The sequence below is a fragment of the Entelurus aequoreus genome, linkage group LG20 (assembly GCF_033978785.1).
Source record: "Entelurus aequoreus isolate RoL-2023_Sb linkage group LG20, RoL_Eaeq_v1.1, whole genome shotgun sequence".
Lineage (NCBI taxonomy): Eukaryota > Metazoa > Chordata > Actinopteri > Syngnathiformes > Syngnathidae > Entelurus > Entelurus aequoreus.
In genome coordinates, this window is record NC_084750.1 from 1,769,721 (window position 1) to 2,058,078 (window position 288,358).

General features: G+C 39.7%; 7 protein-coding genes and 1 long non-coding RNA gene across 16 annotated transcripts in view; 4 read left to right on the plus strand and 4 right to left on the minus strand.

The window, feature by feature from the left end:
* Positions 1-14,623: 14,623 nt before the first annotated feature.
* LOC133635826 (G-protein coupled receptor family C group 6 member A-like) lies at positions 14,624-44,240 on the plus strand. Of its 2 annotated transcripts, XM_062029158.1 has the most exons (7): positions 14,624-14,755; positions 17,142-17,285; positions 29,459-29,738; positions 30,965-31,759; positions 37,425-37,640; positions 41,824-41,947; positions 43,093-44,240. In XM_062029158.1, exons 2-7 carry the CDS (start codon positions 17,191-17,193, stop codon positions 44,211-44,213), a joined length of 2,631 nt encoding a protein of 876 aa, XP_061885142.1. In that variant the 5' UTR covers positions 14,624-14,755; positions 17,142-17,190; the 3' UTR covers positions 44,214-44,240. The 2 variants fall into 2 exon arrangements, with proteins under 2 accessions (XP_061885142.1, XP_061885141.1); XM_062029157.1 differs by lacking the exon at positions 14,624-14,755 and having other exon boundaries at positions 17,047-17,285.
* LOC133635830 (uncharacterized) lies at positions 17,065-176,092 on the minus strand. Its single transcript, XR_009822126.1, has 3 exons — positions 176,057-176,092; positions 41,803-41,857; positions 17,065-17,303 (listed from the first exon to the last, which is right to left on the minus strand). It is a non-coding gene; the product is annotated as an uncharacterized LOC133635830 (long non-coding RNA).
* On the plus strand, positions 106,845-138,370 carry gprc6a (G protein-coupled receptor, class C, group 6, member A). Its single transcript, XM_062029156.1, has 6 exons — positions 106,845-107,079; positions 120,605-120,884; positions 122,098-122,892; positions 128,849-129,064; positions 134,326-134,449; positions 136,718-138,370. Exons 1-6 carry the CDS (start codon positions 106,892-106,894, stop codon positions 137,836-137,838), a joined length of 2,724 nt encoding a protein of 907 aa, XP_061885140.1. The 5' UTR covers positions 106,845-106,891; the 3' UTR covers positions 137,839-138,370.
* Positions 176,093-176,511: 419 nt separating the features above from the next.
* On the minus strand, positions 176,512-210,260 carry kpna5 (karyopherin alpha 5 (importin alpha 6)). 2 transcript variants are annotated; one of them, XM_062029165.1, is made up of 14 exons: positions 210,117-210,260; positions 203,509-203,642; positions 203,334-203,435; positions 203,156-203,255; positions 198,626-198,720; positions 198,218-198,349; positions 193,990-194,078; positions 193,811-193,910; positions 193,541-193,704; positions 190,589-190,667; positions 190,376-190,501; positions 190,162-190,289; positions 182,058-182,236; positions 176,512-177,250 (listed from the first exon to the last, which is right to left on the minus strand). In XM_062029165.1, the coding sequence occupies exons 2-14, from the start codon at positions 203,635-203,637 to the stop codon at positions 177,063-177,065; spliced, it is 1,611 nt and encodes a 536-aa protein (XP_061885149.1). In that variant the 5' UTR covers positions 203,638-203,642; positions 210,117-210,260; the 3' UTR covers positions 176,512-177,062. The 2 variants fall into 2 exon arrangements, with proteins under 2 accessions (XP_061885149.1, XP_061885148.1); XM_062029164.1 differs by having other exon boundaries at positions 203,325-203,435.
* Positions 202,440-240,202, plus strand: zufsp (zinc finger containing ubiquitin peptidase 1). 5 transcript variants are annotated; one of them, XM_062029162.1, is made up of 12 exons: positions 210,257-210,274; positions 210,437-210,504; positions 213,248-213,746; positions 213,821-213,922; positions 220,030-220,125; positions 220,201-220,310; positions 221,511-221,679; positions 223,147-223,335; positions 224,889-225,054; positions 226,432-226,592; positions 234,627-234,847; positions 240,069-240,202. In XM_062029162.1, the coding sequence occupies exons 3-12, from the start codon at positions 213,257-213,259 to the stop codon at positions 240,114-240,116; spliced, it is 1,752 nt and encodes a 583-aa protein (XP_061885146.1). In that variant the 5' UTR covers positions 210,257-210,274; positions 210,437-210,504; positions 213,248-213,256; the 3' UTR covers positions 240,117-240,202. The 5 variants fall into 5 exon arrangements, with proteins under 5 accessions (XP_061885145.1, XP_061885146.1, XP_061885147.1 ...); XM_062029161.1 differs by lacking the exons at positions 210,257-210,274; positions 210,437-210,504 and adding an exon at positions 202,440-202,565; XM_062029163.1 differs by lacking the exon at positions 210,257-210,274 and having other exon boundaries at positions 210,418-210,504.
* Positions 240,203-247,597: 7,395 nt separating this feature from the next.
* Positions 247,598-267,118, plus strand: LOC133635519 (amine sulfotransferase-like). 3 transcript variants are annotated; one of them, XM_062028703.1, is made up of 8 exons: positions 247,628-247,660; positions 250,554-250,643; positions 253,984-254,127; positions 254,300-254,517; positions 260,305-260,431; positions 260,499-260,593; positions 263,665-263,845; positions 266,883-267,118. In XM_062028703.1, exons 2-8 carry the CDS (start codon positions 250,637-250,639, stop codon positions 266,996-266,998), a joined length of 888 nt encoding a protein of 295 aa, XP_061884687.1. In that variant the 5' UTR covers positions 247,628-247,660; positions 250,554-250,636; the 3' UTR covers positions 266,999-267,118. The 3 variants fall into 3 exon arrangements, with proteins under 3 accessions (XP_061884688.1, XP_061884687.1, XP_061884689.1); XM_062028705.1 differs by lacking the exon at positions 250,554-250,643 and adding an exon at positions 251,329-251,549 and having other exon boundaries at positions 247,645-247,660; XM_062028704.1 differs by lacking the exon at positions 250,554-250,643 and having other exon boundaries at positions 247,598-247,660; positions 266,883-267,117.
* A 4,139-nt stretch (positions 267,119-271,257) lies between these two features.
* rwdd1 (RWD domain containing 1) lies at positions 271,258-281,094 on the minus strand. Its single transcript, XM_062029172.1, has 7 exons — positions 280,908-281,094; positions 278,696-278,761; positions 277,705-277,835; positions 275,057-275,200; positions 274,868-275,000; positions 273,608-273,670; positions 271,258-271,537 (listed from the first exon to the last, which is right to left on the minus strand). Exons 1-7 carry the CDS (start codon positions 280,978-280,980, stop codon positions 271,425-271,427), a joined length of 723 nt encoding a protein of 240 aa, XP_061885156.1. The 5' UTR covers positions 280,981-281,094; the 3' UTR covers positions 271,258-271,424.
* A 5,438-nt stretch (positions 281,095-286,532) lies between these two features.
* Positions 286,533-288,358, minus strand: part of LOC133635520 (calcium homeostasis modulator protein 5-like) — a 7,613-nt gene continuing 5,787 nt past the window's right edge. Inside the window, exon 2 of the mRNA XM_062028706.1 lies at positions 286,533-288,358. This exon is cut by the window's right edge and continues 1,768 nt beyond it. The gene's annotated coding sequence lies outside the window, so the exon portion shown is untranslated.

Below are 288,358 nucleotides of genomic sequence, written 5' to 3' on the forward strand. Positions count from 1 at the left end.
CTCTTCCTTTGCAATCTGCTAGTAAAAGTTTAAATCGATCAATCAAACAACCTGCAAATCAGATGGAAAATTAGAGGGAACATTGTTTGGGGGTATCCATAATATGCCGATAGGGAGAAGTTTTTATTTACACGATAAGTCGGATGTGTCTTTATCTCCGTGGCGGAGGTTCCGCCGAACCCCTGAGGCCGACTCACCGAATCCCTAGGGTTCGATCGAACCCAGGTTAAGAACCACTGATCTATCTGTTGTGTCCTGGGCATGACGTTAAAGTGCATCCGGCAGTGGAGGCTTCTCTATGGGGTCTTGGGGCACTAGGAGGTTAACCCCTTTACTACTGTTACCCCAGGTGGCCCTTGGCAAAGGCCTAGTACCTGCCTGCCCCCTAGCCAGGGATACGGGGAAGACCTCAACAGCGGAGCAGGCGGAAGACGGTAGATTTAAGAACTACCACAAGGGCTGCAATGGCGGAAGAAGGCTGCAGCAGAAAAGGGTCCCCAGTCGTCTTGGACTCCATGCCACTGGACCTTGACCCGATTCTGTCAAGGATCGTGTGGTGACTGTCTGTGCACCAGTTTCCCCATGTAAAACAAAGTCACGCACAGGCATCCTCCATAAAGGGATACACCCCTACCAGGAGGATCGTCATACTCGTTCGAGTGACCGCCGATGATGATGATCTATCTGTATCTATCTAACTGTGCGTTTCCCACCTAGGCCTTCAGTGATCTCCGACCTAAATGATTACCTCTCAAAATACCATAATTGATGTCACCACATGATAATTGCTGGAGAAATACTATACAGGAACACATTTATACCCTACTGGGCATTGAACAACAGTATACAAAACGGGTTATTTTCTGGCGCATTAAAAATCAATTAAAACGCATCAGCAATTAAAACATATACCCTAAATTTCTCTGCTTGGTTTATGCAACTTCCGGTCAATCAAAGTGCACACTTCTCAAAGATATATCAATTAGTTTGATCTTTATTACCTCCTGTGTAATTTATTTTTATCCCATATTTGTTCCCACTACCGCACCTTAAATTGGAGTCCTTAATCTCGTTATATGCAAATATAATGACAATAAAGTCAAAAAATAAATAAATAAATAAATATATTAACTGCCCTGACCACATGATGGCGACAAACACACATGTAACAATGTTAATTAAATGACAAGCAAGACACACTTTAACAACAAAAGTTTACAACTTCCGGTTGTAACAGAACAGCTACTGTCAACAACTTGTGATCTGATTGGCTATCGCAACTGTCTCTCAACTCTGTGTGTTCTCAAATTAGAATAGAATAGAATAGAATAGAGTTTTATTGTCATTATTACAGTGAACAGGTTCAAAGAACAACGAAATTGGAGCAGATACCCTAAAGTGCATACACAATAATTTGGTAATATAAAGAGTAAAAAAGGATAAAAAAGATTTTAAAAAAGAAGATATGTATCTATATATATGTATATATCCACACCATTGGCGTTGTTAGGCCTATTGTAGGGGGTCTCAAGTCCCCCTAAAATGTTCTTAAGCCCCCCCTAAATAATTTGGTGTTAAAAAATATATATATATATATATTTATTTATTTTTTTACAAATACATGCCGACATATTCATTATAAAGTGGCCCGAATATGAGTTTAAATAAATAATCATATAACCTGTCATTATTCACTCAGATTCCCCTCACTTCATAGCGTAAGGTAGAGAGCCCCTTTAGTGCGTCGGTATCCAATCCATTCCACTTGTTCATATAGAAAATGCCCACATCACTCAAAATCCAGTCCGTATTTTCTCTGCGACCTTGCTTGCGGTCCTGCAGGTGTACGAAGCACATTAGCACACAGCACTGCAGAACAAGAACCTTGTGTTTGCATTTGTAAATAATTTAGTTTTTAAGTTTTGTGTTTCTTGTAGAATCTATATAAAGTAATATACATTAGCCCAGGGGTCACCAACGCGGTGCCCACGGGCACCAGGTAGCCCGTAAGGACCAGATGAGTAGCCCGCTGGCTTGTTCTAAAAATAGCTCAAATAGCAGCACTTACCAGTGAGCTGCCTCTATTTTTTAAATTGTATTTATTTACTAGCAAGCTTGTCTCGCTTTGCTTGACATTTTTAATTCTAAGAGAGACAAAACTCAAATAGAATTTGAAAATCCAAGAAAATATTTTAGAGACTTGGTCTTCACTAACTGACAAAGAAACAGATAACAGATTTGGTGTCCAGTTCAAAGTGTGACATGATTTATTTAAAAATTTGAGAGTTGACTTTTGTATTTTACATGAGTTATTATTTGTACAAACATGGTGCAAAGTAATTCATGATTTGTTAAAAAATGTTAGTGGCTAGCTAGTGTAGTGGATTGTCCGAAGCTTAAGCAGGCAACAAAAGTAGTTTAGTACAACAAATTTATTTACCCATTATCAGAAGTGCAGGTTGAATTAAGTTGGCCGTGCAGACAGACCACATGTTACTCCGGAGTAAACAAGACACACACAAGCCAAAATACTGTCGAGTTCCGGTCTTCTGCCATTTTTTATATGTCTCTTGTGCGTCATTGTTTGTTATCTAGTGTGTCAATGTCTTTTTGTTTTCCCTATCTGTTCCATAACAACTCGAATCCTTTAGACAGTCAACACATTCTGTAGACAGGTTGGCACGACTTAATATTCACTTTTGTCCCACTGGCACAGAAGAGAAGAGAAATTAAATGAGCGTACATTCTTGACAGACATGCAATATAGGTCAAAGGTCAGAAATTCTACTACACTAGTTAAAATGGGATATTGTGATGTCACAAGACTGTCTTAGAAGTGATCATTTGAAAATGTTCAATTTAAAAAACGTGCATAAAGTGTTGCATATTGATATTTATCTGTTTCTATATATATTTATTGTGAGAAATCATTAAGATCAGTGGTCCCCAACCACCGGGCCACGGCCCGGTACCGGTCCGCGGACCGTTTGGTACCGGGCCGCGCAAGAAATTTAAAAAAAAAAAAATAATTAAAAAAAAAAATAATAATTTTTTTTTTAATTAAATCAACATGAAAAACACAATATATACATTATATATCAATATAGATCAATACAGTCTGCAGGGATACAGTCCGTAAGCACACATGATTGTATTTCTTTATGAAAACAAATTTTAAAAAATAAAATACAAAATATTCCCCCCCCCCTCCCGGTCCGTGGGACAAATTTCCAAGCGTTGACCGGTCCCCGGCTTCAAAAAGGTTGGGGACCACTGATTAAGATGATCAGTGTTTCCACAAAGATAAATATCATTAATTACTAATAATAACATAGAGTTAAAGGTAAATTGAGCAAATTGGCTATTTCTGGCAATTTATTTAAGTGTGTATCAAACTGGTAGCCCTTCGCATTAATCAGTACCCAAGAAGTAGCTCTTGGTTTCAAAAAGGTTGGTGACCCATGCATTAGCCTATTGTTAAAATAATGAAAAAAACATCAGTAAATATATTTGTTTTATTGTATTGTTACATTAATAGCTGTTGTATTATTATAGGATGGCTTGTTAAACATTTCATAGGATTTTCAGAGGGTGGAAAAACCAAGACATTTAATATAAAATGTAAAATGAATAAATACATAAAAAGAAAAAGAAAAAAATGGTTAAAAGCCATCGTCCGGGGGAGCATTTAATTTTGTCCCGTGCATTTTTTTTACCGTCCCCGGGACGACGGGACTACGTTATTCTCAAACCCTGGAAGTTACATTTTATTGTTTGCATTATTTGTTTCAGCATTGCACTTTGAAGATGGTCCCTCAGCTCTTTGACAGCTTTGGCTCTTTTTCAGATCAGCAGACGGACTCTAAGTCTTTCTTATTTACAGTATATATAAAAGTTTCTCATTTCTATTCAGACTTCCATATATATTTAATTTCCTTAACGGCTTGCCATAATATATATATATATATATATATATATATAAATATGTTATATACAAGCCAAATTATCCCAATCCAGATATTACTTTAATTCAAGTAATTAATTTATATTTTCAGGGCTTGAATTTACAACCGTTTTAGTCACATATGTGCCCAAAATGTAATATGTGCAACTTCAAAATATTTGGTGACAAACAATTATTGTATTGTGAGCTAAAGTGGTGGCATTAGCCTCTACGTTGTGAATTAATAACTTAGAGGCTAATGCCATGACTTTTATTGTGTTTCAGTGTATCTTGAAGGATCATGCAAGTAATTGTTTCTTGTTGATGCTGTAAACAAAATGTCACTGTGCAAACCCATGTTTGTTGTTGTACTGAACACACATTGAAAATAAACCCACTGAAATAATAATAATAACAATGAATCATTTCTAAGTCTTTGTTAGCCGTTTGTAAAGTTTTGTGCTCGTGCGCTACGTTCGCTCGCATCCTGTGCATCTCTTGGGGGCTAAGCCCCCCCTGTCCTTAAAAGCTAGTGATGCCCCTGATCCACACGCATGCATATATCCATACATATGCATATATATATACATATACACATATAACATTATTGCACATTATAGTCCGAAAAAATAAAAATACATGACACATGAGGACATGACTGACACATTGCGCTCACTCAGTGCCTTCATCCGCTAACGGTCCCGATGAGTATCCAATCACAAGACGCGTAGATATCACGTTCAACGTGAGGCCAGCTAGAAGGCCTTACTGACAACAACTCGTGATCTGATTGGCTATCGCAACTGTCTATCAACTGTATGTCCTCGTTCACTTGCAGTGCACGGACGCCCGCATTGTTGATTCCGAAGGCCTCCGGCAGATTTCGTACAGCATGGCAACATAAGCTAGCTGAATTCTGATTGGATACAAACTAAAACTAAAAACAACAGCACTGGAACGGGCATAAAAAAAAGTAAATAAAAATATAATTTTATCTTTAATTATTAGGCAGAGAAGGCCTTGCTGGCCCTGACGGCCCACCACTGGTATCTATATATATATATATAAATGCAGGCACGTGCACACATAGGGCCCTATGGGTGCTTGAGCCCCTGCCCTTTTTTGCCTCGTCTTAAAAAGTGCCCTCTGCCTGTGTGTGTGTGTGGTTTTTATTCTTTAAACAACATTAATAAATTCCTGTCAGGGATGTAAAAAAAAATAAAAAATTCCACGTTTTCTTGTAATACGGGGTTGTTTGAGCCTGCCGCTTCGGCCAGAGAGAGAGAGAGAGAGGGCGAGTGAGTGAGTAAGTGAGAGGAGAGAGAGAGCCAAGTTACTGCGCCCCTGAGACGTGACAGTGGAGCAACATGAACCTGTGAGTTATGTTATGGTCTAGTCGCCGTCCACGTATTCAGCATCTAATATGGGTAATATTTCAGAAAAACGCTGTATTATTATATTATTCAATGTGTCAGCTTCTGTTTTTGCCGGACGTCGGAGCACGGTGCATCAATTGAGCACGGCAAATCAATTCCGCACAGAGCAGAGCGGATCGTGCGGGACAGGAAGTAGTGTACAAAATAAAACACCGGGTTAATTTTCAAAATAAAATGCACTGTGTTTACGGCGGATCACATTCCTCTCACAGTAGAGGTTTAGATATAACGTTTATTGTGACTTTGCTATTACTGTGTGGGTTAACAAAATAATAATAATAATAATGATAATAACAACAATAATAATAATGATAATAATAATAATTATTATTATTATTATTAATAATAATAATAATAATTTCAGAATTCTGGGGATATAAGATTTAGGTTATCTGTTAGGAATATTACCATCTGTATTCAAACTTGATTCATGTTGATTATGCCTGCAGCACAATGCCAAAAAAAGAAATGATACAGAAAAGGAAGGAGAAGGAGCGCCAGGAAGCAGCTAAGGGTAGCAGACCTCTTAATGCATGGCTAAAATTGATGATTTCACAGCATTTCATGGAAGCCCTGAATTTACATTGAGGAGCATATTTGGGTATGGGTGGCCTCTATCCTACAGCCCTCTACTGGCCCATGGTCCATATTTTTGGCCCTGTATTGCGTTTCAGTTGTTTAGTCTGAGCATTAAGTGGGAAAGACCATAAGTTACAACTTGATGGTGTTTTCATCAAGTTAAGGGAAGAAGGACATATTTCACATTGAAGTTTTTTCCATTTGGGTATTTATTTTTGTATTTTTTTTCAAAGTTCATGTTGCACTGTTCAATGTTCAATATTAAAGTGCTTATCTTTAACAATACATAGCCTAATAAAAAACCACTGTTTTGTTGCTTTTCATGTCTTCCAAGCCTATGATAATGTGAATTAACTCATTATGACAATAATTTGTTGACACAAAAGAAATGGCAATCACTTTTACCTACAAAGGACACACAGCTAAGTAGTTAGCTTCCTATTAGCAAATTTAATTTTACATTAATTTCCATATTGTGTAAAGGACCAAAAAAAAAATGTCTGCCCTTTTCTGACTTTGAGCCCCTGCCCCTCTATAATCATGTGCACGTCCCTGTATAAATACATACTATGGAGGTTAATTTGTGTCTTTATTACGAAAGCTAATTTTGACACTGAACTAATGTAACTGAATGTTTTGCGTACAAATTTGTGAACTGCTGACAATTTCATTGAAACAAAATCTCAGCAAAATGTGTGTGTTTAAAGTTTCAGTGTATAGAAATTCAGTGTTTTAAAATTCAGTGTATAAAAATTCAGCGCTGACAAATTCCGCATAGAAAAATTGTATGACTGTCCCAGAATCAGCCAATGAGATGCCATGTGTGAAGTCACATGACACGGGTCTTGTTGTTGTTGTTTGTTTATTTTTATGTACATGTTTGACTGTCTTCATGGGGTGTGGGTGTTATTTCTCATTTTGTTTTTAACTATGTAAAGCACTTTGAGCTGCATTTTAAATGTATGAAAAGTGCTTTATAAATAAAAATGTATTATTAGTAGTAGTAGTAATAGTACCCTTACAATCACTCCAAACCAGTTCAATAATGTAAATAACTGTGTCCCTCAACTTACCTCTTTTTCAGCCAACATTTTTTTATCCACTTCTTCCTCCGTAAATCTTGATACATATTGACGATGACCCGCCCTGCTATACTTCTGATTGGCTCAAATGAAAAATGCTCAAAGCCAATCAGAAAGAAGGGGCGGTCTAAGCATGCCCGCCCCCAAAGTGCCAAAACGAAACATGACAGCGCACAGACAGAGACGGCGCATGCGCAGAAAGGCACTGCGCGCGCGCAAAAGGGTGTCGCGCGCACGAAGTGGAGAATCAGCGCGCGATAACAGTTTTTATGCGCTTGGATTTTTGGCACTAATGTGACGCCATAGTCTGTCTTGTGTTTTGAAGCAGCACATTTTTCTGCAGTAAATTTTTCAGCACTTCATTTTTTTACACTGAATTTTTAAACACTAAATGTTTATACACTGGATTTTAAAACACGGAATTGTTAGACACACGCATTTTAAATAAATAAATGATAAATGGGTTATACTTGTATAGCGCTTTTCTACCTTCAAGGTACTCAAAGCGCTTTGACAGTACTTCCACATTCACCCATTCACACACTGATGGCAGGAGCTGCCATGCAAGGCGCTAACCAGCAGCCATCAGGAGCAAGGGTGAAGTGTCTTGCCCAAGGACACAACGGACGTGACTAGGATGGTAGAAGGTGGGGATTGAACCCCAGTAACCAGCAACCCTCCGATTGCTGACACGGCCACTCTACCAACTTTGCCACGCCGTGCCCTAACAATTTCTTTTTTCAATTACATTGTCATCAACATTTAATGCAAATTTCAGTGGGGAAAAAACTTTGATAATAAAGACAAATTAACCTCCACACATACACACATAAGATCAAAACATATCCATATATACCTATATGTTTAAATCACACACAAAAACCTATACAAATATTTCTAAGACCACTGGCCATAATCTTTACATTCTGTCAAATAGTCCTGTATCTTTGAGGTATTTAATATTATATATTTACTGTAACCCATTTTGCCATAGTTCCTAATATAACTATTTTCCAATTATTTCCTCCCTTACTGATCTTTTCCTTTGACTTCCGTCTCTCTCCCGTATACTTCTTAAAAAATGTCAAACCTGTTCGCGGCCATCTGTCTATGGAGTTCACCTGCCGATAGCGGCCACAAAAATCTCCCCCGCAGGAAAAAGTAGTGTTATATACCTTGTCTGTAGCGGCCATTTGTTTAACGCGGCTATAGCGGCCACCAATATCAAAATTTGCCGTACCAACGTCCGTGAAATTTCATTCCTTAAGCGGGATTTGCGGGCAGCCAGACCAGTGAAGCTCCCAATAAACTTTGCACAGCTAACTAATCCCCAAAAGTCCGGCAAGAATGGCTTCTTATTCACGTGAGCAACAACGAGCAGTCTCAAATTCAGTCGCACCGGTCAAGCTTAGAAAGCAAGCAAAATTGTATTTTGGAAATGCTTTACTACAATTCCGGATACATGCACACATACATAAGTACTTGTTTAAAGGTCAACATGTACGGAAATTGAAAATGGCAGCCAACCTGCGTATAGTGAATGTGAATTATATTTATATAGCACTTTACATAGTGAAACCCAATACAAAAGTTACATTTAAGCCAATGTGGGTGGCACTGGGAGCAGGTGGGTAAAGTGTCTTGCCCAAGGACACAATGGCAGGGACTAGAATGGCAGAAGCTGGGATCGAACCTTGAACCCTCAAGTTGCTGGCACAGCCACTCTACCAACCGAGCCATACCGCCCCAGTGGACAGCTGTCTTTAGCGGTCACTTTCTTTGTTTCCTTTGAGTGGTCACTATAGACAGGTTTGACTGGACTATGTTCTACTTCTTCAACAGTTTTACATGTCGCACACTTTTCTGTTTGACATTTTCTTATTTTTTTTATTTAGCAGTGAATGATTAAATGGTAATCTTCTCAAAGGCAACTTCTTCTCCTCCTCCACCTTCTGGTTCTTCTCCTTCTCTTCCTTCTTATTGTTCTCCTCCTCCTCTTTGTTCTTCTTCTCCTACTCCTTCTTATTCTCCTACTCTTCCTCCTCCTTCTTCTCCTCCGTCGTCTTTTTTTTCTCCTCCTCCTTCTCCTCCTCCCTTCTCTTCTTTTCCCCTCCTTCATCTTCTCCTCCTCCTTCTTTTCCTCCTTCTTCTTATTCTCCTACTCCTCCTTCTTTTTGTCCTCCTTCTCCTCCGCCGTCTTCTTTTTCTCCTCCTTCCCCTCCTCCTTCCCCTTCTTCTCCTCCTCCTCCTTTTTCTTCTCCTCCTCCTCTTTCTCCCCCTCCTTATCCTCCTCTTTCTCCCCCTCCTGATCCTCCTCTTCCTTCTTCTTGTTCTCCTTCTCCTCCTCCTCATCCTCCCCTCCTTCTTCTCCTCCTCCATCCTCTTCTCCTCTTCCTTCTTCTTGTCCTTCTCCTCCTCCTCCTCTATTTCCATCTCCTCCTCCTTCCTCTCTTCTTCCTTCTTCTTGTTCTACTCCTTCTTGTCTTCCTTCTCCTCCTCCTCCGTCCTCTTCTCCTCATTTTTCTTCTTCTCCTCTTCCTCCTCCTTATTCTCTCTTCTCTCCTCATCCTTCTTCTTTTCCTCCTCCTACTCCTTGTTCTTCGTCTTCTTCTTCTGCTCCTCACCCTCCTCCTCCTTCTTCTCCTCCTCCTTCTTCTTCTCTTCGTCATCCTCCTCCTCCTCTTCCTTCTTCTCCTCCTCCTTCCTCTTCCCTTCAACTTCCTCTTCCTTCGTCTTCTTCTTTGTTGTTTTAGGGTGGATGCAAGCTGAACGAGTGAACCCCCCTGGATGCGAATGACCTTAACTACTGACTTACAGCAGTGATGTCATACAGGTTCAACACGGCCCGTGAGATGAGTTTGCAAAAAAACATATATAAAATAAATAATGCACCACTTCTACTGTATGTACCTCATGGCCTACAACTAGGGATAGGAATCAAAAAACAGTTCTTGTTCAGAACCGGTTCCCAGTGTATCCATTCCTAGGCATTGCTTGCCATTTTGTCAAACGGTTCTCTTATGGATTATTGCAGGTGGGGATGACATCATTACGCAATGTGCGTAGTGACGTCTGGTTGCAAAATGGCGGCTCCTGTTTGAAACAAGCACTAACATTTTACAAGAAAAGATGGTAACAAAGCTACTTGTAATACTTATAAGGCTGCTAGTTCATCAAGAACTAGAGATGCTGAAAGATATCAAGACGCAGCATGCAATAATTGTAAATGAAAGTCTTTTTAACCGTTCCTATTTCACCCCAGCAGAGGTAACGCGAGTACGTCCTCTGAATACAACAGGTACTAACTAACACCGCCTATCAAGTTAGCGCTATATTTGTTAAGTTGAAATGAATGGCTTCTCATTTAGATGAGCAAGACGAGAAACAGATTCTGACTGGCAGCGAGGCGGGCAGCACTCACTCCAGTTCACGTCTGCCGCTAGACGAATGTCACCGAGCAGCGACTAAGTTTGTGGTCAAAAGCTTGCATCTATTTGCTGCAGTAGAAACTCTTAATTTTCGGTAAGTGAATGTTCAATCGTAGTCAGAGAAAAGTTGAATGTTTTCCTCCGACAACATTTTCACTCAGTCATTATAACACATACAATTAGAATATGGTGTAAAAGTCCATTCATGTCAGCAATTGATTTCAAATGTCAAACTAGTACGTGATATAAAGTACATGCAAAGTGACATATGGCAAGCCTTTATGTGTTATTATTTTCATCATCATAGCTTACAGTTTTTGAAACCTTACATTTTCTGAGATTTTCAATTCAAGGTTTTCATAAACTGTAAGCCATATTCATCTAAATTCCAACCAAAGAAGCAGGGCCGCAGTTTCAGGAGCCCAAGTTCTCAGGGGCCGTACATCAAAATGTGGATGTTTCTTTAGAAAGTGCCTCTGTAGATTATATTCCTTTGAGACTGTTTACATATTTACAAAGTAAACACATCGGCTTTCACACTGCACTGTAAATAAATTCATTATTCTGCCCTCGCTACTGGTTTTCAGCGTGTGCAGGTAGACAGTTAACAGCAGGAAGAAACAATAGCTAAGTTTTGTTGATGATTGATGTTCCTTCTTTGAATTATTTTTCTTCCTCCGTTTTATTTCTTTATACGTCTTCCTTTATTTATAAACATTACAAAAGTATAATTGTGTATGTTTTATAAATAAAATAGGTTTAGTGTTAATACACACAGCAAACATTGCACACATACTTTAACACAATTAGACCTAAGGTGTAGCTTTATCGCCTTCTGATGGCCAAATTGAGTGCCACATGTATTTAAGCAGTTTTGAATGCTTGAGTTAAAAACACGACCACGAATACAAAACACATCACAAAGTCATCAATTTCAATACATTCATACTTTGTTGTCCAGTCGCTGTCAAAAGTCAGATTTTTGCAACTTCTTTAGATTTTTTTCAGAGTCGATAGTGCCATCTTCTTCTACTCACCCACTGCTGCTTCATTCTGACACTTATGCCTAGCTGTTGCCCCCTGCAGAATGGTGGGAGTACTGGATGCATGAGCAACCCTATTTGGGTGATGTTCGGCGGGCCAAATTAAAAGCTTTGGCGGGCCGGATGTGGCCCGTGGGCCGCCGGTTGAATAGGTATTCACCACTCCTACTGTATTTACCTCAAGGGCGGCACCACTAGACACACCAAAAGAATTGGAATCGAACATATTTTCAACATTAACACACACACATTCACTATTCATTATTTGTAAACATTGTTAATTATTCTTTGTAATTAAGATTATTTGTGCCAATTTGACAAATTCAAGACCTGTACTGAGTGAGTCCTTTCAGTCCAATCGTTGCTTCCAGCTGTGCCTCAGTGGTAATACACAAAAAGGAACTTAATAATCGGCCTCCCTCTTTCAACTAGCAGGCCTGAAGAATGCTTAGTAAATATTTGAATCTGTTATCATCACTTCCTACAGTCGAGCAAAACAATGACAGGTGAAGGTCAAACTGCCACAACAACACAAGGTGGCAGGAAATATTTTAATAATGACTAAAACAAAATATGTTGTGGACCAAAAATCAGTTCATATTGTCTACTGCTCGCAAGTGTTACCATATCTGAGTTATTGTTCAGAAATATGGTAAATAACTACAAAAGTACTTTTAATCACTATAACCAAGAACGTACAACATGTCTTCTGCGAGAAATAAAACATTAAGGAAAATGTAAACTTTGAACTTAAAGAGTTAATATTATAGATATTGTTCTACATTAAAAAAACTTCCTTGTGGTCTACATAACATGTAATGGTGGTACATAGGTCAAAATGTTGCATATATGATGTTTTACAGACCATCGTTGGCACACATTTATCATTCAAAGCGCATGTTAAAAAAAAATCACATATCGTTAAATACAATCTGTCAAATTTCAATCATATAGGACCATTCCTCAATTCCAAGATGGCTAAAGTCTATATGCACGCCATGATATTTTCCACATATAAATTATTGTTTCACAATTTGGACACACACAACAGAAACTGCACTAAAACCCATTGTGACGGACTCAAGCCGCCTCGTGGGCTCCATGGACCATCAAATAGCGACATCTCTGAGCAGTTTGACGTTTGTTTCATTTTTTCAAACAAAACCTCAGTCCCGGTCGCTTTTCAGCTCCTCTCCTCCGCTCGCTCGCTTGTCGTCTCGGGCTCTCCTCCTCTCTCGCTCGCTCCGCGTCAGCTTTTCGTTGGCTCCTTCCAGCCTTCTTCTCATCTCCCTCTGCTGCTCCCCTTTTCTTCAGCGAGAGGAGATTGGATGATCGTGCCCAGGTGCGCGGATCGCACACCTGGGCACGATTGCGGCGTCGCTCCCGGCGCGCCCCGCCTCGCCACTCGCTCGCCGTCCACGCCTCCTTGCCGCCATCTTGGGCCGGGCCCCGGCGTTCCCTGCCTTGCTGCTCGCTCGCCGGCCCCGCCTCTCCACAGTCCTCCATCGCCAAACGCAAGCCGGGATTCCGACCGGCTGCGCGTACTCCCCCCCCCCCCCCCCCTTTTTTTTCCGAGGGAGCGGGAAGTGAGGACGGCCAGGTCCCCCTGTGGCCCCGATCTTCTCCTTTTCTGTGTCTTCTTCCTTTTCCGCCTGTTCTTTTTTCCCCTCTTCATCTTCATCGTCTTTTCCTTGGTGTTTTTCTTTGTCTTCTTGGTCTTTTTCTTTGTCTTTTTGGTCTTTTTCTTTGTTTTTTTGGTATTTTTCTTTGTTTTCTTGGTCTTTTTCTTTGTCTTCTTGGTCTTTTTCTTTGTCTTCTGGGTCTTTTTCTTTGTCTTTTTGGTCTTTTTCTTTGTCTTCTTGGTCTTTTTCTTACATTAATTACTGATATTAGAATTGTATATATGTATATAGTCACTGTTGTTTTCCAGATTACTTTCCTGTTGAATGGCCATTCAACTTATTGTGTGTATATATCTGCTGTCCCTCACAAATTGTTTAATAAACGGTCTCAACCAAGCTGCAATTTGAGCTTTGCCTTCTCTCTCCAAGTCGAAACCCTAGTCTTTTGGTTCTTAGCCCATAAAACCCCATATTTATTGCATTGATTTGTTGCACGTATAGGTTACATGTGTGTGTCAATTAAAACCACGCCCACCAACTGGCGTGCAGTGCACAACGTGCTCAACACGTCAGACTGTTGTTACTCATCAGGCAATGGACCATGATGGCAGCGGCAGTTTCAACACAGGGGCTCGGTGGTCGCAAACGTAGAGACGACATATGGGTGTATTTTAAATATAACCCAGCAGATAATAAAACTGAGTGTATTGTGAAGGAAGACGGTGACAAATGTGGCCACAAAATATGCGGAAAAAATACGACCAACCTTAAGCGGCACCTTAAGGCTCGCCACAAGGATATTTTTTCGAAGGTAAGTTACAAATGCTGTTAACATAATCGATAAATGTCATAGTAAGCTAATACATTAGCACGTTTTCCACATACTCCTGGCGCAAATGGGCTGCTAACTTCAGGCTAAAGTTAGCTTTTGTTACGCTAACGTCAATTCATTATGTGTGTGTTACTTTAGCAGCATGTTTAGCCATGTTTACCTTCAGTGACGGTGTGGTTATCTCTTTGTGAGTACGCTCTGTCAGCACGTAACTTGATATCTTAAACAGGTCAAGTTACTGTTATACGTAGAGTCTGCTAGCTTTAGCCTAAAAGCCACAAGTGACGTTGTGCAGCCCCATTAAGGAATCAGGAATTAATTGATTATTTTATTACATGGTTTGCAAAAAATAAAGAGAGTGGGTTTGTATGATATCTGTTGTAATTGCACTGGCAGACATGGCCAAGTTGAGCATATGTGTTCCTCATCCATCTGTCAGGGTTGTCCCTGACAGTTTGATCAAGTTTTAGTTTTCCTCTGCGTTTGTCTTAGTTTCATGTCTTTATTTCCTGTCAGCACTCTTATTTTGATTCAGTTTCCTGTTTGTTCCCTGAGTGCTTTGTCCCCTCAGCTGTGGTTGATTGGCACCTGGCCACACCTGGTGTCAGTCAGCCAGCTGCCTATTTATACCTCTCCTGCCCTCCAGTCACTGCTGGATCATTGTCATTATAGTGTCTACCTGAATGTCATTAGAATAATTGTCACTTGTCACTTACCGGCTACCAATTTGTCGTTGTAGCTCCGTCTACTTTTGTCCACTCCGCTTTAGTCACAGTTCCTTCGTGTCACAGTAAGTGTTTTTTGTTTCTTGTCCATAGTGTAGCCTTTGTGCTATTTTAGTTTATAGCCTAGTTTGTTCTCCGCCTTGTGCGCGTGTAGCGATGTAGTACTCCTTTGCGTTGTGTTTTTTCTGGCTCAAACAGGGTTTATTCTGGTAAAAACAGTCATAAAGAGTCTTCAATCAGCCTTCTCTATACATTCTAAACTGTCACATGGAAGATAGCAGACTGACTAGCATGTTAATCACACGATAAAAAAACACACAATGCCTGGTAAAAACAGTCATAAAGAGTCTTCAATCAGCCTTCTCTATACATTCTAAACCTGCACAGAAATAAAACAAAACTTAACATAAATGTGTCTCCTTTAAGCCTTCAGCAACACAGCTAGCCTGCTAATAAGTTTGCTGAAAGCTAATTGACGGGGCGCCAGAGAGCACAACTTACCGTCACATGGAAGATAGCAGACTGACTACACATACGGGCCTCAGCCTGGAAGTCTGCTGGGACATGTGACGTTCAGTGACCATAAAAAAATAGGAAATTACAGTACTAAACTTAGAATAATAACATTTGCAAAATAAAGAGTCACATTACATAATGTGTAAATATAATAAATTAGATAAGATGACATTAAAATAAAATGACATTAAAATAAGAAGAGTAGTAAGACAGTAAGCAATTGAGATCATAAATTACCTCTGTTACACGCGCCTTTTGTTTGTGTTTTGCCATAGTATTTGAATTAAATCATGTTTTCTCACACAACGCCTGCCATCATCTCTGCACCTTGGGGTTCGTATCCAGCAAACTCTGACACCATCACTCATATTTTGGGCATGTTTATGTTCATTGTACTTTAACAAATTCTGAGAAATAAAGCCACAATTGCTGAAGTAGAATGTTTTTGTTTTTTGGCTTTTTTGGAGTAATGAACTTTGATTCCACTGTTACCACTTTATCTGTGTGTAATACACAATCCTTGGATCATACATTTGCTGCTGGGTGGAAACCTTATATGTCTAAAACCATTCCTTTATTATTTGTGAAAATAGCAGATCTGCAAGCTTACAATGGGTTGAACTTATAAATCTGCTGCTATTTTCACAACTTATGTGACACTGCCCAACAGCAATCTCCAATACTTATTGACCTAAATTAATTTGTTAAAAGACTATACTTATATTATACTTTGTATTCTTTTTTTTTTGGACTAAAACCTTTTTGACTTTTCATCGACTAAAACTAGACTAAAACCCTTTTGAGTTTTCGTCGACTAAAACTATCACATATAAAAGTGACTAAAATGTGACTAAAACTAATAAGCATTTTAGTCCAAAAGACTAAGACTAAGACTAAATGTAAGATGGTTGTCAAAAACAACACTGCATAACAGGACCCTCTAAACATTTGTACCCACGTACATCACTTAAAACTTTTAGCATATCAGAATGTGGAATGGATTAATGAACTAAGTAGTAAAATGATCCACTTTAAAAACGTGCTCAACCTCAGTGTTCAAGTACAATAAAAATCCTGATAAGCATCTTGAACTTGATCAAAAGTCTGATAATTGTATTAATCTCTTAATGTGAATAAAAATCTATCCACATGAACCTTATTGATTATTTAATTGGAATTATTGAGCAGAGGAAGTGAACAAACAAATGTGTTAGAAATGGAATAAGCTCTGCTTCTCCCTGCTCCTTTTCAGACATGTCGTAAAAAGAAACTGGTGTACCTTATTGTAACTGTAACCGTATGTTCCAAACTTATTAAAACCATAACCACCTTCTGGGTGGAAGTGCTGGCATTCGCAACCTTCTTTGACCCCAGGTGCTGGGTAAAACCAATGTCGGGAGACTGAGTCAGCATGGCGTTGGACTCTTTGTTCATGCACTTCTTACGTGGACTGAGACACAGAAAAAATAACCACACAAAGTTGACAAACAAGATGGCGAACGTTTGGAAAGTTTGTGTTGACAAAGTGAGGAACAAAACAATGAAGCACTGCGGTTTTTGTTTGGACTCCTTGGCAGAGGTTTTGTCTGAAGTGAGCTGATGAGCATCGAACTGGAGTTTGTTGTGTTTTTGATGAGCAACGAGCGTGACAAATGTGACTTTGGAGGAGGTACCGCCTCTGTAGTGACTCGCCGCACCTGAAGAAAGCATGTTTATGCTCAACAAGAAATATGTTGATAAAACATGAGTCACGCTGCCAGGGGGCGGGGCCTGCTCGCAAAAGGAGACCGGAGGACGCCTTCTTCTCCTGGCTTCAGCAAAGATGCTCAGACAGTCTGCCTGAAGTAAAGAAGCACAGACTCACAGAAAGTTTCTTCAACCAGAAGACACCATGACCTCGAATTTATTCATCATCTTAGTCTCTATTCTTCTAAGCAAAGGGAACGCCTGGCAAAACGACATCAAAGCACCGGGAGCCACTGCCATGGGAGATGTAGTCATCGGAGGAATATTCCCCATCCATCGCAAAGTGAATAGAAGTGAAGATTCCTTTGCTCCTCAGGAATATTCATGTCGCAAGTAAGATTCATACTCTTCCTGTTTTGTAGACAGAACAATTTTTTTTAACGTTTGTTTATCTCTTTTTTTTTTCATTTTATTTCTATTGACATCCAGCATCAGACATTCCTATCCATTACATCATATTCACATACATCTTATATCTGTTGTCTGCCCTAAATGTCCAAATGTTTTTTGTTTATATCCCAACCATACCACCCACCCCCCACCCCAAAAAGAAAGTAACAGCAAAAAAAACAACAAAGTAATATCTACACATACAACAATTGAATAAACAAAAAATAAATGATAATACATTAATAATAATCAGAAATAAAATAATTAAAAAATATATAAACAGATACATATATGTATATATACACACACACATACACATGTACATACATACATACCTGTACACATATAGAGAGTAATCCTTTTTTTTTTTGAGTAGTACAATCACTAATTCGTAAAATTAAAGTCAGGTTTATGGGGCGTGACATAATTGACCCAGTTTTCCCAGTATGAAGTAAATTTTTCCAATTTATAATTAATAAAGGCAGTTATCTTCTCCATTTTATATATGTCCATTGTGATTTCCATCCATTGCTTCAAAGTTGGGCTATCCTGGGATTTCCATTTCCTAGTATTGGTCTTTTTACAGGCCACCAGTAGGATATTCATTAAGTGTTTATCTTTCTTCAGCCAGTCCTGAGGTACATGTCCAAAAAACAAAGTTTTACTTTTAAGGGGTATTTCACGTTTGAAAATATCCTGTAGAGCTTGGTGTATCTCTTTCCAATAGTCCTTTATGATGGAGCAGTCCCAGAAAACATGGTGGTGGTTTGCATTTGAATTCCCACAATTTCTCCAGCAGACAGGGGAGTTGTTATCATAGTGAGACTTCTGAGAAGGTGTAATAAAAAATCTTATCAAGCTTTTCCAGCCAAACTCCCTCCACTTGGGTGAGCTGGTACAAGTCCATTGATATTTCCATATTATTGTCCATTCTTCCTCAGATATAGTTATCCCTCCTTCCTTCTCCCATTTTATTTTAATATATGAAGTTGAATATGATTTCATATTCAACAGACCCTTACACAAGCATGAAATACTTCTATCAATAGTTTCTGAATTGTAGGCTTTTGTAAACAATTCAATCAAACATATACTCGTCTTTGTGACACTTTTCACCTTCATATTAACATGTCGCAACTGCAAATATCGATAGAAGTCTTGGTTTTCTAATATAAATGTCCTTTTAATAGTTTCAAAACTATACATTTTTTCATCTTTCATTACACTACATAAAGCTGTTATACCCTTAGATATCCAGTCCTTAAATCTTGAGTCTAATTTATTAGGTGTAAACTCTGTATCATAGGCACACCATTTAAGAACTGCAATATCACTCTCGAGTTTGTATTCCTTTATAATCATTTTCCACACTTTAAGGGTCTATTTCACCCATGGGTTATCAGTGTTATTTATGTGGGTCTGTAAATTGCTATCCGCCAGGATTGCTTGTATGGGGATGGAGGGCATTTCTTCTTCAATAATTTTCCATTGAGCAATGTATGAAGGGTTGCACCAGCATATCACTGCTCTCATCTGGGCTGCAAAATAATAATCTCGGAAGCAAGGTAAACCCCATCCTCCCTTTTGTTTGACCAATTGTAAAGTTTTGAGACGAACTCTTGGCCTTTTACTTTGCCATATATACCTTGATAGCATTTTGTCCCATTCATTGAATTGGTTTTGGTTAATCTCTATTGGCAGGGTTTGAAATAGGTACAGCAATCTTGGCAGTACATTCATTTTGATGGAATCAATTCTAGAGCTAAGGCTAAAAAAAGGAATTAAGTTCCATCTTGCTATGTCATCTTTTATTTTTTTATGTATGGGTAGATAATTGTATTCTGATAATTTTGTTAGATCTTTTGGCAAATTAATGCCCAGGTATTTAAAAGACTCTGTTTGCCATATCAAAGGGTAACTACTTCTGATTTCCCCTGGTGGGTTATAATTATATGAGAGTAAATGGGTTTTACCTATATTGATTTTATATCCTGATAGTTGACCATACAGTTCAAATGATTGCATTAATTTAGGGAGCGAGTATGTTAGGTGTCCGATGTAGACCAAAATGTCATCTGCATAGTGGGGAGTAAAACAGGTATTAATTCTTTTTTAAATTCCTTATACCACTCTGCCGTGTAACCGTCTGATCCTGGCAATTTACTTAGTTTAAGCCTATTAATTGCAACTTTTAATTCATTTTCAGTTATTTCTGCAGATATTGTTTGGTTTTGTTTGTCATCTAAAATAGGTAAATCCAGGGAGTTCAGGAAGCTGTCAATTTGGGTTATGCTCCTACTACAGACCTCAGAGTATAAAGTTTTATAAAAATGTTCGAAGGCTTCCTGAATTTCGTTTGGTTTAGTTTTTATCTCTTTTGTTCTTGGATCCCTGATTTTATGAATTGTGTTTTCCGCTATCTTTTTTTTTAGTTTCCAGGCCAATATTTTCATAGACTTAGAGCCACTTTCATAGTGTCTCTGTTTCAAGAACATTAGATTTTTTTTTTATTTCTTTGTGGCCAAACTGTTAATTTCATTCCTAGTATTTCTTATTTCCCTAAATGTATCCTGTGCCAAATCTAGTTTGTGTTTTCTTTCTAATTATTTTAGTTTTTTTATTAAGTCATTTGATTTTGTATTCTCATTTTTTTTCTTAAAGGAAGATATTGCTATAATTTTCCCTCTTAAAACAGCCTTCAGGGTATCCCATAACATGGGAGGCGAAACCTCTCCTGTGTCATTGAACTCCAAGAAGAGATTAATTTCAGATTTAATTTGTGTTTTAAATGATAGGTCATTCAGCAGACTTGAGTTTAGTTGCCATGTATTCTTTTTTTGCCCTCAGATTAAAGTCAATAGATAGGTATATAGGTGCATGGTCACTTAAATCTATCAATTTTATCTTTATCCTTAACGAATGTTAGAAAATAATCTATTCTTGTATAAAGACAGTGTGGCGCAGAGAAATAAGTATAATCCCTTCTGTCTGGAAAAAAGTCTCGCCATATGTCAATTAAGCCTACTTCCTCAAAAAGTGTGTTTACTTTCTTATAAAGGGGTTTAACGTTATGTATTTTTGTACTAGATGAGTCCAATTTTGGCTGTAGATATATATTTAAATCCCCACCACAAATCAAAAAACCTTCGGTTTCCGTTACCATAATATTGGTGATTTTTTGGAAGAAATTAATATCACTCCCAGGGGGTGCATAGACATTCAGTAAGGTGATTGGGTTCCCATCTATCTTTCCCTTTACTAAAATAAATCTACCCTCTTTATCACCAATTTCCAGTACTTTTTCAAAATTTAGCTTTTTTGAGATGAGAATTGCAACTCCTCTCCTATGTCCTAATTTATATGACGAAAAAAACAAATGAGTGAAGCCCATTCTCTTTAGTTTTACATGCTCCTTGTCAGTTAAATGGGTCTCCTGTAAATATACTATGTGGGCTTGTTCTGTCCTCACCTTTGATAATATTTTATTGCGTTTAATTGGGTTCAGTAGCCCATTAACATTAAACGATACACATTTTACTTTGTCACTAACCATATGTATTTACTTGTAAGTATACCAATAAAATATTCAAAATAAAACCTAGCAAGTCTACTCCCATAACGAAAAAATTGAAATAGCAAATAAAACAAAGCAAAATAACTAAAATTTTTTTTAAAAGAACAGAAGAAAAAAGAAAAGTGTAGTTCCAAGGCAGGGGTCTCTAATAGATGACCCTGAGTTAAGCTAGATAAAACGTCTAGCTGTGGGGGAAATCCTCTCTCAACTATGGGCTGAGGGCCCCCATTATGGCACTTGGTAGAAAGAGAAAAAAAATCTCTGTTCATTACATAGATACATCCCTCATTTGTATTTTTTCTCATCTCGCTGGGGTTATTATATAAACGCAAATGTCATAGAAGGAATTTAAAGTCACCTGTTTTGGTTCTGTTCATCTTACCAACACTTTAAGAAGTCAGTCAAAATTAACAGGTCCTCCGGAGAAGGCGATGATTATCTTCTGAAGGCTTGCAGTCTCTGCTTGATGCTTTTCTCTGGCTCCTCACCTGTCCCCTCCCGGCTCCTTCCTCCCATGATCTCCCAGGCGGAGCGGGACAGCTGATCCAGCAGGCTCTCCCTCGGCGTAATCACGCTGACTGGCAGTCCTCTGTCCTTCATGTCTTTTGTCGCCTCCTTTGCTGTCCGGTACAGCTGCGTGCCGTCCTCATAAAACACTCGTAATTTGGCCGGGAACGGAGTCTGGAAGCGGATATTTTTTTGCTTTAACACTCGCTTGGCTTCAGCATATTCTTTCCTCTTTTGCAGGACTGCTGGGGGGTAATCCTGGTCAAAGTATATTTGTCTCCCGTTCAGAAAAATCTTCTTCTTTCCCCAGGCTTTACGCATGACATCTTCTTTCATCCTGTAGCGGAGGAATTTGACTATTATTGCTTGTCTTCTCTGTCTCCGGCGGGTCTTGGCGCGAACGCGCGGTGCGCCCCTTCGATGTCGAGTTGCGTAGTTACGGGGATCTCCAACATGTCCCGCAGCAGTTTTTCCACAAACTCTGGAATGGACGGTTCCTCGGCTCCTTCGGGAACATTGTATATCCTCAAGTTCGGGATCTCCCTTCATAGTCGATTAGTTTGTTTTCTTGCTGATTAATGACTTTTATCATGTTGTCCAACACATACTCCACGTTTTGAATCCGGTCCTCCACCTTCTCAATTCGCTCCTCTGTGTCTGTTATGTGTTGTTTAATGTTGGTGAGCTCGGATTTAATATCGCTCAGCTGTTCTTTTATGTCCTTTCGGAAGTCCCGAATCTCCTCCAGAACTTGGACTAACCCTTCGGCGTCCGCCTCCTTTGAGCGAGGGTTAGCATTAGCACCGCCATCTTGTAGCTTTACAGGTGAGCTGTTCGCGGACACAGAGCTTTCCTCATTTACAGGTTCTGCACCGATATTTGCTCGATTTCCTCTAGTTTTCCCCATTCTTGCCCCTTTTGTTTATTCAGAGATTATCTGAAACTTTGGCACTTTACGGTCTAACGGGGCGAAATAACTTTTCTCACGAGGGAGCTGTTACTCTAAGCTGCCATTCAGCTTGGTGACGTCACCGGAACTCTCACATCACGTTTGTTTATCTCAGTCGTGGTACATACAGCTGTTGGTAGAGGTTCCCAGCAGGCATAAAACACTGAAACAACGTTTAGAACTTGTTGAATTTGCAACTCAAACCTAACGTTGAAACATGCTTTGTAAGGACGTTTATTCAAAGTTGAGTTCTGACATTGATTTGATTATTGATTTGTGGTCATCTCCCAACTAATATTGTACAACTCAAACTTAACTTTGTAGCAACATGCTTTTTGACAATGTTTATTCAATGTTGGGTTCTGACATTGATTTGACCATTGAAATTTGGTCATTTCCAAACTAATAGTCTACAACTCAAACCTAATGTTGAAACAACATGCTTTTTGACAACGTTTATTCAATGTTGGGACAAGCGGTAGAAAATGGATGGATGGATGGGTTCTGACATTGATTTGATCATTGAATTTTGGCCATTTCCCAACTAATATTCTACAACACAAATACAAAGTTGAAACAACATGCTTTTTGACAATGTTTATTCAATGTCGGGTTCTGACAATGATTTGACCATTGAATTTTGGTCATTTCCCAACTAATATTCTACAACTCAAACTTAACGTTGAAACAACATGCTTTTTGACAATGTTTATTCAATGTTGGGTTCTGATGTTGATTTGATCATTGAAATTTGGTCATTTCCCAACTAATATTCTACACCTCAAACTTAACGTTGAAACAACATGCTTATTGACAACGTTTATTCAAAGTTGGGTTCTGACATAGAATTTTCGTCATTTCCCAACCAACAACATGGATCCAACGTTGGACATCAACATTGTATCAATTTACAAATACAACTATTTTGCAACGCTGTGTCTAAGTCACTTTTAAAGGGCATGTACGTATAATCAACGTTGTGTCAATGTCTTGTGCCTGCTGGCTTATCAATACTATGTTCATGTTGCGTGGAAAAGACAGAATTACACAGAGTTCATTCAGTATGTTTGAAAAGTAATAACAAACTCCGGCCGTCAAAAATATGACAGCTAGTAATTACAGAAATGATAGGCGTTGTAGACGTTGTGCACATATTGTTCTGGGGAAAGTTTGATGCACGTTATAATTATATAATGCAAAAGTGAAAATTAAAACAGAAGCATGGGAATTTGGCATCAAACAAATGTTTCCATTGCCAAACCTTAAAGTTACAGTCCTCCTGTACTTTATATAATTATTATGGCTGGCATATTCATTTGATGTTTTTACAGCTTCTGTGATTTTTATTATTAAGAGTTTGGATGAATCCTGGACAAAATTGTAAACATATACAGGACATACATCTTGTAATAACAATAATAATAATAATAATAATAATAATAGGTGCAGCTGAAGTTTCTAGAACAAGCTTTACATCAAAAGACACATCCACTAAAGAAAGAAATAATAATCATAAAATAAAATAAAAAAGTTTAGTTTTTTTACACAATGTGTAAACACATAAAATAAACTTTTTTCAAAAGAAAATCTTTCAATGAGTCTTTAATTATTCAAATGTATTTATGGTGATGTCGTCACAATATCACCACAACATTTAAATAAGTTCCTTATTCTCTTTTATTACGACACAAAGTCAATTATACACAATTACTAAACAAAATCAAAAACTTCCATCGATTACTCATTTAAATCCTTCTTTCTTTTTGTCCCCAAAGTCCTCCTGTGTCCAAGGAATTATTTCCTGAATTTGTAAAACAAAAACCACACCAGTATCCTCTCACTGGACTCCTACAGTACATGCAGAAGGTATTTTCCACATTGTTATATTACAGCCTTTTTCCAAAATGGAATCAATTCATTTTTGTACTCAACATTGTACACACAATACCCCATAATGACAACGTGAAAAAGTTTTTGCAAATGTATTAAAAATCACAAGTATGTGAGTATTCACAGCCTTTGCTCAATACTTAGTTGATGCACTTTTGGCAGCAATTCCAGTCTCAAGTCTTTTTGAACATGATGCCACAAGCTTGGCACACCTATCTTTAGGTGCTTTCAACCATTCCGCTTTGCAGCACATCTTAAGCTCCATCAGGTTGGATGGGAAGTCTTGGTTTTCCTCCAGGATGTCTCTGTACATTGCTGCATTCATCTTTTCCTCTATTCTGACCAGTCTGCCAGTTCCTGCCACTAAAAAGCGTCCCCACAGCATGATGCTGCCACCACCATGCTTCACTGGGATGGTATTGGCCTGGTGATGAGCGATGCCTTGTTTTCTCCAAACATGATGCCCGGTCTTCAATCTTTGTCTCATCAGACCAGAGAACTCAGTTTCTCATGGTCTGAGAGTCTTTCAGGGGCATTTGGGCAAACGTTTCACTAAGAAATGGCTTCTGTCTGGCCACTCTACTATACGAGCCTGATTGGTGGAAGGTTCTCCTCTCTCCACAGAGGAATGCTGTAGCTCTGACAGAGGGACCATCGAGAGTCCTGGTGGTTCCAAACTTCTTCCATTATGGATGATGGAGGCCACTGTGCTCATTGGGGCCTTCAATGCAGCAGATATTTTTCTGTACCGTTCCCCAGATTTCTACCTGGAGACAATCCTGTCCTAGATTCCTACATACGATTCTTTGGACTTCATGCTTGGTTTGTGCTCTGCCGTGCACTGTCAAGCGTGGGACCTTATATATAGACTGGTGTGTGCCTTTCCAACCAACTGAATTTACCCCAGGTGGACTCAAGGAGGATCATTTGAAACAGGAAGCACCTGATCTCACTTTTGAGCTTCATGGTAACAATAATAGTAATGTCAATACTTATGTACATGTGTTTTCTTTGTTTTTAATTTTCAATGCATTTGCAAAAAAATTATAAAATAACTTTTTCACATTTTTGTTATGTGTGTAGAAAATTGAGGACAAAAATGAATGATTCCATTTTGGAATAAGGCTGTAACATAACACAATGTGGAAAAAGTAAAGCGCTGTGAGTACTTTTCATATGCCATCCATCCATCCATCCATCCATCTTTTTCCGCTTATCCGAGGTCGGGTCGCGGGGGCAGCAGCCTAAGCAGGGAGGCCCAGACTTCCCTCTCCCCAGCCACTTTGTCCAGCTCTCCCCCCCCCCCCCCCCCCCCCCCAATTTGGTCAGCACAAGATCTTCCATTTCTGAAACCAGCCTGGTTTTCCCTCAGTTGTGCATCGACCAATTTCCGCATCCTTTCTAGTAGTATGTGGTTAAGCACCTTCTCTGGCGTTGAGAGGAGCATAATTCCCCTGTAGTTTGTACACTCCCTGAGGTCTCCTTTCTTGGGAATCTTTATGATGTTGCCATCTCTCCAGTCTGATGGGACTTTTTCTTCCTCCCAGATAGCTTGCATAAAATGGAAAAGCATGCTGGAGGATGTTTCGATATCTGCTTTGAGAGCTTCTGCTGGTAGCTCATCTGGCCCTTCTGCCTTTCCTGCTCTCAATGCTTTGATGGCCTTCCTGATTTCCAGTTTGGTGGGGGGGGGAGGGGTTGCAGTTTATTTCAAGCATGATTGGAGCTGGTGGAATATCTGCAGTCAGTTGAGGGGGCTCTCTGTTGAGTAGGTCTTGAAAGTGATCAGTCCATCTCTGGAGTTGATCTTCCTTGGTTGTAAGGAGTGTACCATTTGTGTCTTTAATATACATTTGGGCTTGTTTAAATTTGCCGGTGAGTTTTTTTGTGGTTAGATAGAGTTCTTTCAGATTGTTCTTCCCTGCTGCTTCCTCTGCCTGCGGTGCTAGATCCTCGATGTACTTCTTCTTGTCCCTTCTGACACTCTTCTTCACATCCTTGTTTACTACTTCATATTCTCTTTGTGCTGCTGCCTTTCCTGCTCTAGTTCTGCATCTGTTAACTACCTCCTTTTTCTCCCTTCTCTCACTCACTTTCTTGTGGGTTTCTGTGGATAGCCAAGGTTTGTTTGTGGACTTTTTTCTCCCTACCACTTCTGCACAGGTCTCCCTCCATGTGGACTTCAAACCTTCCCAAATCCCTTCTACAGTTCCTGGTGCTTGTGTTGTCTGGTCCTGTAGTGCTTGAAACCGGTTGTGTAATGTGACTTGGTATAGTTCCAAAGTGCCTGTATCTTGGAATTGTTGTATGTTGAATTTGATCCTCCTTCCTCTTGGTTTCATGCATTTCAATTTCAACTGGAATCTTGCTGTGACTAGGTGGTGGTCAGATGCAGCGTCAGCTCCTCTTTTCGCTCTGACATCAAGCAGTGAGCGCCTGAATTTCCGGCTAATGCAGTTGTGATCAATCTGGTTTTCAGCTGTATTATATAAATATATATATTATATATATAATGTATTATATATGAAAATCACCTCGTCAGGGGATTTTATATATATATTTTATATTTGATATATAAAATCCCCTGACAAGCATGGAAACCTGCGAAACAGGCTTGTAGGGACGATATAGCCTCTTGTGTATTCCCTTCGGGGTCGCGGGGGGCGCTGGAGCCTATCTCAGCTACAATCGGGCGGAAGGCGGGGTACACCCTGGACAAGTAGCCACCTCATCGCAGTATATATATACATATATATATATATATGTATATATATACATATATATATATATATATATATGTCTTTATTGTTATAGTTGTTTTACTGTAAAATATGTCTTTATTGTTATAGTTGTTTTACTGTAAAGTCAACAGGAATAGACAATATGCAGCAACATACTGTATATAAAGCTTACAAATACATTTCATTCACTGATGAAGGAAGGGAATGAAACAAAACAATAATCAATGGATACCCTCGGCACAGAGCCCACACAAGGGACGTCGATGTGAATGACTATGAGAAACCTTGGAGGGGACCGCATATGTGGGTAACCCCCCCTCTAAGTACAGTCCCTAGTGGATCCACATAACAGTGAGAGTCCAGTCCATAGTGGGGCCAGTAGGAGACCATCCCGAGCGGAGACAGGTCAGTAGCGCAGAGACGTCCCCAACCGATGCACAGGCGAGCGGTCCACCCCGGGTCCCAACTCTGGACAGTCAGCCTCTCATCCATGGTCACCGGAACCGGAATAACCCGGCGAGGGGGCAAAGGAGAAAAGAAAACGGCAGATCAACTGGTCTAAAAAAGGGGGGTCTATTTAAAGGCTAGAGTATACAAATGAGTTTTAAGATGGGACTTAAATGCTTCTACTGAGGTAGCATCTCTAACTTTTACCGGGAGGGCATTCCATAGTACTGGAGCCCGAACAGAAAACGCTCTATAGCCCGCAGACTTTTTTTGGGCTCTGGGAATCACTAATAAGCCAGAGTTCTTTGAACGCAGATTTCTTGCCGGGACATATGGTACAATACAGTCAGCAAGATAGGATGGAGCTAGACCGTGTAGTATTTTATACGTAAGTAGTAAAACCTTAAAGTCACATCTTAAGTGCACAGGAAGCCAATGCAGGTGAGCCAGTATAGGCGTAATATGATCAAACTTTCTTGTTCTTGTCAAGAGGCTAGCAGCTGCATTTTGTACCAACTGTAATCTTTTAATGGTAGACATAGGGAGACCCGAAAATAATACGTTACAGTAATCGAGACGAGACGTAACGAACGCATGAATAATGATCTCAGCGTCGCTAGTGGACAAAATGGAACAAATTTTAGCGATATTACGGAGATGAAAGAAAGCCGTTTTAGTAACACTCTTAATGTGTGACTCAAACGAGAGAGTTGGGTCGAAAATAATACCCAGATTCTTTACCGAGTCGGCTTGTGTAATTGTTTGGTTGTCAAATGTTAAAGTGGTATTATTAAATAGATGTCGGTGTTGAGCAGGACCGATAATCAGCATTTCCGTTTTCTTAGCGTTGAGTTGCAAAAAGTTAGCGGACATCCATTGTTTAATTTCATTAAGACACGCCTCCAGCTGACTACAATCCGGCGTGTTGGTCAGCTTTAGGGGCATGTAGAGTTGGGTGTCATCAGCATAACAGTGAAAGCTAACACCGTATTTGCGTATGATGTCACCTAGCGGCAGCATGTAAATACTAAAGAGTGCAGGGCCAAGAACCGAACTCTGGGGGACTCCGCACGTTATCTTAACATAGTCCGAGGTCACATTGTTATGGGAGATGCACTGCATTCTGTCAGTAAGATAAGAGTTAAACCATGACAAGGCTAAGTCTGACATACCAATACGTGTTTTGATACGCTCTAATAAAATATTATGATCGACGGTATCGAAAGCGGCGCTAAGATCAAGAAGCAGCAACATAGATGACGCATCAGAATCCATCGTTAGCAATAGATCATTAGTCATTTTTGCGAGGGCTGTCTCCGTAGAGTGATTTGCCCTGAAACCGGATTGAAAAGGTTCACAGAGATTGTTAGACGCTAAGTGTTCATTTAGCTGCTGTGCAACAATTTTTTCGAGGATTTTCGAGATAAACGGAAGGTGGGACACCGGCCGGTAGTTTACCATGAGGTCAGGATCGAGGTTAGGTCTTTTGAGTAGAGGATGAATAACCGCTTTTTTGAATTAATACTTTTTTGAAGTAATACATTAAAATAAATATGTGATTACATAATACATGAGTAGAATATATTGTACGCGTTTGTTGTCATTTCTCTCATATTTTCCCTTGAAATGAATGAAATTGCAACAACTGACACATTTAGTTGGTGATAATGACCATTAGCGACAATTTGCGTAAAACTCATGTTCATCATTTGCGCGAAATGGTGCATTCCCAATTGGTATCTTTTTTGTCCAAAACCATTAAATAAAAGTATCTTTCATACATTTAATATATACAATCTTACTCAAAATGATTCAGCCTGTACTGTCATATATGTGTGTACATTTTGAAGATCATGTTTGCGGTGTACCCCAGGGATCAATACAGGGACCAAAGCGGTTTCTTTTACTAGTTTAATCATATATATTTCTGTCGAGTTAGCAAAGACTTCAAGTGATTACTATTTGACACACCTGCCTGTAAATAATCATTCCTATTTTGTTCACACAGATTGAAAGACGGCAGCGTAGGACTGGTTCTGTCTATGATCAACGCCATCGAGGTGGTGAATAAATCCCCTTTACTGAGGGATGTTAACGTCACACTGGGCTATCGGATCCATGACTCCTGCAGAGACGTCAGCACAGGTCTCAAGGCCACGGCTGACTTGGTCCAGCAGGCCGAGTGCGCCCCCCCATGCCAGCAACCGGTCGTTGCCGTCATCGGCGCTTCTTTTTCCGAAATGTCCATCGCCGTTGCCAGGCTACTGAGCCTTGACATGATTCCTCAAGTAAGTTCTGACTTTGGACTCAGTATGACTTTGTTCAAATATTGCCCCTGTATTGTGTTTGCCATTCACTTATTCATTCCACAAATAGAACAAGTGTTTATTTTTCCCTCAATCACCGACACAGGACAATAATGACGGCCTTTTTGTTCATACATCTAAACATACATCTAATCATAGGTCTAATCATACATCTAAACATACATCTAATAATATATATCTAATCATACATCAATTCACAGGTCTAATCATATATGTAATCATACATCTCAACATACATCTAATCATATATGTAAACATACATCTAATCATATATGTAAACATACATGTAATCATAGGTCTACTCATAAGTACATCTAAGACAGAGCAGCCTTTTTGACATGTGACAAATTAGTTTGTTCCTGCGATGAGGTGGCGACTTGTCCAGGGTGTACCTCGCCTTCTGCCTGATTGTAGCTGAGATAGGCTCCAGCGCCCCCCACGACCCCGAAGGGAATAAGCGGTAGAAAATGGATGGATGGATGGATAGAATGAAAAAATATATATATAGTTGAGTTTTGATTGACATTGTTAGAGTGCATTGATTGAACAATAGAGGACTTGATTATAATTACCAGTATTATTGTATACGAGGTAAGCGGAACGTTAGCTTTATAATTAAATACGTACTTAATGGGTCTAGATGGAAATTCAAACATTGGGTGGGAGACATGTAGTCTTTAAATGTAGAAAATATCATAAAATGACCCTTTAAATTACTGTAACAACAACAATAAACATATTTCAATTGATAATTTTATGACAGTGTCAAACAAAACTCAACAATAATATAATCATAAAAACATTGTATTTAAAAATATGTAGTTTAAGGCATTTTCCAAAAACTTTAATATTTATTATCGATATGATTTTCTACACACCCATATAGTTATAGTATAAATCGTACTTTGCAGCCCTTCTAACCCTTCCAGTAATAGTCAGCTGTGTGTTGTCGGCCATGTTGAATCAGCATGTGACCTACTTTATTATGTCTCTGCTGCCTGCTTGATCAGACCATGAACTCATAAAAGTTGTCTGGCACAGTTCGCAATATTGTTGTTGTCATTGCGCGCCTTGTCCATATTGTCACACTATCTGTTACAGTGATGGGATGTGGGTGATAAGGTTAAGGGTTTTGCTAATTTTCATGGCATGCCTAATCAACAAGGTATGTATTTTCTTTTCTGTAGATAAGCTATTCATCATCAGCGACGTCGTTGGGTAACAAGCACAGATTCCCAAGCTTCATGAGGACGATTCCTGGCGACGAGCACCAGATAGCTGCCATGGTCAGGCTTATCAGCGACAACGGTTGGAGCTGGGTGGGAATTATCATTGCGGATGGCGCTTACGGCCGCTCAGCGCTCGAGTCCTTTGCATCCAAAGCGTCGGACATTGGGATCTGTTTAGCATTCAAAGCCATCCTTCCCCATTCTGGTAAAGGTGGGGCTGAAGACTCTGCTATCGAACAAGTTGCCAGAACCATCTCCCAAAATCAAAAGGCAAAGGTGATTGTGTCCTTTGCAAAATCAAAACAAATGGAAAAGCTCTTCAAGGAGCTGAGGAAGCAGATGGAGAAGAGCGGTCCAGGCGTCAAGGATATGAGAAGAGTGTGGATTGCCAGCGATAGTTGGTCCTCCTTGCGGGATATTTCAGACCTTGAAGACATCGGAGACGTTGTGGGCTTCAACTTCAAAACTGGAGATACCTCATCTTTCGACGAGTACCTAAGCCTGCTGGAGACGAGCGGTTACAACAGCACACAGAATAACACCTACTTGGAAAAACTCTTCAAGGAGACAAATAAAGGAGGAGTCTCTGGAAACACAGACCAGGCGTCTGAAGTTGTGAAGAACATCAAAGAAAAAACTAACACGGGCTTAATCTTGAGTGTGGAGATGGCTGTGAGTGCCATTGCTAAAGCTGTGGCCTCCGTCTGCAGCAGCAAACACTGCAAGACTCCTGGAACCTTGCAACCCTGGGAGGTAATCCATATTTGTCTATACGTCTGGCTTTGCCATTACCTTATTCATTAATAGGGTTGTTAACGAAAAACCGATGCGAACCGATATACGGTTCGAGAGGTGGCCGTTTTGGTTATGTCGGTTACAGCCCCTCCAGTTGATAAGATTTAGCTGTGAATCTTTAGGTCAATTGAGTGTAGACACTAGAGATGCGCGGATAGGCAATTATTTCATCCGCAACCGCATCACAAAAGTCGTCATCCACCCGCCATCCACCCGAACTAACATTTTATCAAAACCACAACCGCCCGCCACCCGCCCGTTGTTATATATCTAATATAGACGATGCAAGGCATTAGTGAGATTAGAAAGGAGACTGATCCAATGCAGCAGAGACATTCAATGCGTGCCAAAAAATACATAGTTAAATGTTGTTACCCACATACGAAAAACGAGCAGCACTCTTTGAAAAAGTCGTCATCCACCCGCCATCCACCCGAACTAACATTTTATCAAAACCACAACCGCCCGCCACCCGCCCGTTGTTATATATCTAATATAGACGATGCAAGGCATTAGTGAGGTTAGAAAGGAGACTGATTCAATGCAGCAGAGACATTCAATGCGTGCCAAAAAATACATAGTTAAATGTTGTTACCCACATACGAAAAACGAGCAGCACTCTTTGAAACAGGCAATTATTCATCAGGCACTGCTGCAGCTGTCACGCCAAATTTCTTCCCCCTACAAACCCCCCCCCCCCCCCCAGCGGGGGGGGGGAGGGGGGGGGTGCTATCGATCGCTGGTCATTGACAGCGATCGATAGCACTTTGGCTTTGACTGCCCGTCGCTGGAAGGATACTTTGTCTTTGACAGCTGCTGAAATCTGAAGAAATCTATTATTGTTTTTTTTTGTACAGGCGCGAAACAGGACAGTCGCGTGCGGGTTAAGAACCCCCGGCAACTTTGTGACTTTATTGGACACAGCCCCGGAAGTAAATGGGGGGGAAAGTGTCACGCCAAATTTCTTCCCCCTATAAACCCCCCCATTTACTTCCGTGGTCATGTTTCCTCTTACGTCATTGACAGCGATCGATAGCACTTCGGCTTTGACTGCCCGTCGCTGGAAGGATACTTCGTCTTTGACAGCTGCTGGAATCTGAAGAAATCGATTATTGTTGTTTTTTTTGTACAGGCGCGAAATAGATAGATAGATAGATAGATAGATAGATAGTACTTTATTGATTCCTTCAGGAGAGTTCCCTCAGGAAAATTCCTTCAGGAGAGTTCCCTCAGGAAAATTAAAATAGGACAGTCGCGTGCCGGTTAAGGACCCCCGGCAACTTTGTGATTTTAATGGACGCAGCCACGGAAGTAAATGGGGGTGGGGGGGAGGTTTTTGTAAGTGGGAAGAAATTTGGCGTGACAGCTGCAGCAGTGCCTGATGAATAATTGCCTGTTTCAAAGAGTGCTGCTCGTTTTTCGTATGTGGGTAACAACATTTAACTATGTATTTTTTTTCTTCTGAATTGGTTCAACCGCCACCCGCCCGAATCTATTTAAAATCAATTTTTTTCGTCATGCATCCGCCCGACCCGTGGATTATCCGGGGAGTCCGCGGTTGTGTCCGCAAACCGCGCATCTCTAGTAGACACATAATACGGTTATCGCGCCGAACTAGAAGTCAGTTGAGGATTTTTGTCATTAAAACGACATGAGAGCCAGGGTTGTCCGTGAAAAGAGTCCTGCACTTGTTACGTTACTTACGTAACTGGGGACGAGAATAGACATACATGGTCCGGGTGTCGTGCCCAACTAGCAATCAGTAGAAAGTTTATCTTTAAAACAACCAGAGAGTCACGGCTGCACGCCAAATAATTACTTACAAAATACGTAACGTCAACACTGCGGACCGTTCCCATGCTTTGCGGTCCGTCAATATTGTAACGTCCCAAGTAATGGCAGCTCAGACAGATTCCTAGTTTGTCTTTCTTTATTTCACAACACGCAACGTCCTCATACAACGGGCTCAATCTCCGTGTCTCGCTCTTTTTTCCGGCAACATTCCATTCAGCTTTCAACTCCACAACACACGTCTCTTCCCATTCTCGTCCATCACAAAGAGATCTACGTTCCTATTCGTTACATTGCTAAAAGTGTTGTACATAGACGCAAAGACACACACACACACACACAAACAATCTTTTAAACAAAATGAAAACAGGAGGCAAAAATGTTGGAAGACAACATATTGTCAGGAAGCACTATTGTTAATGAGGAAACATTTGTTTCTTGGTATGGTAACTTAAAATAAGTATGAGAGAAATCACAACTAAAATATAAAGTATGAATATTGATTTGAAGGACGAGGTTTGTGTGCATGAAGGGGTGCCCTGTGAACATCACCTCTCTTTGGACTCCGGCAGTCCTGGGCTCGTACCCGAATTTCTACTGAATGCGGCACGGTTGCGGACCGGCACACGCGAACGGACTCTTTATGTGTTTATTCAAATCATTGTGTCGATTTGCCGCCCATTCCAGCGCTAAATACATGCAGTTTCTGTTTTTGCCGGACAGCGCAACAAATCCGTTCGAATTATCTAAAATTTGCTAAAGTTGGACAGGAAGTCATGCACAAAAACAAAATAAAGTATTTGGTTTACTCCGTCTTCAAGGCGAACTGTATTTTACACTTTGAAATGTCCAAATGGGCGGCGACGGACATGAAGTCAACTTGTCAAAGGTTTTAAGACTTAATTTCATTTTGTTAAAACACATGGATGAGGAAATGCTGATTCTGGAGGTCCAAAATGAAAGAATCATGTACAGGCATATGCCGGGCAGCTAAATGGGGATTATGGGGGCCTGTGTCAAATATCAGCTGATAGAGAGACCGGGGAAGCAGAGGACTGGTTGTGTGATACGCTCGCCAGGGATGATGTTACTGTCGGGTTGTTGCTTGCTGCAAAAAATAAAGTGGTTTATGGAGACAGGACCGAGTTTATTTGCTTCTGCTCCTCTGGTAGGACAGAATAAACGTTTTGTGGTTCGCTTTATTATTACTTCCCTTATCACGTGATAATGCGCGGATTCACGAGATCTCGTAAAAGTCTGCGCTAATCCACTGCACGACAACAGAACGATTGCCTGGCGGCAGATGGCGGCGCCCTCCTACTGCCGTTTGGTATTCAGTGGAAATTTGGGGGTTTGAGGTGTCATCATCTGACAGCACCTGTGTGTGCGTGATAATTGGAAACATAATTACATAACACCTTAGTATCACTACCAAAATAAACATAATCCTCCCCACAGGGAAACTGCAAAGGCATTTATTTGTTTTTGTTGGCTGATATTTCCTGGTTACAGAAATAAAAACATTTCCGTCAGCCTGCCAAGCCTATTTATGTACAAAATGCTTAATAATAATAATAATAATAATAATAATAATAATAATAGATGTTTGGACAGATGTGTAGATTGCTCTGGAAGAGTGTGGTCAAGGGAGGTAAGTGAGGCAGAGATAGTCATGATGAAAAACGAATAGTAACATAAAAACAAAATTTATATTTGGCCATTCAACTGGGTTATAAATGTATTTTCTGTATGACCACCGGATAGTTTAACATTTTCTTCAGTAAAAACTACCAAATTTGCACAGATGCCGATCATACATAGAGCAGACACATGATACGAGCCTGTCGCTAGGCTTTTTGGTCTGCTGAGTGCGCAACCAAATTGACCACTGGGCAAATACACGGTAGAGACCAGGGGCCTTATGTATTGAGCTCACGGACACACACAAAAACCTGGCATACGCCCTTTTTCACGGGAGAGTTGAGATGTATCAAGACTGACATTAATGTGCACTGTAAAAAATGACCGTAAAAACTACGGCAAGCAATAGTTAAATAGCAACAGTTAAATAGCAACAGTAAAACAGCGTAAAATCAAAAGCAGTTTGTAAATGCAGTGGATTCCTGCAAAGCAAGAAACAGTATATGACCTAAATGACTACGGCTATAATACGTAGAAACTTTACTGTGAACATAACAAAAAAATGTACAATGCATTTGCAAGTACTGTAATGTCATAAGTATACAAATACTTTCAAATGTACGGTATTATTCTGTCCAAATACAAGATTTTGCAGATTGTACATTTAAATTTACAGCATATTTTAATTGTTTTAGGGGTTTCTGTTAAAGCATTAGCCTAGTTAACTATTGGCTAAAAACATGTCTTGTATTTTTGTGGCAAGTGGTTTCAGACATTGAGGGGTTAAGTCTATGTGCTTCATTGCAAACTGCATGGAAATGAACCAAGTGTGTTGGGACTGGTTTATTTACCTGATAGGGAGCATTTAAGGCTCATTTGAAGGAATATGTTGCGGAAACCCATGTTGTAAATTGTCCAGTGAAAGGTTGTACAAATACGTCCAAGTTAAAATCCTTATGTACCGCTCACATGTCTCGGAAACACAGGCATTTTGCAGATACTAATATTGGTGTAAGTGCAGCACTAAAACGCCATAGTTCCTCACAGTGAGAATGTTCTGGGTTCGATTCCCGGGCTTGGTGTCATTCTGTGTGAAGTTTGCATGTTCTCCCTGTGACTGCATGGGTTCTCTCTGAGTACTCTGGCTTCCTGCCACCTCTAAAGACATGCACTTGGGGATAGGCTGATTGGCAACACTAAAATTGGCCCCAATATGTTTTAGAGTGAATTCCTGTCAACCACAGCTGTTGGTGTTTTACCGTAAATTATATATATTTTTTGTAAACAGGTTAACAATATATCAGTTTTTTCATAGTAATTTAACGTAAGCAAAAACAGTTATGAACAGTAAAATTAACAGATACCGATAGATATTTTGATGAACGCAACAGAGGACCCTCCATCTGTTGACTCAATTGTTAGCTATTTACTTACGACTTAGAATGCATAAAAAAGTCAAGCATATGTGTTCATGTCTTACATAAGGATTGTGAATGATAAACAGCACATCTCTTTCACATTTTTGAGTATTTCCAGTAAGACTGATCTAATAATATGGTCAGAGTGCAGAAATGTTACTACAGTGATGTAGAATCTACAAAAAATTGCCGAAGATATTCGGAGCGGAATATTAAAAATGGCCGACTGAATTTGTGGCATGTTGTGATGTTTAGACGGTAATTTAACATACTTTGTAGACTGTAAATACAATTGTATATGGTTTAATGGATACAATGAAACACAAAAAAGTATATAAAGTCAACTTGTTTTTCCACTGCTACTTTAAGTCAAGCAGCAATTATGAAATGATATTGCTGAAAAGACAATATGTCTAATCTCGGACAAACACGTACAAAATATTCTCTGCCGATCGTCTATCACTGCAAACAGTTCAACAGCTAAATGATTACATGTTTATCTCCTCCTCACATTATTCTCTGCATTGTGACTGATTATCACATTCATGACAACAAAAGCGCTAAATGAAATGCGCTGCTAATTTCTCTTATTTAAGACATGCAGTCCTCAGCATACGAGCTTAGTAGACCATCATTGTGTGCGCTATCAAGTTTGCTCAAGGTTTTAGTAGACGCAAACCTTTAGTAGATGAGGCCCGTAGACATTTATGTTCATGATAAATGGTATATTTGAGCTTTATTCCTGTATGATTGCTATTTGTTTGTCTCTGCAGGTACTGGAAGCTCTTCGGGGACAGCCATTTGAACATCAGGGGAAGATGTATGCGTTTGACGAACGGGGGGACATCAGAGAGGGTTACGATATCTCCATGTCGCGCTCTCTCGGGGGCAAAGAGCACGCAAATGAAATTGTGGCTACATACATCCCACACGACAACAACTTCTTCCTAACCGACAGCAACAACACCAAACGTTTTGAGGATTTGAAGGTGGGCCAACATCTTGCTTTGATTCAGCACAGATTTGTGCCCACAAATCATTGATTATTATTATTATTATTATTATATGAAAGTTCCCCGAAAGGGACACGCAATAGAAAATGGATGGATGGATCAACAAAAAGCAATTGCAGAATAGAATGCAAAAAGTCACCGCTTGCTTTGTTGTTCTAATTACCTATTTCACAACAGCCATTTGACAGTAAGACATTAAATGGTATGACAAATGCAGTTAGCAAGGTTACGCAACAGAGAACATTTATTTCTACATTTAACGGGCGTGGTGCATAGTACAAACAACTCCACGTCTGCTCATTCTCCTCAATGAACCAGGAAGTAGCTTGGCAACTGACAAAAGGATGAATATGTCACTTTTGGGTTTTTTCATAAATAGTATGGTCCTCTACTACTTCCTACCACTTCTCCTATTACTTCACTTGTTCAGCATTACTACATGCTTTAAAGGCCTACTGAAACCCACTACTACCGACCACGCAGTCTGATAGTTTATATATCAATGATGAAATCTTAACATTGCAACACATGCCAATAGTGCAATTTTAAATTTTCCGGGAAATATCCGGCTGAAACGTCTCGGTATGATGACGTATGCGCGTGACGTAGTCAGTTAAACGGAAGTATTGGTACCCCGTAAAATCCTATACAAAAAGCTCTGTTTTCATTTCATAATGCCACAGTATTCTGGACATCTGTGTTGGTGAATCTTTTGCAATTTGTTTAATGAACAATGAAGGCTGCAAAGAAGAAAGTTGTAGGTGGGATCGGTGTATTAGCAGCGGACTACAGCAACACAACCGGAGGACTTTCTTGGAGAGCAGACGCGCTAGCCGGTGACCTCACCTTGACTTCCTACGTCTCCGGGCCGCCAACCGCATCTGTGATCGGGTGAAGTCCTTCGTCGCACCGTCGATCGCTGGAACACAGGTGAGCACGGGTGTTGAGCAGATGAAGGCTGGCTGGCGTAGGTGGAGAGCTAATGTTTTTAGCATAGCTCTGTGAGGTCCGGTTGCTAAGTTAGCTTCTTGGCGTCGTTAGCACAGCATTGTTAACCTTCGCCAGCCTGGAAAGCATTAACCGTGTATTTACATGTCCACGGTTTAATAGTATTGTTGATTTTCTATCTATCCTTCCAGTCAGGGGTTTATTTCTTTTGTTTCTATATGCAGTTAAAGCACGATGCTATCACGTTAGCTCGTAGCTAAAGTGTTTCACCGATGTATTGTCGTGGAGATAAAAGTCACTGTGAATGTCCATATCGCGTTCTCGACTCTCATTTTCAAGAGGATATAGTATCCGAGGTGGTTTGAAATACAAATCCGTGATCCACATTAGAAAAAGGAGAGAGTGTGGAATCCAATGAGCCAGCTTGTACCTAAGTTACGGTCAGAGCGAAAAAAGATATGTCTTGAACTGCACTCTTAACGTTTCTCATTCACGAATCTTTCATCCTCGCTCAAATTAATGGGGAAATTGTCGCTTTCTCGGTCCGAATCGCTCTCACTTCTGGCCGCCATCACTGTAAACAATAGGGAACTTTGCGGAAATGTTCAGCTGACTACGTCACGCTCCTTCCGGTAGGGGCAAGGCTTTTTTTTGTCAGATACCAAAAGTTGCGATCTTTATCGTCGTTGTTTTATACTAAATCCTTTCAGCAAAAATATGGCAATATCGCGAAATTATCAGGTATGACACATAGAATAGATCTGCTATCCCTGTTTAAATAAAAACAATTCATTTCAGTAGGCCTTTAAGTCAAGGGTCCACAAACTTTTTGACACAGGGGCCACATTGGGTTGTCCGGATACCAATATTTTGGTACAGGTACCAACATGTATTTCGATACAAAATAAAGGGGACCACAAAGAAATGTCATTATTAGCTTCATTTTAACAGATAATCTTACAGTACATTAAACATATGTTTCTTATTGCACTCTAACAACAATTTTAGAAGATTAAAATAAAGAGTAAAAGTAATCAAACATAGGGGGATTTTCTTTTTGCTATATATACATATATATATATATATATATATATATATATATATATATATATATATATATATATATATATATATATATTTAGGATAATATATATGAGTATGTATGCGTATGTGAATACATATACAAATCTGTATCATATGTAAATCTGTATATATGTGTATACATATATGTAAATCTGTATGTATATATATATATATATATATATATATATATATATATATATATATATATATATATATATATATATATATATATATATATATATATATATATATATATATATATATATATATATATATATATATATATATATATATATTTGACATCAAAAGATGAATATGGGACAAGAGATCAACATTTCAGCTTTCATTTCCAGGTATTTACATCTGGATCTGATACACAACTTAGAAGATAGCACCTTTTGTTCGAACCTACCCATTTTTCAGGAGAGCAAAAGTATTGGAACATGTGACTGACAGGTGTGTTTAGTTGCCCAGGTGTCTCCAAATTACATTGATTATTCAAACAATAAATAGCACTGAAGGTCTGAGCTCAGTTTCAGATTGGGTAGGATAGGTTTTGCCTGTGCAGACTGCATTTAGAGGTGGAACCAACATGAAAACCAGAGAGCTGTCTATGGGTAAAAAAGAAGCAATTGTGAATCTGAGAGAAGATGGACAATCAATCAGAGCCATTGCACAAACATTGGCCATAGCCAGTACAACCATTTGGAATGTCCTGAAGAAGAAAGAAGCCACTGGTGTACTAAGCAACAGACGTGGCACAGGTAGACCAAGGAAACATCAGGAGTTGATGTCAGAAACATTGTGAGAGCTATAAAGAACAACTGTTAGTGACATCAGCAACGACCTCCAGAGGGCAGGAGTGAAGGTATCACAATCTAATGTTGGCAGAATACTTCATGAACAGAAGTACAGAGGCTACACCAGAAGATGCAAACCACTCATTAGCAAGAAGAACAGGAAGGCCAGGGTGGAATTTGCCAAAAGGTACAAAGTACAGCCTAAAAAATTCTGGAAAAAGTTTTATGGGACTGATGAGACAATATTTAACTTATTTCAAAGTGATGGAAAGGCGAACGTTTGGAGAAAGAAAGGATCTGCTCATGATCCCAAACATACAAGCTCATCTGTGAAACATAATGTCATGGTTTGGGATTGCATGGCTTCTTCTGGGACGTCATCTTCATTGATGATGTAACACATGATGGCAGCAGCTAAATGAACTCAGCAGTCTACAGAAACATTTTGTCTGCTAATTTAAAGAAAGATGCAACCAAACTTATTGGGAGATCCTTCATCATGCAGCAAGATAACGACCAAAACAACAAAGGAGTTCATCGGGACAAGAAGTGGAAGGTTTTAGACTGGCCAAGTCAGTCTCCAGACTTAAACCCAAAAGAGCGTGCATTTTACCTGCTGAAGAGGAGACGGAAGGGAGTAACCCCCCAAAACAAACAACAACTGAAAGAGGCTGCGGTGAAAGCCTGGAAAAGCATCACAAAAGAAGAATGCAAAAGTTTGATGATGTCAACGGCTCACAGGCTTAATGCAGTTATTGAAAGCAAAGGATTTGCAACGAAATATTAAGTCTTATTCACTTTAATCTATTTTAAGTTTATATGTTCCAATACTTTTGCTCACCTGAAAACGTTGTGTTCCATTACAAATAATGCTATCTTTTAAGTTGTGTATCAGATCCAGATGTAAATACCTGGAAATAAAAGCTGAAATGTTGATCTATTGTCTCATATTCATCTTTAGTTTAGATGAATGTCTAGTTTGGACAGATATCCATTTTATTTTTGTCATTTGGGTATCTTATTGTGAAAGAATCATTGCGCGTGGTTAGCGAAATTAGTTGCAAGGAACTAAGTGCAGACCTCCCGCCAATTTTGCATTAAGGTGAATTTATTTTGGTGTGATAATACTGTAGTAATTGGAGCAATACATATAAACTGTTTTTAACCCTTTATTCATTTTACATTATTACATCAGGGATCAAAAACAATGGGGGCCATTGCTGTATATGGTCATGATAGCTTTGCTAGAACAACAAATACAATGGTGGTCGAATAATTTTTGCATCGCATCTGAAATAAATACTCACTAACGTTTCTCCTTTCCACAGCTAATCGTCTCCAAATGTAGCAACAGCTGCGTCCCTGGGGAGTTCAAAAAAACAGCCGAAGGTCAACACACGTGTTGTTATGAATGCGTGAACTGTACTGAGTTTTACTACTCCAACGACACAGGCAAGCAACTGACCTTGACACAACACAATCACACATGCACATGCGCACAAACGCTGCATACATTACTGAGCAACTAACACGTTCTTCTGGCAACTCATGTCATCACACCTACACTGATGAAGGGATGACAAACAAACATTCTTTGGATGATTGTTTTCTACATTTGGTGCAGTGCCAAGTCAAGGTGCGGATTAAGAAATTATGTTTTCATAATTTGTGGTTTGAGTTATTAGGACGTGAATAGGACAGTTCATTCTGGTACGGCGATAGCAGCAACCATCTACCAGGAACAAGGAACATCCTCCATCAACCATTAAGTAGCCTGTTCAACAAATGGATATCTTTAGCTGCTTATTTTAGCTGGTGACTTTTTGAGATTCTGTTTGTTTTTGTGTAGTGTTTAAAATGGGAGGTCAAAAAAAGGGAAGCGTTACTACTTTAAAAAAAAAAAAGGATTACAGGAATTACAGGGGCAGCACGGTGGAACAGAGGTTAGTGCGTGTGCCTCATAATAAGAAGGTCCTGGGTTCAATCCCTGGGGTTGGGGTCTTTCTGTAAGGAGTTTGCATGTTCTCCCCGTGACTACGTGGGTTCCCTCCGGGCCCTCCGGCTTCCTCCCATCTCCAAAGACATGCACCTGGGCATAGGTTGATTGGCAACACTAAATTGTCCCTGGTGTGTGAATGTGAGTGTGAATGTTGTCTGTCTATCTGTGTTGGCCCTGCGATGAGGTGGCGACTTGTCCAGGGTGTACCCCGCCTTCCGCCGGAGTGCAGCTGTGATAGGCTCCAGCAACCCCCGCGACCCTGGAAGGGTCAAGCAGTAGAAAATGGATGGATGGGAATTACAGGATGCTAACACTTAATTTTCTAGGTAATATATGTGTAGGGCCCATGCCTGAACAGTAAATTCAGCAGTACACAGTCCCGACTGTAGATGTTTTGGCTCCCGAAGTTGTGCCTGCCTGCGTTTAGTACCATTCAGTATTGTCGGAGAAAAATAAGAACTTTTGGAGAGGCAGCCAATAGCATGGTTTGGGGTAGAGTGAGAGCTTATACAAATACAATGTACAATATATCAATACATCTTAAATCAATTACACAAAGTTATTCTGTACTGATGATTTTCCCTTTTCCTTCTCCCAGATATGGACCAGTGTCTGAGCTGTGATAAAAAATTTGAGTGGTCTCCAAGGGGCAGTGACCGCTGCTTGCCCAAAAAGAAGGTCTACTTTTCGTGGCACGACCGCTTTGCCGTGGTTCTCCTGGCCTTCTGCGCCCTAGGCATCCTGCTGGTTCTGATGGTGTCAGTTCTATTTCTACATCAGCGAGACACACCCGTGGTGAAGGCCGCCGGAGGACTGCTGAGCATAGTCATTCTCTTGTCTCTGAGTGTCAGTTTCATCAGTGCTGTGCTGTTTGTGGGCAAACCCAGCCACCTCCAGTGTAAAGTGCGACAAGTGCTCTTCGGCATCAGCTTTACGTTGTGCGTGTCTTGCATCCTGGTCAAATCCCTGAAGATTCTTCTGGCATTTCAGTTGAATACAAAAATTCAGGGCGCTCTGCAGAAGGTCTACCAGTCCTTCTTAATTATCGTCGGGTGCGTAGCTTTACAGGCAGTTATTTGCACCTGCTGGCTGGTCCTCAAAAGCCCTGTCAGTCATGTGACCTTGCAACCCAAAACAATGTTGGAAGACTGTTATGAAGGGTCATATTTGGCTTTTGGGGTGATGCTGGGGTATATCGCTCTTTTGGCGTTTGTTTGCTTCATTTGCGCATTCATCGGCCGTAAATTACCACAGGGCTACAACGAGGCCAAATTCATCACCTTCAGTATGCTGCTGTACCTCATTTCATGGCTGCTCTTTGTTCCCATTTATGTCACAACATCTGGAATGTATCTTCCAGCTGTGGAAATGGTGGTTATCCTCATGTCCAACTATGGCATCTTAGGCTGTCATTTCCTCCCTAAGTGTTACATAATGCTCTTCAGGAAAGATCAAAATACCAGTAGCGCTTTCAGGGAAAAGCTGTACCAGTATAACATCAAAAGTACAGGTTCCATTTCTGTGTCTGGAAGTCCAGTGTCAAAGAAAACATCCAGCAGTCAGGAGAGTGTCAGTCCTTCCTCGTCCTTCTCATTGCCCAAGGAGGCTGACATTAAAACTGCTTTGGAGAGAAGTCATAGCAAGATGGACTTTAACCAAGTGTCCTACAGAGGTCCAATCAAAAGATTTGGTTCCAACAGAAGAAGCTTCAGCATGTAGACTGCCATTAACTAAAAACGATCTATCTTGGCTGTTTTATTGGCACCTTTGCGGTCTCACAGTAGATCCTGTCCTCCATAGTGCCTCATGGACAGGTGCGCGAGACGGGTTTGACACGCTTTCGACAAACTGTATAGACGCAGGTCCACGCTTGGGTGAAGTTCCCGTCTATCTATCAAGACATTACAACACAAACATGATATATTGTGTGCATGTGACGCTGCTGGAAAACAACCCAATGTCAGAGACGTGCGCCTAGCAAAGGAGTGAGCGAGCGGTAAAAACCGACGCTACCTGATTTCCTAAGAAGAAAGGCTTTTCTGTCCCTCATGGCGTCCTGATGTGAGACATGACAAACATATGCAGCTCCTCTATTGGAACATTGTTGTCCAAACACTGAAAACTCTTTTAAAAGGAATTGTGGGTGTGGGTACACTGTACATTCGGTCACATTACTTGTACTTACACAAATGCATAATAAACTATTTTCAAGTGTTTTTGGAAAGGTTCAAACTCAATGAAATAAAAACAAGCAAACAGTTCCTGTTTTTCTTTGTCATCCAAACATACCGTTCCAGTCGCCTGTATACTTGGCCTACATGTTTTTCCACTGTGGGAGGAAGAATTTACACGAGAAATGGAGAATATGTAAACACCCGGATGAGACAGTCAGAAATTACAAAGAGGGACACAGCCAGGACTTGTAATCTCACTAGAAAGATGTCTCGACATCGAGTACTTGTCTCGGGCCCCCTGCCTGCGAGATGCAATGATGAGAGGTATGGCAGATTAGTCTCGCTTAACAAGTGGCTGTCTAGTTTTTGCAGAGAACAGGGTTTAATGTTTATTGATAATTGGCCCTCTTTCTGGGGCAAACTGGGCTTGCTGAGAAGGGACGGCCTTCACCCTAACCGGGAAGACGCCATCACTCTTTCCAGAAATATAGACTTCAATTTGACTCACAGTTGACTGACTACACTACACAGGCAATTACAGTGCCCGTCAGCCCGGGTGAGGAGTCAATTAAGCTCAAACTAACCAGCGCCAGGCTGGAAAATTCCTGCACACATAGCATTTCTCATAGAATAATACAAACCCCTTTTCCATATGAGTTGGGAAATTGTGTTAGATGTAAATATAAACGGAATACAATGACTTGCAAATCATTGTCAACCCATATTCAGTTGAATATGATACAAAGACAACATATTTGATGTTCAAACTGATAAACATTTTTGCAAATAATCATTAACTTTAGAATTTGATGCCAGCAACACGTGACTAAGAAGTTGGGAAAGGTGGCAATAAATACTGATAAAGTTGAGGAATGCTCATCAAACACTTATTTGGAACATCCCACAGGTGTGCAGGCTAATTGGGTATAAAAACAGCTTCCCAAAAAATGCTCAGTCTTTCACAAGAAAGGATGGGGCGAGGTACACCCCTTTGTCCACAACTGCGTGAGCAAATAGTCAAACAGTTTAAGAACAACATTTCTCAAAGTGCAATTGCAAGAAATTTAGGGATTTCAACATCTACGGTCCATAATATCATCAAAAGGTTCAGAGAATCTGGAGAAATCACTCCACGTAAGCGGCATGGCCGGAAACCAACATTGAATGACCGTGACCTTCGATCACTCAGACGGCACTGTATCAAAAACCGACATCAATCTCTAAAGGATATCACCACATGGGCTCAGGAACACTTCAGAGAACCACTGTCACTAAATACAGTTCATCGCTACATCTGTAAGTGTAAGTTAAAGCTCTACTATGCAAAACGAAAGCCATTTATCAACAACATCCAGAAACGCCGCTGGCTTCTCTGGGCCCGAGATCATCTAAGATGGACTCATGCAAAGTGGAAAAGTGTTCTGTGGTCTGACGAGTCCACATTTGAAATTGTTTTTGGAAATATTCGACATCGTGTCATCCGGACCAAAGGGGAAGCGAACCATCCAGACTGTTATCGACGCAATGTTCAAAAGCCAGCCTCTGTGATGGTATGGGGGTGCATTAGTGCCCAAAGCATGGGTAACATACACAACTGTGAAGGTACCATTAATGCTGAAAGGTACATACAGGTTTTGGAACAACATATGCTGCCATCTAAGCTCCGTCTTTAGCAGGACAATGCCAAGCCACATTCAGCACGTGTTACAACAGCGTGGTTTCGTAAAAAAAGAGTGCGGGTACTTTCCTGGCCCGCCAGCAGTCCAGACCTGTCTCCCATCGAAAATGTGTGGCGCATTATGAAGCGTAAAATACGACAGCGGACTGTTGAACGACTGAAGCTCTACATAAAACAAGAATGGGAAAGAATTCCACTTTCAAAGCTTCAACAATTAGTTTCCTCAGTTCCCAATCGTTTATTGAGTGTCGTTAAAAGAAAAGGTGATGTAACACAGTGGTGAACATGCCCTTTCCCAACTACTTTGGCACGTGTTGCAGCCATGAAATTCTAAGTTAATTATTATTTGCAAAAAAAAAAAAATAAAGTTTATGAGTTTGAACATCAAATATCTTGTCTTTGTAGTGCATTCAATTGAATATGGGTTGAAAAGGATTTGCAAATCATTGTATTCAGTTTATATTTACATCTAACACAATTTCCCAACTCATATGGAAACAGGGTTTGTACATGACTCACATAATGTTTTTTCTTTAGTGACTGTGCCAGAGGTGGACATGCATTCTACTGAGGTGGCAAATCATGAAGCGTTAATCTATCGCAGCACCAAGCAAATAATCCCAAGATTCCCACCATATCAATTCCTAGATGTGATCGAAATTATTTAAGACGTACTACACAAAATAAAAACGTAACGTTATTAATATCAGTACTACGGATACCATAAACAAAAACGCCTCAAAACAGTAATATGGGCTTTTTAAACATCAGATCATTGTCTCCCAAAACATTATAAATTAATGGGGTCATTACAGACAGCAATCTTAACATCATTGGTCTCAGTGAAACTTGGCTAAAACCACATTAATTTTTCCTGCTTAAAGAGGCATCTCCTCCTAACTATACGAGTGCACATATTGTCCATCCCCTTAAAAGGGGTGGAGGGGTTGCACTAATATCTCATGAAAACTTTAACCTTAGCTCTAACCTAAGTAATAAATATAAATCATATGAGGTCTGTCACACCGCTACCTCTCCATCTGGCTATCTATCGCCCCTCTGGGCCCTATTCGTTTTTTGTCAGCAAATTTTCAGAGTGTGTTGCTGATCTAGTGATGCACGCAGATAATATAATTACAATGGACGATTTTAATATCCATATGAATACCCCCACCTCTGTGCGTGGCGCTCCAGACTATAATTGATAGCTGTGGTCTTACACACACAAAAAATGAACCTACACATTGCAACGGTGATACGATAGATCTACCTCCAAAGTTATGGTACTGTCCAGCCACTCAGGCAAATCATATTGTTGATGTAGATGCCCAAATTTGCTATACAGATTTACTTTACAAAAGAGAAGTGTGGGATATTTCTCTTGTTGATTTATTTGTATTTGACTTTATTAAAGGGATTTATATTAATGTTTGGCGCAGCCGGAGCAGGAGGGGATAGAAAGAAGAAAAAGAGGACAGTGGGGGAAATTGTGGGGACAATAGGAGGATAAGACAAAGAGACGACAACAACAACAGAACAACATCAGCAAAAACGATATGTACAAATATGATACAAAAAGTGACAGCAGAGAAGCAGTTAGTGTAGTAAATATTAATAACACAGAAATGACAATGAACATTATTGCACTACAATTGGAGCAATACAAATACCAATAGAAATCGCACCATTGATAAGGAATAATAATGATAATAACTACCTCCAATATCAACAATAAAATTGTTTCAAATGCAATAATACATAGATGTAAGGATAACTTTAAATACAAAATAAATCAGATAGATGGAGGGGAAGAACGAGAAGTGAACACTAATAACCGTGTAGATTGTTATAGTAACAATAGCTTAAGCTTTGTCAGTGTGCCGTGTTTTACCCAGTTTCCCCTAGGTTAACAGCGTTAATATATGTTTGATGAAACGTGATTATATGCACGACTGTATGTATGCATATGTGCTTGTATATGTACAGTATGTGTATATGTATGTTTGTAAAGTGAATGTGCGTGTGGATGTATGTACTGTATTTGTTTTGTTTGTGGGAGCGTAGGAACCTGTGTATGTGGGTAAGTACATACTGTATGTGTGCGCGTATGAAACTATCAATGAATGTACTTATGTATGTATATACAGTATGTATGAATAACTGTGTGTATGTGAGTAAATATGTGTATTTGTATGTACAATACATTTGCCACCCAGAGAGCCCAAGCCAAAACAGCAGGTGAACAAGGGACCACCTGCCCCACGCAGTCAGGCCAGCCAGAGACAGGACCCCCCAGAGCCCACCATGACGCCCCGCAGGCCAGCAGCAGGCCGTAGACAGACGCGCCCAGCAGAGGACAAGGCATGGGAGAAATAGGGGACAGCCATCCCTCAAGCTAGCGAGAGACCACACCCCATGCGGGCAGAAAGACTGGGCAGTGCGCCCAGAGACTACCCACAGGAAGACCGCCCCACCCACCTCACCAGCAACCGGGCCCGCACGAGCCCAACATCTCCCCAGGAGAGCACGGCGGGGCCCGCCCCACCCAAGTCGGCCGCCGCAGGACCGCCCAGCACAACTGCTTGATAATTCTGATGAATACAAAATGTTAAGGAGGTCGTCACAGAAGTGAACAAAATGTATCGAACTTTCACATACTCTTAATATCCAATTATATTTATTATATATCCATTACATTAATATGTACTTGCTTACTTGCTTATGGTAGTCCATCAAATCTGATGATGACTTCTACTTCTTCTATTGGTGAGTTTTGAAGTGACTGAAAAGTCCAATACGAGAGCCACATGGTCTATTGCAATGGGGGCATGTGAAGTTAGTGTTCATCGTGGTCTTGGCTGCAGGGCCCATCTTCCTCCTCTGGCGTTTCCCTTCCCTCGCTGCGCTTCTCTCCTCTTCAAAACGGTGAAGGCCTGCATGGCAGAGTTTCCTCCAGAAAGAGTGTTCTGAGGCAGAGCTTTCCAGCTGTGTGTGCTGTATTCTACACTTCTTAAGTGTTATCTTCAGTTGGTCCTTGTATCTCCGCTTTTGGCCTCTGCACAGCTCTGGCCATGATGTAGTTGACCATACAGCAGTTGTCGCGGAAGTCTATCATCTGGCATTTTGATGGTGTTGCCGGCCCATCGCAGTTGGTACTGGAGAAAGGTGGCCTCCATGCTCTTGGTACCAGTTCTAATCAAGAATTCCATGTGTGGCACACGATCACGCCATGTTAGCCCAAAGATCCGCTGGAGACACTTGATGTGAAAGTTCTCCAGCTGTTGGATGTGGCGGTGATACAGGGTCCAAGCTTCACAGCCGTATAGTAGTGTGGAGACACAGATGGCTAGGTAGACTGCCGCAGTGGTATGTATGCTGAGGGCTTTGTTCACATACACCCTCTTGCGCAGTCTACCAAAGGAGGCTGAGTCAGACCTTATTCGGTTTTGAACATCATTGTCCATGCTGCAGTTTTTGGAGAGGATGCTCCCAAGATATTTGAAGTCTGGGACTACTGCTAGGGGCTTGTCATCGACGTTAAAGACAGGTGATGGTGGTCGAGTTGGCGGAGGGGAATTCCACTGGCAGAGTACTTCTGTCTTTACAGTGTTCACACTGAGACCCAGTCTATTACAGGCCTTCACAGCAGCTGTTAGCGTCGCCTGCAGAGCCTCTGATGTATGTGCCACGAAGGCACAATCATCAGCATGCTGTAATTCCACAATGTTCACAGTTTTGACCTTGGTAGCCACCTGCAACCTTCTGATGTTAAATAAGCTTCCATCCAACCTGTAATCCACAAGCACACCACTGCTTCCCTCAACTTGTTTGTGCAGTAGCCAAGTGACACTCATGAGGAAGATGTTGAATAGCACAGCTGCAAGTACACAGCCTTACCTGTGCATACCTTGAAATGCCTAGACTCCTGTCCTCCTCTTGTTACCTGAGCCATCATCTCCTTGTGGAAACTTTGCAGGATGTTTAAAAACTTCTGCGGGCAATCAACCCTGAGAAGGACCGCCCAGAGCAAGTCTCTGTGGACCATATCAAAGGCTTTTGATAGGTCCACAAACGCCATGTATAGATCTTGATGTTGCTCCCTACACTTCTCTTGTAGCTGGCGTGTTGTGAAAATCATGTCCACAGTGCTGCGGTTCTTCCTGAAGCTACATTGAGACTCAGGCAATAGGTGTTCTGTTATGCTCTGTATGAATCTTGACAGCATCACTTTGGCAAGAACCTTGCCGGCAGCAGACAGGAGGGATATTCCTCTACTATTGCCACAGACAGACTTCTCACCCTTCCCTTTATATATGGTTACAACATTGTTGGGGGACTGCTCCGCGCTTACATATATCAGCAATGTAGTGGAAAATTGCTCTGATACAGAGATAGCCTCCCTTTTTAAGGATATCTGCAGGGATGCCATCCGGGCCAAGGGTCTTGTTGTTCTTCAGTGACCTAACTGCAGCCCAGACATTAGAGAAGGTTGGCGGAAGATCCAGTTCTACAATAGTTGGATAGCTGGGCAGGTCGTCCAGCACTGCCAGATCAGCGGTGGCAGGTTGTTTTAAAAGTGTTTGGAAGTGTTCCGCCCATCTGTCCACAACTTGTTGCTGGTCCTTTATGAGGGTTGAGCCAACAGCTGACTTCACAGGTGAGAGAGAGGAGTTCCTGGGGCCATGGATAGTTTTCACAGCATTGTAGAAGTTGTGCATGTCATTCTTCACTGCAAAATGTTTGATTTCTTGAACCTTGTCAGTCCACCAGTCATTTTTCAGTTTTCGTAGGACAGACTGTACCTCCTTCCTTGATGTTCTCCAGTGCTGCTTCAGCCTGACAGATGTAGGGTTGTTCAGGGCTGCGTTATGAGCCTTGTGCATGGTGTCCAGTATGGTTGTAATGGATTCTGAATTTTCGTCGAACCAGTCCTGATGCCTCTTACGGCGGTAGCCAATAGACTCGGCTGTGGCCTCATAGAGCTTTGAGCTAAGGCAGGTCTAGTTGTCATCAATGCTGCCTTCGGGGCTCAGGAAGGGGTCGATTTCCTGCAGCTTCTCTGCAATGAAGGATCGAAGGCTGTTCCAGGCACAGTCCAACCGCTTTTTGCCAGTTTTTCGGAGACGAACAGGGGGGCGTACTTTCACTCGCAACTTGGAGATAATCATGGGGTGGTCAGTCCAGCAGTCAGCACCTCGCATTGCACGGGTGATGTGCATGTCCTTGGTGTCCTTGTGTCTCACGATAACCTAATCCAGCAGATGCCATTGCTTGGATCGTGGATGCATCCAGGAAGCCTTGTGTTTATTTTTCTGTTGGAAGATTGTGTTGGTGATTGTCAGGTCATGTTCAGCACAGAGACTGAGTAGCCTCATGCCATTGCTGTTAACCTTCTCGATACCATGATTCCCAATCACTCCGTTCCTTATGAGGTGGTTTTTCCCCACCATGGCATTAAAATCACCAAGCAGGAGGATTTTGTCACTGCTAAGGATGCGCTGTAGGGCCCCATATAGTTCCTGGTAGAAGCGGTCCTTTGCCTCATTCTGGGATGGTAGAGTTGGCGCATATGCACTGAGAAGAGTTGCAAAGCTGTGTTTTGCCAGGGGGATACGGACAGACATGAGTCTTTCACTTATGCCGGTAGGTGTTTCAGTAAAACTGGGTAGCAGGCTGTTTTTTATTGCCAAACCAACACTATGGTGATGCGGACCTTCTGTAGGGTAACCCTTCCAGAAAAAGGTATAACCCTGGCCTTCTTTCATTAGGGATCCCTCATCCAGAAGTCTGGTCTCAATCAAAGCGGCGATGTCAATTCCATAACGTCTGAGCTCAGCTGCAACAAGCGCAGTTCTTCTTTGCAGCCTGTCAGGGTTGATGTCCAGAAGGGTTCTGATGTTCCATGTAGCCAATTTCAGGGGAACTTGTTAATTTTTTGTTTTTCGACCACAGTAGTTGTATGTCCCGGTAGGTGCGGTATCCTAACCAGAGTGTGAAGAGTGGGCAATGTTTAGGCCACCTTTTCGAGGCCTTCCCCAACTTTGGGGTGAGCAGTGTGGCTCCTAAATAAGGCTGCTCAGTCATACAGGGGTCTGCCGAAATCAGCTGCCACTTAAATCCCAGCTGATAGTGACCATTATAGCCCTGTATCGCTCACGTGCAGGGATCTAACTATAGGCTCCGAGTTCATTCTAACCTGCCCCTGTTATCAGACATCCTGACGCCGCCAGACTTTGTACTTTAGAATCCATTGCTGTTCTGGATCCACCAAGGTCAGAAGCAGTGTGTTGATACATTTTAAGTGCCTCTGGGGGTGCACAGTTCCCAGCCGCACTCTTTGCCACAAAGAGATGGAGCCTAGTGGCAAGGGGGAAACCCAGGACAACCAGCACCTCTTCATAGCTGCAGGAGGCCGCCGGAACACTCAGTCTGTCGTGGCCCGTCACGGTGCTTTTCTCTCAGGGTGTGCTCCCCTAGCCCTTGTCTTCCTGGACTTACCCGTAAGGCAGCGGGTCGATCCCCTACCTTTTAGTCTGAAATCGCGAGATTCCAGTTACCATGTGCTGCCACGAGGAGGCAAGGTGAAGGGTCTTGGTGAAGGAGAGGCTATGTACTGACCTCAGAAGGCTTTCGCACTTGGCTTCCTTTACCCAGGCTAATAGAGTGTCATTTGTACTCTTACTGTTGCGAAAAAAAACAGAGGTACATACGAAACCATGAATATGCTGAAATGTTACTAGGATTGTCCCAATCAGCATTTTGGCCTCCAATCCAATCCAATTATTTTGCCCAGTTTCGAGTCCTGATTCGATACTTTTACAATCTTATTATATTAAACATTCAACATTTAGATAAAACAATCTTGTCTACTTTCATTCTCCTACTAACAAGCAGTTTGAAATTTGTCCAATTTGTGACTTTTTTCCAATTGGCGACGTCAACGGATTATCCATATATGGTAGAAATTTACCCCAAGTGCTTTGCACGAGTCTCCAATTGTAGTCCGACGCTCAATAAGTTCCTTCTTTTTCTCTATGCTCTTGTTGTGGGGCAGACTGGCTCATACATGCACATGCATCCTACACTGTTGCCATTTGTAATACAAAGTAGCATACAGTTCTAAATTTTATCTGTCAGTAGACTCGCTATGGAAGCACTAAAAACTACAACATGGCTAACGGGGAGAAGACACAGTCGAAGGGGAGGCATGTAAATAAGACCGCCTGGTGAGAAAGCGACTTGAAGAGGGTGGGATCTGAGCCGAGGATGTCGTTGTGGCTCGTGCAGCCCTTTGAGACATTTGTGATTAATGGCTATATAAGTCAACTTTGATTGATGGTCTGTAAATCATAATCTATGCAACATTTTTACTTTAGAACCACCCTTACATGTTACGTAAACCACAATGAAGTCTTTAAAAAGTAGAAAATAATCATATGACTTCTTCAAAACGTAGTTTGAGGGATCAACCCAGTGTGCAGTGAGGCGCAGTAGCCACATGATATAAAATATCCAAATATCGCTTGTAAAACTTCTCGCCATCATGTTTTCTTTAAGACCACGTTGTATATTTTCTTGTACAACTGCAGTAAGGCGGAGTCAGCAAAATAGTGTCGTGATGACAAACATAGCGTGGAGCCATACATCGTAAAAGTCTGCAAAACCCCACATTCTCTGCAACAGAGATGGTCTGCTTGTTTGAAGCATGGATCTATACTATGCACCTACCCTATGGATCAATCCTAGAATTTATCCTATGGATCTACCCTAAGGATATATCTTATGAATCTATTCTAAGCATCTACCCTATGGATCTATCCTAGGATTTATCCAATGGATCTACCCCATGGATCTATTTGAGAACATATCCTATGGATCTACCCTATGGATCTATCCGAGGATCTATTCTATGGATCTACCCTATCCACATTCTCGTCAACAGAGATGGTCTGCTTTTTCGAAGCAATAAACTCGACTACCTTTTGTTTTGCTTTGCCTTTTCCCTCTTAGGGATATTTTCTTTCCTCCATAGTCCAGGGTTTTGTTGCTTTGAGATCAGCGCAGCCTTGTTGAGCGCTTTGCACCCGTCTTTTTGATTGGAACTCAGATAAAATATTACATTTGTGGTGTTAAACTACCTTGTCCTTTTGCAGACATTGCGAGTGGTTGTAGGACTATTTTCATTTAAAAGGCTGAAGTACTTCCATATGGACAACATGGCTGTGCTTACTTTCCGGTATGCTTCAAAAGCAAAGCACTTTACGCCAGCTGGCGTAAAATCCGGTTGCTAAGCCTTGGATCACCGATCAATTAAAACAGCTAAAATCAGCGATCGTGTTTAGTTGCAACCCTAAACGTGCACCAGTGTAAAAATATCTCAATAATGGTTTGATTTGATAAAGTAAGATAATGAAATAAGATTTTCGAAGGATTAAGAATCAAATGCCTCCAGCAAGGGTGTTGACATTAAAAAGCATTTCATTAGCAAACCAAGTTGCCCTTCATCGAGACACATAATTACCAGCTGAATCATTTTACCAGCAAATAGACAAACTGAAAGGAGAAGAAGTGTTTCTGGCAAACGTCACAAGTGAAAGCCAAATTTTCCGCATTGTATCAGGTTAGGCCTGTTTACTCCCTCCAGTTCTTAAGAAAGAATTAATGAAAAGTGTCACTAATCAGCACAACATGACATCTACAGGTCACGCCCTTTGCATGCCAGTCAAAGAGGGTGAGGTAGCAGTACAGCGACACTTTGCCAATCGGCCCAAAACATGACTTTATTATATATGTCCACATTTCAAAATCCCAATACTTCCAGTATTCTACAATTCTACATTTTCTGTAAAGCATTTGTCTTTAGCATTAACTAGCACACTGAACAGACAATTTTAACTTCCATATCTCTTACATTTCTCAACCAATTCAAATTGACATGAAAACATTCAGCTTTCCAAAACACTCAGGTTACTTATTTTTTCAGAGTCCCGGTTTGCCAGAGTTCCTCATTTTCGGACAAATAAATTCCCATTGAAAAGAATGGAATTCGTCCACACTTCTCAACGGATTAAAATAATTCCAGTATCAAAGCATCCTGGCTGAGAAATTTTCACCTTCCATAAATTCCCAATTTTCCCATAATATTCAGTTTTCTGTGAAGCATGTAAGTCCAGTTTAATCTTTCAGTTTCACGCACAATTTCTACACAACTTGGCTCATAGCACATTTGTTCTACTCCGTCCTGCTTTTTGACGCTCGACTTCGTCTTTATTTCCTAACTGTTTTGAACATCAACATGTCCAGCTCACTCGTGCGAGTGATCTATCCACACATTCCAACATTCTCCATAATTCCACATTTTCCCAAGCAAAATTCCCATTGAAAATGGGAACAATTAGAAAACTTGGAACAACAAAAACTTGGAAAAATGTCCCTTGTGGATCAATAAAGTTAGTCTAATTCTAAGTCTAAGTCTAAAACATTTAAATGCAGATTCAAAGCATCGACATGAAAGCTTTCTACTTTTTCAGGACATTTGGATCAACAATTTTCCATACGCCCAAAATCACACCTTTCCACAAAAGGCCACATATTTCACAACACAAATTCCTTTTGATCTTAAGAATTCCTTTTTTCCAAACAATTCCCTCACAAAAGCATTTAGCTCACTCAAAACAATATTTTTTAAAGATTACACAAATTCTCATTGAGCGCCACATTTCTTAAACTATACAAACCACTCTGTCATAAAAAAATGTATGACAGAGGAATATTTCCTTGGCAGAAGAAACATTAAATACTGTTCCTACTTCTCAAAAAACATACTATTGTTATTGAGTGTGTTTCCCTTCCCTCGCTGCGCTTGTCTCCTCTTCAAAACGGTGAAGGCCTGCATGGCAGAGTTTCCTCCAGAGAGGGCGTTCTAAAGCAGAGCTTTCCAGCTGTGTGTGCTGTATTCCACGCTTCTTAAGTGTTATCTTCAGTTGGTCCTTGTATCTCCGCTTTTGGCCTCCTGCACAGCTCTGGCCATGATGTAGTTGACCATACAGCAGTTGTCGCGGAAGTTTATCATCTGGCATTGAATCAATCAATCAATGTTTATTCATATAGCCCTAAATCACAAGTGTCTCAAAGGGCTGCACAAGCCACAACGACATCCTCGGTACAGAGCCCACATACGGGCAAGGAAAAATTCACCCCAGTGGGACGTCGGTGAATGACTATGAGAAACCTTGGAGAGGACCGCATATGTGGGTAACCCCCCCCCCCTCTAGGGGAGACCGAAAGCAATGGATGTCGAGTGGGTCTGACATAACATTGTGAAAGTCCAGTCCACAGTGGATCCAACACATCAGCGGGAGTCCAGTCCACAGCGGGGCCAACAGGAAACCATCCCGAGCGGAGACGGGTCAGCAGCGCAGAGATGTCCCCAACCGATGCACAGGCTAGTGGTCCACCCGGGGTCCCGACTCTGGACAGCCAGCACTTCATCCATGGCCACCGGACCTATGCAACTCCCCCTCGCAAGGGACAGGGGAGAAGAGGAGAGAGGAAAAGAAACGGCAGATCAACTGGTCTAAAAAAGGGGGGTCTATTTAAAGGCTAGATTATACAAATGAGTTTTAAGATGGGACTTAAATGCTTCTACTGAGGTAGCATCTCTAACTGTTACCGGGAGGGCATCCCAGAGTACTGGAGCCCGAATAGAAAACGCTCTATAGCCCGCAGACTTTTTTTTGGCTCTGGGAATCACTAATAAGCCGGAGTTCTTTGAACGCAGATTTCTTGTCGGGACATATGGTACAATACAATCGGTGAGATAGGCTGGAGCTAAACCGTGTAGTATTTTATACGTAAGTAGTAAAACCTTAAAGTCGCATCTTAAGTGCACAGGAAGCCAGTGCAGGTGAGCCAGTATAGGCGTAATATGATCAAACTTTCTTGTTTTTGTCAAAAGTCTTGCAGCCGCATTTTGTACCAACTGTAATCTTTTAATGCTAGACATAGGGACACCCGAAAATAATACGTTACAGTAATCGAGACGAGACGTAACGAACGCATGAATAATGATCTCAGCGTCGCTAGTGGACAAGATGGAACGAATTTTAGCGATATTACGGAGATGAAAGAAGGCCGTTTTAGTAACACTCTTAATGTGTGACTCAAACGAGAGAGTTGGGTCGAAGATAATACCCAGATTCTTTACCGAGTCGCCTTGTGTAATTGTTTGGTTGTCAAATGTGAAGGTGGTATTATTAAATAGATGTCGGTGTCTAACAGGACCGATAATCAGCATTTCCGTTTTCTTAGCGTTGAGTTGCAAAAAGTTAGCAGACATCCATTGTTTAATTTCATTAAGACACGCCTCCAGCTGACTACAATCCGGCGTGTTGGTCAGCTTTAGGGGCATGTAGAGTTGAGTGTCATCAGCATAACAGTGAAAGCTAACACCGTACTTGCGTATGATGTCACCCAGCGGCCGCATGTAAATACTAAAGAGTGCAGGGCCAAGAACCGAACCCTGGGGAACTCCGCACGTTACCTTGACATAGTCCGAGGAACACATTGTTATGGGAGACGCACTGCATCCTGTCAGTAAGATAAGAGTTAAACCAAGACAAGGCTAAGTCTGACATACCAATACGTGTTTTGATACGCTCTAATAAAATATTATGATCGACGGTATCGAAAGCGGCGCTAAGATCAAGAAGCAGCAACATAGATGAAGCATCAGAATCCATCGTTAGCAATAGATCATTAGTCATTTTTGCGAGGGCTGTCTCCGTAGAGTGATTTGCCCTGAAACCGGATTGAAAAGGTTCACAGAGATTGTTAGTCACTAAGTGTTCATTTAGCTGTTGTGCAACAATTTTTTCGAGAATTTTGGAAATAAACGGAAGGTGGGAGTTTACCATGAGGTCAGGATCGAGGTTAGGTCTTTTGAGCAGAGGATGAATAACCGCTTTTTTGAATTCTAGGGGAACAGTGCCGGAGGAAAGTGATAAGTTTATAATATTTAACACTGATGGACCTAATAATAAAAACAGTTCCTTGATAAGTTTCCCAGGAAGTGGGTCAAGTAAACATGTTGTTTGTTTTATCCCACTTACACGCTGTAATAATTCCCTTATGTTATTTCATCAAAAATAGAGAGACTATTTTGGAGGGCAGTGTCCGTCGTATATACAGTCGTATTTGTGTTAATAGAACCCAGTTGTAGCTGGGATGCGTTGTCTTTAATCTCCTTTCTAATGAGTTCAATTTTCTTATTAAAGAAATTCATAAAATCATCTGCCGAGTGGGTGGAGCTACTGGGAGGAGTCCCTTGTTGGGTTAGCGATGCTACTGTACTAAACAGAAATTTAGGATCGTTTTTGTTGAGGCGGATGAGATTTGAGTAGTATTTAGCTTTAGCTAAGGTAAGCATGCGTTTATAAGTTATTAAACTATCACTCCATGCTTGATGGAAAACCTCAAGTTTAGTCGCGCGCCATTTGCGTTCCAGTTTTCTACATGATAATTTATGAGCTCTAATTTCTTCTGTAAACCATGGGGTGCGCCGTTTAGGGGCCGTTTTTTGCTTTAGCGGTGCTATACTATCAATAATTCCGCGCAAGGCATCGTCAAAGTTGTTAGTGAGGTTATCAATAGAGCCGACATAATTTGGGAATGGTGCCATTACCGAAGGCAGTAGGTCAGCAAGAGTCATCGTTGTGGCAGCATTAATGTTGCGGCCGCTATAGCAGTTATTATTATTATTAGCTTGTTGACAATGAGTCAAAACTTCAAATTTTATAAGGTAATGATCGGACATTACTTTAGTATATGGAAGTATCATAACTTTGGAGGTGGTGACACCCCTGACAAGCACTAGATCTATTGTATTACCGTTGCGATGCGTGGGTTCATGTATTATTTGTGTAAGACCACAGCTATCAATTATGGTTTGGAGCGCCACGCACTGAGGGTCCGATGGGGTATTCATATGGATATTAAAGTCCCCCATTATGATTATATTGTCGGCGTGCGTCACTAGATCAGCAACGAACTCTGAGAATTCACTGATAAAGTCCGAATAGGGCCCAGGGAGGCGGTAGATAACAGCCAGGTCGAGAGGTAGCGGTGTGACAGACCTCATAGTAAGCACCTCAAACGATTTATATTTATTATTTAGGTTAGGGGTAAGGTTGAAATTTTCATTGTATATTAGTGCGACACCCCCTCCCCTTTTAAGAGGACGGGCAACATGCGCATTTGTATAGTTAGGAGGAGATGCCTCATTGAGCGCAAAAAATTTGTCTGGTTTGAGCCAGGTTTCGCTAAGACCAATGACGTTAAGATTGTTGTCTCTAATGACCTCATTAACTAATAACGCCTTGGGAGACAATGATCTTATGTTTAAAAAGCCCATATTATAGGTATTGGGCTGTTTTGACAAGTTTTTGTTAAGATTATCCGTAGTAGCAATATTAACAATGTTGCGTTTATTATGCGTAGTGCACTTTAAATAGTTTCGACCATATCTACGAATTGATATGACGGGAATTTTCCGATTGTTTGCTTGGTGCTGCAATAGACTGGACATATCATAATTTGCTACCTCAGTAGAATGCATGTCCACCTCTGACACAGACACAACTGAAAAAACATTATGTGAATTGTGTATTATTCTAAGAGAATTGCTATGCGTACATGGATTATCCAGCCTGGCGCTGGCTAGTTCTAGCTTAACTGACTCCTCACCCGGACTAACAGACATTGTAATTGCCTGTGACCGGGCTTGCTCAAGTGTAGTCAGTCAAGTGAGACTTAAATAGTAGTCTATGTTTCTAGACAGGACGATGGCGCCTTCCTGGTTAGGGTGAAGGCCGTCTCTCATCAGCAAGCCTGGTTTGCCCCAGAAAGAGGGCCAGTTATCAATAAACGTTAGTCCCTGTTGCCTACAGAAGCTAGCCAGCCACTTGTTAAGCGAGACTAATCTGCTATATCTCTCATCATTGCCTCTCGCAGGCAGGGGGCCAGAGACAATTACTCGATGCCTGGACATCTTTCTGGTGAGATCACAAGTCCTGGCTATGTTTCTCTTTGTAATCTCTGACTGTCTCATTCTAGTGTCATTGGAGCCAACGTGTACAACTATATTCGCATAATTAGTGGTGCGATTAGCCTGTCGTACGTGTTTACTAGGCCTGTTGCGAGTTAGCTCCCTAAGATTAGCTTCAATGTCAGGTGCTCTGGCCCCGGGGATACACTTTATTGTGGCTGGTTTGCTAAGCTTTATGTTTCGGGTGATGGAGTCCCTTATGACTAAGGTGTGGTGCCCGGTAGACTGGGGTGTAGGACTAGCTAAAGAGCTAAATCTATTATGCGTCTCAACCGGTACACCGTAGCTTGTAGGCCGCTTAGGACTGCTACAAGCTGGGCTAGTTAGCTCGCTACAGCTAACGCTAGCAGATGTGTCCGCAACATCTAAAGTTACGACATTACTCTGCTCTAACTGGCGGACACGGCCCTCTAGCAGAGCCAACCTCTCCGTGAGTATGGTGCAAGGCGCGCAGGAAGCCATTACTCACAGTGTTTTCTGTCACTGAGTGAAGTTCCTGCTGTCCTCAGGGAAGTGGTCGCGGTCTGCGGGAGTAGCTTCCTACTTACCTTCTGACCGGCGCTGCCTTTCTCCGCGCTAGCTTAGCAGCTAGCTAGCTGAGGAAAGGGTGGTGGGACAGAGATCGGGTGATTCGCAAGTTAAATAGTACCACTAAATATGTTTGAGAAGAGATAAAGAAAGCTGTAGAACAATTAAAAGCACACAGATAGAGAGATACTTAGCCTTTTTCGCAACAGCGAACAGACGGCGAGCAGTCACGCACGGTGAACCGGCATTCTGATGGTGTGGCCGGCCCATCGCAGTTGGTACTGGAGAAAGGTGGCCTCCATGCTCTTGGTACCAGTTCTAATCAAGAATTCCATGTGTGGCACACGATCACGCCATGTTAGCCCAAGGATCCGCTGAAGACACTTGATGTGAAAGTTTTCCAGCTGTTGGATGTGGCGGCGATACAGGGTCCAAGCTTCACAGCCGTTTAGTAGTGTGGAGACACAGATGGCTTGGTAGACTGCCGCAGTGGTATGTAAGCTGAGGGCTTTGTTCACATACACCCTTTTGCGCAGACTACCAAAGGAGGCTGAGGCAGACCTTATTCGGTTTTGAACATAATTGTCCATGCTGCAGTTTTTGGAGAGGATGCTCCCAAGATATTTGAAGTCTGGGACTACTGCTAGGGGCTTGTCATCTACGTTAAAGACGGGTGATGGTGGTCGAGTTGGCGGAGGGGAATTCCACTGGCAGAGTACTTCTGTCTTCACAGTGTTCACACTGAGACCCAGTCTATTGCAGGCCTTCACAGCAGCTGTTAGCATCGCCTGCAGAGCCTCTGATGTATGTGCCACGAAGGCACAATCATCAGCATGCTGTAATTCCACAATGTTCACAGTTTTGACCTTGGTAGCCACCTGCAACCTTCTGATGTTAAATAAGCTTCCATCCAACCTGTAATCCACAAGCACACCACTGCTTCCCTCAACTTGTTTGTGCAGTAGCCAAGTGACACTCATGAGGAAGATGTTGAATAGCACAGCTGCAAGTACACAGCCTTACCTGTGCATACCTTGAAAGGCCTAGACTCATGTCCTCCTGTTGTTACCTGAGCCATCATCTCCTCGTGGAAACTTTGCAGGATGTTTACAAACTTCTGCGGGCAATCAACCCTGAGAAGGACCGCCCAGAGCAAGTCTCTGTGGACCATATCAAAGGCTTTTGATAGGTCCACAAACGCCATGTATAGATCTTGATGTTGCTCCCTACACTTCTCTTGTAGCTGGCGTGTTGTGAAAATCATGTCCACAGTGCTGCGGTTCTTCCTGAAGCTACATTGAGACTCAGGCAATAGGTGTTCTGTTATGCTCTGTATGAATCTTGACAGCATCACTTTGGCAAGAACCTTGCCGGCAGCAGACAGGAGGGTATATTCCTCTACTATTGCCACAGAGAGACTTCTCACCCTTCCCTTTATATATGGTTACAACATTTGCATCCCGCCATTGTTGGGGGACTGCTCCGCGCTTCCATATATCAGCAATGTAGTGGAAAATTGCTCTGATACAGAGATAGCCTCCCTGTTTAAGGATCTCTGCAGGGATGCAATCCGGGCCGAGGGTCTTGTTGTTCTTTAGTGACCTAACTGCAGCCCAGACTTCAGAGAAGGTTGGCGGAAGATCCAGTTCTACAATAGTTGGATAGCTGGGCAGGTCGTCCAGCACTGCCAGATCAGCGGTGGCAGGTTGGTTTAAAAGTGTTTGGAAGTGTTCCGCCCATCTGTCCACAACTTGTTGCTGGTCCTTTATGAGGGTTGAGCCAACAGCTGACTTCACAGGTGAGAGAGAGGAGTTCCTGGGGCCATGGATGGTTTTCACAGCATTATAGAAGTTGTGCATATCGTTCTTCACTGCAAAATGTTCGATTTCTTGAACCTTGTCAGTCCACCAGTCATTTTTCAGTTTTCGTAGGACAGACTGTACCTCCTTCCTTGATGTTCTCCAGTGCTGCTTCAGCCTGACAGATGTAGGGTTGTTCAGGGCTGCGTTATGAGTCTTGTGCATGGTGTCCAGTATGGTTGTAATGGATTCTGAATTTTCGTCGAACCAGTCCTGATGCTTCCTACGGCGGTAGCCAATAGACTCGGCTGTGGCCTCATAGAGCTTTGAGCTAAGGCAGGTCTAGTTGTCATCAATGCTGCCTTCAGGGCTCAGGAAGGGGTCGATTTCCTGCAGCTTCTCTGCAATGAAGGATCGAAGGCTGTTCCAGGCCTCGTCTGCTTCCAGCCGGGCACAGTCCAACCGCTTTTTGCCAGTTTTTCGGAGACGAACAGGGGGGCGTACTGTCACTCGCAACTTAGAGATAATCATGGGGTGGTCAGTCCAGCAGTCAGCACCTCGCATTGCACGGGTGATGTGCATGTCCTTGGTGTCCTTGTGTCTCACCATAACCTAATCCAGCAGATGCCATTGCTTGGATCATGGATGCATCCAGGAAGCCTTGTGTTTATTTTTCTGTTGGAAGATTGTGTTGGTGATTGTCAAGTCATGCTCAGCACAGAGATTGAGTAGCCTCATGCCATTGCTGTTAACCTTCTCTATACCATGATTCCCAATCACTCCTTTCCTTATGAGGTGGTTTTTCCCCGCCCTGGCATTAAAATCACCAAGCAGGAGGATTTTGTCACTGCTAAGGATGCGCTGTAGGGGCCTCATATAGTTCCTGGTAGAAGCGGTCAATTGCCTCATTCTGGGATGGTAGAGTTGGCGCATATGCACTGAGAAGAGTTGCAAAGCTGTGTTTTGCCAGGGGGATACGGACAGACATGAGTCTTTCACTTATGCCGGTAGGTGTTTTAGTAAAACTGGGTAGGAGGCTGTTTTTTATTGCCAAACCAACACTATGGTGATGCGGACCTTCTGTCGGGTAACCCTTCCAGAAAAAGGTATACCGTATTTCCTTGAATTGCCGCCGGGGCGGTAATTAATTTAAAACCTCTTCTCACTCCGGCGCTTACCAAAGGCATGCGGTAAATGCAAGCATGCGCTAATTATTTTCAACCCCCCCCCCCCCCCCTCTTCTCACTCCGGCGCTTACCAAAGGCATGCGGTAAATTTAGGCCTGCGCTTTGAGTGTGATGTAAGGATACCATCATGAAAAGCACATTTAATTAAAAAAAACGTTATTATGGTCTTACCTTTACTTATAAATGAAGTCCATGCGCAGCTCCTTCTGACCAAAAGCATCGATAACTTGTTTATAGAAGTCTTCCTTATCTTTCTTCAGTTTTAAAAGTCTCTCCGTCTCGATGGAGATATTCCTTTAATTATTACCTCCTGCTTCGATTGAGAGTCCAGTTTAGAAAACTGTTTTATTTTAGATATGTAATCCTCCATGTTAAAAGTGCAAGCGAGAGGAAAAAATAAACGATCGCTGCTCACTGTTGCTGCTTGTTGTCACTTCTCCTGCAGCCGAGTAGTCGCAAGAAGGATCACTAGCGCCCTCTACCCCCAGGAGGCGGGAGTCATTTAATGACTCATATTTGACACACGCAGGTACGGTATATTAATAAAACGTAGCTGCTTACTGTTCTTTTTAGCATATTCAATAGCTTGGACCTTAAATCCTACTGAATAGCTCTTTATCTTCTTCCCTTTATGCGATTTTAAATTATTGAAATCAGCCTCCTTCATTTTGAAAATTATGACAGGTGAAGTGTCACTCGTGACGTGACGAGTTTGACCCGGCGGAAATTCTAGGCATATGATAATTATTTTGCGAAACGAGTTTGACCCGGCGGAAATTCTAGACATGCGCTAATAAAAATAATATTTTGCGAAACGAATTTGACCCGGCGTTAATCCTGAGCCGGCAGTAATGCTAAGCATGCGCTAATTATTTTGCGAAACGAGTTTGACCCGGCTGTAATTCTAGGCATGCGCATACTATATACCCGGCGGCAATTCAAGGAAATACGGTAACTCTGGCATTCTTTCATTAGGGATCCCTCATCCAGAAGTCTGGTCTCAATCAAGGCGGCGATGTCAATTCCATAACGTCTGAGCTCAGCTGCAACAAGCGCAGTTCTTCTTTGCGGCCTGTCAGGGTTGATGTCCAGAAGGGTTCTGATGTTCCATGTAGCCAATTTCAGGGGAACCTGTTAATTTTTTGTTTTTCGACCGCAGTAGTGGTATGTCCCGGTAGGTGCAGTATCCTAACCAGGGTGTGAAGAGTGGGCAATGTTTAGGCCACCATTACAAACCCTGTAAATCCTAGGCTCTAACAGGTAAATAGGCCAAATAATTAGAGGGACGTCGGAGTCCAATGTCCGTGAGTATTAAAATTTAAAATAAAAACTGAATTAAGATAAAAACTGAAGAGGCCAAAATACTGAAGGGTGTCGGAGTCCCACAATATCCGTGATCCATAAACAAACATACTGGAGGGTGTCGGAGTCCCAAAATAAATATTGAAATATCCGTGAACCAATATCCTGAGGACGACGGCGTCCAACGCAGACCTAAAATGGTCTATTCAGAAAAAAAAACTGAATTTTTGTCCGTAAAAAACAATAACCTGGAGGGTGTCGGAGCGCTACATGAATGAAACATGAAATTTCCGAATATCATAACACTAAAAGGTTTGAACGTGAGAGTGTGTGGGAGTAATCGCCATTCGGCTATCACTCCATATTAAAGTTGTGAGAAGTAAATAGTGGGTTATTGTGGAAGCATGTAGGCAAGACACCTCCACTGGGGAACTATCTCCAGTAGAAGCGACGTGTACCACAATAATAAATTAAACCACTATCTTACAACAAAGAAAAAAGTAATCCTTATAAGTTCGGCTCTGTAGGGGACGACGGATTACTCCAAATTTATAAAATGGGAAAAGGGACAAGTAAACCAAAGGTTAGTCTAAAAGACGAGTTAAAATGTAAAGACTGGAAAGCAGTAGAACCATACAATGAAAGTGTATTGGAGCAACCAACAGTAAGGTCAAAAAGAGACCCAAAAAACGCAGACCTGATATGGTCTATTAGAATCTATTGTAACCAAAATAGGAGACATCTAAATCTCCAAAGACCACACGAAAAGACAAAGAAATTGATCAGAGGGATAATAAGGACATACTAAATTATGAGGACTTAAGTAAACAAACAGCGAGTAAATCAGAGATAATAATATAAATAAAGGGTAAAGAAATCAAATTTTTGTGTGACACTGTAGCATGTAAAGTTAAAGAAGTTAAAGTGCCAATGATTGTCACACACACACTAAGTGTGGCGAAATTATTCTCTGCATTTGACCCATCACCCATGATCACACCCTGGAAGGTGAGGGGAGCATGTAGAGTATAAAATGACTGTGCTAGGTTTAGTGATAGTATCAGATTATGAAGGAGGAATGAAAAGTAGAAAAATAGATGGTAAAATTGAGATTGAGTGTGGAGAGAAACAGAGAGAGAGAGAAAAATAAAATAGGAAAAAAATCTCAAAGTGCTAAAGTGAGAGAAAAGTAAAAATAAATGAAGAAATGGGAAAAAAAAAGTCAACAATAAGAAATAATGCTAAATGGAATAAACTAATGCTTACGACAGAGATAATGGGGGGTATTGAAATAAGAGATGAAGAAAATGTAGATTGAAGATATGCATGTATGTTTGGATGTATAAAGAGCGCTTTTATATATACAAATATATATGTGTACAATTAAATAATGGAACAAATAAAAACCTAGATTAATAACTATAATAATAGTTGAGATATATAGTATGATAAAATGATAAAGTGGTTTACATGTTTATTAGCTGAGGAAAGAAGAGAGAAAAAAGAAGAGAAATCTCTTCAAGTGTTGCTGACCTTTGCCCTTAGGAGTGAACTCACGCACCCACACACCACCTTGTGTGTGTGTGTGTGTGTGTGTGTGTGTGTGTGTGTGTGTGTGTGTGTGTGTGTGTGTGTGTGTGTGTGTGTGTGTGTGTGTGTGTGTGTGTGTGTGTGTGTGTGTGTGTGTGTGTGTGTGTGTGTGTGTGTGTGTGTGTGGCGCATAGGGGGAGGTGTGAAAATGAATTTATTACATGTAAGGTTAAAGTAGGTTTAACTTTGAAGTGTAGTATAACATTCTTCGGTTGGATTATGTTTCAGACATTTGTAGTACACCATACATCTGAGTGTTGAGCTAAGCTAAGATAAAGACATAACATAGAATAAATAAGGAGGTATGCAATCAGGAAAACTATCAGCTAGCGATAGACAACTGTTTGCTTTGAGTATTGGTGAATAATAATTGCAAATAAAAAATGTAAACAATGGGAAAAATGTAAATTCAGAGTGTAAAAGTATAGATTAAGTGGCGTATAGACAGTTAAGTGAGTTTAAAACGTTACTTAAAAAATACATAAAGTAATACGTATAAAAGTTGAATTAGAAAAAGAGAAGTAAAGGATCTAGGACGTTCTCTAAACAGAGATGGACGCACTATTGTGGAAAATAGAAAAACAAAGTACGACAAGTACAAAAACCACAAACAAAGAAGCAATTTAGGTAATTTTTAGGATTAACGAATTATTGTAGAAGTTGAATACCAAATTATGATGAAATAGTAGCTCCTTTAAGTAAATTAATGAACAAATGTAATCATCTGTAGAGTGGAATTCAGAAGCTAAAGCAGCATTCTGTGAAAAAAAAATAGAACAGAATGTGCGATTGTAACAGTAACGAAAGTTTTGAAAGCTATCAAATGACCATCAAATTGCTGAATGCAAGCGGCAGAACTAGAAGCATTAATAGAAGCATGTAAAGTAATGAAAGATCAAAAGGTCACAATATATATAAATATAGCCAAAATATAGGAATTATAAAGTTGAATTTGTATAAAAAAGAGAGAGAAAAAGAAAGATTAGAAGCAGTACATCTACCAGCTAAAATAGCAGTATAATGCATCTTGGATGATAAACAGTTTGAAAAATGCATGTAAAAAGAAAAATAGACTTTATAAGGAGTTTATCAAATCAAAAACAGAGAATCCTGAAAACGTTATAAGAACTACAAAAATAATTTGACCAATATATTTAGACAAGCAAAAAGGGAATATTACAAACGAATGTTGCATAAAAATAAAAATAACATAAAGGCTACATGGAATATTTTGAATAAAGCAATAGGGAATAGGACAAGGCGAACAGAATTACCAAGATATTTAAAGATAATATGTTAATTGAAAACAAAGATGAAATTGTCAATGAATTAAATCAATTATTTGTAAATGTAGGACCTAACTTAGCAAACAAAATACCAAGAGCTAATGATCAATCAGGGGATGTCTGGAAAAGGGAAAATAGGGTTATGCAGTCAATGTTTCTTAGTGAGATGACTTGAAAATCTTAGCTGATAATATTGAAGAGGAAATGGTTAAACTAAAATTGTGGTTTGATGTAAATAAATTATCTTTAAACTTGGAAAAGACTAAATTTATAGTATTCAGTAATAAAAGAAAGATAGAAGTTAGTTTATCCATAAACAATGTGAAAGTATGGAATTCTCTAAAGAAAGACTTAAAAAGCTGCAAGAATATTTTTGAATTTAGGGAGAGTTGCACAGAGAGACAACTGTAATTATATCAAACTGATTTTTGATTTTGATTGGACGTGTCATTTTGAAAATGCTTAAACAAAAATTATAAGTATTTTGGAGTTAGGGTGTTGGTGGAGGTAACAGTGATAAAGTCAGCTAAAATAATTTGTGTTAAAAAAGGGTCAGATAAATATAAGAATAGTATTCTTCCATCTATTCCTTTCTGAACATGGAAATGTATAAAAAAAAAAAAAACAATGAAAGTGTTAATTGTACATGGCTTGTTTATATGCATTTTCATGAAAGGAATAAAAATAAATGATGAGGATGATGATTGTTGCGTTTGACCAGATGTTCCTCCAAGTGGGATGTAAAACGCTGGTCAGTCCCAAGTTCCTTAATGACATATCAACTGAACTCAAAAGGTACCACCAAGCACAGAATAGGTATTTTGTAATTTTATTGTCAAATATTTGAGAATAGAGACCAGCCTCGAACAACACATACAAATGCGCAGCCCATGTTGATCTGGCCTTCCACAGGCAAAAAGCAACTCTTTTCACACAAAGAAAGCCCCCATTTCCCCCCCCCCCCCCCCCCCCTCAACACTGATAAGAAGAGAGACTTGGGGGTTGTGTTCACATTCCTGATGGTTTACGACCCTGTCTAACCAGGCAATCTGAAGACAAAGAGAAACTGGTATACAGAGTAAAATTAAGGAAAAAAATATGAGCTGATTCAAACATGATTATGAATAAAGAAATAGCTCTTAAACATATGCATTATCCACAATCCCCCTTCAGATCTTATCCAAAAGATCTTTCCTACGAGAGCAACACCTCTAAAGCACGCCCTACATTAAAGTAGGTGCTGTCTTGGTTTTCGAGCAAGCTATCGATAAACAATCAAACCATAGTTACATGGGAGAGAGAAGGAGGGAGTCAACGTCAATGTCGTCATTGTCAGGGAAGGAAACTAACGGTCCCTGAAAGTCACCACTATGCTTGACCCCCTTCAGTGACATAGCAAGCCCAGAACCAGGGTGGGGTTGACCTTTGACAGCTCTAACAATGATGCGGGTGCATAGAGACCTAGCACAAGGGGCAATAAAGCATCCGCATGAGGTTATGACGGCCAAGAAAACTCCAATGGAGACCAGGGCCGACTTAATTAGGTCAGACCACCTGCCAAAGGTGTTATGAAGCCAATCTTTAAAGGGGTCAGAGACACCGGAAACTTCAGTAAGTTCTTAGGCTCTGAGGCCTTCTAAGGCGCTCTGGACCGAGCCAACGGGGGCAGCATTGTTAGGAATGAAGGTACAGCATTGGTCACCAAACATTGCACACACACCTTCTTCCTTGGCTAGGATGCGGTCAAGGGCTATGCGGTTCTGGATGGCCATGAGGGAGGTCGGGGCAAGTTGTTCAGCAAGTCCCTCAACGGCGTCACGAGTCAGGTTGGTCAGTCTCAACAGATTATAAAAAACATAGTTAATGCGTTCTACATTTTTAGTAGCAGTCACAGGGAAAATAGCACCAATGATAGGAAGGTTCTCGAAACCTGCACAGGATTCACACCACAATTTGTGCTGTGAGGGGATCCCTCTTGGTTGTCCAATTGCATCAAAGTAAACACCATCAGGGTTTCTCATCAGATCAAAGGAGCCCTTTACACTCCTTCGAGATAAAACATGGCGGCGTCGGCGAGAAGTTAGAGAGGCCGCTGAGACAGGAGTTACAAGGGGAGTTAATTTGGTACCCACTAGGGTGAGTGGGGTCACCAGTCTAACCATAGCACAAAGCCCTACGGATAACGTTGGGATTCTAATGTACAATCTGTGCTCCCCACAATACCAGAATAAGTCAGCTCGTGCCCAAGGGCCTATCCTAGAGCCATCTATCAGTGTGGTGCATCAGGAAGGGTTAATGTCACCCAATTTGTTGGGGGACGAAGAGGGTCCTTTGAATTGAAAACACGTGTAATTCAGCTTTTGGGCCACAAATGGAAGAAGTCGGGTGGAATTGTCAACAGGAGGGTACACACTAGCCAACAAATCGCACCCCGGTGGCGTGGGTTCAGAGAACAAGGAAATAAGACAGTTTGAGCCATTTATGTCAGTCAACTTAAAAGGGCGGGGTAAGTGTGGGGAAAAGGACGTCCAGCGGAACAAGCAACACAGTCACCCAGGTTTTGGCATCCACCTGAGCCACAGGTTTACCTGTACCCGCTCCTAAGGTCAAAGTTACCAGGCCTTCAGTGGTGATGTCATTAGCACGCACAGATGTGAGAGCCTTTGAAACACCACCAAGGTGGGGTGGTACTTTAGGTGCTACAGAGGGTGTAGAGGTAGTTAACGCCCTCTCAAGGACATTAATTTTAATAATTCCTTTAGAGTCTGTATCAGTCAGGTCAACCCCCAAAACAACATAAAAGGGACGATGGGCACCACTTACCATAGTATGTTGTCTGCATCCGACACCGATGGTTCAGGGTTGAGTCGTCACAAATATAGAGGTTATTACCACGGTAATAACTATTGTGTCCCCCGTAATTAATCACACTGCATAGGTCAAAAAATAAGTCTTGCTATCCTCTTTGACCCAGTCTATTTAAAGTCCGCTGTTTGTTCTTAGACACTTGTCAGTCACTGTCGTCAGGAAGGAAGAACTGAGACACAAAGACAGTAGAACACGCCCAAGCACCAGTCCGTCAGGGAACACTACCGGGTGTGACATCCTGCTTTTCGTCTATCAAAATCAGAGTAATTCAGGTAACGAAACGGGGATAAACATCAAACTTTTCACTTAATATAACGACACAGATAGTTATGCTGAAAACAAGCAAGAGAAATTGGATAACTTCGAGTATAAAGGCTGGTCTCAAATAAGGATATACAATATAGAAGTTAAAAAGAGTAATATAGGTAGAAAATCTCTCTCTCAGCGTCGTCTTCTGGGCTGTAGGATTATGTGTGTGTAATTAAAGCCTCGCTCTTCTATGACACTAAAAATGAGTCGTTTTCTGCTCCCGTTCTTCTTCAGCTGCCTCAGGCTCAAAAGGCGCTGCTGGGGGTCGAGTGGGGCAGATGTAGTGGCGATGTCAGCAATGACATCCGCTGGTAATCTGTCAGGTTCTTCAGCACGAGTGTAGAGGGAGAGGTGGTACCAGGTGTCCCCTTTTCCAGCTAGTCGAAGGGCGTGAGACGTCCGTTCCACGACCGTGAAGGGACCAGTCCACCTGGGCTCCGTCCACTTGCGTTTGATGACCTAGATCTTGACCCTCCTAGCGGCCGGAAGGGAATCTGGAGTGGCGGGCTGTCATCCTCGTATCTGTACAGAAGAACTGGCACACAAATTCTGCATTTTTTGTGTAAAATACCATTTTGGTTTTACGCTGAGTCCTCCTTCCATGGCGGCTGCTGGTCCTGTGAATGGCTGACCTGTATGCAGCTCATAGGATGAAAAACTCAAAGGGCGGTAAAACAGTTTTATTCACGGACCTTCGAATGATCATTAACGCTAATTGCAACATGTCAATCCAATTAAATTTGGTCTGTGCACAGATTTTAGCCAATTAGTTTTTAATATTCTGGTCCATCCTTTCAACCTTGCCTTGGGACTCAGGATGGTACCCCAAACCTGTGTTCTAGTCCGAAAGCCTTTTCGACCAAGGCTAAGTGAGGTTTTTTTTTATTTTTTTTTTATGGTTGCCGTTGTCTGACCTAATCTTTTTGGGGAAACCATGTCGGGGTACTAGGTCATTCACAAGTCATTTAATTACTGATGTTGCATCCTCTTTTGAGGCTGTTGTTGCTTCCGGCCAACCACTGTGATTGTCAACACAAGTCAGTACGTACCTTTTCCCTTGTACCGTATTGATCATATCAGTGAAATCAAAGACTATACATGATTCACCCTGACCTCCTCCATATTCTAAATTTGATTTACTAAAGTACTATCGATGTGTAAAATCGTTATTTTCAAATTAAAATTAGTTATAACTTCTTACCCACGGGAAAAACGTTAAAACTATGGAATGTGTCAGAGTCGGATTATTGTCGATTTTGTTCCAAGGAGTCTGTATCCACCCTCACTCACCCCCTTCTGTTTCTGAAAAAGGACTGTGTTAGTCATACTATCACTTTCAGAAACATCTAAGAAAAAGGTCAGCTAATAGTCAAGTAGCGGAGGACAAGTCATGTTTGAGGTCAATGATAGTCTCTTTAGCCTCTGTGGTCCACTGGGGGGTGGTGTTAGGGTAGGGGACCCCTTAGCAATATCACAAATAACTCAAACTCCACTAAATATGCTTATATTTTATATTGTCACAAATACTAGAAAAATACTACCCGTATGGCGGATGCTTTATCAATAGTATTTTGAAATTTTACCACACCTGGTGGCCCCAATAATTGATTAAGTCAAGCTCATGTTGTAGAAAGTCGAATGATGCGGACACGTTTGTTACTGAATACTTTCTATCAGACTTCTGCCATGGCAACTTTGTGTATGTAATGAGCAACTATAATTATTTGATATGCTTAAATGTGTAATGTGTCGTTTTAGCTCAGCTGTTGTGTAGCTGCTAGCTCCTCGTAGCCTACAGGTGTCTAAAGTGCAGCCCATAGTTATGTGTTTAACACAACTATGTGCTAAACCTAAACAATTGAAAATGTGGTATTTGGGTGTCGGTGTAATGTTTGGCAGCTACGCCGTGTCTTATCATTGCACCTAAGTTCTTTGGTTTTGTAGGCGAGACAGAGAGCAAGTGAACAATGTGGGACACAATTGTGTCCATCTTATACCATGCTAGTTGTTTCAAAGATAGGTCAACATGAGCAACCACACCTCGAGCTCCAACATATATAAATATACAAAGGAGTCAAAGGTCTCCTGGTTCGAGTGTCTAACTGGTGATCATAACATATGGCGAGTCGGGTGGCAGTACACACGGAAGCATCTCAGCCAGTCAGGGTTTTCACTGTTAGAGCAGTTGGATGTCAGCCATTCCTGTTGTTTCAGGCTGTGGTAGGAGCCTTGGTAGTGGTGTCGCAGCTTGGTGGTTGAGCCGTCAGGTAACACCAGGAATGTTCCTTCCGTGCGATTTGAATGTCAGGGTACAGTCTGTAAAGGAGGTCCAGCAATCTGAACCGGAAGTGGTTTGGTGACAGGTAACCTTGTGACCCCAGCGAAGCCTTCGACCTTTAAAGAGGAAGCACACAGTTTCTTTGGTACCTCTGCATTCAGAATCGAATGGGTGGCGCCAGTGTCAATCACGAACTGATAACATTGTCGTTGACACTCATGTCCAGCAGGGGGCCAGTCTGTATCTCCTGCTGGGGCTCCTGCAGTGGGCGTCCTTTGCCACGCTTTTGTGTTCGTTTGTTGGCACTACGGAACCTTTCCTGTTCGAAAATGTTCGGACAGTCACGACTCCAGTGACCAGGCTGGTCACAGCCGAAACAGTTTCCACCCCGGACTGGCTTTGAAGCATCGTGTTGTCCACCACCCGAGTCCAACCGTCTGGTCGCACGTCTGTTGAGGATTCTTTCCTCCACCTGTTGGAACTCAGAAGCAAGGTCACCCAGTGCTGAATATCCCTAGCTGATTTTTTACTAATTAGTTCTTTTGACCTTTTATCTTCAGCGATCTGTAAATTAAGGAGTTGCTTCCTTGCTGCTCTGTCATTAGCCTTATCATCCTCATCTTGAGGAAAGAGACTGCGCATAGCAGTAGCTATGTTTGTAACGTATGGTGTTATCGGTGAGGTCGAAGATTCAGCCATTAATCCTGCTTGTTGTTCTGTATTTTTGCCATCTTGTGTGGAAACACAACGATACAAAATGCCTCTAAAGTGTCCTACTGAGAGAGTGTACCCTGCTGTTAGTTTGTCTAACGTGTTAAGCCAAAGACTCCCACCTTCAGACGCAGGTGGGAGTTTGTCAACAATGGCCTGCATGTCTGCATCGGCAAGAGACTTATATTAAAGTAGGCCCCTATAATTGTCATGTGTCAAAAATGTCTGGTGTGCACCGCCCTCTGCTGGAGGAAAATGGTCAGACTTGCAAAATAAAGGGTTAATACTTTCTCTTTTAACGTTGATGTTCCAGGTAATTTAATGTTCAGTGAATGTATAGGATAGGCCGATGTCGTTGTGGCTTGTACAGCCCTTTGAGACACTTGTGATTTAGGGCTATATAGATAAACATTGATTGATTGATTGATTGATGGTTGATTATATGACCAAAATGAACTTATTTCATTTATTCATTCATTTTTTATCGCACTCATAGTTTTCCATTCCATTTTGCATTTAATTATTCCTATTGATTTCTTCCCATTTCACTCAAACAACTAAACAAACAAATAAACAAACTTGCAGCTAACCACAATCAACAGCATACCATTTACGAATACCTTCATTTGTCACTTTCTCATCTTTCTTTCACTTTCGTTTTCTTTTACAAACAACATCCTGTATCCATCTCTTCCTTGCACTTCACACAATGTTTCTATTTTCTGTTCTCCTAGAAACCATTCACATAACGTAAGGTTATAAACATCCTTTTCCCATATTTTCTCAAACCATCCTCTTCACCCTCAATCTTCCTTCACCTGCTCTCTTTTTCTCTCTCTCTCCTTCTCACTGGAGTAGGAGGCGGTGGCCTAGTCAAAGTCTGGGCGGGTCGTTTGAATTGTCTTGCGCATGCGCGGCAGGCAAAACACCAATCAGTCTAGTCTGTCCTATTTGTCTCATTAATCATCGGTTCTTTTGCTGCATTTCGTTTTTCCACGTAATCCCCGTTTACTTTTATCATACGCCAAACTCTTAAATTCTCGAGCAACCCTGTTCCATTTTCACCAGCGCGCGCACACACACACACATGCACGTGTAAGCACTCACGCACACACAAGCAAGTGCCTACAGCCCTACGCACACACACCCACGCACACGTAAGCACTCTCTCTGCGTTTCACTTTACCATAAAACTTCCAGTTACTTTTTTATTTTATTTTTTATTTTACCAGACGTTTGAGTTCACAACTTTTCGAGTATTGTAAACTCCCTCTTAACCCTTTCAAGGAACGTTCTCTTTTCTTTTCTTTTTTTTTCTTTTTTTTTCTTTTTAAACTTTACCTGCTAATTCCATTGTCGACAACAGTGCATTCAATTGATTATTAAACAGTAATGATTCATCACATTTTCCCCAGCCGTCATCACATTCTTTTCTGTCACACTCCTTGGCCATTGTGTCTATTTTTCCTTAATTTTAGCGCACACTAAAGTGTCGCCGGGACCTCACAACCGGGGAATCTTTATTGTATTTATTACAAATGGCCTCCAGCCGTGGAATTTATCATATGGTACAGAAGGGCCTCCTCCCGTACGATTCTTAATTTTAACGCACACGTTAATGCCGTAGGGAACTCGCAACCAGGGAGTATTTATTGTATTTTACAAATGGCCTCCAACCCATCCTTAATTTGTGTGCACATAAAAATGTCAACAGGGATCTCACAACCGGGGAGTATTTACTGTACCATATGATGGGCATCCAACCCGTTACTCTTTTAGGCGGCGACCAACTACCCAGGGTGAGCCACACCCAACTATTAGTTCACTCGTCAATGAAACTGCCCGTCACGGTAATCGAGACACAATGACGTGAGTTGACCACCTATTTACAATTTTAATGCAATGGCAGGCTCGGCAAAAATGCAATCAATCTATCAAAATCACCATTCTGTGTCTGGGGTACAAAGCAGTGTTTAACTTACAGACTTCTGGGCAGACTCCTAATGCAGATTTTATCTAAAAAGAAAGGTTCTGCTTACCTTGAATTATGTTTTGGCCATGTGAGTCTGTCCAGAAGATTGCAAGAGAAGGTCCAATTGTCAGCGTGTCATCTCGGACGAAGCCCCCAAATTGTTGCGTTTGACCAGATGTTCCTCCAAGTGGGATGTAAAACGCTGGTCAGTCCCAAGTTCCTTAATGACATATCAACTGAACTCAAAAGGTACCACCAAGCACAGAATAGGTATTTTGTAATTTTATTGTCAAATATTTGAGAATAGAGACCAGCCTCGAACAACACATACAAATGCGCAGCCCATGTTGATCTGGCCTTCCACAGGCAAAAAGCAACTCTTTTCACACAAAGAAAGCCCCCATTTCCCCCCCCCTCAACACTGATAAGAAGAGAGACTTGGGGGTTGTGTTCACATTCCTGATGGTTTACGACCCTGTCTAACCAGGCAATCTGAAGACAAAGAGAAACTGGTATACAGAGTAAAATTAAGGAAAAAAATATGAGCTGATTCAAACATGATTATGAATAAAGAAATAGCTCTTAAACATATGCATTATCCACATGATGAACAAAGAAGACATCTATGTATGTCCAGACAATAAACCAATCTTACAAAGAAAAATCGGTATAAGTGAGCAGCAATATTGAGCCAAGGTTGAACTCATGGCTCAACAGGAGGGATATGAATATCGTCATACAGAAGTACTATAGAAGTACTATACTTCCTATAGTTTAATTCGTATAAAAAAAAAAATTAAAAAAATAAATACAAAAATTTAATTTCGTATACAACATCTAGGCATGGATTTTAATTAAACTAAATAAGAGTGAAGGAGAACATTATTGTCTGGTCATAGTAGATGCATTTTCAAAGTGGGTAGAAATATTTCCTAAAGGAAAAGCAGATGCGCTAACAGTAGCAAAAGCATTATGCAAAGATATAATAGCAAGATATGATATAACTAAATCTATACAGTGACAATGGACCTTATTTTGTAAATCAATTGATCAAGAATATAGAATCATTATTCCACATTGACCTAAAATATTACTGTGCTTATCATCCACAAAGCGCAGTACTAGTGGAAAGGACAAACGGGAAAAATTAAAAACAGATTAAAGAAATGTATAGAAGAAACAAAATGTCCATGAACAATATATAGATTTAGTAAAAATGTACAGTACATGAACATTACAAGTACAACAAGACTCAGACCATTTGAAATAATATTTGAAAGACCTTATCAGCTACCAACATTTTGAAAAATCAATGAAAAGGAAACATGGGCATTCTCCAAGGGGGGAGAGATTGTAAATAACTTAAAAGATAGTGGAAAGACCAAGCTGAGTCCACTTAGCACATGGTAAAAAGGTCATATAATGGGAAAAAAGTATTTGGGATTCTATTTGTGTTATCAAAGGGACATGTTAACTAGCACACTACAAATTCCACTGTCATAGTGTAAACATACCATTTGATGGTGTGTCAAAGTTTGATAATAATTGGTTCCTGTTTTGGTAATTAATTTGTTCCTTATGGCGGAGCAAGTGGAAAAGGCTACAAAATTGAGTATTGAGTATTGAGCAAAAACAAAATTTACCTTATAGCTAAAGAGACAAAGCAGAAACCGATATTTGATAAATATGTGAAAAAAGCTAATTATACCTGCATTAACATGCAAAGCTCTGTACAACAGTTAGGAAACGTATCATCAGATAACTGCATACACATAGTAAATGTATCAATATTTGTACAAGATATGTTAACATGCCTGAACAGTTTGATATCTGAACATTGGAAAATAACTAGACATGATGTAAACTGGCAAAGTGTTGTAGATCCAACTTATGTTAATGGGTGTCCAAAGAAGTATCTCTGACGACTATAAATTGGTAAATCAAGTTGCAGCTGGATTTGAATCATACGTCTACTGGTGGTGTACGATTAACAAGAATGTTGACAGAATAAACTACGTCCACTACAACGTACAGAGATTGGACAATTACACAGGCCAAGACTTGAAACCGTCGCTAATCAACTCGCCACCGCCGCCCTCCTTATGGCTTTTCAAAACCGTATGACGCAAAAAAGGGGGCATGTGCGCAATATTTGGTGAACAGTGTTGCATGTTCGTACCAAACTGCACTGATGCAGAAAGTAGCCTGACCAAAGCACTGGAAGGCCTGCACACCCGGTAAACTGAAAGAGCATTCAGGCATAGATACATCTATGTGGGAGGGGTGGTTGGACGTGTTTGGCAAATACAAGTCTTTGGTATCTGGTAACTATGGCCGTGTTCAGCAATACTGACGTGTGGATTTTGTTGTATTCCCTGTCTGTTCTCTGTTTAACCGTCTGATTACCACAGCGATTAGCCCAGCAGATGATAAAGCTGTTCAGATGTACTTCCTGGTGGACGACAAGGAAGATGAATTTGAAGACGAGGATACCTACCAGGATGGTGTTCCTGATTTATTTCCAGAAATGTCATAATTATGAGGGAAACATTGATGTTCAATTCTGAGTGTAAACATAACTTTGTCGTAGGAAAATTAAGCATTAACTGAAAATTGCAAGAAGAAGTTATTAGGGATAAGGAGATTATGGGAAAGTCTTTTGCGATAAACAGGAGGGAATTGTTGGAATAATTGTTTGTAGGTTATCACAAAAATACTTTGTACTCCTGATATGAAGATAAAAGGCTGTCTTTTAAAACCCACCAAGAGTAAGGCTCATAAAACTCCACTGTGTAAGGGAGAAGCAAGATGGTGTTCCTGTGTTTCTCTCATGTATGTTAATCGACAGAAGGAGGTTGTTCTGGCAGGAGGACTTCAAAGTGGACAGATGACAGGATCTGCTCAACTTCCAGAGGAACTCCTTTGAAGTGTTTTACGAACTCTCTCTGAACTATTTGGTAACCGAGGGCAACGCTATTTACGACCCGCTGCCCTTTTGAAGTAGCTGTGGTCAGGAGACGGGAGGTGTTATTCATTGTCCTCGGAAACCTGCACAGCTGGAGCCAGGACGAGCCAGGGCCGAGACATTCTCTTCTTTGTCTTCAATGTGACCAAAGACAGTGACTGTTTTACATACTTCCTATACCTGCTGTGACATTCGTTGGTGCGTGAACATTGAATATCTAAAATAAAAGAGGTGACGAAAAGCTTTTTCGTCAGAGCATGGGTGACACTGTAGAGCAGGGGTCACCAACGCGGTGCCCGCGGGCACCAGGTCGCCCGTAAGGACCATATGAGTCGCACGTAGGCCTGTTCTAAAAAAAAATAAAAATAAAAAATAAAAAAAATTTAAATTTTTTTTATTTTATTTTTTATTTTAAATTAAATATACATAGAAAAAACACAATATACACTTTCAATCAGTATATCAACCCAAACAACCTCCCCCATGCACACTCATCCACACCCACTCACACAAAAGGGGTTATTTCTTTCTGCTACCAATATTCCGGTTCCCACAACATAGACAACACATCTGCAAGGGACACAGTCCCTGAAGCACACATGATTGTATAGGCTGCTGGTCCACTAACATTTTCATTAATTACTATTTTTTATGTAATTATTTTTATTTTTATTTTATTTATTTTTTTTATAATGTATGTTATAAAATGTATGTAATTATTTTTATATTGTTTTACTTTCTTTTTTATCCAAGAAAATGTTTTTTATTTATTTATCTTATTTTATTTTATTTTTTAAAAAAAGGGCCTTATCTTCAACAGACCAGGTTGTCAATGAAATTAGATTTGTTTAAAGGGTTTTTTAAACTAGGCCCAGTCCACATAATGTCCAAGTCGGACTCAGCAGCACACACCTTCATTCATGTACACAGAAAAAAATTAGGGAACACAACAGATTGCATATAATTTATAAACAAAATTACATTTTCAAAATAAGCATTTATGTACAGTCCAGATTATGTCCAGGTCACTCAAATTAGGGAACACAACAACATATATCATATAATCCATAAACATAATTATACTTTCAAAATAAGCCTTTGAGGACTTCTCATCTTTTTTTTAATGTTTTTTGGCATCATTATCGTTTTCAACCATGTAACTTTCTAAAGTTAGAAAATACTGAATAAATGTTTTAAAGAAAGTAATACTAAGTGAATATCTGTTTTTGGCCTTAAAAATAAACATTTTACCGAGTACTATAATTAAATTGACTAAATCATGATTGTCAATGAACTCTCCTAAAATAACAGAAACCACATTAAGCTTCATAAACAAACCAATCCTTAAACACATTTTTTCAACTTCCACCCAAAACAAAGACACAATATGACAATACCAAAACAAATGCAGGGTGGATTGAGGCTCCTGACAACAAAATCGGCAATCATCTGACTCTGTCATATTCCATAATTTTAACATTTTCCCTGTGGGTAAGAAGTTATAAATAATTTTAATTTGAAAATAACGATTTTGCACATCGATAGTGGTTTTATAGATTAGTTTGAATATGGCATCCCATGGCAACGGGCAGTCAAAAAAGTCCTCCCATTTTCCATTTTTCAATTTATTTTAGTTCCTTTTTGCCAACTAGAATTTCTTATTAGAGGTTTACAAACTAATAATTTAGTAGTTCCATAATTAATTATTTGTTTCCATCTTTTCCCAATTAGTCCAGTTAGTTGATAAAATAAAAAGCTTGAGCAAGCATCACCATACATAGCTCTAAATTAATCATACTTCATAATTTTACCATTCTCATTGATAATATCATTGACAAAAATGATTCCTCTTTCAAACATATTTTTCCAAAAGAAAGGCTTTCCATCTATTACAATATTAGAGTTCATCCATATTAACTGCTGCAAAATATCGTCTCTTTTTTCTGGCACATAAAATTGAAAACACCACTATGAGTGGATTGTTTCCTTTATGAACCCCGCCATGTTTCCCAGCAGACTCTCTGGGAGGGGATCACTTGTAAAAAAGGATACAATTTCTTTTGATACAGTACATGTTTTTGTCCAACAGGACATTTGTGTACCACTCAATGTTTAAATACATCTTTGGAACAATTGATGCTTTTAAAGACAGACACATAGCTTCAAGGTTGAGAAGTTTCAGGCCCCCATATTCATACTCTTTGTACAAAACCTTTCTTTTAATCTTTTCTGGTTTGCCGTTCCAGACAAAATCGAAGACCCTCCGCTCATAAATCTTAAAAAAGTTTTGTGATGGAGCTGGTAATGACAAAAACAAATAAATAAATTGAGGAATAATTAACGAGTTGGCAATAGACCTTTTACCATACAAGGTTAGGGATTTCTCTTTCCATAATTGCATAATTTTGTCCAGCTTTCTTAGTCGATTATCATAATTTACTGAGCCTAGATCTTCCAGATTTTCTGGGACAACAACACCAAGTATGTTAACTGGTCCATCTGTCCACAAAACAGGCACTTTGCATTCCATTCGAAAGGACGTTCCCTTTATATTTCCGATCCTTAACATTTTACATTCATCATAATTAAGCTTAAGGCCAGATTGCTGTGAAAATATGTCCAAAAGATTAAGAAGGTTCCGCAAACAATGAGGAAAAATCTTATCTTTGTGAATCAGCCTTTTCTGACATGAACTTCATCAAGAACAAACACAGAACACGCCTCACTGATGCACATCTGCAAGACTCACTCAGAGTTGCAGTGTCAAGTTACACACCAGAGTACAACCCACTAGTTAACAGCATGCAATGCCAGGCTTCCCACTAACTGACAAAGAAACAGATAACAGATTTCGTGTCCAGTTCAAAGTGTGACATGATTTAAAAAATTGAGAGTTGACTTTTGTATTTTACATGAGTTATTATTTGTACAAACATAGTGCAAAGTAATTCATGATTTGTTAAAAAATGTTAGTGGCTAGCTAGTTAAAATGGGATATTGTGATTTCACAAGACTGTCTTAGAAGTGATCATTTGAAAATGTTCAATTTGAAAAATGTGCACTTAGAGAAAATGTAAAAATAAAGTGTTGCATATTGATATTTATCTGTTTCTATATATATTTATTGTGAGAAATCATTAAGATGATCAGTGTTTCCACAAAGATAAATATCATTAATTATTAATAATAACAGAGTTAAAGGTAAATTGAGCAAATTGGCTACTTCTGGCAATTTATTTAAGTGTGTATCTAACTGGTAGCCCTTCGCATTAATCAGTACCCAAGAAGTAGCCCTTGGTTTCAAAAAGGTTGGTGACCCCTGCTGTGGGAACTCCTGCTGATGCCAATGTCAAATTGAGAAAGAGCGATGGTGTCAGTAAGCAAGTGGACCAGCATACCTATCAGTCAATGGTGGGAAGTCTACTGTATGCTGCAATGGCCACACGACCAGACATAGCTCAAGCAGTGAGTGCTGTGTCAAAGTTCAACGCAAATCCAGATGCTGCACATCTGACCGCTGTGAAGAGGATACTTCGATACTTGAAAGGGACAGTGAACTTTGCTCTCAAGTATGAGCAGTCAGACTCTGGAGCTTTGATTGGATTCTCAGATGCTGACTGGGCTGGAGATCAGGATGACCGACGCTCAACAACAGGCAACGTTTTTCTACTGAGTGGAGGAGCAGTGAGCTGGCTCAGCAAGAAACAAGCAACAGTTGCACTTTCAACAGCAGAAGCGGAGTACATCGCACTCAGTCAAGCCGCTCAAGAAGGAATCTGGCTAAAAAGATTACTGAGTGATCTCGGAGTGAAAACTATGTCCACAGTGATCCTCGAAGACAACCAAGGAGCCATCGCAATCACGAAGAATCCTGTGAACCACTCCAGGACCAAACACATAGACATTCGCTATCACTACATCCGTGAATGTGTGCAGAATGGACAAATAGAACTGCAATATTGTCCAACAAATGACATGAAAGCGGATATATTTACCAAACCACTGCCTAGACAGAAGTTTGAATATCTCAGAGGTGAGATTGGACTTTTCCCTATTTAGATAAAGTGGTTAGTTGTGCTTGACAGGTGTACGCCGAACGCTGCCTGATCAAAGCAAGTTAAAAAAGAAAAAATGTGTGAAAGAGTTTCAGTGAAATTATTGTAAACAAACTAAAAGAGTTCCTGTGAAAACAATGTAAAAAACAAAAATATTTTTGTTGTTGTTGTTTGACATATTATTGTAAAGGAGAGCACGGCTCTATAATATTATTTAAAGGCACTTTGTCATTGAAAAAACTAAGTGGGAGTGTTGTAATGCAGTAGTTTTTACAATAGATGGCACTGTTGTACTGTTTATCATTTTCATTCCACTTTGTATGCACTTGCTCTCTGTGTGTTTGCCAGTTAATAAAAACTCTGCCGAAGAACACATAGTTCAGTCACAGGCAAATAAAGTGCTAAACAAATAGCTACCTTGTGGCCGCCTGCCACTTCGGAGGTTCTTGGGCAGCAAATATTTCAGTCTTGTGCATACTAAATGAGCGTACAATAATTAGACCAACGTACTTTACAAATATACAGAATAATTTGACACAATATGACAAAATACCTTGTTCAGCTAGCTAAATGTTGTTACTGCTGCTGATGGCTCGCTCAAAGTCTTTTGCATGTCTGGGCGAATGCAGGTCTCGCAACCTCTAATACTAAACCAAAACCTTGCGAGAATAGCGGTGTAACAAAAGGAAATAAATTGCCCTTTTATAGTAAACAAAATGTGTCTTATTTACAAAAAATCTAACAAATTCACAACCATAATAATTTTCAACAAAAAATATGAACCCTTAAAACAAAAATATTAAGTGTAAGTTTCAACGACACTTACAAAGCTATTCAATAAATTTGTGAACATTTAACATAAATCATTTGTTTTACCATAATCTGGGAGTTGGGTGTATCTGCTATCTACACCCTAGTTGGTGCGAGCGAGCCCGCCTTTGTCATAGTTTATGTTGACACATTTATACCCCCTGCATTGTAAACAAGGTGTTAGCCGCAAGCTAACGGGTTAGCAATGCAGCCAGTTTTCCCGCCATTTGTTGATAAACAAAACATAATTCCCAACGACGGAAGACGTTCACAGACAACCGGCATGCACACCTACGAGGGAATATAACACGGTAAAGGATACAAAATACACTGCAAGGAAAATCAGAGCACAACAGTCGATCAGTGACAGAATAAACACGGCAGCCTCCATCTTTGATGATTTGCATTCCACCAGCAAAATATTACTGCCACCTACCGTGTGGGGGAGGTTTTACATTTGTCTTCTTTTAGTTTTCTGGCGGGTTGCAGCCGTAACTTAGAAGCTGCATACTGCCATCTACAGTACCGGAGAATGTAGCATGGGCTCGTCCCCCACTTATTAATAATAATAATAAATGCATAGGCGCCAATCTACATTTCTGCCAATGGGTGCTCGGTGAGTGTGTGTATTAAATTTTTTTTTTAAAAAGACGTTCAGTTAATATCCCATATAATTTGTGGCTTTATTATTTTGTAAAACGGACCTAAATCGCCACAAAATTAACTACAACAAGATTGATTTTTCAAAAATAATTTTAAAGATTGAAAGTTGCCATCAATCCCACGTGGGTGCTCGGCATTGTCCGTGGGTGCTCGGACCGAAGCACCCACGGGATCGTTGCCTATGAATAGATGTATGTGTATCTCAGTGGTTCTTAACCTTGTTGGAGGTACCGAACCCCACCAGTTTCATATGCGCATTCACTGAACCCTTCTTTAGTGAAAAAACATTTTTTTAAATTTAAAATTCAAGAAAAAGTTATATGTTTTTTTACTGGTGCACAAAATGAACCGTGCATGAACATCATCTAGTTCAAAGAACAAAACCAACACAGTGCATGAACTCACAACAAATTACACACCTTACACACATTACCATGAATTGATTAACGTGGACCAGTTAAACAAGTTGGAAAACTTATTCGGGTGTTACCATTTAGTGGTCAATTGTACGGAATATGTACTGTACTGTGTAAACTATACTGTTTCATATAATGTATTCTCTTCCTTTGCAATCTGCTAGTAAAAGTTTAAATCGATCAATCAAACAACCTGCAAATCAGATGGAAAATTAGAGGGAACATTGTTTGGGGGTATCCATAATATGCCGATAGGGAGAAGTTTTTATTTACACGATAAGTCGGATGTGTCTTTATCTCCGTGGTGGAGGTTCCGCCGAACCCCTGAGGCCGACTCACCGAATCCCTAGGGTTCGATCGAACCCAGGTTAAGAACCACTGATCTATCTGTTGTGTCCTGGGCATGACGTTAAAGTGCATCCGGCAGTGGAGGCTCCTCTATGGGGTCTTGGGGCACTAGGAGGTTAACCCCTTTACTACTGTTACCCCTGGTGGCCCTTGGCAAAGGCCTAGTACCTGCCTGCCCCCTAGCCAGGGATACGGGGAAGACCTCAACAGTGGAGCAGGCGGAAGACGGTAGATTTAAGAACTACCACAAGGGCTGCAATGGCGGAAGAAGGCTGCAGCAGAAAAGGGTCCCCAGTCGTCTTGGACTCCATTCCACTGGACTTGACATGCCGACATATTCATTATAAAGTGGCCCGAATATGAGTTTAAATAAATAATCATATAACCTGTCATTATTCACTCAGATTCCCCTCACTTCATAGCGTAAGGTAGAGAGCCCCTTTAGTGCGTCGGTATCCAATCCATTCCACTTGTTCATATAGAAAATGCCCACATCACTCAAAATCCAGTCCGTATTTTCTCTGCGACCTTGCTTGCGGTCCTGCAGGTGTACGAAGCACATTAGCACACAGCACTGCAGAACAAGAACCTTGTGTTTGCAATTGTAAATAATTTAGTTTTTAAGTTTTGTGTTTCTTGTAGAATCTATATAAAGTAACATACATTAGCCCAGGGGTCACCAACGCGGTGCCCGCGGGCACCAGGTAGCCCGTAAGGACCAGATGAGTAGCCCGCTGGCTTGTTCTAAAAATAGCTCAAATAGCAGCACTTACCAGTGAGCTGCCTCTATTTTTTAAATTGTATTTATTTACTAGCAAGCTTGTCTCGCTTTGCTTGACATTTTTAATTCTAAGAGAGACAAAACTCAAATAGAATTTGAAAATCCAAGAAAATATTTTAAAGACTTGGTCTTCACTAACTGACAAAGAAACAGATAACAGATTTGGTGTCCAGTTCAAAGTGTGACATGATTTATTTAAAAATTTGAGAGTTGACTTTTGTATTTTACATGAGTTATTATTTGTACAAACATGGTGCAAAGTAATTCATGATTTGTTAAAAAATGTTAGTGGCTAGCTAGTGTAGTGGATTGTCCGAAGCTTAAGCAGGCAACAAAAGTAGTTTAGTACAACAAATTTATTTACCCATTATCAGAAGTGCAGGTTGAATTAAGTTGGCCGTGCAGACAGACCACATGTTACTCCGGAGTAAACAAGACACACACAAGCCAAAATCACTGTCGAGTTCCGGTCTTCTGCCATTTTTTATATGTCTCTTGTGCGTCATTGTTTGTTATCTAGTGCGTCAATGTCTTTTTGTTTTCCCTATCTGTTCCATAACAACTCGAATCCTTTAGACAGTCAACACATTCTGTAGACAGGTTGGCACGACTTAATATTCACTTTTGTCCCACTGGCACAGAAGAGAAGAGAAATTAAATGAGCGTACATTCTTGACAGACATGCAATATAGGTCAAAGGTCAGAAATTCTACTACACTAGTTAAAATGGGATATTGTGATTTCACAAGACTGTCTTAGAAGTGATCATTTGAAAATGTTCAATTTAAAAAACGTGCATAAAGTGTTGCCTATTGATATTTATCTGTTTCTATATATATTTATTGTGAGAAATCATTAAGATCAGTGGTCCCCAACCACCGGGCCGTGGCCCGGTACCAATCGGTCCGCGGACCGGTACCGGGCCACGCAAGAAATTAAAAAAAAAAATAATAATAAAAAAATAATAAAAAATGTTTTTTAAAATTAAATCAACATAAAAAACACAATATATACATTATATATCAATATAGATCAATACAGTCTGCAGGGATACAGTCCGTAAGCACACATGATTGTATTTCTTTATGAAAACAAATTTAAAAAAATAAAATAAAAAATATGGTTAAAAGCCATCGTCCGGGGGAGCATTTAATTTTGTCCCGTGCATTTTTTTTTACCGTCCCCGGGACGACGGGACTACGTTAATCTCAAGCCCTGGAAGTTACATTTTATTGTTTGCATTATTTGTTTCAGCATTGCACTTTGAAGATGGTCCCTCAGCTCTTTGACAGCTTTGGCTCTTTTTCAGATCAGCAGACGGACTCTAAGTCTTTCTTATTTACAGTATATATAAAAGTTTCTCATTTCTATTCAGACTTCCATATATATTTAATTTCCTTAACGGCTTGCCATAATATATATATATATATATATATATATAAATATGTTATATACAAGCCAAATTATCCCAATCCAGATATTACTTTAATTCAAGTAATTAAGTTATATTTTCAGGGCTTGAATTTACAACCGTTTTAGTCACATATGTGCCCAAAATGTAATATGTGCAACTTCAAAATATTTGGGAACAAACAATTATTTTATTGTGAGCTAAAGTGGTGGCATTAGCCTCTATGTTGTGAATTAATAACTTAGAGGCTAATGCCATGACTTTCATTGTGTTTCAGTGTATCTTGAAGGATCATGCAAGTAATTGTTTCTTGTTTATGCTGTAAACAAAATGTCACTGTGCAAACCCATGTTTGTTGTTGTACTAAACACACATTGAAAATAAACCCACTGAAATAATAATAATAACAATGAATCATTTCTAAGTCTTTGTTAGCCGTTTGTGAAGTTTTGTGCTCGTGCGCTACGTTCGCTCGCATCCTGTGCATCTCCTGGGGGCTAAGCCCCCCCTGTCCTTAAAAGCTAGTGATGCCCCTGATCCACACGCATGCATATATCCATACATATGCATATATATATACATATACACATATAACATTATTGCACATTATAGTCCGAAAAAATAAAAATACATGACACATGAGGACATGACTGACACATTGCGCTCACTCAGTGCCTTCATCCGCTAACGGTCCCGATGAGTATCCAATCACAAGACGCGTAGATATCACGTTCAACGTGAGGCCAGCTAGAAGGCCTTACTGACAACAACTCGTGATCTGATTGGCTATCGCAACTGTCTATCAACTGTATGTCCTCGTTCACTTGCAGTGCACGGACGCCCGCATTGTTGATTCCGAAGGCCTCCGGCAGATTTCGTACAGCATGGCAACATAAGCTAGCTGAATTCTGATTGGATACAAACTAAAACTAAAAACAACAGCACTGGAACGGGCATAAAAAAAAGTAAATAAAAATATAATTTTATCTTTAATTATTAGGCAGAGAAGGCCTTGCTGGCCCTGACGGCCCACCACTGGTATCTCTCTCTATATATATATATATATAAATGCAGGCACGTGCACACATAGGGCCCTATGGGTGCTTGAGCCCCTGCCCTTTTTTGCCTCGTCTTAAAAAGTGCCCTCTGCCTGTGTGTGTGTTTTTTTCTTTTCTTTAAACAACATTAATAAATTCCTGTCAGGGATGTAAAAAAAAAAAAAAAATTCCACTTTTTCTTGTAATACGGGGTTGTTTGAGCCTGCCGCTTCGGCCAGAGAGAGAGAGAGAGAGGGCGAGTGAGTGAGTTAGTGAGAGGAGAGAGAGAGCCAAGTTACTGCGCCCCTGAGACGTGACAGTGGAGCAACTTGAACCTGTGAGTTATGTTATGGTCTAGTCGCCGTCCACTTATTCAGCATCTAATATGGGTAATATTTCAGAAAAACGCTGTATTATTATATTATTCAATGTGTCAGCTTCTGTTTTTGCCGGACGTCGGAGCACGGTGCATCAATTGAGCACGGCACATCAATTCCGCACAGAGCAGAGCGGATCGTGCGGGACAGGAAGTAGTGTACAAAATAAAACACCGGGTTAATTTTCAAAATAAAATGCACTGTGTTTACGGCGGATCACATTTCTCTCACAGTAGAGGTTTAGATATAAAGTTTATTGTGACTTTGCTATTACTGTGTGGGTTAACAAAATAATAATAATAATAATGATAATAACAACAATAATAATAATAATAATAATGATAATAATAATAATAATTATTATTATTATTGATAATAATAATAATAATTTCAGAATTCTGGGGATATAAGATTTAGGTTATCTGTTAGGAATATTACCATCTGTATTTAAACTTGATTCATGTTGATTATGCCTGCAGCACAATGCCAAAAAAAGAAATGATACAGAAAAGGAAGGAGAAGGAGCGCCAGGAAGCAGCTAAGGGTAGCAGACCTCTTAATGCATGGCTAAAATTGATGATTTCACAGCATTTCATGGAAGCCCTGAATTTACATTGAGGAGCATATTTGGGTATGGGTGGCCTCCATCCTACAGCCCTCTACTGGCCCATGGTCCATATTTTTGGCCCTGTATTGCGTTTCAGTTGTTTAGTCTGAGCATTAAGTGGGAAAGACCATAAGTTACAACTTGATGGTGTTTTCATCAAGTTAAGGGAAGAAGGACATATTTTCACATTGAAGTTTTTTCCATTTGGGTATTTATTTTTGTATTTTTTTTCAAAGTTCATGTTGCACTGTTCAATGTTCAATATTAAAGTGCTTATCTTTAACAATACATAGCCTAATAATAAACCACTGTTTTGTTGCTTTTCATGTCTTCCAAGCCTATGATAATGTGAATTAACTCATTATGACAATAATTTGTTGACACAAAAGAAATGGCAATCACTTTTACCTACAAAGGACACACAGCTAAGTAGTTAGCTTCCTATTAGCAAATTTAATTTTACATTAATTTCCATATTGTGTAAAGGACCAAAAAAAAAATGTCTGCCCTTTTCTGACTTTGAGCCCCTGCCCCTCTATAATCATGTGCACGTCCCTGTATAAATACATACTATGGAGGTTAATTTGTGTCTTTATTACGAAAGCTAATTTTGACACTGAACTAATGTAACTGAATGTTTTGTGTACAAATTTGTGAACTGCTGACAATTTCATTGAAACAAAATCTCAGCAAAATGTGTGTGTTTAAAGATTCAGTGTATAAAAATTCAGTGTTTTAAAATTCAGTGTATAAAAATTCAGCGCTGACAAATTCCGCATAGAAAAATTGTATGACTGAAGCAATCGATTCTGTCCCAGAATCAGCCAATGAGATGTCATGTGTGAAGTCACATGACACGGGTCTTGTTGTTGTTGTTTGTTTATTTTTATGTACATGTTTGACTGTCTTCATGGGGTGTGGGTGTTATTTCTCATTTTGTTTTTAACTATGTAAAGCACTTTGAGCTGCATTTTGAATGTATGAAAAGTGCTTTATAAATAAAAATGTATTATTATTAGTAGTAGTAATAGTACCCTTACAATCACTCCAAACCAGTTCAATAATGTAAATAACTGTGTCCCTCAACTTACCTCTTTTTCAGCCAACATTTTTTTATCCACTTCTTCCTCCGTAAATCTTGATACATATTGACGATGACCAGCCCTGCTATACTTCTGATTGGCTCATATGAAAAATGCTCAAAGCCAATCAGAAAGAAGGGGCGGTCTAAGCATGCCCGCCCCCAAAGTGCCAAAACGAAACATGACAGCGCACAGACCGAGACGGCGCATGCGCAGAAAGGCACCGCGCGCGCGCAAAAGGGTGTCGCACGCACGAAGTGGAGAATCAGTGCGCGATAACAGTTTTTATGCGCTTGGATTTTTGGCACTAATGTGACGCCATAGTATGTCTTGTGTTTTGAAGCAGCACATTTTTCAGCACTTCATTTTTTTACACTGAATTTTTAAACACTAAATGTTTATACACTGGATTTTAAAACACGGAATTGTTAGACACACGCATTTTAAATAAATAAATGATAAATGGGTTATACTTGTATAGCGCTTTTCTACCTTCAAGGTACTCAAAGCGCTTTGACAGTACTTCCACATTCACACACACATTCACACACTGATGGCAGGAGCTGCCATGCAAGGCGCTAACCAGCAGCCATCAGGAGCAAGAGTGAAGTGTCTTGCCCAAGGACACAACAGACGTGACTAGGATGGTAGAAGGTGGGGATTGAACCCCAGTAACCAGCAACCCTCCGATTGCTGACACGGCCACTCTACCAACTTTGCCATGCCGTGCCCTAACAATTTCTTTTTTCAATTACATTGTCATCAACATTAATGCAAATTTCAGTGGGAAAAAAAACTTTGATAATAAAGACAAATTAACCTCCACACATACACACATAAGATCAAAACATATCCATATATACCTATATGTTTAAATCACACACAAAAACCTATACAAATATTTCTAAGACCACTGGCCATAATCTTTACATTCTGTCAAATAGTCCTGTATCTTTGAGGTATTTAATATTATATATTTACTGTAACCCATTTTGCCATAGTTCCTAATATAACTATTTTCCAATTATTTCCTCCCTTACTGATCTTTTCCTTTGACTTCCGTCTCTCTCCCGTATACTTCTTAAAAAATGTCAAACCTGTTCGCGGCCATCTGTCTATGGAGTTCACCTGCCGATAGAGGCCACAAAAATCTCCCCCGCAGGAAAAAGTAGTGTTATATATCTTGTCTGTAGCGGCCATTTGTTTAACGCGGCTATAGCGGCCACCAATATCAAAATTTGCCGTACCAACGTCCGTGAAATTTAATTCCTTAAGCGGGATTTGCAAGCAGCCAGACCAGTGAAGCTCCCATAAACTTTGCACAGCTAACTAATCCCCAAAAGTCTGGCAATAATGGCTTCTTATTCACGTGAGCAACAACGAGCAGTCTCAAATTCAGTCGCACCGGTCAAGCTTAGAAAGCTAGCAAAATTGTATTTTGGAAATGCTTTACTACAATTCCGGATACATGCACACATACATAAGTACTTGTTTAAAGGTCAACATGTACGGAAATTGAAAATGGCAGCCAACCTGCGTATAGTGAATGTGAATTATATTTATATAGCACTTTTTCTCTAGTGTCTCAAAGCGCTTTACATAGTGAAACCCAATATAAAAGTTACATTTAAGCCAATGTGGGTGGCACTGGGAGCAGGTGGGTAAAGTGTCTTGCCCAAGGACACAATGGCAGGGACTAGAATGGCAGAAGCTGGGATCGAACCTTGAACCCTCAAGTTGCTGGCACAGCCACTCTACCAACCGAGCCATACCGCCCCAGTGGACAGCTGTCTTTAGCGGTCACTTTCTTTGTTTCCTTTGAGTGGTCACTATAGACAGGTTTGACTGGACTATGTTCTACTTCTTCAACTGTTTTACATGTCGCACACTTTTCTGTTTGACATTTTCTTATTCTTTTATTTAGCAGTGAATGATTAAATGGTAATCTTCTCAAAGGCAACTTCTTCTCCTCCTCCACCTTCTGGTTCTTCTCCTCCTTCTTCTCTTCCTTCTTATTGTTCTCCTCCTCCTCTTTGTTCTTCTTCTCCTACTCCTTCTTATTCTCCTACTCTTCCTCCTCCTTCTTCTCCTCCGTCGTCTTTTTTTACTCCTCCTCCTTCTTCTCCTCCTCCCTTCTCTTCTTTTCCCCTCCTTCATCTTCTCCTCCTCCTCCTTCTTCTCCTCCTTCTTCTTATTCTCCTACTCCTCCTTCTTTGTGTCCTCCTTCTCCTCCGCCGTCTTCTTTTTCTCCTCCTCCTTCCTCTTCTTCTCCTCCTTATTTTTCTTTTCCTATGTCTTTTTCTTCTTTCCCTCCTTCTTCTCCTCCTTCTCCTCCTTCTTCTCCTCCTCCTCTTTCTCCCCCTCCTTATCCTCCTCTTTCTCCCCCTCCTTATCCTCCTCTTTCTCCCCCTCCTGATCCTCCTCTTCCTTCTTCTTGTTCTCCTTCTCCTCCTCCTCATCCTCCCCTCCTTCTTCTCCTCCTCCATCCTCTTCTCCTCTTCCTTCTTCTTGTCCTTCTCCTCCTCCTCCTCTATTTCCATTTCCTCCTCCTTCCTCTCTTCTTCCTTCTTCTTGTTCTACTCCTTCTTGTCTTCCTTCTCCTCCTCCTCCGTCCTCTTCTCCTCATTTTTCTTCTTCTCCTCCTCCTCCTTATTCTCTCTTCTCTCCTCATCCTTCTTCTTTTCCTCCTCCTACTCCTTGTTCTTCGTCTTCTTCTTCTGCTCCTCACCCTCCTCCTCCTTCTTCTTCTCCTCCTTCTTCTTCTCTTTGTCATCCTCCTCCTCCTCTTCCTTCTTCTCCTCCTCCTTCCTCTTCCCTTCAACTTCCTCTTCCTTCGTCTTCTTCTTTGTTGTTTTAGGGTGGATGCAAGCTGAACAAGTGAACCCCCCTGGATGCGAATGACCTTAACTACTGACTTACAGCAGTGATGTCATACAGGTTCAACACGGCCCGTGAGATGAGTTTGCAAAAAAACAAAATAGATAAATAAATAAATAATGCACCACTTCTACTGTATGTACCTCATGGCCTACAACTAGGGATAGGAATCAAAAAACAGTTCTTGTTCAGAACCGGTTCCCAGTGTATCCATTCCTAGGCATTGCTTGCCATTTTGTCAAACGGTTCTCTTATGGATTCTTGCAGGTGGGGATGACATCATTACGCAATGTGCGTAGTGACGTCTGGTTGCAAAATGGCGGCTCCTGTTTGGAACAAGCACTAACATTTCACAAGAAAAGATGGTAACAAAGCTACTTGTAATACTTATAAGGCTGCTAGTTCATCAAGAACTAGAGATGCTGAAAGATATCAAGACGCAGCATGCAATAATTGTAAATGAAAGTCTTTTTAACCGTTCCTATTTCACCCCAGCAGAGAGTAACGCGAGTACGTCATCTGAATACAACAGGTACTAACTAACACCGCCTATCAAGTTAGCGCTATATTTGTTAAGTTGAAATGAATGGCTTCTCATTTAGATGAGCATGACGAGAAACAGATTCTGACTGGCTGCGAGGCGGGCAGCACTCACTCCAGTTCACGTCTGCCGCTAGACGAATGTCACCGAGCAGCGACTAAGTTTGTGGTCAAAAGCTTGCATCCATTTGCTGCAGTAGAAACTCTTAATTTTCGGTAAGTGAATGTTCAATCGTAGTCAGAGAAAAGTTGAATGTTTTCCTCCAACAACATTTTCACTCAGTCATTATAACACATACAATTAGAATATGGTGTAAAAGTCCATTCATGTCAGCAATTGATTTCAAATGTCAAACTAGTACGTGATATAAAGTACATGCAAAGTGACATATAGCAAGCCTTTATGTGTTATTATTTTCATCGTCATAGCTTACAGTTTTTGAAACCTTACATTTTCTGAGATTTTCAATTCAAAGTTTTCATAAACTGTAAGCCATATTCATCTAAATTCCAACCAAAGAAGCAGGGCTGCAGTTTCAGGAGCCCAAGTTCTCAGGGGCTGTACATCAAAATGTGGATGTTTCTTTAGAAAGTGCCTCTGTAGATTGTATTCCTTTGAGACTGTGTTTACATATTTACAAAGTAAACACATCGGCTTTCACACTGCACTGTAAATAAATTCATTATTCTGCCCTCGCTACTGGTTTTCAGCGTGTGCAGGTAGACAGATAGTTAACAGCAGGAAAAAACAATAGCTAAGTTTTGTTGATGATTGATGTTCCTTCTTTGAATTTTTCTTCCTCCGTTTTATTTCTTTATACGTCTTCCTTTATTTATAAACATTACAAAAGTATAATTGTGTATGTTTTATAAATAAAATAGGTTTAGTGTTAATACACACAGCAAACATTGCACACATACTTTAACACAATTAGACCTAAGGTGTAGCTTTATCGCCTTCTGATGGCCAAATTGAGTGCCACATGTATTTAAGCAGTTTTGAATGCTTGAGTTAAAAACACGACCACGAATACAAAAGACATCACAAAGTCATCAATTTCAATACATTCATACTTTGTTGTCCAGTCGCTGTCAAAAGTCAGATTTTTGCAATTTCTTTAGATTTTTTTCTGAGTCGATAGTGCCATCTTCTTCTACTCACCCACTGCTGCTTCATTCTGACACTTATGCCTAGCTGTTGCCCCCTGCAGAATGGTGGGAGTACTGGATGCATGAGCAACCCTATTTGGGTGATGTTCGGCGGGCCAAATTAAAAGCTTTGGCGGGCCGGATGTGGCCCGTGGGCCGCCGGTTGAATAGGTATTCACCACTCCTACTGTATTTACCTCAAGGGCGGCACCACTAGACACACCAAAAGAATTGGAATCGAACATATTTTCAACATTAACACACACACATTCACTATTTGTAAACATTGTTAATTATTCTTTGTAATTAAGATTATTTGTGCCAATTTGACAAATTCAAGACCTGTACTGAGTGAGTCCTTTCAGTCCAATCGTTGCTTCCAGCTGTGCCTCAGTGGTAATACACAAAAAGGAACTTAATAATCGGCCTCCCTCTTTCAAATAGCAGGCCTGAAGAATGCTTAGTAAATATTTGAATCAGTTATCATCACTTCCTACTGTCGAGCAAAACAATGACAGGTGAAGGTCAAACTGCCACAACAACACAAGGTGGCAGGAAATATTTTAATAATGACTAAAACAAAATATGTTGTGGACCAAAAATCAGTTCATATTGTCTACTGCTCGCAAGTGTTACCATATCTGAGTTATTGTTCAGAAATATGGTAAATAACTACAAAAGTACTTTTAATCACTATAACCAAGAACGTACAACATTTCTTCTTCTGCGAGAAATAAAACATTAAGGAAAATGTCAACTTTGAACTTAAAGAGTTAATATTATAGATATTGTTCTACATTAAAAAAAACTTCCTTGTGGTCTACATAACATGTAATGGTGGTACATAGGTCAAAATGTTGCATATATGATGTTTTACAGACCATCTTTGACACACATTTATCATTCAAAGCGCATGTTAAAAAAAAAATCACATATCGTTAAATACAATCTGTCAAATTTCAATCATATAGGACCATTCCTCAATTCCAAGATGGCTAAAGTCTATATGCACGCCATGATATTTTCCACATATAAATTATTGTTTCACAATTTGGACACACACAACAGAAACTGCACTAAAACCCATTGTGACGGACTCAAGCCGCCTCGTGGGCTCCATGGACCATCAAATAGCGACATCTCTGAGCAGTTTGACGTTTGTTTTATTTTTTCAAACAAAACCTCAGTCCCGGTCGCTTTTCAGCTCCTCTCCTCCGGTCGCTTTTCAGCTCCTCTCCTCCGCTCGCTCGCTCGTCGTCTCGGGCTCTCCTCCTCTCTCGCTCGCTCCGCGTCAGCTTTTCGTTGGCTCCTTCCAGCCTTCTTCTCATCTCCCTCTGCTGCTCCCCTTTTCTTCAGCGAGAGGAGATTGGATGATCGTGCCCAGGTGCGCGGATCGCACACCTGGGCACGATTGCGGCGTCGCTCCCGGCGCGCCCCGCCTCGCCACTCGCTCGCCGTCCACGCCTCCTTGCCGCCATCTTGGGCCGGGCCCCGGCGTTCCCTGCCTTGCTGCTCGCTCGCCGGCCCCGCCTCTCCACAGTCCTCCATCGCCAAACGCAAGCCGGGATTCCGACCGGCTGCGCGTACTCCCCCCCCCTTTTTTCCGAGGGAGCGGGAAGTGAGGACGGCCAGGTCCCCCTGTGGCCCCGATCTTCTCCTTTTCTGTGTCTTCTTCCTTTTCCGCCTGTTCTTTTTCCCCTCTTCAATCAATCAATCAATCAATGTTTATTTATATAGCCCTAAATCACAAGTGTCTCAAAGGGCTGTACAAGCCACAACGACATCCTCGGTACAGAGCCCACATACGGGCAAGGAAAAACTCACCCCAGTGGGACGTCGGTGAATGACTATGAGAAACCTTGGAGAGGACCGCATATGTGGGTAACCCCCCCCCTCTAGGGGAGACCGAAAGCAACGGATGTCGAGTGGGTCTGACATAACATTGTGAAAGTCCAGTCCACAGTGGATCCAACACATCAGCGGGAGTCCAGTCCACAGCGGGGCCAACAGGAAACCATCCAGAGCGGAGACGGGTCAGCAGCGCAGAGATGTCCCCAACCGATGCACAGGCTAGTGGTCCACCCGGGGTCCCGGCTCTGGACAGCCAGCACTTCATCCATGGCCACCGGACCTATGCAACTCCCCCTCGCAAGGGACAGGGGAGAAGAGGAGAGAAGAAAAGAAACGGCAGATCAACTGGTCTAAAAAGGGGGGGTCTATTTAAAGGCTAGATTATACAAATGAGTTTTAAGATGGGACTTAAATGCTTCTACTGAGGTAGCATCTCTAACTGTTACCGGGAGGGCATTCCAGAGTACTGGAGCCCGAATAGAAAACGCTCTATAGCCCGCAGACTTTTTTTTGGCTCTGGGAATCACTAATAAGCCGGAGTTCTTTGAACGCAGATTTCTTGTCGGGACATATGGTACAATACAATCGGCGAGATAGGCTGGAGCTAAACCGTGTAGTATTTTATACGTAAGTAGTAAAACCTTAAAGTCGCATCTTAAGTGCACAGGAAGCCAGTGCAAGTGAGCCAGTATAGGCGTAATATGATCAAACTTTCTTGTTTTTGTCAAAAGCCTTGCAGCCGCATTTTGTACCAACTGTAATCTTTTAATGCTAGACATAGGGAGACCCGAAAATAATATGTTACAGTAATCGAGACGAGACGTAACGAACGCATGAATAATGATCTCAGCGTCGCTAGTGGACAAGATGGAACGAATTTTAGCGATATTACGGAGATGAAAGAAGGCCGTTTTAGTAACACTCTTAATGTGTGACTCAAACGAGAGAGTTGGGTCGAAGATAATACCCAGATTCTTTACCGAGTCTCCTTGTTTAATTGTTTGGTTGTCAAATGTTAAGGTGGTATTATTAAATAGATGTTGGTGTCTAGCAGGACCGATAATCAGCATTTCCGTTTTCTTAGCGTTGAGTTGCAAAAAGTTAGCGGACATCCATTGTTTAATTTTCATTAAGACACGCCTCCAGCTGACTACAGTATATTATTTGTGCGTGTTGGTCAGCTTTAGGGGCATGTAGAGTTGGGTGTCATCAGCATAATAGTGAAAGCTAACACCGTACTTGCGTATGATGTCACCCAGCGGCAGCATGTAAATACTAAAGAGTGCAGGGCCAAGAACCGAACCCTGGGGAACTCCGCACGTTACCTTGACATAGTCTGAGGTCACATTGTTATGGGAGACGCACTGCATCCTGTCAGTAAGATAAGAGTTAAACCAAGACAAGGCTAAGTCTGACATACCAATACGTGTTTTGATACGCTCTAATAAAATATTATGATCGACGGTATCGAAAGCGGCGCTAAGATCAAGAAGCAGCAACATAGATGACGCATCAGAATCCATCGTTAGCAATAGATCATTAGTCATTTTTGCGAGGGCTGTCTCCGTAGAGTGATTTGCCCTGAAACCGGATTGAAAAGGTTCACAGAGATTGTTAGTCACTAAGTGTTCATTTAGCTGCTGTGCAACAATTTTTTCGAGAATTTTGGAAATAAACGGAAGGTGGGAGACCGGTCGGTAGTTTACCATGAGGTCGGGATCGAGGTTAGGTCTTTTGAGCAGAGGATGAATAACCGCTTTTTTGAATGCTAGGGGAACAGTGCCGGAGGAAAGTGATAAGTTTATAATATTTAACACTGATGGACCTAATAATACAAACAGTTCCTTGATAAGTTTCCCAGGAAGTGGGTCAAGTAAACATGTTGTTTGTTTTATCCCACTTACACGCTGTAATAATTCCTTTAATGTTATTTCATCAAAAATAGAGAGACTATTTTGGAGGGCAGTGTCCGTCGTATATACAGTCGTATTTGTGTTAATAGAACCCAGTTGTAGCTGGGATGCGTTGTCTTTAATCTCCTTTCTAATGAGTTCAATTTTCTTATTAAAGAAATTCATAAAGTCATCTGCCGAGTGGGTGGAGCTACTGGGAGGAGTCCCTTGTTGGGTTAGCGATGCTACTGTACTGAACAGAAATTTAGGATCGTTTTTGTTGAGGCGGATGAGATTTGAGTAGTATTTAGCTTTAGCTAAGGTAAGCATGCGTTTATAAGTTATTAAACTATCACTCCATGCTTGATGGAAAACCTCAAGTTTAGTCGCGCGCCATTTGCGTTCCAGTTTTCTACATGATAATTTATGAGCTCTAATTTCTTCTGTAAACCATGGGGTGCGCCTTTTAGGGGCCCTTTTTTGCTTTAGCGGTGCTATACTATCAATAATTTCGCGCAAGGCATCGTCAAAGTTGTTAGTGAGGTTATCAATAGAGCCGACATAATTTGGGAATGGTGCCATTACCGAAGGCAGTAGGTCAGCAAGAGTCATCGTTGTGGCAGCATTAATGTTGCGGCCGCTATAGCAGTTATTATTATTATTAGCTTGTTGACAAAGAGTCAAAACTTCAAATTTTATAAGGTAATGATCGGACATTACTTTAGTATATGGAAGTATCATAACTTTGGAGGTGGTGACACCCCTGACAAGCACTAGATCTATTGTATTACCGTTGCGATGCGTGGGTTCATGTATTATTTGTGTAAGACCACAGCTATCAATTATGGTTTGGAGCGCCACGCACTGAGGGTCCGATGGGGTATTCATATGGATATTAAAGTCCCCCATTATGATTATATTGTCGGCGTGCGTCACTAGATCAGCAACGAACTCTGAGAATTCACTGATAAAGTCCGAATAGGGCCCAGGGGGGCGGTAGATAACAGCCAGGTCGAGAGGTAGCGGTGTGACAGACCTCATAGTAAGCACCTCAAACGATTTATATTTATTATTTAGGTTAGGGGTAAGGTTGAAATTTTCATTGTATATTAGTGCGACACCCCCTCCCCTTTTAAGAGGACGGGCAACATGCGCATTCGTATAGTTAGGACAGGGGTCGGCAACCCGCGGCTCCGGAGCCGCATGCGGCTCTTTCACCACTCTGATGCGGCTCAGCTGCATACTTGCCGACCCCCCGAATTTCCCAGGAGACTTGTGGATCTCAGTGCCTGTCTAAGAAATCTCCAAGAGCAAATATAATCCTATTTTCACTCTAATCACTAAATAAAGGGCGTGCCCTAAATGCACTGCAGTAATTGTCCTCTACAGCATGTACTAACAGCGTGCCAACCCGGGCACATGTTGTATGTGGCTTTTACTTGCACACGTAGGAGACAGCAAAGCATACTTACTCATCAGCCACACAGCTTACACTGACGGTAGTGTAACACAACACAACCAATACCCAGAATCCCATGCAGCCCTAACTCTTCCGGTCTAGATTATACACCCCCGCTACCACCAAACCCCCCACACACATCAACCCTCCCCCCCCTCCGTGCGTCGGTTGAGCGGAAGAGTTAGGGCTGCATGGGATTCTGGGTATTTATTGTGTTGTGTTTATGTTGTGTTACAGTGCAGATGTTCTCCAGAAATGTGTTTGTCATTCTTTTTTGGTGTGGGTTCAAAGTGTGGCGCATATTTGTAACGTAACAGTGTTAAAGTTGTTTTTGTACGGCTACCGTCAGTGTAAGCTGTGTGGCTGTTGAAGTAGTACCCTTGCTGTCACTTGCGTGAGCAAGCTGAAGCTGCATTCTACATGTGGTCGAGCAGGCACACTGTTTTGGCAGCCTGTAGAGGGCTCCAAAAGCAGTGCCATCACGCCCTGATATTCGGGAGTCGACCGGAAATAATGAGAGGATTGGCAAGTATGATGCTATCAAACGCCATTCATTCAAAACTCGCGGACCGCGCGAACATCAAATTTCCATATTAAGGTGCGTGCCGGTGCGTGTGTCTGAGACCCCTGGTTAACATAGCACAAAGCAATTTAAGCTTTGTAGGCGTTGTTTTTCATTTTAAATTTAAATTTATTTTTTGTGGCTCCCATTATTTTCTTTAATTTGTGAAACTTGCCAAAATGGCTCTTTGAGTGGTAAAGGTTGCCGACCCCTGAGTTAGGAGGAGATGCCTCATTGAGCGCAAAAAATTCGTCCGGTTTGAGCCAGGTTTCGCTAAGACCAATGACGTTAAGATTGTTGTCTCTAATGACCTCATTAACCAATAACGCCTTGGGAGACAATGATCTTATGTTTAAAAAGCCCATATTATAGGTATTGGGCTGTTTTGACGAGTTTTTGTTAAGATTATCCGTAGTGGCAATATTAACAATGTTGCGTTTATTATGCGTAGTGCACTTTAAATAGTTTCGACCATATCTAGGAATTGATATGACGGGAATTTTCCGATTGTTTGCTTGGTGCTGCAATAGACTGGACATATCATAATTTGCCACCTCAGTAGAATGCATGTCCACCTCTGACACAGACACAACAGAAAAAACATTATGTGAATTGTGTATTATTCTAAGAGAATTGCTATGCGTACATGGATTATCCAGCCTGGCGCTGGCTAGTTCTAGCTTAACTGACTCCTCACCCGGACTAACAGACATTGTAATTGCCTGTGACCGGGCTTGCTCTAGTGTAGTCAGTCAAGTGAGACTTAAATAGTAGTCTATGTTTCTAGACAGGATGATGGCGCCTTCCTGGTTAGGGTGAAGGCCGTCTCTCATCAGCAAGCCTGGTTTGCCCCAGGAAGAGGGCCAGTTATCAATAAACGTTAGTCCCTGCTGCCTACAGTAGCTAGCCAGCCACTTGTTAAGCGAGACTAATCTGCTATACCTCTCATCATTGCCTCTCGCAGGCAGGGGGCCAGAGACAATTACTCGATGCCTGGACATCTTTCTGGCGAGATCACAAGTCCTGGCTATGTTTCTCTTTGTAATCTCTGACTGTCTCATTCTAGTGTCATTGGAGCCAACGTGTACAATTATATTCGCATAATTAGTGGTGCGATTAGCCTGTCGTACGTGTTTACTAGGCCTGTTGCGAGTTAGCTCCCTAAGATTAGCTTCAATGTCAGGTGCTCTGGCCCCGGGGATACACTTTATTGTGGCTGGTTTGCTAAGCTTTATGTTTCGGGTGATGGAGTCCCCTATGACTAAGGTGTGGTGCCCAGTAGACTGGGGTGTAGGACTAGCTAAAGAGCTAAATCTATTATGCGTCTCAACCGGTACACCGTAGCTTGTAGGCCGCTTAGGACTGCTACAAGCTGGGCTAGTTAGCTCGCTACAGCTAACGCTAGCAGATGTGTCCGCAACATCTAAAGTTACGACATTACTCTGCTCTAACTGGCGGACACGGCCCTCTAGCAGAGCCAACCTCTCCGTGAGTATGGTGCAAGACGCGCAGGAAGCCATTACTCACAGTGTTTTCTGTCACCGAGTGAAGTTCCTGCTGTCCTCAGGGAAGTGGTCGCGGTCTGCGGGAGTAGGCGCTGCCTTTCTCCGCGCTAGCTTAGCAGCTAGCTAGCTGAGGAAAGGGTGGTGGGACAGAGATCGGGTGATTTGCAAGTTAAATAGTACCACTAAATATGTTTGAGAAGTGATAGAGAAAGCTGTAGAACAGTTAAAAGCACACAGATAGAGCGATACTTAGCTTTTTTGCAACAGCGAACAGACGGCGAGCAGTCACGCTCTTCATCTTCATCGTCTTTTCCTTGGTGTTTTTCTTTGTCTTCTTGGTCTTTTTCTTTGTCTTTTTGGTCTTTTTCTTTGTTTTTTTGGTATTTTTCTTTGTTTTCTTGGTCTTTTTCTTTGTCTTCTTGGTCTTTTTCTTTGTCTTTTTGGTCTTTTTCTTTGTCTTCTTGGTCTTTTTCTTACATTAATTACTGATATTAGAATTGTATATATGTATATAGTCACTGTTGTTTTCCAGATTACTTTCCTGTTGAATGGCCATTCAACTTATTGTGTGTATATATCTGCTGTCCCTCACAAATTGTTTAATACACGATCTCAACCAAGCTGCAATTTGAGCTTTGCCTCCTCTCTCCAAGTCGAAACCCTAGTCTTTTGGTTCTTAGCCCATAAAACCCCATATTTATTGCATTGATTTGTTGCACGTATAGGTTACACGTGTGTGTCAATTAAAACCACGCCCACCAACTGGCGTGCAGTGCACAACGTGCTCAACACGTCAGACTGTTGTTACTCATCAGGCAATGGACCGTGATGGCAGAGGCAGTTTCAACACAGGGGCTCGGTGGTCGCAAACGTAGAGACGACATATGGGTGTATTTTAAATATAACCCAGCAGATAATAAAACTGAGTGTATTGTGAAGGAAGACGGTGACAAATGTGGCCACAAAATATGCGGAAAAAATACGACCAACCTTAAGCGGCACCTTAAGGCTCGCCACAAGGATATTTTTTCGAAGGTAAGTTACAAATGCTGTTAACATAATCGATAAATGTCATAGTAAGCTAATACATTAGCACGTTTTCCACATACTCCTGGCGCAAATGGGCTGCTAACTTCAGGCTAAAGTTAGCTTTTGTTACGCTAACGTCAATTCATTATGTGTGTGTTACTTTAGCAGCATGTTTAGCCATGTTTACATTCAGTGACGGTGTGGTTATCTCTTTGTGAGTACGCTCTGTCAGCACGTAACTTGATATCTTAAACGGGTCAAGTTACTGTTATACGTAGAGTCTGCTAGCTTTAGCCTAAAAGCCACAAGTGACCTTGTGCAGCCCCATTAAGGAATCAGGAATTAATTGATTATTTTATTACATGGTTTGCACAAATTAAAGAGAGTGGGGTTGTATGATATCTGTTGTAATTGCACTGGCAGACATGGCCAAGTTGAGCATATGTGTTCCTCATCCATCTGTCAGGGTTGTCCCTGACAGTTTGATCAAGTTTTAGTTTTCCTCTGCGTTTGTCTTAGTTTCATGTCTTTATTTCCTGTCAGCACTCTTATTTTGATTCAGTTTCCTGTTTGTTCCCTGAGTGCTTTGTCCCCTCAGCTGTGGTTGATTGGCACCTGGCCACACCTGGTGTCAGTCAGCCAGCTGCCTATTTATACCTCTCCTGCCCTCCAGTCACTGCTGGATCATTGTCATTATAGTGTCTACCTGAATGTCATTAGAATAATTGTCACTTGTCACTTACCGGCTACCAATTTGTCGTTGTAGCTCCGTCTACTTTTGTCCACTCCGCTTTAGTCACAGTTCCTTCGTGTCACAGTAAGTGTTTTTTGTTTCTTGTCCATAGTGTAGCCTTTGTGCTATTTTAGTTTATAGCCTAGTTTGTTCTCCGCCTTGTGCGCGTGTAGCGATGTAGTACTCCTTTGCGTTGTGTTTTTCCCCAAAAGGTGACACCCAGTCTTTCTTCTGGCTCAAACAGGGTTTATTCTGGTAAAAACAGTCATAAAGAGTCTTCAATCAGCCTTCTCTATACATTCTAAACCGTCACATGGAAGATAGCAGACTGACTAACATATTAATCACATGATAAAAAAAACACACAATGCCTGGTAAAATCAGTCATAAAGAGTCTTCAATCAGCCTTCTCTATACATTCTAAACCTGCACAGAAATAAAACAAAACTTAACATAAATGTGTCTCCTTTAAGCCTTCAGCAACACAGCTAGCCTGCTAATAAGTTTGCTGAAAGCTAATTCACGGGGCGCCAGAGAGCACAACTTACCGTCACATGGAAGATAGCAGACTGACTACACATACGGGCCTCAGCCTGGAAGTCTGCTGGGACATGTGACGTTCAGTGACCATAAAAAAAATAGGAAATTACAGTACTAAACTTAGAATAATAACATTTGCAAAATAAAGAGTCACATTACATAATGTGTAAATATAATAAATGAGATAAGATGACATTAAAATAAAATGACATTAAAATAAGAAGAGTAGTAAGACAGTAAGCAATTGAGATCATAAATTACCTCTGTTACACGCGCCTTTTGTTTGTTCCCTTTTGTTTGTGTTTTGCCATAGTATTTGAATTAAATCATGTTTTCTCACACAACGCCTGCCATCATCTCTGCACCTTGGGGTTCGTATCCAGCAAACTCTGACACCATCACTCATATTTTGGGCATGTTTATGTTCATTGTACTTTAACAAATTCTGAGAAATAAAGCCACAATTGCTGAAGTAGAATGTTTTTGTTTTTTGGCTTTTTTGGAGTAATGAACTTTGATTCCACTGTTACCACTTTATCTGTGTGTAATACACAATCCTTGGATCATACATTTGCTGCTGGGTGGAAACCTTATATGTCTAAAACCATTCCTTTATTATTTGTGAAAATAGCAGATCTGCAAGCTTACAATGGGTTGAACTTATAAATCTGCTGCTATTTTCACAACTTATGTGACACTGCCCAACAGCAATCTCCAATACTTATTGACCTAAATTAATTTGTTAAAAGACTATACTTATATTATACTTTGTATTCTTTTTTTTTGGACTAAAACCTTTTTGACTTTTCATCGACTAAAACTAGACTAAAACCCTTTTGAGTTTTCGTTGACTAAAACTATCACATATAAAAGTGACTAAAATGTGACTAAAACTAATAAGCATTTTAGTCCAAAAGACTAAGACTAAATGTAAGATGGTTGTCAAAAACAACACTGCATAACAGGACCCTCTAAACATTTGTACCCACGTACATCACTTAAAACTTTTAGCATATCAGAATGTGGAATGGATTAATGAATTAAGTAGTAAAATGATCCACTTTAAAAACGTGCTCAACCTCAGTGTTCAAGTACAATAAAAATCCTGATAAGCATCTTGAACTTGATCAAAAGTCTGATAATTGTATTCATCTCTTAATGTGAATAAAAATCTATCCACGTGAACCTTATTGATTATTTAATTGGAATTATTGAGCAGAGGAAGTGAACAAACAAATGTGTTAGAAATGGAATAAGCTCTGCTTCTCCCTGCTCCTTTTCAGACATGTCGTAAAAAGAAACTGGTGTACCTTATTGTAACTGTAACCGTATGTTCCAAACGTATTAAAACCATAACCACCTTCTGGGTGGAAATGCTGGCATTCGCAACCTTCTTTGACCCCAAGTGCTGGGTAAAACCAATGTCGGGAGACTGAGTCAGCATGGCGTTGGACTCTTTGTTCATGCACTTCTTACGTGGACTGAGACACAGAAAAAATAACCACACAAAGTTGACAAACAAGATGGCGAACGTTTGGAAAGTTTGTGTTGACAAAGTGAGGAACAAAACAATGAAGCACTGCGGTTTTTGTTTGGACTCCTTGGCAGAGGTTTTGTCTGAAGTGAGCTGATGAGCATCGAACTGGAGTTTGTTGTGTTTTTGATGAGCAACGAGCGTGACAAATGTGACTTTGGAGGAGGTACCGCCTCTGTAGTGACTCGCCGCACCTGAAGAAAGCATGTTTATGCTCAACAAGAAATATGTTGATAAAACATGAGTCACGCTGCCAGGGGGCGGGGCCTGCTCGCAAAAGGAGACCGGAGGACGCCTTCTTCTCCTGGCTTCAGCAAAGATGCTCAGACAGTCTGCCTGAAGTAAAGAAGCACAGACTCACAGAAAGTTTCTTCAACCAGAAGACACCATGACCTCGAATTTATTCATCATCTTAGTCTCTATTCTTCTAAGCAAAGGGAACGCCTGGCAAAACGACATCAAAGCACCGGGAGCCACTGCCATGGGAGATGTAGTCATCGGAGGAATATTCCCCATCCATCGCAAAGTGAATAGAAGTGAAGATTCCTTTGCTCCTCAGGAATATTCATGTCGCAAGTAAGATTCATACTCTTCCTGTTTTGTAGACAGAACAATTTTTTTTAACGTTTGTTTATCTCTTTTTTTTTCATTTTATTTTTATTGACATCCAGCATCAGACATTCCTATCCATTACATCATATTCACATACATCTTACATCTGTTGTCTGCCCTAAATGTCCAAATCAAACATATACTCGTCTTTGTGACACTTTTCACCTTCATATTAACAAAATGTCGCAACTGCAAATATCGATAGAAGTCTTGGTTTTCTAATATATATGTCCTTTTAATAGTTTCAAAACTATACATTTTTTCATCTTTCATTACACTACATAAAGCTGTTATACCCTTAGATATCCAGTCCTTAAATCTTGAGTCTAATTTATTAGGTGTAAACTCTGTATCATAGGCACACCATTTAAGAACTGCAATATCACTCTCGAGTTTGTATTCCTTTATAATCATTTTCCACACTTTAAGGGTCCATTTCACCCATGGGTTATCAGTGTTATTTATGTGGGTCTGTAAATTGCTATCCGCCAGGATTGCTTGTATGGGGATGGAGGGCATTTCTTCTTCAATAATTTTCCATTGAGCAATGTATGACGGGTTGCATCAGCATATCACTGCTCTCATCTGGGCTGCAAAATAATAATCTCGGAAGCAAGGTAAACCCCATCCTCCCTTTTGTTTGACCAATTGTAAAGTTTTGAGACGAACTCTTGGCCTTTTACTTTGCCATATATACCTTGATAGCATTTTGTCCCATTCATTGAATTGGTTTTGGTTAATCTCTATTGGCAGGGTTTGAAATAGGTACAGCAATCTTGGCAGTACATTCATTTTGATGGAATCAATTCTAGAGCTAAGGCTAAAAAAAGGAATTAAGTTCCATCTTGCTATGTCATCTTTTATTTTTTTATGTATGGGTAGATAATTGTATTCTGATAATTTTGTTAGATCTTTTGGCAAATTAATGCCCAGGTATTTAAAAGACTCTGTTTGCCATATCAAAGGGTAACTACTTCTGATTTCCCCTGGTGGGTTATAATTATATGAGAGTAGATGGGTTTTACCTATATTGATTTTATATCCTGATAGTTGACCATACAGTTCAAATGATTGCATTAATTTAGGGAGCGAGTATGTTAGGTGTCCGATGTAGACCAAAATGTCATCCGCATAGCAGGCCAATTTATACTCTCTTCCTTTAATCATGATTCCCTTAATATCTTCATTTTGTCTAATAGACTGAGCTAATGGCTCCAGATATAATGCAAAGAGTAATGGTGACCATGCACATCCCAGTCTAGAGCCCCTTTTTAGGGTAAAACTGTTTGATAAATATCCATTGACTTTAATCCTAGCAGTAGGATTGTTATATAGTGCCTGTATAGTTTTAATGATTGTATCCTGAAAGCCGAATTTATGTAGAACTCTGTAAAGAAAATTCCAATTAACCGAATCAAAGGCCTTTTCAGCATCCACACTTATAACAATTGCTTCAATGTTTTTTCTTTGTATATGATCCATAATATGTAGTGTCTTTCTTATATTGTCTTGTGTTTGTCGTTGATGTATAAAACCTGTTTGATCATTATGTATCAATATAAGGTAAGACATTTTCTAATCGTTTGGCCATAATGGAAGTAAATAATTTATAATCTACATTGAGGACCGATATTGGCCTGTAAGATCCACATTCAATTATATCCTTGCCTTCTTTTGGTATAGCTGAGATAATTGCCTCTCTCCAACTAAGTGGCGTTTGTGCCTTTTTTAAGACCCAATTCAATGTGGGGAGTAAAACAGGTATTAATTCTTTTTTAAATTTCTTATACCACTCTGCCGTGTAACCGTCTGATCCTGGCAATTTACTTAGTTTAAGCCTATTAATTGCAACTTTTAATTCATTTTCAGTTATTTCTGCAGATATTGTTTGGTTTTGTTTTTCATCTAAAATAGGTAAATCCAGGGAGTTCAGGAAGCTGTCAATTTGGGTTATGCTCCTACTACAGACCTCAGAGTATAATGTTTTATAAAAATGTTCGAAGGCTTCCTGAATTTCGTTTGGTTTAGTTTTTATCTCTTTTGTTCTTGGATCCCTGATTTTATGAATTGTGTTTTCCGCTATCTTTTTTTTTAGTTTCCAGGCCAATATTTTCATAGACTTAGAGCCACTTTCATAGTGTCTCTGTTTCAAGAACATTAGATTTTTTTTTATTTCTTGTGTGGCCAAACTGTTAATTTCATTCCTAGTATTTCTTATTTCCATTAATGTATCCTGTGCCAAATCTAGTTTGTGTTTTCTTTCTAATTCTTTTAGTTTTTTTATTAAGTCATTTGATTTTGTATTCTCATTTTTTTTCTTAAAGGAAGATATTGCTATAATTTTCCCTCTTAAAACAGCCTTCAGGGTATCCCATAACATGGGAGGCGAAACCTCTCCTGTGTCATTGAACTCCAAGAAGAGATTAATTTCAGATTTAATTTGTGTTTTAAATGATAGGTCATTCAGCAGACTTGAGTTTAGTTTCCATGTATTCTTTTTTGCCCTCAGATTAAAGTCAATAGATAGGTATATAGGTGCATGGTCACTTAAAGGCCTACTGAAATGAATTTTTTTTATTTAAACGGGGATAGCAGATCTATTCTATGTGTCATACTTGATCATTTCGCGATATTGCCATATTTTTGCTGAAAGGATTTAGTATAGAACAACGACGATAAAGATTGCAACTTTTGGTATCTGATAAAAAAAAGGCTTGCCCCTACCGGAAGTAGCGTGACGTAGTCAGTTGAACATATACGCAAAGTTCCCTATTGTTTACAATGATGGCCGCATGAAGTGAGAGAGATTCGGACCGAGAAAGCGACAATTTCCCCATTAATTTGAGCGAGGATGAAAGATTTGTGGATGAGTAAAGTGCAAGTGAAGGACTAGTGGGGAGTTGAAGCTATTCCGATAGGGAAGATGCTGTGAGAGCCGGGGTGACCTGATATTCAGCTGGGAATGACTACAACAGTAAATAAACACAAGACATATATATACTCTATTAGCCACAACACAACCAGGCTTATATTTAATATGCCACAAATTAATCCTGCATAAAAACACCTGCGTGTTTGTTACGCTAGCTCCTAGCTCCTCTGCTAGCTCCTAGCTCCATAGAACACGCCAATACAATTCAAACACCTGATCAACACACACAATCACTCAGCCCAAAAGACCGTTCACCTAACCCAAGGTTCATAAAGCTTATATATTTTAAAAAAGTTACGTACGTGACGCGCACATACGGTCAAGCTATCAAATGTTTAGCAGCCAAGGCTGCATACTCACGGTACCTGATATTCAGCTGGGAATGACTACAACAGTAAATAAACACAAGACATATATATACTCTATTAGCCACAACACAACCAGGCTTATATTTAATATGCCACAAATTAATCCTGCATAAAAACACCTGCGTGTTTGTTATGCTAGCTCCTAGCTCCTATGCTAGCTCCTAGCTCCATAGAACACGCCAATACAATTCAAACACCTGATCAACACACACAATCACTCAGCCCAAAAGACCGTTCACCTAACCCAAGGTTCATAAAGCTTATATATTTTAAAAAAGTTACGTACATACGCAAAAAAAAGTTGCGCACATACGGTCAAGCGATCAAATGTTTAGAAGCCAAAGCTGCATACTCACAGTAGCACGTCTGCGTCTTTGTCATCCAAATCAAAGTAATCCTGGTAAGAGTCTGTGTTGTCCCAGTTCTCTACAGGCGTCTGTGTATCGAAGTCAAAAGTCCTCCTGGTTAGAGTCTCTGTTATCCGAGTTCTTCCATCTTGACTGCATCTTTCGGGAATGTAAACAAAGAAGCGCCGGCTGTGTACTGTTGTTGCTGACTACGTTCGAAAAATACGTCCATTTCGCACCGACAACTTTCTTCTTTGCTTGCTCAGCTTCCTTCTCCATAATGCAATGAACATGATTGCAACAGATTCACGAACACAGATGTCCAGAATACTGTGGAATTATGAAATGAAAACAGAGCTTTTTCGTATTGGCTTCAATGTGGAAGGCATACCCGTGTTCGCCGGTCTACGTCACGCGCATACGTCATCCTCAGAGGCGTTTCGAACCGGAAGTTTAGCGTCAAATTTAAAATGTCACTTTATAAGTTAACCCGGCCGTATTGGCATGTGTTATAATGTTAAGATTTCATCATTGATATATAAACTATCAGACTGCGTGGTCGGTAGTAGTGGGTTTCAGTAGGCCTTTAAATCTATCGTCCCAATTTCACAGGTACATATTTTATCTTTATCCTTTCCGAATGTTAGAAAATAATCTATTCTTGTATAAAGACAGTGTGGCGCAGAGAAATAAGTATAATCCCTTCTGTCTGGAAAAAAGTCTCGCCATATGTCAATTAAGCCTACTTCCTCAAAAAGTGTGTTTACTTTCTTATAAAGGGGTTTAACGTTATGTATTTTTGTACTAGATGAGTCCAATTTTGGCTGTAGATATATATTTAAATCCCCACCACAAATCAAAAAACCTTCGGTTTCCGTTACCATAATATTGGTGATTTTTTGGAATAAATTAATATCACTCCCAGGGGGTGCATAGACATTCAGTAAGGTGATTGGGTTCCCATCTATCTTTCCCTTTACTAAAATAAATCTACCCTCCTTATCACCAAATTCCAGTACTTTTTCAAAATGTAGCTTTTTTGAGATGAGAATTGCAACTCCTCTCCTATGTCCTAATTTATATGACGAAAAAAACAAATGAGTGAAGCCCATTCTCTTTAGTTTTACATGCTCCTTGTCAGTTAAATGGGTCTCCTGTAAATATACTATGTGGGCTTGTTCTGTCCTCACCTTTGATAATATTTTATTGCGTTTAATTGGGTTCAGTAGCCCATTAACATTAAACGATACACATTTTACTTTGTCACTAACCATATGTATTTACTTGTAAGTATACCAATAAAATATTCAAAATAAAACCTAGCAAGTCTACTCCCATAACGAAAAAATTGAAATAGCAAATAAAACAAAGCAAAATAACTAAATTTTTTTTAAAAAGAACAGAAGAAAAAAGAAAAGTGTAGTTCCAAGGCAGGGGTCTCTAATAGATGACCCTGAGTTAAGCTAGATAAAACGTCTAGCTGTGGGGGAAATCCTCTCTCAACTATGGGCTGAGGGCCCCCATTATGGCACTTGGTAGAAAGAGAAAAAAAAATCTCTGTTCATTACATAGATACATCCCTCATTTGTATTTTTTCTCATCTCGCTGGGGTTATTATATAAACGCAAATGTCATAGAAGGAATTTAAAGTCACCTGTTTGGTTCTGTTCATCTTACCAACACTTTAAGAAGTCAGTCAAAATTAACAGGTCCTCCGGAGAAGGCGATGATTATCTTCTGAAGGCTTGCAGTCTCTCCTTGATGCTTTTCTCTGGCTCCTCACCTGTCCCCTCCCGGCTCCTTCCTCCCATGATCTCCCAGGCGGAGCGGAACAGCTGATCCAGCAGGCTCTCCCTCGGCGTAATCACGCTGACTGGCAGTCCTCTGTCCTTCATGTCTTTTGTCGCCTCCTTTGCTGTCCGGTACAGCTGCGTGCCGTCCTCATAAAACACTCGTAATTTGGCCGGGAACGGAGTCTGGAAGCGGATATTTCTTTGCTTTAACACTCGCTTGGCTTCAGCATATTCTTTCCTCTTTTGCAGGACTGCTGGGGGGTAATCCTGGTCAAAGTATATTAGTCTCCCGTTCAGAAAAATCTTCTTCTTTCCCCAGGCTTTACGCATGACATCTTCTTTCATCCTGTAGCGGAGGAATTTGACTATTATTGACCGCGACTTGTCTTCTCTGTCTCCGGCGGGTCTTGGCGCGAACGCGCGGTGCGCCCCTTCGATGTCGAGTTGCGTAGTTACGGGGATCTCCAACATGTCCCGCAGCAGTTTTTCCACAAACTCTGGAATGGACGGTTCCTCGGCTCCTTCGGGAACATTGTATATCCTCAAGTTCTCGCGTCGGGATCTCCCTTCATAGTCGATTAGTTTGTTTTCTTGCTGATTAATGACTTTTATCATGTTGTCCAACACATACTCCACGTTTTGAATCCGGTCCTCCACCTTCTCAATTCGCTCCTCTGTGTCTGTTATTTGTTGTTTAATGTTGGTGAGCTCGGATTTAATATCGCTCAGCTGTTCTTTTATGTCCTTTCGGAAGTCCCGAATCTCCTCCAGAACTTGGACTAACCCTTCGGCGTCCGCCTCCTTTGAGCGAAGGTTAGCATTAGCACCGCCATCTTGTAGCTTTACAGGTGAGCTGTTCGCGAACACAGAGCTTTCCTCATTTACAGGTTCTGCACCGATATTTGCTCGATTTCCTCTAGTTTTCCCCATTCTTGCCCCTTTTGTTTATTCAGAGATTATCTGAAACTTTGGCACTTTACGGTCTAACGGGGCGAAATAACTTTTCTCACGAGGGAGCTGTTACTCTAAGCTGCCATTCAGCTTGGTGACGTTACCGGAACTCTCACATCACGTTTGTTTATCTCAGTCGTGGTACATACAGCTGTTGGTAGAGGTTCCCAGCAGGCATAAAACACTGAAACAACGTTTAGAACTTGTTGAATTTGCAACTCAAACCTAACGTTGAAACATGCTTTGTAAGGACGTTTATTCAAAGTTGAGTTCTGACATTGATTTGATTATTGATTTGTGGTCATCTCCCAACTAATATTCTACAACTCAAACTTAACTTTGTAACAACATGCTTTTTGACAATGTTTATTCAATGTTGGGTTCTGACATTGATTTGACCATTGAAATTTGGTCATTTCCAAACTAATAGTCTACAACTCAAACCTAATGTTGAAACAACATGCTTTTTGACAACGTTTATTCAATGTTGGGACAAGCGGTAGAAAATGGATGGATGGATGGGTTCTGACATTGATTTGATCATTGAATTTTGGCCATTTCCCAACTAATATTCTACAACACAAATACAAAGTTGAAACAACATGCTTTTTGACAATGTTTATTCAATGTCGGGTTCTGACAATGATTTGACCATTGAATTTTGGTCATTTCCCAACTAATATTCTACAACTCAAACTTAACGTTGAAACAACAAGCTTTTTGACAATGTTTATTCAATGTTGGGTTCTGATGTTGATTTGATCATTGAAATTTGGTCATTTCCCAACTAATATTCTACACCTCAAACTTAACGTTGAAACAACATGCTTATTGACAACGTTTATTCAAAGTTGGGTTCTGACATAGAATTTTCGTCATTTCCCAACCAACAACATGGATCCAACGTTGGACATCAACATTGTATCAATTTACAAATACAACTATTTTGCAACGCTGTGTCTAAGTCACTTTTAAAGGGCATGTACGTATAATCAACGTTGTATCAATGTCTTGTGCCTGCTGGCTTATCAATATTATGTTCATGTTGCGTGGAAAAGACAGAATTAGACAGAGTTCATTCAGTATGTTTGAAAAGTAATAACAAACTCCGGCCGTCAAAAATATGACAGCTAGTAATTACAGAAATGATAGGCGTTGTAGGCGTTGTGCACATATTGTTCTGGAGAAAGTTTGATGCACGTTATAATTATATAATGCAAAAGTGAAAATTAAAACAGAAGCATGGGAATTTGGCATCAAACAAATGTTTCCATTGCCAAACCTTAAAGTTACAGTCCTCCTGTACTTTATATAATTATTATGGCTGGCATATTCATTTGATGTTTTTACAGCTTCTGTGATTTTTATTATTAAGAGTTTGGATGAATCCTGGACAAAATTGTAAACATATACAGGACATACATCTTGTAATAACAATAATAATAATAATAATAATAATAATAATAATAATAATAATAGGTGCAGCTGAAGTTTCTAGAACAAGCTTTACATCAAAAGACACATCCACTAAAGAAAGAAATAATAATCATAAAATAAAATAAAGTTTAGTTTTTTTACACAATGTGTAAACACATAAAATAAACTTTTTTCAAAAGAAAATCTTTCAATGAGTCTTTAATTATTCAAATGTATTTATGGTGATGTCGTCACAATATCACCACCACATTTAAATAAGTTCCTTATTCTCTTTTATTACGACACAAAGTCAATTATACACAATTACTAAACAAAATCAAAAACTACCATCGATTACTCATTTAAATCCTTATTTCTTTTTGTCCCCAAAGTCCTCCTGTGTCCAAGGAATTATTTCCTGAATTTGTAAAACAAAAACCACACCAGTATCCTCTCACTGGACTCCTACAGTACACGCAGAAGGTATTTTCCACATTGTTATATTACAGCCTTTTTCCAAAATGGAATCAATTCATTTTTGTACTCAACATTGTACACACAATACCCCATAATGACAACGTGAAAAAGTTTTTGCAAATGTATTAAAAATCACAAGTATGTAAGTATTCACAGCCTTTGCTCAATACTTAGTTGATGCACTTTTGGCAGCAATTCCAGTCTCAAGTCTTTTTGAACATGATGCCACAAGCTTGGCACACCTATCTTTAGGTACTTTCAACCATTCCGCTTTGCAGCACATCTTAAGCTCCATCAGGTTGGATGGGAAGTCTTGGTTTTCCTCCAGGATGTCTCTGTACATTGCTGCATTCATCTTTTCCTCTATTCTGACCAGTCTGCCAGTTCCTGCCACTAAAAAGCGTCCCCACAGCATGATGCTGCCACCACCATGCTTCACTGGGATGGTATTGGCCTGGTGATGAGCGATGCCTTGTTTTCTCCAAACATGATGCCCGGTCTTCAATCTTTGTCTCATCAGACCAGAGAACTCAGTTTCTCATGGTCTGAGAGTCTTTCAGGGGCATTTGGGCAAACGTTTCACTAAGAAATGGCCTCTGTCTGGCCACTCTACTATACAAGCCTGATTGTTGGAAGGTTCTCCTCTCTCCACAGAGGAATGCTGTAGCTCTGACAGAGGGACCATCGAGAGTCCTGGTGGTTCCAAACTTCTTCCATTATGGATGATGGAGGCCACTGTGCTCATTGGGGCCTTCAATGCAGCAGATATTTTTCTGTACCGTTCCCCAGATTTCTACCTGGAGACAATCCTGTCCTAGATTCCTACATACGATTCTTTGGACTTCATGCTTGGTTTGTGCTCTGCCGTGCACTGTCAAGCGTGGGACCTTATATATAGACTGGTGTGTGCCTTTCCAACCAACTGAATTTACCCCAGGTGGACTCAAGGAGGATCATTTGAAACAGGAAGCACCTGATCTCACTTTTGAGCTTCATGGTAAAGGCCGTCAATACTTATGTACATGTGTTTTCTTTGTTTTTAATTTTCAATGCATTTGCAAAAAAAATGATAAAATAACTTTTTCACATTGTCGTTATGGGGTATTGTGTGTAGAAAATTGAGGACAACAATGAATGATTCCATTTTGGAATAAGGCTGTAACATAACACAATGTGGAAAAAGTAAAGCGCTGTGAGTACTTTTCATATGCCATCCATCCATCCATCTTTTTCCGCTTATCCGAGGTCGGGTCGCGGGGGCAGCAGCCTAAGCAGGGAGGCCCAGACTTCCCTCTCCCCAGCCACTTCGTCCAGCTCCTCCCCCCAATTTGGTCAGCACAAGATCTTCCATTTCTGAAACCAGCCTGGTTTTCCCTCAGTTGTGCATCGACCAATTTCCGCATCCTTTCTAGTAGTATGTGGTTAAGCACCTTCTCTGGCGTTGAGAGGAGCATAATTCCCCTGTAGTTTGTACACTCCCTGAGGTCTCCTTTCTTGGGAATCTTTATGATGTTGCCATCTCTCCAGTCTGATGGGACTTTTTCTTCCTCCCAGATAGCTTGCATAAGATGGAAAAGCATGCTGGAGGATGTTTCGATATCTGCTTTGAGAGCTTCTGCTGGTAGCTCATCTGGCCCTTCTGCCTTTCCTGCTCTCAAGGCTTTGATGGCCTTCCTGATTTCCAGTTTGGTGGGGGGGTTGCAGTTTATTTCAAGCATGATTGGAGCTGGTGGAATATCTGCAGTCACTTGAGGGGGCTCTCTGTTGAGTAGGTCTTGAAAGTGATCAGTCCATCTCTGGAGTTGATCTTCCTTGGTTGTGAGGAGTGTACCATTTGTGTCTTTAATATGCATTTGGGCTTGTTTAAATTTGCCGGTGAGTTTTTTTGTGGTTAGATAGAGTTCTTTCAGATTGTTCTTCCCTGCTGCTTCCTCTGCCTGCGGTGCTAGATCCTCGATGTACTTCTTCTTGTCCCTTCTGACACGCTTCTTCACATCCTTGTTTACTACTTCATATTCTCTTTGTGCTGCTGCCTTTCCTGCTCTAGTTCTGCATCTGTTAACTACCTCCTTTTTCTCCCTTCTCTCACTCACTTTCTTGTGGGTTTCTGTGGATAGCCAAGGTTTGTTTGTGGACTTTTTTCTCCCTACCACTTCTGCACAGGTCTCCCTCCATGTGGACTTCAAACCTTCCCAAATCCCTTCTACAGTTCCTGGTGCTTGTGTTGTCTGGTCCTGTAGTGCTTGAAACCGGTTGTGTAATGTGACTTGGTATAGTTCCAAAGTGCCTGTATCTTGGAATTGTTGTATGTTGAATTTGATCTTCCTTCCTCTTGGTTTCATGCATTTCAATTTCAACTGGAATCTTGCTGTGACTAGGTGGTGGTCAGATGCAGCGTCAGCTCCTCTTCTCACTCTGACATCAAGCAGTGAGCGCCTGAATTTCCGGCTAATGCAGATGTGATCAATCTGGTTTTCAGCTGTATTATATATATATATATATATACATATATATATATTATATATATAATATATTATATATAAAAATCACCTCGTCAGGGGATTTTATATATATATTTTATATTTGATATATAAAATCCCCTGACAAGCATGGAAACCTGCGAAACAGGCTTGTAGGGACGATATAGCCTCTTGTGTATTCCCTTCGGGGTCGCGGGGGGCGCTGGAGCCTATCTCAGCTACAATCGGGCGGAAGGCGGGGTACACCCTGGACAAGTCGCCACCTCATCGCAGTATATATATATATATATATATATATATATATATATATATATATATATATATATATATGTCTTTATTGTTATAGTTGTTTTACTGTAAAATATGTCTTTATTGTTATAGTTGTTTTACTGTAAAGTCAACAGGAATAGACAATATGCAGCAACATACTGTATATAAAGCTTACAAATACATTTCATTCACTGATGAAGGAAGGGAATGAAACAAAACAATAATCAATGGATACCCTCGGCACAGAGCCCACACAAGGGACGTCGATGTGAATGACTATGAGAAACCTTGGAGGGGACCGCATATGTGGGTAACCCCCCCTCTAAGTACAGTCCCTAGTGGATCCACATAACAGTGAGAGTCCAGTCCATAGTGGGGCCAGCAGGAGACCATCCCGAGCGGAGACAGGTCAGTAGCGCAGAGACGTCCCCAACCGATGCACAGGCGAGCGGTCCATCCCGGGTCCCAACTCTGGACAGTCAGCATCTCATCCATGGTCACCGGAACCGGAATAACCCGGCGAGGGGGCAAAGGAGAAAAGAAAACGGCAGATCAACTGGTCTAAAAAAGGGGGGTCTATTTAAAGGCTAGAGTATACAAATGAGTTTTAAGATGGGACTTAAATGCTTCTACTGAGGTAGCATCTCTAACTTTTACCGGGAGGGCATTCCATAGTACTGGAGCCCGAACAGAAAACGCTCTATAGCCCGCAGACTTTTTTTGGGCTCTGGGAATCACTAATAAGCCAGAGTTCTTTGAACGCAGATTTCTTGCCGGGACATATGGTACAATACAGTCAGCAAGATAGGATGGAGCTAGACCGTGTAGTATTTTATACGTAAGTAGTAAAACCTTAAAGTCACATCTTAAGTGCACAGGAAGCCAATGCAGGTGAGCCAGTACAGGCGTAATATGATCAAACTTTCTTGTTCTTGTCAAGAGGCTAGCAGCTGCATTTTGTACCAAATGTAATCTTTTAATGGTAGACATAGGGAGACCCGAAAATAATACGTTACAGTAATCGAGACGAGACGTAACGAACGCATGAATAATGATCTCAGCGTCGCTAGTGGACAAAATGGAACAAATTTTAGCGATATTACGGAGATGAAAGAAAGCCGTTTTAGTAACACTCTTAATGTGTGACTCAAACGAGAGAGTTGGGTCGAAAATAATACCCAGATTCTTTACCGAGTCGGCTTGTGTAATTGTTTGGTTGTCAAATGTTAAAGTGGTATTATTAAATAGATGTCGGTGTTGAGCAGGACCGATAATCAGCATTTCCGTTTTCTTAGCGTTGAGTTGCAAAAAGTTAGCGGACATCCATTGTTTAATTTCATTAAGACACGCCTCCAGCTGACTACAATACGGCGTGTTGGTCAGCTTTAGGGGCATGTAGAGTTGGGTGTCATCAGCATAACAGTGAAAGCTAACACCGTATTTGCGTATGATGTCACCCAGCGGCAGCATGTAAATACTAAAGAGTGCAGGGCCAAGAACCGAACTCTGGGGGACTCCGCACGTTATCTTAACATAGTCCGAGGTCACATTGTTATGGGAGACGCACTGCATTCTGTCAGTAAGATAAGAGTTAAACCATGACAAGGCTAAGTCTGACATACCAATACGTGTTTTGATACACTCTAATAAAATATTATGATCGACGGTATCGAAAGCGGCGCTAAGATCAAGAAGCAGCAACATAGATGAAGCATCAGAATCCATCGTTAGCAATAGATCATTAGTCATTTTTGCGAGGGCTGTCTCCGTAGAGTGATCTGCCCTGAAACCGGATTGAAAAGGTTCACAGAGATTGTTAGACGCTAAGTGTTCATTTAGCTGCTGTGCAACAATTTTTTCGAGGATTTTCGAGATAAACGGAAGGTGGGACACCGGCCGGTAGTTTACCATGAGGTCAGGATCGAGGTTAGGTCTTTTGAGTAGAGGATGAATAACCGCTTTTTTGAATTAATACTTTTTTGAAGTAATATATTAAAATAAATATGTGATTACATAATACATGAGTAGAATATATTGTACGCGTTTGTTGTCATTTCTGTCATATTTTCCCTTGAAATGAATGAAATTGCAACAACTGACACATTTAGTTGGTGATAATGACCATTAGCGACAATTTGCGTAAAACTCATGTTCATCATTTGCGCGAAATGGTGCATTCCCAATTGGTATCTTTTTTGTCCAAAACCATTAAATAAAAGTATCTTTCATACATTTAATATATACAATCTTACTCAAAATGATTCAGCCTGTACTGTATATGTGTGTACATTTTGAAGATCATGTTTGCGGTGTACCCCAGGGATCAATACAGGGACCAAAGCGGTTTCTTTTACTAGTTTAATCATATATATTTCTGTCGAGTTAGCAAAGACTTCAAGTGATTACTATTTGACACCCCTGCCTGTAAATAATCATTCCTATTTTGTTCACACAGATTGAAAGACGGCAGCGTAGGACTGGTTCTGTCTATGATCAACGCCATCGAGGTGGTGAATAAATCCCCTTTACTGAGGGATGTTAACGTCACACTGGGCTATCGGATCCATGACTCCTGCAGAGACGTCAGCACAGGTCTCAAGGCCACGGCTGACTTGGTCCAGCAGGCCGAGTGCGCCCCCACATGCCAGCAACCGGTCGTTGCCGTCATCGGCGCTTCTTTTTCCGAAATGTCCATCGCCGTTGCCAGGCTACTGAGCCTTGACATGATTCCTCAAGTAAGTTCTGACTTTGGACTCAATATGACTTTGTTCAAATATTGCCCCTGTATTGTGTTTGCCATTCACTTATTCAGTCCACAAATAGAACAAGTGTTTATTTTTCCCTCAATCACCGACACAGGACAATAATGACGACCTTTTTGTCCATACATCTAAACATACATCTAATCATAGGTCTAATCATACATCTAAACATACATCTAATAATATATATCTAATCATACATCGATTCACAGGTCTAATCATATATGTAATCATACATCTAATCATATATGTAAACATACATCTAATCATATATGTAAACATACATGTAATCATAGGTCTACTCATAAGTACATCTAAGACAGAGCAGCCTTTTTGACATGTGACAAATTAGTTTGTTCCTGCGATGAGGTGGCGACTTGTCCAGGGTGTACCTCGCCTTCCGCCTGATTGTAGCTGAGATAGGCTCCAGCGCCCCCCACGACCCCGAAGGGAATAAGCGGTAGAAAATGGATGGATGGATGGATAGAATGAAAAAATATATATATAGTTGAGTTTTGATTGACATTGTTAGAGTGCATTGATTGAACAATAGAGGAGTTGTTATAATTACCAGTATTATTGTATACGAGGTAAGCGGAACGTTAGCTTTATAATTAAATACGTACTTAATGGGTCTAGATGGAAATTCAAACATTGGGTGGGAGACATGTAGTCTTTAAATGTAGAAAATATCATAAAATGACCCTTTAAATTACTGTAACGACAACAGTAAACATATTTCAATTGATAATTTTATGACAGTGTCAAACAAAACTCAACAATAATATAATCATAAAAACATTGTATTTAAAAATATGTAGTTTAAGGCATTTTCCAAAAACTTTAATATTTATTATTGATATGATTTTCTACACACCCATATAGTTATAGTATAAATCGTACTTTGCAGCCCTTCTAACCCTTCCAGTAATAGTCAGCTCTGTGTTGTCGGCCATGTTGAATCAGCATGTGACCTACTTTATTATGTCTCTGCTGCCTGCTTGATCAGACCATGAACTCATAAAAGTTGTCTGGCACAGTTCGCAATATTGTTGTTGTCATTGCGCGCCTTGTCCATATTGTCACACTATCTGTTACAGTGATGGGATGTGGGTGATAAGGTTAAGGGTTTTGCTAATTTTCATGGCATGCCTAATCAACAAGGTATGTATTTTCTTTTCTGTAGATAAGCTATTCATCATCAGCGACGTCGTTGGGTAACAAGCACAGATTCCCAAGCTTCATGAGGACGATTCCTGGCGACGAGCACCAGATAGCTGCCATGGTCAGGCTTATCAGCGACAACGGTTGGAGCTGGGTGGGAATTATCATTGCGGATGGCGCTTACGGCCGCTCAGCGCTCGAGTCCTTTGCATCCAAAGCGTCGGACATTGGGATCTGTTTAGCATTCAAAGCCATCCTTCCCCATTCTGGTAAAGGTGGGGCTGAAGACTCTGCTATCGAACAAGTTGCCAGAACCATCTCCCAAAATCAAAAGGCAAAGGTGATTGTGTCCTTTGCAAAATCAAAACAAATGGAAAAGCTCTTCAAGGAGCTGAGGAAGCAGATGGAGAAGAGCGGTCCAGGCGTCAAGGATATGAGAAGAGTGTGGATTGCCAGCGATAGTTGGTCCTCCTTGCGGGATATTTCAGACCTTGAAGACATCGGAGACGTTGTGGGCTTCAACTTCAAAACTGGAGATACCTCATCTTTCGACGAGTACCTAAGCCTGCTGGAGACGAGCGGTTACAACAGCACACAGAATAACACCTACTTGGAAAAACTCTTCAAGGAGACAAATAAAGGAGGAGTCTCTGGAAACACAGACCAGGCGTCTGAAGTTGTGAAGAACATCAAAGAAAAAACTAACACAGGCTTAATCTTGAGTGTGGAGATGGCTGTGAGTGCCATTGCTAAAGCTGTGGCCTCCGTCTGCAGCAGCAAACACTGCAAGACTCCTGGAACCTTGCAACCCTGGGAGGTAATCCATATTTGTCTATACGTCTGGCTTTGCCATTACCTTATTCATTAATAGGGTTGTTAACGAAAAACCGATGCGAACCGATATACGGTTCGAGAGGTGGCCGGTTTGGTTACGTCGGTTACAGTCCCTCCAGTTGATAAGATTCAGCTGTGAATCTTTAGGTCAATTGAGTGCAGACACATAACACGGGTATCGCGCCGAACTAGAAATCAGTTGAGGATTTTTGTCATTAAAACGACATGATTGATTGATTGATTGAAACTTTTATTAGTAGGTTGCACAGTGAAGTACATATTCCGTACAATTGACCACTAAATGGTGACACCCGAATAAGTTTTTCAACTTGTTTAAGTCGGGGTCCACTTAAATTGATTCATGATACAGATATATACTATCAGATATATACTATCATCATAATACAGTCATCACACAAGATAATCACATTGAATTATTTACATTATTTACAATCAGGGGTGTGGAGGGGGGGGGTGTGGGGGGGTAGGATATGGACAGCAAGTAGTGGACATAGAGAGAGAGAGAGAGAGAGAGAGAGAGAGAGAGAGAGAGAGAGAGAGAGAGAGAGAGAGAGAGAGAGAGAGAGAGAGAGAGAGGTATCAGAAGGCATAAGAAAAAGTATCTGCATTTGATTGTTTACATTTGATTATTAGCAATCCGGGGAGGGTGTTAGTTTAGGGTTGTAGCTGCCTGGAGGTGAACTTTTATTGCGGTTTTGAAGAAGGATAGAGATGCCCTTTCTTTTATACCTGTTGGGAGCACATTCCACCTTGATGTGGCATAGAAAGAGAATGAGTTAAGACCTTTGTTAGTTCGGAATCTGGGTTTAACGTGGTTAGTGGAGCTCCCCCTGGTGTTGTGGTTATGGCGGTCATTTACGTTAAGGAAGTAGTTTGACATGTACTTCGGTATCAGGGAGGTGTAGTGGATTTTATAGACTAGGCTCACTGCAAGTTGTTTAACCCTGTCCTCCACCTTGAGCCAGCCCACTTTGGAGAAGTGGGTAGGAGTGAGGTGGGATCTGGGGTGGAGGTTTAGAAGTAACCTGACTAGCTTGTTCTGGGATGTTTGGAGTTTAGATTTGAGGGTTTTGGAGGTGCTAGGGTACCAGGAGGTGCATGCGTAATCGAAAAAGGGTTGAACGAGAGTTCCCGCCAGAATCCTCATGGTGCTTTTGTTGACCAGAGAGGAGATTCTGTAGAGAAATCTCGTTCTTTGGTTAACCTTTTTGATTACCTTGGTTGCCATTTTATCACAGGAAAGGTTAGCCTCTAGAATGGAACCTAGGTAGGTGACCTCATGAGAGCCAGGGTTGTCCGTGAAAAGAGTCCTGCACTTGTTACGTTACTTACGTAACTGGGGACGAGAATAGACATACATGTATACATGGACCGGGTGTCGTGCCCAACTAGCAATCAGTAGAAAGTTGATCTTTAAAACAACCAGAGAGTCACGGCTGCACGCCAAATAATTACTCACAAAATACGTAACGTCAACACTGCGGACCGTTCCCATGCTTTGCGGTCCGTCAATATTGTAACGTCCCAAGTAATGGCAGCTTAGACAGATTCCTAGTTGGTCTTTCTTTATTTCACAACACGCAACGTCCTCATACAACGGGCTCAATCTCCGTGTCTCGCTCTTTTTCCCGGCAACATTCCAATCACCTTTCAACTCCACAACACACGTCTCTTCCCATTCTCATCCATCACAAAGAGATCTACGTTCCTATTCGTTACATTGCTAAAAGTGTTGTACATAGACGCAAAGACACACACACACACACACACACAAACAATCTTTTAAACAAAATGAAAACAGGAGGCAAAAATGTTGGAAGACAACATATTGTCAGGAAGCACTATTGTTAATGAGGAAACATTTGTTTCTTGGTATGGTAACTTAAAATAAGTATGAGAGAAATCACAACTAAAATATAAAGTATGAATATTGATTTGAAGGACGAGGTCTGTGTGCATGAAGGGGTGCCCCGTGAACATCACCTCTCTTTGGACTCCGGCAGTCCTGGGCTCGTACCCGATTTTCCACTGAATGCGGCACGGTTGTGGACCGGCACACGCGAACGGACTCTTTCTGTGTTTATTCAAATCATTGTGTCGATTTGCCGCCCATTCCAGCACTAAATACACGCATAGTTTCTGTTTTTGCCGGACAGCGCAACAAATCCGTTGGAATTATCTAAAATTTGCTAAAGTTGGACAGGAAGTCATGCACAAAAACAAAATAAAGTATTTGGTTTACTCCGTCTTCAAGGCGAACTGTATTTTACACTTTGAAATGTCCAAATGGTCGGCGACGGACATGAAGTCAACTTGTCAAAGGTTTTAAGACTTAATTTCATCTTGTTAAAACACATGGATGAGGAAATGCTGATTCTGGAGGTCCAAAATGAAAGAATCATGTATAGGCATATGCCGGGCAGCTAAATGGGGATTATGGGGGCCTATGTCAAATATCAGCTGATAGAGAGACCGGGGAAGCAGAGGACTGGTTGTGTGATACGCTCGCCAGGGATGATCTTACTGTCGGGTTGTTGCTTGCTGCAAAAAAAAAAGTGGTTTATGGAGACAGTACCGAGTTTATTTGCTTCTCCTCCTCTGGTAGGACAGAATAAACGTTTTGTGGTTCGCTTTATTATTACTTCCCTTATCACGTGATAATGCGCGGATTCGCGAGATCTCGTAAAAGTCCGCGCTGTTCCGCTGCACGGCGGAGCTGCAACAGAACGATTGCCTGGTACTAATATTGGTGTAAGTGCAGCACTAAAACGCCATAGTTCCTCACAGTGAGAATGTTCTGGGTTTGATTCCCGGGCTTGGTGTCATTCTGTGTGAAGTTTGCATGTTCTCCCTGTGACTGCATGGGTTCTCTCTGAGTACTCTGGCTTCCTGCCACCTCTAAAGACATGCACTTGGGGATAGGCTGATTGGCAACACTAAAATTGGCCCCAAAATGTTTTAGAGTGAATTCCTGTCAACCACAGCTGTTGGTGTTCTACCGTAAATTATATATATTTTTTGTAGACAGGTTAACAATATATCGGTTTTTTCATAGTAATTTAACGTAAGCAAAATCGGTTATCAACAGTAAAATTAACAGATACCGATAGATATTTTGATGAACGCAACAGAGGACCCTCCATCTGTTGACTCAATTGTTAGCTATTTACTTACGACTTAGAATGCATAAAAAAGCCAAGCATATGTGTTCATGTCTTACATAAGGATTGTGAATGATAAACAGCACATCTCTTTCACATTTTTGAGTATTTCCAGTAAGACTGATCTAATAATATGGTTAGAGTGCAGAAGTGTTACTACAGTGATGTAGAATCTACAAAAAATTGCAGAAGATATTCGGAGCGGAATATTAAAAATGGCCGACTGAATTTGTGGCATGTTGTGATGTTTAGATGGTAATTTAACATACTTTGTAGACTGTAAATACAATTGTATATGGTTTAATGCAGTGGTTCTCAACCTTTTTTCAGTGATGTACCCCCTGTGAACATTTTTTTAATTCAAGTACCCCCTAATCAGAGCAAAGCATTTTTGGTTGAAAAAAGGAGATAAAGAAGTAAAATACAGCACTATGTCATCAGTTTCTGATTTATTAAATTGTATAATAGTGCAAAATATTGCTCAATTGTAGTGGTCTTTCTTGAACTATTTGGAAAAAAATATATACAAATAACTAAAAACTTGTTGAAAAATAAACAAGTGATTCAATTATAAATACATATTTCTACACAGAAGTAATCATCAACTGAAAGTGCCCTCTTTGGGGATTGTCAAAAATGTCCTCTCCTGTTGTTCTCCCCTCTAATGTTTTACAAAAAAGTATGTGCTCATAAATATCGTCAGTACCGATGTATCTGACAAAACCTACAAGTTGTGCATTTCCACTAATATCTGTGGATTCATCCAGCTGGAGGGAACATGAGTCGCTAAGTTTTCCAACAACTTGCTCAACAATGTCTTTTCCCATTTGATCTACTCTCCGGCAAACAGAGTCATTTGATAAAGGCACATTCTTTATTTTCTCGGCTGCGTTTTTATCGAGTATTGTCTCGGCCAGCACTGCAGCGGCTGGAATTATCAGCTCTTCGGCGATAGTGAACGGCTTTTTTGGCTTTAGCAACAAGCAAAGACACTAGTCTAGTGACAATATTTCATGAATAATATCCTTAGATTAACATTCTTAATAAATGGCAGTACAATAAGCACACATGTGATTGTGGAGTCAGTGTTACAACCTGGCATTTACACATTGTGTGGCGTTGGGGTTGTCCGACTTTTTTTGTGGCCATAAACGCAGCACTGGCTAAGTGCCATGAGTGCGTGTGTTGGTGCAGGTGAGCGAGCGAGCGGCTTCTGTTGAAACGACGAATGACAAAGTTGGTTTAAGCCTGGTTTGTATGGCAGAAAATTACCAGTTTTTATAGATAAAAGTTTTTTTTACTCATGTTTTTGGTGTGGTTACAAACAGTTTTGCTCAATAAAGTGATTGATGGAATTCCTGTCCGTAAAGTGTCTCGACAGACGATAATTGAACTGTGTTGACAAATATTGTTTTATTCATTGGGGCCACTCTTGTTGTCACCTGTCACTCACACAGTTGCATTGCAAAATCATACAGAATAAATTGTAATGTGTTTATTTTGTTTAAAGTTCAGATGGGATTTTTGATTTCTTGCACGGCATTAATTTGCAGTGCGCTGAGGACGCGTGAGCGGTGCGCAATTGCGCAGGCGCGCACCTTAGAGGGAACGTTGTCCAGGGCTTTGGCTGATGTTGTGGAGGCTTTCCGCATCGTGTCTTGAGATGACCTGAATGCATTTAGTCTCCTCTTTAAAAAATCAGGTGGCTTACCGACATGGCAAGCGTGTTTTGTCCGGAGATGCCGCTGAGGATGCGCGGCCGCTTCATGCCGCTGTTCGCTAACATTTCTCCACAGAAAAAACACAATGCCTTGGGGGGGTTACAACTCAAAGCCGTAAATCCCATTAACACATATTCTTTGGAATACTGTCTGAATTTTGCCGGCTCAGGTTTGGCCTTCTTTGGCACATGTTCTTCCTTGTTTTCAGCTGCAGTACTGCTACGCTTTAACCACGCCTCCATTGTTTTCTACATTGATAGTTGATTGACAGTTGGTGCCGTGTGGCACCGCCAGGTAGGATCAAACCATTATGGCATGGGCCATGGGGGAAACTCTGGGTTTATGGTAATGAATGGAATAGCCTACTTGATTTGATGTTCAGTTTATGAACTTACATTCATATTTTGTTGAAGTATTATTCAATAAATATATTTATAAAGGATTTTTTAATTGCTGCTATTTTTAGAATATTTAAAAAAAATCTCACGTACCCCTTGGCATACCTTCAAGTACCCCCAGGGGTACGCGTACCCCCATTTGAGAACCACTGGTTTAATGGATACAATGAAACACAAAAAACTATATAAAGTCAACTTGTTTTTCCACTCCACTGCTACTTTAAGTCAAGCAGCAATTATGAAATGATATTGCTGAAAAGACAATATGTCTAATCTCGGACAAACACGTACAAATTATTCTCTGTCGATCGTCTATCACTGCAAACAGTTTAACAGCTAAATGATTACATGTTTATCTCCTCCTCACATTATTCTCTGCATTGTGACTGATTATCACGTTCTGCACATTCATGACAACAAAAGCGCTAAATGAAATGCGCTGCTAATTTCTCTTATTTAAGACATGCAGTCCTCAGCATACGAGCTTAGTAGACCATCATTGTGTGCGCTATCAAGTTTGCTCAAGGTTTTAGTAGACGCAAACCTTTAGTAGATGAGGCTCGTAGACATTTGTGTTCATGATAAATGGTATATTTGAGCTTTATTCCTGTATGATTGCTATTTGTTTGTCTCTGCAGGTACTGGAAGCTCTTCGGGGACAGCCATTTGAACATCAGGGGAAGATGTATAAGTTTGACAAACGGGGGGACATCGAAGAGGGTTACGATATCTCCATGTCGCGCTCTCTCGGGGGCAAAGAGCACGCAAATGACATTGTGGCTACATACATCCCACACGACAACAACTTCTTCCTAACCGACAGCAACAACACCAAACGTTTTGAGGATTTGAAGGTGGGCCAACATCTTGCTTTGATTCAGCACAGATTTGTGCCCACAAATCATTGATATTATTATTATTATTATTATTATTATTATTATTATTATTATTATTATTATATGAAAGTTCCCCGAAAGGGACACACAGTAGAAAATGGATGGATGGATCAACAAAAAGCAATTGCAGAATAGAATGCAAAAAGCCACCGCTTGCTTTGTTGTTCTAATTACCTATTTCACAGCAGCCATTTGACAGTAAGACATTAAATGGTATGACAAATGCAGTTAGCAAGGTTATGCAAAAGAGAACATTTATTTCTACATTTAACGGGTGTGGTGCATAGTACAAAAAACTCCACGTCTGCTCATTCTCCTTAATGAACCAGGAAGTAGCTTGGCAACTGACAAAAGGATGAATATGTCACTTTTGGGTTTTTTCATAAATAGTATGGTCCTCTACTACTTCCTACCACTTTTCCTACTATTACTTCACTTGTTCAGCATTACTACATGCTTTAAGTCAGGGGTCCACAAACTTTTTGACACAGGGGCCACATTGGGTTGTCCGGATACCAATATTTTGGTACCGGTGCCAACATGTATTTCCATACAAATTTAAATTGGACCGTCAGATTGGCACAGTGGTGAAAGCCAGCTTTTTTTATTTACGTCAGCTGGTCAAGGTTAAAAACCTTCTTTCTAGGCAACAGTTTGAGACAGTAATCCATGCCTTCATCACATCTCGGCTGGATTACTCTAACGCTTTATATTTTGGAATTAGTCAATCCTCCCTCTCATGTCTGCAGCTGGTCCAAAATGCAGCTGCCCGACTTTTAACAAACACAATAAAAAGAGAGCACATTACTCCTGTTTTAGCCTCCCTCCTCCTGTGTCTTTTAGAGTCCATTTTAAAATGATCTTACTTGTTTTTAAATCCTTACATGGTCTTGCCCCACCTTACCTCTCTGAGCTGCTCCACCTCTATGCCCCCACCCGGTCCCTCGGATCAGCTGATCCTGGAGGTACCCAAATCCAAGCGCAAGCTCAGGGGGGAAAGAGCTTTCTCTGTTGCGGGCCCCAAACTCTGGAACGATCTCCCACTCCATGTGAGACAGGCCCCTTCTTTGGCTATTTTTAAGACCCTTATTAAAACCCATTTTTATTCACTGGCTTTTAACCCAGCATGAGACTTTAAACTGTTTTTAACTGTTAACTTTTTTAACTGTTTTTAACTTTTAACTGCTTTTTATCTAACAAATTGTTCTTAGGGTAATTTTGTATTTGCTTTTTTAATGTGTATTTTACTTCTGTTTTAAATTTAATTTTTTAGTCTGTCCTTTGCCTTTATTTCTTTGTGGTGTACAGCCCTTTGTTTTTCAACTGTGGTTGTTTTTAAAGGGCTTTATAAATAAAGTTGGTATGGTATGGTATGGTATGATACAAAATAAAGGGGACCACAAAGAAATGTCATTATTAGATTCATTTAACAGATAATCTTACAGTACATTAAACATATGTTTCTTATTGCACTCTAACAACAATTTTAGAAGATTAAAATAAAGAGTAAAAGTAATCAAACATAGGGGGATTTTATTTTTGCAATATATATATACATACATATTTAGGATAATATATATGAGTATGTATGTGTATGTGAATACATATACAAATCTGTATCATATGTAAATCTGTATGTATGTGTATACATATACATATATGTAAATCTGTATGTATATATATATATATATATATATATATATATATATATATATATATATATATATATATATATATATATATATATATATATATATATATATATATATATATATATATATATATTTGACATCAAAAGATGAATATGGGACAAGAGATCAACATTTCAGCTTTCATTTCCAGGTATTTACATCTGGATCTGATACACAACTTAGAAGATAGCACCTTTTGTTTGAACCTACCCATTTTTCAGGAGAGCAAAAGTATTGGAACATGTGACTGACAGGTGTGTTTTGTTGCCCAGGTGTCTCCAAATTACATTGATTATTCAAACAATAAATAGCACTGAAGGTCTGAGCTCAGTTTCAGATTGGGTAGGATAGGTTTTGCCTGTGCAGACTGCATTTAGAGGTGGAACCAACATGAAAACCAGAGAGCTGTCTATGGGTGAAAAAGAAGCAATTGTGAATCTGAAAGAAGATGGACAATCAATCAGAGCCATTGCACAAACATTGGCCATAGCCAGTACAACCATTTGGAATGTCCTGAAGAAGAAAGAAACCACTGGTGTACTAAGCAACAGACGTGGAACAGGCAGACCAAGGAAACATCAGGAGTTGATGACAGAAACATTGTGAGAGCTATAAAGAACAACTGTTAGTGACATCAGCAACGACCTCCAGAGGGCAGGAGTGAAGGTATCACAATCTAATGTTGGCAGAATACTTCATGAACAGAAGTACAGAGGCTACACCAGAAGATGCAAACCACTCATTAGCAAGAAGAACAGGAAGGCCAGGGTGGAATTTGCCAAAAGGTACAAAGTACAGCCTAAAAAATTCTGGAAAAAGTTTTATGGGACTGATGAGACAATAACTAACTTATTTCAAAGTGATGGAAAGGTGAACGTTTGGAGAAAGAAAGGATCTGCTCATGATCCCAAACATACAAGCTCATCTGTGAAGCATAATGTCATGGTTTGGGATTGCATGGCTTCTTCTGGGACGTCATCTTCATTGATGATGTAACACATGATGGCAGCAGCAAAATGAAGTCAGAAGTCTACAGAAACATTTTGTCTGCTAATTTAAAGAAAGATGCAACCAAACTGATTGGGAGATCCTTCATCATGCAGCAAGATAACGACCAAAACAACAAAGGAGTTCATCGGGGCAAGAAGTGGAAGGTTTTAGACTGGCCAAGTCAGTCTCCAGACTTAAACCCAATACAGCGTGCATTTTACCTGCTGAAGAGGAGACTGAAGGGAGTAACCCCCCAAAACAAACAACAACTGAAAGAGGCTGCGGTGAAAGCCTGGAAAAGCATCACAAAAGAATGCAAAAGTTTGATGATGTCAACGGCTCACAGGCTTAATGGCCTACTGAAATGATTTTTTTTTTAATTCAAACGGGGATAGCAGATCCATTCTATGTGTCATACTTGATCATTTCGCGATATTGCCATATTTTTGCTAAAAGGATTTAGTAGAGAACATCGACGATAAAGTTCGCAACTTTTGGTCGCTGATAAAAAAAAGCCTTGCCTGTACCGGAAGTAGCGTGACGTCGCAGGTTGAAAGGCTCCTCACATTTCCCCATTGTTAACACCAGCAGCGAGAGTGATTCGGACCGAGAAAGCGATGATTACCCCATTAATTTGAGCGAGGATGAAAGATTTGTGGATGAGGAACGTGAGAGTGAAGGACTAGAGTGCAGTGCAGGATGTATCTTTTTTCGCTCTGACCGTAACTTAGGTACAAGGGCTCATTGGATTCCACACTTTCTCCTTTTTCTATTGTGGATCACGGATTTGTATTTTAAACCACTTCGGATACTATATCCTCTTGAAAATGAGAGTCGAGAACGCGAAATGGACATTCACAGTGACTTTTATCTCCACGACAATACATCGGCGAAGCACTTTAGCTACGGAGCTAACGTGATAGCATCGGGCTTAACTGCAGATAGAAACAAAAGAAATAAACCCCTGACGGGAAGGATAGACAGAAAATCAACAATACTATTAAACCATGGACATGTAACTACACGGTTAATGCTTTCCAGCCTGGCGAAGCTTAACAATGCTGTTGCTAATGACGCCATTGAAGCTAACTTAGCTACGGGACCTCACAGAGCTATGCTAAAAACATTAGCTATCCACCTACGCCAGCCAGCCCTCAACTGCTCATCAACACCCGTGCTCACCTGCGTTCCAGCGATCGACGGAGCGACGAAGGACTTTACCCGATCACCAATGCGTTCGGCGGCTAGCGACGGATAGCACGTCTGCTATCCAAGTCAAAGTCCTCCCGGTTGTGTTGCTGCAGCCAGCCGCTAATACACCGATCCCACCTGCAGCTTTCTTCTTTGCAGTCTTCATTGTTCTTTAAACAAATTGCAAAAGATTCACCAACACAGATGTCCAGAATACTGTGGAATTTTGCGATGAAAACAGAGCTTTTTGTATTGGATACAATGGTGTCCGAATACTTCCGTTTCAACCATTGACGTCACGTGCATACGTCATCATACATAGACGTTTTCAACCGGAAGTTTGGCGGGAAATTTAAAATTGCACTTTATAAGTTAACCCAGCCGTATTGGCATGTGTTGCAATGTTAAGATTTCATCATTGATATATAAACTATCAGACTGCGTGGTCGGTAGTAGTGGGTTTCAGTAGGCCTTTAATGCAGTTATTGAAAGCAAAGGATTTGCAACGAAATATTAAGTCTTATTCACTTTAATCTATTTTAAGTTTATATTTTCCAATACTTTTGCTCACCTAAAAACGTTGTGTTCCATTACAATTACAAATAATGCTATCTTTTAAGTTGTGTATCAGATCCAGATGTAAATACCTGGAAATAAAAGCTGAAATGTTGATCTATTGTCTCATATTCATCTTTTCATGTCAAACCCAAATGTTTTCAGTCTACAACAAAAATAAAGGAACTGGCCTCACTGTTCCAATACTTTTGGAGGGCACTGTATGTTCCTGGAGAGAGACTCAGGTAATCCTTTGATGGTTTAAAGACATATGTTAGTTTAGAAAAGTAGCATTGCAAATCCAAATGACAGCTGCGGTGTTAAAGGGTTTTAATAAAAAATATTTGAGAAAAATTGGTCCAGATTAAAAAATGTTCTCCAAATGTATGCACGCCTGTTCTTTCCAGTTTCTGGATAGGTTCATACTACTAGTTTGGAAAGACATCCATTTTATTTTTGTCATTTGGGTATCTTATTGTGAAAGAATCATTGCGCGTGGTTAGCGAAATTAGTTGCAAGGAACTAAGTGCAGACGTCCCACCGATTTTGCATTAAGTTGAATTTATTTAGGTGTGATAACTTTGTAGTAATTGGAGCAATACATATAAACTGTAATATTTTTTTAACCCTTTATTCATTTTACATTATTACATCAGGGATCAAAAACAATGAGGGCCATTGCTGTATATGGTCATGATAGCTTTGCTAGAACAACAAATACAATGGTGGTTGAATCATTTTTGCATCGCATCTGAAATAAATACTCACTAACATGGTTTCTCCTTTCCACAGTTAATCGTCTCCAAATGTAGCAACAGCTGCGTCCCTGGGGAGTTCAAAAAAACAGCCGAAGGTCAACACACGTGTTGTTATGAATGTGTGAACTGTACTGAGAATTACTACTCCAACGACACAGGCAAGCAACTGACCTTGACACAACACAATCACACATGCACATGCGCACAAACGCTGCATACATTACTGAGCAAATTACATGTTCTACTGGCAACTCATGTCATCACACCTACACTGATGAAGGGATGACAAACAAACATTCTTTGGATGATTGTTTTCTACATTTGGTGCGGTGCCAAGTCAAGGTGCGGATTAAGAAATTATGTTTTCATAATTTGTGGTTTGAGTTATTAGGACGTGAATAGGACAGTTCATTCTGGTACGGCGATAGCAGCAACCATCTACCAGGAACAAGGAACATCCTCCATCAACCATTAAAGGCCTACTGAAACCCACTACTACCGACCACGCAGTCTGATAGTTTATATATCAATGATGAAATCTTAACATTGCAACACATGCCAATACGGCCGGGTTAACTTATAAAGTGCAATTTTAAATTTCCCGGGAAATATTTGCTGAAAACGTCTCGGTAGGATGACGTTTGCGCGTGACGTCACTGGTTGAAGCAGATATTTTGGAATAGCACGATAGCCAGCTTAAGTCGTCTGTTTTCATCGCTAATTTCCACAGTATTCTGGACATTTGTGTTGGTGAATCTTTTGCAATTGTTCAATTAACAATGGAGACTGCAAAGAAGAAAGCTGTAGGTGGGATCGGTGTATTAGCAGCTGGCTACAGCAACACAACCAGGAGGACTTTGAGTTGGATAGCAAACGCGCTACCGTGAGTACAGCTTTGGCTTCCAAACATTTGTTCGCTTGCCCATCCGTGCGTGCCCCTATGTGCATGTCACGTACGTAACTTTGGGGAAATATATGTTTCTTGCCGACTCTGATGGCGGCCGGGGTGTCATCGAAAGCTACAACGCCGTCCGCCGCCGCTGTCCTCACCTGTCTGGGTTGACTTCCTCCGTCTCCGGGCCGCCGACCGCACCGATCATCGTGGTGAAGTCCTTTTTCGCGCCGTCGATCGCTGGATTGCAGGTGAGCACGGGTGTTGATGAGCAGATGAGGGCTGGCGTAGGTGGAGAGCTAATGTTTTAAGCATAGCTCTGTCGAGGTCCCGTAGCTAAGTTAGCTTCAATGGCGTTGTTAGCAACAGCATTGCTAGGCTTCGCCAGGCTGTATTGTCGTAGAGATAAAAGTCACTGTGAATTTCAAGAGGATATAGTATCCGAGGTGGTTTAAAATACAAATCCGTGATCCACAATAGAAAAAGGAGAGAGTGTGGAATCCAATGAACGCTTGTACCTAAAATACGGTCGGAGCGAAAAAAGATACGTCCTGCACTGCACTCTAATCCTTCACTCTCACTTTCCTCATCCACAAATCTTTCATCCTGGCTCAAATTAATGGGGTAATCGTCGCTTTCTCGGTCCGAATCTCTCTCGCTGCTGGTGTAAACAATGTGCAGATGTGAGGAGCCCTTCAACCTGTGACGTCACGCTACTTCCGGTACAGGCAAGGCTTTTTTATCAGCGACCAAAAGTTGCGAACTTTATCGTCGATGTTGTCTACTAAATCCTTTCAGCAAAAATATGGCAATATCGCGAAATGATCAAGTATGACACATAGAATGGATCTGCTATCCCCGTTTAAATAAGAACATTTCATTTCAGTAGGCCTTTAAGTAGCCTGTTCAACAAATTGATATCTTTAGCTGTTTATTGTAGCTGGTGACTTTTTGAGAAACTGTTTTGTTTTTGTGTAGTGTTTAAAATGGCGAGGTCAAAAAAAGGGAAGAGTTACTACTTAAAAAAAAAAAGGATTACAGGAATTACAGGGGCAGCACGGTGACACAGAGGTTAGTGCGTGTGCCTCATAATAAGAAGGTCCTGGGTTCAATCCCTGGGCTTGGGGTCTTTCTATGAAGAGTTTGCATGTTATCCCCGTGACTACGTGGCTTCCCTCCGGGCCCTCCGGCTTCCTCCCACCTCCAAAGACATGCACCTGGGCATAGGTTGATTGGCAACACTAAATTGTCCCTAGTGTGTGAATGTGAGTGTGTAGGGCCCATGCCTGAACAGCAAATTCAGCAGTACACAGTCCCGAGTGTAGATGTTTTGGCTCCCCAAGTTGTGCCTGCCTGCGTTTAGTAGCATTCAGTATTGTCTGAGAAAAATAAGAACTTTTGGAGAGGCAGCCAATAGCATGGTTTGGGGTAGAGTGAGAGCTTATACCCATTCAATGTATAATATAACAATACATCTTAAATCAATTACACAAAGTTATTCTGTGCTGATGATTTTCCCTTTTCCTTCTCCCAGATATGGACCAGTGTCTGAGCTGTGATAACAAATTCGAGTGGTCTCCAAGGGGCAGTTTCAGCTGCTTGCCCAAAAAGAAGGTCTACTTTTCGTGGCACAACCGCTTTGCCATGGTTCTCCTGGCCTTCTGCGCCCTAGGCATCCTGCTGGTTCTGATGGTGTCAGTTCTATTTCTACATCAACGAGACACACCCGTGGTGAAGGCCGCCGGAGGACTGCTGAGCATAGTCATTCTCTTGTCTCTGAGTGTCAGTTTCATCAGTGCTGTGCTGTTTGTGGGCAAACCCAGCCACCTCCAGTGTAAAGTGCGACAAGTGCTCTTCGGCATCAGCTTTACGTTGTGCGTGTCTTGCATCCTGGTCAAATCCCTGAAGATTCTTCTGGCATTTCAGTTGAATATAAAAATTCAGGGCGCTCTGCAGAAGGTCTACCAGTCCTTCTTAATTATCGTCGGGTGCGTAGCTTTACAGGCAGTTATTTGCACATGCTGGCTGGTCCTCAAAAGCCCTGTCAGTCATGTGACCTTGCAACCCAAAACAATGTTGGAAGACTGTTATGAAGGGTCATATTTGGCTTTTGGGGTGATGCTGGGGTATATCGCTCTTTTGGCGTTTGTTTGCTTCATTTGCGCATTCATCGGCCGTAAATTACCACAGGGCTACAACGAGGCCAAATTCATCACCTTCAGCATGCTGCTGTACCTCATTTCATGGCTGCTCTTTGTTCCCATTTATGTCACAACATCTGGAATGTATCTTCCAGCTGTGGAAATGGTGGTTATCCTCATGTCCAACTATGGCATCTTAGGCTGTCATTTCCTCCCTAAGTGCTACATAATGCTCTTCAGGAAAGATCAAAATACCAGTAGCGCTTTCAGGGAAAAGCTGTACCAGTATAACATCAAAAGTACAGATTCCATTTCTGTGTCTGGAAGTTCAGTGTCAAAGAAAACATCCAGCAGTCAGGAGAGTGTCAGTCCTTCCTCGTCCTTCTCATTGCCCAAGGAGGCTGACATTAAAACTGCTTTGGAGAGAAGTCATAGCAAGATGGACTTTAACCAAGTGTCCTACAGAGGTCCAATCAAAAGATTTGGTTCCAACAGAAGAAGCTTCAGCATGTAGACTGCCATTAACTAAAAACGATCTATCTTGGCTGTTATATTGGCACCTTTGCGGTCTCACAGTAGATCCTGTCGTCCATAGTGCCTCATGGACAGGTGCGCGAGACGGGTTTGACATGCTTTCGACAAACTGTATAGACGCAGGTCCACGCTTGGGTGAAGTTCCCGTTTATCGATCAAGACATTACAACACAAACATGATATATTGTGTGTATGTGACGCTGCTGGAAAACAACCCGATGTCAGAGACGTGCGCCTAGCAAAGGAGTGAGCGAGCGGTAAAAACCGACGCTACCTGATTTCCTAAGAAGAAAGGCTTTTCTGTCCTTCGTGGCGTCCTGATGTGAGACATGACAAACATATGCAGCTCCTCTATTGGGACATTTTTGTCCAAACACTGAAAACTCTTTTAAAAGGAATTGTGGGTGTGGGTACACTGTACATTCGGTCACATTACTTGTACTTACACAAATGCATAATAAACTATTTTCAAGTGTTTTTGGAAAGGTTCAAATTCAATTAAATAAAAACTAGCAAACAGTTCCTGTTTTTCTTTGTCATCCAAACATACCGTTCCAGTCGCCTGTATACTTGGCCTACATGTTTTTCCACTGTGGGAGGAAGAATTTACACGAAACATGGAGAATATGTAAACACCCAGATGAGACAGTCAGAAATTACAAAGAGGAACACAGCTAGGACTTGTAATCTCGCTAGAAAGATGTCTCGACATTGAGTACTTGTCTCGGGCCCCCTGCCTGCGAGATGCAATGATGAGAGGTATAGCAGATTAGTCTCGCTTAACAAGTGGTTGGCTAGTTTTTGCAGAGAACAGGGTTTAATGTTTATTGATAATTGGCCCTCTTTCTGGGGAAAACTGGGCTTGCTGAGAAGGGACGGCCTTCACCCTAACCAGGAAGACGCCATCACTCTTTCCAGAAATATAGACTACAATTTGAGTCACAGTTGACTGACTACACTAGAGCAAGCTCGGACACAGGCAATTACAGTGCCCGTCAGCCCGGGTGAGGAGTCAATTAAGCTCAAACTAACCAGCACCAGGCTGGAAAATTCCTGCACACATAGCATTTCTCATAGAATAATACAAACCCCTTTTCCATATGAGTTGGGAAATTGTGTTAGATGTAAATATAAACGGAATACAATGACTTGCAAATCATTTTCAACCCATATTCAGTTGAATATGATACAAAGACAACATATTTGATGTTCAAACTGATAAACATTTTTGCAAATAATCATTAACTTTAGAATTTGATGCCAGCAACACGTGACAAAGAAGTTGGGAAAGGTGGCAATAAATACTGATAAAGTTGAGGAATGCTCATCAAACACTTACTGTAATTTCCGGACTATAAGCCGCTACTTTTTCCCCTCGTTCTGGTCCCTGCGGCTTATACAACGGTGAAGCTTATTTACTGCCTGTTCTTCTTCGACACCGACGAAGAGGATTTCGGTGGTTTTAGTATGCAGGAGGAAGACGAGACACAATGATTAAAGACTGACTTTTCATATACCGGTAGGCTGGTTATTTTGATAACGTACAGGCGAGCACTTTGTATTACTTTGCACCGTTGTATTATTTGTACTCTGCACGAATGCTGTTCGCCATGTCAAAGATGTGAAAGTTTGATTGAATGATTGAAAGATTTATTGTTAATAAATGGGACGCTTTGCATTCCCAAACAGTCATCTCTGTCCCGACAATCCCCTCCGTGGTAGCAGGAACCCCTATATACTACAGTAATTACACATCAAAACCCTGCGGCTTATAGTCGGGTGCGGCTTATATATGGAGCAATCTGTATTTTCCCCTAAATTTAGCTGGTGCGGCTTATAGTCAGGTGCGGCTTATAGTCCGGAAATTACGGTATTTGGAACATTCCCCAGGTGTGCAGGCTAATTGGGAACAGGTGGGTGCCATGATTGGGTATAAAAACAGCTTCCCAAAAAATGCTCAGTCTTTCACAAGAAAGGATGGGGCGAGGTACACCCCTTTGTCCACAACTGTGTGAGCAAATAGTCAAACAGTTTAAGAACAACATTTCTCAAAGTGCAATTGCAAGAAATTTAGGGATTTCAACATCTACGGTCCATAATATCATCAAAAGGTTCAGAGAATCTGGAGAAATCACTCCACGTAAGCGGCATGGCCGGAAACCAACATTGAATGACCGTGACCTTCGATCCCTCAGACGGCACTGTATCAAAAACCGACATCAATCTCTAAAGGAAATCACCACATGGGCTCAGGAACACTTCAGAAAACCACTGTCACTAAATACAGTTCATCGCTACATCTGTAAGTGCAAGTTAAAGCTCTACTATGCAAAGCGAAAGCCATTTATCAACAACATCCAGAAACGCCGCTGGCTTCTCTGGGCCTGAGATCATCTAAGATGGACTCATGCAAAGTGGAAAAGTGTTCTGTGGTCTGACGAGTCCACATTTCAAATTGTTTTTGGAAATATTCGACATCGTGTCATCCGGACCAAAGGGGAAGCGAACCATCCAGACTGTTATCGACGCAAAGTTCAAAAGCCAGCATTTGTGATGGTTTGGGGGTGCATTAGTGCCCAAGGCATGGGTAACATACACATCTGTGAAGGCACCATTAATGCTGAAAGGCATGGCGTAGTGGGTAGAGCGCCCGTGTCAGAAACCTGAGGGTTGCAGGTTCGCTCCCCGCCTCTTACCATGCCGTTGTGTCCTTGGGGAGGACACTTCACCCTTGCCCCCGGTGCCGCTCACACCGGTGAATGAATGTTGAATGAATGATAGGTGGTGGTCGGAGGGGCCGTAGGCACAGATTGGCAGCCACGCTTCTGTCAGTCTACCCCAGGGCAGCTGTGGCTACGAAAGTAGCTTACCACCACCAGGTGTGAATGAATGATGGGTTTTTAACATGTAAAGCGACTTTGGGTACTTAGAAAAGCGCTATATAAATCCCAGTTATTGAAAGGTACATACAGGTTTTGGAACAACATATGCTGCCATCTAAGTGCCATCTTTTTCATGGACGCCCCTGCTTATTTCAGCAAGACAATGCCAAGCCACATTCAGCACTTGTTACAACAGCGTGGCTTCGTAAAAAAAGAGTGCGGATACTTTCCTGGCCCGCCAGCAGTCCAGACCTGTCTCCCATCGAAAATGTGTGGCGCATTATGAAGCGTGAAATACGACAGCGGACTGTTGAACGACTGAAGCTCTACATAAAACAAGAATGGGAAAGAATTACACTTTCAAAGCTTCAACAATTAGTTTCCTCAGTTCCCAATCGTTTATTGAGTGTCGTTAAAAGAAAAGGTGATGTAACACAGTGGTGAACATGCCCTTTTCCAACTACTTTGGCACGTGTTGCAGCCATGAAATTCTAAGTTAATTATTATTTGCAAAAAAAAAAAAATTAAGTTTATGAGTTTGAACATCAAATATCTTGTCTTTGTAGTGCATTCAATTGAATATGGGTTGAAAAGGATTTGCAAATCATTGTATTCCGTTTATATTAACATCTAACACAATTTCCCAACTCATATGGAAACAGGGTTTGTACATGACTCACATAATGTTTTTTCTTTAGTGACTGTGCCAGAGGTGGACATGCATTCTACTGAGGTGGCAAATTATGAAGGAAATTGTGGGGACAATAGGGGGATAAGACAGAGAGACGACAACAACAACAGAACAACATCAGCAAAAACGATATGTACAAATATGATACAAAAAGTGACAGCAGAGAAGCAGTTAGTGTAGTAAATATTAATAACACAGAAATGACAATGAACATTATTGCACTACAATTGGAGCAATAAAAATACCAATAGAAATCGCACCATTGATAAGGAATAATAATAATAACTACCTCCAATATCAACAATAAAATTGTTTCAAATGCAATAATACATAGATGTAATGATAACTTTAAATACAAAATACAAACAGACTATCTTTGAATCTCAGTAAAACTAAAATAATGCTATTTGGTAATAGTAGAAAAGAGCATCGTACACGAATACAAATAGACATCGAAAGGGTAAAAGAAACCAGATTTTTGGGAGTATTAATAGATGATCAAATGAACTGGAAATCTCATATACAAAACATACAACATAAGGTGGCAAAAAACATTTCAATAATGAATAAAACAAAACACGTCCTGGGCCAAAAATCACTTCATATTGTCTACTGCTCGCTAGTGTTACCATATCTGAGTTATTGTGCAGAAATATGGGGAAATAACTACAAATGTGCGCTACATTCGCTAACCGTGTTACAAAAAAGATCGGTTAGAATAATACATAATGTTGGATATAGAGAACATACAAACCCTTTATTTATTAAGTCAAGAATATTATTAAGTTTGGTGATTTGGTAAAATTGCAAACAGCTAAAATTATGTACAAAGCAATATATAACCTGCTACCAAAGAATGTACAACAATTCTTCTCAACTAAAGAGGAGAAATATAACCTTAGAGGAAAAAATAGTTTAAAACATTTATATGCACGTACAACACTTAAAACTTTTAGCATATCAGTATGTGGAATCAAATTATGGAACGGATTAAGTAAAGAAGTTAAAAATTGTACTGATATGATCCAGTTTAAGAGGTTGTTCAAAATAATAGTGCTTACAAAGTACAAAGAAGAAGAATTATGAGAAATACTTCTAACCTTATTAAAAATAAGATATTCTTCATCTCAGTATGTTAATAATGACTGAATTAATTAATTACATATTATAAAACGGTTGTGTATACTAATTCATAGATGTTATTTTATTATATAAAAAGGTCAGTGAAGTGAAGTGAATTACATTTATATAGCGCTTTTTCTCAAGTGACTCAAAGCGCTTTACATAGTGAAACCCAATATCTAAGTTACATTCAAACCAGTGTGGGTGGCACTGGGAGCAGGTGGGTAAAGTGTCTTGCCCAAGGACACAACGGCAGTGACTAGGATGGCGGAAGCGGGGATCGAACCTGCAACCCTCAAGTTGCTGGCACGGCCGCTCTACCAACCGAGCTATACCGCCCCACAAAGAAGTTGAAGGGTAAGTAAATGATTCTATATCATTGTAAACGCTTTGAAGTGGGAAAGGGGTAGGATTAAATAGGCTTTGCTTCTTCCTACTCCTTTTCGGGCATGATGTAAAATGAAATGATGAAATTGTGTGACGTATTAAGATGTAAGTGTGTTCATGTCACGTGGGGGTCGCATATTTGTGCGGGATCGTTCCTCCAGTGCAACACGAACACTCCAGACAAAAACGTGAAGGTAAGAGATGGTTTAATTAATATAAATCATAGCCAAACAGAAAAACAAGCAAAAGAAAAGCGTGCCGAACGCACGGGAAGCTAAGGCTAACACTTAGCACAAGAGTCGGGAACATGAATACAGAAAACGTGACTGATGCTTACCGCAAACAAGGAGAACAGGACGAGTGAACAAAAAGGCAGGTTTAAATAGTGTCAGTGATGGCAAACAGGTGCGCGTCGGGAACACAAGTGGCAGGTGAAAATAATAAGTAACCATGGTGACGAAACAAACTCACAGGTGCACAAGCAATAAGAAAAGGAGTCCAAAACTAACAGAAAACACAAAAACATGATCCGGCCCACGGATCATGACAGTTCATGTTCGAAATAAACTAAAGAAAGAAAGGAAAAGAAAGAAAATAAATCAGATAGATGGAGGGGAAGAACGAGAAGCGAACACTATTAACCTTGTAGATTTTTTTAGTAACAATAGCTTAAGCTTTGTCAGTGTGCCGTGTTTTACCCAGTTTCCCCTAGGTTAACAGTGTTAATATATGTTTGATGAAACGTGATTATATGCACGAATGTATGTATGCATATGTGCTTGTATATGTACAGTATGTGTATATGTATGTTTGTGCAGTGAATGTGCGTGTGGATGTATGTACTGTTTTTGTTTTGTTTGTGGGAGCGTAGGAACCTGTGTATGTGGGTAAGTACATACTGTATGTGTGCGCGTATGAAACTATCAATGAATGTACTTATGTATGTATATACAGTATGTATGAATAACTGTGTGTATGTGAGTAAATATGTGTATTTGTATGTACAATACATTTGCCACCCAGAGAGCCCAACCCAAAACAGCAGGTGCGGTGCCCAGGGAACAAGGGACCAATGGCCCCATGCAGTCAGGCCAGCCAGAGACAGGACCCCCCAGAGCCCACCATGACGCCCCGCAGGCCAGCAGCAGGCCGTAGACAGACGCGCCCAGCAGAGGACAAGGCATGGGAGAAATAGGGGACAGCCATCCCTCAAGCTAGCAAGAGACCACACCCCATGCGGGCAGAAAGACTGGGCAGTGCGCCCAGAGACTACCCACAGGAAGACCGCCCCACCCACCCCACCAGCAACCGGGCCCGCACGAGCCCAACATCTCCCCAGGAGAGCACGGCGGGGCCCGCCCCACCCAAGTCGGCCGCCGCAGGACCGCCCAGCACAACTGCTTGATAAGTCTGATGAACACAAAATGTTAAGGAGGTCGTCACACAAGTGAACAAAGCAGTATAAAACTTTCACATACTCTTAATATCCAATTATATTTATTATATATCCATTACATTAATATGTACTTGCTAACTTGCTTATGGTAGTCCATCAAATCCGATGATGACTTCTACTTCTTCTATTGGTGAGTTTTGAAGTGACTGAAAAGTCCAATACGAGAGCCATATGGTCTATTGCAATGGGGGCATGTGAAGTTAGTGTTCATCGTGGTCTTGGCTGCAGGGCCCATCTTCCTCGTCTGGCGTTTCCCTTCCCTCGCTTCTCCTCTTCAAAACGGTGAAGGCCTGCATGGCAGAGTTTCCTCCAGAGAGAGCGTTCTGAGGCAGAGCTTTCCAGCTGTGTGTGCTGTATTTCACACTTCTTAAGTGTTATCTTCAGTTGTTCCTTGTATCTCCGCTTTTGGCCTCTGCACAGCTCTGGCCATGATGTAGTTGACCATACAGCAGTTGTCGCGGAAGTCTGTCATCTGGCATTTTGATGGTGTGTCCGGCCCATCGCAGTTGGTACTGGAGAAAGTTGGCCTCCATGCTCTTGGTACCAGTTCTAATCAAGAATTCCATGTGTGGCACACGATCACGCCATGTTAGCCCAAGGATCCGCTGGAGACACTTAATAAATATAAAAAAGTTCTCCAGCTGTTGGATGTGGCGGCGATACAGGGTCCAAGCTTCACAGCTGTATAGTAGTGTGGAGACACAGATGGGTAGGTAGACTGCCGCAGTGGTATGTATGCTGAGGTCTTTGTTCACATACACCCTCTTGCGCAGTCTACCAAAGGAGGCTGAGGCAGACCTTATTCGGTTTTGAACTTCATTGTCCATGCTGCAGTTTTTGGAGAGGATGCTCCCAAGATATTTGAAGTCTGGGACTACTGCTAGGGGCTTGTCATCGACGTTAAAGACAGGTGATGGTGGTCGAGTTGGCGGAGGGGAATTCCACTGGCAGAGTACTTCTGTCTTTACAGTGTTCACACTGAGACCCAGTCTATTACAGGCCTTCACAGCATCTGTTAGCGACACCTGCAGAGCCTCTGATGTATGTGCCATGAAGGCACAATCATCAGCATGCTGTAATTCCTAAATGTTCACAGCTTTGACCTTGGTAGCCACCTGCAACCTTCTGATGTTAAATAAGCTTCCATCCAACCTGTAATCCACAAACACACCACTGCTTCCCTCAACTTCTTTGTGCAGTAGCCAAGTGACACTCATGAGGAAGATGTTGAATAGCACAGCTGCAAGTACACAGCCCTACCTGTGCATACCTTGAAATGCTTAGACTCCTGTCCTCCTGTTTTTACCTGAGCCATCATCTCCTCGTGGAAACTTTGCAGGATGTTTACAAACTTCTGCGGGCAATCAACCCTGAGAAGGACCGCCCAGAGCAAGTCTCTGTGGACCATATCAAAGGCTTTTGATAGGGTCCACAAACGCCATGTATAGATCTTGATGTTGCTCCCTACACTTCTCTTGTAGCTGGCGTGTTGTGAAAATCATGTCCACAGTGCTGCGGTTCTTCCTGAAGCTACATTGAGACTCAGGCAATAGGTGTTCTGTTATGCTCTGTATGAATCTTGACAGCATCACTTTGGCAAGAACCTTGCCGGCAGCAGACAGGAGGGATATTCCTCTACTATTGCCACAGACAGACTTCTCACCCTTCCCTTTATATATGGTTACAACATTTGCATCCCGCCATTGTTGGGGGACTGCTCCGCGCTTACATATATCAGCAATGTAGTGTAAAATTGCTCTGATACAGAGATAGCCTCCCTGTTTAAGGATCTCTGCAGTTGTTCTTCAGTGACCCAACTGCAGCCCAGACTTCAGAGAAGGTTGGCGGAAGATCCAGTTCTACAATAGTTGGATAGCTGGGCAGGTCGTCCAGCACTGCCAGATCAGCGGTGGCAGGTTGGTTTAAAAGTGTTTGGAAGTGTTCTGCCCATCTGTCCACAACTTGTTGCTGGTCCTTTATGAGGGTTGAGCCAACAGCTGGCTTCACAGGTGCGAGAGAGGAGTTCCTGGGGCCATGAATAGTTTTCACAGCATTATAGAAGTTGTGCATGCCGTTCTTCACTGCAAAATGTTCGATTTCTTGAACCTTGTCAGTCCACCAGTCATTTTTCAGTTTTCGTAGGACAGACTGTACCTCCTTCCTTGATGTTCTCCAGTGCTGCTTCAGCCTTACAGATGTAGGGTTGTTCAGGGCTGCGTTATGAGCCTTGTGCATGGTGTCCAGTATGGTTGTAATGGATTCTGAATTTTCGTCGAACCAGTCCTGATGCCTCCTACGGCGGTAGCCAATAGACTCGGCTGTGGCCTCATAGAGCTTTGAGCTAAGGCAGGTCTAGTTGTCATCAATGCTGCCTTCAGGGCTCAGGAAGGGGTCAATTTCCTGCAGCTTCTCTGCAATGAAGGATCGAAGGCTGTTCCAGGCACAGTCCAACCACTTTTTGCCAGTTTTTCGGAGACGAACAGGGGAGCGTACTGTCACTCGCAACTTGGAGATAATCATGGGGTGGTCAGTCCAGCAGTCAGCACCTCGCATTGCACGGGTGATGTGCATGTCCTTGGTGTCCTTGTGTCTCACGATAACCTAATCCAGCAGATGCCATTGCTTGGATCGTGGATGCATCCAGGAAGCCTTGTGTTTTTTCTGTTGGAAAATTGTGTTGGTGATTGTCAGGTCATGTTCAGCACAGAGACTATGACATGAGTATCCTCATGCCATTGCTGTTAACCTTCCCAATACCATGATTCCCAATCACTCCTTTCCTTATGAGGTGGTTTTTCCCCACCCTGGCATTAAAATCACCAAGCAGGAGGATTTTGTCACTGCGAAGGATGCGCTGTAGGGCCCCATATAGTTCCTGGTAGAAGCGGTCCTTTGCCTCATTCTGGGATGGTAGAGTTGGCGCATATGCACTGAGAAGAGTTGCAAAGCTCAATCAATCAATCAATCAATGTTTATTTATATAGCCCTAAATCACAAGTGTCTCAAAGGGCTGCACAAGCCACAACGACATCCTCGGTACAGAGCCCACATACGGGCAAGGAAAAACTCACCCCAGTGGGACGTCGATGTGAATGACTATGAGAAACCTTGGAGAGGACCGCATATGTGGGTAACCCCCCCCTCTAGGGGAGACCGAAAGCAATGGATGTCGAGTGGGTCTGACATAATATTGTGAAAGTCCAGTCCACAGTGGATCCAACACATCAGCGAGAGTCCAGCCCATAGTGGGGCCAGCAGGAAACCATCCCGAGCGGAGATGGGTCAGCAGCACAGATGTCCCTGTGTTTTGCCAGGGGGATACGGACAGACATGAGTCTTTCACTTATGCCGGTAGGTGTTTCAGTAAAACTGGGTAGCAGGCTGTTTTTTATTGCCAAACCAACACTATGGTGATGCAGACCTTCTGTAGGGTAACCCTTCCAGAAAAAGGTATAACCCTGGCCTTCTTTCATTAGGGATCCCTCATCCAGAAGTCTGGTCTCAATCAAAGCGGCGATGTCAATTCCATAACGTCTGAGCTCAGCTGCAACAAGCGCAGTTCTTCTTTGCGGCCTGTCAGGGTTGATGTCCAGAAGGGTTCTGATGTTCCATGTAGCCAATTTCAGGGGAACTTGTTAATTTTTTGTTTTTCGACCGCAGTAGTGGTATGTCCCGGTAGGTGCGGTATCCTAACCAGAGTGTGAAGAGTGGGAAATGTTTAGGCCACCTTTTCTAGGCCTTCCCCCAACTTAGGGGTGAGCAGTGTGGCTCCAAAATAAGCCTGCTCAGTCATACAGAGGTCTGCCGAAATCAGCTGCCACTTAAATCCCAGCTGATAGCGACCATTATAGCCCTGTATCGCTCACGTGCAGGGATCTAACTATAGGCTCCGAGTTCATTCTAACCTGCCCCTGTTATCAGACATCCTGACGCTGCCAGACTTTGTACTTTAGAATCCATTGCTGTTCTGGATCCACCAAGGTCAGAAGCAGAGACCTGTGTGTTGATACATTTTAAGTGCCTCTGGGGGTGCACAGTTCCCAGCCGCACTCTTTGCCACAAAGAGATGGAGCCTAGTGGCAAGGGGGAAACCCAGGACAACCAGCACCTCTTCATAGCTGCAGGAGGCCGCCGGAACACTCAGTCTGTCGTGGCCTGTCACGGTGCTTTTCTCTCAGGGTGTGCTCCCCTAGCCCTTGTCTTCCTGGACTTACCCGCAAGGCAGCGGGTCGATCCCCTACCTTTTAGTCTGAAATCGCGAGATTCCAGTTACCATGTGCTGCCACGAGGAGGCAAGGTGAAAGGTCTTGGTGAAGGAGAGGCTATGTACTGACCTCGGAAGGCTTTCGCACTTGGCTTCCTTTACCCAGGCTAATAGCGTGTCATTTGTACTCTTACTGTTGCGGAAAAAAACAGAGGTACATACGAAACCATGAATATGCTGAACTGTTACTAGGATTGTCCCAATCAGCATTTTGGCCTCCAATCCAATCCAATTATTTTGCCCAGTTTCGAGTCCTGATTCGATACTTTTACAATCTTATTATATTAAACATTAAACATTCAGATAAAGCAATCTTGCCTTCTTTCATTCTCCTACTAACAAGCTTTTTTAAATTTGTCCAATTTGTGACTTTTTTCCAATTGGCGACATCAACGGGTTATCCATATATGGTAGAAATTTACCCCAAGTGCTTTGCAAGAGTCTCCAATTGTAGTCCGACGCTCAATAAGTTCCTTCTTTTTCTCTATCCTCTTGTTGTGGGGCAGACTGGCTCATACATGCACATGCATCCTACACTGTTGCCATTTGTAATACAAAGTAGCATACAGTTCTAAATTTTATCTGTCAGTAGACTTGCTTTGGAAGCACTAAAAACTACAACATGGCTAACAGGGAGAAGACACAGTCGAAGGGGAGGCATGTAAATAAGACCGCCTGGTGAGAAAGCGACTTGAAAGGGTGGGATCTGAGCCGAGGATGTCGTTGTGGCTCGTGCAGCCCTTTGAGACATTTGTGATTAATGGCTATATAAGTCAACTTTGATTGATGGTCTGTAAATCATAATCTATGCAACATTTTTACTTTAGAACCACCCTTACATGTTACGTAAACCACAATGAAGTCTTTAAAAAGTAGAAAATAATCATATGACTTCTTCAAATCGTAGTTTGAGGGATCAACCCAGTGTGCAGTGAGGCGCAGTAGCCACATGATATAAAATATCCAAATATCGCTTGTAAAACTTCTCGCCATCATGTTTTCTTTTAGATCACGTTGTATATTTTCTTGTACAACTGCAGTAAGGCGGTGTCAGCAAATTAGTGTCGTGATGGCAAACATAGCATGGAGCCATACATCGTAAAAGTCTGCAAAACCCCACATTCTCTGCAACAGAGATGGTCTGCTTGTTTGAAGCATGGATCTATACTATGCACCTACCCTATGGATCAATCCTAGAATTTATCCTATGGATTTACCCTAAGGATCTATCTCAGGGGTCACCAACGCAGTGCCCGCGGGCACCAGGTCGCCCGTAAGGACCAGATGAGTCGCCCGCGGGCCTGTTCTAAAAAAAAATAAAAATAAAAAATTTAAAATAAAAATTTAAAAAATTATTATTTTTTTTTTTTTTAAATTAAATCTACATAGAAAAAACACAAGATACACTTTCAATCAGTGCATCAACCCAAACAACCTCCCCCATGCACACTCATCCACACCCACTCACACAAAACGGGTTATTTCTTTCTGCTACCAATATTCTGGTTCCCACAACATAGACAACACATCTGCAAGGGACACAGTCCCTGAAGCACACATGATTGTATAGGCTGCTGGTCCACTAACATTTTCATTAATTACTATTTTTTATGTAATTATTTTTATATTGTTTTACTTTCTTTTTTATCCAAAAAAATGTTTTTTATTTATTTATCTTATTTTATTTTATTTTTCAAAAAAGGGCCTTATCTTCAACAGACCAGGTTGTCAATGAAATTAGATTTGTTTAAAGGGTTTTTTAAACCAGGCCCAGTCCAGATAATGTCCAAGTCGGACTCAGCAACACACACCTTCATTCATGTACACAGAAAAAAATTAGGGAACACAACAGATTGCATATAATTTCTAAACAAAATTACATTTTCAAAATAAGCATTCATGTACAGTCCAGATTATGTCCAGGTCACTCAAATTAGGGAACACAACAACAGATATCATATAATCTATAAACATAATTATACTTTCAAAATAAGCCTTTGAGGACTTCTCATCTTTTTTTTATGTTTTTTGGCATCATTATCGTTTTCAACAACACCAAGTATGTTAACTGGTCCATCTGTCCACAAAACAGGCCCTTTGCATTCCATTCGAAAGGACGTTCCCTTTAGATTTCCGATCCTTAACATTTTACATTTATCATAATTAAGCTTAAGGCCAGATTGCTGTGAAAATATGTCCAAAAGATTAAGAAGGTTCTGCAAACAATGAGGAAAAATCTTATCTTTGTGAATCAGCCTTTTCTGAAATGAACTTCATGAAGAACAAACACAGAACACGCCTCACTGATGCACATCTGCAAGACTCACTCAGAGTTGCAGTGTCAAGTTACACACCAGAGTACAACACACTAGTTAACAGCATGCAATGCCAGGCTTCCCACTAACTGACAAAGAAACAGATAACAGATTTGGTGTCCAGTTCAAAGTGTGACATGATTTAAAAATTTGAGAGTTTACTTTTGTATTTTACATGAGTTATTATTTGTACAAACATGGTGCAAAGTAATTCATGATTTGTTAAAAAAATGTTAGTGGCTAGCTAGTTAAAATGGGATATTGTGATTTCACAAGACTGTCTTAGAAGTGATCATTTGAAAATGTTCAATTTCAAAAATGTGCACTTACAGAGAAAATATAAAAATAAAGTGTTGCATATAGATATTTATCTGTTTCTATATATATTTATTATGAGAAATCATTAAGATGATCAGTGTTTCCACAAAGATAAATATAATTAATTATTAATAATAACAGAGTTAAAAGTAAATTGAGCAAATTGGCTACTTCTGGCAATTTATTTAAGTGTGTATCTAACTGGTAGCCCTTCGCAGTAATCAGTACCCAAGAAGTGGCCCTTGGTTTCAAAAAGGTTGGTGACCCCTGATCTATCTTATGAATCTATTCTAAGCATGTACCCTATGGATCTATCCTAGGATTTATCCAATGGATCTACCCCATGGATCTATCCGAGGACATATCCTATGGATCTACCCTATGGATCTATCCGAGGATCTATTCTATGGATCTATCCTATCCACATTCTCGGCAACAGAGATGGTCTGCGTTTTCGAAGCAATAAACTTGACTACCTTTTGTTTTGCTTTGCCTTTTCCCTCTTTGGGATATTTTTCTTTCCTCCATAGTCCAGGGTTTTGTTGCTTTGAGATCAGCGCAGGCTTGTTGAGCGCTTTGCACCCGTCTTTTTGATTGGAACTCAGATAAAACATTACATTTGTGGTGTCCTTTTGCAGACATTGCGAGTATGCTTCAAAAGCAAAGCACTTTACGCCAGCTGGCGTAAAATCCGGTTGCTCAGCCTTGGATCACCGATCAATTAAAACAGCTAAAATCAGCGATCGTGTTTAGTTACAACCCTAAGCGTGCACCAGTGTAAAAATATCTCAATAATGGTTTGATTTGATAAAGTAAGATAATGAAATAAGATTTTCGAAGGATTAAGAATCAAATGCCTCCAGCAAGGGTGTTGACATTAAAAAGCATTTAATTAGTAAACCAAGTTGCCCTTCATCCAGACACATAATTACCAGCTGAATCATTTTCACAGCAGATAGACAAACTGAAAGGAGGAAGAAGTGTTTCTGGTAAACTTCACGCGTGAAAGCCAAATTTTCCGCATTGTATCGGGTGAGGCCTGTTTACTCCCTCCAGTTCTTACACAACATGACATCTACAGGTCACGCCCTTTGCATGCCAGTCAAAGAGGGTGAGGTAGCAGTACAGCAACACTTTGCCAATCGGCCCAAAACATGACTTTATTATATATTTCCACATTTCAAAATCCCAATACTTCCAGTTTTCTACAATTCTACATTTTCTGTTAAGCATTTGTGTTTAACATTAACTAGCACACTGAACAGACAATTTTAACTTCCATATCTCTTACATTTCTCAACCAATTCAAATTGACATGAAAACATTCAGCTTTCCAAAACACTCAGGTTACTTATTTTTTAAGAGTCCCGGTTTGCCAGAGTTCCTCATTTTCGGACAAATAAATTCCCATTGAAAAGAATGGAATTCGTCCACACTTCTCAACGGATTAAAATAATTCCAGTATCAAAGCATCCTGGCTGAGAATTTTTCACCTTCCATAAATTCCCAATTTTCCCATAATACTCAGTTTTCTGTGAAGCATGTAAGTCCAGTTTAATCTTTCAGTTTCACGCACAATTTCTACACAACTTGGCTCATAGCACCACATTTGTTCTACTCCGTCCTGCTTTTTGACGCTCAACTTCGTCTTTATTTTCTAACTGTTTTGAACATCAACATGTCCAGCTCACTCGTGCGAGTGATCCATCCACACATTCCAACATTCTCCATAATTCCACATTTTCCCAAGCAAAATTCCCGTTGAAAATGGGAACAATTAGAAAACTTGGAACAACAAAAATTTGGAAAAATGTCCCTTGTGGATCAATAAAGTTAGTCTAAGTCTAAAACATTTAAATGCAGATTCAAAGCATCGACATGAAAGATTTCTGCTTTTTCAGGACATTTGGATCAACAATTTTCCATACACCCAAAATCACACCTTTCCACAAAAGGCCACATGTTTCATAACACAAATTCCCTTTGATCTTATGAATTCCTTTTTTCCAAACAATTCCATCACAAAAGCATTTAGCTCACTCAAAACAACATTTTTTAGAGATTACACAAATTCTCATTGAGCGCCACATTTCTTAAACTATACAAACCACTCTGTCATAAAAAAATGTATGACAGAGGAATATTTCCTTGGCAGAAGAAACATTAAATACTGTTCCTACTTCTCAAAAACATACTATTGTTGAGTGTTTAAATATGTTTACCTTCAGCCGTTTCAATTTGTAAAGGTTTTACAGCGTTTTATATTGATAAAGGCAAAACAATGGTTGGTCTATGTGATAACACACAGGTTCACTTTCTGTTACAGACACGTCCGTGCATGGATCTATCCAAGGATTTACCCTATCCATGTATCCTATGAATCTATCCTATCGATGTATCCTTTGGATCTTACCAATGGATCTTCAACAGAGATGGTCTGCTTGTTCGAAATATGGATCTATACTATGCACCTACCCTATGTAGAATGTATCCTAAGGATCTATCCTATGGATGTACACTAAGATGTATCCTATGGATCTAACCTTAGGATCTTTCCTATGCATCTACCTTATGGATCTATCCTAGGATCTACCCTATGGATTTATGCTATGGATCTATCCTATGAATCTATCACTCAGAGAGCACAGTCGTGCACAATAGAACTGTTGCAGTAATGTGTTTATACAGTACTAGTTTCCAGTGACGTGCGGTGAGGTTCATGGCTGGTGAGGCACTGACTTCATCACAGTCAGATTTACAAACATATGAACCCTAAAGAGTATCTTATTCACCATTTGATTGGCAGCAGTTAACGGGTTGTGTTTAAAAGCTCATACCAGCATTCATCCCTGCTTGGCACTCAGCATCAAGGGTTGGAATTGGGGGTTAAATCACCAAAAATGATTCCCGGGCGCGGCGCCGCTACTGCCCACTGCTCCCCTCACCTCCCAGGGGGTGAACAAGGGGATGGGTCAAATGCAGAGGACACATTTCACCACACCTAGTGTGTGTGACAATCATTGGTACTTTAACTTAACTTTAACTTTACACATACAAACTGTAGCACACAAAAAAGCACATTTAATAAAAAAAACGTGATTATGGTCTTACCTTTACTTATAAATGAAGTCCATGTGCAGCTGTTGTACTGAATAATGCACCCCCGCCGTAGAATGCACCCCCTGACGGGAGTGTTATATCAACTAAAGCCCACACTTAAAGTTTCCACATGCAAGATTGAATCTATTTAAAAAAGTTATTTAATAAGAAGCCAAAAAGTGCAAAAACAATTATGTTCGTGTTGGAGGAGTTGTGAATGACTGAAATATGAAATCCGTGCTGCAGTCTGCAGGTGTACCTAATGTTGTGGCCCAGCAGTCATTCACAACTACTCCAACACGAACATTATTGTTTTTGCACTTTTTGGCTTCTTATTAAATAACTTTTTTAAATAGATTCAATCTTGCACGTGGAAGGTTTAAGTGTGGGCTTTAGTTGATATAACACTCTCGTCAGGGGGTGCATTCTCCACCAGGAGGCGGGATTACTGCGAGCATCACACAGTGCGTATTCGCAGCTGTTTTATGATTGCTCAGCACAAGAAATACGTTACACACATACAGTTGTTGACAAAATACACTGTACATTATATCAATCAATCAATCAATGTTTATTTATATAGCCCTAAATCACAAGTGTCTCAAAGGGCTGTACAAGCCACAACGACATCCTCGGTACAGAGCCCACATACGAGCAAGGAAAACTCACCCCAGTGGGACGTCAATGTGAATGACTATGACAAACCTTGGAGAGGACCGCATATGTGGGTAACCCCCCCCCCTCTAGGGGAGACCGAAAGCAATGGATGTAGAGTGGGTCTGACATAATATTGTGAAAGTCCAACACATCAGCGAAAGTCCAGTCCATAGTGGGGCCAGCAGGAACCATCCTGAGCGGAGACGGGTCAGCAGCGTAGAGATGTCCCCATCCGATGGACAGGCTAACGGTCCATCCCGGGTTGGGAGCAGAGTAGAAAAGAAAAGAAAAGAAACGGCAGATCAACTGGTCTAAAAAGGGAGTCTATTTAAAGGCTAGAGTATACAAATGAGTTTTAAGATGAGACTTAAATGCTTCTACTGAGGTAGCATCTCTAACTTTTACCGGGAGGGCATTCCATAGTATTGGAGCCCGAATAGAAAACGCTCTATAGCCCGCAGACTTTTTTTGGGCTCTGGGAATCACTAATAAGCCGGAGTTCTTTGAACGCAGATTTCTTGCCGGGACATATGGTACAATACAATCGGCAAGATAGGCAGGAGCTTGACCGTGTAGTATTTTATACTTAAGTAGTAAAACCTTAAAGTCGCATCTTAGGTGCACAGGAAGCCAGTGCAAGTGAGCCAGTATAGGCGTAATATGATCAAACTTTCTTGTTTTTGTCAAAAGTCTAGCAGCCGCATTTTGTACCATCTGTAATCTTTTAATGCTAGACATAGGGAGGCCCGAAAATAAAACGTTACAGTAATCGAGACGAGATGTAACGAACGCATGGATAATGATCTCAGGATCGCTTGTGGACAAAATGGAACGAATTTTAGCGATATTACGGAGATGAAAGAAGGCCATTTTAGTAACACTCTTAATGTGTGACTCAAACGAGAGAGTTGGGTCGAAGATAATACCCAGATTCTTTACTGAGTCGCCTTGTTTAATTGTTTGGTTGTCAAATATTAAGGTGGTATTATTAAATAGATGTCGATGTTGAGCAGGACCGATAATCAGCATTTCTGTTTTCTTAGCGTTGAGTTGCAAAAAGTTAGCGGACATCCATTGTTTAATTTCATTAAGACACGCCTCCAGCTGACTACAATCCGGCGTGTTGGTCAGCTTTAGGGGCATGTAGAGTTGGGTGTCATCAGCATAACAGTGAAAGCTAACACCGTATTTGTGTATGATGTCACCTAGCGGCAGCATGTAAATACTAAAGATGAAGCATCAGAATCCATCGTTAGCAATAGATCATGAGTCATTTTTGCGAGGGCTGTCTCCGTAGAGTGATTTGCCCTGAAACCGGATTGAAAAGGTTCACAGAGATTGTTAGACGCTAAGTGTTCATTTAGCTGCTGTGCGACAATTTTTTCGAGGATTTTCGAGATAAACGGAAGGTGGGACACCGGCCGGTAGTTTACCAAGAGATCAGGATCGAGGTAAGGTCTTTGAGTAGAAGATGAATAACCGCTTTTTTGAATGCTAGGGGAACAGTGCCAGAGGAAAGTGATAAGTTTATAATATTTAACACTGATGGACCTAATAATACAAAAAGCTCCTTGATAAGTTTCCCAGGAATTCGGTCAAGTAAACATGTTGTTTGTTTTGTCCCATTTACACATTTTGACAATTCCTCCAATGTTATTTCATCAAAGAGAGAGAAACTATTTTGGAGGGCGGTATCCGTCGTATATACAGTCGTATTTGTGTTAATAGAACCCAGTTGTAGCTGAGATGCATTGTCTTTAATCTCTTTTCTAATGACTTCAATTTTCTTATTAAAGAAATTCATAAAGTCATCTGCTGAGTGGGTGGAGCTACTGGGAGGAGTCCCTTGTTGGGTTAGCGATGCTACTGTACTAAACAAAAATTTAGGATCATTTTTGTTGAGGTGGATGAGATTTGAGTAATATTTAGCTTTAGCTGAGGTAAGCATGCGTTTATAAGTTATTAAACTATCACACCATGCTTGATGGAAAACCTCAAGTTTAGTCGCACGCCATTTGCGTTCCAGCTTTCTACATGATAATTTCTGGGCTTTAGCTTCTTCTGTAAACCATGGGGTACGCCTTTTAGGGGCCCTTTTTAGCTTTAGCGGTGCTACACTATCAATGGTGTCACGCAGGGCGTCGTTAAAGTTGTTAGTGAGGTTATCAATAGAGCCCACATAATTTGGGAATGGTGCCATTACCGAAGGCAGTAGGTCAGTAAGAGTCGTCGTTGTGGCAGCATTAATGTTGCGGCTGCTATAGTAGTTATTATTATTATTATTAGTTTGTTGACAATGAGTCAGAACTTCGAATTTTATAAGGTAATGATCGGACATTACTTTAGTGTACGGGAGTATCGTAACTTTAGAGGTGGTGACACCCCTGACAAGCACTAGATCTATCGTATTACCGTTGCGATGCGTGGGGTCATTTATTATTTGTGTAAGACCACAGCTATCAATTATAGTCTGGAGCGCCACGCATGGAGGGTCCAATGGGGTATTCATATGGATATTAAAGTCCCCCATTATGATTATATTGTCGGCGTGCGTCACTAGATCAGCAACAAACTCTGAGAATTCACTGATGAAGTCCGAATAGGGCCCAGGGGGGCGGTAGATAACAGCCAGGTGGAGAGGCAGCGGTGTGACAAACCTCAAAGTGAGCACCTCAAACGAGTTATATTTATTATTTAGGTTAGGTGTAAAATTATAGTTTTCATGGTATATTAGTGCGACACCCCCTCCCCTTTTAAGAGGTCGGGCAACATGTGCATTGTTATAGTTAGGAGGAGATACCTCATTTAGCGCAAAAAAATCGTCTGGTTTGAGAGGTCTCGGCGAGACCAACGACGTCAAGTTTGTTGTCTCTAATGACTTCATTAACTAATAACGTTTTGGAAGATAATGATCTTATGTTTAAAAAGCCCATATTATAGGTAGTGGGCTGTTTAGAGGATTTTTTGTTGAAATTATCCGATGTAGCAATATTAATAATGTTGCGTTTATTATGCGTAGTGCACTTTAAATAGTTTCGACCATATCTAGGAATTGATACGACGGGAATTGTCCGATTGTTTGCTAGATGTTGCGATAAACTGAACGCATCATAGTTAGCCACCTCAGTAGATTGCATGTCTGCCTCTGACACGGTCACAAAAGAAAAAACATTATGTGAGTTGTGTTTTATTCTAAGAGAATTGCTATGTTTGCAGGGATTATCCAGCCTGGCCCCGGTTAGTTCTAGTTTAAATGGCTTCTTACCCGGAGACTCCACGCTTCTTTGGTTAGCTTTTCCCTTTGTTGTTAGCCCCGCTCGGCATCCCCGCTTCTGCTTCCGCTCACACCGCTTACGTCGTCACCATTGGCGGTCACCGCTAGCACTTGACTCCGCTGCTGCAAAGGCCGCTTGATGTAGCCCGCGAAGTATTCCCATGCTAGCGAGGAGGTCCACCGTACATGCATCTTTCAGTCTATAACGACCCGATCCATCCACATCCCCAAGGGGATGGGACAAATGCAGAGGACAAATTTCACCACATCTAGTGTGTGTGTGACAATCATTGGTACTTTAATCTTAATCTTTAATTTTAATCCAGAATTGTCTGTCGGTCGTATGTGATCACAGAGTGTTCACGCTTTGAGCCAGCCATGAAATTGACAGAAATGACGGGTGTTTTTTGCCAAATCGCTCTACACTCCCAAGAGCGTTAGCAAGCCGCTGCATAGCAATGCGCCGCCATCTTTAAAACCTCAGCTAACTAAACTATGGAAACCTCAGCTAACTAAACTATGGAAATGTATAATATAATCCACATGACAAAATGGCGGCGCCCTAAAGGCAGCGGCTTGCAGACGCTCTTGGGAGTGTAGAGCGATTTGGCAAAAATACCCGTCAATTCTGTCAATTTCATGGCTGGCTCAAAGCGTGGACACTGTGTGATCACATACGACCGACAGACAATTTTGGATGTGGATGGATCGGGTCGTTATAGACTGAAAGATGCATGTACGGTGGACCTCCTCGCTAGCATGGGAATACTTCGCGGGCTACATCGAGCGGCCTTTGAATCAGCGGAGTCAAGTACTAGCAGGGACCGTCAATGGAGGAGACGTAAGCGGTGTGAGCGGAAGCAGAAGCGGGGATGCCGAGCGGGGCTAACAACAAAGCGAAAGGCTAATCCTCAAAGAAGCGTGGAGTGTCCGGGTAAGAAGTCATTTAAACTAGAACTAGCCGGCGCCAGGCTGGATAATCCCTGCACACATAGCAATTCTCTTAGAATAAAACACAACTCACATAATGTTTTTTCTTTTGTGACCGTGTCAGAGGCAGACATGCAATCTACTGAGGTGGCTAACTATGATGCGTTCAGTTTATCGCAACATCTAGCAAACAATCGGACAATTCCCGTCGTATCAATTCCTAGATATGGTCGAAACTATTTACAGTGCACTACGCATAATAAACGCAACATTATTAATATTGCTACATCGGATAATTTCAACAAACAATCCTCAAAACAGCCCACTACCTATAATATGGGCTTTTTAAACATAAGATCATTATCTTCCAAAACGTTATTAGTTAATGAAGTCATTAGAGACAACAAACTTGACGTCGTTGGTCTCGCCGAGACCTGGCTCAAACCAGACGATTTTTTTGCGCTAAATGAGGCATCTCCTCCTAACTATACGAATGCACATGTTGCCCGTCCTCTTAAAAGGGGAGGGGGTGTCGCACTAATATACAATGAAAACTTTAATCTTACACCTATCGTAAATAATAAATATAACTCATTTGAGGTGCTCACTATGAGGTTTGTCACACCGCTGCCTCTCCACCTGGCTGTTATCTACCGCCCCCCTGGGCCCTATTCGGACTTTATCAGTGAATTCTCAGAGTTTGTTGCTGATCTAGTGACGCACGCCGACAATATAATCATAATGGGGGACTTTAATATCCATATGAATACCCCATCGGACCCTCCGTGCGTGGCGCTCCAGACTATAATTGATAGCTGTGGTCTTACACAAATAATAAATGAACCCACGCATCGTAACGGTAATACGATAGATCTAGTGCTTGTCAGGGGTGTCACCACCTCTAAAGTTACGATACTCCTGTACACTAAAGTAATGTCCGATCATTACCTTATAAAATTCGAAGTTCTGACTCATTGTCAACAAACTAATAATAATAATAATAACTACTATAGCAGCCGCAACATTAATGCTGCCACAACAATGACTCTTGCTGACCTACTGCCTTCGGTAATGGCACCATTCCCAAATTATGTGGGCTCTATTGATAACCTCACTAACAACTTTAACGACGCCCTGCGTGACACCATTGATAGTGTAGCACCGCTAAAGCTAAAAAGGGCCCCTAAAAGGCGTACCCCATGGTTTACAGAAGAAACTAAAGCCCAGAAATTATCATGTAGAAAGCTGGAACGCAAATGGCGTGCGACTAAACTTGAGGTTTTCCATCAAGCATGGAGTGATAGTTTAATAACTTATAAACGCATGCTTACCTCAGCTAAAGCTAAATATTACTCAAATCTCATCCACCTCAACAAAAATGATCCTAAATTTTTGTTTAGTACAGTAGCATCGCTAACCCAACAAGGGACTCCTCCCAGTAGCTCCACCCACTCAGCAGATGACTTTATGAATTTCTTTAATAAGAAAATTGAACTCAATAGAAAAGAGATTAAAGACAATGCATCCCAGCAGGTGAGGCTCAACTCAGTGACGTGCCTCAACTGGCTGGTGACTCACCGCAGTCTCTTCTCAGTATTTGAACGGCAAATGTGAAAATTCAGCGATTTTGAATAAAAATAATCTAAAACTGGTGAAGTTAAATGGAAAATAACTTTATATTATAATCACTGGATACATATAACAATTTAATGAATTTTTTTTTCTTTTTACATTTTTTTTCTTTCCATGATGGCACGTGAGGCCCCGCCTCACCTGCCTCCCCTGACTGCACGTCACTGCTAGTTTCGATTCAACCAATTAATCAATCAAAGATTATTTGTATAGTCCTTAATCACAAGTGCCTCAAAGGGCTTCACAAACCACAACGACATCCCATGGTCTAAACCCACATCTGGGCAGTGAAAAACTCCAAAATCCCCAAAAGGGAGAAAGAAGAAACCATGGGAAGAGGCCGCAGATGAGGAGACTCCTGTGTGACCAACTGCAATGGATGGTACAGTTGTTGATTTATTACAGTCATGATAATGTAAGAGTCCAGTTCATTGAGATGCTAGCAGCGAGTCGTGGGAGGTCTTTTTAAATGTAGAAAAGTCAACAATGATTTGGGTATGTCCTTTCTTAATGGGGAACGACATTAATGCCTCGTGTTTTCATGTTAGCAATTAAGTTTGCTAGTGATTAGCCAAATAGCTAAGTTAATGGAAGTGCCGTTATCCATCACAGTTTACAAACACTTTCATTTAAAATCATAATACTTACCGTCTGGAGTTTAGAGGCAACATTTATTTCTGTTCACAGTTACATTACATCTGCTTGAACTGTCCTTCCACTTTTTACCATATCATCTTACAGTTCTGAACTCTGTTTTCAATCTCCTTCATTTGAAGCTTCTGGAACGTGAACATCTTTTCTATGACTTCAGGACGTGTCTTTTGACTTGGTTGTTTTGTTTGAGACCGAAGCTGCAACAGTTGGGTGTTAAAAAATTAGTTGCATAATTATGGGTCGCGCTTCGTCTGGAACCTCCCCCTCGACCTTACCGCCATGGTTGAACCTACCAGGAGCCGAGGCTCCCGACGGTATCGCTCTTAGGTTCATTGGAACACACAAGGCTCTCCACCACGACAAGGTGGCGACCCGTGTGGACCCAAAAACCTAAACGGCAGAACTGGCGGAGGATGACACGTCGCCCCCGGCAGTAAAGGCGGATGAAGGTTAAGGGTGCCTCACTGCCTACTGGGTGCACTGTGTGTGTTTGGCTACGGGAGTAAACCCCTAACGACAAATCTGTTGTGAAGACCCGCATCAGGCAGCCATCAACAGACCGGTGTGCTGGCAGTCTTCTGCAACTCCTTCCTGCAGAAGGTCGTCATGAGCTCTTCATGCCACTGGAAGACGTAGGGGGGGAGCCAAGGTAGTGAGGGTAGTGACTGCGCACCACTTCCTTCACTCTAATCTACTCCTCGCGCAGACCTGCAACAAACACCCCCACCCCCTCTCCCACATATCCCCTCCCCTCCAAGTCCTGCGGCGATGGAGAAGGGTGGCAGATACAGGTCAGGATGTGACTGGGAGTATCTAGCCCAACTCTGCACGTAGGCGGCGTGGGATAGACGGTCGCTGAGGTACGGGACGGAACAGCGTGTCTCTTCGGCAGCTCCCCACGTGACTGAGCAGCCCGACCCTACTCACCCTGAGATAGGAAGGGCCTAGAAAATGTGGCCTAAAAATGGTCTGTTCCTCCACTCCCAGGCAGCCTACCGCAGCTGCCGGGTCATCCCCCCATGCGGTCGAAAACACAAGAATAAAACCCGACTGACACTCACACTAGCGACTTGGAACGTCCGTACGCTTTTGGATGTGCGTGATGATTCATCTCGTCCCCGCAGAAGAACAGCGTTGGTGGCGCACAAACTGAAGAGGTATAACATCGACATTGCGGTCTTCAGCGAGACCCGCTTCCATGGGGAGGACTCCATAGCCGAGGTGGGAGAAGGATACACTTTCTTCTGGAAAGGGCTTCCAGAAGGCTCCCGCCGCCTCCATGGTGTAGGCTTCGCTGTGCGGACCTCCCTACTTCAGAAGCTTCCCGAATCTCCACTTGGCATTAGCGAAAGGTTGATGACCTGGAGGATTCCCCTCACCAATAACCGTTACTGCACCCTCATCAGCGCCTATGCCCCAACACTGATTGCCGACCCTCAATGTAAGGAAGAGTTCTATGCCTCCCTGCACTCCGCCATCAGCAAAACACCACTCACTGACAAGCTCATCCTTCTAGGGGATTTTAATGCAAGAGTGGGCTCGGACAGTGTACTGTGGTGGGAAGTGATGGGTCGTCACGGTGTTGGCAAGCTCAACAATAACGGTCTCCGTCTTCTCACTCTATGTTCTGAGCATCAACTGGTCATCACAAACACCTTGTTCCAACTGAAGAACAAGTACAAAACATCCTGGCAACACCCTCGCTCTAAACACTGGCATCTCCTAGATTACATCATCACCCGCCACGCGAACAGGAAGAAGGTGCGCATCACTAGGGCCATGCGTGGAGCTGACTGTTGGACTGACCACCGCCTGATCAGAACAAAGATTGACTTAGAAATACGTCCTCAACAGAGAAAAACACCACCTTCCAAGAGGCTCAACTGCGATGCACTGAAGTCCACGTACTCCGTCAACCAGCTCAGGAAAAAGGTAGCAGATCAGCTGTTCAAGATTCCTGAAGTGCCACCAGATCTGGACACTGGACCTACCTGGAGCACCCCACGCACTGCCCTCCATCAGGCGGCCGTGGAGTCTATAGGGTACACCAGAAGGCAACATCAAGACTGGTTTGACAATAGTGTGCCAGGAATCCATGACCTGCTTCAGGCAAAACACAAGGCCCTTGCAGCTCACCTATCAAACCCTCAATCCACCGTCCTGAAGGGTCAGCTCATCCGCCTCAGAAGTGAAACCCAGCGCACCCTCAGAGCCATGGAGAACGACTGGTGGACCCAGAAGGCCCGCAAAATACAACATCACGCAGACACCAACAACTCTCATGCCTTCTACGACTCCATCAAGTCCATCTATGGCCCACAGAGGAAGAACATCACCCCAGTTAGATCAGCTGACGGCACCACTCTCTACAAGGACAAACAACAGATCCTGGACAGATGGGCTGAGCACTTTAGGGTACTGCTGAACACCACAAACCCTGTACAGACAGACATACTCTCTGACCTCCCATGCCTGCCCCCTGTAGACTCGCTGGACTCCTCTCCCACCTTCTCAGAGGTACTCAAGGCCATCAAGTGTCTAAAAAACAACAAGAGCCCAGGCCTTGACGAGATCCCGGGAGAAATCTTGAAGCACGGTGGATATCTCCTGCACCGCAGAATGCACCAGCTGATCACTGCCATCTGGTCGTCTGAAGTCATCCTGCAAGATTGGAAGGATGCTAACATCATAACGATCTATAAGCGCAAAGGCGACAAAGCAGACTGCGGCAACAGCAGAGGTATCTCCCTACTATCCGCAGCTGGGAAGGTGCTAGCAAGGATCATGTTACATCGAGTAGCAACTCATGTAACCGAAAACATCCTGCCCGAATCTCAATGCGGCTTTAGACGTGATCGGAGCACCGCAGACATGATCTTTGTTGCCAGACAGGTACAGGAAAAATGCAGAGAACACCGCAAAGACCTGTACATGGCATTCATTGACCTGTCCAAGGCCTTCGATACAGTAAACCGGGACTTGCTGTGGGAAGTACTCGGAAAACTAGGTGTACCAGCAAAGTTTTGCAACCTACTGCGACAGCTACATGATGGCATACAGGCCTGTGTGAGCAACGGCGGCCAACAATCCCCATTTTTCAGTGTGGATGTGGGGGTCAAGCAAGGGTGTGTCCTTGCCCCAACCATATTCAACATGTTCATTTCTACTGTCACCCTCCTGTCCCATAAACACCTGGACCCCACAGATGGGATTCAGATACAATACCGGATGGATGGTAACCTTTTTAACATCCGTCGCCTCCAAGCCACCACTAAACTCACCACCCAGCATATTCTGGAACTACAGTATGCAGATGACTGCGCTGTTCTTGCACACTCACCAGAGTCTCTCCAGCGCGCACTGAATGTGGTAGCCTCCATTTACAGTGCCATTGGTCTTCAGATAAACACCAAGAAAACACAAATACTCGTGCAGGAGTTTACTCCCCAGCCAAACACGCCGATCTTCAACCTTGACGGGCACCCATTAGCCACCGTCCCCCACTTCACCTACCTCGGTAGCACCCTGTCGCCATCCTGCACCATTGACAATGACGTCCAGGCCCGTATTGGCCTGGCCTCTGCTGCCTTTGGAAGGCTACGGTCCAGGGTTTTCCTGAACAGGAATGTAACCATCTCCATCCAAGACAGCCGTGTATAAAGCAGTCTGCCTCTCCACGCTGCTCTATAGTTCTGAAACCTGGACACCCTACCAGAGGCACATCCAGAGTCTCGAGGCCTTCCACATCCGCTGCCTCCAGAGGATCCTAGGTCTGACCTGGGAAGACAGGGTGCCCTACACTGAAATTTATGACCGAACAACACACCCAGCATCACAGCACTCCTTGGCCAAAAACACCTAAGATGGGTCGGACATGTGATCCGTATGCCAGCCCACTGCCTACCCCGTCAGATATTGTATGGCCAGCTTTCAGTTGGTCAAAGGTCTGCCGGGGGCCAGAAAAAACGCTACAAGGACCACATTAAAACTCTCCTGAAAAAGTGTGACATCAAACCACCAGCACTGGAGTCCCTGGCTGCTGACCGCCAGACCTGGAGCTCTACCTGCCACCAGGGAATCACTCATCTTCAGGAGAAGTTCACAGAGCGGAGAGCACAGCGGCGTGCACAAAGACACCAACGTGCCACAGCACCAGCGACCATCACTGCTGCCTTCCCCTGCCCCTCCTGTGACAAAGTCTGTGGATCACGCATAGGCCTGAGCAGCCACCTGGCTATGCACAGGCGAAAGGCACAACAATAACCAATCCAATACTTCGTTTGGAGCAACGTCATCATCGACATCGATGGACTGCCATAAGCAAGTAAGTAAGCATAATTATGAAAATTAGTTCAATTAATGTAGCAGTAGAGTGGAAAAACAAGTTGCCTCTATATTGAAGCTATTATCAAATGTATCTAATATATGACAGAAAAGACTTCCAAAGTTTGCAAGTAAATAGATATGATCAAAATAGTATCAATCTCACGGAGATTTCCAAGCCATTTTGGGAGATAATGAGGAAGCCAGTCACATGATTGTGTGACGTAGAGGAGGAACCACGGATCCCTTCCCCATCAACAACAACGCTAATCAAGCAGACTTTGTGAGAGCCAACAACGATTACTTTGGGACAAATTATGATCCACAAGCTTATATTTTTGAGCCTGAACACAAAGAGGATGAGCAATAAGTTTTGGAAGCCGAGTGCTAAACGGATGTAGCTTTATTTAGCTGCCTTGCTAGGTGCTAAACATACAAACTAACAATAATAAACCATAATAAAACAAACACTTACTGTAATATTTCCACTCTCGCTGGAATGCCGACCAACGGGATGCTCACATAATTCTGTTCGGATGAAGATTCAATCAAAACCCTCACAAATAATTTTTAAAAAGTTGCCGCAATTATCGTCTTTTTGTGTCTTTTTCGCCACCTCGGGGGATGTGAAAGTCGACCAGCCTGTCGGTCCATGGCCACATTTGTCTACTAGCAGGTGAGAGATGCATGAATTGTAATCTAGAATTTACTTTTAGCAAGTTTGGGACCAAGCAGAAGCAGCCGCTGGCTCAGCGTGTCAACAATAGCAGCGTAAGCTAGCATTAGCTCACTGCTATCAATGCGCCGCTAAAATAGTCCATTTGCGTTGCGCATATAATAACAATATCGCTCATATTTGGTACATTTTCAGGTCATGACATGTAAATGGAGTATTGTTGGCGCTTTCTGGGTGTATAATGAGCGCAACAGAGGACCCTCCACCTGTTGACTCAATTGTTACATATTTATTTACAATTTAGAATGCAAAAAAAACCAAAAACATATGTTCTTGTCTTACATAAGGATTGTGAATGATAAACAGCACATCTTTTTCCAATATTTGCGTATTTCCAGTATGACTGATCTAATGATATGGTCAGAGTGCAGAAGCATTACTCCAGTGATCAAAGGTATTCGGAGCGGAATATTCAAATTGGCCGACTGAATTTGTGGCATTTTGTGATGTTTAGACGGTATTTTCACATACTTTGCAGATTGTAAACCCAATTGGATATGGTTTAATGAATACAATGAAACACAATCAAGCATATAAAGTCAACTTGTTTTTCCACTCTACTTATACTTTAAGGTGCGGAGAATTTTTCCGAACATGTTGTGTACAAGCTTCAAGCACAATGCTTGATGAGGTCTATTTTTAGGACATTTAAGGATGACTTGTAATGGGTTATGGTAAAATGTTGTTGCTACTTATGAATAGTATGGATTCAAACATTGATGCTATGTTAGGTACAAGAGCAACATAAGCCCAGATATTTTTCATATTTGACCTCAAAAACTTTGTTATGCAATCAGGCATCATTCCTGAACGTGACGCAGAAGTGAAGATAACAACAATCTCGTCGATTGTCCAAACCAAAGTAGTAAAAAAGGTGAAGAACATGAGCAGAAGCAGACAGGGAGTAACACGTAGTACTCGTGACGATTCACTGGGTACTTTCTAAGGGTACTAGCAAGTATGAAATCAAAATCAATTCAGTGAAAAGTTTGACTGCTGTCAAAGTGTCGCCAGCTGAAAGTGTAGTCATCAGGTTTCATGTCATCAGGTTTCATTGCACAAAAAATCCCCGACTGTAGACTTGTCCTTCTGGTTGTGCAACAACAGATACAGTACAGGAATACAGGAACCTTTTTAATGTTCAGCCCACCAAAAAGTCCCTTTAAATCCTAATCAGTTATCCAGAGCAAGGCCAGTATTGTCTATATTTATACTGATACTTCTTACAGTACTTTGAAATGCTCAAAATCAGTGAATGTTTTTTTTTTATTTTGCCTTGAATGTGTTGAATTTTATTGTAATGCCAATAAAACAAAGATTGGAGGCAAAATACACTTATAACCAAACTTGACTTAAAAAATCAAATATGAAAGCACAGTATGTTCATTATTTGAATCTGTAGGCAGCTCGAGTAAGATATATACAGTGTGACTTTTGACTTTAATTATATTCAACAATAAGCAGGCTTGTTAGCGTTTCCCGTGATTATTTTTACTTGTGTTGTTGGGCTCCAATCATTTGTGAAATGTGTTTTAAGTTCATTGGAACATGCTTAAGTGAAGCATTCCACATATAACACCTTGGTTTTTTATTGTTTTATCTCAACAGGTCCCGCGACCCCGAAAGGGACAAGCGGTAGAAAATGGATGGATGAATGGATCTCAACAGGTTTTTTGTTTTGTTTTTGTTTTTTTAAACAAATGATTCACTATTTTATTGATTTTATTGATTTTATTGTCTCATGTGCCCTGTGCAGCACTTCGGTCAACGTAAGTTGTTGTAATGTGCGTTCTAAATAAAGATTGACTTAATTTGACTAAGTTGCCAACCTGTGTGTGTCGAACAACTCAACTCATTAGTACTAGTACTAGTAAGTACTAGTACTACTAGTAAGTAATAGTATGAGCGAGTACCCTCTTCGGTCGCCATCGACTTTATGCCAAATTATAAATTGTATTTATTTATTTTATTTGGTTTTTGTCTACTTGTGTTGTAGTATTGTTAACTTTACCATTGTCACTAAGTAGCGTGAAACCGCTATATATACACACACATATATATATACCTGTATATATGTATATATATATATATATATATATATATATATATATATATATATATATATATATATATATATATATATATATATATATGAATATACATACAAGTATACACATTTATATATGTGTAAATACATATATACGTATACATATATATGTGTATATATATATATTTATATATATATATATATATATATATATATATATATATATATATATATATATATATATATATATGTATATATATATATATATATATATATATATATATATGTATATATATATACACATATATATGTATATATATATATATACACATATATATGTATATATATATATATATATATATATATATACTGTATACATATATATGTACATACCGTATATATATATACATATACATGTATATATATATACATATATATATATATATATATACACACAGATATATATACAATATTTTGTTTTAAACCGCTTATGTCAACTTTAGTCAGCCAGTGCGAGGGGTGTCAAGATTAATAGGATTGTGAGGTTTAAAAAAAGTGCTCATTGTGCAATATTTTATAATATTGCACTAATACATATATGCAATATTTAACGTGGCACTAATACATATATCTGCAATATTTAATGTGGCATTAATACATACATGCAATATTTCATGTGGCACCAAAACATATATCTGCAATATTTCATGTGGCACTAATACATATACAGTATATGCAATATTTAACATGGTACTAAAACATATATCTGCAATATTTAACGTGGCACTAATACTTTTGTATGCAATATTTAAGGTGGCACTAAAACATATATCTACCATATTTAACATGGCACTAATATATATATATGCAATATTTAACGTGGCACTAATACATATATGTGCAATATTTAATGTGGCACTAATACATGTATGTGCAATATTTAATGTGGCACTAGTGCATATATATGCAATATTTAATGTTGCACTTATACATATATTTGCAATATGTAATGTGGCACTAATACATATTGATGAAATATTTAAAATGGCACTATATTAGTGAAGTGAATTATATTTATATAGCGCTTTTCTCTAGTGACTCAAAGCGCTTTACATAGTGAAACCCAATATCTAAGTTAAATTTAAACCAGTATGTGTGGCACTGGGAGCAGGTGGGTAAAGCGTCTTGCCCAAGGACACAACAGCAGTGACTAAGGTGGCAGAAGCGGGGATCGAACCTGGAACACTCAAGTTGCTGGCACGGCCGCTCTACCAACCGAGCTATACTGCCCCATTACAATATTTAATGTGGCAATAATACATGCATATGCAATATTTAATGTGGCACTAATACATGTATATGCAATATTTAATGTGGCACTAATACATGTATATGCAATATTTAATGTGGCACTAATACATACAGTATATAGACATAATATAATATATCTGTATATATATTATTCTGTACACATATTATGTATATATTCGTATATATGTTAGATTTTTTTATAGCTATATTAGTCTATTTATACCTGCATTGTCCTTTCCATCCTTACACTTTCCATCATTGTAACTGAGCTAATGTGTTGAACAATTTCCCTTGTGGAAGTTTGTCTAAGTCTAAGTCTATCTGCAATATTTAATGTGGCACTAATACATGTATGTTGAATATTCAATGTGTTACAGTATTACTATGCAGCTGTTTGTATTTAACATAATCTCCTTTTCTACTTCAGACTACCTTATTTTTTATGATGTCGTTATTTACAAGGTAGGTGCTAAATAACAAATCAGGTCCTAATTGTCACATAAGTCGTTTTCCGACTGTAGGGACTTTTTGGAGTTCCTTCAACCTTTTTAGTCCCTGGGCTGTTTTTCGTCGTGTTCCGACATACGGGAACTAGGGACTACGGCCCTCAGATCCTATAACAATTTGAGCTCCTACTCTGAGGCAGGGTCTAAACTGCGTGCCATAGGAACTAAAATACATACTGCAGGTGTTTGGTGATTGGTTGAACTGACGAGCTGCGCCCCTTGCCACAACACAGACCCGCCATTTTTTAAAAGTCCCTCAGAGTTGTTTACGAGAACAGCAACAGGAAAAATGGACACAGCCAACGATAAATGGACCGACGAGGAGGTCAAAGCTCTCTTTGACGCCTATTCCACAGAGGAGATTCAGCGGGGGTTTCTCTGTTTACTTTTCGCAGGCTGGTTGTTGGTTGTTTTGCAGTGGTGGGTGAGGCGCTAAAGTAATACGTCACGGGTTGCAGGAGGATATGCGTCACACATGTTTCTTACCAAGGTCCCCAGCATCTCCAGCCACGTGCGAACGTGAAAAGGAAAAAGTCCCTATGGGGAAGGGTAGTTCCTATAAATAAACTCGAGTGTGGTAGTTCTTAGAACTGCGTCCCGAGAACTAGTATATGCAAATCCGGCTATAGTCACCTGAAGTGTGTCACATGTCACATGCTGCTGTGCAAAGGGAAGTGGATACTGAAAGTGTACATGCATTCCAGGAAATAACTACAGCACACCTGTCATCACCAAGAAAAAAAACAAAGCAGCATTCCTGAAGCAAACATGAAGAACAGAAGCAAGCACGCAAATGAAGGGAGCAGGGGAACATTGGAACAAAAACGATGAGGAATAAATTGCTGATATCAGTCAGTGTTTAGATGCGGTACTCAGTTGCAATAGACTTTTCCACCACTGGTCGCAGTAATGACAATATCAAACAGAAGAAGTCTGGAGCTAAAGTCATAGAGAAGTTTATTTAGCGCAAAAACCATGACTAAAGTGGTGAAACTGTATTTTCATTTACACTCCAAAAATACTATCTTATTGTTTTTGCAACATTTCAAAATGAGCTTATTATGATAACTGCTGTCCAGTTGTTATTTCTGGTTTTATTATCATTTGCAAGTATGACATTAGGTTGCAATTATAGTTGCAAGTCAAAAGTTAGATGGCAGTAGTGTATAGTTTATGGTGTTTTCCTTGCGCCCTACAAAGTGTTAATGCTGTAAGTATTGTACTTATTACGCACCAGCTGTTTAATTGTAACATGCACTTAATTGTGCGCTATAAACGCCAAGTAAAATCGCTAATGCTAGTCAGTAGCATGTCAACAGCAACGCCAATGTATATTGGCATTGAGCTGGCACATTTTCGGAAAAGTTGAGCCTTACTTTGTTTATGTTGGAGCGTTTTCTGAGTCATTCGCGATTTAGTACCCATCCCTACTTGTAAATGTGTTGGAACATAAATGAAGACTATTCATGCATAAAACATACACAGAGAATGTCTGCAACTTGTGGACGGCCCAGCAGAAGGTATAGAGAAGTTTCTTAAGCGCAAAAATTATGACTAGAGTGGTAAAGCTGTATTTTTATTTACACTTTAATTTTATTGACAGTTTATTCAAGAAACATAGTTAATTTTAACACAGCATAATTGTATGTAAATATATTTTTCATCAGGTATTAATGAGTACCTCCTTACGCAGTATATTTGATCAGTGCTTATTTTTCCAATCAGCCTGACCTAGATTTATGTGTTCAATAAATATTTATCATAATTTTTTAACGTAATTTTTTATGTACATGTTACAGGTTATATATCTTTTATTATTGAATGAACCAAATGTGATGAATATTTAATGGACCACAATGGAAACAAGCCTTTTGGCTTTTTGTGCCATCCATTTGCCTTTTTAAAGCATTACATGGATTCAATCCTTTAAGATGTCAATAAACTTCTCAATCAATCAATCATTGTGATTAACACATTCTTTCATATCTTTGAACAACATTGTAAACTGTAAGTAGGTTAGATATAATTATTGAAATCAAGATTAAGATGACTAAATCAGTGGTACTATACGAGGTGCATCCGGGCCCGCCTGTAGTGGAAAAGTTGCAATATATAGGTCAAAAAGGTAAAGAACGCCTCAGTCAGCCTTTTTATACATCAGTGACGTGTGGTGAGGTTCATGGCTGGTGAGGCACGGACTTCATCACAGTCATATTTACAAACATATGAACCCTAAAGAGTATCTTATTCACCATTTGATTGGCAGCAGTTAACGGGTTATGTTTAAAAGCTCATACCAGCATTCTTCCCTGCTTGGCACTCAGCATCAAGGGTTGGAATTGGGGGTTAAATCACCAAAAATTATTCCCGGGCGCGGCGCCGCTGCTGCACACTGCTCCCCTCACCTCCCAGGGGGTGATCAAGGGGATGGGTCAAATGCAGAGGACCTAGTGTGTGTGTGACAATCATTGGTACTTTAACTTTACACATACAAACTATAGCACACAAAAAAGCACATTTAATTAAAAAAATGTTATTATGGTCTTACCTTAACTTATAAATGAAGTCCATGTGCCGCTGTTGTGCTGGATTAATGCACCCCCGCCGTAGAATGCACCCCCTGACGGGAGTGTTATATCAACTAAAGCCCACACTTATTCTTTCCACGTGTAAGATTGAATCTATTTAAAAAAGTTATTTAATAAGAAGCCAAAAAGTGCAAAAACAATAATGTTCGTGTTGGAGGAGTTGTGAATGAATGAAATATGAAATCCGTGCTGCAGTCTGCAGGTGTACCTAATGTTGTGGCCCAGCAGTCATTCACAACTCCTCCAACACGAACATTATTGTTTTTGCACTTTTTGGCTTCTTATTAAATAACTTTTTTAAATAGATTCAATCTTGCACGAGGAAAGTTTAAGTGTGGGCTTTAGTTGATATAACACTCCCGTCAGGGGGTGCATTCTACGGCGGGAGTGCATTAACCGGCACAAGGAGGCGGGAATACTGCCAGCCTCAGCCAGTGCGTCTTTGCAGCAGTTTTATGATTGCTCAGCACAATAAATACTTACACACATACAGTTGTTGACAAAATACACTGTACATTATATACCTCAGCTAACTAAACTATGGAAATGTATAATATAATTCATATAACAATACGGTCTCACTGCACAGCAGGCCAGCAGTTAGCCGAGTCCGCAATCCATGTTGAGGCACAACGCAGTGACGTGCCTCAACTGGCTGCTGATCACAGCAAGTCTCTTCTCAGTATTTGAATGGCAAATGTGAAAATTCAGCGATTTTGAATAAAAATAATCTAAAACAGGTGAAGTTAAATGGAAAATAACTTTATAGTATAATCACTGGATACATATAACAATTTAATTTTTTTTTTTTCTTTTTACATTTTTTTTCTTTACATGATGGCACGTGAGGCCCCGCCTCACCTGCCTCCCCTGACTGCACGTCACTGTTATACATAGTACATTGTTTCTGGTAGGTTTTTACTCCAGTATTTAATGTGTTCACGTATCTCTCCTATGATGGCTAGCAAGACAAGCTAACAGCGGCTAACATCGGAACTTCAAAGCTGTTGAGGAGGACATGGAGGGGAGCCAACAAAAATGGGTGTTACTGGAAATGATGGCCATGTTGAATGAAATGCGGAAGAAATTCACCAAGGGGTTAACAACATAAGGAAGGAGGAGTCTAAAAGTGTCAAGAAGCCAGACAACAAGACGACGACCGGAAAAACGTGTTCAAGGGGACTTATGGGGATTTTATCTCTTTTCTGACTTGTAAAAGTTGTTACAGAGTTGGATACTCGATAGTGTTAAACAATACTCGAGTATCAAATCATAAAGTTGGCACTAGCGATGGGAATTCCGTCTCTTTGTGGAGAGCCGGATCTTATGGCTGGGCTCACTAAAAAGAGGCCGCTTTTTCGGCTCCCAAGTGGCTCCTCAGATTTTTTGTTACTTAATATATTATCAAATAATGTGTAGAATTAAAAACTCATTAAAAAAAAAAAAGCTTAAAATATAGCATATGTAGAGTATTTATATGGCTTCATTGATAATCTTAACAGAACATACATGAGGTGGGAGAAAAAAAAATCCACTCAACAAAATATAACTTCAAATGTGCAACCGTCCATCCATTTTCTACCGCTTGTACCGTTCGGGGTCGCGGAGGGTGCTGGAGCCTACGTCAGCTGCTTCGGGCGGAAGGCGGGGTACACCCTGGACAAGTCCCCATCTCATCACAGGGCCAACACAGATAGACAGACAACATTCACACTCAAATTCACACACTAGGGACCATTTAGTGTTGCCAATCAAGGTACCACAACGGAGACCCCGGACTGTTGAACAACTTAAGATGTACATCAAGCAAGAATGGGAAAGAATTCCACCTGAGAAGCTCAAAAAATGTGTCTCCTCAGTTCCCAAACGTTTACTGAGTGTTGTTAAAAGGAAAGGCCATGTAACACAGTGGTGAACATGCCCTTTCCCAACTACTTTGGCACGTGTTGCAGCCATGAAATTCTAAGTTAATTATTTGCAAAAAAAAAAAAAAAGTTTATGGGTTTGAACATCAAATATCTTGTCTTTGTAGTGCATTCAATTGAATATGGGTTGAAAAGGATTTGCAAATCATCGTATTCCGTTTATATTTACATCTAACACAATTTCCCAACTCATATGGAAACGGGGTTTGTACTTTATTATACAAAATTCTTGGTCTCAAGTGTTTTTCTTTTTTTAAATGTTGGGGGCCTACTACAATGTATTACATTTGATTAGTTTAGTTGACTGGGGATCATTGAAAGTCCTTTGGGTTACAAGAACCAATGAAACTCATAAGTAAATAAATGATGTTAAATGTTCATTTATTCATCATCTAAACGCATTTTGAGTTTTGCGTTAATATTTTAGGGTGTTTTGGAATGGATTATATGGATTTGTATTTATTTGGTTGGACTTTTTGGAACAGATTACTAACAGTATAATTCTGAATGAAGTTTACATTTCTGATTGCATTTCATTAAATTCATTATAAAAACGAAGTCACTTTTGGGTCATATATTCAAGTATCGCCACACACGCAGCATAACCATCAACTTCACCTCTCCATTTATTAAATAATTATTAAAGTATTGTTTGTGCTGTAAACAATAACTAAACAGAAGCCCGAAGAATCGACATTGTCGTACTAAATGTAACATAATGGGCGATAAACCACTTACACGTTAGATGTGGATGGTAAATGTATTCCTCATTTGTAAATAACTCAACTTGACTCTTTTTGTGCTTGTTCCTATGACCACAAATGTACTCACTAGAATAAAGAACATATATTTAAAAATCACTGAAACCGTGACATTAATGTTGTCATAAATTAGCATTGTCGCTATTGTGACAAATTCCGTCCGTTCACAGCAATTTAAAGGATAAAAACAATATTTACCTTGCATTTTTTCATATGAATTGGAAACATTTTGTTTGACTGCAGAATTTGACAACATATAAAAACACTGCAACTGTTAAATGGGGGGGAAAAAATATGCTTTTGGGAATTAGCTCGCTTACCTGACACACTGCCAGCCATAGCCTGGAACAGTCACGTGACTACCAGTGTGCTGAGTGAAGCCTGAAGGGATATACCATATATACATACATACATATACTATATATATATGTGTGTGTGTATATATGTATACGTGAAGCCTGAAGGGATATACCATATATACATACATACATATACTATATATATATATGTGTGTGTGTGTATATATGTATACATACGTAAATACACTCTTACAGATATTAGAAAAGTGTACACTGGAGATTGTGCTAGATTAAATAAATTTTGCATTACAAATATGTTCTATTTCTTGTAAATATAGGTCTCATGTTGTCCACCAATTAACATTGCAATAACCACTTTTTCTTTTCTGCGCAGTAAAAACTGATGTACAAACTAAAGTAGAAAAGTGAAGACACCTGAAATGTACGAAACAGACGTTGACAGCAAGTGAACCTCATCAAAATCAAACATCACAATCGTGACGACATATATTAACATTTCAACTTTCTTTACACTCTCACATGATGAACAAATGATGAAACATCGATGATGTCGCCCGTGCAGAGTGCACGTCTGCATGATTTGCAACGCTCGAGGAAAGACAAGGACACACAAACTCTGTAGGTGAAGTTGGAGTGGAACACAACAGAAGCTCCTTTCAAGGCAAATAAGGAAGTCAAGAAAGAGCGCACACAAGTGTCCATCAATGGTAATCAAATAAAAACACCACCTGGTCGCTGATTGGCTGAAGAGGTAGTTACACATTCAAATAGGGTAGAATTATTATTCCACTAAAAAACAAGTAGCGCTGGATGATACAAATAATATCGGATGAAATTGTGGCAGATCGGGAGTTGTTAACGGGTGTAGGCTTCCACACGCCAGGGCAACGTCCCAGAGTCCAAAGTTCTCTCCAATTTATCGGTTACCAATCATGTCTCTTCACAGAAGTTCCTTTGTCGACACCTGGCCCCAATAAGGTCAGGACCCGGGATCCTTGTTTCAGGGTTAGAGCTGGAAACCCTCCATGGGTCCTTCCTGCTGCTGGAAGATAAACTGGCCCTGACCCTGGTCCACCTGTGGCGCCAGGCTGGCGTCCTCCTCGTCCACACCAAAGTAGTGTTCAATCAGGTCGAAGGCCTTCTGGTAGATCTCCTGGTTCTCGTGGCTCTGCAGGAATTCGATCTTGTCCAGGCCTGAAGAAGATACACAAAGACAACCAAGAGGCCGTCAACAATGTCACTGCTAGACTACTCGACTGCTACTTCAAAATGCTACTTCATTGAACGCTTTCAGACCAATTTTGTTCCAACTACTATACTTCCACAGAACTAAAAATATCTTGTGGCATACCTCAGGGATCAATACTCGGACCAAAATTGTTCAATCTCTATATAAATGACATTTGTAAAGTTACAAAACACTTAAAGTTAGTATTATTTGCAGATGATACAACAGCATTTTGTTTAGGAGAGAACACACAGAAGCTAATACAAATAATAACAGAAGAAATGAACAAATTAAAAAGATGGTTTAACAAAAACAGACTATCTTTGTATCTCAGTAAGACTAAAATAATGCTATTTGGTAACAGTAGAAGAAAAAGTCAAAAACAAATATAAATAGACGGAGTAAATATTGAAAGGGTAAAAGAAGACATTTTTGGGTGTAACAATAGATGATCAAATGAATTGGACATCTCGTGTAAAAAATATACAACATAAAGTAGCAAGAAACACATCGATAATGAATAAAGCAAAACATGTTCTAGACCAAAAATCACTTCATATTCTCTACTGCTCGCTAGTGTTACCATATCTGAGTTATTGTGTAGAAATATGGGGAAACAACTACAAATGTGTGCTTCATTTACAAAAAAGATCAATTACAATAATACATAATGTTGGATATAGAGAACATACAAACCCTTTATTTATTAAATCACAAATTTTGAAATTCAACGATTTGGTGTATTTGCAAACAGCTAAAATTATGAACAATGCAAACTATAACCTGCTACCCAAGAATGTACAGCAATTCATTTCGACAAAAGAGGAGAAATATAACCTTAGAGGAAAATCTAATTTAAAACATCTGTATGCTCATACAATACTTAAAACTTGTAGTATATCCGTATGTGGAATTACATTATGGAACGGTAAGAGACGGTTCACAAAGTACACAGAACAAGAATTATGATGAACATCTTGAACCCTTTCTTTTTTTCCTTTTTTTTATTGAGACAAAGATTATTTATGCATTTAATATTTGTATGTTTACTATGGTATATTATGTATTTATTATTTATTTGTTCACTGTTCTGTTACAGAGAACAAGAAAATTGGATAAAATTGCTATGGTATGAAAAGGGGTAGGATTAAATAAGCTCTGCTTCTTCCTACTCCTTTTCGGATGTGCTGTAATGAAACAACTGGAACTGTGTGATGCATTACATTGTATCGTATGCATGTTCGAAATAAACTGAAACTGAACTGAACTAAAGTGTCTTTAGCAGAGGTGAGAATAGTGTCAAACATGTTTTTATTGGCTCATGTAACAATACAAAGCTTTGTTCTGAAGTGTCTTTGGCAGAGGTGACAGTTGTGTCCAACTTGTTTTTATTGGCCCATGTAAACTTCTACAGACAAAATAAACACGTAGAAATTTGGGACATTAGACAAAAAACACACAAAGAAAAATTAAACTGGCCCAAATTCTTCCAAAATGCTTACTGAAAACCAAAATGGCGACCAACCTGACCATTTATTGTCTTTGATGGTTTCTATGCGTCCTGCCATGATGAACATGTGTGCTAATTTCTTGCAAGATATCATACCTTTTCTAGTGTGTTTTGTTGGTAATCAACTTCACTTCACATTTCATGTTACAGCCTTATTCCGAAATGGAATACATCCATTTTTGTCCTCAAAATTCTACACACAATACCCCATGATGGTGTTGATGCACCTTTTTTTTTCTTTTGTCCTGTCCAGCTTCTCAGGCAAATCATATAGTTGATGTAGATGCCAATATCGGCTGTTCAGATTTACTTTACAAAAGAGAAGGGTAGGATACTTCTCTTGTTGCATATATACATATATATATATACAGTGTATATATATATAGTATATATATATGTGTGTGTGTATGTATGTGTGTATGTATGTATGTATGTATCACCAACTGCGCTCCCCTTACTCACCATTGCGTATTATACTCAATGGTTAACTGGACATCTTTATGTGCTCGACGCCTCAATCATTGGTATGTTTTCATCTACAAAACCATTCTGGGTATCACTCCATCTTATCTGTCTTGTCTTTTAACAAAGAAACAAGGAAGTCACAATCTTCGTTCAATGAATGTTCTGCAATTTGTCGTCCCCAAAGTAAGAACTGAACTGGGCAAGAAAGCATTTAGGTTTTCAGCAGCGAAGGCTTGGAATAACCTACAATCGAATATTAAACTTCAAACTCTTGTTACGTTGAATGAGTTTAAAGCTTCTGTGAAAGGACTGCAGTCTACCTTGTCTGTATGCACATGTGTTATGTGAGCAAGTTTTAATGTCGTAAATGTGATGTTTTATGTATTTGTTTACTGTTTTTAATGTAACCTTGCTGCTGCCCTCTTGGCCAGGTCTCCCTTGGAAAAGAGATCTTTGATCTCAATGGGATTTTACCTGGTTAAATAAAGGCTAATAATAATAATAATAATGTATGTATGTATGTATATATATAAATATATATACACATATATATATATATATATATATACACGTATATATATATATATATATATATATATATATATATATATATATATATATATATATATATATATATATATATATATATATATATACATATATATATATACAGTATATATATATATATATATATATATATACACACATACACACATTTGCACATATACACATACATACACACATCTATAAACACACACATACCTATACATGCACACACACATACATACATATATTTACATACCTACATCCATCCATCCACACGCGCGCACACACACACACATACACACACACACACATATATACTGTATATACACAACAACAAATCCATACACAGGCCGGCGGGACAGTGATCAAGTCCCGGCACCCACTGCCCACTGAGAACCAGCCAATCTCCTCCCCCAAGCCCCACAGGTCCGGCCGTGCACCGTCGTCACCCAGGGACAACTCCCGACAAGCCCGCCCCAGACGACGGCATGACACCGGGCGTGAAGGGCGGCACGGCAGGGCGCAAGGGCATCCCAGGCCCACACCCGACAAGCCAACCAACACAACAATAAACGAATATGAAGCTGGCAAGTTCGTCAGCCCCGACAACCACCACGTGCACGCGCTGCCACCAGTCACAACATCAGCCACCCCCTTGCACCGGACCCAGCAGCCACAGGCGCCCACAACACAAACAAACGGCAGCAGAAACAGCAGCTGCAATGCCCCCAGACAGCCAGCACCACTCGATCAAATCAAAGCGATCGAAAAAACCGCGACCGGCAGCCACACGCCAACAGGATCACGGAGACCAGCCAGCGCCAGCCCGCCAGCCAGCCCAAACGCCAACATGCAAACAAGAGACATTAACACTTCCCCCACAATAAGACCCCACCACCCCAACCCAAACCCGCACAAACAGACCCCACCATCCAAACACCCGAGACACAGCATCTAGACCAGACAAGGGGGCCGCGCCTCCACCGCATCAAGTCACCAACACAGACCCCACATCACAAGGTTGGGCCACACGGGCATGGACCCCACCCGATGCACCTTACAACATATGTACCTTTGGCAGCAATTCCAGCCTCAAGTCTTTTCGAATACAATGCCACAAGCTTGGCACACCTATCTTTGGGCACTTTCTCTCATTCCTATTTGCAGCACCTCTCAAGCTCCATCAGGTTGGATAAAGAGTTGGTTTTCATCCAGGATGTCACTGTACATTGCTGCATTCATGTTAGTCTAGTCAGGGAGGTGACCAAGAACCCCATGGTCACTCTGTCAGAGCTACAGCATTCCTCTGTGGAGAGAGGAGAACCTTCCAGAAGAACAATCCACCAATCAGGCCTGTATGGTAGAGTGGCCAGACGGAAGCCATTTCTTAGTCCAAAGTTTGCCAAAATGCACCTGAAAGACTCTCAGACCATGAGAAACTAAATTCTCTGGTGTGATGAGACAAAGATTGAAGTATTTGGCGTGAATGTCAGGCATGTTTGGAGGAAACCAGGCACTGCTCTTCACCAGGCCAATACCGTCCCTACAGTGAAGCATGGTGGTGGCATCATCATGCTGTGGGGATGCTTTTCAGTGGAAGGAGCTGGGAGACTAGTTGGGATAGAGGGAAAGATGAATGCAGCAATGTACAGAGACATATTGGATGAAAACCTTCCCATCCAACCTGATGGAGCTTGAGAGGTGCAGCAAAGAGGAATGGTTGAAAGTGGCCAAAGATAGGTGTGCCAAGCTTGTGGCATCATATTCAAAAAGACTTGAGGCTGGAATTGCTCCCAAAGGTGCATCAACAAAATATTTAGCAAAGGCTGTCAATACTGGAAATTATGGTAATGATTGCCAGACATTATATTGGATTTAGTATCTTTCAAAAATTCTCCCATCTCTGGAAAGGGTTTGGACACCCCTGGTCTATGACAGGCAGTCTTGTAAGGGAGATCACTAGGATTAGAAAATAGGCTCTAAGGTCCTAATGGTCACAGACCATCATCCAAAGCAAACAACGAGTTGGCCTATCATTATCTACTATTTACCACACATGTGATCTACTAATATTCTTGCTGGTTTGTGTTAAATGGATGCCTTGTAATACCACCTGCTCACTGAGGTAGGAGGGCTTAGAAAATGTTTAGTACTGCAATCAATTTGTTGTGGTGTGTACCGAATAAATGGTCCAGGCTGTACAACAAATGGTTCCAAGAAGAGTAAAGGTGTGTAAAGGTGCAGAGTTTTACCATAAGCCTCCTCAATGAGGGCACAGTAAGGGTTGATGCCGGTTCCGTTCTGTTTGGACTCCTGTTCTCCCAGTCGGAGGATGTTCTCCAGACCATTCAGAGATACCTGCACAATCTTGGAGTCCATCACCGTTAAAAGGTCACACATGGGTTTGATGGTGTTCAAGGAAACCAGGTATCTGCAACAAAAACAGTTTGAATATAAATTACTTATTCAGACCATTTCAAATGTTTCACTTGGTTTCTTTGCAGAAATTTGCTAAAATTCCCATGAATGTACACTCAGCACCCTATCTTGACAGGGAAAAAAATAAATCTATTAATTTATTAAAAAATAAAAAGTGAAATATCACATGATCATAAGTATTCAGAGCCGGTCAGTATTGCGTATTTGCACCTTTTGAGCTCGTACAGCCACGAGTCTTCTTGGGAATGATGCAAAAAGATTTTTACACCTGGATTTGGGGATCCTCTGCCATTCTTCCTTGTAGATCCCTTTCAGTTCTGTCAGGTTGGATGGTGAACGTTGGTGGACAGCCATATTCAGATCTCTCCCGAGATGCTCAATTGGATTTAGGTCAGGGCTCTGGCTGTGCCAGTCAAGAAGGGTCACAGAGTTGTTCCGAAGCCACTCCTTTGTTATTTTAGCTGTGTGCTTAGGGTCACAGACTTGTTGAAAGGTGAACCTTTGGTCCAGTCTGAGGTCCTGAGCACTCTGGAAGAGGTTTTCTTTCAGGATATCTCTGTACTTGGCAGCATTCATCTTTCCTTCAATTGCAACCAGTCGTCCTGTCCCTGCAGCTGAAAAACACCCCCCTAGCATGATGCTGTCACCACCCTGTTTTGCTGTAATGGGAAGGTGATGAGCAGTGCTTGGTCTTCTCCACACATACGGCAAAAAGTTCAATCTTGCTCTCATCAAACCAAAGGATCTTATATCTCATAGTCTGGGAGTCCTTCATGTGTTTTTTGGCAAACTCTCTGCAGGCTTTCATATGTCTTACACTGAGGAGAGGCTTCCATCGGGCCACTCTGCCATAAAGCCCAATCTGGTGGAGGGCTGCAGTGATAGTTGACTTTGTGGAACGTTCTCCCATCGCCTTACTGCAACTCTGGAGCTCAGTCACAGTGATTTTTTGGGTTCTTCTTGACCTCTCTCACCAAGGCTCTTCTCCCACCATTGCTCAGTTTGGCTGGACCGCCAGGTCTAAAAAGAGTTGTGGTCATCCCAAACTTCTTCCATTTAGGGATTACGGAGACCACTGTGCTCCTCGGAACCTTCTTTTGTAACCTTGGCCAGATCTGTGCCTTGCCACCATTCTGTCTCTGAGCTCATTGGGCAGTTCCTTAGACCTCATGATTCTCATTTTCCCCGACATGCACTGTGAGTAAGGTATCACATAGACAGGTGTGTGCCTTTCCGAATCAAGTCCAGTCAGTTTCATTAAACACATCTGGGCTCTAATGACGGAGTAGAACCATCTCAAGAAGGATCGGAAGTCATGGACAGCATGTGAGTTAAATATGAGTGTCACAACCAATGGTCTGAATACTTATGACCATGTGATATTTCAATTTTTCTTTTTCTATACATTTGCAAAAACGTCTACATTTCTCTTTTTCTGTCAAGATGCAGTGCTGAGTGTGCATTTTCAAAAAGGAACTGAGAAATAGGAAAAAATGTTGATCTCGCAGCACCAAATAAGATAAATGTTGTTCTTTTCCTGTTTGCCATTTGGCTCATAGACCAGTTTTGCGCAGTTTGCATCCTTTGTGCACAGCTATTAATTTAAAAAATAACTAATAATGTAGTGTCATGTAGCTAGTGAGTGTGCCACACACTCAGGCGTCATTTAGCCCAATCACTACTGGCGAGAGGAGCACCTGGTGCACTTCACACGCGCATGTTTGGCAACCCCCGTGTCAGAGAAGAGAAGATGTCAGACCGACTGCCATGAATGTCGATAAAGTGACAAATGTCATTTAAGGATGGGACGCGACCCCGAAAGGGACAAGCGGTAGAAAATGGATGGATGGATGGATGGATGATGAATGGATGGTAGTGTCTGACAAATTTTTAATGCCATGTGATTGGCCCGTAACCAGTTGATTGTGATAAACACAATGGGCACGCCTGGTCTCGACTGGTGTATTGAGCAAAGGCTGTGAATACTTATGTGCATGTGGTTTTGTAGTTTTAATACATTTGCAAAAATAAAAAATAAAAAAACTTCACATTATCATTATGGGGTATTGTGTGTAGAACTTAGAGGTTAACAATGAATGTAATCTAATTTGGAATAAGGCTGTATCATAACAAAATGTGGAAAAGGTGAAGCACTGGGAATACTTTCCGGAGCACTGTGTATGGTAGAGGTTTACCCAAAGTGCTTAGAGCGAGTCCGCCATTTTTATCCAGTTGTAGTTCGAAGTTATGGTCAGTAAGTACCTTCTTTTTCTCTATCCTCCAGTTGTGGGGCAGACTGGCTCGTACATGCACATATATGCTAAAATCCTGCACTGTTGCCATTTCTAAAAGTAGCACATAGTTCTCACTAATATCTGTCAGTATACATATGGAAGCCCTAAATAAAACACAGGTGGCGGAGAAAAGACGCAGTCAGGAGGGTGTGTGGCCTTGAGGAGGACTTTGACATGTAAAGACCGCCCACCAAACGGCACATCCTGAAGAGATGGCCAGAAAGCGGCTTAAAGATGTTCAACAAAACATAATCTATGCAACATTTTGATCAAAGGACCATAATTGCATGCTATGTAGACCACAAGGGTTAAATGTATAAAATAATCTTAATATGACCCCTTTAACATTAAATTCAGAAAATCCCAAGTTGTTTCACTGTTATTAGAAAGCAATATTTCTTAAAACACTTCAACTTTCTGATAAAGCTGCCGCAAATTCCGGCAGTTTAAGCTACAACAAGTGCAGAACTTGGGACTTGTTTGTATTGTGCCCTTCTTTATTTTAGTATACGGTACAAAATAGGGTTGTCCCGATACCAATAATTTGTTACCGGTACCATGAAGGGAACTGCATATAATATCAAGTTTGGCTTTATTTTAACATAAAATATTAGAATACAATAAACATATGTTTCCTATTGCAGTCAAAGAACACTTTTAGAAGGTTAAAATATAAATTAAAGGGCATTAAACACATTGGGCTTTTCTTGTTGCACTCAAACAATTTACAATGTTCCATATTACTTATAGTCTGCCATAATCAAGGATTAGGTTAGAATATAATGAAAAGCTTCAGTGACATTATATTACATGCTTCATGGTCTGTGCTTTAAAAAAAAATACAATTATTAGTAAGTACTAAATACAAAACTATGAATAAATGTACACAGATAAGCCATGTAACCGGTAAAACACACATTTGTTAAAGATAAAACACAAATTGTAGCAATTTGTTACCAAATTCAGTCATTTCACTTGCATTAGTTGACGTTAGATGGGTCTTAACTCTGCTAATATTTGGCTTTAAGCCAAGCAGCTGTGTGCGCGTCTATATACTTACATGTTATGTATTTACATACACACAACAGGGGAGCTAGTTAACTCATGAGAGTAGTGTACAGTATGTGTGTTTGTGAGAATGGCAATGTGTTGACTGAGTGACGTCAGTGAGTGAGTGGGCAAGTAAAGAGAGAGGGGTAGCGCTGCACTGCGCAGTAGAAAAATTAACGGGTCCAGTTGTGTCCTGCAAAACTAATAATAAAACAACCACATTGTCACAAATCGACGGCCTCGAATTCTGACCTGAAAGCGGAGCTTAGCAGACCCATTGCTGGGTAAAGTGAAGGGTGTTAAGCCGACGAAAACATCAACCCTAGAGCGAACATCTTCCCTGTGCTCCTCTGCTACGGTTTGCACCAGAGCAGAACAGGTGTAACAACTACATTATTACCTGTCACTATTTAAACTCCTTGTGCAGATCTGAATGCTTATTTTTTTAAATGTTTACCTAAGTTTGAAGGAAAGGTGGTAATACCAATCGCCACATTTGGCAAGGCGTTTTTTAAAGCAACACTTGAAGCACAGCGTCACCTTTATCGTTGGGTTTGAAGTCCAAATACCTCCACATTGCGCTTCACACACCCTCTATATTAACCAGTAGAATTGTTGTTTAGAATTGTTCCTCTCCAAGATGTTAATGCTTGTATGCATTTTGTGTGTACGTTTTGACACACTTAACATCATGCGTCTTGGCTCTGTAGTCATCGCCGCACGGCAGGCATTCAGATGAAAGAACGGTACCGGTATTTTTCAAAAGGTAGTATAGTACAGATTTCAATCAATTAGTATCGTGGTACTTTTTAGTACCGGTATACCGTACAACCCTAGTACCAACTAAACCAGGAGTTAAAATTGTTGACCTTGGGGCCCAACTTTCCACTGCAAGCAAGCCTGGGTCCAAGTCAAATATTAATACTGATTTAGTCATCTTAATCTTGGTTTGAATGGTATTCAATAATTGTATCTAACCTACTTACAGTTTACAACCTTCTCAAATGATATGAAAGCATGTGTTAATCACAGACTATTATTTATTTATACAAACATTTGGCTTAGGTCAGGCTGATTAGAAAATAAAAAATATAGTGCATAAGAAGGGACTCACAAATAATTGACCAAAAATAAATTGACATACAATTATGTAGAGTTAAAATAAATATACTATGTATATCAACTAAACTGTCAATAAAATTAAAGTACAAATGAAAATACAGATTCACAATTTTAGTAATCATTTTTGCGCTTAAGAACCTTCTCTATGACTTTAGTTCCAGACTTCTTCTGTTTGTTTGATATTGTCATTACTGCCACAAGTGGCGGAGAAGTGTATTGCAACAGAGTACCGCTGCGGGCTATACGGACCACAGCTGAGAAACACATTTTTTGGCAGGCCTGAAGGGCCGCTCATGGCCCAACTCCGCGCCCCGCCTTATGGTTAAGAAACACTGATCTAAACCACATTCAGTCTCTTGGCCACTCCCCCTGCCGCTGAAACTGGTCTTTTAGTCACAAGCCTATTGCATCAATATTACCATTACTTACTATTAGAGTACTTATGAGGCTTTGCATCACATTCTTAGTTCACATTTGTAACACATATGAACACAGTCAGATTTGTAATACTGAATTTGGATTCTAGTTTAGTATCTTGTGCCTGCAAGCTGGTGTTTCCCAGATATAAAGTTCAACGTAGATGTCTTCTTAAGTAAAGTCAAAACCTTGTCTTTTTCCCCCTTAAGTTAAACCTAGTACAGTTACATAATTAGTAAATAATTACTGACATCAACTTAAAAATGTGCTGCTAATGAAGTCCTCCTCTAGTTAAAAACTTGGCAGAGCTCAGGAACTGCGCCTTTGCTGAAAGCTGCATTCTGGAACAATTAGGTCGATGCTTTGTGGGCGCACACATTCAATCATTGTCTCTACCTTCAGCACACGCACTGAGATAAACAATGCCACTGTGCTAAGGTAGAGGTTGGAGTGATTTATGCTCTCACTTACGCATCTGTTTTACATTCCTTTTCTATGCAAAGACCTCACCTGTCAGTGAGGCGCTCTGCGGACATACTGTATGTGTGTATGGAGTCTAAAATACCAGGGGTTTTGTAGGTATCAGCAAATCTAATGTAACGCTTTTACTGCAACTTCAAACAAATTGAATGCCCATGTGTGACTGCAGGTCATTATTATATATAGTCAAAAGCACACCATTGTCTGTCTGGACAAAATTGTACAATCATATTGTTGAATAGTTGAATAGTTTACACTGTGGCCAAATCAAGCACTAATGTAATCATGACATATAATGCAAGTAACTCTTTCAAACGCAATAAACATTTTGCATTACTGTAGTATTTTGTACTATTGTCTTTAGAAGGTGAATAACTTTAGATAGGTAAGCAAACATCAAAACAAAATGGACTCTCGACATTTGTTAGCAAAAATTGCACTTCAATCAATACTGTATACCTTAAAGCGCATTTTTTCCCCCCAATCGGAAAAACTGGGTCTGGTAGTTTGTTTTGTTCTGTCTCATTTAACTTTTAATGCCTCTGGACATTTTATTTAATGCTTTTTAATGCCATTTAAGGCCTTAATTTTCGCAAAATCCATTGAATGGCTTTTAATGCTTTTTAATTACCTACGGAACAGTGGCGTACCACCACCAAGTATGGAGTGAATCTTCTTTTAAGACAATTTCTAACATTAAATGATAATGACGCTTCCAACGTCATGTGGCATAAAAGGCTGATGCATAGAACTTTATGCTATCAGATAATTTTTATTATTATATTAGATTATTATAAATGATTTATTATTAATTTAGCACATTGTTTTGCTTCAATTTTGTGTTATTCATACTGCTCACGGCGCGGTAAACGGCTTGGATTAAGTTTGCCGTCAAATTTAATATCATGCGCAATTATTCTTTTATTCTATTAGCAATTTAAAAAATCAATTTTTATTCTCTATCCTGAATACAAACATACTGCAACTCTCAAAATATTTTCAATACAGCTTTGGCGGTTTATGTGTTGTCAACCGCTCTACGTGTTATAATTATAAGGCTGCTAGTTCATCAAGAGGACATACAAGCAAGCAATATGCTGAAACATTTCAACAAACAGCATGCGATAATTATAAATGAAAGTCGCGTTTTTAAGCGCTCCTCTCATCCCAGCAGAGGTAACGCTAGCATGTCATCTGAATACAACAGGTACTAACTAACACCGCTTATCATGTTAGCGACATAATTTGTTAATTGAAATGAATGCATTCTCATTTAGGAGCATGACGAGAAACAGATTCTGATTAGCTCCAAGGCGGGCAGTACTCGCTCCAGTTCACGTCTGCCGCTAGACGAATGTCACCGAGCAGCGACTAAGTTTGTGGTCAAAAGCTTGCATCTATTTGCTGCACAAGAAACTCTTAATTTTCGGTAAGTGAATGTTCAATTGTAGTGAGAGAAAAGTTGAATGTTTTCTTCCAACAACATTTTCACTCAGTCATTATAACTCATAAAATTAGAATATGGTGTAAAAGTCCATTCATGTCAGCAATTAACTTCAAATGTCAAACTAGTATGTGATATAAAGTACATGCAAAGTGACATATGTCAAGCTTTTCATTTGTTATCATTTTCATCATCATAGCTTAGTTTTTGAAACCTTACATTTTCTGAAATGTTCAATTAAAAGTTGTCATCAACTGTAAGCCATAATCATCTAAACTATAACCAATAAAGGCTTGACATATCTCTTGCATGTAGTAATACGTTAACATGACATGGTACTAAATGTTACATTCTAGTGTCATTTTCACATGATGTATTATTTTAATTCTACAAAAAAATATTAATTTCTTATATTTATTTTTTGTTTGACACCCCTAACATTTACTCTCATTTTTTTCCAAAAATAATAACTATTATTTACTTTGATGCATTCAAATGAGTTGAGTTCATGCCCTGAAAAACTTCTCACGTTGCAAAAAAAAATCATTCAATGGGGGTCCTAGGCATGTTTTAGGGTGGCACAAGTCATGATGAGAAGAACAATGCCCTCAGATCCCCAAAAACTCTGACTGTTTCTTAGCAACAACCCGTGCCCATCCAAAATATTTACGCCAGAGTAACACTTTGGTTAATTGTCTATGCCTGGAATAACCACACATTTTACATGCCATGCTCTATTCACTACTGCCACCTGCTGTCCCAATTGTCGACACAATTGCCATCATAGCAGGCCCATGTTGACATCTCCTGCACCTTTTCCAAAACACACACACACATTGTATAATGTTCTCTGTGCACAAGAATCCAGTGTTACGTGCACCTTCACCTTTGCCTCTTTGGCTGATTGTTTCTCTTATTGTCTGTAGGGTTGATTGGACTTGTATTAGCGACTACTGTACATCATTTGTATTAACAATCATTTGTTGAATAAACTGTTCAAAAGGAACAATAAGTCCAGAGCGTCCATCTTGTTTGAGACTAGACAACGGCACAGGGACGGTAACATACAGTGTCCCCCAAGTGGGAAACAAGATGTCAAATATTTGGTACCTTATTTGTGCCGGGGTTCCACCAGAGGTAGCGTTGGTTATTGCCCACGCTGCCTCTTTCCTAGTGCGGAACTCTGCCTTCTGAAGAATCTCAATCAGTACTGGGAAGATGTTGGCATCAATCACATTCTGGTAAGAGAAAGGATGTCAGCTACAAAACAGCAGCCTGCTTTGAGGCAGGATACGCTTGAAAAAACGGTTTAGAAGACATGTACTTGAATCTGAGCTCTGTTTCCGGCTGTGATGTTGGACACAGTCCAGCAGGCCTCCTTTTTGATAGACTCCTTGGGACTGCTGAGCAGGTGTAGCAAACAAGGCAGTGCTGCACAGTTCAAGATCACCTATGGTGTCAGGTAGAAAGCAGCAGGTTACAAAGTTTTCACAAACAACACCTGTTGGTAGTCCGTCAAGCGCTAGAAAGAGCTGACCTGTGTCTGAATGTCATCTCCTGTGACGATGTTGCCCACTGCCCGCAAAGCAGGAGAGACCACCTTATAGTCACTGTGCCTGTGACAGAAAGTAAACAATTTCAATACAACGTGCGCTTTTTATCAAGCCCACCACTTATTGATGTGTCTTGTACACGAGCTACAGTACAACACTTACACACAGTTGTGCAGAGTATTTATTAGGGATGCTACAATACCAACATTGTGACAGTATCAAGGCCACGGTACGATATTATTGTAGCATTGTCCAAAAACAAAAAGACTTGGTAAAAATGTCTTTGTGTGTAAAATGAAGTGGCACAAATGTTTAGGATGAACACACTCGGTGTAACTGAACACAAACATAATGCTCAAATATTCTAATCATATTTATTATTATAAACATGTATTTTTAAGTGCAAATATTTGTGCAGAAACATCCACTGTTAATTTGCAAATAATTGTTTTTATAGTTTCCAGTTGAGTTAATATTTGGTTAATCAGGCATGTGATTTGAACTTAATGAAAAAGACTGAAAATAAGCCAGGGATCTGGGGGCCGGAGGTCCAAGGCCGTGCCCTGGTGGGGGACAATTGAATATGCAAAAATTTGCAAAATAAAAAAAGCACAATTTATAGATGTTTTAGTGTTTAAAGAATTGAAAAATTGTCAACAGAGTTTACATAAATACATACCCCAATCTTCCAAATGAATCACTATGTCTGTTCTAGTCACTACGTTATTTAGTTACTACAGTAATAACAACTTGCCTACTCTATACAGTATTTACAACCTTACTAGCGTTCACTTCACAGCCACAGATGGTTCATCTAGTTATTTACATTATTTACACATTACTTTGGTTCATTCCCACATTACTTTGGCATTTTTGCTTTGATGGCTCTGACCTGAGCCTTACTGGCAAATTTCTGAGCAGCTTGCATTTTCCTTTTTGTTTCTGCTTTAGTGGATTCTGCCTTGGATTTTATAGCCAATTTCTCTCTCTTTGACTCCCTCTCCACTTCTAACTGTTCCAAATGCAAAAATCATAAAGAGTAAACACAATGTTTATTCTATTAGATAACTTCCTTTATCTGAATGGCCATTTGTGATTTATAGCATTAAATAACAAATATCTTGCAGTTTTGTTGTTTGTTTCAAAATGATTCAACTATTTAATGTAAAAATACAATCAGTAAAAATAATGAACAAAATGTCAGCACCTGTCTTGTTGTAAAACACCAACGACAATGAAATGTAGCATTTAGAAAGGCTATATATACTGTAGCAAAAGTCATCCCGTCTACTAAAGTTAAAGTTAAAGTACCAATGATTGTCACACACACACTAGGTGTGGTGAAATTTGTCCTCTGCATTTGACCCATCCCCTTGTTCACCCCCTGGGAGGTGAGGGGAGCAGTGGGCGCAGCACTCATTTTTGGTGATTTAACACCCAATTCCAACCCTTGATGCTGAGTGCCAAGTAGGGAGGTAATGGGTCCCATTTTTATAGTCTTTGGTATGAACTCACAACCTACCGATCTCAGGGCGGACACTCTAACCACTAGGCCACTGAGTAGGTTATATTACGGTCCGTAATATCATCAAAAGGTTCAGAGAATCTGGAGATTGCTGCACATAAGCGATGATATTACAGACCCTCGATCCCTCAGGCGGTGCTGCATCAAAAAGCGACATCAGTGTGTAAAGGATATCACCACATGGGCTCAGGAACACTTCAGAAAACCACTGTCAGTAACTACAGTTGGTCGCTACATCTGTAAGTGCAATTTAAAACTCTACTATGCAAAGCGAAAGCCATTTATCAACAACACCCAAATACGCCGCCGGTTTTGCTGGGCCCTCATCTAAGATGGACTGATGCAAAGTGGAAAAGTGTTTTGTGGTCTGACGAGTCCACATTTCAAATTGTTTTTGGAATCTGTGGACGTTGTGTCCTCCTGACCAAAGAGGGGAAAAAAATCCGGACTCTTATAGGCGCAAAGTTCAAAAGCCAGCATCTGTGATGGTATGGGGTGTATTAGTGCCCAAGGCATGGGTAACTTACACATCTGTGAAAGCACCATTAATGCTGAAAGGTACATACAGGTTTTGGAGCAACATGTTGCCATCTAAGCAACGTCTTTTCTGTGGACGCCGCGGCTTATTTTAGCAAGACAATGCCAAGCCACATTCTGTACGTGTTACAACAGAGTGGCTTCGTAGTGAAAGAGTGCGGGTACTAGACTGGCCTGCCTGTAGTCCAGACCTGTCTCCCATTGAAAATGTGTGGCGCATTATGAAGCGTCAAATACCACAACGGAGACCCCGGACTGTTGAACATCAAGCAAGAATGGGAAAGAATTCCACCTGAAAAGCTTCAAAAGTTGGTCTCCTCAGTTCCCAAACGTTTACTGAGTGTTGTTAAAAGGAAAGGCCATGTAACACAGGAGTAAATATTCCCCTGTGCCAACGTTTTTGCAATGTGTTGCTGCCATTAAATTCTAAGTTAATGATTATTTGCTAAAAAACAAATATGTTTCTCAGTTCAAACATTAAATATATTGTCTTTGCAGTGTATTCAATTGAATATAAGTTGAAAAGTATTTGCAAATCATTGTATTCTATTTTTATTTACAATTTACACAACGTGCCAACTTCACTGGTTTTGGGTTTTGTACAATACTGTTACATCCCTAGTATTTGTTGATCGTCTGCTAATTGTCTCAGAGTTTAAACCCTAACAAGACAAGCAAAAAATTGGTAGGTTTTTCATCCCCTACCAAGCAGCATACATTTTGATCCCGATAGACAATAATAGTCAGTTGCCCTTCCCGTCGAGCTGCATGCAAAACCAACCCAGAAAAAAAACCAATGACCTCAGGGAGCAGGGGACCACGATAACCAAGAAAAACCTTTGCTACACTTCTAAAAGTTACAGCAGCCACTTACATGAGCAGCTCCACCAGCCTGCGACAGACACCAGAGTCAATAACTGTCTGGATCTTCTCATTGGGGCCATCGGACAGGTAAGACAGAGCCCAGCAAGCATCAGCCAGCACATCTGGATCGCTGCTGAAGAGAAGCCTGGACAGCACACTAAGGCACGGCGACACCTAATACCCATTCAAGACAAGACAGGAGCAGTTAAATCCCGAGGACACGTTCAAATTCAAATGAAAACTGCATTACATCCTGCAGTTTTTTAAAATCCAATCTGACCTTGGAAAAATCTGGTGGGGGGTTCTTCCCGCGGCACAAGTTGGACAGAGCCCAAACAGCATTTCTGGTTGTCGTGAGACGGTTGGACTTTGCAAGTAGCCTGAAACAAGACGATGCAAGACGATTATTTGGCGTGCAACACGTTAGCAGAAGACGGAGAGAGAGGAAAAGCGACGTACTGCTGCAGAAACGGGAGGATGTCACAGCTGAGCACATAGTCTCTGCATTCTGCATTATCTCCAGCGATATTCCCCAAAGCCCACACCGCCTGAAACACACCATGGAGTCAGCAAAACTCTCCTGGACCAGCACTCACAAACATTACAAACCAGTGGAGCAAAGTTGCTCAACGACAAGATCATGTTAATAAAAATAATACCAGACTGGATTTATGAAGCACCTTCCTGCTTACCAAAGGGACTTTACACTCAAACACCTTACAGAGTTTCCCCCAAATGGCCAATATACTTCCTGCTGCTTAATGTACTTTGTTGAAAATGTTTCAAGTTTCTAGAGACATCACTAATTTAAGTGACTTTTTTTCCTCAACTGACAACAAATCTAGCAACTTTTTCTGGTGTTATTAGTAGGGGAAACTTGTTTTCAGCTACTTTCTAAACACAAATACAGTCTCCGGTAACAGATTAAAGATATGAAGATGCTAGATTTTACAAAGTTGAAAAATAAAGTTAAAAAAATGCTCTGGCAATAGCTTCAAGATCATTGATTCCCTTATTTTCAGCCTGAGACAGATCATCATGCAGCCAACCGAGCCCACTTTCCATTCACTTCCAGAGACGGTGGGTGTCCGTGGGCAGGATAAAACCGAGCATTTATCTAATGATTGTCTAGTTTTGTTACAGTTGAAGAGCCCACTCTGTGCTCCCCCATTGAAGACAATAGTCGCTCGGCTTCAACATTATTCAATCACTGTAAGACTACCCATAATGAGTGTCAGCTGTCGACAAAGTAGCTGATTCTGAACAAAAGTTGAAGTTGAATTTCTAGCACATACTTAATCAATGAAATGCAAACACAAAAGTACATATTTAATTAACCACTATTTTTTTTTTTTTTTGGCTGCCTTGAGTTTCCAATAATTTCTACAACTCTTATTTTTTTGTGATAGAGTGATTTGAGCACATACTTATTGGTAACAAAAAACATTCATGAAGTTTGGTTCTTTCATGAATTTATTATGAAAATGGAAAATATGACCAAATCTGCTGGGTCAAAAGTATACATACAGCAATGTTAATATTTGGTTACATGTCCCTTGGCAGGTTTCACTGTAATAAGGCGCTTTTGGTAGCCATCCACAAGCTTCTGGCAAGCTTCTGGTTTAATTTTTGACCACTTTTGACAAAATTGGTGCAGTTCAGCTAAATTTGTTCGTTTTCTGACATAGACTTGTTTCTTCAGCATTGTCCACACGTTTAAGTCAGGACTTTGGGGAGGCCATTCTAAACCCTTAATTCTAGCCTGATTTAGCCATTCCTTTACCACTTTTGACTTGTGTTTGGGGTCATTTACCACAGAACTTTCCTCCAGAAGGTCTTATCTTTATCCATGTGATGTCAGATGAAACAAAAATTTAGCTGTTTGGCCACAATACGTTAGGAGGAGAAAACGTGAGGCCTTTAATCCCAGGAATACCATGCCTACCGTCAAGCATGGTGGTGATAGTATTGTGCTTTGGGCCTGTTTTGCTGCCAATGGAACTGGTGATTTACACAGAGTAAATGGGACAATGAAAAAGGAGGATTACCCCAAATTCTTCAGGACAACCTAAAATCATCAGCCCAGAGGTTGGGTCTTGGCCGCAGTTGGGTGTTACAACAGGACAATGACCCCAAACACACGCCAAAAGTGGTAAATTAATGGCTAAATCAGGCTACAATTAAGGTTTTAGAATGGCCTCCCCAAAGTCCTGACTTAAACGTGTGGACAATGCTGAAGAAACAAGTCCATGTCAGAAAACCAACACATTTAGCTGAACTGCACCAATTTTGTCAAGAGTGGTCAAAAATTCAACCAGAAGCTTGTGGATGGCTACCAAAAGCGCCTTATTGCAGTGAAACTTGCCAAGGGACATGTAACCAAATATTAACATTGCTGTATGTATACTTTTGACCCAGCAGATTTGGTCACATTTTCAGTAGACTCATAATAAATTCATAAAAGAACCAAACTTCATGATGTTTTTTGTGACAAACGAGTATGTGCTCCAATCACTCTATCACGAAAAAATAAGAGTTGTAGAAATTATTGGAAACTGTCTAATCCAACTCTTGTCCCCACAATTCCCCCCTCTGTTTTTCTTTTTTTTCTCTTTCTATCCCCTCCTGCTCCGTGCTCCGGCCCGGCTGCACCAAATGATAATATAAATACATTTAATAAAATCAAATACAAATAAGGCAACAAGAGAAGTATCATACACTTCTCTTTTGTAAAGTCAATCTGAACAGCCTATATGGGCATCTACATCAACTATATGATTTGCCTGAGAAGCTGGACAGGACAAAAAAAAATAAAAAAATATTGGAAACTCAAGACAGCCATGACATTATGTTCTTTACAAGTGTAAGTAAACTTTTGACCAGGACTATATATAAAAATGTGTATATACACACACATTTATATATACACACGCATATATATATAATATATATATATATGTCTTAATTGGATTATCCAAAAAAAAATAGTGCTCGATACCGTGGTAGAGCGTAGTCTTGTGATTTTTTTCCCACACACACATATATATATATATATATATATATATATATATATATATATATATATATATATATATATATATATATATATATATATATATATATATATATATATATATATATATATATATATATATATATATATATATATATATATATATATATATATATATATAAATGCTGTTTAAGTTAATTTACATTTCACGGAAGGTGCTTTATGTTTATTCAGCCAAAATGGGACTATTTATTTTATTTGCATGCTTAGAATAACTGTTTAATTGCATATATGGCGGAAGGATCTGTGTGGTAAGATGGTTTTGGACACAATGTATTGTGGGTAATGGCAGTCAGGTACGGGGATTCGAGCCACAGTTTTTTGATCTTACTCTTACTTTTTCTAACTCTTTTTTACTGTAACAAACTCGCTTCATTTTGCCATTAATTTGTTCCCATGTCGTTATTGTTTTACGTTTTTGAATGATTGAGTTCACAAGTAAACGATACAAAACGAAGAGGAGCGTCTGGAGTTTTGTTTGTTGTTGCCGCAGCAAGCGGGAGCAGGAGAAAGTAGAGGAGCGTCAAACTAAGGCTTCATTAGGAATCTACATATATGTATATATATATACATATATATATATATATATATATATATATATATATACACACATGCACATTAATGTATTATGTATATATATATACACAGTACAGGCCAAAAGTTTGGACACACCTTCTCATTCAGTGCGTTTTCATGACTATTTACATTGTAGATTGTCACTGAAGGCATCAAAACTATGAATGAACACACGTGGAGTTATGTTACTTAACAAAAAAAGGTGAAATAACTGAAAACATGTTTTATATTCTAGTTTCATCAAAATAGCCACCCTTTGCTCTGATTACTTTTTCTTGACATTCTCTCGATGAGCTTCAAGAGGTAGTCACCTGAAATGGTTGTCACTTCACAGGTGTGCTTGAAGCTCATTGAGAGAATGCCAATAGTGTGCTAAGCAGTAATCAGAGCAAAGGGTGGCTATTTTGAAGAAACTAGAATATAAAACATTATTTCACCTTTTTTTGTTAAGTACACATGTGTTCATTCATAGTTGGGATGCTTTCAGTGACAATCTACAATGTAAATAGTCATGAAAATAAAGAAAACGCATTGAATGAGGAGATGGTGTGTCCTGGCCTGTACTGTATGTATACATAATACATGTATATGTACATATGTGTGTATATGTATGTTTGGATGTGTGTTTATATATGTATACATGTGTCTATATATACATGCATACACACACTTGTATGTATACATACAAACATGTATATACACACATACAAAATATTTGTGTGTATGTATATATGTATATATATATATATATATGTATATATATATATATATATATATATATATATATATATATATATATATATATATATATATATATATATATATATATATATATATATATATATATATATATATATATATATATATATATATATATATACATATATAATTTTAATCCAATATTATTATTATTATTTTTACAATGTACACTTTAATGTCAGCACTAAGGACGGAATCACTTACTCCAAACATGACTGCATATGAATAGCAATTGCTTTGATTATCAGTCATGCTTGCATTAGACTGCAAAGTTTTCACCTGTTCCTGGACGTCCTCATACTCAGAGTTCAGCAGCTGGATGAAAATGGGCACAGCTCCGGTTTCAATCACAACTTTGGTGTGCAGGAAGGTCCCAGAGGCAATGTTGGTTAAAGCCCAGGCTGCCTCAAACTGAAACAAATGACAGCTCAATTCAGCAACTGTGCTCTGTCTCATGATCAAGTGGGGCTGCTTCATCCAGATACAACTTACTGGTTTTTGCACTACAATGGTAGACCTCATACTTATAACATTTTCCAGCGCAACCCTTTACTTTGTAATGACCCCAACAAATAAGGCTCTCAAGTGTAGAAATGTTGTGTTGAAGCAGTGGCATGCACAATTATTGATGTAACAAACATTGAGGTATTGTGAGAAGTACATTGTGTGACCGAGCAAACTCTTTACCTGCAATGTGCAGTTTTCACTCCTCTTCAGGAACTCAACAAACTGATTGACAACGCCGGCCGTGGCAATAACCTCGTCTATGGGAGGGTTCGGTTCTGAAAACAAAAATACATTTGCTAAACATAGAAAATACTACACAAAATTCAAAAGGTTGACAGTAAAAAGTCACATAATAAACACTAACAAGCTGCAGTTTAGGGTTGTCACTTTTGCGGAATTTCAGTAGTCATCACTGATGAATTTCCACGATTCTCGATAATAAAATAAAAATGAATGAACAAACGCACTTTTAAATTCACGACCTAATCGGTCAAGTGTTAGGATCACTGTGCGTCAACGTGTTTTTGCACAGAATTTAAATTGCAGTATGAGCTGCCAAGACATAACGATACATTGTAATAACAGCAGTGGCCTAGAGCCCCTAGCATATCAAAACAATACTGTGCTTATAATATACTCATTGATAGCAACAATTTTAACTATATTACATATAAAAAGAACAGCAGTGGCGTGGAGCCTTCAAGTACGTTATATAAAAAAATATTGTTTCTAAAGGGTAATTGCACTTTTTTTGGAAGTTTGCCTATCGTTCACAATCATTATGAGACAAAAAGGTTTTGTTTTTTTACACACATATACATATATATATATATATATATATATATATATATATATATATATATATATATATATATATATATATATATATATATATATATATATATATATATATATAAATATATATATATATATATATATATATATATATATATATATATATATATATATATATATAAATATATATATATATATATATATATATATATATATATATATATATATATATATATATATATACACATATATATATATATCTTTATATATATATAAAGATGTATATATATATATATATATATAGATATATATATAAAGATATATATATATATATATGGGATCTGATGTCGTTGTGGCTTGTGCAGCCCTTTGAGACACTCGTGATTTAGAGCTACAGTATGTAAGTAAACATTGATTGATTTATATATATACATATATATATATATGCTATTGTATAAACTTTTTTCCATTGCATATTACCTTTTTGCTCTATTTTATAAAGTTTGCTGGGTTCTTTTATTTGATTTTGACAATGTGCCACAGCTGCATTCTGCAAATGCCCCCTCGCGGTAGTAAGGCACTCCCTGGACTTGTGGGGGCCGCGCTAAAGCTCTCACTCGTGCGACAGACTACACCTTTAGTGACCGCTTGTACCTATGTACTGTACCTAACAAAGGCATAACGCTAGACAGCTAGGGTGCATTAGAATCAGGTTGAGCTACGGCTAACCGGAATCGCCAAATCTGCATTTGTGGTGGGCCAACAGAGAAAAACTAAAAACAAAGCAAACACTGGCTCATTTGTTTTGGACAACATGTGTTCTTCTTTGGCTGCTGTAGGAAAATATACATTAAAAGGCCAAATTGTTACAATGCAAGTATATTTAATGCTGTCAAACCATTAATCAAATTAATCATACTTTTAAGTTTGGATTAATCCCAGTTAATTGCTTGCATAATTCAAATTAACATTTTCAAAGAATACCCAAATATTTACAATTTTATTGTTGGAAATTTCCAGGGTTTTACGTGGAAACAAATTGAAATAATACACTGTATGAACGGATAAACTGTACCGGTACATGTAAAGTCTACTATTTACGCACTATTCGCTAGTGATGCCCCAAAAATGTGGCAAAGACGCACACAAATGTCAAGAGAGTCGGCGGTAAGACCGAGGTGCCGCCCGCGTGGCCGCTTCACCCACACCGTGGTTCCAGTGGCGAGGGCAGTGGGGCGGCAGCTTTTCCAACCAGAGCCCACGCACACCTCCTCGCTGAGCACACCAGCCCAACCGACCCAGCCTTCAGAGCCAATCCTTCGGATCCGACTTGCCGATTTCTCTTACCCACCTTGTTCTAACACACTAGACCAGACCTGGGCAAATTAAGGCCAGGGGGCCGTAAGCTTTTCAATCTGGCCTGCCGGACATTCCCAAATAATTTTTTTGGATCTTTGGGATCGAAGCTGTAGCTGCCATTATGATGTGCAGTGATGTTTTCTAATGACCGGAAGTCTTCAACTATACTAAGTATTTCAATGGTTGGAATCTGCATGAGATACTAGTTACTATGGTAATCTAATTAGTTACTATGGTAAACTAATTAGTTACTATGGTCATGTAAGTCACAGCAGCTCAGACGAGGCACTAAGCAGTGTGGGTGGGGAGCGTTTCCACAGAGTGTTTCCAGAGCCTGAAATGTGGGTGTCAGGGACAGACGCGGAAGGAGATTTTTACAACAAAGTCCTAAAGCTTAGTGATAAAACAGATATATCAGATTGTAGGTGGGGGTTTTTTCATATTTTACTGTGTTCGTTGCATTTTTGTTGTGTTTCACTTGCTTGTAAATTATGTCGATGGAGAGGGGGTGTGACTTTCATATGTTGTCAATATTCAGTGTTTTATCCTTCATAGTTAATACCATAAATCCCACATTATTGTCATGGACTTTCTGGGTGTCTCATTCAGTAGAAACTTTTAAATTGAATTCCATTTTTTAAGGCGGTCTGTTTTTAGCATTCAATCAGACATTATTGTGAGGGTTTGTATTAGTGTTTCTAAAAATAGATATACCGGCCCCCAGACACATTTATTTCTCTAAATTTGGCCCCCCGAGTCAAAATAATTGCCTAGGCCTGCACGCCGTTCACCAACAAGACCTGCAAGGGATTAGAGACTGCAGTGGCGATTGCATTAACACTACAAGGGTTCAGCTTCCCCTGAAATATATATAAAAAAAGTGGTGAAATATGTACTTTTGTGTTAACATTTCATTGACTAAATATGCGCTAGAATGCGTTCAACTTTTGTTCAGAATCAGGCGACAGCTGACGTGACTTTCTTAGAGTAGGTTGTTACATTGTTGGCCAACTAGACACTCATTGGATAAATGCTCTGCTTTGTCCCGCCCACGGAAGTAGAGCGTCTCTGGACATGAATGAGAAGTGGGCGTGGCCTAGGCTGGCGAAGACACCTGGCTTCTACGTGATGACAAGATGATCTGTCAGAGGCTGAATCCTTTTTTGATTGACAGGAAAATATAAAACACTGCCAAAGCATTTTTGAATTTTCATTCAGTTGTTCCTGTTGAGATGGAGAATTTTACAATAGTTTAAGTGACTTTCTTTGTAAAATCTAGCATCTTTATATCATTACCTGTTCTTGGAGACTGCACTCGTGTTTAGACTATCGCTGAATACTAACTTCTCCTACTTGAAAGACCAGAACTCGCCACTGGTACACGGCCTGTGTACGTTGTACACTAATAATTATAAGAAGAGAGCAAAAACGATATAAGAAAAACTATGTTAATACCAGTTACTAATAACACAGATTGCTCTTCAAATGTATGTAAAAATTTTTAGCCATTTTTTATAGAAAATATATGCATCATTGACCATTATGCAAATTATTAGATGACATCCTATTGACCACAACCCAATATCCACGCCCCCCGCCAAAAGTATATTGGCAAGCTTGGGAAACATAATTATATACATAATAAAGTGTTTCTGACTCTGATAAATGTAAAATACCTATATGTACGCTCTGAGCTTGGGATGAATCCTATTTTACTAGCCAGTATATATTTATTAAATCAAACTAAATGTTGAGTTAAAAACTCAGAAGTGTCAGTAATCATGGTCACCATCAATGCAAACTACAATTCCCAGAATGCCAAGGTAAAATGGCCACCAAATTACTAATTGAAGGCACCTGAAAAGGAAGGTTCAGTTACTCATGCACCAAACAACCTCCATGGAAAGAACAGCAGCAAGCAGCCACAGCCGCAAGATCCACTCAAGTTTCTCCAAACACACCAATGGTCGGTGAATATGCTTTTTCATTTAATGATCGAAATGCTTTGTTTGTTAAGCTTAACTTATACCTGCAAGCTTGTTAATTAGCTTACTGAACTCTCTTCATTTGTTTGTTTGAACTGCTGTGTTCAAATTGTACCACTGCATTACTGCATTTACCTTTTCAGCTGATTTCATACTGTTTGACCAGTTAAAAGCAAATTGTTTAAAGCACATGTAAAAGTTTAAAGCTTAAGCAAAAATGTCAAATGTTTAAAGTTAAAAAGTACAAAATATTAATGCAAAGTTTAAAGGATAAAGTCATGTTTTGCTAAAAGTTAAAACATTATATAGAAAGTTTAAAACATTATTCAGAAGTTTAAAAGCATTTGTAAAAAGTTGTTTGAAAATACCTGTGTAATCACATTGTTGAACATCTTTGTTTATTCGGTTTAAAGGTTTACAACCTACTGATGATTTTGAAGATCAACTAAAAATAAACCAACAATTCTTCAAGTTGGAAAAAATAAAAGTTGATCAATTGGAAATCGTGAGTTGTCAAGTGGGTCCTTTTTGGAGTAAAAGAGTGGAACTTAACACTAAATGAAGCACAAACCTTTTGAAAGCAGTTTTCTGAATTTTTGTGTGGCAATTAACTGATGGTCTGGGTCTTCAGAGAAGATCATCTGAATCATATCCGGTGTTATGAGTCCATCCTGCCAAGTCAACATGGGACAAGTAGTCAGTAGCGCAGGCGAGGACAGCGATGTGACGATGCGTATTACCTGACTTACGCTGGCAACGGGTACAGTCGAGCTGATGTCTGGATCCTGGATCGGACATTCTGACATTGTCTCGTCCACTGAATGTGCACTGACATTCCTCCTCTTAAAAAGCTGTGGGTCGACAGGATGCCATGAAACATATAGCGTGTGCATCTCCATTACTGCTGTAAAGACGACAAGCTACCTGCTCTTCCCGTTTCTGTTTGCGCAACTGGATTCCTTCTTCCTCCCTCCTTCGGCGCATCTCTTGAGGATTCAGTGCTTTGTTCTTGTAGCTCTTCATCCTGTAGTTGTCTTTACCCGGGCTTGCCATGGTGGCTGAAGCCAGGAAGCAGCAATTGTAAATCACGCAAAAATATCATAATCCAAAATCATTTTTCTAATTGTTTGACATGAGATGGAATCATTTAACAACAACTGCAATCAGACTACATCATTAGGGTCTCTTGCAGATCACAAAACATTCCCCTGATGTTCTTTATTAGGTGCTACAAGTACAAGAAACTACAAAACACACATTAGGGAGCGACCGATTACCGGCGCCAATATGTGGCATTTTGACGTAAATCTTTTTTTTTTTCCCCACATGTGTACATACATACATACTGTACATTCGTTTCCATTAATTTTTACAACTCTTATTTTTTTGTAATAGTCATTGGAGCACATACTTGTTGGTCACAAAAAACATTCATGAAGTTTGGTTCTTTTATGATTTATTATGAGTCTACTGAAAATGTGACAATAACTGCTGGGTCAAAAGTATACATAGAGAAATGTTAATATTTGGTTACATGTCCCTTGGCAAGTTTCACTGCAATAAGGCGCTTTTGGTAGCCATCCACAAGATTCTGGCAAGCTTCTGGTTGAATTGTTGACCACTCCTCTCGACAAAATTTGGTGCAGTTCAGCTAAAGGTGTTGGTTTTCTGACATTTACTTGTTTCTTCAGCATTGTCCACATGTTCTCAACAGGGTTTAAGTCAGGACTTTGGGAAGGCCATTATAAAATTCTAGCCTGATTTAGCCATTCCTTTACCACTATTGACATGTGTTTGGGGTTATTGTCCTGTTGGAACACCCAACTACGCCCAAGACCCAACCTCCGGGCTGATGATTTTAGGTTGTCCCTAACTTATAAAGACATCAAATCGTATTCTGGTCCCACAACAGAGCACAGGCTCCCGCATGCTCCCGCTCCTCCATCGCTGTGTCTGTTTCACTTCCGGTGCATTTCTACAGAATCTCCTCTCTGGTCAACAAAAGCACCATGAAGATTCTAGCGGGAACTCTCATTCAACCCTTTTTCGATTACGCATGCACCTCCTGGTACCACAGCACCTCCAAAACCCTCAAATCTAGACTCCAAACATCCCACAACAAGCTAGTCAGGTTACTTCTAGACCTCCACCCCAGATCACACCTCACTCCTACCCACTTCTCCAAAGTGGGCTGGCTCAGGGTGGAGGACAGAGTAAAACAACTTGCACTGAGTCTAGTCTATAAAATTCTCTACACCTCCCTGATACTGAAGTACATGTCAAACTACTTCCATAACGTAAATGACCGCCATAGCTACAACACCAGGGGGAGCTCCACAAACCACGTTAAACCCAGATTCCGATCTAACAAAGGTCTTAACTCATTCTCCTATGCCACATCAATATGGAATGCACTCCCAACAGGTGTGAAAGAATGAGCATCTCTATCCTGCTTCATAACCTCACTAAAAGAACACCTCCAGGTAGGGCTGGGCGATATGGCCTTTTTTTAATATCACGATATTTTAAGGCCATATCACGATACACTCGATATTTTGCCTTAGCCTTGAATGAACACTTGATGCATATAATCACAGCAGTATGATGATTCTGTGTCTACATTAAAACATTCTTCTTCATACTGTATTAATATATGCTACTTTAAAACTTTAATGCAGAGAAGGAAATCACAACTAAAAAAATCACTATTTTTTTAATACGGTGTTGATCTGGAAATGTTTGCCTCGGCATTTTGATGGTGTGGGCATGTGGCACCGAACGGAGATGTTGACATGCGGAGTAAGCACTCTTCATTCTCTAGCAGGTGACTTTTCAAATGATCCTACAAATTAGCAGTAATGCTACTTTTTATAGCAACGCTTTTGCCCCACACTTGACAAATTACGGATGTCTGTTTGACATATTCCCACTTGAAGCCAAACCACCGCCAGGCGATGGACCCCCTGCTTTTTTTTGGTGGAATTAATTATCCCTTCATTTGTTACCAGATTCACACCTCTCTCGTATTACCACGCACGGCTGCGCTAGCATCACAGCTAACGTTACCCTTGCTGCTACCTCTTTGCTGCGCGAGGGCGTATACGTATGTGACGTATGACGTGACAGTATGTGACGTGTGTAAGAAGGTGCGCTTGTCTGTCTGTGAGAAAAAGACACAGGAAAGAGCGAGGAGAGCCTGTAGTGTAATGCCAGCAGCTAAAAGCAACTGCGTGAGAACGTATACTCCAGGGGTCACCAACCTTTTTGAAACCAAGGGCTACTTCTTGGATACTGATTAATGCGAAGGGCTACCAGTTAGATACACACTTAAATAAATTGCCAGAAGTAGCCAATTTGCTCAATTTACCTTTAACTCTGTTATTATTAATAATTAATGATATTTATCTTTGTGGAAACACTGATCATATTAATGATTTCTCACAATAAATATATATAGAAACAGATAAATATCAATATGCAACACTTTATTTTTATATTTTCTCTAAGTGCACATTTTTCAAATTGAACATTTTCAAATGATCACTTCTAAGACAGTCTTGTGAAATCACAATATCCCATTTTAACTAGTTAGCCACTAACATTTTTTAACAAATCATGAATTACTTTGCACCATGTTTGTACAAATAATAACTCAGGTAAAATACAAAAGTAAACTCTCAAATTTTTAAATCATGTCACACTTTGAACTGGACACCAAATCTGTTATCTGTTTCTTTGTCAGTTAATGGGAAGCCTGGCAATGCATGCTGTTAACTAGTGTGTTGTACTCTGGTGTGTAACTTGACACTGCAACTCTGAGTGAGTCTTGCAGATGTGCATCAGTGAGGCGTGTTCTGTGTTTGTTCTTGATGAAGTTCATGTCAGAAAAGGCTGATTCACAAAGATAAGATTTTTCCTCATTGTTTGCGGAACCTTCTTAATCTTTTGGACATATTTTCACAGCAATCTGGTCTTAAGCTTAATTATGATCAATGTAAAATGTTAAGGATCGGAAATCTAAAGGGAACGTCCTTTCGAATGGAATGCAAAGTGCCTGTTTTGTGGACAGATGGACCAGTTAACATACTTGGTGTTGTTGTCCCAGAAAATCTGGAAGATCTAGGCTCAGTAAATTATGATAATCGACTAAGAAAGCTGGACAAAATTATGCAATTATGGAAAGGGAAATCCCTAACCTTGTATGGTAAAATGTCTATTGCCAACTCGTTAATTATTCCTCAATTTATTTATTTGTTTTTGTCATTACCAGCTCCATCACAAAACTTTTTTAAGATTTATGAGCGGAGAGTTTTCGATTTTGTCTGGAACGGCAAACCAGAAAAGATTAAAAGAGAGGTTTTGTACAAAGAGTATGAATATGGGGGCCTGAAACTTCTCAACCTTGAAGCTATGTGTCTGTCTTTAAAAGCATCAATTATTCCAAAGATGTATTTAAACATTGAGTGGTACACAAATGTCCTGTTGGACAAAAAACATGTACTGTATCAAAAGAAATTGTATCCTTTTTTACAAGTGATCCCCTCCCAGAGAGTCTGCTGGGAAACATGGCGGGGTTCATAAAGGAAACAATCCACTCATAGTGGTGTTTTCAATTTTATGTGCCAGAAAAAAGAGACGATATTTTGCAGCAGTTAATATGGATGAACTCTAATATTGTAATAGATGGAAAGCCTTTCTTTTGGAAAAATATGTTTGAAAGAGGAATCATTTTTGTCAATGATATTATCAATGAGAATGGTAAAATTATGAAGTATGATGAATTTAGAGCTATGTATGGTGATGCTTGCTCAAGCTTTTCATTTGATCAACTAACTGGAGTAATTGGGAAAAGATGGAAACAAATAATTAATTATGGAACTACTAAATTATTAGTTTGTAAACCTCTAATAAGAAATTCTAGTTGGCAAAAAGGAACTAAAATAAATAGAAAAATATATAATTTTTATTTAATAAAGAAATCTTTGAAGGCTGCCTCATACAACACAAATGGAAAATGGGAGGACTTTTTTGACTGCCCGTTGCCATGGGATGCCATATTCAAACTAATCTATAAAACCACTATCGATGTGCAAAATCGTTATTTTCAAATTAAAATTATTTATAACTTCTTACCCACAAGGAAAATGTTAAAATTATGGAATATGACAGAGTCAGATGATTGCCGATTTTGTTGTCAGGAGCCTGAATCCACCCTGCATTTGTTTTGGTATTGTCATATTGTGTCTGTTTTGGGTGGAAGTTGAAAAAATGTGTTTAAGGATTGGTTTGTTTATGAAGCTTAATGTGGTTTCTGTTATTTTAGGAGAGTTCATTGACAATCATGATTTAGTCAATTTAATTATAGTACTCTGTAAAATGTTTATTTTTAAGGCCAAAAACAGATATTCACTTAGTATTACTTTCTTTAAAACATTTATTCAGTATTTTCTAATTTTAGAAAGTTACATGGTTAAACGATAATGATGCCAAAAAACATTAAAAAAAAGATGAGAAGTCCTCAAAGGCTTATTTTGAAAGTATAATTATGTTTATAGATTATATGATACCTGTTGTTGTGTTCCCTAATTTGAGTGACCTGGACATAATGTGGACTGTACATAAATGCTTATTTTGAAAATGTAATTTTGTTTATAAATTATATGCAATCTGTTGTGTTCCCTAATTTTTTTCTGTGTACATGAATGAAGGTGTGTGTTGCTGAGTCCGACTTGGACATTATCTGGACTGGGCCTGGTTTAAAAAACCCTTTAAACAAATCTAATTTCATTGACAACCTTGTCTGTTGAAGATAAGGCCCTTTTTTTAAAAATAAAATAAATAAATAAAAAACATTTTCTTGGATAAAAAAGAAAGTAAAACAATATAAAAATAATTACATAAAAAATAGTAATTAATGAAAATGCTAGTGGACCAGCAGCCTATACAATCATGTGTGCTTCAGGGACTGTGTCCCTTGCAGATGTGTTGTCTATGTTGTGGGAACCAGAATATTGGTAGCAGAAAGAAATAACCCCTTTTGTGGGTGTGGATGAGTGTGCATGGGGGAGGTTGTTTGGGTTGATGCACTGATTGAAAGTGTATCTTGTGTTTTTTCTATGTAGATTTAATTTTAAAAATATATATATATACATATATATATATTTTATTTTTATTTTTTTGGAACAGGCCCGCGGGCCACTCATCTGGTCCTTACGGGCGACCTGGTGCCCGCGGGCACCGCGTTGGTGACCCCTGGTATACTCGAATATCACAATATAGTCATTTTCTATATCAATATATCGCCCAGCCCTACCTCCGGCAACTACAATCCTAGACTAACACCTTCCCCCCCACCACATCCCACCTCCCCGATTTGTAAATAATCAAATGTATATACTTGTTCTCACTATGTTCACTGCTCGCTGTACATATCCTACGAAGCCAGACCTACACTGTTACAATGTCCATTTCTCAGATGATATAATTGTTGATGACTGAAGTTCTGATATCAACCAAACCTAACCCCCCTGCCCCAATGTATATACTGTATATAATTCAATGTATATACTCTGATGATTAACTTGTGTGATGACTGTATTATGCTGATAGTATTGATTAACGTGGACCCCGACTTAAAAAGTTGAAAAACGTATTCGGGTGTTACCATTTAGTGGTCAATTGTACGGAATATGTACTGTACTGTGCAATCGACTAATAAAAGTTTCAATCAATCAAAAACCATCGCTGTGTCTGTTTTACTTCTGGTTCACTGAGATAGGAAAAAAACTTTTTGCGAGATCTCGCAAAAAGTACTGCGAGATGTCGCAAAAAGTATTGCGAGATGTCGCAAAAAGTATTGCGAGATGTCGCAAAAAGTATTGCGAGATGTCTCAAAAAGTATTGCGAGATGTCGCAAAAAGTATTGCGAGATCTCGCAAAAAGTATTGCGAGATCTCGCAAAAAGTATTGCGAGATCTCGCAAAAAGTATTGCGAGATCTCGCAAAAAGTATTGCGAGATCTCGCAAAAAGTATTGCGAGATCTCGCAAAAAGTATTGCGAGATCTCGCAAAAAGTATTGCGAGATCTCGCAAAACATCCTTGTCCCTTCAGGGGCTCCGTAGAGCAACAATCTCAAAATGTTAAATAAAACTTCAACATTTTGGGGGTGACTAAGCAAAGACCTCCAGCAGCGCCATTAACTGACATCGTGAACATGCGCATTCCTCGTACTTAACACAATTAGTTGTTATGCAGCGTTAGCATTTTAGCAATAAATGTTAACGCATTTGATGTCTTTGCACAACAACCATGGGTGCTACATCTTGCAGTCAAATTAGCGTTTAAGATTGTACGTATCAGATTGTATATGATACCCCTGATATGTTTCTATCAAACACAGGGCTAGCTAGCCATGCAGATACACTATGTTGGTTTGAAGTGGTACGCGTTCAGAATGCACCTTCAATAGCGATAACAACATTCACACGGAAATACAGGCAGTGCTTTTTTACGCACTTATTACGTAATGTACCTTCAAAAGTTGGGGCTTTTCCAAAAGAACAAGCCTGGCAGAGCTAACTCTTCTGTGGTGGAAATGGCGTCCTGACACTTTCCCAGAAAACACCTCGCGTCAACACAACATACGTCATTTCCGCCAGCTGTCGACTCGTTTCCGGCTTCCTGAAAACCGTAAATAGCCATCCTCCTTACTTAATTTCCAAACAAGATGCATGAAAATATACGTTTTTACGCAGATATGTTGTATTAATAAAAATATATTTAGAGAACATTTTGATTATTTCTTGATCTTCTATCATGCACTGCATTTTGTGTTTTATTATGAAAATCCAGAGCGGAAGTTCCCGACACACTAGACGTATTGATTTGACTACGAAACCGCGGTGATTGTTTCTACTACGGTAAGACCGCCTGCGTTTAATTGGAGTTACCGGAATGTCGTTTAAAAGTGAAACACAACTATGTACGTCGCTCTGTGTCTTTGCGTCGAGCGCCGTGTGACTTAGTGATTTGAACCACGTCGTGGCGCGTTATGGCGCTTATAACGTTGCACAGCAGGAGGGCTAATACTCATTGAGGGAGGCTTGGCCAAAACTAGTGTTTGTTAAAGTTCCTCACCTTCACGGAACATCCCTCAGTGTTGTTCGTTACTTGAGAGGCGCAAACCTCTTGCAAATAATTTAATTTTTTTTTTTTTAGCAAATTCAAGTGATTAAATTGGCGTATGGTTATTTGGTTGAAAGATAATGAATCAATAGTACGCTGGTTTCAAGTGCTGCTTCAACACTTCAGAAATGTAGGTGTCCTATTTATATTCATATTTTTATTACAACATAATATGTATCCTGTCGATGTTATACGTTTTTAATTTATTTCTCCTTTTCATTCATGATTTACTTTAATGTTATGTTGATTGATGGATTTGAATAAATCAATGAACTGAACTAAACTATGTAATATATGGACAGTAATATCTCTGTGTTCCTTAGTAATGTGCTCCAAAAAGTCTGAAAATGACCAATTGTACGAAAAAAGGTAAAAGTATAATACCGCTAAGCTTACCCAGCAGGCACAAGACATTGAAACAATGCTGAAAACTTTTTGAATTAGGTCCTGACGTTCAGCAACTTAAACCTGATGTTGAAACAACATGCTTCTTGACGACGTTTAATCAATGTCAGGTTGTGATGTTGATTTGACCATTGAAATTTGGTCATTTCCCAACCGATATTGTACAACACAAATATACATTGTTGAAACAACAACCTTCTTGACTACGTTTAATCAATGTCAGGTTGTGATGTTGATTTGACCATTGAAATTTGGTCATTTCCCAACCAATATTCTACAACACAAATGCAACACTGAAACAACATGCTTCTTGACAACGTTTATTCAATGTCAGGTTGTGACGTTGATTTGACTATTGAAATTTGGTCACTTCCCAACCAACAACGGGAATCCAACGTTGGACCTCAACGTTGTCTCAAATTTACAAATACAACTATTTTGCACTTTGAAAGGACATGTGCGTATAATCAGCGTTGTTTCAAATGTCGTGTGCCTGCTGGGTACTAAGTAGCGTCGATTATCCAGATTTCTACATATGAAAATTTCTTTGGATATGTCTTTTTTAATCTAGCAAAATGGCCTGTAGAAAGTTTTTACCTTAACTATGGATGTGCGATTTTCTCTCAAATAGCGATTGCGATTTTTATTTTAGACTGTCAAGCAACATATTTTTGTCTCAAGGTGCCGCACATTAGAACAGTATGCAATAATTTACTTTCAAAAGTATTTGTCTTTTTGCAAACCGACTCAGAGCTTTTGTCTACATCATGCTCTTAAACTGAAGGAATAACCGATTAAAAAAAACTGCAGTGTTTATAATGTAATCATAAAATATAATTATAAAGCAAGTAACCATTTTAACCATTTATATTTTTACAACGGGACATTTGGCTTTGTCATATTTATTCCTCCTCATTTTGTTACTTTGTCTCACTAGCGGGTTGCTAGGCTCTCTGTGTGTGCTTCCTGTGTGTGTAAAGTTAGCGGTGCTGTGCTACGCTTACCGAGACAAAAATTGTGGATGAGTTTAAAAAAAGGGCTGACTGTGTTTAGTTAATTCTTATTTTTTAAAGATTTGTTTATTGATTTTTGGCCACATTTAATTGACATGAACTGTCTAGCAAACATCAAATGCTGTTTTTATCCTCACAAGTAAAGGAAATTAAAAAAATAATAATAATGACAACATAATAAATAAAGTAAGAAACCACAGACAGATGTTGTCAGGTTCAAACACTGATGACATCTATAAACAGACAAGAAGCAAGGAATTAAACAGAGACAGGATTCAATTTGGCTCAATGAGGAGAAACGCGTAGACCTGTACCCTTTTACAGTGTCGTCCCACGCTCTGACGAAAGGTTGCACGCCTCCTCTTTTATTTGGACTTTCCCTGATTACATGGCAACAGCTGTTTCTAAAGGAAGGGGGGTCGTAAACAGCCGTCGCCTTTGGTTACAAAACAGTTCAAAGAAAAGGTGCCTGAAGGGGGCTCAGGTCCTGCTTCCTCTCCGCTTTGTAGATCTCGGGTCAAGGCAAAATCTTCCTGTGGATTACAATAGATCAAAGAAACCGACATTTTCATGTCGCTTCCCATCCTACACCGTGGAGTTTTACAAACCTTTTGATTGGTAAGATCAAGGACAGCTTTTGTCTGCTCGCCGGGAACTCATGGCAACACAAAGTTTTGTGATAACTTAGATACAATTATTCTGACAGATGTCAACATTAAACCACAGACAGCTGCATTCCTGAATGACCTTAGAAAGAGACCTAGCAACCCCCAAAAAGGCTCATCAACCACCCACATTTTAATTGTAATTCAATCATGGTTAATTTGGAGATTTTGGTCAGTTAATTCTACTGTAAAATAACAACGCTCAGGTGCTGAGAGCGAAGACAGAGGGAGACCTCTTTCTCCATGTTTGACGCAAGGCTAAACAATTCTGATTGGCCAACATGTCTGTCACTCAAATGCCGTTGACGTCGCAGAAAAAAAAACCCTATGGCACTAATTAAAACCGGGATGTCGATTGACGGTGCAGCCCTAAGGTGTAATGTGTTTTTCCACAGGCTGTGGTCATGCTGACATGTGAGATTTGCAGCGAGGAAATCATGTTGGAGGAAGACATGAAAACACATCTTCTCCTAAGCCACCTGGAAAATGACGTCCACTGCCCGCTGTGTTCTTTGTCCGGGGTGTCTTGCGACGAACTGGCCTTCCACATAAGCATCGCCCACCCGGAGAGCTGTTCCCAGCCCCAGAGTTCACCTCACACCTCATCCGGCGCTTCATGCACAACCATCACCAGCTTCACCGACGGCGAAGAGCCCCAGGCTGCGAGCGGGTGTAGCACAGAGCGAGACGCTGCACCCTTTGGATCTCATAGTGTTTCATTCCCACCCCAGGAGTGTAATCATGCTATTTCCATGCCAATTGAAGTTGTTTTAACATCGGAGGTGAATCCAGCCACGTCGTCAACCCCTGAAAGTCCACACCCAGAGCAGGACGTCACCGGCGTTCCGAAACAAAAAGCTGCCAAACAGAAGCCACTCTCTTCCCCCAAAAATGGTCATTTTCCATTCCTGTTATGAAACTGAACGACTTGGTAAACTTGGTATTAAGGTACAGTTCCTCTTTTGCAGAGCGGTTCTCTTGCCCCATGTGTGCGCTGGTCTTCAGCAGCAGCCTCATCCTGCAGGAGCACGTTGAGCTACATCTGCAGGATCACCACCCTGCTCGACAAGGTATGTTGCAACATTTGGTGCTTTTGTTAGAATCATGCTTGTGTTGTTGTGAACGTCATCATGGATGTAAGATCAGTGTACCAACAGCAGTCGCAACTTGAGAGACTCTTGTTTGATGAACACGGTCGGTGCATCCGGTACATGCATTCCTAATAAGACTTTTTTGGGGTTTGGGTTCTTAGGCTTATCACTGTACTAGGGATGTAACGGTAAATGGTATAATGATAAGGCGCGGTAACATTTCAGTAAGTAATACAGTTTATATTTTTAATTACCCAAAAAACTTCATTTATTAATGCATTCTAGGCAACACTGCTTACTTCCTGGAAGCAGACAAAGAGCAGCACCGGCGCATGCACACTAAAGTCGTTTGGCTTGAAACATGGCGGAAAGCAACTGCACAGACTTTGCTCCGTAGACTTCCTCTCAGAGTAAACGAAGCCGAGCGCTTCATTTAACTTCATTCCCCCTCGCTTCATTTCCTTGTAGTCTCAGTGTGCGTTCAAGACCGCACTGCTGCTATTAGATGACTACAGGTGTGGACGATATTAGAGACAAACGCATTTGTCCCACGCTAAAAGTATACTTTGGAGGAGATGTTGCTTTCATTTTCTTAACACAGCGTCCTGCTGTGACTGAGAGTTAATAAAGTGAGGAAACATGCAGCAGGTGATGTATCGGGAACGTTGCCACAACTTGTTTATAAAGTCTTTAGTTTGTTTACTGGGATGCTCACTTGTTCTTTACTTAGCTGCTAACTTTTTCAGTGTTCCAAAAACATCAATACTAGCTATAAAGGTTTGTCATCTCTTCGAATTAAACGCAGGCTGTGAAGATTGTGTATTAGATGTGAGAGGTATCAATCCTGTTTATTTTTGGTTGACCAAACTGTTGCGCTAACACATGGTGTTGTTAAAGAACAAAGTTGTTTATTAGACTTTATCTTCATTAGCCAAACTGCTCTGTGTTTTATATTGAGATCAAAAAGTAAACACAATGTTTTTACATGTTGTGGGTTTTGTTAAAGAACAAAGTTGTTTATTAGACTTTATCTTCATTAGCCAAACTGCTCTGTGTTTTATATTGAGATCAAAAAGTAAACACAATGTTTTTACATGTTGTGGGTTTTGTTCATTTCTCAAAGTTATTACCTTAAAAACCATTCATGTGGCATAGCATTTTGTTAATGTTTTATTGTGTATAGTTAATTGTTATACGACATATTTCATCTCAAACTCTTAATGGATATGTCCCGATAGAGCATGTACATAACTTTAAAAAATGCCTTTCTATTCATTCATTTATTTTCATTTATTGCAGGCAATGACATAAAAAAGTACAAAGTTGACAACACATAATAATATAAATGAATATAGTGCAAAAGGTAATGTATAGTATGTAATGCATGATTGTCCAGTTTTGCCTGAAAGGGAGTGGGAAGAAGATAATTTATTTAATCCCAATAATGGTAAGGAAACATTGAGCACATGTTAACACTGAGACATCAGCAGGTCAAATTGAAGACCCTCATCTCTATATTTGAACCAGACCCCATGTTTGTATAATAGTTTAAATCGATTAATAGTTTGGCATTGCTTGTGTTGTAAGTCCAGTTTGTTCCATAGTTTTACTCCGCATACAGACACACAAAAACGTTTACGAGTGGTTTGAGCTCTCGGCAATAAGAAATATCCAAAGCCTCTCAAGTTATGAGCCTGCACTAGTCTTATAAAAAAACGTTGTAGATTAGGCTGCAATAATTTGTTAAATGCTTTATATAAGATTATTAATGTATTATATTTAACAAGGTCATCAAATTTGAGCAACTTTGATTGCATAAACAGATTATGAGTATGTTCTAAATAACCAACGTTGTGAATGATCCGCACTGCTCTTTTCTGTTATATGATCAGAGAATAAATTGTGTTGTGGTAAGTATTCCCCCATACTTCAACACAGTATGTAAGGTATGGGAGTACCAAGGTGCGGTATAGAGCACGGAGTGCATTTTCATTGAGGTATAGTTTTGCTTTGTTTATAATTGAGAGGCTTTTGGAGATTTTTGTTTTAATGTGTCTGACATGAGGGTTTCCATGATAGTTTACTATCAATTATTACTCCCAAACATGTATTGTCATTTACGATTTCATTTTGGGTACCATCAATACTTATTTTCTGTTCAGAGGTTATGTTGCGATTTCCAAACATCACTATCTTAGTTTTATTTATAGTCAAAGATAATTTATTTGTGTCCATCCATTTTTTTACTGTTTAGTTCTGTGTTTACTGTATTTATGAGCTCATTATAGTCATCACTACTGTAGAATATATTTGTGTCGTCTGCAAATAGTATAAATTTCAGTACTTTGGATGTATTAAACATATCATTAATATATACATTAAACAGTTTAGGCCCCAACACGTACCCTTGGGGGACACCACAAGCAATGCCAAGAGTATCAGATAAAAACTGACCCATTTTAACAAACTGTACCCTCCCTGTTAAATAACTTTTTAACCAGTCACCAGCCAGCCCCCTAATTCCATATCTTCCCATTTTATCTAGTAGAATTGAATGATTAATGATATCAAAGGCTTTCTTTAGATCAATAAAAATACCAACTGCATATCTTTTATGCTCCAGCGCATTAGTAATTTCTTCAATGGCTTCAGTTATCGCCATTGAGGTTGTTCGTTTGGACCTAAAGCCATACTGACCGTGATGCTCTCTATCAAAATATGAAAATAGAGATAAAGGCATCATGTAATGAAAAGCTGACACGTTGATACTATTAATTAACAATAACACAAATATTTGTCTTTAAATAAATGGATAACATTTATCTATAGCCTTTTTATTTGACACTAGAAATTACATGATGGAGTCAAGTTCACAACCCAACACCGTTTTAGAATAATGAGTTGAAAAATCCTGATTAATAATTGTGATTTCACTATTAATTAAAGATAATCCTAATTATTATTTCGGCCATAATTGTGCAGCCCTATGTATAAGACTAGAGCTCAAAAGGACACTATTTTTATTTACATGGACAAAAAGTGCAGTTTTACACCCTATGGACGTCAGGTGCCATTTTGCAAAATTTCTTGATATTTGTTTTTATTATCTATGTCCATAAGGTGCTATCTTGCACAATTTTCACTTTTATTTTTACTTAATTATGTTATTTTTTTCTGCCATATTACTTTGTTTATAATGCTTGTGTTGTTTTCATGTGCACATTCAATTTCTACTTGAGGTACAAGTACAGTGTTCTTATCTACAATAATGTTTGTTCTTCAAAGAAAATCATTTTGAATGTGTTGTTTTAAAAAAAAAAAAAAAAACTTGATTGAATCCTGTAAGTGATGTTTTTTTTGTCAATTCTAGCATCCTTAAACTCTGTCATTCGAGACTATTCACGTTTAGAGAGTACCGGTAGCTGAAATTAGCTTCTCCTATCTGAAAGACCAGCAGCCATCACTGGTATACATCCTGTGTTTTGTTGCACAATAAGCAGCAACATTTGGAAAAATAGAGTAAAACGATAAAATATTAGAAAATAGATTTAGTGTAAAAATGCTCATTGTCATTTCTGTATTATTATTTATTTTGCTAACTGCTTCTTTGCTATCACTTTTACCATCATATTTGTACATATCGTATGTGCTGATGTTGCTCTATTGTTGTTGTTGTTGTTATTGTTGTGTTTGCTGTTGTTGTTTTTGTCTCTCTGTCTAATCCCCCTCTTGTCCCCACAATTTCCCCGTCTGTCTTCCCTTTTTTCCTCTTTCTATCCCCTCCTGCTCCGGCCCGGCTGCACCAAATGATAATATAAATACATTTAATAAAGTCAAATACAAATAAGGCAACAAGAGAAGTATCCTACACTTCTCTTTTGTAAAGTAAATCTGAACAGGGCATCTACATCAACTATATGATTTGCCTGAGAAGCTGGACAGGACAAAAAAAATAAAAAATATAAACAGATGTATTCATACTAATACTAACATTTGTTTTAAGTGTATGCAAAACATTTTTTTGTCTTTTGTAAGAAGATATATGCATCTTTGCCGATTTATGCAAATTATACAATGACTTCATATGGACCATGCCCCCACCGCCACTAGTATATTGGCAAGCTGGGGTAAACCTTGTATGTTGTACTAAACACTGGTCACTAGGTGTCAGTAGGGCTGTGTACCGAGTACCGGTTCCTAATTGAGTCGGTCCAGGAGGACTGTTAAGATTCTGGACAAATGATACTGCTATCGGTATTTTTTGATGTATCTGACAGTCGTAATTATAACACTGTCACATTCACTTTAACTGCCGCTGCTACGCATAAAAAAGACACGGGTAGGATGTGATAATCATCTTGGAATAATGACAAATAGAGAAGCAACTGTTACAAATGTTTGTAACGCAACAATATTTCCTCCCTTGAGTCGTGAACGCGCTTAGCTCACGACCGCTTCGTCAACCGTCTTCCTAGCGATCCAATATTCCACAGGCCAATATTAGTCCTCTCAAAAAAGTGAAAAATGGAAGTAATACAATAATCCATAGAGTTGCTCAGAAGCAAGATAGCATCCGCTGACAGATCTGACATGGCGCCCACTTAACATGCTAATTGACTGATGATTATGTTACAGGCCTCGAATTTTAACATTTTAAGGTCATGGCAAGTGTTGCCTTAAAGAAGGGCTCATATTTTAGGGCACCAAGGCAAACATTATTTTCTTTCAAGGCAGTTATGGCCAAAGTAATAATTAACATTATTGTTATCCATATTGAAATCATGATTACTGATTGTTAGGTAAAGCAGTATTGGGGTGTGAACGTAATACCATCATGTCATTTGTAATGTCTAATAAAAAGACTATAGATAAACGTTATCCATATATTTAAAGACAAATAGTATGTTTTTTAATTCTTTAATAATATCAACTTGTCAGCTTTTTGTCATAACATGATGCTTTTATCTCTATTTTTACATTTTGATAGAGGGAGTTTTTTTTTAATGTATTTAAGTTATGTACATTCATATGTACATGTAGATGCTGTATCGGACAGATCCATTAAGAGTTTGAGCAGAAATATGTCATATAGGAATTAACTATACACAATAAAACATTAACAACATGCTGTGTCACGTGAATGATTTTTGAAGTAACACCTTTGTGTCATGAAAAAAACACAATAAATGTAAAAAAATCCTGGTGTTTACTTCTTGTCAAAATAAAACACAAAGCAGTTTGGTTAATGAAGATGAAGTGTAATAAACAAGCTTTGTTCTTCTCCAATGCTTCCTATCAGTGCAACAGTTTGGCCAACAACAAAAAAACCCGGAGTGACAACTCTCACGTCGAATACACTCTCTGCACAGCCTGCGTCCAGTTCAATGAGATGACAAAACATTTTAGCTAGTATTGATGTTATTTGAACACTGATACAGGTTGTAGTAAAATAAAGGAGTGAACATCCCAGTCAACAAATTAAAGACTTTATTAACAAGTTGTGGCAACGTTCACGACACATCGCCTGCTGCAAAACATCAAATAGTTTTCTCTTAAGCTGTATACCTTTAGTGTGGGGACAAGTGTGTCTGTCTCTGATATTGTCCACACCTGTCTCCATCTAAACACAGCAGTGCGCTCTTAAACACATTCCGGGAAGCGAGGGGAAAATCACGTTAAACCAAGCGCTTGGGTCCGTTTACTCCGAGGAAAAATCTCCGGAGCAAAGTCGGTGTCGTTGGTCCGCCATGATTAACAAGCCAAACGACGCCAGTGCGCATGCACCTGACTTTGTGTTGCTGAAAATGCATTAATAAATGACGGGTTTTTAGTAATTAAAAAATGAAACAGTATTACTAATCGTCAGGATTTTTATCGCAAATTATCATTAAATACTGTTACATCCCTCGTCCACTAACAAGTAAAAAGTCAAGGGCGGTCACGGCTTGTTCTTGCTGCAAATGTTGGTCAATTTTTTGGGCATTACGGCAAAAGGTTAAATTCGAGCCCTGATGTTATAATAAGCCCAAATTGGCTTCTTATAAGCGGACTCGACAACACTGCCTCAGTGGACTTTGTTTTTTCAGGAGACGAAGCACTTGAGTGCCCACTGTGCCCAGTTGTTTGCATTGACAGCGCCTCGCTGCAGCAACACGTGGAACTGCACTTAGACAGTGGAGCAGGTGGGATCGTACCGCAACATCATCTGCTTCGAACGAGACACACATTCAGCCCTGCGTCTATGCTTCTTGCTTCAGGGAGCTCTGAGTCAGACGAAACGCTGGCCTGGAGACTTCAACAGGAAATGGAGAAGAAGAGAAAGGTGGAGGAGAGCCGTCTAGAGAGGGAGGAGTTCAAGAAGTTGCAGGTCTGAGCAGAGAACCCTCGTATAATATTTGAAATATTTCACTCAATTTAAATTTATTTTATATTCATCTTCTTGGTGTTCTGTGTAAGTTCAGCTCAGTTGTTATTTGCTACCCTACATCACACTTTCTATTTGTTGCATGGTGTGCGTACGTTTGAGAGCCAGTGCTGGTTGGTTCATTTATTTCTAAAATTTTTTGGATAATAAGCTGTAAAACACAGAATATCCGGGAAATTTACATAAATGTGAAAGAAATGCTGTCTTTGTGATGAGAAGGAACATTTGTTTGGGAAAATCATTTGTCCGGTACGCCCATTCATCCCAGAAACACATCCTGAACTAAACGATATAGAGACGACCACTTGAAACTAGGAAGCTAAAGCTACCAAGAACAAGCCATGCACCCGCAACACATTTCATCTGCTTGTGTTGTTGTGAACGACATCATGGATGTAAGATCAATGTACAAACAACAGTCACAACTTGAGAGACTCCTGTTTTTTTCGTTATTTTTTACCAGCCTCAAGTCGTCTCCTTACTCATCAAGCTCAGAACAGCAGCTCACTTCCCCCCCTTCACAATAACTGTCTGACCGCGCAAACAAAACAAAGGTTTCAAAAAAGTACCTTACAAAAGCATAATGCCTAAAGCACTTATATAAAATGATTATGCTTTGAATTAAAATACTGGTTAAACGTGTCCAAATATGTATTGCACCAATACATTTGAGGATTTTTGCATTTTATTAAATGTTATTTATAACACAAAAAGCACACATTTTATAGTGGTAAAATACGTGTAAGAGGTAAAAAACAGAATTTTGTTATTTTTTTGGTCTATTGCTATTTCAATTTATTGTTGCTACTGATTTAATTTTACTTGCTGTTACTAATTTATATTCATTGTTTTATTTCATTATATTTAAAGTTGCGTTTTGGTGGTACATTGAATACTCATGTTTCCATAATTGATAAATAGTCGTTTTTATTAATTGAGATTTCAATATCAATCAAAATAATTGTGATTATTGTTTTTGTCATAATCGTCCAGCCTTGTGTAATACTGCTGCAGTCTTAAACAATTTTCTGACTTGTGTGGTTGTGGAAGTGGTGCAGTAGAACCTGTTGCAGTGTCACAATATAAAGTGTTGTGCCAAGACCCTGCATATAACCCGGATCTGCTGGGTTTTTAAATTCGCAGAGGCAGTTTGGCCTGGATGGCAGTGGCGGCTATCGCTCCCAGATGGAAAGAAACATGGCGAGGGATGTGGCCAGAGGCGTCTTGGCCCCAGCAGAGTATCACTGTAAGAGGGTGGAGTTGTTGGAGTCGCTCGCCTCAGGAGTTGACGATGGCAGGTCCAGAACTCAGGGTATGTGGGGAAAAAGTCCAGTTCTGTACTCCTAAAAAATACAAGTTGGCTATATGTGTTTGTACTTTGAAAGAACTAAAGTTTCAATACAGTCAGCCCTCATCTGACAAGCTTCTGGTTGTACAATACTGTACACGCTTTAATAATACAAGTATATAATGGCAAAACTATGTTCAATGCCATGGGTGTCCAAACGTTTTGACTTGGGGGCCACATTGGGCTAAAAAGATTTGTCCGAAAGCCGACTGCATGTAAAGTAACAAAATGTATACAGTAAATATCATTAATAGAATAATATCATAGATATATAGTAGTTAAGAGTGAAATTTCGACTCCTACCTTGTTGACATCCGTGACAACCTCCTTAAAGCTTTGTAATCAGAAAAATCAAGCAGCTAAAATGTGCCAAACATGGATAAGTGTGGAGAGTGTTTTGCATTTTTCCCAGCATGCATTGTTGTTGATTTAAATGGGTGTAATTGTGAATTGTGTATGGTGTTTGGACATTTTTTAGGTTGCGTTATGTGAGACCTTGTGTGTTGACTTTTTGTGTTTGCATATGGCACCTTTTAAAATTAAGCTGGCATTCCGCAGGCCTGACTCTTTAATACATTGGTGACGTCTGGCGGGCCAAACTGAAGATGCCAGCGGGCTGCACTTGGACTACGGACACCCATGTAACAATTTCCCTTGTGGATCATAAAGTTTGTCTAAGTTTTAAGCTGATTTATATCTATCTCTAATTATGGGTCGTAGAATCCAGTGTTCTCTTGATTATTGTGGGAGTTACGTTCCAGATCCCATTGTGCTACGTGTATTTGCGCGAAGTAGTGACACAGTTTATTTTAAGATTTATATGAATATTGTATGCAATTTAGCTCTTTTTTTAAATCTTCCACACGTTCTTATAAACCTTTCCCATACTGTTAACTGACCGTTTTTACACTCTTAGAAACACTTGCTCTGCCCCTAAACACTTTCTACATACACTCTTAAACCTCTCATTGTATCATATATTCTTTGTAGTACTCATCGTTGATGGCTTAGCTTTGCTGTGCTGATGACCACAAATTAATATAACAATCATAGATCCAGTAATGTAACTTAGGCTGATAACAGCCAAGCTAGCCTAAAGCTAGTTCCTTTAGCACAGCATTAAGCAGTTCCACCTTTTCTGTGACAGTAGGCCTCTTCCTCTGGCGCTCGGGTTCAGGTAGTAGGGCACAGATTGTAATGTACTCGTCTGCTCCTAGGTGTCATGGCCGCCTTGATTGAGTATTATAATGTACTCTGTCTGTCTGTGCCTAGGTGTCATGGCTGCCTTGTTTGAGTATTGTAATGTACTCTGTCTGTGTGTAGGTGCAATGGCCGCCTCGTACGAATATTGTAATGTACTCTGTCTGTCTGTGTCTAGGTGTCATGGCCGCCTTCTACGAGTATTGTAATGTACCATCTGTCTGTGTCTAGGTGTCATGGCCGCCTTGTACGAGTACTATCAGATTGAGTGCAGAGAATGTGTGCATGTGTGGTTAAGCGCGGACACTGACCACTACTGCTCCTCAACGGGGGACAAAGGCTGGGGCTGTGGCTACAGAAACTTCCAGATGCTGCTGTCATCTCTACTCAGAATCGAGATGTATGCACCCTCCTTCCCAGGTACTCCATCATACTCAACCCAATCAAATACAGACAAAACTACAGCAAATCAATTAGCCTTGGAATAGTAAAGCGGCTATAACAAGTAGAGTTACTTTTTAATACTACTAAAGTGTAACAAGTCGTGTTGTTACTTTGAAATACTACTAAAGTGTAACAAGTAGTTACATTCTAGAGCAGTGGTTCTTAACCTGGGTTCGATCGAACCCTAGGGGTTCGGTGAGTCGGCCTCAGGGGTTCAGCGGAGCCGCCAAGGAGGTAAAGACACATCCGACTTATCGTGTAAATAAAAACCTCTCCCTATCAGCGTATTATGGATACCCCCAAACAATGTTCCCTCTAATTTTCCATCTGATTTGCAGGTTGTTTGATTGATCGATTGAAACTTTTACTAGCGGATTGCAAAGGAAGAGAATACATTATATAAAACAGTACAGTTTACACAGTACAGTACATATTCCGTACAATTGACCACTAAATGGTAACACCCGAATAAGTTTTTCAACTTGTTTAAGTCGGGGTCCACGTTAATCAATTCATGGTAATGTGTGTAAGGTGTGTAATTTGTTGTGAGTTCATGCACTGTGTTGGTTTTGTTCTTTGAACAAGGTGATGTTCATGCACGGTTCATTTTGTGCACCAGTAAAAAAACATGACTTTTTCTTGAATTTGAAAAAATATATATATATATTTTCACCAAAGAAGTGTTCGGTGAAAGCGCATATGAAACTGGTGGGGTTCGATACCTCCAACAAGGTTAATAACCACTGCTCTGGAGTGTTAAAAAGTACACTATTACAAAGTAACAACACTACTTGTTATACTCTAGTAGTGTTAAAAAGTAACAATTATGTTGTTACTTTGTACTACTAGAGTGTAACAAGTAGTTACTTTTTAACACGATGTTGTTACTTTGTAATACTACTAGAGTGTAACAAGTAGTTACTTTGTAACACTACTAGAGTGTAACAAGTAGTTACTTTGTAACGCTACTAGAGTGTAACAAGTAGTGTTGTTACTTTGTAATACTACTAGTACTTTGTAATACTGCTAGAGTGTAACAAGTAATTACTTTGTAACACTACCAGAGTGTAACAAGTAGTGCTGTTACTTTATAATACCACTAAAGTGTAACAAGGAGCTACTCTTTTATACTACTACAGTATAAAGTAACACCTGGTGATATCTCTGACGACGGCTCAGGGGTTAGCTTAATTTGTACCTGATCTCTGACGACAGCTCAGGCATTAGCTTAATTTGTATCTGATGATATCTCTGACGACGGCTCAGGCGTTAGCCTAACTTGTACCTCATGATAATTCTGACGACAGGCTCAGGGCTTAGCTTAATTTGTACCTGATGATATCTCTGACGACTGCTCAGGCACAGGTCCTATGTTGTTGTACACAAACACATATGTTGTATGTTGTTGTACACAAAGACATGTACACATTTGTTCAGTAGAAGAATGAAATCGGTTCATGTCTTGCAAAGTGGTGCCTACACAACATTTAACGAACTCAATCCATCGTCTTGTTCTTCTATGTCCTTAGACAAAGTGGTGCCAAGTATTCCACACGTGCAGGGCCTGATTGAGGAGGCCTGGAGAGCAGGTCTGGATCCGCAAGGTGCGTCCCACTTTAACCACCGACTTCAAGGAACGCGAGCTTGGATCGGCGCCACGGAGATCTACGTGCTCCTTACCTCTCTAGGATTCAGGTGACGTCATGCTTGCCAATGTGTACTAACGTATCCAGTATGATGTATGATTCATGTGTGCACAGCTTTGAATTACTGCCTGCTACTTTCAAGGCACTAATGTTGCTAGTACGCATCAAGGTGGAATACATAGGTGGTAGAACAATGTTGGTTATCTTACAAAGGTAAAATACACAAGAATGACTGAAGTAATTGGAAAGTGACAAAAGTGGGAATAGAGGAAAATGTGCAAAACCAGCAATTCCTATTAAGTTGTTGTTCAAAAGATGTTTTTAAGACTAACTAATGAAATGGCAAGGACCTAAAAACCTTCCTCTGACTATCTCTGAGAGTCCTGCACGTTTGTTCCATAGCATTCCTGCAGACTGCAAGTTTATGTCCACACGTTTTCCGTGAATTTCAACATAGTTGGTACTAAGTCCAAGTTCATATAACACCTACAGACTAGTGCAATGTTGGGACTTAAACCCTGCAGGACACGCTGCAGGACTGCATATATCGCACATGATATCACTCATAAGTAAACACGCCGCAGGACTGCTTGTATCGCACATTATTTCACACACAAGTAAACCCTCTGCAGGACTGCTTGTATTGTACATGATATCACCCACAAGTAAACACGTTGCAGGACTGCTGGTATAGTACATGATATCACACACAAGTAAACACTCTGCAGGACTGTTTGTATTGCACATGATATCACCCACAAACACGCTGCAGGACTGCTTGTATCGCACATGATATCACACACAAGTAAGCACGCTGCAGGAGTGCTTGTATCGCACATGATATGACACACAAGTCAACACGCTGCAGGACTGCTGGTATCGCACATGATATCATACACAACTCAACATGCTGCAGGACTGCTTGTATCGCACATGATATCACACACACGTCAACACGCTGGAGGACTGCTTGTATAGGAGTACTTATATCGGCGCTTTTACATTCAAGCCAATACAACCCGATACTTGGACTGATATCAATATTAGATTGAGACACCCCTAATTCTTACTGATGGGTGTCGTGTTTTGCCGTCTTGTTTGTGGTATTTGAGTCACTAATAAATGCTTGCTTTGCGTAAATGAATGCAGTCTGGTTTTATGTGCTGCACACAGCGAGGCAAGTGAGGTTAAAGGTAATGTGTGGTCTTGGATTTTCACAATAAAGTGACCAAAATGCAGTAGAATGAACGCTGGGACTTGATCCTAAATGCAGTTATTGAAAAAAAGGACCAAAGTCTCCTCGCCCACATAGATTCAAAAGATGGAAAAAGACAGCATTGTTAAACTGTGTTTATACGTTTGATTAAAATCTGCATGGATTTGAGTGTGAGATGAATCATTTGGAATCTTTGTGTCTCCCCCTCAGTGGCCGTATCATTGACTTCCACCAGCCAACAGGCTCAGGAGGCACCCATCCTCAGCTCTTTGAGTGGGTCAGAGAGTACTTCAATCAGTCCCGCTGGATTAGCAAATTGACTCCCAGACTGATCCAGACCTCCCTGCCCCCGCTCTACCTGCAGCATCAAGGTGCACCCAAAAGCCTGACACTTGAACACATGAATATCTAGTCTGCTATGTTCTTGCCCTGGACTTTATGGACTCTCACACTGAGTGACAGTGCCAGGTCCAACACTGATAGGCAGGCAGGGCAGTAGGGATGCACCATTAATTGACATAGAGGCTTTAATTAGTGCCATAAATGATAAATAACCACAAGAGTCACCGGCATTTGAGTGACAGACATGTTGGCTAATCCGAATTGTTGAGCCTCGCGTTTCTTCGTCTCGCGCTTCAAACCAAACGAAAGAGGTCTCACTTCTGCTTTGCTCTCAGCACCTGAGCGCCTTTATTGAACTGAACGCAGTGAGCACTCTTTTCAGTCATCCACAATCTTTGTTTCGGTGGGCAGAGAGCAAGACTGACTCGCTAGTGAAAAGTGCTGCAATGTAACAAAAATAGGAGAAAAACAAATATGATTACAAAGCCAAGTGTCCCTTTGTGGTAATATTGCAGCTTCAAATCGGATGGGCAATATGAGCCCATCAACATGAACGAACAAGCAAGAATGCCGTGATCATGTGATGCCAACAAACAAAAAGACAACGTCCAACCCCGTTTTTCCAACTGGGAAAAAAATACACTTTAAGATGTTCAATATTTATTTAAGTTAACGGCGTGGCGAAGTTGGTAGAGTGGCCGGGCCAGCAATCGGAGGGTTGCTGGTTACTGGGGTTCAATCCCCACCTTCTACCATCCTATGACTAGGATGGTTGTGTCCTTGGGCAAGACACTTCACCCTTGCTCCTGATGGCTGCTGGTTAGCGCCTTGCATGGCAGCTCCCGCCATCAGTGTGTGAATGTGTGTGTGAATGGGTGAATGTGAAAATACTGTCAAAGCGCTTTGAGTACCTTGAAGGTAGAAAAGCGCTATACAAGTATAACCCATTTATCATTTATCATTTATAAGTTACAATTTTGCGCACAGAATTGTTTTTGTTTGTTTTTTTGTTTCGGATAACAGTTATTTACCTTCTACTTACAGTACAATGGTAAACAATTCTGCAGTAATGAGAAATAAAACTTTATATCTCTTTAAAACAATATATATAGGTGTGTGTACATATATTAATATAATTTATGTATAATTAAAAATTAATACAATTGGATATTAAGAGTACCGTATGTGAAAGTTGGACTCCTAGCTTGTCTACTTCCGTGACTTCTTAGAGTTTTGTAATCAATCAGAAAGTAAAATGTGCCAAACATGGATAAGTGTGGAGAATGTTTTGCATTTTTCCCCATCATGCATTGCAATATTTTTAAACAGGCTTAATCTAGATTTTTTTAATGGTGAATGGATGTTTTTTTAATATCCACAAAGTTCAGTGACCATGTCTGTTGACATTTTGTGTTGGTTGGATTTTATTTAAATTTTTTTAACCTTGACTAGGGAAGCTTGTTTGCATTTGGTCGTATAAGCAAATGCTGCGTTTGGTTCTACTCAGGTAATTGACCTGAAAAATTCATATTGTGCACTAGGTGGCAACAAAAAGCAGCATAAACAATTTTGGTGCAATCTCCATATGGGCATGCTTCCTTAAACACATGACGTCTCGCGGACCAATCTAAAGACGTCAGCGGAACGCACTTGGCCCACGCGCTGTAGTTTGGACACCCCCGCTTTAAATGGTTATTTGCATTATTATTATATATTATGATTACATAACATTATAAACACTATATAGTTTTTGTAGGGTATTGCTTCAGTTTAAGAGCGTGATGTAGAAAAAGCTCAGTCTGCATAAAGACAAATATTTGTGAAAGTAAATTATTGCATATTGTTCTAATGTGTGGCACTTTGAGATAAGTATACCTGTACGTCCGGTAAATTATATTAAAGTAAGACTGAAGCAATTGATCCTGTCTCAGAAGCAGCCAATGGGGTGTCAAGTTTGAAGTCACGTGACAGGGGACTTACAAAACAGCATAAAAAGACAGTTACCTGGGTAACCTAGGCATTATAAATGTTTTCAAAACTACAGAAATTATTCCAATGGTTAGAATTTGCACTTTTGAGTGACATAAGAAGTTCTGCTTAATGCAGACCAGGCTAAAACAGAGTGGGCGGGGCTTGTTGACGGAGCAGAGTGTGTCAGACGGAGGCAGATTTCTACAACAAAGTTCTGCAGAACAGTGGTATTATATCCAATAAGTGGATACTTTTTACCCTTGGTTTTTGTTTCGCTGTGTTTGTTGCATCTTTGTTATTGCTCGATTATAAAAGATGTCAATGAAGGAAGTGGTCTGAAAAGTTTAGGAGCAACATTCATATATTCTCAATGTTCAGTGTTTTATTGTTCATAGTTAATATTGTCAACCCTACATTCTGTATTTTATGTACATTCTGACTGTCATATAATTCAGTGAAAAAACTAAAGTTCATTCCGTTTTTGAGATGGTCTGTTTAGTTTTTTACTGAAAAGACACTCCGAATGTACATGAAAATACAGAATGGGGGATTTACAATATTAACTATGAACAATAAAACACTGACTATTGACAATATATGAACGTTGCTCCTCTACTTTTCAGACCACTTCCTTCATTGACATCTTTTATAATCGATATGTTGTATTATGCCCAGGTAGCCCAGGTAACTCTTTATGCTATTTTGTAAAAGCCGTGTCACGTGACTTCAAATCTGACACCTCATTGGCTGCTTCTGAGACAGGATCGATTGCTTCTGTCTTAATTTACTGGAAGTGAGTCTTGCTTTTTAAAGCAACACATTTTTCGACACAGAATTTTTTAAGCACTGAATTTTTTTTACACTGAATCTTTTTTTCAATGAAATTGTCAGCATAATGTGTTGAAAAAAAATCACTTCACAAAATTCAAACACAAAAAATTCAGTTACATAAATCAAGAGTCAAAAAAAAAGATTTTGAAGACACAAATGAACCTCCATAGATCCACAATTGCACAAAAAATAGAATGTGGTCCACAAAGATTGTACTGCAGTACCTCGGATTTCACTAGGAATCTGGTCCAAAAGGGTCGACTTTTTATGTTTGCTTATTCAAAACAAAGAGAAGTTGACAAAAAATTGGCACATTTTTCCAATTATTAGCATCCTTGTCGTCGTGCAGCTTGACATGAGTTGGCTTTTTCTCTCCTTTTCCATTAGTTCTCTGTGCTTTTATTTTGTTGCTTCTGTTTCCTGTTTTGTGTTGAGCGCTTTCTCTTTACCCGTGTCTGAGGCGGCGGCGTTGTGCAGCTGCTTAGAATCACTCATTCATGACATTTATGGATGATTTGTTAGATCATAATCATATTCATGACATTTATGGATGATTTGTTAGATCATAATGCGTGTGTGAATGGGTGAATGTGGAAATAGTGTCAAAGTGCTTTGAGTACTTTGAAAGTAGAAAAGTGCGATACAAGTATAACCCATTTACTATAACCATATTCATGTCATTTATGGATGATTTGTCAGATCATAATGATATTCAATTCATATTTTAAGTTTAAGTACCCATGATTGTCACACACACTAGGTGTGGCGAAATTATTCTCTGCATTTGACCCATCACCCTTGATCACCCCCTGGGAGGTGAGGGGAGTAGTGAGCAGCAGCATTTATGGATGACTTGTTAGGTATTAAACATATTCATGACATTTATGGATGATTTGTTAGATCGTAATCATATTCATGACATTTATGGATGATTTGTTATATCATAATCATATTCATGACATGTATGGATGACAAGTAAGATCATAACCATATTCATGACATTTATGGATGATTTGTTAGATCATAATCATATTCATGACATTTATGGATGATTTGTTATATCATAATCATATTCATGACATGTATGGATGACAAGTAAGATCATAATCGTATTCATGACATTTGTGGATGATTAGTAAGATCATAACCATATTCAAGACATTTATGGATGATTTGTTAGATCTTAACCATATTCATGTCATTTATGGATACATTGTTAGATCACAACCATATTGTGATTTGTTAGATCATATTTATGACATTTATGGATTTGTTAGATCAAAAAATCAAAACCATATTCAAGACATTTTATGGATGATTTGTTAGATCATAACCATATTCATGACATTTATATCACAACCATATTCATGACATTAAAGGAGGATTTGTCAGATAATAATCATGTATGACATTTATGGATGATAGGTAAGATCATAACCATATTCATGACATTTATGGATGATGTGTTAGATCATAATCATATTCAAGACATTTTATGGATGATTTGTTAGATCATAACCATATTCATGACATTTAGATCACAACCATATTCATGAAATTTATGGATGATTTGTCAGATAATAATCATATGTATGACATTTATGGATGATAGGTAAGATCATAACCATATTCATGACATTTATGGCTGTGTTAGATCATAATCATATTCATGACATTTATGGATAATTGGTAAGATCATACCGTATTCAATAAATTGATATCATAACCATATTCATGTCATTTCTGGATCATTTGTTAAATCACAGCCATTTTCATGACATTTATGGATGATTGGTAAGCTCGACCATAATCATGCCATTTATTGATGATTTGTTAGATCATAACCATATTCATGAATTGTATGTATTATTTGTTGGATCATAACCATATTCATGACTAGGGCTGCAACTAACAACTAATTTGATAATCGATTAATCTGTCGATTATTACTTCGGTTAATAATCTGATAAAAGAGACAAACTACATTTCTATCCTTTCCAGTATTTTATTGAAAAAAAAACAGCATACTGGCACCGTACTTATTTTGATTATTGTTTCTCAGCTGTTTGTAAATGTTGCAGTTTATAAATAAAGGTTTATAAAAAAAATATTAGCCTCTACACATTCGCATAGCATTGATCCAACGAATCGATGACTAAATTAATCGCCAACTATTTTTATAATCGATTTAATCGATAGTTGTTGCAGCCCTATTCATGACATTTATGGATGATTGTTAGATCATATTCATGACATTCATGGGTTATTTGTTAGATCATAATCATATTCATGACATTAATGGATACTTTGTTAGATCATAATCATATTCATGACATTTATGGATGATTTGTTAGATCATAATCTTATTCATGACATTTATGGATGATTTGTCAGATCATAATCATATTCTTGACATTTATGGATGATCTTTAAGATCATAACCATATTCAAGACATTTATGGATGATTTGTCATATCATAATCATATTCATGACATTTATGGATGATTTGTAAGATCATAACCATATTCATGACATTTAGATCACAACCATATTCATGACATTTATGGATGATTTGTCAGTTAATAATCATGTGTATGACATTTAAGGATGATAGGTAAGATCATACCATATTCAATAAATTTATATCATAACCATATTCATGTCATTTATGGATCATTTGTTAAATCACAACCATTTTCGTGACATTTATGGATGATTTGTTGGATTATAATCGTACTCATGACATTAATGGATGATTGGTAAAATCATAACCATAATCATGACATTTATGGATGGTTTGTTAGATCATAACCATATTCATGACATTTGTTAGATCATAACCATATTCATGACATTTATGGATGATTTGTTGGATCATAATCATATTCATGACATTTATGGATTATTTGTTAGATCAGGGGTCACCAACCTTTTTGAAACCAAGAGCTACTTCTTGGGTACTGATTAATGCGAAGGGCTACCAGTTTGACACACACTTAAATAAATTGCCAGAAATAGCCAATTTCCTCAATTTACCTTTAACTCTATGTTATTATTAATAATTCATTATATTTACACTTAATTGAACGGTTTAAAAGAGGAGAAAACACGAAAAAAATTACAATTAAATTTTGAAACATAGTTTGTCTTCAATTTCGACTCTTTAAAATTCAAAATTCAACCGAAAAAAAGGAGACAAAAACTAGCTAATTCGAATCTTTTTGAAAAAATTAAAAAAATAATTTATGGAACATCATTAGTAATTTTTCCTGATTAAGATTAATATTAGAATTTTGATGACATGTTTTAAATAGGTTCAAATCCAATCTACACTTTGTTAGAATATATAACAAATTGGACCAAGCTATATTTCTAACAAAGACAAATCATTATTTCTTCTAGATTTTCCAGAACAAAAATTTTAAAAGAAATTCAAAAGACTTTGAAATAAGATTTAAATTTGATTCTACAGATTTTCTAGATTTGCCAGAATATTTTTTTTGAATTTCAATCATAATAAGTTTGAAGAAATATTTCACAAATATTCTTTGTCGAAAAAATAGAAGCTAAAATGAAGAATTAAATTAAAATGTATTTATTATTCTCTACAATAAAAAAATAAATTTACTTGAACATTGATTTAAATTGTCAGGAAAGAAGAGGAAGGAATTTAAAAGGTAAAAAGGTATATGTGTTTAAAAATCCTAAAATCATTTTTAAGGTTGTATTTTTTCTCTAAAATTGTCTTTCTGAAAGTTATAAAAAGCAAAGTAAAAAAATTAATGAATTTATTTAAACAAGTGAAGACCAAGTCTTTAAAATATTTTCTTGGATTTTCAAATTCTATTTGAGTTTTGTCTCTCTTAGAATTAAAAATGTCGGGCAAAGCGAGACCAGCTTGCTAGTAAATAAATACAATTTAAAAAATAGATGCAGCTCACTGGTAAGTGCTGCTATTTGGGCTATTTTTTAGAACAGTAGTTCTAAAAAACCTGGTGCCTGCGGGCACCGCGTTGGTGACCCCTGTGTTAGATCATATTCATGACATTCATGGGTGATTTGTTAGATCATAATCATATTCATGACATTTATGGATGATTTGTTAGATCATAATCTTATTCATGACATTTATGGATGATTTGTCAGATCATAATCATATTCTTGACATTTATGGATGATCTTTAAGATCATAACCATATTCAAGACATTTATGGATGATTTGTCATATCATAATCATATTCATGACATTTATGGATGATTTGTAAGATCATAACCATATTCATGACATTTAGATCACAACCATATTCATGACATTTATGGATGATTTGTCAGTTAATAATCATATGTATGACATTTAAGGATGATAGGTAAGATCATACCATATTCAATTAATTTATATCATAACCATATTCATGTCATTTATGGATCATTTGTTAAATCACAACCATTTTCGTGACATTTATGGATGATTTGTTGGATTATAATCGTACTCATGACATTTATGGATGATTGGTAAAATCATAACCATAATCATGACATTTATGGATGATTTGTTAGATCATAACCATATTCATGACATTTGTTAGATCATAACCATATTCATGACATTTATGGATGATTTGTTGGATCATAATCATATTCATGACATTTATGGATTATTTGTTAGATCATATTCATGACATTCATGGGTGATTTGTTAGATCATAATCATATTCATGACATTAATGGATACTTTGTTAGATCATAATCCTATTCATAACATTTACAGATGATTTGTTAGATCATAACCTTATTCATGACATTTATGGATGATTTGTCAGATCATAGTCATATTCATGATATTTAGGAATTATTTGTCAGATCATAATCATATTTATGACATTTATCTGTGATTGGTAAGATCATAACCATATTCATGACATTTATGGATGATTTGTTAGATCATAATCATATTCATGACATTTATGGATGATCTGTAAGATCATAACCATATTCATTCTTACAACTACAACAAAACTACATCAACAGATACATGTATTGTCTCCAAGTATTTAGTAATATACTAACATAATAATTAGTGAAGAAGATAGTAAATCAAGTCCATTAGGTTTGATTGACCATTAGAGGCTCCTTTAAGTGTTGCTGAGGTTGTCGTGTCGCACTTTGGGTGAAACTACAACCCAAAGTGCGCCAAGTACCTTGTCAAGGTTTTAACTTGGTGCTGAACCGGTCCACTGTTTCCTGTTCACCTGTCCCTCAGGGCACAGTCGCTCCATCGTGGGTTTGGAGCAGCGCAAGAACGGCAGCTTGTGCCTCCTGATTTTGGATCCTGGCATCTCTTCGTCCGACACCAGGAAGCTGATGAGCAGCGATACCATGGCCGTAGCTATGCGCCAGGTCCGCAAGCTCCCCGGCAGCCTGAAACACCTGCAGTACCAGGTGGTGGCAGTAGAGGGCATGCTGTCCAACGATGAAAGAGAGGTTAGTGCCAGTCTTGGTCAATGCATGGAAGACCACAAAGGTGTGTTTGGATGTAATGAATAAGTCTTCCCTCGCGCTTCAAATGTTTACATCCAGTTTGCTCTTTAATTCTGTCAGCTAATGTAGCAGGTACGTTAGCCATTTTGCACGCAGCCCTGCTTTTCACCTTGTTTGAAAGACAAAAAACTGTTTTTACTCTCCATTAATCAGTTAAAGTGGCCGCTATCGACGCAAAATATTTATAAAAAATTAATTTAAAAACCTATAGATATTGAATTTATTTATATTTTTTTAATTTAAAAGAAAGGTGAAGTCCGCTTTTATAAAAAAAATTTGCCTATCGTTTACAATCATTATAAAAGACATGACCGCGGATTAATTTTTTTAATGCTTTCTAACTTGTAATTAAAAGTTTGCTTACAGCATAGCTAATAGGAGGTCCTCTATATCGCCCATAAAACCCAATAAAAAAACTTCCAAAAAGCGCCAACAATACTTTGTTTACATTTGGGGACTTGAATATTAACAAGTATTAATGATATTGTTATTACAAGCGCTAACGCAGACAAACTATTTATTGCGGCTACGTGATCATGAGCCTGTGTGCCTATGTTTACATCATCGACTGATCAGCTGCTTCCTCGTTGCCTTACATCCAGTAAGTTTATTGTAAATCATAAATCATGCCTCTCACCTGGATAGTACAAACCCTGTTTCCATATGAGTTGGGAAATTGTGTTAGATGTAAATATAAACAGAATACAATGATTTGCAAATCCTTTTCAACCCATATTCAATTGAATGCACTACAAAGACAAGATATTTGATGTTCAAACTCATAAACTTTTTTTTTTTTTGCAAATAATAATTAACTTAGAATTTCATGACTGCAACATGTGCCAAAGTAGTTGGGAAAGGGCATTTTCACCCCTGTGTTACATGGCCTTTCCTTTTAACAACACTCAGTAAACGTTTGGGAACTGAGGAGACACATTTTTTGAACTTCTCAGGTGGAATTCTTTCCCATTCTTGCTTGATGTAAAGCTTAAGTTGTTCAACAGTCCGGGGGTCTCCGTTGTGGTATTTTAGGCTTCATCATGCGCCACACATTTTCAATGGGAGACAGGTCTGGACTACAGGCAGGCCAGTCTAGTACACGCACTCTTTTACTATGAAGCCACGTTGATGTAACAGTGGCTTGGCATTGTTTGCTGAAATAAGCAGGGGCGTCCATGGTAACGTTGCTTGGATGGCAACATATGTTGCTCCAAAACCTGTATGTACCTTTCAGCATTAATGGCGCCTTCACAGATGTGTAAGTTACCCATGTCTTGGGCACTAATACACCCCCATACCATCACAGATGCTGGCTTTTCAACTTTGCGCCTATAACAATCCCGATGGTTCTTTTCCTCTTTGGTCCGGAGGACACAACGTCCACAGTTTCCAAAAACAATTTGAAATGTGGACTCGTCAGACCACAGAACACTTTTCCACTTTGTATCAGTCCATCTTAGATGAGCTCAGGCCCAGCGAAGCCGACGGCGTTTCTGGGTGTTGTTGATAAACGGTTTTCGCCTTGAATAGGAGAGTTTTAACTTGCACTTACAGATGTAGCGACCAACTGTAGTTACTGACAGTGGGTTTCTGAAGTGTTCCTGAGCCCATGTGGTGATATCCTTTACACACTGATGTCGCTTGTTGGTGCAGTACAGCCTGAGGGATCGAAGGTCACGGGCTTAGCTGCTTGCGTGAAGTGATTTCTCCAGCTTCTCTGAACCCTTTGATGATATTACGGACCGTAGATGGTGAAATCCCTAAATTCCTTGCAATAGCTGGTTGAGAAAGGTTTTTCTTAAACTGTTCAACAATTTGCTCACGCATTTGTTGACAAAGTGGTGACCCTCGCCCCATCCTTGTTTGTGAATGACTGAGCATTTCATGGAATCTACTTTTATACCCAATCATGGCACCCACCTGTTCCCAATTAGCCTGCACACCTGTGGGATGTTCCAAATAAGTGTTTGATGAGCATTCCTCAACTTTATCAGTATTTATTGCCACCTTTCCCAACTTCTTTGTCACGTGTTGCTGGCATCAAATTCTAAAGTTAATGATTATTTGCACAAAAAAAAATGTTTATCAGTTTGAACATCAAATATGTTGTCTTTGTAGCATATTCAACTGAATATGGGTTGAAAATGATTTGCAAATCATTGTATTCCGTTTATATTTACATCTAACACAATTTCCCAACTCATATGGAAACGGGGTTTGTATTCGTTGGAAGGATGAGGATGTATTCTGATTTAGAATCCAGTAATGGTCAGAACGGCACGAAAAGACGCTTGGTTAATCCCCCCTTTTCTTGGCGAAGATTTTGAGTCATTCGTCACCTAAATGGGAATATATGAACATCCTAGCAGTCAGCATCCTAATAACAGCAGACATTGTACAGTAAGTGACGTTTTATTATGTTTGTTGGCTCTCATGAAGTCTGCAGTGGGTAATAATCAGTCATGTTGTTGGAAAAAAGCAAACGTGATGCCTTTTGTAAAAATGTATGCACCGCGCATGCTTAAAATGATCAAAATACGTAAATATTAAATGTTATTATAAATGTTACTACATTACATATATACTTAGATCATGTATATAAAACCATAATGGAGGGGTTTGGATGTTTTTATAGGCAGAATATATATAAGCTCCATTGTAAGTAGACTTTCGTTTGCATTTATTAAATATTTAGAATGCATTAATAACAATTACATCCGTCGTCATGTCTTTCATAATGATTATGAACGAAAGGCAAAATCTCAACAAAAAAAAGTGCAGTTCCCCTTTAAAATTGGTGCATGTGTATAAGTAGCCTACTTTTGAGGACATACCATTGTTATTAGGGCTGTGAATCTTTGGGTGTCCCACGATTCGATTCAATATCGATTCTTGGGGTCACGATTCGATTCAAAATCGATTTATTTATTTTTTTTAATTCAACACAATTCTCGATTCAAAAACGATTTTTTTCCCGACTCAAAACGATTCTCTATTCATTCAATACATAGGATTTCAGCAGGATCTACCCCAGTCTGCTGACATGCAAGCAGAGTAGTAGATTTTTGTAAAAAGCTTTTATAATTGTAAAGGACAATGTTTTATCAACTGATTGCAATAATGTAAATTTGTTTTAACTATTAAATGAACCAAAAATATGACTTATTTTATCTTTGGGAAAATATTGGACACAGTGTGTTGTCAAGCTTATGAGATGCGATGCAAGTGTGACACTAATTGTTCTTTTTTTTTTTTTTTTTTTAAATGTCTAATGATAATGTCAATGAGGGATTTTTAATCACTGCTATGTTGAAATTGTAACTAATATTGATACTGTTGTTGATAATATTCATTTTTGTTTCACTACTTTTGGTTTGTTCTGTGTCGTGTTTGTGTCTCCTCTCAATTGCTCTGTTTATTGCAGTTCTAAATGTTGCTGGGTCGGGTTTTGGAATTGGATTGCATTGTTATGGTATTGCTGTGTATTGTTTTGTTGGATTGATTAATTTTAAAAAAAATAGTAAAATAAATAAATAAAAATCTATTTTTTAAAAATGAGAATCGATTCTGAATCGCACAACGTGAGAATCGCGATTTGAATTCGAAGCAATTTTTTCCCACACCCCTAATTGTTATGAAGATAACCACAATAATTTTGGACAATAAGCAATATCAAATACTCATATGATTACATCCCTATTTGGATGTAATTCAGTATAATACACATTTTCTTTTTGATTAACAGTGCATCTGAAAAGTATTCACAGTGCTTAATTTTTTCCACATGTTATGTTACAGCCTTATTCCATTTTGTAATGCATTCATTTTAGACACAATACCCCATCAGGAAAGTTTTTTGTTTTTTTTTACAAATTTTTGGCAAATTTATGACAACAAAGTAAGAAATGACATGTACATAAGTATTCAGATCCTTTGCTCAATACTTAGTTGGTGCATCTTTGTCAGCAATTCCAGCCTCAAGTCTTTTTAAATACGATGCCACAAGCTTGGCACACCTATCTTTGGGCACTTTCTCTCATTCCTCTTTGCAGCACCTCTCAAGCTCCATCAGGTTGGATGCATTCATCTAAGTCTAGTCAGGGAGGTGACCAAGAACCCATGGCCACTCTGTCAGAGCTACAGCATTCCTCTGTGGAGAGAGGAGAATCTCCCACCAATCACGCCTGTATGGTAGAGTGGCCAGACGGAAGCCATTTCTTAGTTAAAAGTTTGCCAAAATGCACCTGAAAGACTCTCAGACCATGAGAAACTAAATTCTCTGGTATGATGAAACAAAGATGAAGTATTTGGCGTGAATGCCAGGCATCATGATTGGAGGAAACCAGGAACCGCTCATCATCAGGCCAATACCATCCCTACAGTGAAGCATGGTGGTGGCGGCATTATGCTGTGGGGATGCTTTTCAATCAGGAACTACTAGTCAGGATAGAGGGAAAGATGAATGCAGCAATGTACAGAGACACCCTGGATGAAAACCTTCCCATCCAACCTGAAAGCGCTTGAGAGGTGCTGCAAAGAGGAATGAGAGAACGTGCCCAAAGATAGGTGTGCCAAGCTTGTGGCATCGTATTCAAAAAGACTTGCGGCTGGAATTGCTGACAAAGGTGCATCAACCAAGTATTGAGCAAATACTGTCAATACTAATGATTTATTGTTTTTTTATTCGTAATGTGCAGAAAGCTGTAAAAAAACTTTCACATTGTCATTAATGTGGACAAAGTGAAGCGCTGTGAGTACTTTCCAGATGCACTGTCAGCTTGTCTTTTCATTTGACTAGGAGCTAATGCTGTCTGACACATTTGCAGAGTATATAAATGTGTATTGTTGGTAACAACTTATTTCTTAGCAAGTGGATATTATGCGCTTAATTGGAATTAATCCATCCTGCCAAACGTCACCCGAAACAAAGGTCTAGTTCTCCAGGAATGCTGGATAGATGAATTTCAGGATGAATGGTACTGTAACATGTTTTTACTTAAAATATTCTTTATTACAATAAAGTTGTGTTCCTTGAACATGTCGTTGAGGACCCCTCCGCCAGCTAGCAGCTTTGTTTGCTAAATTACATCCTTTTGGACTTCCAGCAAGTGCTTTGAAGTGTGATCATATCAGTGAAAGTATGCTCTTGTTGTGCTTTCAACAGATCCACATCTTGAACTCTAGGATTCTGTGTGCTGAAAAGATCCCATGAACTGCACTGAACACTTTTATGTCATCTCTCTTCTTGCATTGTGAATATTTAATGTATTAGTTGCTAATAAATCTTTTAAAAGCAAACCAGCTTGAGAGACTCTTGAACGGGTTCACGGGTGCTTAAAAACCTTGAAAATGCTTGGATTTTAATGTTGTGTTTTCAAGGTTTGAAAAATGCTTGAATTTTTGATGAAGTGCTTGTAAATGCTTGGAAATGTTTAACATATTTCTCCGCAGTCTGACTCAATAGGCAAATTATAAAATGGAAAAAAATGAAATAAGTATTCTTAAAAATGAAAGCTACACGCTTGATCTTACATGCCAGAGCTCTGTGTTGCCCCCAAGAGGACAGTGGTGCATCGGTCCATGCCGGGAGGTTGTCGTTTTAATGAACATTGGATGGAAATTATTAGTCCATTATTGGACTTGTTTGTACTGTGAAGGTCATGTAATGTATAATTTGTAACCTTTTTCACAACTTAGAGCTGAGTTAATATGAATGATTTTGTAGTTTTTACACAACTAGGTTGTATGCATTTCTTGCTCTATTATTTTTGTTTACTTACCTCAGTGAAAGCAAAAAAAGTTAACTTTTGTCTTAATTTGTTATCATAGCCACAGTTATAAGGCTAGATATGCTTAATGAAAGGTGACTGGTGTGTTGTGAAACAAACAAAATATTTTCCTTTAATTTATTCTTATATTAATGTGGAACAGTTTTGTCAATAAATTAGTGAAATGTAAATTTTGAGGGTGCGTGTATTTATATCACGTTACGCAGTTTACAAGCACAAATATGGTGTGAATCAATCCGTGCTGTTCAATGCCATTGAGTGCTGTAAGTAAGAAAAAGAACAAGAAATTTGAAAAACAACACAAATGGAGACACGTTTGCAAACAGCAATGACATTGAATTGTCACACTGCTTCATTTTCTATGCCCATTCAGTTAATGATAACTGCTGGTTCAATGTTAGGCTTTGGTTTTAGCAGATTTTCTGTATTTTTCCTACAGACAGCATTTGGTGACCTCAAACAACAAGGCGATTGATTCACGCTGGTTTTTGCCTTTTGAAGGGTACTGGAAAGTTGATCTTGAAAGTCCTTAAAAAGTGCTTGAATTTGGCCATGGAAAAGGTGTACGAACCCTGCAGCGAGAACTGCAGAGTTCTACCAAGGAAGGGATGGAGGGAGCAGCTCCCATAACAGAATGAACTAGAAACACTCTGAGAGCGCAAGCCAGAACCCTACCTCTCAATAGTCCTGAATCCAGACGGTGATCCGGATCACCCCCAAAAAAGGATCACTTGTTCCTTATCCTGTTTCCTAAATGTTTGATCAAAATATGCCCCATATAAACTGTAGCAGAATGAAATCCACTATCCACTATTTTTGTCTCTGGGTGGAGGCGGGGCCGCTAGCGCACACAGAATCTCGTAGCGTATCGTAAGGTAGCAGACAACTAACAATAACCGTCATATCTTTATCAGACCTGTGTCCTGCTGAACTTAGAACAGTATAAATTAAATGTGCTGCTTTGTCATAATTATGTTTGTAAATAAAACAACTTAGAAACACAACGAGTTATTCAGAACAGGACATTGTTATTAAAATGTTGTTAAATGACGCTACTGGCAATAGTAACTTTGGTTGACTTTTAGGTATGTGCACTGGTTACGTGCTAACTTAACACAAACCCCCGTCTGACATGCCGTCGGCTCTTTTTTTTTTTTTTTTTAAGACAAAATATCACTTAAAAGGTGCATCAACCATTAAAATCATTGAAAAACTGTTCAATAACAGATTAGAGAGCTTCATAAAAAAAAATAGAATACTCGAAGAGAACCAATATGGATACAGAGCTAATGTTTCAACTTCAATGGCTTTAATTGAAATTACAGAAAAATTACCAATGCAATAGATAGTGAAAAATGTGCAGCAGCAGTGTTCATGGATCTAACTAAAGCATTTGACACTATTAATCACAATATTTTAATCAAAAAACTAGAACGATATGGCATCAGAGGGTTAGTCTTAAACTGGATAAGAAGTTATCTAACGAACAGGAAACAATACGTGAAGCTAGGCGAACACACGTCTACAACGCTAAATATATCCTGTGGTGTACCTCGGATCAATACTAGGACCTAAATTATTCAATCTCTATAAATGACATTTGTAAAGTTACAAAAGATTTAAAGTTAGTACTATTTGCGGATGATACAACAGCGTTTTGTTCAGGAGAGAACACACAGGAGTTAATACAAATAATAACAGAAGAAATTAACAAACTAAAAAGATGGTTTGACAAAAACAGACTATCGTTGAATCTCAGTAAAACTAAAATAATGCTATTTGGTAACAGTAGAAGAGAAAGTCAAATACAAATAGACGGAAAAGAAATTGAAAGAGTAAATGAAACCAAATTTCTAGGTATAATGATTGATGATAAATTGAACTGGAAATCTCACGTAAAAAATATACAACATAAAGTAGCAAGAAACACGTCAATAATGAATAAAGCAAAACATGTTCTAGACAAAAAATCACTTCATATTCTCTACTGCTCACTAGTGTTACCATATCTGAGTTATTGTGTAGAAATATGGGGAAATAACTACAAAAGTACACTTCATTCATTAACGGTGTTACAAAAAAGATCAGTTAGAATAATACATAATGTTGGATATAGAGAACATACAAATCCTTTATTTATTGAATCAAAGATACTGAAATTCCACGACATAGTGAATTTGCAAACAGCTCAAATTATGCACAAAGCAAACTATAACCTGCTACCCAAGAATATACAACAATTCTTCTCAAAAAAAGAGGAGAAATATAATCTTAGAGAAAAATGTAATTTAAAACATTTGTACGCACGTACAACACTTAAGACCTTCAGTATATCAGTATGTGGAATTAAATTATGGAATGGATTAAGCAAAGCAATCAAACAATGTACTAATATGATCCACTTCAAGAAACTCTTCAAACTTAAAGTGTTTACAAAGTACAAAGAAGAAGAACCATGATAAACATTCTGAATTTATTTAATTCATCCATTCTTTCACTCTCAAAATAATCTTATCTCATCATATGAAATGTAACTTACTTCACCAATTATTATTCATCTATTTATTTTTATTATGATTACTTATGGAGTACATTGTGAATAAATTGAGAACAGGAAGTGAACAAAAAAGTTTAGCAACTGTTATGTAAAAGAAAAGGGGTGGAATTAAATAAGCTCTGCTTCTTCCTACTCCTTTTCGAACATGTTGAAAAGAGAAACTGGAAATTGTGATGTATCATGTTGTATGCTTGCATGTTCGAAATAAACTCAAACTCAACTCAACTCAACTCAACTCAACCAAGTTTTGAGCAAATACTGCCAGAATCTAGATAGATAAAACAAGCTCGCTGCTAGATGACACTTCTAAAAATGATCTCCCAACTTCCTAATTTGCTCTTTTTTTACAGAAAAAAGTCACATTTAGAATCTGATTACGAAACTAGGCAGAAAACTCTAGCTGCTAAATCCATCCATCCATCCATTTTCTACCGCTTATCCCTTTCGGGGTCGCGGGGGATGCTGGAGCCTATCTCAGCTACAATGACACTTCTAAAAAACGATCTCCCGACTTCCTAATTTGCTCTTTTTTTACAGAAAAAAAGTCACATTCAGAGTCTGAATGCCAGAAACTAGGCGGATAACTAGTTAGCTACTAAATGACATTTCTCAAATGTGAACTAACCATACTAACTTTCCTCATAACTCGTAGATGTGATAGCCAGATGTAGTTCAGACAGAAACGATCCCCTAACGTATCCATTTTCTCTTTTCTACAGAAATAAAATCACATTTAGAGTCTGATTGCCAGAAACTAGGCAGATACCTCTAGCTGCCGCCAAGCTGAGTCAGTGTTACAGCCAAGGAAAAAGAATAAAGATGCCAGAAATGTCAAAAAGTAATATGTTTAATTGGTACTTCCCCAATTTGCTCTTTTTTTTTTACAGAAAAAAGCCACATTCAGAGTCTGATTGCCATAAACTAGGCAGATAACTCTAACTAGCTGCTAAATGACATTTCTAAAAGGTGAACTAACCATACCAAGTTAGCACATACCTAGTGGACCTGATAGCCACATGTAGCTCAGGCAGAAATAATCTCTCAACTTCCCAATTTGCTCTATTTTACAGGGGGGGAAAAGTCACCTTTAGAGTCTGATTGCCAAAAACTAGGCAGATAACTCTAGCTGCCACCAAGCTGAGTCAGTGTGACAGCCAAGTAAATGAGAGTAAAGATGCCAGAAATGTCAAAAAGTAATACGTTTGATTGGTAAGCGATCGGTAAAGCTGGCATTGATTGGCTTAGCCTGTGGCAAGATAATAAATCCAGTAACAATATACATTATATTTTTGATTCTTGCTGTAATTTGGGAAGAAAGGTGTCCCTTTTCAGCTCAATACAGAAGACAGAAGGTATGAAGGATCTGGCTTGGGCCCGTGTGATGATCAGGACCCCAAAATCTTGCAATTTGGAAAGGGTCCAACATTGATGACATTATTTTCACTGTGGGTGGTGAAAGAAGCTGTGAGAAGTCTCGGGAGGCTGTACACGGCTGACCTCTCTGACAAGAACTTGGCCTCAGCTGTCAAAAGTGAACCTGAGGATGGCCTGCTCAAGATAGATCAGTGCCACCTACCAGGGAAACTCAAGGTCTGGTATTACCAGTTTATACCATCCCCTACTGTGGTCTCTTATCACTACCACGACCAATAATTAGGTCAGCAAATGGCTTGGCCATCCTTGATGCCTCTCTAACACAGTTCTCTTTGGGAGAAACAACCTACAGCCCTTTGCAATCCATTGGCCTGCTGTACAGAAAGGAGACTGTGAGACTCTTCTTCGAGCTAGAGAGCCAACCCTTAGGTTAACACACAGGACGCTAGTGGAATACAACAGAAGCAGTAGACCAAGCCATGGTTAGGCTAAAGCACCAGTAGCTTGTTGTCTTCACACAATCAGGAAGAGTTGGCTTAGGACAGGAAACAAACCTTAAGAGACCCGTCCAAAGCAACCAAGAAGGAGAGGAAAGACCTTGTATCTTAACTTTTATAAATAGAAAAGGACGTGAACCAGCAGCGGCAAGTCAGATGAACTACTTAGGAGGCTTTTACCAACAGGACCCCCCACTTAGCATCCCGATTCGAGCCACTTAGCCCCTGGAACCTACCTATGTGTACCAGATATGGGTCAGAAAAACCCTGCTATCTGTAACTCCCATCAGTCCAAATTGAAAGCACATCCTTTGAAGGCTGCAAGACAGCACTGGCTCGGCAGGCTCAGATGGCATCTAACTAAGGTCTTGCGCAAGCTAACAAATGTTTTGAAGGCATGTAAACAGGAAGTTAACCGGCAGAGCCAACGCAGGCAGCGCCAGCACCTGTGCTTATATCAGCTTTGACACAGTGGACCACAATATTTCACTTCACAGCTTGCAGCACCAAGTGGGCATGTGTGGCACCGCTCCGAGCTGGTCCAGGTCGGATCTAGCAGGAAGAACCTAAAGTCTTCATTTTGCTGGCACTGAACTGTCAAGCGAGATCCCACAGGGTTCAATTTTAGGACCACTGCTTTTCTCCCTTTAACGGCTTCCACTGGGTTTGACCCTTCAAAAGACTTTGTGTCGTTCCAACCACTGGTAAGCTGACGACAGCAGGTCGACTTATTGTTACAGTGGAAGGATGCGTCCTCAATACAACCACTCTTTCTATTTCTTGATGACATCAAAACCCTACATTTTTGATGAAGTCATGGTGTTTGGACCCTATGGCTCCTGTTGACTTGGAGGCCTTGGCATTGCACATAAAACCCACGGTTACTCACCTTGGCTTTCGGTTAACCGAGCCTTCTCCGTTGCTGCTCCCAAAATTTCGACCATGCTCTCCTTCTTGTGAGACACGCTTCCTTATTGAAACCTTTTTTAAGACAAATGTTTATCTTCTGGGTGTCAACCCAGTGTGCGCGCTAGACTACTACTACTTAGACTACTATCAAAATGACTATGTGTTGCAGGCTGATGCAAATCTTCGTTGACAGAAATGTTGAAATGTAATATTTATTCTACACATTTTTATCAACATTGGAAAACATTACTAAAACGGAGGCTTTTCAGAGGGTGTGATAACTCCTGGAAATTACTGGCTTAGAATGGCCAAAGGTAAAGATGTGTGTGTTCAATTTGAAGGGAACGGAAACTACAAATAAAATGACTTCAAATATACCTAAAATACGCGGCATAATAACGCATTATGTACATATAGCTAGCATAAATAGCATGTTAGCATCGATTAGCTTCCAGTCATGCAGTGACCAAATATGTCTGATTATTAGCACTCCACACAAGTAAATAACATCAACAAAGCTCACCTTTGTGGATTCACGCACAGCATAAAACATTTGATGGACAAATAGAGACAAAGAAGGAGTGGCATAAAACCCGTTTTCTGTGGCAGCATCAAGGAAAGTTGTACATGTAAACAAACTATGGTGCGTTCAAGGACTTCCGAAATTAGGACAAAATGCTGCGTGCCAAATACTCTCATCAGTGAAGCATGTTTATTGTAAACAGTGGGATTTCTAACAATTAGGAAAGTTTGTGTCATGTTTGTCCTCCTACAGAAAACATTCACACAAAAAATAAAAATTATTCCTCATCTTTTTTTATTTTCATACATTTTTGAAAAAGCTCCAGGGAGCCACTAGTAATAATGAAATCTCGTTTGATTTCATTATTACTTTCATTATTAATAATGAAAACATTCAGGACCATTTTCATACTTTTAATTTTCAATTAGGACTCCCCTCAATTTTGGTGAATGTTAAAGTTCCTGTGGACCCAAAAATAAGTCAAATTAATATATATATTTTTTACTTTCAACACTCGAATTTTTATATATCAACTTCAAATGAATCCCTTGCCATAATGTTTTTTGTTTTTTTTATATTGTATGCCTTTTTTGATGGAAATATGCAATATTTACTATAAAGTATTTTTAATAATTTTAATAATAAGCAGAATGCGTGATGACCTTATATAACAGTATTCATTTAGTATATATTATATTATATTTACTACATCATTACAGAATACATGTATAATTACATCCATGAATACTCCAATAAAATAGTCATTATTTTGTCAAATGTATTTTGTATGAATGAAATATTTCATGTTCCTTCTTTGTTGTACCAATCAAGAATATTTGTATTTCTTTTTAAATGGAAATATTTTATTTCTTTGTGTCATTAATTCCACAGAGTCAAACTAATATGCACATTCTTTTAGGAGGTGACACATATGATATGAAGCATACATGTTTCAGTAGAGCAAGAAAAGAAAAGAAAAAAAACACCAGCCGCAAAAGAGGAGGGACCAAAATGAAAGAGGGCAGAAAAGGGGCGTGACCAAGTGGAAGAGTGTGTGATTTCTTCCAGAGGAGGCAGTTGTCATCGTGGAAGTTTGAGGAGTAAAAAGTGAGTACAAAGAAACTTTTTCACTTTCACCAAGTTTTTACTGCACCACTGGACTAAAGTACTGGGACACTTTTAGCCTGCAGGCACATTCTGCATTCCCTAAATTAAATCTTCCCTCCCAGCTGCACTCAGTGTTCTCTGTGCACTCTTTCTGTGTTCTCTGTGCACTCTTTCTGTGTTCTCTGCACACTCTTTCTGTGTTCTCTACACACTCTTTCTGTATTCTCTGTGCACTCTTTCTGTATTCTCTGCGCACTCTTTCTGTATTCTCTGCGCACTCTTTCTGTATTCTCTACTTACTCTTTCTGTATTCTCTGCACACTCTTTCTGTATTCTCTACACACTCTGTATTCTCTGTGCACTCTTTCTGTGTTCTCTGCACACTCTTTCTGTGTTCTCTGCGCACTCTTTCTGTGTTCTCTGCGCACTCTTTCTGTATTCTCTACACACTCTTTCTGTATTCTCTGCGCACTCTTTCTGTATTCTCTACACACTCTTTCTGTGTTCTCACTACATGGTCTAGGGCCCAAGTATGTCACTGATATGCTCCCACTATATAAGCCCTCTAGATCACTAAGATCTTCTGAGACCAATCTGTTAGCGGTTCCAAGAGTAAACTCAAATCAAGGGAGCGCATCATTCAGTCACTATGCAACAAATAGCTGGAATAAACTTCCTGAAGATGTCAGACTTTCCCCAACTCTGACTACTTTTAAAACTAGACTGAAGACTTTTATGTTCACCTTAGCTTTCAGCTAAATCTTTTAATCTTTTAACTTTTAACGTCTGCACTGTTTTTATTTTTATTGTCTACATTTTAATTTTGCTTTTATTTTCTTTAATTTCACTTTGTCTGTGAAGCACTTTGAGTCGGCCTTGTGTATGAAAAGCGCTATACAAATAAAGTTGCCTCGCCTTGCCTTGCCTCTGCACACTCTTTCTGTATTCTCTACACACTCTCTGTATTCTCTGTGCACTCTTTCTGTGTTCTCTGCACACTCTTTCTGTGTTCTCTGCACACTCTTTCTGTGTTCTCTGCACACTCTTTCTGTATTCTCTGCGCACTCTTTCTGTATTCTCTGTGCACTCTTTCTGTATTGTCTACACACTCTTTCTGTATTCTCTGCGCACTCTTTGTGTATTCTCTGCGCACTCTTTCTGTATTCTCTATGCACTCTCTGTATTCTCTGTGCACTCTTTCTGTGTTCTCTGCACACTCTTTCTGTGTTCTCTGTGCACTCTTTCTGTGTTCTCTGCGCACTCTTTCTGTGTTCTCTGCGCACTCTTTCTGTGTTCTCTGTGCACTCTTTCTGTGTTCTCTGCGCACTCTTTCTGTGTTCTCTGCGCACTCTTTCTGTGTTCTCTGGGCACTCTTTCTGTGTTCTCTGCACACTCTTTCTGTATTCTCTGTGCACTGTTTCTGTGTTCTCTGCGCACTCTTTCTGTATTCTCTGCGCAGTCTTTGTGTTCTCTGCGCACTCTTTCTGTATTCTCTGTGCACTGTTTCTGTGTTCTCTGCGCACTCTTTCTGTATTCTCTGCGCAGTCTTTCTGTATTCTCTGCGCAGTCTTTCTGTGTTCTCTACACACTCTCTATTCTCTGTGCACACTCTCTGTGTTCTCTGTGCACTCTTTTTGTGTTCTCTGCGCACTCTTTCTGTGTTCTCTGCACACTCTTTCTGTATTCTCTACACACTCTCTATTCTCTGCGCACACTGTCTGAATTCTCTGCACACTCTTTCTGTATTCTCTGTGCACTCTTTCTGTGTTCTCTGCACACTCTTTCTGTGTTCTCTGCACACTCTTTCTGTGTTCTCTGCACACTTTCTGTATTCTCTACACACTCTTTCTGTATTCTCTGCGCACTCTTTCTGTATTGTCTACACACTCTTTCTGTATTCTCTGCGCACTCTTTCTGTATTCTCTGTGCACTCTTTCTGTATTCTCTATGCACTCTCTGTATTCTCTGTGCACTCTTTCTGTGTTCTCTGCACACTCCTTCTGTGTTCTCTGCGCACTCTTTCTGTGTTCTCTGCGCAGTCTTTCTGTATTCTCTGTGCACTCTTTCTGTGTTCTCTGCACACTCTTTCTGTATTCTCTGTGCACTGTTTCTGTGTTCTCTGCGCACTCTTTCTGTATTCTCTGTGCACTGTTTCTGTGTTCTCTGCGCACTCTTTCTGTATTCTCTGTGCACTGTTTCTGTGTTCTCTGCGCACTCTTTCTGTATTCTCTGTGCACTGTTTCTGTGTTCTCTGCGCACTCTTTCTGTATTCTCTGCGCAGTCTTTCTGTATTCTCTGCGCAGTCTTTCTGTGTTCTCTACACACTCTCTATTCTCTGTGCACACTCTCTGTGTTCTCTGCACACTCTTTCTGTATTCTCTGCGCACTCATTCTGTGTTCTCTGTGCACTCTTTCTGTATTCTCTGCGCAGTCTTTCTGTGTTCTCTACACACTCTCTATTCTCTGTGCACACTCTCTGTGTTCTCTGCACACTCTTTCTGTATTCTCTGCGCACTCATTCTGTGTTCTCTGCGCACTCATTCTGTGTTCTCTGTGCACTCTTTCTGTGTTCTCTGCGCACTCTTTCTGTATTCTCTACACACTCTCTATTCTCTGCGCACACTGTCTGAATTCTCTGCACACTCTTTCTGTGTTCTCTGTACACTCTTTCTGTGTTCTCTGCACACTCTTTCTGTGTTCTCTACGCACTCTTTCTGTGTTCTCTGCGCACTCTTTCTGTATTCTCTACACACTCTCTATTCTCTGTGCACACTCATTCTGTGTTCTCTGCGCACTCTTTCTGTGTTCTCTGCGCACTCTTTCTGTATTCTCTGTGCACTCTTTCTGTATACAACTGCGCCATTGAAGATATTTTTTCTTTTATTGTCTTCAGCCCTGCCATTGATCTTACCACCATAATTAAACCTACCAGGAGCTTAAAGCTCCAGACGGCATCACTCTCAGGTTCACTGGAACATGCAAGGTTCTCCACCAAATTATACTTTTATACAGTATACACTGGTTTTAGCAAAGATGACTAATAAACACACAAATGTAAAACAAGTTAACATTCGGGCTGTCAAGATTAACGAGTTAAAACTCATGTGATTAATCGCAAAAAATGATCGCATTGATCATGAACACACGTAGATTAATCATGCAATTTATTTTGAGCGTACAAGCTCTTTTACGTGAACCGCTATACGGTCAGTGATCAGATCAATACTTACATCAGTACAAAGAGGAGTTAGGAGATTTCGACTGGTGGTCTCGCTGGCAAATATAACTAATAATAAATTAATTTTACTAAAAGAATAAAACTAAATATTGTGTTTAAAATACGTCCTGAAATAACTTTAGATTTAACAAAATATTATATTTCAAATACATCCTGAAAGTACTATAGATTAAAGGCCTACTGAAAGCCACTACTACCGACCACGCAGTCTGATAGTTTATATATCAATGATGAAATCTTAACATTGCAACACATGCCAATACGGCCGGGTTAACTTATAAAGTGCAATTTTAAATTTCCCGCCACATTCCGGTTGAAAACGTCTAGATATGATGACGTATGCGCGTGACGTCAACGATTGATACGGAAGTATTGGTACCCCATTGAATACAATACAAAAAAGCTCTGTTTTCATTTCAAAATTCCACAGTATTCTGGACCTGTGTTGGTGAATCTTTTGCAATTTGTTTAATGAACAATGAAGACTGCAAAGAAGAAAGTTGTAGGTGGGATCGGTGTATTAGCGCCTGGCTGTAGCAACACAACAAGGAGGACTTACTTGGATAGCAGACGCGCTAGCCGACGCTAGCCGCCAACCGCACGGATGATCGGGTGAAGTCCTTCGTCCTTCCGTCGATCGCTGGAACGCAGGTGAGCACGGGTGTTGATGAGCAGATGAGGGCTGGCTGGCGTAGGTGGAGCACTAATGTTTTTATCATAGCTCTGTGAGGTCCCGTTGTTAAGTTAGCTTCAATGGCGTCGTTAGCAACAGCATTGTTAAGCTTTGCCAGGCTGGGAATTATTAACCGTGTAGTTACATGTACATGGTTTAATAGTATTGTTGATCTTCTGTCTATCCTTCCAGTCAGGGATTTATTTATTTTGTTTCTATCTGCATTTGAGCCCGATGCTATCACGTTAGCTCAGTAGCTAAAGAGCTTCGCCGATGTATTGTCGTGGAGATAAAAGTCACTGTGAATGTCCATTTCGCGTTCTCGACTCTCATTTTCAAGAGGATATATTATCCGAGGTGGTTTAAAATACAAATCCGTGATCCACAATAGAAAAAGGAGAGAGTGTGGGATCCAATGAGCCAGCTTGTACCTAAGTTACGGTCAGAGCGAAAAAAGATATGTCTTGCACTGCATTCTAGTCCTTCACTCTAACGTTCCTCATCCACGAATCTTTCATCCTCGCTCAAATTAATGGGGTAATCGTCGCTTTCTCGGTCCGAATCGCTCTAGCTGCATTGAAAACAATGGGAAATTTTGAGGAGTCCTTCCTCTGGTGACGTCACGCTACTTCCGGTACAGGCAATGCTTTTTTTTATCAGCGACCAAAAGTTGCAACTTTATCGTCGTTGTTCTCTACTAAATCCTTTCAGCAAAAATATGGCAATATTGCGAAATGGTCAAGTATGACACATAGAATGGATCTGCTATTCCCGTTTGAATAAATAAAAAATCATTTCAGTAGGCCTTTAAACTAAATATTATATTTAAAATAAATCTTAAAAAAAACTTTAGATTAAACTAAATATCATTTTTAAAATATATCCTGAAAGAATTTAAGATAAATCAAAACATTATATTTAAAATACATCCTGAAAGAACCATAGATAAAAAACAGTATTATATTTCAAATGCATCCTGAAAGTACTATAGATTAAACTAAATATTATTTTTAAAAATAAATCCTAAAAGAACTATTGATACAACTAAATATTATATTTAAAATACATCCTAAAATAACTTTGTATTAAACTAAATATTATATTTAAAATACATCCTGAAAGAACTTTAGATAAATCTAAATATTATATCCAAAATACATCCTGAAAGAACTTTAGGTAAATCACAATATTATATTTAAAATACATCCTAAAAGAACTTAAGAAAAAAACTAAATATTATATTTAAAATACATCCTGAAAGCACTTAAGAAAAAACTAAATATTATATATAAAATACATCGTGAAAGAACTTAAGATAAATCTAAATATTATATTTAAAATACATCCTGAAAATAACTTTAGATACATCTAAATATTATATCTAAAATATAACCTGAAAAAACTTTAGGTAAAACACAATATTATATTTAAAATACATCCTGAAAGAACTTTAGATCAATCTAAATATTATATCCAAAATACATCCTGAAATAACTTTAGGTAAAACACAATATTATATTTAAAATACATCCTGAAAGAACTTAAGAAAAAAAAAATATTATATTTAAAATACATCCTGAAAGAACTTAAGAAAAAACTAAATATTATATATAAAATACATTGTGAAAGAACTTAAGTTAAATCTAAATATTATATTCAAAATACATCCTGAAATAACTTTAGATACATCTAAATATTATATCTAAAATATATCCTGAAAAAACTTTAGGTAAAACACAATATTATATTTAAATACATCCTGAAAGAACTTAAGATAAAACTAAATATTATATTTAAAATACATCCTGACAGACCTTTAGATAAATCGAAATATTATGTCTAAAATACATTCTGAAAGAACTTTAGATAAGACTAAATATTATATCTAAAATACATCCTGAAAGAACTTTAGGTAAAACACAATATTATATGTAAAATACATCCGGAAATAACTTTAGATAAATCTAAATATTATATTTAAAATACATCCTGAAAGAACTTAAGATACATCTAAATATTATATTTAAAATACATCCTGAATGAACTTAAGATAAAACTAAATATTATATTTAAAATACATGCTGAAATAACTTTGGATACAACTTAATATGATATCTAAAACACATCCTGAAAGAATTTTAGATAAAAAGTTTTGTGTAAATAAATGACATGTATTCAAGTAAAACGTTTAAAAAAAAAACATTCTTGACTCACATTATGACAATAAAATTGCAATTGTGTATACATATTGGGGTCTTCTCTTAAGCTAATTTTAAGTGAGTAATCACATATGATTAATCATGATTAATCCAAATTCCAAAATGGGATTAATCTGAATCAAACAATTAATCAGCCCTACAATAAAGATTTCAAGGAGAACATCAACAATACTTTTCATATTTTACCTCCGAGGTCAAATGGACCAAAAACCTGAACTGGTGACCCACAAAGGCTTCAAGTTCATCCGTGGAACTCACGATCCTGACGACGTGGACTCTATTTGTCAACTAGAGACAAGAGATTCTGATGTATTTGTCGTCACCTATCCCAAATCAGGTAAGGACTAGTTCATCATCAGAAGGGAAGGGTCTTTGCAGTGTTTCCACGTAAATGTCCAAAAAGTGAAGACAGCAGAGCAACAGACTAAAGAGTTCCTGGAGGAACAGGTATTGTGAGAACCCTCAAACGTGCTTCACATCTCCTCGCTGCGTGCCGCTCTGTTTGACAGGAACCATATGGATGCAGCAGATCTTGCTGCTCCTGGAGGCAAAGGGAGATGTGACGGCCATCGGCGCGGCAAAAAGCTCCTCCAATGCTGATCTCGTTCCCTGGATTGAGGTGATTGGTTCCAGGCAGGCGTTCATGAATGCACCGTCACCCAGAATGAGGGTCTCCCACCTTGCTTACCACTTCATGCCCCGGGCCCTCAGGCAGAAGACGGGTAAGGTACGGCTGCACCATATTGGCCACGATTTGGTCTGTACTGACCGGTACTACGGTCTCAAAGGTACCATTGGGTACTGTTATGCCCCAAATGTAACGCAAAGTTTGGTTTTATTCACAACAATGCACATTATAGGCCTACTGTAATTAAATGTTCTTATTTAAACGGGGATAGCAGGTCCATTCTATGTGTCATACTCGATCATTTTGCGATATTGCCATATTGTTGCTGAAAGGATTTAGTAGAGAACATCGACGATAAAGTTCGCAACTTTTGGTCGCTGATAAAAAAGCCTTGCCTGTACCGGAAGTAGCGTGACGTCACAGGTTGTGGAGCTCCTCACATCTGCACATTGTTTACAATCATGGCCACCAGCAGCGAGAGCGATTCGGACCGAGAAAGCGACGATTACCCCATTAATTTGAGCGAGGATGAAAGATTCGTGGATGAGGAAAGTGAGAGTGAAGGATTAGAGGGCAGTGGAAGCGATTCAGATAGGGAAGATGCTGTGAGAGGCGGGTGGGACCTGGTATTCAGCTGGGAATGACTAAAACAGTAAATAAACACAAGACATATATTTATTCTATTAGCCACAACACAACCAGGCTTATATTTAATATGCCACAAATTAATCCGCATAACAAACACCTCCCCCCTCCCGTCCATACAACCCACCAATACAACTCAAACACCCGCACAACACACTCAATCCCACAGCCCAAAGTACCGTTCACCTCCGTAAAGTTCATACAGCACATATATTTCCCCAAAGTTACGTACGTGACATGCACATAGCGACATGCACATAACGCAGGGGTGGGCAATTAATTTTTACCGGGGGCCGCATGAGCAACCCGAGCACTGCTGGAGGGCCACATCGACAATATTTCAATTCAATTTTGCTCAATATTATTTGTGATATATGCCGTAAGATAAATAATAATAATAATAACAATAATTAATAATAATAGTAATACTTCAACATAGTGTGTGTAACAGCATTCCATGACTAATATAAATAAATTAACATTAATAATAAATGACAGTAAAATAAGCACACGTATGACTGAGGAGTCATAGTGTAACTTTGTGTGGTGTTTGAGTTGTCCGACTTTTTGTGTGGCCATAAACGCACCAGTGGTTTAGTGCTATGCATGTTGGTGACAGATGACAAGTTGGTTTTGGCCTGGTTTGTACGGCAGAAAATGACTAGTTTTTCGAGATAGAAGTGTTTTACTCATGTTTTTGGTGTGGTTATGGCCGAATATAAACAGTTTTGCTCAATAAAGTGATCGATATCATTCCTGTCCTCGAAGCATCTCGATAGAAGTTACAATAATTGAACGGTGTTCAATTGAACGGTGTTGACGAACACCGTTAGGGCCGCTTGTTGTCACTGTCACTCAAAGTTGCATTGCAAAATCACACAGAATAAATGTGTTTATTTTGTTTAGAATTCAGATGGGATTTGATTTGGTGCGCGGCATATATTTGCTGCGCGCAGAGGACGCTTGAGCAGTGCGCAATTACGCAGGCGCGCACCTTAGAGGGAACGTTGCTTGGCAGTCCATGTCTTGTGGAAAACACGCCATTCGTCATCAACTTTTCTCTTTTTAGCGTCTCGGGTGTAAACCGTGCATCACTTGTCGCTGTGCACCTTCACTCACAGATTACACACGGACATACGCCCATAAATAACACTTTTCAAAATAAAAGCAGCACAGTTGTATTGCGCGCACGACATAGATTTTTTTTCAACTTTATTTTGTAATTTGTGATTGCAGCTGTTCACATTCACGCACGCGCATACGTCCACACGGAAGTAGTACAAATAACGCTTTTCAAAACAAAAGCAGCACCGTTGTATAGCACACTCCACATAGATACTTTTTAAAATGTATTTTGTAATTTATGATTGGCCTCACGCGGGCCGGACAGGGACGCACAAAGGGCCGGATGTGGCCTGCGGGCCGCAGAATGCCCAGGTCTGATCTATACTGACTGAGACACAAGAACCATCATATAAACAACCAAATGATCTGTCCAGTATTATCCCACGTTTCATGTTTTGTCTGTACATGCCGAGATCGACAGTCTATATGGGGCTCGAAAGGCCTTGTGATTTTGCAATGCATTGTGGGGGCTGGCTAGACATACTTGTTGGACAAAGGTTTTGTTTACAGTGTGAAAGCAAGCAACAAACTGGATTAAAAAAGTAAAAAACGTACCGAAACAAACTGTACCCTGTGCCAAAGGCTCGCAACCTGGAAAAACTAATAAAATACGGTGGAATTCCCTCATATGAACTATGAGCACGTCTGATGGACCAGAGATTTGAGTCTAGTAAAAGTGCCGCCACACTTGTCTGTATTTTGTCTACGGGTTTGTGGTGAAACTAGAATTTCGTTGCTCTTGTGCAATGACAATAAAGAGCGTACCATACCATAGTCTGCCAGGATTAGTGGCAGCAAACACAAAACACACTCTTGATCAGTGGTCACCAACGCGGTGCCCGCGGGCACCAGGTAGCCCGTAAGGACCAGATGAGTAGCCCGCTGGCCTGTTCTAAAAAATAGCCCAAATAGCAGCACTTACCAGTGAGCTGCCTCTATTTTTTAAATTGTATTTATTTACTAGCAAGCTGGTCTCGCTTTGTTCGACATTTTTAATTCTAAGAGAGACAAAACTCAAATAGAATTTGAAAATCCAAGAAAATATTTTAAAGACTTGGTCTTCACTAACTGACAAAGAAACAGATAACAGATTTGGTGTCCAATTCAAAGTGTGACATGATTTATTTAAAAATTTGAGAGTTGACTTTTGTATTTTACATGAGTTATTATTTGTACAAACATGGTGCAAAGTAATTCATGATTTGTTAAAATATGTTAGTGGCTGGCTAGTTAAAATGGGATATTGTGATTTCACAAGACTGTCTTACAAGTGATCATTTGAAAATGTTCAATTTGAAAAATGTCCACTTAGAGAAAATATACTAATAATGTGTTGCATATTGATTTGTATCTGTTTCTATATATATTTATTGTGAGAAATCATTAAGATGATCAGTGTTTCCACAAAGATAAATATCATTATAACATAGAGTTAAAGGTAAATTGAGCAATTTGGCTATTTCTGGCAATTTATTTAAGTTTGTATCAAACTGGTAGCCCTTCGCATTAATCAGTACCCAAGAAGTAGCTCTTGGTTTCAAAAAGGTTGGTGACCCCTGCTCTTGATGATGTTGTTTCTGACGGATGTGGCATTCGTTGCTATGCGTTCTGTAAAATCAATGTGCCCAGGAAATACCTCGTGGAAACGTTTAAAATGACAAAATATCATAAATATTACATGTTATCCTAAGGGACGGGTATCATTTGCAGTTTAATTGATACTAGTACTGAACCGGGCAATGCTGATGACAGAAACGGTCAGTGACTGACTAAGGTAGCCAATCCTGCACCAACTGAGTCCACACTACCAGGTACCAAACTGGTAACTGAGATACGTCATCCGAAGTACGGATCCGCTGTGTTTGTGAGGCCACAGATGGATGTCAGGGAATTTCACTCAGCCTGCTCAGACACAACGGAGAATATGTTACCTTCTGCCTGCCAGAGATCTCCAGCACCTCGTCGTACAAACCAGCCGCCAGTCCCTTCGTATGGCATGACCTAGCGTCCAAGTGCAAGAAGAAGCATGCTGTTGGTATTGCTGACTTTAACTCCCAGAAGCGTGACTGTGAAGTGAAAGAATAAGTGCTTAGTGTCCGCCCTGAGTTCGGTAGGTCGTGAGTTCAAACCAAAGACTATAAAAATGGGACCCATTACCTCCCTGCTTGGCACTCAGCATCAAGAGTTGGAATTGGGGGTTAATACGCCAAAATGATTCCCGAGCACGGCTACCTCTGCTGCTCACTGCTCCTCTCACCCTCCAGGGGGTGGAACAAGGGGTTGGGTCAAATGCAGAGGGTAATTTCGCCACACCTAGTGTGTGTGTGACTATCAGTGATACTTTAACTTTAACTTTTAGTACATTTCAACAGAAGGTTTATAGCAACTACGTTACAGCAGAGAGTAACCAGCTAAGAAGAAGAAATTAATAAATAGATTATTAAAGGCCTACTGACATGCGATCCATTCTATGTGTCATACTTGATCATTTCGCGATATTGCCATATTTTTGCTGAAAGGATTTAGTAGAGAACATCGACGATAAAGTTCGCAACTTTTGGTCGCTGATAAAAAAGCCTTGCCTGTACCGGAAGTAGCGTGACGTCACAGGTTGTGGAGCTCCTCACATCTGCACATAGTTTACAATCATGGCCACCAGCAGCGAAAGCGATTCGGACCGAGAAAGCAATGATTACCCCATTAATTTGAGCGAGGATGAAAGATTCGTGGATGAGGAAAGTGAGAGTGAAGGATTAGAGGGCAGTGGAAGCGATTCAGATAGGGAAGATGCTGTGAGAGGCGGGTGGGACCTGATATTCAGCTGGGAATGACTAAAACAGTAAATAAACACAAGACATATATATACTCTATAAGCCACAACACAACCAGAATTATATTTAATATGCCACAAATTAATCCTGCATAACAAACACCTCCCCCCTCCCGTCCATATAACCCACCAATACAAATCAAGCACCCGCACAACACACTCAATCCAACAGCCCAAAGTACCGTTCACCTCCGCAAAGTTCATACAGCACATATATTTACCTAAAGTCCCCAAAGTTACGTACTTGACGTGCACATAGCGGCAAGCACGTACGGGCAAGCGATCAAATGTTTGGAAGCCGCAGCTGCGTACTCACGGTAGCGCGTATCCCACTCAAAGTCCTCTCGGTAAGAGTCTCTGTTGTCCCAGTTCTCCACAGGCCAATGGTAAAGCTTGACTGTCATATTTCGGGAATGTAAACAATGAAACACCGGCTACGTGTTTGTGTTGCTGCAGCCGGCCGCTAATACACCGCTTCCCACCTACAGCTTTCTTCTTTGCTGTCTTCATTTGTTCATTAGACAAATTGCAAAACATTCACCAACGCAGATGTCCAGAATACTGTGGAATTTTGCGATGAAAACAGACGACTTAATAGCTGGCCACAATGCTGTCCCAAAATGTCCGCTACAATCCGTGACGTCACGCGCAAACGTCATCATACCGAGACGTTTTCAGCAGGATATTTCACGGTAAATTTCAAATTGCACTTTTGTATTGGCATGTGTTGCAATGTTAAGATTTCATCATTGATATATAAACTATCAGACTGCGTGGTCGGTATTAGTGGGTTTCAGCAGGCCTTTAAGCTAGGGTGTACTTTTTGTTGTTGTTCCATCCATCATCATTTTTCACTTATCCTACACAGAGAAGCCCAGACTTCCCTCTCCCCAGTTACTTAGTCCAGCTCTTCCCGGGGGATCTCAATACATACCCAGGCCAGATGGGGGACGGCGTGGCGGGGTTGGGAGAGTGGCCTTGCCAGCAACCTGGGGGTTCCTGGTTCAATCCCCAGCTTCTACCAACCTAGTCACGTCCGTTGTGTCCTTGAGCAAGACACTTCACCCTTGCTCCTGATGGGTCATGGTTAGCGCCTTACATGGCAGCTCCCGCCACCAGTGTGTGAATGTGTGTGTGAATGGGTGAATTGAGAGCTTTGCCTTCCGGGTCAGCTCCTTTTTCACCACGACGGACCGATACAGGGTCCGCATCACTGCAGACTCTTCCCTCGCGTGTGAACAAGACCCCGAGGTAGTTGAACTCCTCCACTTTTGTCGTTGTTGTAGGTGATATACGTGGCAAGGAACCCCAAAGATGTCCTCGTTTCTTACTACTTCTTCCATAAACTTGCAAACATGCTGGAAACCCCTGCAAGTTTTGAAGACTTCTTTGACAAGTTCCTCAAAGGAGACGGTAAGATGGATGATTGACAGAAAGACACTCGTCTCTCCTGAGTCATGTGACCTCGGTCTGGTTTCAGTGTTTGGCTCCAGCTGGTTCGAGCACGTCAAGACTTGGTATTTCCACAAAGATGATGTCAACATGCTCTTCATCACCTACGAAGAAATGATTCAGGTGGGATTCCATCGTCATGTTAGAGCAAAGTGCGAGGGCCGTTTGTCGCTGTTATTGCTCAGAAAATAATAAAGTTATGAATTATTGACATATTCAAGGCTCCATTTACTTCACATCAAATATTCAAAAAACATTTTTTGGTTGGGGTGAAATTATTGCATATTTTGTGTTTTTGACAAAAAAGGTATACAACATACAACAAATTCAAACTTTTTATAGACCGATCTAAAGTTGATCTTGAGATTTAAGAGTTGATTTAAAATACATACATATATGACTTATTTTTAATATTTCTAGAAATGAGACCCTTCGGGGTCCCCGGGACTAAACTTGAGTGGAGCCATAAAGGTAAAAACAAATCTAAAAAAGGGACAAGCAGTAGAAAATGGATGGATGTGTGTATTGTATTGATTTTGAAAATGACAAATATCAAAATGGCCCCCGCATGCTTTTATTGTTCAGTGTGGCCCTCATTGGAGAAGGTTTGGACACCCCTGTGTTAGACGATGTGTTTTAGGACTGTCATGTTCATGTGTTCATTTTCATGTGTTCATGTTCCTGTGGTCATGTTCATGTTTATGTGTTAATGTTCATGTTCATGTGTTCATTTTCATGTTCCTGTTCATGTATTCCTGTTCGTGTGTTCATGTTCATGTTTTAATGTTTATGCGCTCATTTTCATGTTCGTGTGTTACTGTTCATGTATTCATGTGTTCATGTTTTTGTGTTCATGTTCATTTGGTCATATTGATGTTTGTGTTCATGTTCATTTGGTCATATTGATGTTTGTGTTCATGTTCATGTGTTAATGTTTCTGTTCATGTGTTCATGTCCATGTGTTCCTGCTCACGTGTTCATGTTTTTGAGTTCATGTTCATGTGTTCTGTTTCATGTGGTTCATCTTCTTGTGTTCAATGTTCCTTATGTGTTCATGTGCTCGTGATCAGGTTAGTGTGCTCATTTTCATGTTCATGTTCACGTGTTAATGTTCATGTGTTCATGTACTCATGTTCATGTTCAAGTTTGTGTTCATTTTCAAGTTCATGTGTTACTGTTCATGTATTCGTTCTTGTGTGTTCATGTTCATGTGGCCATGTTCATGTTTGTGTTCATGTTCATGTGTTAATGTTTCTGTTCATGTGTTCGTGTTCATGTTCATGTGTTCATGTCCATGTGTTCATGTTCATGTGTTCGTGTTCATGTGGTCATGTTTTTGTGTTCATGTTCATGTGGTCATGTTAATGTTTGTGTTTATGTGTTCGTGTTCATGTGTTCATGTGCATGTGTTAATTTTCATGTTCATGTTCACGTGTTAATGTTCATGTGTTCATGTACTCATGTTCAAGTTTATGTGTTAATTGTCATGTTCATGTGTTACTGCCCATGTGTTCATGTACTCATGTTCATGTTCAAGTTTGTGTTCATTTTCATGTTCATGTGTTACTGTTCATGTATTCGTGTTTGTGTGTTCATGTTCATGTGGTCATGTTTGTGTTCATGTTCATGTGTTAATGTTTCTGTTCATGTGTTCGTGTTCATGTGTTCATGTCCATGTGTTCATGTTCATGTTTTTGTGTTCGTGTTCATGTGGCCATGTTTTTGTGTTCATGTTCATGTTTATGTGTTCGTGTTCATGTGTTCATGTCCATGTGTTAATTTTCATGTTCATGTTCACATGTTAATGTTCATGTGTTCATGTGTTCATTTACTCATGTTCATGTTCAAGTTTGTGTTCATTTTCATGTTCATGTGTTACTGTTCATGTATTCGTGTTTGTGTGTTCATGTTTGTGGGGTCATGTTCATGTTTGTGTTCATGTTCATGTGTTAATGTTTCTGTTCATGTGTTCATGTTCATGTGTTCATGTCCATGTGTTCATGTTCATGTTTTTGTGTTTGTGTTCATGTGGCCATGTTTTTGTGTTCATGTTCATGTTTGTGTTCATGTGTCCATGTGTTAATTTTCATGTTCATGTTCACATGTTAATGTTCATGTGTTCATTTACTCATGTTCATGTTCAAGTTTGTGTTCATGTTCATGTGTTACTGTTCATGTATTCGTGTTTGTGTGTTCATATTTGTGGGGTCATGTTCATGTTTGTGTTCATGTTCATGTGTTAATGTTTCTGTTGATGTGTTCATGTTCATGTGTTCATGTCCATGTGTTCATGTTCATGTTTTTGTGTTTGTGTTCATGTGGCCATGTTTTTGTGTTCATGTTCATGTTTGTGTTCATGTGTTCATGTCCATGTGTTAATTTTCATGTTCATGTTCACGTGTTAATATTCATGTGTTCATGTACTCATGTTCATGTTCAAGTTTGTGTTCATTTTCATGTTCATGTGTTACTGTTCATGTATTCGTGTTTGTGTGTTCATGTTCATGTGGTCATGTTCATGTCTGTGTTCATGTTCATGTGTTAATGTTTCTGTTCATGTGTTCGTGTTCATGTTCATGTGTTCATGTTCATGTGTTCATGTCCATGTGTTCATGTTTTTATGTTTGTGTTCATGTGGCCATGTTTTTGTGTTCATGTTCATGTTTGTGTTCATGTGTTCATGTCCATGTGTTAATTTTCATGTTCATGTTCACATGTTAATATTCATGTGTTCATGTACTCATGTTCATGTTCAAGTTTGTGTTCATTTTCATGTTCATGTGTTACTGTTCATGTATTCGTGTTTGTGTGTTCATGTTCATGTGGTCATGTTCATGTCTGTGTTCATGTTCATGTGTTAATGTTTCTGTTCATGTGTTCGTGTTCATGTCCATGTGTTCATGTTTTTGTGTTCACGTGTTCGTGTTCATGTGGTCATGTTTTTGTGTTCACGTTCATGTGGCCATGTTCATGTTTGTGTTTGTGTTCATGTGTTCATGTCTATGTGTTAATTTTCATGTTCATGTGTTCGTGTTCATTTTCATGTGTTCATGTGTTCATGTTCATGGTCAAGTGTTAATGTCTCATTCAAAAGTTAATGTTCAAGTGTTCATGTTCATGTATTCATGTTCATGGTCAAGTGTTAATGTCATGTGTTCGTGTTCATGTATTCATGTTCATGTGTTCCTGTTCAGGACCTGAAGTGGACAGTGAAAAGGATTTCCCTGTTTGTTGGCAAAGATCTGAGGGAGGAGCAGCTGGCCAATGTGGTGAAGTTCAGCACCTTCAGCAACATGAGGAAGATCCCTCAAGCCAGCTATGAGCAGGTTCCAGATGACATGTTCAACCACCACATGGGCAGCTTCATGAGGAAAGGTAAGCCCACCTACTGGCTCAGTTGGCCGGAAAGGTCAGAGTTGACAGCAACAGACAGGAATAATCTGCCCAAGACTCTGTGAGCAAGGCTAAAACTCGATCATCTAGTTTGTAGAATCAAGACATAAAAAGGAACTGAAACACGTCATTCGGCAGCATCTCATTATTTTCATGGATGAATGTCTGCTGTGTGGATGTGTTTCTGGCGAGGTTTAATTCTGCTACACGGTAGGTAAGGAACATTTTTGTTTTGGGTGTCGTTCTTCGCATTCACATTCTCAGTTCAGGCTGTTGGAGGGCAGGATTGTGTCGTTCTCTTATCACGTTCTCTGTTCCGGCGGTTGTAGGGCAGGATTGTGTCGTTCTCCTATCACGTTCTCAGTTCAGGCCGTTTGAGGGCAGGATTGTGTCGTTCTCCTATCACGTTCTCAGTTCAGGCCGTTTGAGGGCAGGATTGTGTCGTTCTCCTATCACGTTCTCAGTTCATGCGGTTGGAGGGCAGGATTGTGTCAATCTCCTATCACGTTCTCAGTTCAGGCGGTTAGAGGGCAGGATTGTGTCGATCTCTTATCACGTTCTCAGTTCCGGTGGTTGGAGAGCAGAATTGTGTCAATCTCTTATTATGTTCTCAATTCCGGTGGTTGTAGGGCATGATCAATCAATCAATCAATGTTTATTTATATGATTGTGTCGTTCTCCTATCCTGTTCTCAGTTCCGGCGGTTGGAGGGCAGAATTGTGTCTATCTCTTATTATGTTCTCAGTTCCGGTGGTTGGAGGGCAGGATTGTGTCGATCTCTTATTCCGTTGTCAGTTCAGGCGGTTTGAGGGCAGGATTGTGTCGATCTCTTATCACGTTCTCAGTTCCGGCGGTTGGAGGGCAGGATTGTGTCAATCTCCTATCACGTTCTCAGTTCAGGCGGTTAGAGGGCAGGATTGTGTCGATCTCTTATTATGTTCTCAATTCCGGTGGTTGGCGGGCAGGATTGTGTCGATCTCTTATCACGTTCTCAGTTCCGGCGGTTGTAGGGCATGATTGTGTCGTTCTCCTATCCTGTTCTCAGTTCCGGCGGTTGGAGGGCAGAATTGTGTCTCTCTTATTATGTTCTCAGCTCCGGTGGTTGGAGGGCAGGATTGTGTCGATCTCTTATCACGTTCTCAGTTCCGGCGGTTGTAGGGCAGGATTATGTCGTTCTCCTATCCTGATCTCAGTTCCGGCGGTTGGAGGGCAGGATTGTGTCGATCTCCTATCACGTTCTCAGTTCAGGCCGTTTGAGGGCAGGATTGTGTCGATCTCCTATCCCGTTCTCAGTTCAGGCGGTTGGAGGGCAGGATTGTGTCGATCTCTTATCACGTTCTCAGTTCCGGTGGTTGGAGAGCAGAATTGTGTCGATCTCTTATTATGTTCTCAATTCCGGTGGTTGGAGGGCAGGATTGTGTTGATCTCTTATCCCGTTTTCTGTCTCGGTGGTTGCAGGGCAGTGTTGTGCCGATCTCTTGTTACGTACTCAGTTCCGGTGGTTGGAGGGCATGATTGTGTTGATCTCTTATTACGTTTTCAGTTCCAGTGGTTGGAGGGCAGGTTTGTGTCGATCTCTTAATAGCTTCTCAGTTCAGGCAATTTAAGGGCAGGATTGTGTCATTTTTTTTAATGACATTTTCACTTCCAGTGGTTCGAGAGCAGATTTGTGTCGATCTCTTAGTACGTTCTCAGTTCCGGTGGTTGGAGGGCAGGGTTGTGTTGATCTCTCATGTTCTCAGCTACGATGGTTAGAGGGCAGGATTGTGTCGATCTCTTTTACGTTCTCAGTTCAGGCGGTTGGAGGGCAGTGTTGTCGATCTCGTATTACATACTCAGTTCCGGTGGTTGGACGGCAGGATTATGTCATATTCTTATGTTTTCAGTTCCAGTGATTGGAGGGCAGGTTTATGTCGATCTCTTAATGGGTTCTCAGTTCAGGCGGTCGGATGGCAGGATTGTGTCGGTACCTTTTTACATTCTCAGTTCAGGCAGTTGGAGGGCAGTGTTGTCGATCTCCTATTACGTTCTCAGTTCCAGTGGTTGGAGGGCATGATTGTGCTGATCTCTTATCACGTTCTCGGTTATGATGTTTGGAGGGCAGGATTGTGTCGATCTCTTATTATGTTCTTGGTTCCAGTGGTTAAAGGGCTGGATTGTGTTGATTTATTGTTGCGATTTCAGTTCCGGTGGTTGGAGGGCAAGATTGTGTCAATCTCTTATAACATTCTTAGTTCCGATGGTTGGAGGGCAGGATTGCGTCGATCTCTCATTACGTTCTCAGTTCTGGTGGTTGGAGGGCAGGATTTTGACGATCTCTCAATTTTGTTCTAAGTTCCGGTCTCTGTAGGGCAGGATTTTGTCGATCTCTTATTGCGTTCTCAGTTCTGGTCTTTGTAGGGCAGGATTGTGTCGATCTCTTATCACGTTGTCAGTTCCGGTGGTTGAAAGGCAGGATTGTGTCGATCTCTGCCCATGTGCTGTGGACATTTACTACTACTACTGCTTTCAACACATCGTTTCAAATAGTTCTTTCCCCTTTTTTATTACATACAGTTGTAATGGAAGTCGAATAATGACAATAATGAAAGAAAAGCAAAAACTAGACAAGGATTACCTCGAATCCTTGATATGTGGTCCTAGCTTGTTTTCTTGTTTAGCGAGCGCTAATGGACACATGCTAACATTCTTCTGTTTCACCATGAATGTTTTTGATGTCTATTAATGCTTAATGTGTTGAATTAGACCTACTTGGTGTTTATTACCATTTAATGTGTTTTTTAAATTATTAATCAATTAGCGTGTTCTTGATGTTTATTAATGCTTAATGTCTTGAATTAGACCCACTTGATGTTTTTGTATGCTGCTGATAATGACTACAATATATGGTGGATGGACATGTGTAACATGTGTAACATGTATAATGTGTGTAACATGTATAATGTGTGTAACATGTATAACACATGTAACATGAGTAACGTGTGTCATGTATGTAACATGTGTAACGTTTGTCTTCAAGGGACGGTGGGTGACTGGAAGAATCACTTCACTGCGGCTCAGAATGAGATCTTTGACAAGGTCTTCCAGAGGGAGATGAAGGATTTTCCTGTGTCTTTTATCTGGGACACTCTGTGACCAGATGTTCATCAGGCAAACCATTTTTACACTTTGAGTCACCTATTGTTTGCATTGTAACTAGGTGTGTCCCATCCAATATCGATATCAGGAAAAAAACATGTAAAAGCTTCGATACAAGCAGTCCTGCAGCGTGTTTACTTGTGTGTGATATCATGTGCGATACAAGCAGTCCTGCAGCGTGTTTACTTGTGTGTGATATCATGTGCGATACAAGCAGTCCTGCAGCGTGTTTACTTGTGTGTGATATCATATGCGATACAAGCAGTCCTGCAGCGTGTGATATCATGTGCGATACAAGCAGTCCTGCGGCGTGTTTTGTGTGTGATATCATGTGCGATACAAGAAGTCCTGCAGAGTGTTTACTTGTGTATGATATCATATGCGATACAAGCAGTCCTGCAGCGTGTTTTGTGTGTGATATCATGTGCGATACAAGAAGCCCTGCAGCGTGTTTACTTGTGTGTGATATCATGTGCGATACAAGCAGTCCTGCAGCATGTTTACTTGTGTGTGATATAATTTGCGATACAAGCAGTCCTGCAGCGTGTTTACTTGTGTGTGATATCATGTGCGATACAAGCAGTCCTGCAGCATGTTTACTTGTGTGTGATATAATTTGCGATACAAGCAGTCCTGCAGCGTGTTTACTTGTGTGTGATATCATGTGCAATACAAGCAGTCCTGCAGAGTGTTTACTTGTGTATATCATATGCGATACAAGCAGTCCTGCAGGGTGTTTTGTGTGTGATATCATGTGCGATACAAGCAGTCCTGCAGCGTGTTTTGTGTGTGATGTCATGTGGGATACAAGAAGTCCTGCAGAGTGTTTACTTGTGTATGATATCATATGCGATACAAGCAGTCCTGCAGCGTGTTTTGTGTGTGATATCATGTGCGATACAAGAAGCCCTGCAGCGTGTTTACTTGTGTGTGATATCATGTGCGATACAAGCATTCCTGCAGCGTGTTTACTTGTGTGTGATATCATGTGCAATACAAGCAGTCCTGCAGAGTGTTTACTTGTGTATATCATATGCGATACAAGCAGTCCTGCGGGGTGTTTTGTGCGTGATATCATGTGCGATACAAGCAGTCCTGCAGCATGTTTACTTGTGTGATATCATGTGCAATACAAGCAGTCCTGCAGTGTTTACTTGTGTATGATATCATATGAGATACAAGCAGTCCTGCAGCGTGTTTTGTGTGTGATATCATGTGCGATACAAGAAGTCCTGCAGAATGTTTACTTGTGTATATCATATGCGATACAAGCAGTCCTGCAGGGTGTTTTGTGTGTGATATCCTGTGCGATACAAGCAGTCCTGCAGCATGTTTACTTGTGTGATATCATGTGCAATACAAGCAGTCCTGCAGAGTGTTTACTTGTGTATGATATCATATGAGATACAAGCAGTCCTGCAGCGTGTTTTGTGTGTGATATCATGTGCGATACAAGAAGTCCTGCAGAATGTTTACTTGTGCAAAGCTGGGCAGCCAGTTAACATCTAAATGTCCTCTAATAAGAACACCATTTCTTTAATTTACTAAAGTCATTTACAAAAGGTAAACATGTTAGGCTATAGGCTACTGGTCTAGCAGCTACACAACAGCTAAGCACACAGTAGCTCACAAGCTAGACATAGTTAATAATCATTGAACAATAAAAGGTGACATTTGTCAACAAACAAGTATCATATAATTATAGTTGTTAATTACTCGCATAAACAAAGTCTTCAAGGCAGAAGCATATTAGAAAGTATCCAGTAACAAATGTGTCCGCATCATTCAATTTACTGAGCAATGAGCTTTACTCCGCTTCAATTTACAGACAGCATAAGTCCATTCCCGTTCGTAATAAATAGGTTAGTGTTTTTCATAGCTACTGTTGTTCTCCTTTTGACTTATTTTACTTGATCAAACCTTTTCTAACATTCCACACTACAAAATGGAAGTATGCATGATTTCTGCTGATATGTATGATGTAACAGATCAATACTGGTATCAGGCAATATGCAACTTTATCAAAAGTCCCTAATTGTAACTGCCATGAAAATGTGCTGGAGGTATTTATCTTGTTGTAATAATCCAATTTTAATAACTTCATTCTTTAGCAAAAAAAAATGTACAGTAAAAAACAAAAATTGGCAGCTCAGCTGCCATCATTTCACTGTAAAATTAAAAGTGGTAGCGTTGTTTCATTTACAGTAATTTGGTGTAAAAACACTTTAAATTGGACGGTAACATTCAGTTTTTTACCGAAAAATGTACTTTATTTTTGTCCGAGTGTACCGTATTTTTATTGTTAGACTGTTTGTATGGGCCTTTTTGAAAATGGAGAAAGACATTTATGTAATAAAGCAATGCTGACTGAAATGTTGCACGGAAAATGTAAAATTACAGGAAATGTGGAAATTATGGAAAATGTAGGTCCGTCCATCCATCCATCCGCTTATATGAAGTCGGGTCGCGGCGGCAGCAGCCTAAGCATAAAAGCCCAGACTTCCCTCTCCCCACTCACTTTGTCCAGCTCCTCTCAGGGATCCCGAGGCGTTCCCAGACCAGCTGGGAGACATAGTCTCTCTAACGTGTCCTCTGTCTTCTCTACCGACTGGACATGCCCTAAACACCTCCCCAGGGAGGTGCCTGGAGGGCATCCTGACCAGATGGCTGAACCACCTCATCTGGCTCTTCTCGATGTGGAGGAGCAGCTGCTTTAGTCTGAGCTCATCCTGAATGACAGAGCTTCTCACCCTATCTCTAAGGGAGAGCCCCTCCACCTGACGGAGGAAACTCATTTCGGCAACTTGTACCCGTGATCTTGTCCTTTCGGTCATAACCCAAAGCTCATGACCATAGGCGAGGATAGGGACGTAGATTGACCAGTAAATTGAGAGCTTTGCCTTGCGGCTCAGCTCCTTCTTCACCACAACGGATCGATACAGTGAAGACGCCGCACCGATACGCCTGTTGACCTCACGATCCACTCTTGCCTCACTCTTGAACAAGAACCCGAGGAACGTGAACTCCTCTACTTTGGGGCACTATCTCCTCCCCAACCCGGAGATGGCACCCCATCCTTTTAAGGGTGAGAACCATGGACTTGGACTGGGAGGTGCTAATTCTCATCCCAGTCGCTTCACACTCGGCTGCGAACCGATCCAGTGAGAGCTAAAGATCCTGGCCAGATGAAGCCATCAGGACCACACCATCCGCAAAAAGCAGAGACCTAATCCTGCAGCCACCAAATCGGATCCCTTCAACGCCCTGACTGCGCCTAGAAATTCTGTCTTAAAGTTGTAAACAGAATCAGTGACAAAGAGCAGCCCTGGCGGAGTCCAACCCTCACTGGAAGCGGCAATGCGGACCAAGCTCTGGCACTGATCACACAGGGAGCTGACAGCCACAATCAGACAGTCCGATACCCCATACTCTCTGAGCACTCCCCACAGGACTTCCCGAGGGATACGGTCCAATGCCTTCTCCAAGTCCACAAAGCACATGTAGACTGGTTGGGCACCCTCAAGGACCCTGCAGAGAGTATGAAGCTGATCCACCGATCCACGACCAGGATGAAAACCACACTGCTCCTCCTGAATCCGAGGTTCGGCTATCCGGCGTAGCCTCCTCTCCGGTACTCCTTACCGAGAAGGCTGAAGTGTGTGATCCCACGATAGTTAGAACACACCCTCCGGTTCTCCTTCTTTAAGAGAGGAACCTCCACCCCAGTCTGCCAATCCAGAGGCACCGCCCCCGATGTCCACACAATGCTGCAGAGTCTTGTCAACCAAGACAGACCCACAGCATCCAGAGCCTTAAGGGAAATGTAGAATGACAGGAAAAGTGGGGATTATGGGGAAACTAGAATTTTTGGAACACCGGAAATATTGTATAGCTTGAGATGTTTTTAATTTAAAGTAGTAAGAATTCTTAAAATGAAAGTAAATTTGTGGAATTGAGTACAATTTTGAGGTGCAGTACAAAAAATGTAATTGTCTGAATGAGATGTTTATATTTTAATTCCTATAAGGACATGATTTTGGTTTGATTTGTATTAAGGATCCCCATTAGCTGGTTGCCTCAACAACCCACTAGTCTTCCTGGGGTCCACAAAGGTCCACATGAGCCAGGTCCTTGTGGTCAGTCAAGCACCATGTGTGGGTGAAGGGCCTTACCATTATCATCAGTGTTATAGTGCACCCTTGTGGACATTTAAGGTATCTTCACGCCCTGCATGTGGAACTTAACCACGTCAAGCATTGAGCAAGCAAATTGAATAAGTATTTAATGAATTTAAAAAAAAAAGTATTCACAAAAATTCTGTCTTCAACAGCCGCTCGTGTCCTCAAAAGTAAACAGAAATTCTGCTTTGGATCTTGTTGATGTGTCAAGATCATACTCCAGACACGAGGTTGGGTGCTTTTTGTCAGTCCTCATCACTGTCCATCTCTAGAGGGTCAAAGTCAGGGTCATCATCATCCAAATCCAAGTCCTCGATGTCTTGGAACAACGATTCATCCACCTCAACATTGTTTCCAGCTGAAAGACCACCAAACACAATTATTATTACTACAACAACGCTGAGTCATCCAATGATGCAACATCTCATCTCAAAGTTTTATCATAGGTATACCTCAACTATGAGAGACAAAATGAAAAAAAAAGAAAATCACTGTCTGAATTTTAAAGAATTTATTTGCAAATTTTGGTGGAAAATAAGTATCTGGTCAATAACAAAAGTTCATTTCAATACTTTGATATATAACCTTTGTTGGCAATGACAGAGGTCAAACGTTTTCTGTAAGTCTTCACAAGGTTTTCACACACTGTTGCTGGCATTTTGGTCCATTCCTCCATGCAGATCTCCTCGGGGTCTGTCGCTGGGCAACACAGACTTTTAACTCCCTCCAAAGATTATCTATGGGGTTGAGATCTGGAGACTGGCTAGGCCACTCCGGGACCTTGAAATGCTTCTTACGAAGCCACTCCTTTGTTGCCCGGGCGGTGTGTTTGGGATCAGTGTCATGCTGAAAGACCCAGCCACGTTTCATCTTCAATGCCCTTGCTGATGGAAGGAGGTTTTCACTTAAAATCGCACGATACATGGCCCCATTCATTCTTTCCTTTACATGGATCAGTTGTCCTGGTCCCTTTGCAGACATGGTGTTTCCACCCCCATGCTTCACAGTAGGTATGGTGTTCTTTGGATGCAACTCAGCATTCCTTCTCCTCCAAACATGGCAAGTTGAGTTTTTACCAAAATGTTATATTTTGGTTTCATCTGACCATATGATATTCTCCCAAACTTCGGACGGGGCTGGACATGTACTGGCTTAAGCAGGGGGACACATCTGACACTGCAGGATTTGAGTCCCTGGGGGCGTAGTGTGTTACTGATGGTAGGTAGCCTGTTAGAATAATTGTTTCTAAATGATCACAAAAGCTTTGTATTACATTGAGTTCCTGGCAGGGAGACGGGAGCTGTCTTTGGGGCCTACCAAGAGGAAGGCTCGTAAAACTCCACTGTGACTTCAAAGCGGACAGATGGCAGGATCTGCCCAATTTCCAGACGAACTCTTTTTGAAGTATTTTACGACCTTTCCTTTTGAACTGTTCGGTAACCAAAGGCAACGCTGTTTACGACCCGCTTCCCTCTGGAAGCAGCTGTGGTCAGGTGAGGGGAGAAAGTCAAATAAAGAAGGAGGAGTGCAATCTTTTGGCAGAGCATGGGTGACACTGTAAGAGGTTACAGGTCGACACGTTTTCTCCTCAATATTGAGTCCAAATTGAATTCTGCCTCGGTTGATTATTTGCCTCTTGTCTTGTTTAATAGATGTCATCAGTGTTTGAACCTGACATAGCCTTTGTTACTTTGGTCCCAGCTCTCTGTGTGATTCTGGAATTTTTGCTTACCGTTCTTGTGATCATTTTGACCCCACGGGGTGAGCTTTTGCGTGGAGCCCCAGATCGAAGGAGATTATCAGTGGTCTTGTATGTCTTACATTTTCTAATAATTGCTCCCACAGTTGATTTCTTCACACCAAGCTGCTTACCTATTGCAGATTCAGTCTTCCCAGCCTGGTGCAGGTCTACAATTTTGTTTCTGTGTCTTTTGACAGTTTTTTGGTCTTGGCCATAGTGGAGTTTGGAGTGTGACTGTTTGAGGTTGTCTTTTATACTGATAACGAGGCCAAACAGGTGCCATTAATACAGGTAACGAGTGGAGGACAGAAGAGCCTCTTAAAGAAGAAGTTACAGGTCTGTGAAAGCCAGAAATATTACTTGTTTGTCGGTGACCAAATACTTATTTTACAGAGGAATTTACCAATTCATTAATGTGATTTCTTGGATTATTTTTCCCCCATTGTGTCTCTCATAGTTGAAGTGTAACTATGATGATAATTACAGGCCTCTCTCATCTTTTTAAGTGGGAGAACTTGCACAATTAGTGACTAACTAAATACTTTTTTGCCCCACTGTATGTATGTGTATATATATATGTGTGTAAATATATATGTGTATATACTGTATTGTAGGGCTACTTCAATCTATATGTGACATGTTGTAAAACAAGGGAGCAGGACAGGTATATTATTTTCAACACATTACCGTCTTCAAGAAACTGGATGTCTGATGTGTCCAGGTTGTGGTCAGTTTCAAACAGCTGCTTCCCTGCATAAAAACATTGTGTCCTTACTTTGAGTCATTAGAACACGTGTTTAACCACCATCATTTTTCTCTACAACTACAGTTGTACTTTTCAACAAGTAGTCAATTTGCCCATTTCATATAATAGTTCCAAAAAGATCACACATTAAAACATTTACAGTTAGTGCTTGCATTGAAGTTCAATAATCTTCCACTAGATGGCATCAGTTAGATAAGGACCTTGTCAATGACTATGTCTAACTTCTCAAATAGTTGGGTTTTTTGTGTTTTCACACCCAGTCCCTGTGTCCATGCACACTCTCTAATGCAACTATTGCTCAAATGCTGTGTGCCTCCCGTACACTGGGGGGCGCTTATTTCCTTTTTAGCCCAAATTAATGTATAGATTTTACAGTTGACTATGACGTCACACCAAAACAAGGCATCTTTGCGGCTCCTTACAAGTCAACAGCGTAGTTCTTGTTCTACGTAACGTCTGCTGTGTTATTGGCACAGATTACTGTGTTGGAAAACATTTATGTAACATTGTATAAATTACAATTGTACTGCCCTTGCATGGTTCACTCATCCTAAAAGTAGCAACTTCCCTTTTCGTGTCGCTCAATCTCATTCCAAAAGTCTGTAATATTGTGAAAAGCACATTCTGTGAAGCGTACATACTGACCAGACAATGACCTTGTCCGCATGATTGATTGTGAATGTGTCTCTTCCTCCCTCTCAAACTGTAGACTTCTTCATCCCAGTCAAACAGTACATCATTGTCTGAATGGCCCAGTGCTTTTCACTGAGATGCGTCATATTTTCTCTCTCCCCTCCAAACTGAGCCTACTCCCCCCCACCTTGTATTCAGTGTATAAAGAATAACGCACCTCCTTCCATACTTGCTACAAATGTGACCTGTGCCCTTTGAAATGCTCGAGATTTTTAAATAAATCTAAGACAATTTTGTTTGACTACTTGATTAGAAAATTTCCAAAACATTACAAATATTACATCTCTAATGGATATGCTGATGTTAAATAGCAGACAGCATCAATAAATTATCTTTCATTGCTCTACAAACATGACGCTAATACCAAAAACATATATATATATATATATATATATAGGGGGCGTCACAATTACTTCCTTACTTGAAGTGACTTTCAGGGAACAGAGATGAAGAATTCAGATTGCTCCAAGTGAAAAATGTAAGTTTACCAGTAAGTTTTGCTTTGCCTGTCTGCTCTTCTTCTTTCTGCCTTTTCTTCCGCAACTCAGCCATGTCCAGGTCAAACGTAGCTTTCCATGCCAGGAAGTTCTCAATTGTTACCACTGTGCCCTGGAACGCCACCTGTCAACCGCAGGCGGGTTAATGCACTGTTGGAGGAAAACTCTCCCTCATCCTACCTTCTCTGCTTCCTCTTCCTCGCGCTCTTTACGCAGTTTCTCCTCCTCCCTTCTGTTCTTCATCAGGTCCACAATTTCATTCAGTTTCTCCTGCACAGCCGTCACCAGGGTGAAAATCATCACCATTCCCAGGTTTTCCTCTGCCTGCAAAAATAAATTCACGCAATGATGTCTGCACAGTTTTACAATGGAAGTAGGGATATGACCTCAAATCTGTATCGCGATATATATTGCAACCTCCTGCGATAACGATATACATCACAATTTAATATATAAATGATAACAGAAACAAACTGCTGACATTTGCATGTAACATATTACATCGGTTACTGTTGCGTTATTTTCTCAAAACTATTATAATATATTATACAATGTTAATTTACTGTTAATATCTGCTTACCTTCTGTTTTAACATGTTTTATCTACACTTCTGTTCAAACGTAATAATCACTAATACTTCTGTTGTTTTATACTTTACATTACTTTTAGCTGATACTACAAATGTGGTATCTATCCACTACCAAGTACTTACAGCAGCGATAATGGTCATACCAATGCTTTAATTTTTTAAGACCATTGAATGATAACATTCTTGATCACAACCATAATCAGACCAATACAGGATGGGGGTGTAACAATATCAATTTTTTATTTATTTATTATGACCTACTATTGACTCCGATTTACATATTTATATCCACTTAAAGTCCTCCCATGTCCACTGACTTATTTACTGAGTTTGTAAACAACAACAATAAAAAATAATCATCTAACCACTAGGTTATCGACCTGATACTGGACTACTTGGTATGATTACTGTCGATATTTGTATCAATTCACCCACCTTGTTTACATTCACGGCTCTAGCTGGCGGTTACCATATCTTCCTGCGGCGTGTAACCGGAAATGATATTTGTAAGAAACTTAGTTTATTGGCCGCCATGAAGGCAAAGATTGCTGACTTGCACTGTGGAGGGATGTTAGCCACTAGGAGGACACTACCTTGCGCTGAGGAGACAGCCACAATGTGTTATCAACATGCATTAACACATATAAAAGCTCTACCATCGGCCAAATTGATATCATTTATATCATATATGGACTATATTGCGCAATCAGAACACTGTTATAAATGATTACACGTGAAAAAAAAGCACATGACAACAATCGGTCAAGAAATTTGTATTGTATGATTTAAAATTAGGAATGCTTCAGTCAGGGTTTAATGCTGTCTATACGGATACCAATCACATTTGTGAACTGTGAATGTTTTAATGTATTTATGGTGAGTGCTATTGCCAGTTTGACAATATCAACACAATATCTAAACTAGTTCCTTATTCTCTTTATGACTTACAAATGTTTGAACCAGACAAAGTCAATAATATACAATAACAAAACAAACCAATTCTCAAATTCTTCCTGTGTCGAGGGACATTTTCCCTGAGTTTGTAAACAATAAAAATAAAAATATCGACCTAATCACTCTAGTATCAATCATATACTGATACTACTCTTGATATCGACACTACCAATGTATGGATAGACCGCCCTTTCTTTTGGTGTACATCTGGTTGCTACAACAACAAAGATGCAGTTAGATTATCCTCTCTCTAAATGTGTGTAACATGTTTAACCTTGTCCTCCAGTGATAATTATACTTGTAATGTACTTTATTTCCCGCAATTTAGGTGATGATTATTAACTTATTAACCGCCTGTCAGCCGGTGGACTCAAAATAAATAAGGTATCCGCCAGAGGATCGTGTAATTTTTCATAGTATCTGCCGATACTGATCGTTGGCGTATCAATTGGCGCAACCCTATTTTAAGTATAACCTAATATGGAGACAAAACACTGCCAGTAAAATTTGGTATCGGTATTTTATTTTCTATCGAGAAAAAAAAATACATTTTAAAAATTGTACTGGCCCCCGAAACAAGTTTTGGTAACAAATTAATACAAACACAAAAAAATACAATATTTTTGGTGGATATTTTTTTGTATCATGACATGTTTTCAATGCCAATATTTTGTACACTGTTATTGTTTTTGTGTGTTTTACAGGTTTTCCCTTTTCACATGTCAAATCGCTGTCATTAATTTGAAACCGTAAAAAAGAGAAGTGCATGTAAAAAAAGGAAAAGTTGTCAATAAAGACCTGTGAAACACACAAAAACAATAACCCTGTACAACAATATGAAGATTGGCATTGTAAACATGTAATGATACACAAAATTTTCCACCAAAAACATTGTATTTTTTCAGTGTTTGTAGTTACTTGTTGCCAAAACTTGTTTTGGTGCCAACACAACTTCTCAACAATGTCATTTTTTGGGGGATACCAAATCTTACTGGCAGTATTTTGTCTCCATAACCTTACACATTAATAAAGTAATAAGAGGTTTTTGAAACATTTTATGATCATCACACAAAATGTCTCCTAACAGACGATTTGTATGAGTTGATCCTAAGCTGACTTTGATTTTTACTGTTTTGTTTAACCTACCAGGTGAAATACAGAGCAAGAAGGACATTAACTTGACTTCTTCCATATCCTCATCTCATGACGTGTCCACGTGATGGTTTATTCATCTTCTGTGACATGAATACAACACTTTGGACCGCCACACGGAGGACATACACACCTGTTGTTGCAGTAAAGTGAGGATGTCCTCCACATCGTTGTTCTCCAGGTTCTCCTGGGAGTGGACCTCCCACAGAGGTGGCTCATCGGGGTATTTTTCCACATAGGTGAACTTTAAAGTTGCTTCCACAGCTGCAATGTAAAAGAGCAAGCTGTCAATAATGCCTTCAACCTTACATTCAGCTTTTAATCAGAGAGAATTTAAGTATCTGTTATATAATTCTACTGAACTTGTTCAAAGTGAAGTTGGAAATATTTTAAAATGTTAAAGTTAAGTACCACTGATAGTCACACACACACTAGGTGTGGTGAAATTAAACTCTGCATTTGACCCATCCCCTTGCTCCACCCCCTGGGAGGTGAGGGGAGCAGTGAGCAGCAGCGACGGCTGCGCTCGAGAATTATTTTTGGTGATTTAACCCAATTCCAACCCTTGATGCTGAATGCCAAGCAGGGAGGTAATGGGTCCCATTTTTATAGTCTTTGGTATGACTCTTTGTAATTTTTATTCCAAAAACATTGTCCTGGTATATATTGTACAACATCTGACGTACACATTTCTAGAAAAAAACAGTCAACTTGTATTTTCAGAATATCTGGGAAGGTTTTTCCTCTGCCCAAAATAGTCATTACAGAAACATAGCACTCATTTATGAATATACAATATTGTGTTAACCTGTTAATATTATGCTTACCTCTCTTGTGTAAAGATTATTTTTTTAAATAATGGAGGTTTTTCACAATTAATTCAATACATTTTTTACAAATTTATTTTATAACATTCTTCAAAATCGATGCATTGTAAAATGTATAACACTCATCAGATTGATTTCAGAGTTACTGATTTAGAAAATTTAACATGCATTTAACTAATCAGTATCATATTTTAGTGGACGACTCCATATACTTTCTTTTTTTGCAAACTTTTGCTGAATTGACAGTAAAAAAAAAAGAAGAAAGATATTTACTGTGACATACAGCAGAATACTCACTTTCACTATTTTCCTCAGCATCTGATGTTACAGTGATAGTGAAGCTGATAGGATCCTCTGAAAACACTGCAATCACACAGGAACACATTTTCATAAGATATAGCAAATACATACACACACATACATATATCAACATATATACACTTACACACATACATATATACAGTATATATATACATGCACACGCATATATATATATATACATATATATGTATACATATGTATATATACATACATACACATACTACACATACATATATATATATATATATGCACACATATTCATATATATATATATATATATATATATATATATATATATATATATATATATATATATATATATATATATATATATACACACACACATATTCATATATGTATATATATATATGTATATATATGTATATATATATATATATATATATATATATATATATATATATATATATATATATATATATATATATATATATATATATATATATATATATATATATATATATATATATATATATATATATATGTGTGGGAAAAAATCACAAGACTATTTCATCTCTACAGGCCTGTTTCATGAGGGGTTTCCTCAATCCTCAGGAGATTGATATATATATATATATACATATATATATATATATATATATATATATATATATATATATATATATATATATATATATATATATATATATATATATATATATATATATACACACATATATATATTACATACATACACTTACACACATACAGTACAGGCAAAAAGTTTGGTCACACATTCTCCTCATTCAATGCGTTTTCTTTATTTTCATGACTATTTACATTGTAGATTGTCCCTGGAGACATCACAACTATGAATGAACACATGTGGAGTTAAGTACTTAACAAAAAAAAGGTGAAATAACTGAAAACATGTTTTATATTCTAGTTTCTTCAAAATAGCCACCCTTTGCTCTGATTACTGCTCTGCACACTCTTGGCATTCTCTCGATGAGCTTCAAGCACACCTGTGAAGTGAAAACCATTTCAGGTGACAACCTCTTGAAGCTCATCGAGAGAATGCCAAGAGTGTGCGAAAAAGTAATCTGAGCAAAGGGTGGCCCGAATGCAGCTGAGATAGGCTCCAGCGCCCTCTGCGACCCCGAAGAGAATAAGCGGTAGAAAATAGATGGATGGATAGAATATAAAACATGTTTTCAGTTATTTCACCTTTTTTGTTAAGTACATAACTCCACATGTGTTTATTCATAGTTTTGATGCCTTCAGTGACAATCTACAATGTAAATAGTCATGACAATAAAAACAACGCATTGAATGAGAAGGTGTCCAAACTTTTGGCCTGTACTGTATATATACACATTTTACACACACACACACACACACACACACGTTAGGTCAGAAAAAAACACAGAGGCTATATCATCCCGGCAAGCACGTTTCGCGAAACAGGCTTGTAGGGATGATATAGCCTCTGTGTTTATCTGACCTAACGTGTATGTGTGTGCACATATATATATATATATATATATATATATATATATATATATATATATATATATATATATATATATATATATACAGATATAAATAATGTATAACCTGTGCAAGCACATATGATTCAGGATTACACCCATTTAAATCCCCTGTAATGCATGATGGGAAATATATAAAACACTTATCCATGTTTGGCGAATTTTAGCTGCTTGATATTTCTGATTGAGGTCTTTAAGGAGGTCGTCACGAAAGTAAACAAGGTAGGAATTGAACTTTCACATACTCTTAATATCCATTTAAAATGGGTATTAATTATATATCCCTTGTATTAATATTATATGTATTTTAGCGTCAACTGACGATGTACTTCTTCAACTTTCTTTAAGAATAGAGACATCGTTCAATCCCGCAATGTTGACTTTTTCAGCAGCCTTTTTATGAACTGTGAAGAATGTATGAAAGAGTTGTGGTAAACATATCAATGAACTAAAAGCCTAATGCACCAGCATGTCACTTAATGCGACAAGTGTAGCGCTGTGACAGTGACACAAGTACTTATTAAAGGAATTATTAAATGAATGCCCTATCAAATGAATGATAGCAGTAGAGTTCTATTTTGTCTACAAAGTTAACAAGCTGAGCTAGCTTGTCTTGCTAGAGCTAGCTAAGCAAGCGTTAGCATTTCTTCCCACGTCATTCCTTCTGCTTCAATTCCCACCTGTATAAGAGTCTGGGTATATTGACTCTATTGCTTCTAATTCATTTCTCTGCTCTTCGGCGTAGTCTGTCATGTTTGTGGAGCTGCAAGTTATCTAAAAGACATCACAATGTTCGAGATATCTTCAAGGCGTGTTGTCACGACGATCGATTCTATCCAGCTCTGCTTCTTTTGTCTGATACTACTCATTTGACTTTGGATGATTTATTTGAATGTAGATACTTTACGTAGGCTTGTAACATCAGATATAACTAAATAATTTAATATCTTCAGCTATTATTCATTTATATTATTCTGTCTTCGATGTGACGGTAACGCCATCGGTTTTCTGTTATCTGCTATTTGTGTCTGAAATACATTTTTTTCCCTTCACTAACTTTATTGAACAAATAACAGAAACCTAGCGACAACCTTTTTTTATTTATTTATTTTCCCCCTGATTTTTTGTTTGTTTGTTTTTTCCTTTTTTTATTGAAAAACAAATATACATTTATAATTCACGCAAAAGTCAAGGCACTTTCAACATCAAGGAAAGAAAACAAAAGCAAATACAAATAGAGTATTAAATATAATAAATAACAATAATAAAAAATATGACACGCACACCAAAAAAAAGACAAATAGGGCTACATAAATCACTTTAAATGTTTTTAACAAAGATATCAATTTAAGGGCTTTTATACTCTTAATAATTCTCCAATATTTTATTGATAACTGTAAACCATTAAGCCAATTACAAAAAGTAGGCCTCCATCCATCCATTTTCTACCGCTTGTTCCCTTTGGGGTCGCGGGGGGCGCTGGAGCCTAGGCCTTACTTTCATAATTCGACATTTATGTAGAACATTTTTTGCCTGCAGCATAATAATGTTAACAAACATTTCTATGTTACAGTCGTTTATAAAAATACAAAATGCGATCTCTTCCATAGAGAATGGGGACATCTCCACACCCTTGTTTCTCAGCCAATTTCTGATCTCCTCCCAAAACACATGTACAGTCTCACATTCCACAAACAGAGGGTTGACATCCTCTACAGCTCCACAGATATAACAGCCATCCACCTCCATGTTAAATTTAAGTTTCAAAAAATCCTTTGAAGGGTTTTTTCTATTTATAATTTTAAATTTAATTTAATTTAATTTAATTTAATTTAATTTAATTTAATTTAATTTAATTTAATTTAATTTCCTTATTTTCCTTAGCTCATCTTTTGTAAACTCCTTCAGAACTGTGCCCGGAAAATATTATTTCACTAAAACTGCCTTCATATATTTGTTGGAACATTTTTCATCACAGAGATGAACATCTTCAATATTAATGTTTCTCAGACAAGGGGTAGTATTTGAATTTAAAAGATCTTGAATCACCATTAGAGATGTCAGATAAATGCTTTAAAATGTAATATCGGAAATTATCGGTATCGGTTTCAAAAAGTAAAATGAATGACTTTTTAAAACGCCGCTGTACGGAGCGGTACATATCCGATAAAACACGGACGTAGAGTATACTCTGGACTGAAGCTGTATGCCTTCATTGTTTTTGTAGCTGTCGTTTTGAGGCATGTTTAAAAAAAAAAAATTATGCACTTTGTGAAAGTCAAAGTATAGTATTTCCCATAGTTGTAGTGGGTATTAGGATTATCTCAGGGATAGCATGTCCCAAATTCCAAGCTGCTGTTTTGAGGCATGTTAAAACGAATAATGCACTTTGTGACTTCAATAATAAATATGGCAGTTCCATGTTGGCACTTTTTTCCATAACTGGAGTTGAAGTTGTTCTCTTATTTTGGAAAACCTTGTTTTTGATTGATTGATTGAAACTTGTATTAGTAGATTGCACAGTACAGTACATATTCCGTACAATTGACCACTAAATGGTAAAACCCGAATAAGTTTTTCAACTTGTTTAAGTCGGGGTCCACGTTAATCAATTCATGGTAAAGTTACATTGTTTAATGCATCCAGCGGGGCATCACAACAAAATTAGGCATAATAATGTATTAAATCCACCACTGTATATATCGGTGTCGGTTGATATCGGAATCTGTAATTAAGAGTTGGACAATATCGGAATATCGGATATCGGCAAAAAAGCCATTATCGGACATATAGTCACCATAGATTTTAAGGATAGAGGTATTGCTTTGGTGATCTTTTGAAACCGATTTTTTGAACAACAACATTGATAGTTTTCATCCATTTTTTCATACGTAAACAAACTGCCACAACTGTCCATAAAATGTCTGACAGCCCAAATACCTACAGAGTTGCATTCTTCGATATATATGGCTTTTTTATTAACTCGAATGTAACGGTTATTCCATATAGGTGTGTTGTGTGGAGAGAAACTGTGTTTAAACAATAATTTCCGGTAAAGTAGTGTCTTTTGGGGAAAATCAGACAGTTTGACTGGTAATGAGTTGACATGAAAGTCACAACGCAACAGAAAATGTATACCTCCCAATCTCTGGAATATGACATTTGGAATTATATACCATATTGAACACGAGTTCAGGAGATAATTTTTTAACCATTTTAGCTTTAAGACTCCATTCATTACTTTAAAGGCCTACTGAAACTCACTACTACCGACCACGCAGTCTGATAGTTTATACATCAATGATGACATCTTAACATTGCAACACATGCCAATAAGGCCGGGTTAATTTATAAAGTACAATTTTAAATTTCCTGCGAAACTTCCGGTTGAAAACGTCTATGTATGATGACGTATGCGTGTGACGTCAATTGTTAAAACGGAAGTATTCGGACACATTGGATCCAATACAAAAAGCTCTGATTTCATCGCATAATTCCACAGTATTCTGGACATCTGTGCTGGTGAATCTTTTGCAATTTGTTTAATGAACAATGAAGACTGCAAAAAAGAAAGCTGTGGGTGTGATCGGTGTATTAGCGGCGGACTACAGCAACGCAACCAAGAGGACTTTGAGATGGAAAGCAGACGCGCTATCCGATGCTAGCCGCCGATCGCATCTATGATAGGGTGAAGTCCTTCGTCGCTCCGTCGATCGCTGGAACGCAGGTGAGCACGGGTGTTGATGAGCAGATAAGGGCTGGCGTAGGTGGAGCGCTAATGTTTTTATCATAGCTCTGACAAGGTCCCGTAGCTAAGTTAGCTTCAATGGCATCATTAGCAACAGCATTGTTAATCTTCGCCAGGCTGGAAAGCATTAACCGTGTATTTACATGTCCATGGTTTAATAGTATTGTTGATTTTCTGTCTATCCTTCCAGTCAGGGGTTCATTTCTTTTGTTTCTATCTGCATTTAAGCCCGATGCTATCACGTTAGCTCCGTAGCTAAAGAGCTTTGCCGATGTATTGTTGTGGAGATAAAAGTCAATGTGAATGTCCATTTCGCGTTCTCGACTCTCATTTTCAAGAGGATATAGTATCCGAGGTGGTTTAAAATACAAATCCGTGATCCACAATAGAAAAAGGAGAAAGTGTGGAATCCAATGAACCCTTGTACCTAAGTTACGGTCAGAGCGAAAAAAGATACGTCCTGCACTGCACTCTAGTCCTTCACTCTCACATTCCTCATCCACAAATCTTTCATCCTCGCTCAAATTAATGGGGTAATCGTCGCTTTCTCGTTCCGAATCGCTCTCGCTGCATTGTAAACATTGGGGAAATGTGAGGAGCCCTTCAACCTGTGACATCACGCTACTTCCGGTACAGGCAAGGCTTTTTTTTATCAGCGACCAAAACTTTATCGTCGATGTTCTCTACTAAATCCTTTCAGCAAAAATATGGCAATATCGCGAAATGATCAAGTATGACACATAGAATGGATCTGCTATCCCCGTTTAAATAAAAACATTTAATTTCAGTAGGCCTTTAAAGTCAATCATATATAAACCACCCTCTTCGACATTTTTAACCATATCTTCTTTTCTTATATAATTACTTTTTTTTTTCCAACATTTTTTTAGGTTGATATCATCAATAGTTTTAACAATCTTGGTTGTAGCAGGCAGGGAACAAGCCGGGTAGATAAGTCAGGAAATGTCATCCATTTTAGTCAGCAAGATTCTTCCAAAGATGGATAAATCCTGCTGAAGCCACCTGTTTAGGATTGATTTACAGTGATCAATATGGTTTTCAAAGTTGACCTTATCAGCTCTGATCTTGTTTTTACATATAAGAATGCCTAAATATGCCACCTCATCTTTCACTTTGATATTGTGCAATGTTGTGTTTGGACAATCATGCAAGGTGAGTATTTTATTTTGTTTAAGTAGAGTCCAGAAGCTTTAGAAAACAGATCAATAGCTTGTAGGGCCACAGGGATTTGATGATGATTTTTTTTTTTTTTACTTTCTGTTTACTTCAAGAAGCTTAAACGAAAGTTGATACTGTGTTGGGGTTCCTTAGTGAAATAATATTTTCCGGGCACAATTCATAGACAATATATGCTGAAGGAGTTTACAAAAGTTGAACTATGGAAAATAAGGACAAGATATATTACATACCCAATTCTTCCCAAAATTAAAGAAATACAATTTAAAATTATTAATGAAATATATCCTTCAAAGGATTTTTTCAAACTAAAATTGAACATGAAGGTTGACGGCTGTTATATATGTGGAGCCGTTGAGGATGTCAACCATAAGTTTGTGGAATGTGAGAGTGTACATGTGTTTTGGGAGGAGATCAGAAATTGGCTGAGAGGCAAGGGTGTGGAGATGTCCCCATTCACAATAAAAAATATCAAATTTGGTATATTAATAAATGATGGTAACATAGAATGTTTGTCAACATTATTATGCTGCAAGCAACATTTTCTATACATAAATGTCGATTTCTGAAAGTAAAACCTAAATTTTGTAATTGGCTTAATGGTTTTAAATTATTAAAAGCCCTGAGATCGGTAGTTTGTGAGTTCAAACCCCGGCCGAGTAATACCAAAGACGATACTAATGGGACCCATTACCTTCCTGCTTGGCACTCAGCATCAAGGGTTGGAATTGGGGGTTGAATCACCAAAATGATTACCGAGCGTGGCCACCGCTGCTGCTCACTGCTCCCCTCACCTCCCAGGGGGTGGAACAAGGGGATGGGTCAAATGAATGGACAAATTTCACCACACCTAGTGTGTGTGTGACTGTCAGTGGTACTTTAACTTAAAATTTTGGAAAATGGTTAAAAAGCACAAAAGCCCTTAATTTAATATCTTTATTGAAAACATTTAAAGTGATTGAAATTAGCCCTTTTTTTGTCTTTTTGAAGGTTGTATTTTATCATATTGTTTATTATTATTTTTAATACTCAATGTGTATGTGCTTTTATTTTCTTTCCTTGACATGTTTTGTTAAAGTCATAATTTGCTCAACCTGATGGATGTGTAAAATTGTTGAATATATTGAAAGTGCCTTGACTTTTATGTACGTTGTGGATATATGTTTGTTGTTCAATAAAAATAGAAATTAAACTATGTTGGGGTCCCTCAGGGGGAAAAAAAAAACATAACATAGACAAATAGTAAAAAAAAAAAAAAAGCAGATTAAATCCAACAATTACCTACATTTAAGCTACTAGAAAGGTGTTTTGTTTTAAATCATAAATGTATATGTTTGTTCTTTCTATTTCTTGTATGTAATTGTTTCTTTCCATGTTTGTCTTTTGCTACTATACCTGTTCTGACAACATTTCATTGGTATTTTGCTCGTTGAATATTGTATATTGTTTTTTGTTTCATAAAGTAAATGTTAAGAGTGCAAAAACACTTTAATTTAACAACAATTAAAAACAAAAGTAGAAACAAAACATACATCATATTCCACAGGTGCAATCTTGCAGAACAAGAGTCATACAATCATGAATAATAATGTCATTCATTGTACAATTGTCATTACTATTCAACAATAACAACAATAGAAACCCGAATCCATCTTGTATGAAATTATGAAATGTAATACATTTTAGGTTCAGGATTTGTTTAAATTAACAAATCTGTTCATTATGTCTTTTCAAGGAAGAAAATAACCCCACAAAAAATATTGTATTATTTTGGAAGATTAATATTACATTTTTAGTTCAGCCACAACTATTATTTCTGCATATTTCTATGTTTTTGTCTTTGCCATTTGCGGCCCCAACAAATAAAATTAATACACAATACAATTAAGTGTAAAATATACTCTTACTAAACACGTCATTAATCTGATTAAATAAAAAATAATTTAAAAGATAAGTTTAAACTACCTAGAACATGGAAAAATAGCATTTTCTGCCTGTCCCCACTTCCTAAAATTAGATGACTTTATAATGAGCATCCTTCAGAAATGTTGCGGGTTTTGCCTGATTGTGTTAGTCCTTATCCCAGTTATACTTAAATACTTTTATTGGTTTATTTTATTTAAAAACAGACAAAATAGTTCAAATGTACACTTAAGCGGTGTCCCTGGGTTTTCATTCAGTCCTGTTTCCGTAAACTATTTTACCCCCCCTGAAAAATGTGGACTATTCCACCAATTACATGGTAGATATAGGTAGTTGCATCATTCACACCCTATGCGTTAGTGATGTGCGATACCACTCATTTTCTTTCCAATCCGATACCAAGTCCAATTCTGGCTGGTATCGGCGATCCGAGCAAATATCGAACGTGTCTGCTAAAATTTAAAAAGTTCTGTTCTCAAATAATAACCTATTTATAATATAATATACTTAGTCACTTATTACACAACGTTTTGTATTTAAATGTATATATGATCTGTTTTTAGCATTTGTATTAATTTTTTTATTAAAAAAAATATCGAAATGGCCCCCCGCCCCCTACTTGACTTTTCAGTATGCGGCCCTTATTAGAAGCTCTCAAAATATACTTAAAATATAAACAACGTTTAGTTAGTTAATTAAAAAATGAAATAATACTAAAAAATTACAACAACAATAATACACATTTTTAAATGTGTAACTGAACATTATTATTTTCATACAGGCAGAATTTTTGACCCACTCGGTAATGCACAATGATATTATGATTATTATATTTTATTATTACATGGGAAAAAACAACAGTAAAAATGTAAGAAAAGAGCAAACATATCAGTATGTAATGAGAAAAAGCTGAAATATTCCAATAATTATGTATTTTTTGTAAATAAAAAAATATAAATATGGCCCCTGGATACTTTGACTTTTCAGTATGCGGCCCTTGGTGGAAAAAGTTTGGACACCCCTGAGTATTGGCCGATACGATATCAGCATGAATGCAACAGACATTCATTATTTAGTGCTGTGGAATGTTAGAAAATGTTTGATGAAGTGAAATGAGTTCAACAGAGTACAATGTTAAGTATGAAAAACACTAACCTATCTAATATTAACCGTCTAGAATGGACTTATGCCCTCTTTAAGTTAAAGTGGAGTAGTAATAGTTTTATAATAGCGACACCTTGTGGCCACAATAATAATTAAGTT

Bases quoted from the DNA above. Each gene is read 5' to 3' on its own strand.
- LOC133635826 (XM_062029157.1), top strand. From the start codon at position 17,098: ATGACCTCGAATTTATTCATCATCTTAGTCTCTATTCTTCTAAGCAAA. The intron at 37,641-41,823 runs GTGGGCCAACAT...TCCTTTCCACAG, and splicing joins AACGTTTTGAGGATTTGAAG to CTAATCGTCTCCAAATGTAG. The intron at 41,948-43,092 runs GCAAGCAACTGA...TCCTTCTCCCAG, and splicing joins TTACTACTCCAACGACACAG to ATATGGACCAGTGTCTGAGC.
- gprc6a (XM_062029156.1), top strand. From the start codon at position 106,892: ATGACCTCGAATTTATTCATCATCTTAGTCTCTATTCTTCTAAGCAAA. The intron at 107,080-120,604 runs GTAAGATTCATA...TTGTTCACACAG, and splicing joins CAGGAATATTCATGTCGCAA to ATTGAAAGACGGCAGCGTAG. The intron at 134,450-136,717 runs GCAAGCAACTGA...TCCTTCTCCCAG, and splicing joins TTACTACTCCAACGACACAG to ATATGGACCAGTGTCTGAGC.
- kpna5 (XM_062029164.1), bottom strand. From the start codon at position 203,637: ATGGCAAGCCCGGGTAAAGACAACTACAGGATGAAGAGCTACAAGAAC. The intron at 203,436-203,508 runs GTAGCTTGTCGT...GTCGACCCACAG, and splicing joins AACAGAAACGGGAAGAGCAG to CTTTTTAAGAGGAGGAATGT. The intron at 190,502-190,588 runs GTCAGCTCTTTC...CTGACACCATAG, and splicing joins GAGATGACATTCAGACACAG to GTGATCTTGAACTGTGCAGC.
- zufsp (XM_062029159.1), top strand. From the start codon at position 210,828: ATGGTTATTTGGTTGAAAGATAATGAATCAATAGTACGCTGGTTTCAA. The intron at 213,923-220,029 runs GTATGTTGCAAC...TTGTTTTTTCAG, and splicing joins TCACCACCCTGCTCGACAAG to GAGACGAAGCACTTGAGTGC. The intron at 220,126-220,200 runs GTGGGATCGTAC...TTCTTGCTTCAG, and splicing joins GCACTTAGACAGTGGAGCAG to GGAGCTCTGAGTCAGACGAA.
- LOC133635519 (XM_062028703.1), top strand. The intron at 254,128-254,299 runs GTAAGGACTAGT...TCTGTTTGACAG, and splicing joins CGTCACCTATCCCAAATCAG to GAACCATATGGATGCAGCAG. The intron at 260,432-260,498 runs GTAAGATGGATG...GTCTGGTTTCAG, and splicing joins CAAGTTCCTCAAAGGAGACG to TGTTTGGCTCCAGCTGGTTC.
- rwdd1 (XM_062029172.1), bottom strand. From the start codon at position 280,980: ATGACAGACTACGCCGAAGAGCAGAGAAATGAATTAGAAGCAATAGAG. The intron at 278,762-280,907 runs GTGGGAATTGAA...GTGTGATTGCAG, and splicing joins ATACCCAGACTCTTATACAG to TGTTTTCAGAGGATCCTATC. The intron at 275,001-275,056 runs GTAGGATGAGGG...TGCGGTTGACAG, and splicing joins AGGAAGAGGAAGCAGAGAAG to GTGGCGTTCCAGGGCACAGT.